We start from the raw sequence: 210,023 nt of genomic DNA on the forward strand, positions 1-210,023 counted from the left end.
CAGTCCTAATGGTGTGATTTTGTGGCAGATTTATTAATCTGACTCTCAATTTCTCCTGTTAGCAGGGAAGATTTTTGATATGTATGATCCGCAGCCTCTCCTGTCCTCGTGTCAAAATGTCCTTGGGCAAGACATTGAACCCCAAACTGCTCCCAGTGGTTAGACTAGCACCTGGTCACTCCCTGCCATCGCAGGAGTGACCCAGAGTGAGTGTGTGTGTATGAATGGGTGAATAAATTATAAAGTTTTGAATAACAGTGCTGTATAAATTCAGCCATTTGAATTGTTGTATTCAAATTGTATGATAGATAACAGTATGTATGTATGCTTTAGGTTTGCCTATAAAAAAATATGTACTGAAAGTAACTTTTAAACAGGTTTTACTAACTAAAACTACTCCATTAACCTGTCTATGACTACATAGGTGTCAAGAGTCATTGTCTAGGAAGTGAATAATTTACAAAAGAATCAACCAGGGAACTTTCTACTGAATCCTTTAGAGCTTCTTCCTCCACTAAAGCAATAGTTCAGCATTTGGGGGAAATGTGCTTATTCATCTTGTTGCCAAGACTTAGAGTAATAGGTTGACATCACTCTCATGACTGTGACTCATATGACACCAGAGACAGAAGACACTTTGCTTAGCTCAGCTTAAAGACTGAACTAGCCTGGCTCTGTCTCAACACAGTCTGGGACCACAGCAACTCTGAAGTTCAGTAATCAACACAATGTCTTGTCAGTTTAATCTGTACAAATTCTCAAGTGTAAAAAAAACAAGAGGTTATGGTTTTACAGGGGGATATGTCTTGAAGTACTTCTTGGCAACAGAGAAAGTGACTGCACTCTAGAAATAGTCTTGAATAACCTCCCATGAAACCACAACTTACAGTAAAACAGTACCTTACAGACAGCAAGCTTCTCATCTGAGTCTCAACAAGAAAGCAAGTAAGCGTATTTCCCAAAATGTCAAACCATTCCTGCAAGTGGGGGGGTCACAACCAAGTGCCAATGTCCACAGCTGAAAATGTGGCCAACTCACAAGTGCTAAACGCTGCAGTTCCTTGAATGACCACTTGAGCGTGGCTCCAAAAGTGAGTCAATGCACATAGACTCCCATGTTAAAATGTCCATCTTTACATCAGAAATAAACATGTTTACAGCCTGTAAACTGTTTTGGTATTAAGGCTTAAAGTTATGCATTACTGAGGGCATGGCCGCTTTGAGTGACAGTTGGCTAGCTCCTCTGTGTCTAGCTGCTAGGTGTCTGCTAGGCGTCACTTGAGCTGATTTGAGTTGAACATGACGTCTAGGCCGTGTTTGTGATGTTGGCCTTTTTGGAGGATTTTTCATGCAAATATCAGTATAAATATCAAATAATATGGCTTTTACATGAGTGCAGGTATAGATGTCGGCGCTCACCATACCTGGCTTATTAGCTTAGCTCGTTAACTAACTACAGATGCTAACAGGAGCATAAGTTAGCCACTGTCATTAAACCAGCATGCACCAAAGTCTTGGCTCCACACACAACCCACCTCTGCCCATTTTTGGATTATCCAGAAGTTAGGCACTGCCAAGATGGCGACAGCGAAGCAGCGCACTGAGCTTCAAAACTACAAAAAGACAAAGTTCAAAGTTACATCCATCTTTATACAATCTGTGGTCACAAACAAAGCATTTACTCACATCTGCATTCTAGGAGAGTAGCTGTTCAGATGCACAAACTTGGAAACTCCCAGTGGAATGAATAAGTGTGACCTTTCTTTTGAAAGTGGCTCTACAAAGTTGCCTTGCCATGTAACGTCCTACATGGCAGATGGATTTTAGTGAAGGGAAAAACAAGCAATGAATTTACAATGAGTAACTATCAGAAATATACTCAACTGGAATCCCATTAGAAAAAGGCATTTGGTCGAAACAACAGCCCTCCAGAGACATGAAAAACACTTGATGGATTACTTCTAAAGCAACTTAATGAAAGCATATTCATGTCCAGGTGGGAAAAATGTCTCAGTCAAAACAAAGTGTGAAAATTTGGGTCGAGTTAAATAGCTTGCTTTTGAACTATGTCAACACTGTGGGCAATAATTCATTGGTATTCATGCTGAAATTGTGTTTTTGAGAATCAGAGCCTTTCACACACAATAAGGGAAAAAGAATAATAAATGTTATGGCATTGTAATTTTAAAGTGTTTTTCCAGTGTAGTGGGGATTTTTATCTTAAAAATAAATGGTTCTTGACAGGCACATAACATTCATAGTGTTATTCTGCTTATTTGATCTTTTCTATATGTTTCAGTCTTGTGACAGAGGATTTTCTACCCTGGCTAAAGTGGGTGGAAGTGGGTGAGGTGCTTAAAACAAGAGAGCAATGTTCCAGTCTGCTTTGAAGACTGAAACAATCCCTTTAATGGTCTGTCACCAGCCTGACAGGAGAACTTCAGGGGCAGATGAGATCATTTAGTCAGAGCCAGGCGGATTCCTCTCTGCTGGGGATTGAGCTGAACAGAGGTGCTTCAGGAGTAATGGGTTCAACAGCATGGGTCAGGGGTTCACACAGAGTTGAGGGACAGTTAGTGGGACTGATTGACAATTCTTTGCGAAGCATATAAGGGAGCTTTTGAGTTAGGAAAGGAGCATCAGCTTTATTTTAAACAGAATAAACCGAACTCAAAGTATTAAAGAAACCACCAAAAAGGTAAGGAAAAGAACAAAAGGCACTCCCCCCAAAACTGCCTCAAGAAAATTAAACTAGACTTAACCGAAACAAAAACTGGACTACTGGTGATCTCCAACCTACAACTAAAATAGTAACCCTAAACAACAAAAACTCAACACACCATGCTGGAAATCTGGGTAGAAGAGTCCACCCCAAGTAGTGTGCAGGCTGTGGCGTGTGCACCTCTCTGCTCCTCAGGTCCCACCTTCTGTCAGGTCATTAGTTGAGTTCAGGTGCTCCATTCCTAAACAGGTAGAGGAGAGAGAGAGAACAAAACAACCCCACGAGCAATGTGCAATAGTGCACATAACATTGTTTCCCTTCAGAGATTATATCAAAACACTACCAACACTGTTCTTTCTGGCTGGACTGCAACAACAAATGTGATAGAGTTGAGTAATCATGGTTCCGTCATTGGTCAGCTGAATGCCACATCACTGAGTTTCCCCATTGGCTGTTGCCAAATCTAACGGCAACTTTGGCAACTTTTTGGCAACTTTTTGGACCAACCTTGGATACTTAGAAGAGAGTCACCGGTAATGTCTCTCTGTGTGTGTGTCTACTGTTCAGTGTCAGAGAGGTGGGGCAGCAGTTTCTTACCCAGATGGAAGTTGTGCTCCGTGTAAGAGACAAAATAAGAAAAATATTCTGTCACTTGTAAATATAGCCAAAATTAGCGGAAACTAGTTGATACTAGGCAGAATGTAAATCTGTGATGTCAGCTGTTAACAGTGGTTCCACAACACTTTTGAACTACATCCTCAATTTCGCACATTGCCCATACGTGGTCCAGCCATATACCAGGTTTTGACCTGGTTTTGTTGGTAAACTGTCTATTATGATATTGCATCTATAACCTACAGCTGTGGTACTTCAAACATGTCTACACAGATGTACGCAGATGTTTCTGAGTGTTTTCTGTGATTTTTCGCTGGACTGGATTTTACAGATGACTGTGCTCATAGAATAAAATATGTCTACATTATTTTTGAAAAGCCAAATTCAGCAAAACTGGGGGAGGCGCAGACAGATATAGAATGTGGTGGACAGATGATATAGTAGTTAAAAGTCTTTTTACACTCCCACTGACTTTATTTACAGCTTGTAGTTATCAATGTCTGCTATAAATAAAAAACATGTCTGACTAAGGCTGATAGTATATAATAATTCAAAAGTGCAAAACTGCATTTTGCAGCCTTTAAAAATGGATGTATAGCAGTGTGACAGATGGTGTGAGCGTTCCAGCTGTGTCAGCATGAAAAAAAACCATCTCCCCTGCAGTGAGGGTGGCTGAATTGGTCACAGTGTAAGGAGTCCTTCCCGCCTGTGACCATTGCTGCAGTCAGAATTCTTCTGAGCCACAGGGTGGTTGGTAAATTCACTGAGCTTTTGCAGCACATTTGGATATGCAGCCACAGCCATCCTATAATAAAATCCAGTGCATACAAAGTTTATGTATCTGCAGGTCCCCTCCTCCATCCCGACTCTCTCCGGGGTTAGTCAGAACGAAAGTGTGGAAGAAACATGGTCACAGGATCTTTTTTTGATTAATGTTTTGCTCGCCTGTTAACCGTATCAGTGTACTGACATTGGGTTGATGGGTTTTGTGGACAAAGTGATGGAGGAGTGCAACCTATTATACTTGTATTGCCTATCTTTAAAGCTGCGCTAATCATGTTTTTATATGAACGATGGAACAAATGACCATGTGTAACATAACAGGTGTCACTCTTAGTGACATATTATTACCCAACTCTGCTGTTTCCGTCCACTCTAGGGAGCGTTTTAGCATTTTTTTAGCTCATTGCTTTGGTTTCCTGACACGTCACTTTACTGTTTATAGGTTCACCGTCACTGCTCTCGTCAACCTCGTTTGCAGCTGCTGCAGGATCCTGTTTCCAGAAAAAAAACTTTATAATACCACTGTGCACTACCTGCCCAGCACCAAATAGAAGATATACAGCTCTTTAAGGTAATTACATGCACTATACATGTACGTGAGTGCTGTGTTTACAGCTCCTTCCTGCCGCCCCAAGGGGCCAGAAAATCCCTTGCTGCAGGTTTAAATATTAAATGAAATTTAAATTTAGATTGAAATGTGAAAAACACAACGTGAATTCTTTATGGTTTAACCTCAGAGTGGTGTGTGTGTGTGTGTGTGTGTGTGTGTGTGTCTGTCTAATTATACAGTACATTAGTAATTTTGGTTTAAATTAAAAACAACTTATGCAACACATTCCCAAGCTCAACCTGTGGACTTTTTCACATTCATGAAGTGAACAAACACTGTGTATCAACATAAATGCACACAGGTGGCCAGACAGCAGGGGTCAACAGTGTAAGTAATTATTATGTTTCATCCTGCGGGTGAACAGAACTGGGGCTCATCTGCTTAACACTTCTCAAACAGGCTGCTGCTGAAGAAACTATCTGTATTGATCTGCAGGCATCAGCTGCCAGTGCCCCGCAGTGCAAACACTGTCTGGCACCCTCAGCAACACCTCACTCTCTTTAATGCTCATTTCCTCTTGGTCACTTTCTCCCAAAAAGACGATCTTGCACATATTTTACCATCGAGTCTTCATCCGAATTAGATTTTATTGACGACACAGAGGTTTCAGTTTTTTTTTTTTTTAATGATATACATCTAAACAGACCAAACCACAGTATCTCAGTCATCATCAGAGCAAGTATCACATGCCCTGATGTTTTCGGTGCAGTCCAAAGACAAATAAAGCTGTGGTACAGAGCTCTGGTTCGAAAGCTAAAAATAACTTTCATAACTTGTCTGTGCAGAGAGGCTGGGGTACAATGAGCAAAGGCACTATAAACAATTCCCTTTAGACAGGTACTGTGTGTGTGTGTGTGTGTGTGTGTGTGTGTGTGTGTGTGTGTGTGTGTGTGTGTGTGTGTGTGTGTGTGTGTGCGTGTGTGTGACTGTGCTTATTAGAAGTGCGAAGCAGGCGGCTGCAACAATCTCCCTCTCATTTATCTCAGCAGTACCTCCCTCTGAGTACCACCTCCACCGGAGTGTGATGAAGGACGCCGATCATGGGAGGAGAAAGGAGGTAGAGGGATGAAAGCCAAGGCAGTAAATAAAGTTAGACTTCAACTCAAAGGCTGAAAAAAGGGCAGTAATGAATGCAGATGAAAAAATCTCTCCCACTTTCACTGACCACAGTTACCAACCTACACCGTCAACAACAGCGCTAACAAATGGCGTATGAGGCTGAGCCTGCTCTCGCTTTGACATTGCACCTACCAGCATTTCTGTCTGTGTCTTGGAGCTCTTTTAAGTCAGTGCGTTATAGTTGCACACGGTTTAGGTGTTATCTCTGCAACACAAATAGAAAATGCATGGTTTAGTCTCACCCCATCAGTTAGTTGTTGTTGTTGTTTTTGTTGTGACATATCCTGGGGTGAAATGTAGCATTATGATATAAACATTGTGATAAAAAAGTTGATATTCAAGTGTTTTATTCAACACTTACATTACTTTTTTTCACATAATTGATGTGTGTGTGTGTGTCATGTGCTTATAACCCAAAATTACAGAAATATCAAGAGTAACAAAAATGTAGCCTAATGCTGATTTACAATTAGAGAGGACAGGCAGGGAGAGAGGTTGACATGCAAGGGCCACGGGTGGGACTCGAACCCGAGCCACTGCGGTTAGGATTTAGCCTTAATGACATGCGCTCTACCAGATGAACCACCGGAGCGCCGTGCTGCTGTCTGCTGTATTTTTTCACTGCACAGAGAGATCGTCCATCCACTGCTCATTGATAAACTTCTCCAGTCCACTTGTAGCCTATAACTGGTTTGGTTTGACTTGACATTACATTATTCACAGCACTTTGTGGACGTGACGTGAATGGAAATATACGTATTGATTCAATACAGGACGCAGCATTTCATTTTTAAATACGAGACAATCCTGTATTTTACAGGACGGGTGACAACCCTACATATAGCCATGAACTAGCTTACCTTACAGCTAACAGCTAAATCAGTAGCACTGACAACTTGTATGAAAGATATCTACATAGACTCACAGTAAACGGGATTTAGGTTTGAAGAGTTTAACTCACACAAATAAGTGCATAACTAACAATTACGTTAACAGTGTTGCAGGCCACTTCATCCCACTTGCTCAGCCTGTACCTCATGCTGTGCTCCCTCCCTCTCTTCCTGCTGTGTCTTCCGCACTGACCTTGTCCTTGAGATACTGTACTCTCCTCACAAACCAAATCCCATCTTATCCACCACTTTCACACATACGCACACACATGCACACACAATACCACAGATGTGCGTGTCTCCTTCCAACCAAGACAAACTGCTGAGGGAGCAGTCTCTTACGTTTCCCTCAGTTTAACACTCATTTATTAACACTGAACATGTCCAAGTCTGAGTTTGGACTGTCCATACTGTAAATGCATATGTTCAAGGGTATATACATACGTCCGTGTATATGCATGTGTGCCCAGAATGTTATACATATTTAGTATCCCTCGAGATTTATGATCATCCATTCTCATGACTATACTCCACACTGCAGTGTAGCTGCTCATACTAATGGATGCCATACACACCGTGGGGCTTTAATGTAGCAGACATAGTAGCAGCTCCATGGCTCTCCTCAGATTACAATAGACAGTAAACGTTTTGCAGCCAGCCATCAGTATAATAAATGGGCTCCAATCAATAGACTGTCTGAACAAACCCTCAAAGAGGAGACAGAAACGACACACTCTCATTGATCATAAGTGAAACAAAGGTAAGCCATTACCACAAGAATTATCATCATGCAACAAACATCCTTCTTTCAAATGTCAAATCATTGATTATCCTGCATAAATGAAATGATTGTGCAGATGTTAATGCTTTTGCAGTTATGAAGTCTCATCAACTCAGTTACATATTGACAACGAATTTCAGACTGTAAGTAAGTATTATCTTTATAGACCTGATGTCCATGCTTTGTGCTTTGCTTCCCCAGCTTTGCCATCCAGGTGCAGGTTCAGAAACATACTAATTCAAAAAGAAACACAAACAGGAAATGGTCCATTCAAGTAGCTAGCAATATTATGGCAATATGTCACAATGCTGTTTAGCTCTGTGGTTGAACTACATTATGTGTAATTTATCATAATGAATGAAAGCTTTTTTAACTGTTTTGACTCAAGCTGTGTCCCAATTTAGGGGCCACATCCTTCTGAGGCTGTATCACAGCGACGCGACTAGACTGTCCCCCTTACAAAGGCTCCTTCAAATGCAGCCGAGTAATGCGACCTTCTTTTCCTGGGTAACAAAGGATCCAATGGGTGGATCCTTCATGGCCCAACCTATCCCAAGATTGATTGCTCATCTGTAATGAAACCAAACACCACCGACAGAGAGCCGGAGGATTACACTTTTAAATGCAAGTATTGGGTTTCGGCTCAGTTGAACAGCTAACAGTACAATTGTGAAAACCCTCAAGTGCTGTTGGTTGCTAGACAACAGGAGTCACTCTCCAACGCAACTGTAAGGATTGGCACAGCTGGTGATGTCTCATTTCGGTTCGGCCTTCGCGGTCTACAGCGGCTAAGATGGCCACACCTTCATAGACCATATCCTCTGAAGGATGTGGCCCCCCGAATTTGAACACAGCTATAAACGACCTTATTTTGTCACACGACTGGCAACCAAAAGTTTAAAGGAATCGTTTGTCAGGGAAGTTGAGTTTTGGAGGTGTGAGGGTGAGGTTGTTATCGCCCCTTTATTCCCCTTATTTCCATGCTGTTTCCCCTTATGTGGTTTGTGTGTTCCCATATTTGTGTTTGTGTGTGTGTGTGTGTGTGTGTGTGTGTGTGTGTGTGTGTGTGTGTGTGTGTGTGTGTGTGTGTGTGTGTGCGCGCGTCCTTCCTGCTGGGCATGGCTCTCCGGTACCTGCTCCCACCAATTCACCTGCTCACCTGCTGTCCATCATCTCATCAACCACTCGAGCTGCTCCAGTATTGAAGCCCCAGCTCTTCCCTCCAGCTTTCTCCAGATCAGTCAGTTTACACTAGTGGCCTATTTTTGCTCCAGGTAATGCTCAGTGTGCCTGTGCCTGTGTGAACTCTGGCTCACCATCCAGTCTTCTCCTATTGCCGTTCACATCCAGTCACATCCTCATCGGTTTGGATTTGCTGTTTTCCAACTTCATGCCTCAGTCCACCTGTCTGAACTCTGCCTTCGGTGCCTCACCGCCACCAAGCCAGGATCTGACAACTTTGCAAGATTTTCCAAGGACAACCTTAAAATTGTTGCTGAGTTGCTGAAACATAGTACTGCCTTTAACAGGAAGGGTTGGTAAGCAGAAGCTAACAGTCTCCAGGCTCTTGCTCCACTACACACTGCATACAGTATTTAGCCTAAAGACAAGAGAGAGGTATTGATTGTTTCATCTAACTCTCAGCAAGAAAGAGAACCCAAATATTTACCAAAATGTTGAACTTTTCATTTAATTGAACGTATGTAATGTTGCAACAAAAGTTTGAATTAAAATTAGGTCTTTGTCTGGTTTTGAAATAAATAAATACAGGTCCTTTTACCAAAAAGACACATCATCCACATTAATGGCGAGTATTTGAAGAGCCACTGTCAAGCTATAATGTTGGTGTAAACAAAACAGGGAAATGTATATTGTAATCAATCTCGACAACTTCCCTCTCTAGTCTGTTGCTACCAAATGTTGACTGGCTTTAAGTTTGTCTCTGAAGTCAGCAGATACCATCACACATCATGTCAGTGTCACTCAGTGTCAGTCTCAGCAAAGGGAGAGGGGGCTCCATGTTTGGTATGCAAAGTGTGCACTGTGGATTAAAAAAGCAAGCAGTGCAACTGTGCAGATCTGAGGGCAAATACTTTTTTAATTATACTGTTGGAGAAGATTTTCTTGAGTGAAGGTAAGTCAAGACTTGATCTGAAGAGTTGCTAAACATAGTGACTTTAGGTTGGTATTCTGGTAGGTCAATGTAAACAGAAATAACAGTTTTTGTGAATATACAAGCTGCTACTAACATTATATTCATGAAGAATGTGTTTCCATTGCTAAATATCATATAATTTCTCACTAAATGAAAACTTTGAACTAGATTCATCATAATTAGATAAGATAATAGTAGCAATATTAGTCCCACAGCAGATAGCAGATAATAATATAATATGTACAATTAGATATTTAAATATATAGCAGCAAAAAATGGATACTGCACAGTTAGTGTGTGTTATTGTTTACCTAGTGTTTACTTAGGTCCAGCTTTGCGCCTAGTTGGTCACCAGTTTTTTCCCTCATACAACAGTCTGTCTGATGTAGAGAGAACACAGTTTAGCAGCTCAGTGTCAGAGCAGCTTTAATCCCAGCTTCCACCCGTACCGTGTTCTTTGTGCATTAGACATGCACGCAGATTTTTAAAGCAGAGAAATTAAATGTTTCAGATTCTCACCAAATCTTCTTATTTTCACCCACTTCCTGTTTAAATATCCCTCCTGATTCTAGACATCTGTAATCTCCCGACCTTGTGGCTCCTCTTATCTGCACAGCAGCTGCACTCAACGCGTCACTGGTTCCAGTTCACCGTTGATGGCATTTCCCTGTAAACCTTCCTGTGGAAGAGACTGTGCTGCCTCACTTGGCCCATGGTGGCTGATACTGACTGTTTACTGTGTAGCAGTGGTGCCCTTGGCAAATTGGGGTTTTTTAGCATCACATCACTAGAAAATTCCTTTCAGTTTTCCCTTGAGTGAAATGCATTTCTTAATGTTAGAAGATTGTTTTTAGGAGAATAAACCCAAGCTCTTGTTCTTGAGAAAATGAGCTGGCCCATAAATATATAAAATGTCAGACCTCATGACATCCATAGACTTAATATAAAGATGAAGCCTCTGTGACGTGACCCATAGATTTATGAAGAGGAATCTTGAAGCTCAGAGTGAGCTGCTCCTCCCTCACCATCTTGGCAGTGCCTCACTGGAGCTAATCAAAAAGCTAAGCTAACAAGCCAGGTGATTAGCGCAGACACCGATACCTGTTAATTAGTACTAACATATAAATGAAATAATACTAGAAGCACAGACTTCCTCACATTCAGTTAGTTGATAAACTTCACAAAGACCCATTTTATTTGTACGATATTTGCATGAAAAATCCTCCAAAAAGCACCAACATGACAAACACAGTCTAGTAGTCACATTCATAGAAGTTAGCTAAGGTGACGCCTAGCAGACAGCTAGCAGCTAGACACCGAGCAGTTAGTGGACTGGCACTCACCTGTCACTCAAATCCGTCACACCCTCAATTATGAATAACTTTAAGTCTTAATAAAATGTATATGTATATGTATATATACACTGTTGCTATGAGAGTGGGATTGCCACAACATATTACAAGACCACCCACCACAATACACCATCATGAAAGGCAGCAGAGCACAACATTGATATTGCCACATTTTTTGTGTCAGTAGCTGTTTGCTTATAATGATTTGCTTATGTAGGAGGGCTGTCCACCTCCACTGTGTTTGAAACCAATGTGGGAGTCAACCATAACTGCTGGTGGCTTTAAATCAAGCTAAAATCATTTTGTGCACAAGTCAACAGGGAATGATGCTCCGGATTTCCAATCACAGGAAATCAGTTTTTCCAGTTGTGACAAACTGCATGAGATTGTAATGACAAGTTAAATTATGGTACTGATGTGGATACAGATGTTAGGAGGGCGTCACATCATAGATATGCATCATTTCACATTATAAATATATACCATTATGACATATCCTACATACACAGGCACTAACCCGCTCATTATTACATAGGGATTTATTTGTTCTCCCACACACACACTCATCAGACACGATCAGACTGAATGATGCGATCACATCTGGGAGGTCAAACACAGCTTTTGCTATAGTAATTCAGAATAATTAGTTTCACAACAAATGGCCCTTTGGTGCTGCAGCGGGGAATACAAATGATATGTGGTACTTCATAATTGTATCTCAAGATAATGGTTCACAGATTTGACATGTACAACAGAGACACGTACACTGAAACACCATGTCATCTATAATGGATGAAAGCATCAACACGGCACTGTTGTGTCACCTTAAATAAGACTTTTCCAGTATGCAGTTTTCAGGCAGGGAAGCAGGTAGGCAGAAGTCTGATCTGTATCATCTGTAATAATAAGAGTGTCAAGAAGATCATAAATAAAAAGAGTTTGTGGAAAAAGATTGACATGACAGAACCAGAGCAGCTTTAATCAGAATAACGTCATAGAAATCTGAAGGGAGTCAGTTTGACAGTTAACTAACATTTAAAGGAACACACAACATTTATGAGTGTAACAATAAAACACAAAAATAAATGGTAAACACGCCTATGAACGAACAGTGTGACATTTCAGGAAGTAGGCCTATGCTTGTTTGCCATCTTACCCAGAGGCAAAGAAGGAGATCAATAGAAATGTCATCTTAAGCCTCCGTTTCAGTGACTGTTCCAGGATGTATTTAGCTTAGCTTAAAGACTGGAATCAGAAGGAGGCTGTTGTACCATATAAGTCAAAAACATGACACAGATTTTGCAGTCATGCTAGGCTCTGCACTGCTGCGCTTGAGCTAAAGGCTACGTTAGCATGCAAACATGTTTAGAGTGACAATGCTAATACACTGATGTTCAGCACATATGATATAATAAAATACGATGTCCACCATCCTCGTTTTGGATGTTTGTGTGAAAACATTAGGTACTAGTTGTTTTGGAAGTATTTGGTCACAAATCAAAGTATTGGACAACTTAACAATTTGACCTGATAATGATGCTATATGAAACACCAGGAGCACACCAACATTACTACAATTCATCCTTCATGGCAATCCAATCAGCAGTTAATGAGACATTTCAGTGAAAAGCAAAAACGTCAACCTCATTTAGGGCAGGAGGACAGGATCAGGGGCTCACCAGAGTCAGTGGAGTTCATCCTCTTGGGAACAAAAATGTCTGTACAAAATTCAAAGCAATCCTGCAAGTAATTGTTGAGATATAAAATAGCGGACAGAAACACAGACAGAGCTAATAACATTGCTATCCATTGAGCTAAGTTGCTAGCATGGCAAAAAAAAAGAAGTCTTCCACCAACGTAAAACCCACCAAGTGTCATTTCCAATATGTGAGCCTTAAAGAAAGGGTGAACACCTCTCACACAGTAATCCTCAGTATTTAATCCCAGACTAAGTGTCCAGTGTTATATTTGTCACTGCACCTGAAAGTCCATGATTGTGAAGAGCATCAGTGTGACATCCAAAGAGCAAGGCAGCAAGGAACACCATGTAATGAGAGGCTTTCAAAGGTTATAGGCACTAATGGAGATGAAGATCAAAAGGGCAAAGCCACTTTGAGAGAAAGTTGTGATTCTGTAACGAGCTCATTGGAGGTGGCTGCACGTGTCTCTGTTTCTACAGGTGACCACCAACACTCAGTGAACTTATGACTTATGTGTATTATTCAAAAGCGATCCGACAAAAACTTAACTGAACATGGTTTGCTGCTGACAATCAACAAGTTTGTTTTAGCGCAGCTAACATTTGTAATAGTGTTGCTTCACACAGAATACATCATTTATAGTGAATAGCATGTAATTACCTTTAGAGTTATCTTAAGAAAATAAGATATTTGCTACGTGGACAGTGTTTACAGTAACTGTTTTTTCCACTGAAGGGAAACAGATAGCACTGAATGTTAACTCTTGTTTTTGTATGGATGAAACAAACAAGACCTTAAATGTTAAAGTGATAGCTCAGGTTATTTGACATGGGGTGGAGCGAGTGTATTACCTGCAGTATTCAGATCAGTCCGCTACCAGTTTAGAGAAGCAGCCGGGAGCACCGGCACAAAAGCTGGGTGATGTGCTGCTGTCAGCCACAAAAATGTGTTTTAACCACCTTTGCACATACAATAATAAAAAACACTTTCCCCTATTATATTGATCAATAATATAGTTCAGGTGGCATTGAATTTCTTTCAATACATATTTGCTGTAATTAAGTTGTATGTTAACAGAATTTCTAGCAGTCACGTTGCCTGGAGTAAAGTGTAACTGGTTCTCTTCAAATAGAAATATATAATTACTTTATATGTATAATATATTATAGATTACAATATTAGCCTACCTGCTTAGCCTATACCTGCCTGCCTGATGTGAAAACTATTTTTATTAGTGTTGCTGATGTTTACATACAAGTCACTTTTTTTTATTAGTTCATTATATCCACTCCTTTTACAGACTCTTCCTTTCATTGGCTTCTACCACAACTCCATAAATAAGACATGAAGGACTTTGAACTAGATGAAAGATATTAATAAAGAATGACCAGCCTACAGGCAATACAGTCACATTAAAGCTGGTATCCATTTATTTTTTTAATCAGTATGTATGTATCCATATGTATTTATCCATCTGAGGGGTTTATTTAAACAATAGCAAATGTATCGTTTGCCATGTCAGGCTGCACCCGTCCTTGCTGATGGTGCCAATAAAGTGTCCAACAACAGGTATCGCACTAGGTTTGTGTTTTCACACGTCAAAATCAGCAAGCCCACTAATATTCACTGATTTTAAATGAGGTTTTCATACAACCCTCCATTGTTGATCCTTTCACAGCTGCAGAAGGACATCACCTGAGGAAAGTTATATATTTGAGCTTATAGGAAAAGGGCACTTCCGTCACGCAGCAGTGTGATGGGTAAATTCATGTGGATGGGTTGATGCAGCGGAGAGGATCATTAAGTCGCAGCTTGCATCCCTTCAGTTAGCTTGAAGCCTGCTGGCAGAACATGTCAGATTGATGTGGTGCCTAGATTATCTTCTTTAATGCTTAAATTGATTCTGAATGGCAATCAAGCTCTGTAACATTTTTCTTATGGTAATTACGGTGAAAGAAGTGACTGAATTTGAAATGATGTACAGTCAGGCTAATGTGAGGAGAATATCTAAGTAGGTTAAAAGATGAAAAGGAGGGAGGGATTATTGTCAATGTAATTTTATTAATACACAGGAACAAAGAAGAGAGGAAATAAACTGAGCAGGAAGAAATAAAAGGCAACATCACTGTCTTGTCTTGAAGAATTAATATATTTCCAAGGTCAAAGGAAACACTGGCCTCCATTCTGTTTCATCGCTCCATGATCAACGCAAACTGTAACTCTCAGCACTTATCTTTAAAATACAACTGCACTGCATGGACAAGCAATTTCCTGCACAAACAGTCTGAACATAAAGAAAATCCATTATCCCTTTAAAGATTTTCTCTCCGACTGCTGTGCAGGTGACAGTAAGCAGGGTATAAATTCTACCCTGCACACACTCACAGCGAGATGCACGCACCTGCTGTTAGAGAGTGCCACTACCACAGCAAATCACACTGATGCACTAATGTGTGCCAACTAATTAAGGGGGGGGGGGGGTAGTCATCCATCACATGCACATCTGACAGAACAGATACACACTATCCACACAGGCCACAGAACAGCTTGCATTTCACTCATGTTAATTGTGCATAAATGCGCGTAATTAGTGCCACGGGTGCTCAGCTCCGAGGCACTCCTCTACAGCTAGAATAGCTGAGAGGAGTGCCTCGGGGCGGAGTGCCCCTCATCTATTAATAGCATCTATTAATATTCCTTCGGGCTTATTATTATTCTTCCGCCAAATTTTGGCGCGAAACTCGTCCCGCAGCTTTGAGAAAACCCCGGTAATATATACATCAAAACGTACGTCTTGATCCCGAAAGAGGTGCTATGACTTTTGGTGTTAAAATTTCAATTTTTCCCAAAGTTATTCCCAAAATACTGGGAATAAATAATGCATTAGGAATGCATTGGAATTTTCTTTAAAAACCCACAAAATTTCACCTTTTTTCTACAAAATTTAACCTTTTTTCTGAGTCACCCAGCTCTCTCATACCTGCACGTAGAAATGTGATTCAAACTATAAAACGGAGGAAAACTTCTGCTCTCTCCAAAACAACTGTTTTTACATAACATGTAAACTTTTCAAACTATGAGCACTCAAAGGAGGAGTGGAAATCACTTTTTGTGACAGCGTCAGTTGGCTAGAGTGCGCGAAGCAGTAAAAAACAACCTTTATTTTTATTTTTAACTCGAGCTCACGGCCAAACCGTAAAAAGAAGACAAATAATTCTTTCTCAAAATGTAGACATAATTGTTGGGATTCATAAAATGTAACTTTGACAGGTAGGGTCTGCACAAAATTTAAACAGGGTGTCACGCGGTGAGGTCAAGTTAGGGTTTTGTCCTGTCTCCACGTCTTGTCATTTCCTGTTTTATTTTGAAAAGTAACTCTCCTCTCGTTTCAGGTCACTTGCCCTTCCTCATGTGTCACTTGTCGGAGTGTCTTCCCTGATTCCTGATTGTGTCCACCTGTTTCCCATTGCCCTCATGTGTCTTATAGTCTGCGTCTCCCTTTGTCTTGTGCCAGAGTGTCTCGTTCCAGTCGTGCACCCCAGCCAGTTATCACAGTTCTTGCCTTGCCTTTGCCGTTTGTATTTATTCTTTACCTCCATGCGAGTGATTTTTTGTTAATTAGATTTTTTCCTGATTGGTTTCGTCTTGTCTAGATAGCTTAAGTTTCATAGCTGGTTTTATTTGTCACTCTCTGCCAAGGTTGGAATCTAAGCTGAATAAAGTCTGCTTAATTGGTCACTCTGCATCTGAGTCCTCTTTAAAGTCCAGGCCTGACACGGGGGTGCCGAGTCCGGCAGCAATACCTGTCTCACTCTCATTGACACCTAATGTAATCGTCTTTTTTTTTTTCAAAAGAATCTCACTCTGTCTTCGCACTGAGCTTACTCACTCATTTTAAGGAATATCTGAATAAAATAGAGACTGTAAGAAACTTCTGGCTTCAGTGTCTGTCATGGTGTTTTCAGTTTTTGAAAAGAGGTAACGGTTTTCTCATAATTTGCAGTTGTTTGAAGCCATGTAGAAGCCAAATTCTGGGCAGATTTTCACATTGCCATGGCAACGGCAGCTCCTGACCTGTGTGCGTGTGTGCGTGCGCCTAGCAACCAGATAACCAACTCTCCAAGCTCTGCTAGCTTTACATTAGCCGCATGTTAGGTCTTAAATTACATTTTGTTAGGTCTTAAATATGTAAGTCCATTTACTGCTTCCTTCGTTGCTTTTTTTTTTTTGTTTTGTTAAATGAGTGAATGAAGTTGTGACGGTCTCCGCTGAGACAGAGGAGAGGAGAAGCTACTAGCCCTCTCTCGCTGTCACTTCTAGTCGCGTTGCTCTCCTCCCCAGTAATGTTAAATTTAGATTTATTTTGGATTTATTAACCCTCAGGGGTCCCTCTGTCCTCTTTTGGACATTTTCTTCACTTTTCTTTTTTGATTTGCTGATCATTTTGGCTGTGTTACAGCTTTAGTTATGGATTTGTGCAAGAAAGTGTCTTTTTTGACATATTTTTAAAATCTAATGTCAGTTACTGTTACAGGTCTATTATACACTGGTAACACATTTTGTACCCTCTGGGGTTCCTCGCGTCCAAAAAAGGACACACAAAGAAAATGCTATAAAATCATCATATATCAATATCTGTTTCTGCTTTTTTTGCATACATCTCTTAAACCACTTCAGTTCTGCTCAAACCTACCAAATGTTTATTAGTTTTCAGGATTTTAACCCTTTAAATGTCAGTTTGAAGACATGTTGCCTCTTGTTTTATTAAAAAAAACAATACAGAATATGAGATGTTTCCCACATAATACATGATGGAAGGATGTGACATTGTTTTATATCAGTATTTTATATCAAGACATTTCTCAAAACCAGAATATGATCAGGGTGACTTTTGAACACTGGAAATAAATCATGTACTCATCCCGGCAGTAGCCCCCGTGGCACTCAAAATTTCCCTGGAATTTTCTGGTGTTTATTTCTATGCATCAAATCTATATTCATCTGTTTTACACACACAGCTACAGTGATGTTTGTGTTATGTGTTGGGCTCTAAGCGCTGACAACACTCAGGTGACATACAATCAAAATTGTGACGGACCATGTTCTTACCATCCAATTTTGATGGAGGAAATATGACTTGATCTTTATTTTACTTTGCAATAAATCTCACTAGTGATGAATGAATTGAAATATAAATCTAAGAGGAGAAAGTTAAAATGTAACCTCCTTCCAGCAATGATAAAGTAGAATTACAGCCTTGCGGTTGTGTGCCTCTGCCACTCAGACGAGTTTCAGATTATGTCCCTGTTTATCCATAATCATATTGTGTGAAATATTGACATAACTGCTGTGTGAAGTCTTGAGTTATGGCTTAAAAGTGTTTTGTTAGGTCACACTGACCTTGACCTTTGACCTTTGACCGCCGAAACCTCATCGGTTCATTCTTGAGTCCAAGTGGAAATCTGAACCAAATTCTCACAAATTCCCTCAAGGCGCCACAGACATATCACATTCACAAACAGGTATAAAAAAAATGACAATACCCTCCCGTTCAAAAACTGGAAATGAAGTAAAGGTGCAAACTTGAATTAATGTCTTGTGAGAAAATTATGTTTATTAGATTTGATTAGATTAAATTATTAGTATGTGTTTTTTTTCAGATTTTCTTGTCCTTGATTTTGTGTCCGCAAACTTTTGTTGCAGTAACTTCATCTCCTCAACGTGATCAATGATTGAAATGCTGCGGCTGAGGCGAGGTGTGTTTTGACGACGTGTTGATGTTTTTGAAGGGGTATAAAACTCCCCTGGCTCCTGTGCAATTATTAAAAATCACCCTCTTCCATGTGGCTATTGCAGGCCTCTTATGTGTGATTGCAGGTTGCAAGAAATTGGCTGTCACCTGGCTGAAATGTCAGACAGCCGGCAGCGGGCTTTCAACAGCTGTAATCACATGGATGAAAGAAAAAAGCAGACAGAGATTTGGGGGCAGGAGAGTCACCGACGATAAAACTGTCTGATTTGAAAAAGAGATTTTTATCCGTTAAGTTTCATGTAAAATGCCTCGCTTGGAGATATCAAACGTAACGTACGTGTGTTTGTGTGAATGAGTTAGGAAGAGATAGATTCCAGTCACAATGGACCATTCTCCTGGCAAGAAACACACAGTCCCTTGATACAAACATCAAAGACGCATCAAAATCCTCCTCCTTTAGGGTCTAACTCCTCACAGATGTGCAGAAGACGAGACCCGATTCCCCATCAGCAAACCGATTGCTAATGAGGTTAGAAGACTTCAAACAAGGCCCTGACGCAGCGCTGCTCCCTCAAAGACGACGGGGAATGCATTAAAGATGAGACGAGCTGATCGTCTTGTACCTGCCTCTGTCTTCCACTTGGTATTTCCAGACACACTCGAGGCTCCGCAGTCAACCCTTTAGCACAGCTCTTTGTTTCATTGAGAAGATTTTTGAGAGCAGATGATTCGAGTGCTCTCAGCCATCCGTGTTTTCCAGCGTTACGTAAATAGGAACCCAAGACAAACATGACCAATATAAAAATCAGAAAGACGCAGACGCTGCTGCTGAATTGATTTCTGGTTACCTCACTGCTGCTGAACATTACCCATAAACCAACTGTGCGTATTTCCCTCCTGGCTGACTGAAATTCACTGACTGAAATCTGTGTTCGTGTAGATTAGGAAAGATTTCCAGATAGGTGACTTCAGCTGGTTCAATTAAAGACAGTCAAGTGTAACAGCAGGATTAGAAAAGATGCTCTGAGACTCCCAGGTTCATTTTTTGGGAAGTGTGAAGTGTCTCTTGAAGGTGGGGGCTTCTTGAACCATTATTTAAGGTATTAATCTATCACTTTTTTATATTAATAAATTTGCCACTGACTGTTGATTGGTAAATACGATAATTTGTCACCCTACGGTCTACTAAAGTTTTTCTAACCACTTGGTGCAGTTTGCTTGATTGAGAAGCTGCAGCTTCAGTTCCTAAAATGTGACAATCAGTTGGAGCATCAGAGGAAATTAACTGGAGAGAAACTTGATTTCCATACACAGCATGACTCAAATTAACTGTGTTCTGATGCACCTGGCACTTGGTGTTTCATTTACTCTGTTAGAGTATTTTTTTTATGGTTGTTTTATTGATTCTAACAGAGCACTTTTAATGTTTATTCTGTTGTGTATTTGTGTTATATTGCTGCTGTGTATTCATTACTTATTTTATGTATTCATTTAAAAAAAAAAATCTATTTATTATCTATTTATTTTATTTATAATGCTCCAGTTATCTTTATTAAATTCCAAGGATGGTTGCACATTTTAAGATCACAAGCAATGGCAGATATATTTATTAGATTTACTTTTATTGCTGAATTGTAGGCTGTTTATATGACCGATACAACAGCTAGTTTCAGTAAGTTACAGTTTAGCATAAGATGACAATTAATACAAAGTTATTGAATATCAGAAAGTGTTAGTGACCAGTGGATTAAATCGTACCTGATAAAGGTCTGAGGGGCCGAAATGTCATAGATAAAGGGAGAACTGAGAAGGTTCAGGATTTCTTTTTTTTTTTTTGGCTCTTTCACAGTATAACATGAGGACAAGTAGCTTGATGGGTTGAAAAAAACAGACTAAGGTCCCATTCCTCCACCACCAATTTCAGACACAATTAAAATGCAATTTTGCTGTGAATCATCCCCCATATCCAACAATATAAAACTGAGCTGCATGTTATTTCATGTGAATTTTATTTTTACAGTGATTTTTCCTTAAATAGAAATGAGGCTCTACTGCTTTCACCTCTAAAATCCCTTTTCTCTACATGTCAGGCTTCAGCTGGTGTTCCACAAGGACACTGTATCAGATTCACTATGGGACTTGCTGCACACTGATCTACTTCCACTGTGCATCATCAGAACTCAGCCAGCTGAGCTGTAGAGTCACGCTGCTGACATGTCAGGAGCAGGATTCCTTGGAAGAGCTCAGCGAAACACTTTGAAAACTTTGCTTCATACATGTCCCTCACGTCTTCTCACCATATAATAAAGCGCAGCGCTGAATAATTTACCAGCAGCTGGAGTTATGGAGTTGGAGAGGGAATATAGTTCTCTTAGGCCGGACAGAGATAAAGAGATCAGTTCAAGTAAACACAAGATACCTACCTACAATATAAATATTCATAAAGACTGGGCCATATTGGTATGTCAGTAATCTGACCACTATTTGTCCTGTGAAACAATCTAAGTGCTGGCTCACACTGTGCACAAGTGCAACACACACACAAACACACACACACACACACACATGGATCAAGGTTACTGGAACAAGAGTAGGTATTCATGTTTTCCAATGAGAAATGATAAGTAGAGTGGTACATTTCACTCAGCTTTGAGGCCTTTAATAACACAGATGGCTCAGTCTTCCTGCAGGGTATGATAACACACCAATTCACTCATGTAGCAGTGTTGGTGTGACTGGCATCAAACCCCAGCAAAATGTAGCCTCTCCTCCTTCATCAGCGCAGCAGCATCTAATTAATTTGTCTCTTTGAAGTTTGATAATGAGGCGAGCCGTGCAGGAAATATGTCAACCATTTCCTAATAAGGGAAAGTGATGTAAGGTAAATTGATAGTTTTCAGAAGTATGACTGACCTCGGTCCACCCTTAAAGCCGGCCATAGCTGGCGGTCTGTTCTCACTCTGAGGAGATTAGCCGGACAGTGATGGTGACTGAGGGAGGATCGGGTGGCCTCCAAACCGCCACCATCCTCTGACTGTGTTATCTGGTTTCACCCCCACCCCCACCTGCTGGGCTCCGCTGGACCGGGCTGGAAGTGTGAAGCCTGAGTTCTTTTCATCACCAATCATCAGCTTCACCACAGGGGCAAGACCGTCGTATCAAATGGCAGACTGGTGCCCATTGGAGCTGCCAGAGGAGACTTTAATGTACTGGGCCGACGACCTCCCCCATCCCGTTGTTCGTTTCAGCCGTAGCATTCGATTTAGCTCTAGTTGTGTCATTTTTAGCAAAGTTAACAAGGAAAATTAATGAGCATTCAAAGTTGATTGTTTTTCATACAGTCATTTTATCACTATAATCACCAATCAGTCCACAGTGTCGGCGCAATCAACCTCAGGTACCACACATCAAATCTTCTACATGCTGATATTGAATATAGAGTGTACATTTGCACCGCAACGTCAATACATGTAATGAGACATTCCATGAGCAGCGTCTGTGTCAATACCCGTCCTGTTCCAGCCGCAACGTGACATTTACCTGACTTTTAAAACTGCAGAGAATCACTTCCACTGTCACTATGATTTCCAGAATGATTTTTTTTCATTCTCCCCTTGGGTTACCAGTGAAAGAGGAAATACAGAGTTTTTATATTGTTATTATATCGTATATTGTTGACCCTGACGTACACTAATCCTGGATTGTGCGGTCCCAGCACTCTGCTGTTTCTCATCTCCTCTGCTGTGACCTTTTGTCTTGTGAGTCCTCAGTGCTTCATCAACAATATGGTTTTCTCCTTGTGAGGCAACAACTATAAATTACTATCTGCTGATGCCTGCGAGCAAAAAGTGAAATTTCTGATTACACCTTCCACAACAGCAGCTGAGACAAACCAGATTCTGCTATTTGAGCATAGCTGAATACTTAATAGTGCTTTTTATTGAATAAAAGATAACAGATACGTGTTTACCGGGCTTTACAGTTTTAGATCAGGGCAAATCTTCAAAATGTAAGACATGTACATGCACTGTAGCAGGAAACTACCACACAGGTGCTTTTGAGGACTTTGGCAGGTGTTTTTATGCCTGTCTGTTTGTGGACAGATTTTGTCACCATGAGCGTGTCTCAATCTGCAAGATACAGTCACAAAACTTTTGTGTAGCTGAGATCAAAATGAAGGCTGAGTTCAAAGTTTGGTGTGGTCCGACACATGAGCTCGTTTACTGTCTTAGCAGGACTTTACCAGGAGTTTGATGGAGAGCTGATGTCACTTTGGTCTCTCTGTGTTCAGTGTGTACTGCATTGGAGGATGTGGGAACACGGCAGACTCACTGTGAGGAGGGGGATGCTAGCGTGCTGTAAGCTGTCACCAGTGATAACAGTAGCTGTTGATCTTGAATACTGAGCATAGGCTGGCTGTTTGTTAAAATGTCATATTTTCTTCTTCTACAGAAGATTTGCTGGATGTTTGAATTTGGAGGACCTCTGATAGAGCTGGATAACAAGTAATTATCACTGTGATAAGCCATTTTTTATGTTGTCGTGGCTGGACCTACTTGTTTTTCTATCTCTGTCTGACTGTGTGCTAAAAGATCACATCCATGGCAAAAACTGAAGTATCAAAATAGCTGGTTAGCAACAGGGGGAATTAAATAACAGAGAGTCAAGAGCCAGATGGTGAATCGACAAGTGATCTCTCCCCCCGTCAAACAAAAAAGAAAAATTAAGCTTCCCCTCTCTTCAGTTCAGTCCAGATTGTTTGACATCAACGCCAACAAAATGGGCAACCAGCCACTCAAGACATGATGTGGTTACTTTCATCTCCGTGGCACCACTTTCTCAGATGACATCATTTTAGACTATATTGTCTTGGGTTTGAAAAAAAAAAAAAAAAAAAAACGGTCCGGTAAGAGCCCTGTGAATTGCCAGCTACAGTAGTGGGTAATTAAGAGTAAACACTAATCAGCAAACACCCACTCACTGTCTGTATCGCGGAGTGAGCATGAAGCTGCTAGGTATTTACTGCAGCGTGTGAATACAGGGTTCTCACTGCTCATCATGTGTCAATATAATTGCACAAAAATATATAGACTTAATCAAATGTACTTCAACTATAGCAAAATGCCTATCACTGGAAGTTGTTTCTTCCCCATCACAGGACATTGTTTCCACTGACGCTCACGCTCAGTGCTTATCACATGATGTATTATTTGAGCTACTATTTATCTTGAGTAATGTAAAAGCACCTTTTAGTCAGAAACAAAAGGAAATAACAGACCAGAACTGCAAGACAATGATCTTTGATGATTTCGCACTCAAATGAGAAAATTAATTTTCTCTGTAACAAAAGAACATTTGTGTGAACCATGTCCTTCATCTTTATCTGTGACAGCAATGAGTAACCATTTGAGTTGAGAAAAATGGAACAAAGTACCCGACCCCTGAGGAAGATAAAAACTAACGTGCCATTTGAGAAAATGTGTCAATCAAGGAGTGTGAGTGTGTGTCCTTGGAAAGACGTGGTATCTCCCTGGCCTAATGTGGCTTGTCACACAGCCAGCGGCAGAGGCCAGAGCTGGAGCTGGAGGTGAAATGAATTTGTAAGTGATAGAATCAAGGTTTTTCTTCAGATAGGAGAACAAAAAGTGCAGACATCAGTGTTATTTTTATGTGTCATTCAGTCACAAGCTGAGCTGCCAACATTCATGCAACACAGTGATTCATTTATAAAGCTAACCTGGTTAAACATTCAGCTACTGGATTTCAGAACAGCAGTGAAGGACTTCCACAGTTTATCACAGTTATCTTGGAAAATATTTATTCGCTTCCTGCTGTCTGTATGCTAGTATGAAGCTAAAACCAAGCTCATCCTAAATTATCTTAGCTTTGCATAAAGCAGGGGAATAGACTGAGCTACTCACACTCCAGCACATCCAAATACCAATTAGCAATTTATATCTCATTTATTCAATTGGAATATTGGAACTACACCTAACTAATTTATCATACAGTGACAACAATATGTTTTTACATTGTGTTAATTCGTAAAATTTAGAGGTGTTGGTAGATTTTTTTTTATTTATTTTTTTATCACAGAACCAACAATTTTCCCTCAGAAAGCAATTGTCTTTTCCAAAATGTCAAACTATTCCTTTAACCTTTTGATTTTGTCATTATCTATTTTATTATCTGATTATCATTATCTGATTAGCCACATAGCCGTACTGTATATCTGCATCATCTTTTGCAAGACAACATAGGTTCCACTTGGTGTATATACACAGTAACTGCCAAATGCTGATATTGTAACTATCATAGGCTAAAAATCCCTGTCATTGTGCAATATCATTAAACCGGCAGTACAAGCTGGCAGCTTGTACCAAATTAGAAGATAATGTTACAATAACGGCAATCACTCCCACAGATTATAATAACTTACTTTTTGTAATGTTTCCTCTAAATTGCTGTGTCTGCAAATGGAGTCATCTTTAGTAAGTTCCCTTGGGCACTGTGAATCACAGTGCTGCTGTAAGTGCTTTAGAGGCAAATTACCACATCTGCAGGACAGAAAGTAACTCAGATGGACATTAATTATGCAAATTAATTGTGAAATTGCAATAAATTGGTTTTAAATGGCCTCAATTTCTCAGGGGAGCCTCCTCCAGAATCCCTGTGAGTTTAGATTTTTAGCACCTGCTCACACCACCCACCCACCTTCCTTCCTGCGTTTTGAATTTGCAAAAGACTTTTGCTAAATTAAGTCTTGAAGAGATGCTTATTATAATAATGTGCACATGCTTGTGTGTGTTGGGGGACATCAGTGCAATAAATGTGATGAAGAGGACTACCAATTCAATCAGCTTTTCTCACTGTGATAGCAAAGGACATTGAAGATGACGGGGGTTGCTTGCAGTGGCATGTTTCAGAGTGAGTTGGGGAGACATCATCAACAGAGCTGTTGGTTATATAATGATGACCACTGCAGAGAAGTTAGGCAGAGATAAATACAAACACTCTAATTGTTATGACAGATTTAGAAAGCAGCGCTTGACTGGCAGGAGATTACCCAGTGGTGAGCTGAGGAGACAGGCTGATAGAGTTAGACAGAGAATAGTCAGCTGACACTGACAGATTCCACCTGGTGTCTGTCTGGTGGATGCTTTTAATATCCCTAAAACCCTTGTGCCAAGAGAGCATCCGCAAAAACGACTAACAGCAAACATAAAACTAAATCTATGACACTTTTGCATTTTGGCACGCACTGGTACATGAGTCGGTCAACGTCTGCATTTGTGCAGAAGGAGGAAGAGGTGGCATTGTTGTTTCTGTCTGGACTTCAAACTTTCAGCAAGATTGTACAAAAAAAAAAACCTCAGATGTCAGAGAGAGAGGAGAAAAAAACATCTGTCAGTCTTTTGAGCGCTGACTTGTGTGAAAGGAGAGTTCAACAAAAGAGAGAAACATGCACAAAAGCGAGAGCGGCTGCACCGACATTACAGCTTCAAACTATGCCTTTCAAGAGAGATGTAGGTCAGGAGTCTGACAAATGTGTGTGTGGGGAAAAAAACAGAGTAAAATCTATGCCACCACTTTGATATACAAACACTAATGCATCTCAAAGGCCTCTGAAAACACAACGTGATCCGAGGGAACTAAAGCTGGGTATTGTTTACACGGACACTGTATCAGTTACATAAACGTTTGTGAAGAAACCAACAGCATGCAGTACTGTAGTGACTTGTCTATGGAATATTCAACTTTCATATTCTTGATTGATCATTATTATTTTCATTTCATTTTAAAATTGAAAAAAAAATAGTTTATGGAACAAATATACATTAAAATATGCAACATATTTAGCATTTTATAGTTTCTCAAATTAAAGCTGCATTCATTGATTTCTCTTTTTGTCTTTCTGGCCACCTGAGGGCAGCAGAACAATCTGAAGACTGTTGTTATAGATAATTTACAAGTAAACGATTGCCTATATATGCGCACAATAGACACAGAGTAATACTACATTAATTCAGAGTCATGATTTTGGCCAACAGAGAAATATCCAATATTCACTCTTAATTTAGTTCTGTTTTGGTCTCCTGGGAAATATCTGGGTCATTAGCTGCCAAATGCTCCATTATTACAGGCTTTTTTATTCTATTTAACAGGAAGCAGACAGATGAACATCATTACATACAGATAAGTAGTGGAACAGATGGGATGTATATACGGCATCTAATGGAAGCTAATTTACAGCCGGAAATCCAGGCTTTCAACTCATGGTTAAACCATCTAAATAAATAACAGGACAGATTAAATGTGTCTATTTGTGTATTGTTTATGACTGTGTTAACACTGACATCTAGGTTTGATACTGGGTGTGTATGACTTGTATGAAAAGGTTGGTATAAATTTTGTGAATCTAACAATCCAGTCAAAGTTGTTCAAATCCACTGGTCTAGTTGAAAAAAATGATAGTATACATGTACATTTGAGCTGAGACATACATGGTCTAATCAAACAAAAAAAGTGTTTCCCTAGTCTTGGACAGTTTTCTGACGAAGGCGTCCAATTTGAGTTTAGAATCCAAAATGATTAAATTCACTCACCGTTAGCTAGTGGCACTGTCTGCATGCGTTTTGGTGCTGGCTAGGTGGTGCACAAAAATAGCTAATAGAGTAGAACTAAAAGAAGCTAAAACATAGTAATAATTCTCTGTGGGTTCATCATTAGGAGTGACATTTGTCACATTACACATTGTCATTTTGTCTATTGTTTAGATAAAGATTTTGATTAACGGGGCTTTAAATGACCTCTGCATCTCTCTGCCAGCTCCTGACAACACTAGACAGCCTCGGAAACACAGGCTGAAACACCAGACACAAGCCTGAAAATAAAACCTTTTCGGATACTTGCCTCCACTGAGGAGAGAAACCTCCAGGGGTGGAAAATAGATCCGAGGCATCCAAGAATACTTCCACTGTTCCTCTGTGGCTCTGACAACAGCAGTGCCTCACTGTCAGTGATATCCTTTTTATGTCTCTCACTATGGAATGTTAATACATGTTGTAGTTTACATTTTTTTTGACACTTTGGCTCTGATGTAATATTTATTCACACATACACACACATCCATGTTATCTCATTACTGTGAGAGCAAGATATGGTTTACTGGTAATGAATTATTCATAGCTCAATAAAGATGCATCACAAAGGTTAGCGTGTTAATCTGGTGTCTGCTCCTTTGAATCCCTTTAAAAGATTATTTCTTGAATTCAGCTGGCATTATTAACCACCATAATTAAGTTGCTTTTTGCAGGGGCAGAATTGGGCCACCAGTCTGTAGCTCACTGTGAATAGAATTTAATTCTGGCTGCTCTTATGGACATGGAATTTGACTTAGGTCTCGTAAAACATTAAAACAAAGTGATTAAAGTAGGTAAAAGAGAATTCCTGCTACTCCCTCACCACAGTCTAACCATGGATATGTCTTTTACATGTCAAAGGCAAAGATGCTGCGGGACTGACAAATTCACACATTTATGTTCCTCAGACAGAAGAGCTGCTTTGGCAAATTCCTGAAGACACTTTGCAGTGACAGTGAAGAGGAATGATGAAAAATGTCTCCACCACTGAACGCCAAGTGTGATAATGGCAATGACAGTCGCTGTCATGAAAGAGAAATGTTCTCTTAACATTTCAACAGCTTAAATTCGGCTGCAAGCCTGAAAACACACAAGTATTTTAGCCGCCACAAAAGGGTGAAAACAAATGTAAATAGCTAAAAGCAAACTCTCTTTTAACTCATGCACACACAGCAGTGCATTACAACAACACCATCCCTGTCCTCAACTCCCCAGTTCACTTTCTCTTCTCTGTTAATCCCTCTAAAAGAGCAGGGATATGACACACAGCCATTTGAGAAAAACTGGTTTTGGGCACATGCATTATTTCTACTTAACATTTAAAAAAAAAAAAAAAAAAAAGAGCAGGCGCCAGCTGCTATAGGAATAAATGGTCTAATGTAAGTCAGGAGGCTCTCACAGTACGACCTCAGATAATGACAGTGCTCTGTGTAGTGAGAGGGAAATTGGTCAGAATCTAGTATAGAGATTTTAAACACGCAGTTGAAAAATTAAAGGCAGTTTTTATGTATAAAAACTCTAAAAGAATAATTCCTAGATTGCTGTCCAGATAGCAAAATACATCTAGCCTATACTTGGGCCACATGCTCATGCTTCTTCTGGCCTAGTATACACCCTGGTTCCTCGGCTCAAGTGTGGCCCATATGAAGCATGATTGTCAAATGCTACTCCCATATCTGGACCAATTCTGGCACACACGCGTAAAATCTTCCGGCTGTCAGCAACCACCGAAAGATAACTACCTAGATGCGGAAATATATGGGCCAGACTCCGCCCGTGGAACCAGGGTATATGCTGGGCCAGAAGTTTCATTTTGCTCCCTAGATGAGAGTTAGTTTGGAAGCTATGAAGCTAGAGCTGGAGGGCAATTAGTTTAGCTTAGTTTAGTAGCTGGATACAGGAGGAAAGAACTAGCTTAATATTTAGTTATGTATCCGTAACATGTTATTTAGTGAGCTTTAAAAAGAGCAACACTAACTTCAAGTGAATACTGAAAAACAGCAAGGTCTGACCAAGCTAGCACTGTCTCTACCAAGGTAATCTGTTAGCTACTACCCGCTGACTGCTACTGGCTGCGCACACTATAAACTGGGTTTGACGATTGTTGTATTTTAGTTAATTTGAAAAAGTGGTCCAATGGATACATTTTAGAAGGACTTCATTAATTTGAAATTTCCTTCCACTTCCTTTCTTCCATTAATTACAATGGCATGGCATTGAGTTGTGCCCTTTTCAGTGTCATTATGTTGTAATTTCAGTCACCCCCTTCCTTCCAGTCTGAGACTGTCCTCCTGTGAAAAACAAGCACACAGGTCATTTGTTCAGCAGCTTATCATGACACATAGTTACATTTTGTTGTTAAACGACATCTAGTGGTCGTAGTAATTATGGGAAAAGTGCGGTGACGTAGTGTAAAGAGCAACAAAGTCCGAGTCTGGAGGAGGTTGTGGTGGATGGATGGTTTAACAAAAAGTCAGGAATATGACAAAGGACATCGGTGTTCCACTCCCATGTGAAACCAGTAGTTTATATTGTGTATATTATCCATGGCTGTTCATTGTTATTATTGTAATGGCCAATTCATGACCTTTTTCTAAACCTAACTATGTAGTTTTTGTGTTTAAACCTAACCAATACATTACCGTTATTAAATTAACAACGGCAACGTTTGGTAAGCCGCTCTTGGTATAGTCGTGTGTTTATTATGGTCACCATGACAATCGAGGTCCGATACGCATGCTGCCAGTAGGGGGCGCTATATTAGGAAACACTCCTCTGGGTCGTAAATGAGGGTAGGAACAATTGACCGACATGCATGTATGGATTGAGGGACTTGTTGTCCAGTCTTTATGCTAAGCTAAAGTTAAGCGCCTTCTGGCGGTAGCTTCAGATTTAGCATACGGATATAATATTGATTTACTCTTTTAACTTCTCTTAAATAGAAGAAGTGTATTTCTCATATGTTGAAGTATTTCTTTAAACCCAATTCTGCTAATCTGTCTTTCAAAAGCTGCACTGATCCCTGAATCCATGGAAATGCTTCACTCCCTTGTTCTGGTTTTTTCTGGTGCAGGACTTTGCTTTTTTCCATTTGAGATAAGGGCTGCGCTTTTAATTTCCAATAAAGGATCAACCTTTACAACCATAAATGCTTCTCCAGCAAGAATGTAAAAATGAAAAAGTCATCAAATTAATACCTGTTTTTTTTTGCCTGCAGCTGTGTGGTCATGCATAAAAGTGGTTCTAATGATTAAGTAAACTGACCGAGCCTGAATAACACCTCTTCTCTGGAGCTCCACGTGACGACACTGTGCACAAGAGACAGAGGTGCTATTTACTCAGTGAACTGCTGCAGCATGAGGGGAGAGTATCAGTAAAAGCATAATGATATTGAATTATGCATGGATATGCGAGTGGTGGTGCTAGGACTTGTACAGAGCTTTGTCAAGTCTGGATCGCTGATGTTTATGACAGTGAAAAGCCAATTGAAGCCCATTCACAGTAGAGTGAGTTTAATGCTATCGTAATTGCATCTCAGGGGGACACAGTGGTGGATGCTTGTGGGTATGTGAGCAGCTTTGCTAAAGAGTGAAGGCTCATATCCTTGGAGATTACCTTCAGTAACGCCACTCAGTAGAACCTATTATGTTCATTGCCTCTTATTAAAATAAGAGACCAACAAACAAATGGGAGGAGAGGGAGAGATAGACAGATAGAAAGACGCCTGACCTTGCTGCAGAAACGCAAAAAGCATCTATCCTTATATACTTTTGGAGATTATGCAAAAGCTCTAGAAACTATTTAAATAAACATGAAACAGTGACGCCTCCACAGAACATACTAATCCTAGATTTGAAGAATCTCTTGTCAATAAAGCCTGTTCAATTTCTGACATTTACCGCACATATTGGAATTGTTTTTCTGAGGATATTTCAATGCCTTGACCTATTTATTAATTGGATTTCATTATTTATGTAGCTGGTCTGAACAATACTTCCATGGATCACTGGTGATGCAACTGTGTTCCAGTATAACAGCATTACTACACTGCTGTTCTTCATAGAGGTCAATTTTATCATAAGAAAGCTAAGTGATGTGTGACAACATATTTTGGGAAAATTAACCATTGACCTCAGAGCTTACTATTCCCTTTTATAACATCCTTGGGGTAATTTTATTACAGTGCCAGACTAGGCCATATGCAAATGAAATATATGTACATAAATTTTTATATATATATATATGAAATATATACATAAATGTAAAAATGATATGAAACTTATTTGAAATTGACACTATTTCATAGATTGACTTACATCTGTAGCCCATACAAATGTGTATGTTCATGTATGCTTATGTTGTAGACATATGTTACATTAATATACTGTATATCCGTACCAAAGCCTGTCATATATATTGCTATTATATACAGTGGGCTCCAAAAGTCTGAGACCACTTTCCCGGACTGGGATACATACATATAGAATTTTTATATGCATGTTAAATTTATAAATACATTTTATAATATAGTGTATACACACACACACACACACACACACACACACACATATGTATATATATATAGGTATATATATATATACCTATATATATATGGCAACTATATCAAGACGAGTATAAAGCTTGATAACTTGAATGAAATAACTTCAAATTATGAATGAGCAGCACAGCACGGGTGAGTCAGTAGGTGAGCTGCAGCATATAATTAAAGCATTCCTAGAGTCTGTGTGTAATGCGCAACCCCATGCTCACTCCCATCTCTTGTGTTATTTGAGGGATATTTGTTATTTAGAATCAACCTGTAGGCACAGAGAAATGAGGTCAGACCCAAACAGCGTCGCTGCAGGAATACAACATTTCAACAGGGTGACATTTCTCTGTGGACAAAACGAGAACGACTTGTGAAAGGAGAATACCTCAAAATGTCACAGAATAGACATACATCAAAGTCTACAGAGTTGCTGTTTTGTCATCATTTGGTGGTGCATGTTAAACTCTAGACTATGTCTGACAAGTTGGGAAGTCACTGCTAGGCCTTCCCACAAAGGCTCCAAATGCTAAAAATGCATGTACCTTGGATACATGGATTTTTTGATTCTGGTATCTCCCGTTCTGTCAATCACACACTCTCATATCATTTCCCTAATAAAAAAAATAGTTTATAACTGTAATAAAAACAGTTACAGTTCACAAGTGTTGGCTATTCTTCCACATAAGCAGGAGCATAATTAGATTTACCTGTAAAGTTCCACTGAGTAGCTGGGGTGTGACAAACAAGCTGTATGTCACCTCTTTTCAGGTGGAAAAACATATGAGAGACAGATGTTTTTTCTCTTGTCAGCAGCCTGAACAATTTACCAGTGCTCCTGAAATTTGTAATGTTCGTGATGATGATTGAAATTTTGTGTCCATACTAAACTTGAAATCAAACATGAAACATTAAATGAATGTGTCTGCATAAATAAAAAAAATGCATTCAAACATTCAAAAACGGTGTGTAAACATATTTGTAAAACAAGTTAAATATGTATGCAGTCTTGGTGCAGGCTACAGGTATAAATAAAAAATCATAACAACACATGACGGTCTTGATTATTGAATGGAAGGCTAAATCCATCGAACAAGTCTGAGTCAGAAAAAAACGGGAGATTATTGGAGACTTTGGTTTCAAAATAAAAGCATGAAATATTAAAGTGCAGACATGAACTACATGTGAAATACCGCATCATTTGCTAATGTACTGATTTTTCACAACAGAGGGCTCGTTAGAAATTTTATTCCTAAATGCTTCTTCTATGAACTCTTCGAACGTGGTTTAGATACCCCACAATAGTTAGCCTGAGTTCGTTGTCAAAGATGTAGGTCAAAAGCGGTTTTACTCTGAATTTGCAGCCGGAAGTGTGACGTTTATAATCTGTTTGAATTGACAGTGGTACATTGACCCAGTTTCAGCAAACACTAGTCTCTGGGTGGTTTAAATTAGCGGCGCGGGGAGCGCGTGGAGGTGCGGCATGGAGCCCACAGTGTCTCGTGTCTGGGACACACTCTGACACACCGCGCGCTGCACAATGCTGGAAACCAAGTTTTTATCCGCGCAATGAATCCTGCCAACGAAACCAGAGTCGAGAGAAGTACTGAACATTATCTTTTCACAGTTGGCACCTACAAACTTCTCGCTTTCACCATCGGGACCATTGGAGTATTCGGCTTTTGCAATAACGTTGTTGTCATTATACTCTACTGTAAATTCAAGAGACTCCGGACACCCACAAATTTGTTACTGGTTAATATAAGTTTGAGTGATTTGCTGGTTTCTCTCATCGGAATAAACTTTACCTTTGCTTCGTGCGTCAAAGGCGGATGGATCTGGAGCCAGGCAACATGCATCTGGGACGGCTTCAGCAACAGCTTATTTGGTGAGAGACATAAAATGAGGAAACTATTTATTTATACCCGTGTATAGCTCACATTTATCAACATTGTTCATAAAGTTTTTTACCAGAATAGTCCAAGACAAATTAATTAAAGTGATTGCTTATTATTGATTATTCGCGTCTCACATAGGCAATATATGTTACTATATCTTATGTATAGACATATCTTATCAATATATCTTATTCTGACATAATTAAGAATATAAATAAATGCATAAATACAATGCTAATGTAAAAAGCAGGGAGGAGCTCATTCACAATATATGGTATATAATGCAGGAAAGAAGGGTATTCCAGAAACACGAAAAAATTATTTGTATGAAAAGCATGTAAATTGTAAAAAACAAAACAAAAAAAAACAAACTTGCACTTGTACACTAAAATGTGTCACTACATTGTTTTCTCTTGTGTGCACTTCCTGTCAGAATGTGATGATGGTTAAATTTAGACCGGGTCAAAAACAGTTTATTGACCCTCTAGTCTCGCCTCATGATGAGCTGCAGTGAAATCTAACGACCTTGAGAGGATGCTAATTCTGTTTTTTCTGTTCTTAACAGACATCATAGTATATTGTTTTTATTTACATGTAAAGTGAGCATATTCTGCAGGTCATTGCTTCATGCAGAGGAATGTTTTTTGTCACCTTCATCAAATTTCACTCCAACAGGAATGTCCATTTATTCCCAGCATGACTGTGTTCAGCAGTGAAGTGTGAATGAACACTTTTCTCCGGGTCCCACCCCTGTAGGAATTACAGTTCAGGAGGATAGATGTGTGATAATTAGCTCATTAGTGAAAACCTGAAAGCCTTGTGTTGCTTGGTCAGCAAACTAAAGGCTGCCTATATATCTATTTTTTTCTATCATCTTCCTGTCCTTTAATTGACATTGGCTTCTTTGCACATGATCTAAAGAACACGTTTACCTGCCTCTGTCATGGGGAATCACCGTTGGCAACGCTGCAACAGTGACTTTGTTGATGTGGTTTGCATTGAAAATATGTCACACAAATGAGAATTTCAAATCAAGAGCATGCAAAGTTGGTTTTTACATCCAGATTTATGGTTAATATTTTTATCCAATGTGTGCAAGAATAACCCAAGGTCATACAATTAGTCATGGCTTGATTTGATATGAAAGTCACAATTCTGGAGAGCCTGCATGGCTCCCAGCTCCCACTGGTAAAATGACTATAATATAAGGCTCCCTGCTGACACAGGTTGTCTTATAGAAATTCAAGTGTACAAATCTCACAGCTCTGTCTGCGTCCTCCACTCCTCTTTACATGCCATCATCCTTGTGCTTTGTATTACCCAGCGGAGGTTGGTGTCAGTGTCACCGACACACACATATGCACACACACACACATGGGCCACAGGGCTGCAGAAATAAGCCCCTATAGTGCTGTTAATGCACATCCTTCCTACTCAAACCCTAGCCCCACAGATTCGACCTCAGCGCGTAATGTGAAACAACTCCCTGTAAAGTGTGTTTGTAAGTTGTGTGTCCATTTATTGACTGAATATAGAGAATAATAAGTGACAGAGTTGAAAAGGGTACTGGAGTATGCAATTGGATAGATATGTAGGTTATGTGAGTGTGTGATGTGCATTGACAGAAAATCAACGACTATGTCTTGCAGATGCAAGACATAGTCATGATTCTAAAATTGCTCCCTAGCTCCCTGGCTTACAAGCATTATAAAACTGAGAGCAAAGTGATGTGCAAGGTGAACATGAGAGCTTCAGGTATTTGAATATAAGACTTTTGCAGCATTAAAGCCAAACCATGTTAATTTGTGTAGAAAAAAGCCAGGCTGCAGATGCAGGTCTTAGAGGTGTGTGTGTGTGTAAGTCAAGAGTCTTTCTGTGAGTTTTCAGTGATTCACCACAAAATGTTTGAGTTTTATGTTCAGTTCCTGTTTATACATACTGTGATGAAACGCGTTCAATCTAAAGAGACGCTGAGTAGCCACTGACCCAAATCCCACAGTAAGCGCTCTGCATTACTCAGCGTGGCTGTCTCTCTCCCTCCGCTGCCAGGCATTGTTTCCATCATGACTTTGGCAGCCCTGGCCTATGAACGCTACATCCGGGTGGTCCATGCCCAGGTCGTGGACTTCCCCTGGGCCTGGCGGGCCATTGCCCACATCTGGCTGTACTCCCTGGCCTGGACAGGGGCTCCTCTGCTGGGGTGGAACCGCTACACTCTGGAGATCCACCAGCTGGGCTGCTCTCTGGACTGGGCTTCAAAGGACCCGAATGATGCCTCCTTCATCCTCTTCTTCCTCCTGGCCTGTTTCTTTGTGCCTGTTGGTGTCATGATCTACTGCTACGGGAACATCCTCTATACAGTGCAGATGGTAAGGCATGCAGATCTAATTTTTCTGTTTATTTGTTAGTATATTTAATAAATTATGAATGAGTTAGGTCACTAAACAGAACGAATTACATCGATTTGTGAATGAACTTGGGTTCTGATCAAGGATACTTGGAGGGAAACGTTAAACATGACTGTATGTCTATGCATGTTTAACAATTAATCTTTAGATTATTTTACAATAAGTCAATTCATTCTTTGGGCTATAAAACATCAACAAAGAGAGAAAAATATCCATAGTTTCCTAAAGCCCCAGGTGACGTCATCAGATGCCTTGTTTTTTCCAACCAACAGTTCAAAATCCAGAGATCTTCATTTTCCTACAATATAAAACAAGGAAAATCTGCAAATTCTCAAATTTGAAAACCTAAAGTCAAGGTTATTGGTCCCATACTTAAATTAATTACAGGTCCATATTTTCCTCTTCTCCAGTGTTTTATTTGAAGTGTTGATCCATAAGAAGATATGTTTGTGGTTTTAAGAACCAAAAACCATCTCCTTGTAGTTTTACATCTCCTCTCTCAGGCTTCTCTCTGGAGCTCTAGTAACAACAGGTCAGTGAGCAAATCAGAGGAGAGGAGGCTCCGAGCCTCTCTTCTGATTGGCTGACTGTTTTCTGAGTGATGTAATAAAAATAAATCGGATTTCAGGTAAACACTCAGCGAAGCCAAATCCTGCAAGGCTTGATGGTGGGTGCAGGTGGGCTGGGCTTGGGAAATGGTTGAATGTGGTGAGTTTGTCATTGTGACATCACAAAGTTACAGAAGTCTTAACGGCACATTTTAAGGCTCAGTTTCTGAATAGAAGTTGTATTAGAACCTAGACCTGCTTTACAATCAAAAAAGACATGGACATTTACCTTGATACAATATTGGACCTTTAATTCTTTTATTTATTTATCCACTAGTATATCTCAACGTAACACTTTCAGATCTTATACATCAACTGATATTTCAGCAGCAAACAACAACTCATCAGCTGCTTTCAACACATTAAATTTGGCACGTCAAACCCTTTCAGATCTGGGGTCGTCAGCTTTGAACAACAACAACAAAATTCAGTCCCTACCCCCCACAACTTCTGCTGTTCACACACACTCCAACTGCTTACAGTGCATACACTTCAGCTGACACTTTAACTGCCACAGTTTTTCACTTTAACTACACAAACTGGCAATCATTTACTTCAGGACTTCCACTTCAGCACACTTCCACATCAATCTATCACATACACTGATTGACATTTCAGCTCCTTTCAGCACTTTCACTTCAAATTCGCTCAGGTTACACTTGAACTGGCACTCTCATGTAAATCACTCATACTGTTTTAACTGCCACTTCAACTAAATTGGCCTTCAGTATTTCAACTATTTCAAATGTTACAAGCTGTGAATATGTAGCAATGAACACACATACATTTTCTTCATTTTTGTGTTTTCTAATAACAGATGTGAAATGAAGTATTAAATGTATGCAAGATATGAAGATCTTTGGGATGTTATTACTTTTGATATAGACTTTAATTGGTTTTAATAAAAAGTAACATATTGACCTTTACTGGCTAAGTGATGCCTTTCACTTCTCTTTTATTACAGACTTTATTATTATAGTATGTGTCTGTGGCTTCAGAGCTTGTTCTGTACAGTGGAAATGGTTGAAAAGCTCATTGTTTGTTGTGCCTGTGCTGAGCCTTAGGATTGCAGCCTTAAAATGTCAATGATGTTATCAGTCCCAGGAGACAGCATGGTAATAAAGGACAGTCGAGCTGGCTGCGGGAGGAGAGTTAAGCATTCATGTTTAATGATTCCTGCAAAAACACTGGAGTAGCGTCTTTGTCTCTGAGAGAAATTAGGGAATCTGTATCTGTCTCATCTTCTTCTGTTTGTACTGTCAAGCAGATGGTCACCCAAGTGTTTGAACAGGAAAATATGAAAGTAAACATGTAAATGAGAGAAACACTGAAATTCTAATCAAATGACCCAGATGTCTGTCTGCATCACAATTGGCTGCAGCTACTATCTCTACTTCCTAGTAGGAAGTGTGAGCTGCTATTTCCTCACAGCCTCAAGCTTGAGCACCACAAAAACTCTCAACCCCTCTGCAACTCCCTGAGCTCTTCAGAGGCCTGGGAGGACTCATCACACGTCACAGCATTTTGGGAGATGCTATGAAAATCTTCAAAGAGAAGGTCTCTGAACCCTTCAGAGTATTGGCTTGATAGAAAATGAAAACGAAAAGTACTTGGCCTGCTTTCCAGAGCAAGAAGAGCTCATCATTGACATCTGAAAAACTAGAGAACAGTAGAACATGAACATGGAAGTAGATTATGCCTTCATAAGAAATGTGGAACATAAATAAAAGCAGGCCTTGTGAATTCATGAATAAAAATAGGAGCTTGCAGTGATTCAATCAGCTGCTGTAGACTGTCCCGAGGGAGTCTGGAAAATAACCATATGCTTTATCATCTCATCCCTTTCGCTTAAGGGTATAATGTAATATACAGTGTCAGTCACCCACACTATTTTTGAGTTATTGCAACGTTGCTTATAGCTTATAGCTGTTGCCAAACTCATGGAAATAATTCTGCACAGTACAAACAGTTGTTAGGCCTTAAATAGACATATTGTCAATGATAAAGCTGCTTTTATTAATGATTTAAATGAATACTTTGTAACTTCAGAAAGAAAAACTTGCACTTTCTTCTTCTTACAAGTAAAAACTTAAATTTATTAGCAAACGACAAAATTTCTCTATTCAGGGCACTCAGGTTTCACTGCTACAGCCTTACTTGGTCTGGTATGACCACTAGCTAGATGGCTAATGTTAGCAAAGTGTGGATAAGTGTTGCACTTCTCTGACATTATGGCTCTTATCTACTTGTGCTACTGCTTGTACACATTATGTGTTAGCATGAGCATTTTGCCATCATTGCTACTTTTATCCTCAGTAGCTGCTTTTCAGCAAATGTTACAATCTTAGTTTAAAGGTGTCTCCATAGTAAATGGCACATGCAGAGAGAGAAGATGTTCAAATTACAAATATGTCACTTGTCTTAGTCTGTGAACTCACCAGTTGTCGACTGAAGCTGCACTGAAAATCTGCTGCCTTCACACTTGCATAGAATGTGTTTACAAGTGATTGAAGGTCATTTAAATTTGTAGTTTCCAACCTTGAAGTCAGGATCCTTCAAAGGGGTCGCAAGATAAATCAGAACGGTCACAGATGATTAATATGTTAGGTAAGAAGACATAAACATTTCTACAAAATAAAATAATGTTAGTTTTGTTTGGATTCTTTTAGAATCTTTGCCCCTGTGAAATGTTGGAGAGTTTTACCTTTTCAGGGCACAAAAAACTAATGACAAATTTACATGACTCGGCTTTAATCTTCACAAATGCTGTTGAATTATTACAACACAAACAGTCGGACTAGCAGAGTCTTGGCATCAGATTAAGGTATTTATTCCTACTTTTCTCCCACATGCATATACTGTACATTTTCAAATAGTCAAACCTGCTCAGGGACTGCCCAGTTAAACCACAGACTTTGATCCGGACCAGCAACAATGTGGTCACAGGCACAAGTCTGTCCAATTGTTAGGCTAATGTCCCCTCACAATAGCATCATACTCTCTCCTGTTTCTTGTAGCTGCGCTCCATCCAGGACCTCCAGACGGTTCAGATCATCAAGATCTTGCGGTACGAGAAGAAAGTCGCCGTCATGTTTCTCCTGATGATCTCCTGCTTCCTGGTGTGTTGGACGCCCTACGCTGTTGTGTCCATGATGGAGGCCTTTGGCAGAAAGAGCATGGTCTCTCCCACGCTGGCCATCATCCCCTCGTTTTTTGCCAAGTCCAGCACAGCCTACAATCCCCTCATCTACGTGTTCATGAGCAGAAAGGTTTGTCGCCGTACGTTTTTGTAATTTCTTATGTTTTCAAGAAAGAACCTTCAATTCTAGATCAACTTTGGTAACTACCTATACTGTACCTCTGAAGCTTCCTCTCCAGCACTAATTTCTTTCTCTGTGTGGCTGATGAGGGTGAAGTCAGTGGTCCATGTTTCACTGGAGAGTTCTGATTGGCTGCTTCCTGTGAATTCAGTCAATTGTTTCCCCCCCTCCAGTGACCACAGCTGAACTTAGAATTTAATATGGGCAAATGGAGCGAATCAATGGCATCTCGAATAGGGCCGATGGTTTGCTCTCCTGTAGTACTGTTTCAGTTTGTGATTTGAGTAGAAAAACCATAAGATTAGTGAGCATTTCTGGAAGCATTTTTACACAAAATAGTGCAGACTTTGATTTTCTACAAGTGCTTGTTTAAAGGTAAAAGTCAGCAAAATGTGGGAAAAGAACTATTTCAAAAAATGTGAATGAAATCAGCATCATAGCATTCTTCTATTTAAACGTACAAAATGCATTTATTATGTGTGTAGGAGTGAAATTGTCACTTACACCATCTGTGGAGGCTGACATCTTGTGTGTATCTTGTTTGACAGACAAATGAGTGAGGACAGGGTGCTATTTCATCCCCTTGTTAAATACCATCCTTTTATCTCTTCGCTCTGCTTCTCCTCCTCCTCATCTTCTCACAGTTCCGGCGCTGTTTGCTGCAGCTGCTCTGTTCGCGGCTCTCTTGGCTGCAGCGCAGCCTCAAAGAGCGCCCCCTGGCTCCGGTCCAGCGGCCCATCCGGCCCATCGTCATGTCCGGCGCGTGTGGCAGCAGGGACCGACCCAAAAAGAGGGTGACCTTCAGCTCCTCCTCCATCGTTTTCATCATCACCAGCGATGACTTCCGCCACCTTGACGTGACCTCCAAGGCTGGAAGTTCCTCGGAGGTCAATGTCATTCAAGTGAGGCCACTGTGATCCTCAAGGACTGGACTTCTCACCCCACCACTCAGTATGCCTTAGGACATAACATGCAATTCCAAACCAAATAATCCTGTCTGACCTCCTGAGACGTTCCTGCGTCTACACACAGTTACAGATTTGTTACTAATCAACTGTAAATATCCCACTGTCAACCCAAGATCTCATCATAACCTGTTTCCTGATGAATTTGTGACATCCTCATCTGACATCAGCTGTTGGTGACATTCGTACATAATGATGTAGTTAACAATTATGTTTCTCTTAGAAAAAGAATCACACTTGTTTGTCAAATATGCCATTTAGTATATGTGACAACTGTAGGACTGTGTCGAGCATTTAGAGGCTGGTGGTGTTAAGGACCTGAGTTTGGATTAGCATGTAATAGTAAATTGTTTTGGTTGGTACCCAACTGCAATTGTGTAAAATGGAAAATAAGCCTTAGCTCCTTAGCCATAAACCATAGTACACAAACTGACATTACTGTGTATGGATTCAATAAAGAGGATCATATTTTAAGCTACCAAGCTTGTATACCTTATCTTATTTCAGTCTAAGCACCCAGAGTGATGAGAGCAGTCACTGCGAAATGACATTTGGTGGAATTATATGTATGGAGACTACAGGAGTGTAATTAGGTAAGAGGAGATGAGACTGGGACCTCGGTGTGCCCCGGTAAAATGCTCCTTTCATAACCTTCTGGGCTGTCAGCTATGAATAGACTTGATGAATGGATTTCCATAGCTGGTAATTCAGTGAGGATGTGTGACTGAGTGAGTCAATGGTCTTTGTTTTTATACTATTTGGTTAAAAGAATAGTATCACAGTATGGGAAATATGCTTATTCACTTTCTTGCCAAAAGTTAGATGACAAGATTGAGTCCATTCTTATATCTGTATGTTTAATATGAAGCTAAGGCCAAAAGTAAAATATATATATATATATACACTAAGCTAACCAGCTATCCTGGCCTTAGAAAAACAAATACCATATATATATATATTAGTGCTCACTAATTTACATGTTGTATCTCAATTGTTAATCTGTAGCAAAAACCGTAGTATAAAAATGATAAATTAGGGTGACCAGATAGCTGAGTGGTTAGGGTGCATACCATATGGGCATAAATGCCCTGAGCAGCAAGTCCCCACTTTGCCTCCCAGCCAGCTGGACTCTGTGCTGCATGTCATTCCCCTGCTCTCTAGCCCTGCGTTTCCTGTCTCTCTTCACGATCATATCTAATAAAGGCATAAAAATTCCCTAAAAATAACTTAAAATGTTTTAAAGAGGAAGTACGGCATGAAAACTGATGTTAATTAATGAGATTCACATGTGTTTCTAAACGGATTTTGTTAACTTCAGGCAGCTGTTTTTCCCTGCTTCTAGTCTTAATGCTAAACTAAGTTAATCTGCAAGATGCTACATTTATATCTAATGGACAGACATCAAAGTGGTATTGACCTTCTCATCTAACCCTTGGAAAGAAAGCGAATAAAGTTACTTACCAAAATATCAAAAATATAGTTTAAGCTAATTGTTTAACTGGCCAAAAAAAGGGGGAAAAAAAGTGGCCAAAAAAAACTGTTATTGTAAGTTCAAGAATTTGTTTAATATTGAGATGATATGAGCCCAAAAAGCCCCTAATTTTGTGTAAAGTAGATGTCATTGAGAGGAAAATCGAAAATATGATAATCTCTATGAACTGGGGGAACATTTATTATTATTATTTATTTGCAATTCTTATAAGCATCAGAATAAATTCATACAAATATACCCCAGACCAGTGCTACTTAAACTTTTTACCATTCTTATAGAAAGTGTTTGAAACCCATGAGTAAAATAGTCATACATTCTGTCATTGTGTTATTCATGGATTGAATTATAGTGAAAATAAATTATTCCCCTTTTTGCTGAGGACCCCCAGGAACCCCTCCAAGGACCCCTGGTAGTCCCCAGACCTCACTTTGGAACCACTGTCCTTGGCCCTGCCCCCGATCCTGAGTTTAATACTGACATTTTGTTTGAAAATTAAAAATTGTGCAAATAATGATGATGATGGAATGAAAATCAAATCTAAAGACTAAAAAAATCTGCTGTTGGAGACCTCCAGCCAAATCAGTTACAGTTCAAATTATATTATCAATCATTATGATGGATAATGGTATGATATATATAATGATGGAAGTTTCAACAATCATTACTACAGTACATTAATTTGCCTAGCAGGGCCTTCATTGTGAATTAGAGGACTCAATCAAACTCTAATTAAAATCCAGACCCCCTAAATTGCTTCTAGTGTTTAACACACCAGTCTTAACACTTGTCTGTCAGATCAGAGGGCCTGCCAGTGCTCAAGATGTCCGTAGGGCCAGAAGCCTGTTCCACATTTTCTCAGCAGGGATGATGAGCTTGTTTATATCTGGAGGATTTTTAATGAGCAGGTATGAGCCTCCCAAAACAGCTCCTGTAGCACTGAACAGCAGGCCACGGTTTATCACCTGTGAAATAAATTTAAAAAAAAAATCTTAATCCTTTTGCCAGTTTTATGCACGCAAACTGATTTGTTCCTCACACCTTCACATTAGGCTTTGTAAATGAATTCCCGACTGCAAAGTAAACAACCTTTTCTATCTTTATTCAATGTCTCTGGTGCACTCTATTATTCAAATCCTATAGTTTTAAGATCATTTTGTGGAAAGGAAGGCTCTGTAAGTAAACAATGGCAGTGTTATATTTGTACATTTCTAGCTAATTAATTCCAAATAACAGCTGGTATAACCTATAGAACCTTTTATTCAGTGAATAACATATAACCTCAATATGTAAAAATGAATCTACAATGAAAACTCATACAAACCTACAATAAAAGTCACTAAAACAGGTTTTTTTCTGATGGCCCCGTGCTCTGCCACTCTGCCGGTAACCCTTGGTCGGATCTCCTAACTGGGAGCGCTGGTTAGAATCTACTGCAGGTAATATACCGACTATATATGACTACCTCACACAACCCCACATCAAAAAACCCAAACTATCCCTTTAAATCAAAAACATCCAACCTATTTAACATAATTTATGTAAAATAATGTGACTGGGATATCGTAACATATTTGATGAAATCTGTTTTCTCTATAACTTTGAGCAAAAGTTTAATGCCTCATACTTTTTCCTACATCCAGCTATATAATCTTCAAAGTTTAGTGTGATCTTCACCTTTTAATTCCATCCTCCCTGCACTTGGCTAAAACGCAGACAATGCCCTCCCTGCGGCTGACCTCTATCTTTTAATACTGCATTATTTTATTATTTTGTTAACACTTATGCTCTGCTACTGCATATGCTGCTTCATGCAGTAGTTTTTCTTCCCCCCCATAGAGGTCATTTCACCCTTTGCCCAAACATCCCTACGGGTTTAAACACTTTACAAGGGAGGCTGTGACAATCCCCACTGTCCATCTGACAGTGGTCCATTAGTGCATACGCCACCGGGACAGGTCACATTTGACAATTCAACACAGTGCCAAGGACTAACTGGCTGCTACAGCCAAGTGGGACGAATCAGGAACATTTCTTGGTGCAGCAAAGCTGTGTTTGTGGTACAATAAATCAAATGTTTCTAAAAGGCAAAGTGTTTACCCACTGAGAGTTACAGCCGCTTTTTATGCTTGCTGTTGATAATACTGTGACTTCAAAAGAGCCCTGAATTACAATACTAAAATGTTCAAAGGTATGAAATACCCCCAAAGAATTAAGTGTATGAAGGTGTCTAAGGTGTCTTACTTTGTCTTGCCAATGCCAGCGCTTCACGGCTTCATGGTATCTTGTCCTAGTGAAAGTGACCTGGAGACAGTGAAGGACAGAGAATGATTTGGATTTTGTAATAGACAAAGCAAAGTGACAGCAATCATTTTTTTTATTAGGATGCTTACCATTGTGTAAAGTGGAATTATTGTCTTTGGCATGATGCAGTGAAGGACGTTATCGACATGTTTTCTGAAAAGGAACCATTTGGAGTTGACATGTGCTCGCATCTGCGAAACAAAACAGTGCATGTGTTAGTGACGGGAACCATCTGGCCTTTATATTCTGATTTTGTTAAATAGTTCTTACAGCTATATCAGAAATGCCACACAATCTCCTCTACTCTTCAGGGCATAGCTGCAGTAGAAGGGGATTAAGTTAACACAAAGTGCTGTGGTTACTTTTGAGATCTGTAAGATTAGCGACAATTTCTGGCTTTCTGAGTGCATGGATTTTAAAGGGCAGATAGTCAGGTAGCTGTCCAGCTGTCAGATGTGATGGAAAGTTTAAATATCAACTGATTTTTGAAGTTGGCAAACCCAGAACCGGACATGACTATTTATGTTTTATTTTATGACTATAAATGGCCATTCTATACATCTACAGATTTATGATTAACCGCGTCAATGCAACAACTGAAAAGAGCCAAATGAGCAACTGCAGCCGAGAAGAAGCTGCTGATGTGATGCACAACTCCGCATCCGAGGCTCGTGTCCCAAATCAAACACACCAGCCATGTTGCATCACCAACCAGGTGTGTGCCGGGTCCGGCTAAACGCTAAATGCTAAAATACTGACAGTGGATCTTTCTGCTGTCATTTCTACATTCCCTTCTACATTCAGAGAGGTTTGCAGCACCTTTCTGCTTTTTGAGTGAACTGGTTATATTTTACAGTGAGAATGAACGAGCAGAGAAGTTGGATTTAGAGCAGATTGTGGAGGAGTTCACAATGCACTAGACTCACAGAGTGATGATCCGACCAGTGACTGATTCAGACAAGTATGTCTGAATCCGAGTCAGGTGATTGTTTGATTGACACTAACTGATAGAGAGAATCAGTCTCGGTTGCACATCATTACTTAAGCCAGCCCCAGTGGTAGATTATGAGTAAGTACCTTTACTGTAATACTGTATTTATATGCAGTTTTAAAGTATTACTTGTACTTTCTTTATGCTTTGACATTCTATACTACTTCAAATGTCTACTTGCCAACATTTAATTTGTACTTTTTACTCCACTTTGTACTGCATTTATTTCACAGCTATTGTGAGTATTTACTTTTCAGATTAGGATTTCATGTAAAAGATGATTTATAGTTATCACTACACAGTAAAAAAAAATGTGGCAAAAGTAGGATCTGGCTGTTTAGCTGCTAAATGCTAAACTACTTTCACCAGCTAGTAGCTAACTTTGTCTGTCTGCTGTCTGGTGCTGAACAGGTGCTGTCCAGTGGGTGTGTATTTGCTAAAAAACGCCTTTTGAAAACAATGACACTGAAGCAGAGAGGAGAGAAGTCACAGGACGAAAAACCAAAACAATGAGCTGAAAGAAGCTAAAACAATGCACGGAGAAACTGCAGAGTTTGGTGATGATTCTCTGTGGGTTTGTAACTATGAGCAACACCATCCACTTTTAACAGCTAACTGATCCACTGTTATTATATGTTATTATATGAATATAATTGCTTCAAGTGAACTTGTTTCACTTGTAATAGAGCAATATATTGGAATATTGTTACTTTCTAACTATGATATTGCAACTGTCTTAAGTAAAATATCTCACTAGTTGGAGTCACTACCTCTAAAGTAGGAGGGGTAATCAATTTCTAATAGACACATTAATCCCATTTAAATAGCTGCAGCATTGCATAGAGATATGCATCATAAAACATGAGGTTAAATTAATCATATCAAATTAATATGCATTACTTCAATGTAGTTGTACATGGCCAGGTCTGCAATTGCATGGTCGTCGGGAACTCTCACTCTGGTATACTCGGGCAGTACAGCACCTGCACAGATACACAATGGAAAACAGCCTCAACAATTATCAGTTTATCCTCTGTATCTCCTTTAATCTTCGTTCATTTAAAAAAGCACTTACTGAAATCCTCATTTAACTGTTCCAATATTTCGTCGAAGACAATGCAGTCCTCAAAGCCCTGTAAAGCATGAACGGATGAATGAGTTTCCATTTTAATTATTTGCTGCCTTTTCTTGCCCTCAGTTTAGTGATACTCACAGCGTTCATCCCCTGCCCATAGAAAGGCACCACTGCGTGGGCTGCGTCGCCCATCAGGACACATTTATCGTTAATGTGATACGGGGAGCACTTGACAGACACCATGGCCTGCGCAGGCAATCGGAAATAATCCCTCTTGAGTGCATCACTGCGAGGCACAAATGGAAATGAAACAATTACAAACTCACCGAGTGGTTCATTTTGATTGTTGCATTTTTCAGAACAGCAGATCTTGTGTATTTGCTTCCTACAAAAACATCTGTCACGACTGAATAAGCTAAAACAACCATGCTCTGTCTGCACTGCACAAGTTAAACCGTCGAAAAGGAAAGCATGCGTTCAGCTGTTTATGCCTGAGCACTCCAAATACAATCAACCCAGAGAGGAAGTGTATTGAATGAAAGCCTGGAGCGTTTCTACAGCTCATGCCTCCCCTTATCCGTCCGTCACCCACAACATACGGTTCATCTCTAATTAAAACCGCACTGCACAAAGCCATGTAACTGTGCGTCTGCAATTTCACACTTCATGGGTGATTGCTCTGGATGTGGCTGGATTCATCAGGATGATGGGAAATGAAAATGTTTTTGAGATGGCCTGGCAGGTTGGATGAGGAGATAAAGGCAGAGGGTAAGAAAGAGATAACAGACAGTGGAGAAGGGAAAGAGAGAGAGAGAGAGGGGCTTACACTCCTATTAGTGGTATTGTGTCAGAGAAGTATTTCTGGAAAAACTCAATGACTTCATCTCCTGTGGTGATCTTCTCAAACTCATCAAAGGGCATGAAGAGGGTACAGGTGAATGTCTTGTCCTAAATTGAGAAAAAAGTGTACAGTGATGTTAGCTCTCCAATCCATTGTGACAGCTTTCTTGCCAAGTTAAATGGAACCATCTTTACATACATAACATTTATTAAACACTAACACTACGAGATGCTTTACAAGATTAACTATTTACAGCCCACTGTTCCAGCAATAGGATGTCGGCACAGCCCTGTAATAACAAGAGTCTACAGCCATACAAGCAGCTCTGTGAGGCTGCACTGGGCACTGTGGTGACTTGAGCTAAATGCTCACATCAGCATGCTAACATGGTCGCCAGTGGTGGTAGAAGTCTTCAAAACTCTTACACTTTACCACAGTGTAGAAACACTAACAAGTAAAAGTCCTGCATTCAAAAGTATTAGTATCAAATTTTAAGTACCAATGTATATATGTATAAGTGTTTCAGGAACAGAGAGGTAAGTAAGCTTTCCCTTTGGAGTAATTTATTACAGATAAGTTTTCCCAATGTCAAGAATGAACCACTGAAGTTCACTGAACTCATCGTCATGTCCATGAAACCAGTTTGAGACGACTTTTGCTTTGTGACATGGAGCATTACCCTGCTAACACGGAGGCACGTGGTCAGCAACAACACTCAGGGCAGGTTGGGTCCATGGTTTGACCCTATCATCTGCTGCCTCAGCAGAAACCCAGATTCATGAGACCAGGCTTGGTGTCCACTCCTTGGCTGACAGGAGTGAAACCCAATGTGGTATTCTTCTGTTGTAGCCCATCCACCTCAAGGTTGGAAATGTTGTTTATTCTGAGATGCTTTTCTGCTCACAACGGTTGTAAAGAGTGGTTATCTGAGTTACTGTAGCCTGCTCTGTCAGCACCAACACTGGCACTATTCTGAGTCGTCCAGGAGAGCAGTTTCAGAAATGCTCCAACCAGCCTGTCTTTGCACCAACAATCAAGCCACGCTCAAATTGTTTCCTCAATCTGATGTTTGATGGAACATTAACTGAAGGATTTTATGCACTGCACTGCTGCCACATGATTGGCTGATTGGATAATTACATGAATAAGTGGGCGCACAGCTGTTTGTAATTAAGTTCTCGGTGAACGCATATTCTATTATTTGTTCAGTTTTTATACAGAGTCACGTCTGCAAAATCCTCTCTGCAAAATCCTCATTACAGAATCTTCCATCATCAGTGCTGACGTAATAGCCAAAGTCCACCCAGTGCAAGTGATGGATGAAAGTACACTGAGGTTATGGGCGTGTCATTATCTGCCCATCTGAGCAGGTGCTATCCATCAACATCACAAAGTCCTCCCCGAAGACCTTTTAGCACCATCTCTGTTACCATGGTATCCACAGCAGCAAGGATGTTTTTTTGTTTTGTTCTCAGCTCTAATGTGTTCCTGGGAACTAGGGCAGTGAGTGACAGTGCGAATGTACTTCAAAGTCAGCTGCCTTAACCGGGCCTCAGTGAGGAGAGCAAAAACTGCTGTGCTGAGTCAGCCATGCAGAAAAATCATTGTGGAATTAGGAAGGACAGGAGGGACAAAGAGAAGTCAGCAACAGATGAGGAGGACACAACTGCTGTGTTTAATCCAGGGTGATCCTCAGGAGCCAAGACGTTTTTCAGATGATTTCTGATGGTTAAGCCTCTACTGTAAAGTAGGCTAATTAACTCTATGAGGGCAAGCCAGAGGTCAATCATGCCCTGAAATTACACTTTTGTCTGTCTGCTACAGCTAATGGTTGCCAATGATGTGACGTAATAACCTCACAAAAGAACATCTTGTATAGGCTAATGTTCATTTACAGGTGCAGTTTGAAAAACACAAGAGAGAACAAAAAGAAAATTCACACTCACCAAGTTGGGCAAGGCGATCATCATAAATGTGTTTCGCGGCCAGATGTGCAGATAATTCGGCTTCATGGCAAACTGAAGATGATGAAAGTGGGACAAACAAAAAAAGAAATAAAGAAGACAATTGTGCCAACAAATTGTGAGTCTGATACTGGCAGCATCTTACCGCCCACATTAAACAGAGGGGACTGTACAGAGGACTGACCTCTCCATCGATGGGCGGCATGGTGAGCTCCATGTAGCCATGGGGGATGTAGGTCTGGCTGTAGTTGAAGCGGCTGCGACGGAGGAATTGCTTGCGGATGGCAGAGAAAGCTCCGTCACAGCCTACGATTAGGTCGGCCTTGATCTGGTCATTGGATCCGTCTGCCCTGAGACACAAACCAGCAAAATGACAAATTCACTTCAATATACTGTATATATATATATTTGGATATAAGCTAAATAACTTAGCTGTACAAGACCTTAACTTGATTTAACAAGCAAATTAATGCATAGCCTGAGGAACCCTAATATTAAACAAATACCCATAAGAAGTCTACGCATTAATTATTTAATGAGCAAAGGCAACATTTTGGTCACAGACATTCATTAGACTTCTTAGAAGCAATTTCCTGCCCACCTTTCACCCAGGCTGGCACTCAGGTATGTAAAAAGTCTTCCTCAATAATTATACATACATTATTAAACATTAAAATATATTCAGCGGCTATGTGCTTTGGGTTTGATTCAGACTGAGAGCTGTGTGTTTGAGTTCGACCCTCTCAAACTTCTCTCTCTCATCATGAACGTAGAGGATTTTTCTTCTGCAGGAGTTCAATTAAAGTTGCTGATTTTTTTGGCTATCCCATAAGTACAGTGTGAAATTAGGCCACTGACATTTTGTATTCTCATATCTTATTGGATTTACCACATTTCAAGGTTGTTTTTTTAATCTCATAATATTTTTTTCAAATGGAGATTACAAAATTGAATAACATAGTCATTGAACAGTAATGGCTAATTTGGCTCTGAGCCATGGTGATCATGACGATGGCATCTCTGACAACTACAAACACATTATACTGTTTGGTGCATCTGCTGATGGTATTGAAGAGCTGCTTCAGGCAGCAAGCATGAATATTCCCAACATCCCCAGACACAGTCTGATGTGCCATATGGAAATGGTTCCTGTCATGGTGCCTGAAGCTACATGGGAGTTAAATGTTGGCTCTGAGATCTGACGCTGTTCACAGGCCAGTACACATTTATGACCCAAGTGGAAATGCTGATGCATCTGTTACTTCAATATTAAGTACATCAGAATTTTTTCTAAGCATCCTATGATCTTATTCAAAGATCCTTGCAGTCCACATAATGTTTTTATAATGGATTCATTGCTTTAGACCTCATTTTAATTATTTACACATTAACAAAAAACATTGCAGAGTGTTATTCATTTTAATTGTTCTACACCCCAAACATGACTATATGTAGACTATTTATCCATTTAAGGTCACATCTTGTATGAATCTGTGGGGGCTGTGTAGGTCACAGGTGGAGCAAGTCAAAACATAAAGCATTCACAATGCTTAAGTCTGAACTGGGTCTTCACACATTTCACTTTTTTAATTTGAAATAAGACTAGCCATGCTAGCAGCGCTAGCTGTACTCAGACAGTAGTGTTTGAGCTAAATGTTAATGTTAGCGTACTAATCCCACTGACAATAGTGTCTGGCTGATTGTTGCAGATACAGAATGTTTATGTACCTTTGTGTTTACCACTTTACTAATTTAGCATGCTAATATTTGCTAATTAGCACTAAACACTAGCACTAAAAAAATCAAAATTGTGGCCTGATGAAGGTGCTAGAGTAAAATTCAGGGGCTGACCAAAGATGTTCAAATTCATCCTGAGGGCAACATATTGGGTGTTCCTCACAGCTGTGTACTAAACTTTATGACAATCCACCAAGATATTTCACTCGATACCAAAAATGTCTCATTCATGGTGGCACTACAGGAGGATTCAGGGGATGGCCAAAGTCTTTAGGGTTCATCCTCTGGGGACAGTCTGGACAATGTTTTGAGGCAATCCATGCAATAAGTGTTGACGTATTTCAGTCTGGACAACCAACCGAAACACCCACATTGCATCCATACAGTTACACTACTAATGTGGCTAAATGTTAATGCTATACATGTACATATGTAAGAATAAATACTACAGAAGACTGATATACAGCTTCCTATTATCTTTTTTAGTTCAATGACCAGCTTTATTTTGACATAAAAATTACAGTTGTATGAAAATACTGAATGTGCATAGCGACCAATACGTTTGTAAATTGATCTAGTGAGTCTGACAATATCTGGTTTCCTAATTACAGAGACAATGAACTCACCCTGGGATGCTGATTTCACATTGTGTCTGTGCTACAGCTTTCCACCTAAAGATGTCATATCTCAAAAACTGAATCAGATAACAAACAATGTTTACTGATATTCTAAGACCTCATCAACATGTTATTATATGTACAGCAATAAGGTAGCTGGTGTATGATTATAGCTCAGGTCATGTACATCTATCTGATGGCTATTTCGGAACATTTCCTGGCTACTATGGGAGGAAAGTGGCTATCACAGTGGCATCAGTCTCTCCGTGTACATTTAATTTCACAAGCCGGAAAGAGCAAATATGTGTGCTGTCACAGTTCAACTACAGGGGAAGGGGTGGGGCTGTGTCCTGGATGTGGAAAGTGCTCACCAGGGTGACTCTTGGATTCGAGGCACACTCACAGCAAAAACTGATTAAGTTAAAGTGCCTTAAAATGTGTGTTCGCTGCAGCGAAAGCAGCACGGTGACTCATTCTGATCCACATTCTCAACTGGGTGCAAGTTGGACCACCAAGCATACAGAAAATAAATAAAAAAACAGAAGCAACAATAAACACATAAAATGGATTTTTACACAATTACGATAAGGCTGAATTCAATTAAACTGAGTTTGTGCTCCTGCGTGCTGTGTTAATAATTCACCACATAGGTACGCTAATTCCGATGACTAAAAAGAGCTGGAGGTTTTTCAGTGTTAATTGGGTTGTAAATTGTGTGTCACATTTACCTCAAGGACGGCCAAACAAGCCTTCAAAGGCAACATGTTTATCACCATCACAAGCCTCAGGCACTTAACATGTACAAGGCCACATGTGGTTACATGCAGGGACAAAGGGGGACATGATCAATAAAGTTAAGAATCCAAATGAGCGGATCCTCCTCTTGGATTAACCTTCTATACATTATGTATGTGTGTGTGTGTGTGTGTGTGTGTGTGTGTGTGTGTGTGTGTGTGTGTGTGGTGTGTGTGTGTGTGGGTGTGTGTGTGTGTGTGTGTGTGTGTGTGCGTCTGTGAGTGTGCGTGCTGTGAACATGTGTAAGATCAGTGACTATTTACCTGACAAAGGTCATTAGCCCTGTTTCGGCACTCCAGTCCTGCAGTTTGTGGTCGAAGTTCAGCTTTGTGTTTGGATATGTCTCTGCCTCTGTGGTCACAAAAACAGCTTATATCACACGGCAGGCATGACATAACAGCAGCAGTGTAGTGACAGGTAATATCTTGTTAAAATATACAGGAAACTTTTGCAATTCTAATAAAATGGAGAAAGGACACAGCCTGTCCGCAAGCAGTTAAATCAATCCCCCACTGTAGGGGAGTGACCTCATGCTGATTAGGACAAATCTCCTGAACTACATAACAAGCAGTCAGTGTATCTGCGCTTTGTGGAAACTGATGTTTAAGCTGTCACACTTTCCAAAATCTTTATTTCTGTATTAATTCCAGGAGTCTGGATCGGCCCTGATAAGATCTTTCAGCACACAGAGGCAATCTAATTAAAGACAGCCCCATGCTGTCACACATTATCTCCAAGCATATACATAGGCACTTCATTAAATATTAGGCAAAATCCTTTTTAGCCTGAAAAGACTAACACAACCCCTGACCTTGCCAGACGTACGCATGCAGTTTAAAGACTAACAACGTACAGGGAGTAACTGCAGTGGATAAGGCTCAGCGCAAGCAAACAGCCTAATGTGGTGGGATGAAAGAGTATGTCTTTCAACTTGGAGCCTTGTGCAGAGTTCATGAATTAAGAATGTATTGAAGATATACATATATATATAATGCAAGAATATGTGTTAATTCACTGTAAAATGGAAGGGTAATCCTTTAAAATGATACCATAACTTTTGTAGGAAGACACATTCTTCCTCAATGAAATAAAAAGTTGGATTTATTAGCAGTAAAAGACATGGTTCCTCCAGTCAATACACACACATTGAACAGACACTAAGTAGTTAACTCTATAGTGAGATTTGGAACATTTAGAAGTCATCACCGAGAGCTGAACAATTGCACAATGGTAGTTAAAATGCCACAAAAAGCGTTTTGCTAAATATTCATTGATTCATCCATGCAGTTGGTATCAAATATAGGGAAGGATAATTAATGTGGTTGTATTAGGCGTAAAAATGTTTTTTATTGCCTGATTGAAAATGAGAAGAATCTTAAAATTGGCTCTGTCATTATTTTTCAAAGTTTATTCAACTGATTTTATTTTCTCTGTGCATGTGGGAGGAAGATTTTGATAATGTTTATTACAGTCCTTTAGAAGGTGGTAACATTACAAGATGTGCATTTAATCTATCTCTGCGTTTGTACATATTTCACCTTGTGCTGCCGCAGCCTCTATGTTCATCTGATGGCATTCAGTTCATATTTGCACAGTGTTGAGAGTGTTCTTGAAATGTTACTAGATCCAAATAAGTAAGATTGCTACTAATAACTTTTAAAAACCTTTTTTATGTGGCTTGGTTGCTTGTTCAGACACAAGACAAAAACATGTCATCAGATTAAAGAAGATCTGAAAGGGGCTAAAACGCTTTATGAGTCAAATTTTGTACACTGTAGGACAATACATCATTTGAATGTTAAATTTCTCTATTTCCCTTTGGCTATAGTTTGGTTATTTTAGCACAGTCTATGACTTCGTGTTCAGTGTTAGTGCTCCAAAACGGTTTTGTCTGAATTACATAACACTATTGATGTTCTTACCTGTTAGCAGCTCTTTGTTCAGATTGGCTCGGTCCACTGACAGGATGTACTGGAAGGAGAACAGTCTGTATCACAGTGCAATTCTGCACGTACTACAGCTTCACACTTCATTTAAAATGGGAACAGGAAGCTTTTGGTTTATACTCTCCTTCCCTAATATTCTCCCTACACCCATGCCTCTACAAGCTTTCACTCTTTTTCTTGAATATTTCTGTTTTATTTCATCATGTAAGTCAGATTAAGAATCCCTGCCAAACTGGAGCAGTGTAATTAAAAAAAACTATTTTCAGTCAAACTAATCATACAGACAAATAACTGGGACACGTTTATTAAGGACGCACAAACCTCATTTTAGTCGGACTTGTGTTGTTATGCGACTGTGACTAAATTGTCACTTCTGCTGATCATCATTTAGTGCATCCTTGAGTCACTTCACATAACATATCTCTGATTGTGCATGTTTAATTGTAGTTTGTTTGTGCCTCTGTACAAGTGAAGCGAGCTGAGAAATGAATGTTTAATCTGCAGACTGAATAAGTTTACATGAGGCAATTCTTACACTATGTTTACTAATAGCCAAACATTTATAACACTGTGCTAGCAGAATATTCTCGTTAGCATTTAACAGTGGTATTCAAAAGTGGTAGTAGTAAATAATATTGGAAACAAAGTATAGGAAATAGTATTGATGTGGTTAATATACTATTCTTACCATTAGACTGTATACTATATTCTTACTGCTGACTAATCAGTTATTATAGTGTTACATAGTTAACTGAGACTTTTTTCAGTTTCTCTGGTCACATTACATCACTGGCAGCCTTACCTGGCCTTTCTTGCCATAAGGGATTGGAGACTGTTTCCCACTTGGTGAATGGATCATTCTTGCATGCATGGGAATTCCTTGGGAGACAATCTGAGGGGAAAACAGATTACTGTACTATTACAATTTAAGATAAATTCTGTAGAATTTCATAATTTGCATTGGTTCTTTAAAAACAAATAGGATTTTGAGTCGCAATCCATAAGTGGATACAAAAGTGGTTACTATGGCATTGACAGTCCAGCTGGTCCATTTGGCCACTCTGTATCTGCCGTGGTAAGTATATGTGGAAAACCTTGTAAAGCAGGTCTTGTTTTGTCAGGCTGAAAAGTCATGCAAGTGTAAGAAAAGGGTCTGATGCAGAGTTCTCAGGCATGCATTATATACTCAGTGCAGCAAATGTGGACCAACAAAAAAGAATGCGGACCTGAAATGCCCCAATAAAACATCTTGAGTGGACTGCAAGTAAAGAAACGAGAGTGGACAGATTCCCCCGGGGCTTGATCACATATTTAATATTTCATTATTAGAATATCAAGCTTAACATAAAATGAAGGGTTTCCACCTGCCTGCCCTGACTTTGGCCTATGATGTGTGCTGTAGAAGGACTTATATAGTAACATTAAATGGGCAGGAATAATGGATGACCTACACAAGTATAAGCTACCCATTTATTTGTTTGCTGCATTTTAGACCAATAAACAAGCAAGATAGGGTCACCATGCCACTGCAGTCCTGGGATAAACCTTACCTCATTTCCACTTTACTAGTTTAAAAGTGACTATACCTAATCAACATACCTTATCCTCCATCCCGACACGTTTCAGTGCTTGCCGGCCTCTGTGAGACAAAGCCAGGTTGATGCTCCTCCCCTTCACAATTTTGGCTTTCCGGATATCTGACCAAAAACACAGAAAATGTTTCTGAATGTCTCAAAAAGTAATGCCTCCATTCACCTGTGTGTATGTGTGTGTATTACTCAGGAATATTGTAATTTTAATGTGTGGATGTGTTCTTCAAAGAGGGAAGTGATGTGAAAATTTGACTCGTGGAAAAGTAGACTTTAAAATGAGCTTTGAATACTACCTTCTCTACTTTCAAAGACTTCAACATCAAAGCCTCTTTTGGCAAAGAAGCAGGCATTCAGTGCCCCGACCTAAAGGGTGAAGGGGAATATGGACATTCCATTGAACATGTTGCCACAGTCATGCATAAACATAATAAATAATTATCTTTTAAATATATATCATTAAAACTATCTAGGCTGCAGAACCACTCCTAAACACTCTTTACTCCACACTTTTAAAAGCAAATGCACTTCTTTTTCCACATTGTACAAAAAATTCTTCCTTGTCCTTCCCAAAAATTTTTGTCAAGAGATCAGAAGACAAGATCTACAGTGATTTAACAATTCACTTTCATTTTCCTCTTACCAAACCACCGCCCACCACTGCCACAACTTTTTTCTTGATTGGTCTGCCTGCTAATTCCTCCATTGTCCTGAAGTCTCTGCAGTGTCTGAGCCTCTCACTGCTGAGTGTAAAGTGATTTACAGAAGTAGTTGTTAATGGTTTAAAAGAGGAGGAGCAGAGAGAATCCTATGAATGTCATTCCCTGTTCCCCTTTCAGAGCAAACACAAGAGGCAGATAACAGGAGTTATCAAACAGCGTCAAACTGTGTTTCAAACAGCGTCTGACAACTGGCTCTGGTGTTTTGTTTTAAGCCTGCAGGTGCAAAAACAGGTCTAACAGTCCAAAAGTCACAACGATCTGCTAAAGGCTTGTCAAAAGATCACCTAAAATGACATCCAGTGTGTAGTCTTTATTAGTAAAAAGATGTTACATATGTTATAATAGCAGTTATTTTCAGCAGTCATGTGTAGCTGTAAAGTAATGAGATAACTAGAGTAATCGATTACTGCTCTGAGGGTCTCCAGTCACGGATGATCAATGTCATGTAATATATAAGTAATGACATCTGTCGCCATCTAGTGGCTGTGTGATGTCAACTGATACAACAAGCTTTAAAACGGTAGTGGAGGTTAATCCACTAGAATTAACTCAATACCGGTGCAAAGAAAGCAAATCTGTGTCCATCTCATTACCTACAAAAATCTTATCTAATCTGAAAATGTAATTGTATTATTGGCTCAGTTTGTTTCTCTTTGTTTTGATAAAATGTCCAATGGTTGTACATGCAAAAAGAAAACAAATAGTTCTTCTATGTAAACCAGAGAAACCAAAACATCACCCAATATCCAGCCTCTCCAATTCCATATCTTTAATATATCTGGTATAGAAGTCTAAAAGAAACATTTATTTATTAATTCATTATGTGTACATTATTTTCACTAGTAATATCCTTATTGAACAATGAATTTACAAACAGCAGGGCAGTACAATCTTGACATTAGGGGAGACATGGGGATGGTTGCAACACCTTTTTGCATTTCTCTCAGTTACTCAGAGACTATTTGGACTAGTCCGGGCAAACTTTTACATATTAAACTTACATGTGTCTGCTAAATACCCATAACATTTAAAGATGATTACATGTGACATATCATATCATCAATATTTATTTGAATTGAAGAATTCAGCAACTGACCTCAACCCTGGGGACAGTTGCAACATATCAAAAATACATTCAATTTCACAATTTAATTTAGTTTTCTCTCTCATTAAGATTAGTATTATGAAAACATGTTTTTATGCATTTTTTTACAATAATATTATGGTATCATTTTTTTTCTTTAATGATATGTATCAAAGAACAGCTATTCTTTTGCATAGAACATAGGCCTATCTTGAGTCAAGATAGGCACAAATTATTTATTTTATTGCCTGTAATAAACATAACAACCAATAAAAATTTGAATGCATTTTTACATATTGTTTTGATATGGCTACTTAGCTTGCAGATAGTTAGGATGACTTGTTGCAACAGTCCCTACTCATTCAGTCATGACAGATAATCATGTTCTAGGTAGACACGCCTTAACACATGTTCCATCACTATTCTTACTTCAGATACAGTTAGGATTGACGGTAGTTTTGGTTCAAAAAATTATTATTTAATCAATACATGAGGCTGTTAACAAGATGTGTAGGGTGTCTCCTCACTAGGCCAACCTACAACCTGCAGTGTCAGAGAAACAGCCACAAGGAGTAAAAAGGCTGATACAAGAGCAAATGATGAGGCTCCACTGCTGCTGAGACACTGAGTCAAGACTGTGTTTTAGTGCAACTGAGTCTGGTGACAACATTGTATGAGCCCTAGCTCTTTGTGTGGTCACACAAACGCAAACATAAACACTTATCTGTGTGCGCTTCTGTCCAAAACCAAGCAGATGTGGGATTGGAGAGGAACACATTATTGCTACAAATGAGTTTGAGTTTTCCTCACCTGATAATGTTGGTATTTGACTGTTTCCATGAGACCTGAACACAACAACTGGCTCCTCCATCCCCTCAGAGAAGTAGGTGTACACAATGAAAACTTCAATAGAGAAGATAAGTTGTGTCACTTAAGTCACTCAGTGGTGATTTCTAGTCTTCTAGGGGCCTAGGCAAAAAAAAAAAAAAACAGCTGACACTAGACTGATTTACTAGACTTACTAGACTTTAATACCAATACAATATTTACATCACCAGTCTACCTTATGTCAGTTTAATTTTTCACATAGGAAATAGTTTACATGTTTGTATTAGTTTTTATTTTTTAAGTTTAATTGATACTTCGTCAGTCCTACTTGTCTCTACAGCTGAATACGCAGGACAAAAGGTTTGCAACACGATCTGATACGCTGAACGTAAACTGTAATCCACAGACAGGCTACCTAATCAATATCAGAATCAATGACACAACGCAATTTTTTGAAATAAGCTTGGTAATTTCCCATGTGCTAATCGGTTCAACTTCTGGTATATGTCTAATTGATAGACATCGTCGTGATTACACGAGTCAGTCGTGGAATTCATTGCAGAATTGATAACCTGCCATGGTAAATTACGCCCTGTTCCACGTTTGATTACTTGTGTCTATTCTAAGATGGCGCTGTAAAAGCCAAGGTTTGTTTTCCATGGGTGCAAAGTATGTTTAAGTGCATTAACCGAACTGCCCAGTATACCAGATATCTCCAGTCAGCAGGTACCGGTTTCCATCTTAACCAAGATTTTAGGTAAGTGTTGTCAGGCAAATGCCGTAACCTTTAGTTAAAAGTAACTAAACTATTTTCACGCCAAACGGCAAGTTAGCTAGCTGCCGAACTAACGTTAGCAGCTGGGGCCGTTGAAGCCGGTTTGTTGACCGGCTATATTGGAACTGTTAGCTTTGTTGCTACATAAGGTGTTAGCTAAAACGGTTTATGTGGGGAGCATCTGTACAATTGCTGAATAATAGTATACTTCATAACGGTGGTGAATTAAACGTTGACACGGAACTAAACAAGCCAATCCGACTGACACTTGGATGGTTGTTAACTTTTCCGGAGCTTAAGCTGCTAATTTAGCAAGCTAACGCTAGTTTCCCATCCGTGAGTGGGGTTAATTTACGTACTGTAGCTAGCGAGTTACGATAGCTAATCCCTGCGATACTCGCGGAGAAGCACCTGTATGCATGTTTTTAATCAACTTACTAATAACTAAATTGTGAATTTCCTTTTTGGAGGTACGTCTCACCAACTTCCTTATTTAAGTGCATTTTTCTACATAAAAGTACTTAGTCAAAAATGGCTATACCAACTCGTGATTTTTACGGGTTAATTGGTAATATTTCAGAACTGTTGCTTACAATGACGTTGCGTTTGCACATCTAAATAAGCAGTTTAATGTCAGATGGACGACATCGACCATTAAATCGCCAACATAAGTGATGTTATCAGCTGCATTTCATTTCTGTCGAGTCTTGAGTGAATGTCTCGTTGACCTAATTGTGCCATATGTTAAATCCTTGGAAGTCACAGTTGACCTCAGTCCTGGCCCGAACGTAGCATGAATATATATATATATATATATATATAATTATTACGTACACCTAGCTGGAGCTAATGGAGTCTAATATACTATCCCTGTAATAAATTATACCGCCATGAAGGTTTCAATGTTCAGTTTTTGTTGAAATTATTTCAGAGATGTGCTTATTCAACTGTGTTATCATTTTGAAGGTTTTAGTTTGTGGTGCTTTTGAACACAAAAGTGTTTCATATTTAGATTACATTCACTGATATAAAGTGGGGGGACTAAATAAGAGAAACACCTGTCCTTCAATTGCAATACAAATCCTAATTGACCATAAGCTTGAATCAGCACCTCTGTAGAACAACACGAACCCTAACCTTCATGAAGTTAGGATTTGTAGCAGGAAGGCTGTATTAGTTTTATCTGGTGGATCTTAATAAATTGCCAAATGAGTGTGTGTATTAACTCAGTATTTGTTAGTCATGTACGCTTCAGTAATATATACAAATGTCACTTATGATTTTTGTCACTAAAGCATGTTGTGCCTTATCTAAAAGAGATGCTCAGTGCTGAACTCTCCCTTAGCCACCATGTCGGGTTACATCAGAATATGAACATGAACACGACTAGCTGCACAAAAAATTTGACTGTACATTTGATTCCCATCACTGCAGGCTGGTGTCATCCTTGCCACTCAGAATGACCGACCCGGCTGTGAAGAGGGTGGTTAGTGACATAATTCGCTCTCCCGAGGACAAACGGGTTTACAGGGGCCTAGCGTTTACCAATGGCCTTAAGGCCATGCTCATCAGTGACCCAACAACAGACAAATCCTCAGCTGCTTTGGATGTCCACATAGGTAAGGGGCTTTCATCTGTATTGTCTTGCCAGGTTGTCGTGTATTGTTTTCATGTGGCTTTCCTCCATACAGGGAAATATGTGAGTATTTTTGTCCTTTGCAGATTTCGCAGAGTAACGTCAGTGCTGCCCAAACTCTTATCATGTGCTTAGGATAAGCAACTTCGATATCTACTATTCCTGTTGCCATGAATAAACCTGTAAATATAGTATTGCTGTCTACTTACCTGGTCTCTCATTTACAACACTATGAAAATGTTGTAACTCCTCTCAGACTATTGTTGCTTTACTGTAGGAGCAGTAAATGATGATTAAACAAATACTAAATAACACTACCAAGTTTTTTAGACCCTTGAACTCTGACTCAGGTGAGTTGTTCAGCATTTGAATATTCTGACCATGCCTTGCATAGTAGAAACTTACATTGCATACTTTTCATTATTTAACATGATACGATTAAGGTACAGTTTTACTGTGATGAATAAAACGATTGCTTAAATAACAACTAACAGTGTAATTCTCTGTGCATATGAATGAAGCCACTTTTGTGCCATTACACATCTGTGATTTCTGGCCAACCAACTTGGAAAATATTGTGTCTGAGAACTGTAATGAGGAAAGAGTTACAGCTTGATCGATCTATTTTCTGTGGCCATGTTTTCTTAAATTCACAGGTTCATTATCGGACCCAGGGAATATCTCGGGCCTGGCGCACTTTTGTGAGCACATGCTGTTCCTGGGAACAAAGAAGTATCCAAAGGAGAATGAGTACAGCCAGTTCCTCAGCGAGCATGCCGGCAGCTCCAATGCCTTCACCAGTGGAGAGCATACCAACTACTACTTTGATGTATCCCATGAGCACTTGCAAGGAGCGCTAGATAGGTAATTTCCTGTTCTTTTAATGGGATTTTGACCTGTACTTAAAGTAATCTGGCCTCATAGGTACATCACATGTACAGTATATCTTAGGTGTGTCCTGTATTGTTTTTTTATTAATTAATTTTTGTACTTAATTCAGCCATAGTCACTTGTGTTTGGGACCCCTGTACGGCATCTGTTTACCTAAGTGGTTGTTTAGTTATCAGTATACTGCCAAGGTCATTGTTTGTTAGTCTTTGGTTACAAGACCCAGTTTCATTATGCTCTATTTTGTAACCATCAGCACAGTTCCTACCCCCCTTTAAACCAGAAACCCCAGCACAGGGTGAGACTGATGTCCACAGCAGGGGGCTCTGCTCACGTGTCAACTGTGGTGGTTTGGAGAGGACAGTCGGGCCGTGTCAGAATTTAACCTATAGGGATAAGCTTACCTACTTATAAATGAATGATAGTCTACCAAGCACCTGTTTCTGTGGCAAGGGCTAATTGTTCCCCAGTGCCAGTGAATTGTGAAGGCCATCTGGACTTTAGTGGTGGGAAAGGACAGCGCACAGTACGCTGAAATATTGATGATGTTGCCTCTTAGAAAATAGAAGACCTTCGTGTCCGAAAGGATCATATGTGTCATTAGCTGGCCCCATTATTTTAACCATATCCATTCTATACTATATGTGTTTATTTCACACCAATAAGACAATAAACATATTTGCGTATTTGTAATCAAAGAGCAACATTTTTTCTAGACTCACCATTTTATTGTAGGCTTAGAGACTGAGTTTTTGAGGGTGTATTGTACTAAGAATGACAAGAGCAAATGCCTCCATAATATGATCACATTTCAAAACACAGGTCATGGTGTGATTGTTTTGCAAGAGCTGTTTATTGTTTTGAACAACCAGCTGTTACAGAAGTAGATTTTTAGTGAGCTGCAACAAGGATTTTAGATGTGGGTTGTTGCTGTCTGTTGCATAAATCTTCACATCTACAGAAAAACTGACCTGGGGTGTAAATGTAAAAACATTCAAATGTGTGTGTTGCTATCATTTCCTTATTTGCACGGCAGTTGCTCATATTTGACCCTCATGCAAATGGATTTTCCTCACTGCTTCATGTCGTTTTGTGTCTTGAAATGATTCTACTGTACACACCAACGACCTTAATTTAACCTTGAACAGCATTAGGCTGTCTCTCAAAGTCTAAATCTTAATGTGATTAAAATTACAAAGCTCTGAATTCTATTATTGTACATCTAAATGGTGATTCTACGTACATACATAACTGTTCTGTTTAATGTTTTCATTTTACAATCTCTGTAGATTTGCCCAGTTCTTTTTGTGCCCACTGTTTGATGAGAGCTGTAAGGACCGCGAGGTGAATGCTGTGGACTCGGAGCATGAGAAGAACCTTATGAATGATGCCTGGAGGCTGTTTCAGTTGGAGAAGGCCACTGGCAACCCCAACCACCCCTTCAGTAAATTTGGAACAGGTAGAAACTCTTCAGTGTTTACACCAGCATTAACATGACCGTGTTATTCACTGTGACTTTCTGCTCATCCAGTATTTAAACACTAATAAAACACTATAGTTGTATAATATTTGAAAATAAGGAGTACATATTGATACCACTGTTGTGTGTTTTTTTTTTTTTTAAGACAGGTGTTTTGGTGGAGAGAGAGATTTATTATTAACTTTGGTTATTCAGGTTATTAATGAACTCATTACGATGAATGTTGAACATATTAGGCATCATATGAATTTGCAAAGCACATGGACATGATTTTCTAAAGCAGCTGGGGCAAAAATATTTTGCTCTGTGAAATTTTGATGCGCTTTTTATGCCTCTTAACAATAACTATTCAGATTCACTCAGCTGACATTTAACTGTTGCAGGAAAAACTCTTAGCATGAGGGGAGCTTACTCTGTGTTTCACTGAATTGTCAGATTAGAGTGACATGGACCTGGAGTAGCTCCAAGCTCAGAATAACCACCTGATGGCAGTCTTGAATTATATAACAGTAATTCCAGTTAAGAATAGAAGAGGATCAGACAGGCCTGAAAATCATGTGCTCTCAGCAGACTAACATAGTCTTCTCCAGGTTGATGCTTTGTTCTGTGTCTCAAAAAGTCTCAACCACTGGCGCTTGATTTGCTTCAGAGATGCTTCATGTTGGCTGCAGCTGTTTTTGAAATAAGGTTGGCAGGCGTGCAGCTTGTTCATGTACCTGACAGGCTTTCTTAAGACATTGTGAAGCCTGATCACAACTCAGTGTTTTTTTTTTTACTCTGAGTTAATGCAATTCTCAAGAAGACCATGCTGATGTTTCTCTGGCTGATTCCTTCATGTTCTAAAAACGGGAATATTCATTTTTTTGACCCTGTTCATCATTGTCTGTCTAGTCCCATAGTGCACTGTTATGATCTGTCAACACACTGCTCATATTTTTGAATCTTATTTATTGAAACTATTGATTATTGCAGTTGGAAAATTAAGATGAACCTAAAGAATTTGATCTTTTATCAATAGACTGGCAAAGATTGACCATTACAATTGTACAAATCTTCACACACTGATATATCCATTGGTCTGATTTATTTCTCTTACAGGTAACAAATTGACTCTTGAAACCAGACCATCCAAAGATGGGGTTGACATCCGTCAAGAGCTCCTGACATTTCACTCTACATATTACTCTTCTAACCTCATGGGACTGTGTGTGTTAGGAAGAGGTAAGAGTTCATGTCTCACAAATGTAACCTTTAAATGTAGCAAAACCCTCACTCTTCCTTAACAGCACTGAAGACGACAAAGCGGAACAAAAACTGCAAGTCAGTTTGACTTGGTGTGTCTTGGTGCACCTTTTTGTAAACCTGTGTCATTGTGAGAGTCTTAAAACCTTTGCTTCCTTTTTAGCGCAAGTACAGCACCCTCTTCCTGTTTTGCCATTGGCAACATATTTTGTGTTTTAGTACAATGACAACTAATTTTTTCAATAAGCTCAAGCTGATATTACAAAGCCTAAAATAAATCCAACATCTGACATGTTTCTCAAAGATGGTCTCAATTGTTAATGATCATCACATTAATTACGCCAACATCTCAGAATGACTGGTTGTTATATACTCTGGTGTTAGTATGCCACTCATAGGTCATATACCATAAAATCAACCCCCTTGTGGGCAGTGTTTTTCATTCTTCCAATGCAGAGCAAGTTATGAAATGTCACCAGTTTGTGTCATCCTAGAAGAAATGTCACATTTTGTACCACACAACTCATTATCTGAATTGTAAGTGACACCGTTAGACAGAAGTGATTACAAGAGCATTGTACCATTATTAATCACTCCAAGTGGTTCTGAGTTACTCAGCTGCTGAATGTCTTGTCAGCTTTGTGCCTTATTGGTAAAAAACAGTCATGGGCATGAAACAGCTGTGAGCATACTGGAATTTGTTTTTAATGGTGAACATGTTTAGTTGATTTGTTTTAGGTTATTTGGCTTACGATTTAGTGGAAGACTACAGTCAAACATGTCAAGTCAAAATGGTTTACCTACATGTTTTTTTCTCCTTTTATTACCTACAGAATCATTGGATGAGTTGACTTCCATGGTGGTTAACCTTTTTGGAGAAGTGGAGAACAAGAATGTGCCTATCCCAGAATTCCCTGAGCACCCCTTCCAGGAAGAACACCTCAGAGTGAGCCGCTTACCTATTTCCCCATAGTTTTTATTCTTTAGAGTGGTAATGTAAGGCCAGATATGATTAATTAGACATTTTCAGTGCTGTGGAAATTGTTTGCATTTTGTAGTGCCACAATAAATTCCTTTATTATCAGTTACCAAATTCTGTTTTGTTGTTTACTTATTATTTTTTTAATAACATGTTGGTAGCTTTTTCTAAGCAGCTGGATTTTAATGTTCTTTGTGTTCTGTCACAGCAATTCTACAAAGTGGTGCCTATCAAAGACATCAGGAACCTGTATGTGACCTTCCCCATCCCGGACCTACAGAAGTACTACAAGTCTAACCCAGGGCATTATCTGGGACATCTGATTGGCCATGAAGGACCTGGAAGTTTGTTGTCTGAGCTAAAATCTAAAGGTAGAACATAAAGTAGAGCTGCAAGATAATGACAAATGTGTTTGGAGCATTTAGGAATTGTGATAGGTCGTAATTATATATTCTTCATTAAAAAAGACAAAGTGCAACAACAAAAATGGGAATATGTACTTTGGAGTTTTAAAATAATTTCAAAACACCCAAACCAGCGTTAAGTCATTACCCGCCACTTGAAACTTTTTAATTCAGAATAATTTTCAGTTTTCCAAGTGGATTATCCAATTTTCCATCATAAAATGAAAAAGAAAAATCTAGTCATGACTAAAATGATGTTTTTAGGCTGGGTGAACACACTTGTTGGAGGGCAGAAAGAAGGAGCCAGAGGATTCATGTTCTTTATCATCAATGTGGATCTGACTGAGGAGGGCCTCTGTAAGTAGTACAAGCGACTCCACATGTTCATTCAGCTTTTTCAAATGTTTTTGACATGTAGTTATAATCATTTGCAAGTGTGGTTATTGCATGTGTGTGGGTGACAGATTAATTGAGGCGTGATTTTTGTGTCAATGCAGTGCACGTTGAGGACATCATTTTCCACATGTTCCAATATATCCAGAAACTGCGAACTGAGGGGCCGCAGGAGTGGGTGTTTGAGGAGTGCAAGGTAATTACTGTTGTCTATTCAGCGACAGCATTTCAGACTGAGTGGCAGGACGATCTTGACCCACTTATTTTTGCTTAGTGGAAAAACTAATAGCGCAGCAGTGGCTGAAGAATTCAAACCTCTCAGCTATATTCCTCCTCTTATCTGCTAAATGAAGCCATGTCAAACCAAGCTGGGAAGTGTTAATTTTTATACTACAGTGTTAAAAAAAAAAATATATATATATATATCTTTCTGTGCAGTTTCCCTGTCTAGAATCTTGTTTCTAAATTTCAATTGTAAGTCACTATTGTTGTGTTGAGACTTCACCTGTTACAGCCTCCATCTCTGTCTCTCCTGTAGGATTTAAACAAAGTGGCCTTCAGGTTCAAGGACAAGGAGAGACCCCGTGGCTACACTTCCAAAGTGGCCGGTTTACTACATGTAGGTTTCCTCTCCATCTGCAAAGGTTGTTTCCATGGAGACGCAATGCAGCTCATTGCATCTGTACCTGCTGTCGTCATCGGGCTGTCTGGTGCTGCTGTTCCTGTGGCACAGTCAGAATTAGGCTTTTATTTATTTATTAACAATTCTTCCATGATTGTCGCAGCAAGGCTCATTGATTAAGTATCTAATAGTCACTACTGCACAAATTTTCTTTCACCTGGTTTGGCAGTGCAAATTATGTTTTTTCTTCCTCATCTGCAACAAGTGGCAAGGAAGCCCCTACATGCATACACAAACACAGTGAAGTGTGGTGTGCATTTCTTATAAACCTCATTCTCCTAATAGTATGAAGGCTCCTTTCAGGTGTTAAATTATGAATTTGAGATCTATGCAGCAAAAAGATAAGAGCTTTAACAATCATACTGTTTCATTGTCAGTCCCCTCTAGGGGCAGTTGAAGCCTTAGAAAAATTCAGGATTTGTGAGTCTTTTCCACAAATGTTTTACAGTTAATCTTTACACCTTTAGCAGCACAATGCTATCAGCTTTCTGCTCTGTGTTTCAGTACTACCCTCTTGAAGAGGTTCTGGCAGCAGAGTACCTTTTGGAGGACTTCAGACCAGATCTGATCGAGATGGTGCTGGATAAGCTGAGACCAGAACATGTCAGGTCAGTGTGAGAACATCAGTGTCTAGTCGTGTACAGAAAAACTGAGGCTGATGTTGTTTATTCATATTCCCAAGTATTACAAGGGTATTATGTGTATAGAAATGTGTACAGGGCTAATATCACAGCAGACTCCGCCTGCATAGTAACACATGGTCAGTCTTAGTGTACATTAACACTTAAAGTGTTGTGAAAACACCACTACAGTAAGTGAGGCTTCAGACAGTAACTGAAGTGATCAATGTGAATTATTGTAAATAATGTTCTATATGTAAAATCAATCAATAGATGCACTACAAGCCTTTACATGCAATAATGTTTGTGCCTAACACAAAAAAGTCCCTCAGGAGGTCGGCTGTACCTTTTTATAACTGTTAACTGTGCTTACAGATGCTAATGATTTTTGTTGCTTGCCAGCTCTGACAAAGTGCTGTTGGTCTACTTTGGTATTTAGATGAAACGGCTTTTCAATTTTCTGCCTGGAGACAACTTCCTAGATTTAATTATTCCTGCAGCCTCAAAAAAGGTCTAGTTTTTCATATTAGGAGCTGGAGAGTGCGTCGGAATAGATTTTCAAGTTTTAATGAATTGGAAATATTGCTATTGTCATTTTTACTTAAGATGTTACATAAATAGTTTGGCCATTATGAAATACCTTTTACTGACTTATTATACATGTCTTATGTTATTTAAGACCAAATTGATATATTGGCAGAAGTAACTGTTTTGGACATAAAAAGTAAGTAGTTGTCCAGCATGATGCCAATAAACTACTACCACTAGAGCTGAAACAATCAGTAAAGCAATTGACAAACCATTTCATCATAATCATAATAATAATAATAATAATCTCAGCAAAAATTTTGATAATTGATATTTTTAGCAAAAATGCCTAAAATGTTCTGGTTACAGGTTCTCGGATATGACGATAGGTGTGTTTGTTTGTTTTCTGTGATTTTTTTTTTTTTTTAAACAGAATTTCTTTATGTTTATAACCTGCTGATCGGATAAAACAAGCAATTTAAATATATCAACTTGGTTTATAAGAGACTCAAGATAGTTTTCTTTTTTTTATATAACTGGCAAATTAATTGTTTATAAAAAATGATCATTATTTGCAACTGTAAATTGACTTTTTGGACCTTGTCCTTTGTGGAGATGCTGAATAGTTGAGCCATTTTTTAGGGACTGACCCTTTTTAAAAGACTAATTTCTTTGCTTTTTTGACTTCATTTTCAATTTATAACCTCCATTGTCACAAGATGTCAGAAAATAAGAGGATGTGCATATTTTGTGGCTGTAGCCGAGCCTTTTTAGCCCAGCTTTGAGTCTTGTGTAAAAGTCTCACCAAGTGTACCTTTAACACTAAATCATTTTAAGAGATGCCACTGTTGTGTCAAGCAAAGTGCAGATGTGTGACTAGTATTTTCCTTAATGCTTAACAGGGAGGAGATTGCATGCACTCATTGGCTGACCCTGCAGGTTTTCATGCCAGTCTCTTCCTTTTACTGAAGTGGATATTTAACCTTGGAGTTTTGCCAGCACTACTTAGAATTCAAAACAGTCTTCACTCATATTTATGCTTTTTTTTCTTATCGATAGCCAAGTGCTTTAAGGTGTTTTTTGTTTTTTACCTTGAAAGTCTTCAATCATGTTTCAATCTCATTCCTGCAGCAAGTTAGCTTGTATTATTAGAGTGCTAGAAACTATAATCACACTTGTTGATAATACACATTAATTCCTTGTAGCAACTAGGGGTCTACTGTTGCTATTTTTGATTGAATAAATATTTTTAGGTACCAGTGAAACATGCACTTGAAATTAGGGATGTGTGGAATGGACTAAACAATTAAATATTGCTACCTTCACTAGTTGGACCCAGAAATACTAGTCAGTTAAACTAATAATTGTTTTAATATGTGCAATGCCGTTAAACTGTGGCATCTAAAATGTTATGCAGCTGCCTGCCACTAGCTGGGGCTACAGCCCAAGCAGACGGCAGCTCTCTTTCCCCTGCGCTAAAGCCTGGATGTTGTAAACAAGCAAGGTACAAAGTGGGACAGATGACATCTCAGAAAAACCATAGATTGTAAATAAAGATGGATGTAGCGACTGTGACATCACCCAAAGGTTTATGAAGAGAGATTTTGAAGCTCAGAGTGAGCTGCTCCACTGTCGCCATCTTGGCAGTTCCTGATGGCAACGTCATGTAACTTCCGCCTAGTTGGAATGAATCATTTATAAAAGTTAATATTACATTTTCAATTTTATATATGTAAAAAAAAAAAAAAAAAACCTTTCACACCCTCAATTATGCATAACATACATGAACATGTAATTTATGCCTTAATAACATTTAAATTGGTGCTATCATGAATGGAGAAATTAGCTACAGAAACCTGTTTTTTTGTACCAGGCTGTAAACATGTTTATTTCTGCTGTTAAGTGGGGCATTTAAACATGGGAGTGTCTTGGCATTGACTCACGTTTGGAGCCAGACTCAAGTGGCCATTCGAGGAACTGCGAGTGTCATTTTGATCTAGAAAAGGAACATATGATTGAATGTAGCCTGTGGCAGAATAAACTGGCATATAACCGGGACGATGCTTAACCATATTCAGCACAGGAATGTGGACGGTAACCTGCAAGGTAAGATGGCTGCTGGTGCTAGTACAGCTAACTAGGCTTGGGCGGATATTCCATAATATGGAATGTTGCGATATTTCCATCCAGCAAGACTGGCAATGGATCTCTACTACCTCGAACATGATCCAAAGAGAGTACTAATAGAAAAGTATTTGGATCTTATATGGTGGAGTGGTCACAGATGGACAATATCTAATCAGCTCTGACAGAGAGGTATTTCTATCCATATAATGTGAACTGGTTTTCTCGTTCTTCTTTTTCCAGAGTTGCAGTGGTGTCAAAGTCATTTGAAGGGCAAACAGACAAGACAGAAGAATGGTATGGCACGCAGTACAAACAGGAAGCCATCTCTGAAGAGTCCATGGAGGTAATTAACTGCAGTCATAGCACTCTAATCAAATCAGACACAGCACTCGGCGACTGTTTTTCTGCTTAGCTGTGAGACACTGCTGGCTGATTGTATGCCTGTCTTTCAGAAATGGGCAAATGCAGACCTCAATGGCAAGTTCAAATTACCAATGAAAAATGAGTTCATCCCCACCAACTTCGAGATCTACCCTCTGGAGAAAGACCCTCCATCAGTCCCCACTTTAATCAAGGTGAGTGTTTTAGCTGTGCTGCACTATCATCAAAGTATTGTACCTCTTCATTACCTAAAGGCACAGTCCTTGCTCAACTGCATGCTGTTAAAAATCTGTTATGCTTTCATATGGTAATAAAGTATTGTTTTGTGATTGAGACATAAAATGTGCAGTACAGTTGTTGGCATTGTGTCAAGATCAGAGGATCTAAGCTGAGCTAACAGTGTTCATATTCCATCCTGTGAAGGGAAGACTGATATAAGACCCACTGTGCCTTTTTTCTTTTATCGCTTTATTGCTAATACCATGTTCTAATCTGTTTATACCAAAGTACCTTTGTTAAATTTTTGTGAATAAGCAAAGGCACACTTTCACTTTGTGGTGTGTAGCTAAAGTTTGCTTGCATTTTCAGGGACACATGAAACAAATTATCTTTTCACATGAACTTTTAATGAATATGAAAATGACAACTGTGTGTGTGTGGTTATTTCTTCTAGGACACTGCCATGAGCAAGGTGTGGTTCAAGCAGGATGACAAGTTCTTTCTGCCCAAAGCATGCCTGAACTTCGAGTTCTTCAGGTGTGTAAATAATTATGGACCTGTGTACTTCATGTGAAATTTTGGGCATCCAGGTTGTACCAAGTAAAAAATCTTTCAGCCTTTTAGCTGTGGAGCTCTCATTAGTTATTATTTCTGCATAACAAACAATAGCTAAAAGTACTATTACTAATACAGCACCAAAACCAACCATTTTACACAATATTTTGAAAGTAATCGGCAGTGAAGTGAAAGTGAAGCGTCCAGAAAAATATAAACATGCAGATGAGTTTTTATCATTTATAAGTGATCGTGCCAATTACTCCGGTAGCTGCTCTACAATAAAAATAGATTTGAATGCTTTAAAGGTGTTGAAGGAAGTGTTGATTTTTCATTAACCATAGCTTAAAGTGATAGTTCTGGTTTTGACAAGATACAAGGGGCTGCATGAGTCAGTGTGTTGCCTGCAGTTAGACTAAGGTTAATGTTCTGCCAGTTTGGAGAAGCGGGCAGGAGCACCAGCACAGAAGCGGAGCAGTGTACTGCTGTGGAAGGAGACAGCAGAAAACCATTGAACTCCTGCATTCCTACACATAAGCACACCTACGCAGTGCAATGTATTACGCCGCAGATCAGCTGTTCGAGTCATAAAGGGCTGTTTAACAGCAAGATAAAGCAGTAAACCATTACGCTACATTTAATTAATAACCTTAAAATAATGCGTCTCTCTCATTGACTGAGAAACCGAACAAAATGAAGTGTTCTGTCTGTCAATCTCCGCTCTTAACTCACGGCTCAGCTCCTACACACAACAAGCAGCATTTCATTACGTTCAGCTGATCGGAGTGTGTGTATTTGTTCGCCTGTTGCAAGCTTGGTTATATACGTGAAACTGTGGAAAGTCAAATTAAATTTTATATTAATTTAAGACTACAAATAAGTTACTACATTAATGGGAAAACAAATACAATATTGTCTTGGCATAGGCATGAGCAATCGGCGATTGTTCTAATGATCGTCGATATCATCGTCCATTGGCACAAGCACTTAAGTTGACATTGCTTTTTTAGGTGTGCTTGTTTTCAGGTGGCTAAAACATTTTTTCTGCTGTTTGTTCTGCTGCTCAGCTTCTGTGCTGGTACTCCAAACTGGCAGCGCACTAACCTGAATCTACGGCAGGTTAGTGCAGTAGATTCACTAACCTGAATCTACTGCAGGTAATACACTATGGATAAGTACCTCAACAACCCCACATCAAATAACTTGATCTATCCCTTTCACTTTACAACTCCACTCGCATATCAAATGAGACCAGATCAGATAAGATTGTGGCTGTCATCTCTTAGATTAAGACACCAAAGTAGGAGTAAAGCAAATCTCCAAACTGCGACCACTTGGTTATGCTTAATTAAGGCAGGCTAAGACTAATTGCAGGACTTCGGGAAATTCTCAGCTCTAGTAGAGGAATATTTCCATTTTCAAAATAATTCAAAAGGAAAACTTGGACCGGCTTCCTTGTCCAGTTTTGCTATAATTCACTAGGAGGCCATAATGCCTCCAAACGCACAATATGCAATAGTCTGTATTATCTTGGTTTAGCCAATATTCAGCAACTGAAACAATAAACCCTTCTGGGTGTGACTATAATTAGACAGTATTAGTCTATTAGACTGTAATTATTGGGTTTGCGACATCATGTAACAAACTGGATACCGAACCGAACATTCTGTGCGTATTGAATAACTGTAATATCTGTAATTAATCTAATTTGTCAATTTGTAGAGTCATGTACTGTACTCGTAGTATCTTCCGCTCATACTGTGAGAAAGTGTAGAGAACAATATCACTACACTTCATTTATGTGCTTTGTTTGACCACTGCCATTTCCTCTACAGCCCGTTTGCGTATGTGGACCCATTGCATTGTAACATGGCATATTTATATCTGGAGCTCCTCAAGGACTCCCTCAACGAGTATGCATATGCAGCCGAGCTAGCTGGCTTGAACTATGACCTCCAAAATACCGTCTATGGGATGTATGTAAGTATTCAAAAAGCCTCCCCATCGCCCACACGCCACATCCCAGACCTTACGTCCCCGCACCCTTTATCATCCTCAGACTGGGCCACTGTGGCTCAGTCAGGCCTGGGTTGACAGGTTTTTAGCCATCTCTTTGGTCAGATTGGAGGGTGTTACCACACATGATGATACAATTAATGGAAAAAAAACATTTATGTATTTTTAGCAAACTACTATCATTCTGTGTATTACCAATGTAATTGACAATTTGAGACTTATCCCATGCTGTTAATCCCACCTGTGCATCTTTAAAAAAAAAAAAAGGAAAAAAAGTGTAAACTACTTCCTAAAACCTTCTGACCTAGACCTGGCTGGTCCCAGTCCAGCCTCTGTTCTGTCTGCATCTTGCTCTTCATTCTTCATTGATCCTGATTCCCTCTTTGTTCACCCATTTTCCGCCAAACCCTTATAACTACAGAGGAAGTGTTTATTTCCTCAAGTTCTCAGGCTAACAGATCGTTGTCATGTCTCTTTTAGATGTAAGAGGTTTAACGGCACACCTGTAGTTCAACATAAGGTGAAGCGGTGGTCGCAGCAACAGTGAATTTGTAATTTACAGGTTGATGTGAAAATAGTGGTAGCATGAGTCTTCCGTAGAATAGTTTTAGCCAGTCTTGCTGGACAGAAAGTTGGTCACAAGGCTGCATATACATACTCTTATTATCATTCTTCTCGTACTTGCATTGTCTTGTTTTTGTTTTTTGGTTTTTTTTTTGTTTTTTTTTTTTGTTTTTGTTTTTGACAACTCCTCATTCCCAACAAACGTCATTTGTTTTTGTTTTTGTTTGTTCTTTTTTTTCCCTTTCCCCATTAGTCGCTACCTATATGCAGATCCCCTGCACTGCAACATGACCTACTTGTTACTCAGGTTACTGAAGGATGATTTAAAAGAGTATACATATGCAGCCCGCCTGGCCGGGCTGGTGTATGGCGTAGCCTCAGGGATGAATGCCATCCTCGTAAGTAAGCCGTTTGAATTCTGGAGGGAAGTGGGGGTGCCAGGGAAGGGTCCACTCTGAGGCTTTGACAGAGTGGAAGTGGCTTGGCTTCTACACTGATTATGTGAAGTGCTGTGTGTTGTTTGTCTAACCTGAGGGATTTACTAGAATCTCTGCTTGCTACTGTGTTCCCCAGCAACTTAATATGTTACTTAACTGTAGGATGGCTTAATACAGCTCTGGAAATGTCATCGGCTACTATATTGGCATTTACCTACAAGAATTATACCTTTTTTTTCTTTTTTCTTTTTTTTTTAATTGCCTTGACAACTTAAATTAAGAGTTGTCACAAGACTTTTCCATTTCTAAGATTAGTGTTTTTGAAACCAATTTGTTTAATTAATTTGAATTAATTTTGAGAATCATTAATATGATGGTGTTTCATTTTAGCCCCCATGGCATTTTAAACTTTGTGCAGACTTGCAGTGTACACTGAGCCTTGTCTGGTTCAGTCAAGGACGTATAAGTGGCTGATATTACAGATTCACTTCCAACATTCATTCTGGGTGATATATTCAGCCAGTGAAAATGCAGCAGAGAAGAGACGGAGAAATACTAGATGGCACAATTTTACCTACTCCGTATAATTATTTTTTGGTCCTTTGGCTGCCATTCTCTCACTTCTATTGTGTTAGTGTCATACAGGTAGCGTATGAATAATCATCTCTGTTGCAAGACACAAGGAATAAAGCCAAACGATGCAGATTCTCTGACACATTTATAGTCACATTTCTGCTGATGCAAGTGCAGAAAGGACGATGGAAGTAAATCTGTATCCAGGAGGTTTGATGCACATAGTGAGGAGCGACTTGCTCAATCAGGCATCTCTTTGTTTCCCCCAATTCATGAATACAGCAGTTTGTTCAGCTGTTTGTGTGTCAGGGATTTAATGCTGCATAGCAAAGTAACAACCTACCCATGACTGAAAAAGATTTGCAGTGGTGGTTTTGTGTTCTGTTCCTTCAAGCTTTCTAACTTCCGCACTAACACACTACACCTTTTGTCATATGACCCATTAACCTGCTTTCATTAGCTGCCTCTCACCAGTAAAGTCATGGTTTGTGGCGTGTCCTTATAAACTGTTATTCTACACACTGTCTGTGTGGCTGTGCGATGGTAGCCATGTGTAATTGATTTGAGTCAGCAGTACTGGTGTGGCTGGCTGGCCTTTTGTCAAGGTTAATGATGTTAGGAGAGATTACTTTTAACAGGTGTCACCACAGGGACTTAGCGACAGGGAGAGGCAAGGAATGAGATGAGTCTGAGAGCACAGCCATGTAGCTGCAGGTTTTGCTGAATCATGAAGGACCATAAGGTGCGGATGACATTGCAAAGTGGAGGCTTTAAATAACTTTTCTTTTCCGTTTTTAAAAAACACATTTGAATGAGAAACCTCATCATCAACCACTAAGGTCTGTTCTGTCTTCCTGAAAGATTCAGTTAAATCGGTTTGAACTGCCAGAAATGAGGAAGTAATGCTTCCTAATATAGTTGATCAGTTGTTTTTTTTTTATCGTCATGTTTATGACCAACCAAATAATATAATGTAAAATAAAAAGACAAACATAAAGGATATTTATGATATGTACACACTATTGAATTGGAGCATGAGTATACACTGACAGCACTAGTGATTGATAGGAATCTCTTATTATTTATATTCCTCCAAATTTATGGTCTAAATTTACTGGGACATTTTAGGCTAGCATTGACCTGCCGTTACATATTTTGTTATATGTACTGTAGCGGTGGTGATCATAAGATGGAGAGTGATGGGATTTTCTTGACAAGCATTTGGTCAGCCAGCAATTACAGTACTTAGCCACACATTATTAATAAGTAAGTCTAAACTTTCAAATCAATAATCAAAACCACAGTATAATCTGTCTGATGATTCAGTTTATCTTTCTGTTTGTTGATAATGCACCACCTGTCCTCTATCACCGTCTGCTGCAGCTGTCTGTTAAAGGTTACAGTGACAAACAGCACATCCTGCTGAAGAAGATCATTGAAAAAATGGCCACCTTTGAGATAGATGAGAAGCGCTTCGACATTATCAAGGAAGCGGTAAGCCCCGACTGCAGTTCCACCATCAATACAAGGTTATGATGAGTCATGATGGATCGTAAATATGACTTTCAATTCATTAACTTTAACACTGTTCAAAATCTTTACTTTTCCTTACAACACATGAACAGTAACGTAGCAACAGTAGTTATTGCTCCACTGTAATAGTTTTGACTCTCTACAATAGTTTTGACTTTCTGTTTCGGTTCATGAAGTGCTAATGTTGAACTGACTTTTCCTCCTCTCCCTCCCTGCAGTACATGAGGTCTTTGAATAACTTCAGAGCTGAGCAGCCTCACCAGCACGCCATGTACTACCTCCGTCTACTAATGACTGAGGTTGCTTGGACCAAAGATGAGCTCAGAGAGGCCCTGGATGGTGAGACACCGCTCTTAATCTCTTCTTTCTCTCTTTACTTCTGTCTCAAAGTCCCAGCCCTTGTGCTTATTAGCCCTTTTTCTGCTATTGGCCAAACTGAGTTCACTGAAATGCAGAATAAATGCATAGTCAATCCTTTCCTCAGGCTGGAAGTGAACAGACAAAGCTTGGCATACATGGCTAGTTAGCAGAATGAGTTTATTAGTTTAAAGGTAGTAAGGAATAGGCTTTGAATCCCGGGATAAAGTTTAAGGTGTTTGGCTTAAAGTTGGGCCGCTCTTTCCCTCCTCTCATCTAAACTCCTGTCTTCTCTTCTGTCGTCCTCCTTAAATCCTCATTTGAATGCTGAGGCTGTTCTCCAGCAGATGCCTCCCTAGCTGCAGTCTTTCCTCTCTGCAGTGCCCGTCTGGAACCTGAAGGGCAGATTGTTATATTTTTACCACAGAGCTTACACAAACTATCCTTGGATTCACATGAGACTCAATTAACCTGCAGGGTCAAGGCCTGTAGCCCAGTCACTAGGGCCTCCAATTACCACAGCTTGTTCCCTTATCAGTGTCCTTACCCTCTCCTCTTCCCTCGTCTGGGGTCTATGAGACATTTTTCTCTGTGTGTGTGTGTGTGTGTGTGTGTGTGTGTGTGTGTGTGTGTGTGTGGCTGTGGACAAACAATCATTTATATAAATTGTGTGTGTCTGGGTGTGCATCCCTGTTGTAGCTCATCCTTGAATCTGGGTCAGACGTTGCTTGAATTCAGATTGGCCAGCCCACACTGAGACACACTTGATTTTTGTGCATGTGTAACTGAATGTTGAAGTGCGTGATTGACCATGTTTGCATCATAATCTAACATGTGACCACCTTTTGTCTTGTCTGTGATGGGATTGCAGGACAGTGAAACTGCTGCACACAGCACTTATTCTGTGGTTTTTACTGATTCAGTCTTGGGAAATTGCTCTTTGATTGATGGCTGTTGTCTGTGATCTGTATTCCAGATGTAACTCTCCCACGCCTCAAGGCCTTCATACCTCAGCTATTGTCACGGTTACATATTGAAGCTCTTCTCCATGGCAACATCACCAAGGAGGTTTGTTTGGTGTCTGTCTTTTTCTTTTTTTTTTTCTTCTTCTTTTTTTTTTTTTTTTTTTTAAACTGCCAGCTGAGGCAATTTGAATTTTGTTACCCCTTTGCCTTGGTGGATATCATATCAAAGCTTTGAGGTTTGTAACATACAGTGCAAGTAAAAGTACGGGAACGCTTTGGAATTACCTGCATTTTGTATAAATTTGTCCTAAAATATGGTCACATCTTCGTCTAAGTTACAATTAGGAATTGGGCTGAATGATGTGCTCATGGAATCATATTGTGATGATTTTGACAGATATTGCATTTGAGATATGAGTCACATTTCATTTTCACTGAAAAAAATATAAAAAGTATGATTTTTTTTGCTGGGGTCTATACCAAACAAACATGATCCTTTACATCTGAAGAATATGATTTTATGGGCATCTCTGCAGCACCACAATGCTTCATTTATACTGGGATGTTGTGACACATTTTCCTTTAAACATGAAAGATTATAATTGTTTGTGTGATATAAGCTTAAGAACATTGTGTTAGTTTATACTAATGACTTAAGGTCAGATCATATTTTATGGCCAGTTAATGCAGAAAATCAGGTATTTCCAATTTTTTTTTCGCGTCACTTTATGTGTATGTCTTTTTTTTCAGTGAATATAAAACGCACATTCTTATTCTAAAGAAACATTCCAGTCACCCTCAGCCTTTTTAACTGGCCTTCCAATAGTATCACAGAGGATTATTGTCAATAAATTATTACAAGATCTAGCAAACAAGTCACACATTAAACAAGGTCCCAGCTGCCACAGCAACCGCCTTACATCTTGTAATGATGACAGCGTCACAGTCTGGTGGAGAGAGACTTAGATTCAACAGTGGGAGCAATGATCCATTTTGTTGTCATTGAGCTGCTCCTGTAACACCAGAGAAGAACCGACTAAGGAGTCAGGCAGTCCTGTTATGAGGCTGTGTGATACATGAGGAATTTTTCATTTTCATAAAGCAGGCCAATTAGAGGGTAGGGAAAGGTCACCTCAAACATTGATTGAAAAAGTTACTAGGGATGTAGCTTTAATTACTTTCTTGTTGTTTGGTGGCAAAACGGGGACAAAAACTTCTCATCTAACTTTGTTCTACAACCCCAACTTTTTCATACAATATATTGACCTTGGTGGAATCCTGGATTTTAAAGGCTCAGACAAAACCAAAACCACTTGGCGTTAAAAAGGGAAATTATTATTTTGGTTATTTAGGTTACTAAGAGGTTGTGTGATTATATCTGATGCTGAGATGTCTGCTCAGGAAAACCCACTTAACTCACTATTTTCAGTTTTCTCCAAGAGTATCCACGGCTGGGGACCTGCTCAAACAGAATTTTGTGATGCTGCAAATGAAATAACATTCACCTCCTTTGTGTTAGAAGCTTGGGTAGACAATGCATTGCAATTCCTGCAAATAAAATTTAACTATCTGAATGAAGGGGGAAAATACCCACTGAATATCAAACAAACCTCAGAGTTTCTAGGTGTAGGTTGAGAGAAATACAATACCTACGTGTACCATTCATTTACTGTACAAGTGGGAAAGGTCCAATGTCAAGCAAAGTTCTTTCTGGTCATGTGGAACCCACAGCTTAATGCAGCCTGTTGGGGAACGTCAGAAGCAATTCTGGGGAATGTACATAGAAAACTTACTACTAACTAAACCGGGAGCCAGATTAAAGGAAACTGTGCAGAGCAGAAAAGTAAATTACAAGTTAAACATTAGAGCTCAGTAGTACATGATGTTTGTTTAAGAGAATTTTCCTTAAAAACACTGTTACTTAGGTTTTTGTGGACTAAAATGTTTTTTTTTCCCACCCTCCCTGTAATCTCTCCAGTCTGCTCTTGGCATGATGCAAATGGTGGAGGACACGCTCATTGAGCACGCTCACACGAAGCCCCTCCTCCCGAGCCAACTGATTCGCTACAGAGAGGTGCAGGTTCCAGATGGTAGGTCCTGTGCTCTCCCACACACACACACACACACACACACACACACACACACACACACACACCAGTTAAGCACTCTTAACCATCATCCACCAGTCATGCCTGTCTCCACAGTGATCACGCAGAAAGGTTCTTATCCAGCGCTCCTGCTCTCGTCATCAGTGAGGCTGCCGTGTGTTTTGTAAAGACTTGATTAAATTCATTTCCCTTGGAGGAACATAACAGTCACTGGGTGGAAATGGACGTCACTGGGCGAAATACATACACACCCTCCCCTTAGCAGTTCAAGGATGAACACAGACACGCAAAGCACCTGTGCTGCCTTTCATTACATTAGGAAAATTGAGTGACGTGGAGAGGAAAAGCAGTGCAGCACAGGGCCACCTGGAGACATCCTGTGTTTCACCGAGGGATTTTCCAGGCTTGGCTCCAGGCTGCCAGTCGGACACAGAGCAGGAGCACAAGAGAAGGACGTAAAGGATGTAGATGCAAAATTAGCTTATGAAATGACCGACTGGCTGACAGTTCGCCCAGGAAACGCGTTATGACTCTGAGCTGAGAGCTTTAGAGAGTCAGAGAGTTCACATAAATCTGTGGCCATTTATTCATTAATCTTTGGTAAAGCACCATGAACTGATCGACAGGCTTTTTAATAACATGACAAACACTAGAAAACAACTACACTTCTTAGTGTTGTCTGTTGCTGTAGCAAAGAAACAACATATTGACATCTGTAATTTAAATTTAAAATAGATTGATGGGGCAATTAGTTATATGACAGTTTTAATAATATGGTAAAACGCCGTATCATTTAGTTGCCTGTCAACAACATCATATCCCCTATGTACATGGGTTGGAGTTGTCGTTGCCTGCCTGCCAGAAGCTCAAAATGGACCTTTATCCAGTTTTAAGCCACATACACCTTTTACACCTTGGTCGTTTCAACTATATATTTTAACCAGATAAAGGATTTTAGTAATCAGATGTCTGGATCTTAAATTATCAGAGAAAAAATGTTAGGCAGTGAAGCACCTAGCCACGCAGATGTCCTGTGTCTGCCAAACAATGTTGGCGAATCACTGATTTTTTTCCTTTTTAAGTGGAACTGCTTTATTTGATGTTTTATACTGGTTTTAATCCCCTGGTCCATTTGTTAAGGAGAGGAGGACACCTCTGTAGATAATTTGGCTGCCGGAAAAACCTCCTGAATGTCTGTATCTCTGATAACTTATGAACCAATCAAAACAAAGGTTAGCTGCAGTCTCAGCTCCCAACCTTTCCTGGATGTATCATGTCCGCTGTACAGCGTCGGTGAAACATTGACTTTAAATGTTAAACTGCTTTATTCAGTGTTTTTAACGGTTATAATCACCTGGTCTGTTTGATTTGGAGAGGAGGAGACCTCTGGATAATTTGGCTCCTGGTAAAAACCTTCTGAACGACAATGAAGGAATCCAAACCAGGAGAAGCTTAGGGCAATGGTAGTGAAGACAACAACTCCCATGATCCCACGCTATTTTATAGTGTCACCCGACGCCATCTTTTGTTCTTGTTTTAATTGAGAGACCCCTAGCAACAGAAGTTGCATACTGTGTGTTTAAAGCAGTAAGTTGCAGTTTCAGCTCTTACTATGCAGCATGTAGTGTTTGATGGTTGTTATGCTTATGCCACACTGACAGCCTGATAACGTGCTGTAAAAAAACAAAGTTCACTCTGACATATGAGCTTAAATTTTCTAAGCTTCACATTAGTGCTTTGATTAATCAAGGCTTTTATCTGTTCTGCTTTTATGTTTCTGAAGTAAAGTTAAGTCAAAGTTACGACACATGGAGCGGGGTGGGGGGGGCTGTGAGGACTGTGGACGTGACGCTCCCTGAGTGCAGAGCCTGAGTGCTCACTCAGCATGTGCATAAAGGTACCTGCATTACGCACCCTTAACTTGTCCTCCATTCAAAGTGAGTTTGATCACACTGGACTCAAATAAGCTAAAGCTGAGCATAAAGGCAGTCTGGTTCTCCCCATGCCAGAAGGGATGGCTCCTCTGAAAGCAAATATCAAGCACAATAAAAAGCTAGAGGAGACCAATTTGAAGCCACTCAGCAAAAAAGCACGATGTTGGCCTTCAGCAGAATGTCTCCGCCTTTCTGGAGAGTGTCACTACTGTCCTCTGTGTGAACTCTCCTGTTTCAGTGTATTACACTCAATCTACGCCTCAAGCAAAGTGCTCAGGCTTCACTGCAGTTACTTTACACAGAATTGATTACATTTTTGACAGACCTGATTATGCACAGAGGAATGGATTATATAGAGGTGTACAGCTAAGCTGGTGAAATTCATTTCAGTTCAGGGATCACTGTGGATTTTGGGTTCATGAGAAGGATTCAGACTGAAACTAGTTGAGCTTGTTTTTGCTCAGTCACGGCATCACATGCTAAGTGCAGCTCTCATCTGAGCAAGACCGAGTCACGTTTGACAGAATCCTGTGAACTTGCACATGCTTTATAATCTTAATTAAATCTGCACACACATAAGAGAAAAGAATTATTGCTCATGTTATTTGATGCTGTCTTCCACTACCTGTTTTATGTTTAAAAACTGGAGCAAGAGATTTGAGGGAAAAGGATGTTTCAGTATTTTTAAACATGTAAAAATTACTAAATATTTTGAATTTAATGTCTTAAATATTTTTCTGACTACTTCAGTGTCTTTATCAAGATAAAAAATGCATTTGTGCTCCTTCAGTTGTGTTGTTTCCTTTAGTCTTCAATTGAAATAAAATGGGAGGTGTTTTTTGTTTCAGAAGCTGAGCCTTTTTCTCTGTTTTCTGTCTGTCTGTTTTTTCAATGTGTTTACATTGTATGATTATAATACAGAGTGAAATGAACAAATATTCCTCTATTCCTCTCAGGAGGCTGGTATGTTTACCAGCAGAGAAATGAGGTGCACAACAACTGTGGCATTGAGATCTACTACCAGACAGATATGCAGACCACCCATGACAACATGCTGCTGGAGCTGTTTTGTCAGATCATCTCTGAGCCCTGCTTCAACACACTGAGAACCAAAGAGCAGCTGGGTGAGTCCTAAATATCACGTTGAACATTACGTTTACACTGTTTTCCAATCTGGATTTCAAGTAATAATGATGCCGGAAAAAAATGAATTTTTCAGTGAGAATGATGTTGCATTTAGTAATTAGATGCTGCTCTTTAAAGAACAGACTGTGTAAGTGAAGTTTCTAAAGTACCGTCAACCATGATGATGTTTAATCATTTGAATAATTTGAATGGATTGAGCCTTGGTTCCGTAAGAATAATGGCAAACCTAATATTAATATCAAGCTAAAGGCAAAGACGGTGGTAAAATGAAGTGACGAACACACTTCACAAAACCCTTCTTGTAAAATGCTTTTTTAAACATTTATAAGGCTCAGTTCATGAACATGAGTGTGTGATTGTGAAATTAATAGTTTAGAGCAAGATGGCCTTAGAGCAGATTTTCCCTTACAAGCTAATGTGTCTTCCTACTGAGCTATCTTCTCTCTGTCCCCCAGGCTACATTGTGTTCAGCGGGCCCCGGCGGGCTAATGGAGTCCAAGGGCTGCGCTTTATCATGCAGTCGGAGAAAGCGCCCCACTACCTGGAGAGCCGCGTGGAGGCTTTCCTCTGCACCATGGAGAAGGCTGTGGAGGAGATGGGCGAGGAAGCCTTCCAGAAACACATCCAGGCCCTGGCCATCCGCCGCCTGGACAAGCCTAAGAAGCTGTCCGCTGAGTGCGCCAAGTACTGGGGGGAGATCATCTCTCAGCAGTATAATTTTGACAGAGGTGAGGCATCCCAGCTGCCCACTTCACTGCTAACCCTTGATTATGTTTTCTTTCCAAGTGTATTTAAATATATTTTAAAACCTGTCCTGATCTACCAACCAGACACCATGAAGAGCTTGTGTTACATACAAAGTCAAATATAAGTTCTTGGGAGTTATCAATATTTTGGTGGGTCCCAGAGGTGAGTGGGATGCTGCTTAGAGCTGCACAAATTAGGATCGATTAAAGCCTGAAATAATCTGCAGCCGTAGCACACCTCTCTGTTGCAGCACTCTCCTGAGTGCCATAATGGATTGTAATGGGCCTGATTCACTGGTAATCTGCCTAAAGCCCTGAGTGATGGCAACACTGACAGTCTGCCAAGGGCGTGGTGGTGATTACTGATACTAGCAGTGATGGAGGGAGGGAGGAGAGTCAGGAGGGTGAGGGCAGCTAACACTCAATGCCAAGGGCACAGAAAAAAACATACAGCACACATCATCAGTCAGAGCTTACAGTCTGCTTCATGGGCTGACTGTGAGATAGAGTTGCTGTTTGTTAAATGCTTCGCTTGATTCAGTATCCTTTTTTTACATTTTGTACAAAAAGACTTTTGTTTGATATGATTGGTTTTTAAAAAGCTGAGGTTTACCAATGATCTGTTTGCAGCAGTAGAGGCTGTTGACTGAGAATTGTTCAGAGTGGTGAATTTATTTTCTTCTGCTGTGCTCAACAATTCGAGTTTGTGAATAGTGTTTCTTTCACAAGCTACATTATCACAAAATCAAATCCAGGAGACAAACACAATTGAATATCAAGAAAATGATTCCTGAAATGAGTTCAAGCTAGAGAAATCAGAGGTTTCCACAAGCAATCGATCTGATAAATCACACTGCAAGTTTATTTTTTAAACTCACCGACATGAATCAAACTGTTTGCTGGCTGCAAAGGTGAGCAATAGAGCCTAATTTAAAGTTTACACAGACTATAATATGTTGGCTTAGAATGTATATCATGTGTAGCCCAGATCCTCTTTGACATGCTCACACCATAGTCATAATGAGCATGCTACAACTGATGATGTTAACTCTTGTGTTTTCCCTGTTGTGTTGCAGATAACATTGAAGTGGCATATTTGAAGACTTTGACAAAAGAAAATATAATGCAATTCTACAGAGTGAGTACAACTTTGTCATATGATGGCTCTTCCCTTTAACACATGTGACAGTGAACAGTGGGAGACGCATCCCTGTCCTCCAGTTCAGCTCAAACTGACATTTGTGGTTTAAATTCCGCTTCTTTATATTATTTTTATTTAAAAAAAGAAAACAATATATTACAACACCATTCAGCTTCTACAGAGACAAAGGATGATGAAGCTGAGAAATAGTCCTAGAGGGTTAGAGAAGAGGGCTTGCCAGTCCAGAAATCCCTGGACTGGCAGGAAGACACACGTGTGTGTACGCAAAGATTTAACACAAATCTGAACTTTATCTTATTTAATATGGAAATGGCAACATGACTTTACAATGAACAAAGATGAAATGACTCCTTCGGTGTAGTTACTCCACAAACTGCTACAGATTTATTTGAATGGCCTTAAATTATGACACTCATTGACTTTAATTGTGGTACTTTGTGGCTGTGGTTAATGCTGTATTGACGGCAGAGGTGTCATTAGGAGGCAGCTACACACATTACAGCAATAACCCAATATTTAATGACATGGAAGGGTCATTAAATATTTCAAAGGTCCATCAATCATTATTAAAGGCACATTTGGACTGTCTAATGAGAAGTGGTTTAGTCACAATTCTGTGAAGGTAAAATTAGCACTGATACAGTCTGTTATTAATATCTGTGTCTGACCCCAAACTAAACCTAAAAATTATTGACTGACTTAAACATTTAATTTGATAATAACATGAACTGACAAGAAATTATTTGTTTAGACAGACTGGACATTATTTGGCTGCTGTTATTTATGAAACATCTGGGCGAACTACTGTAGCTCTGTCAGACAATTTGTTGTTTGACTTCCTTCTCGACCTTGGAAATGGCAACAACTGGAGAAAACAGTTGAACCACAAGGTCCATTTTGTTGCTGCTGTGTTGTCCATTTTCCAGGCACTTTATGAGCTTTTAAAGTTAAAGTCCAAACAAATGAGAAACTGTGAATGTGAATCCAAGCAATATCTATAATTCATTACAGCTGGGCAAATCCATCTGCTGATGAAGGCTTAATGATATGATTGAAAGCTCCAGAATGGAATTTAAAAATGTACATAAGCGTCATGAGATCTTCTGAGGCTGTCTTCATCTCAGGTCACCAGTTGCTGCACGGACATTAAGATTTTTTTTTTTAACTAGCTGTTGAAGCATTGTTGTACTTCTCTTGAAAGGAATTGGGTTAATGATTCCAGTTACTTTAAAGCTCCATATTTTCCTCTTCTCTGATTTATGTGATTTAAGTGTTGATCCATAATAAGATATCTGTGGTTTTAAAACCAAAAAACCACCTCAATGTAGTTTTACTTCTCCTCTCTCAGGCTTCTCTCTGGAGCTCTAGTAACAACAGGTCGGTGAGCCAATCAGAAGAGAGGAGGCTCTGATCCTCTCCTCTGGTTGGCTCACTGTTCTCTGAGTGATTGAATAAAAATAAAGCAGCTTTCAGGTAAAACACTCAGAGAAACCAAATCCTGCACGGTTGGATGGTGGGTCCAGGTGGGCGGGGCTTGGGGCATGGCTGAGAGCAGTGACTGCTTTGTGTTGACACAAAGTTCCAGAAGTCTCGACTGATGGTTCAGTGTCTGAATACAGGCTATGTGCATTTCTCTGTGGACTGAGGCTTTGATACTTTCCCAGTATTAATATAGAACCTAGACATGCTCTATAATCAAACACATGGACAAATACCTTTATACTGTATGGGACCTTTTAAAAGTTTTTACAAAATGTTCCTGCGACTTCTGGTGCAGGTTTTGTTTATGTGAATAATCGCTGAGAGGAAAGTATGAGAGTTGCATTCTGTAGAATGATGTTTTACCTTCCTAGTGTAGATAATTGGATATATTGATCACTAGTACAGTAAAAATAGTATCAGACTCTATCGAATCAGTGTTGCACTACAGTGACTGTATGACGGTTACATTTCTGATGAAATGACAGCATTGGTTCAATATACAGAGTGAGAAAACCACCTGCACTGTGTGTGTGTGTGTGTGTGTGCTCGCGCGCATGGTTTTAGAGGATTCAGTCTGCCCTCCCAGCTTTCATCTCCTGCCTCCTGCTTCTATTCATAGCCGTGGAGGTGACACTGACACAGGGCGCTCACAGCATATCAGCTGCCATAATGACAGCCAGCCAGCCTGTTTCAAGGGGGATAACGGGCCAGAGACACACGGCCGCTGAAAGAATTGGCATTATCTGAGCCCAGCAGAAACCATTATAGGCCCCATGCAGAATAAACCTAATGCATTTCTAATGTCATATCAGCTGCAATCACTTTTTTCCCCTCCACTCTCGGTCACCAGAGTCGACGCTGTCTGACTGCAGATGAGCCAAATCTTCAGTCTCATATAATCCTCCATCCAGAGACAGTGATGAGGCCTGACTGTGTAGCTAAATCTCCACAGGGCTGTCACAACTGATCCCTGACTCAGTGAGAAAAACATGGCCACCCCAGCCACACTGCTCCAAAGAGTCTGAACACACTGATGAGTCATCGCACTAACTGCTGCTGATGGATTCATCTGTTTGTTTTCCCCAAAACTATATGTGGGGATTTAATTAATGAATAAAACTCAAAATCACAAACAAACAACAACGTTCCCTGCCACCCGCCTTTCATCATTCCACCTGTCTGTCTGTGTCTGTGCAGGAACGACTGACGGTCGACGCCCCGAAGAGACACAAGGTGTCCGTACACGTCCTGTCCAGAGAGATGGACTCCTGTGAGTATCCGTAGACACGTGTTGGTTGCAGTGGCTTCACTCAATGACATACAGGTAAACTTGACAGTGTGTGTGTCTGTTCACCAGGTCCAATAGTGGGAGAGTTCCCTGCTCAGAATGATGTCAACCTGGCTCCTGCTCCCTCCCTGCCACAGGTAACAATCATGTTCTGTATTTATACTTCATTTTTTGTCAAGCTCTCTGCTTTCCTGACAGCTGTCACATGTTTACTTCAGATTTCAGGCAATGAGAAAAATACAACATGACATCAATCATTTATTAACCTGTAACTGCTTTGTACAAAAGGAAGACACAAAAGATCAATCAGAACTTTAGTGCAGCTTTTTCTGGACAGAATTTTGTGCAAAGAATAATGAGGCTTTGTGCCAGTCTAGTGATATTCTATATTTTTAATAATCAACAAATCAACAAATCACGTGAAAGGACCAAATTCATCCCATTATCTGTGTCTAAAGCCTGATATGTTATTCCTCTGTCCAAAAAGAAGTGAAAACACATCAGTGAAGCCACACTGTTGCACTGGGGGGGACAAGTTTTTTCATGACCATGAACACACTGTAGTTTATTTTGACTCAGGCCCCCACGCACCGTCCTGCTGCCCCAAATAATCACTAGAGCACCAAATGTGTATTAATCTGCAGAATAAAACAGTCCTGAACAAACGTACTATTACCTCTTGTTTGAGTGGTGTTTGTTAAAAACTACAGTCATCTGTTTTGGGGGCTGTGCTACAGTCTTGGTAGGAACGTTGAGTGAAATAATGCTGGTGTTGTCCTTTTAGACCAGTTCTGTTTTACTGGTCAGAACTGGGAAAGAGCTGTTTGTTTTTCTCAACTAATTTCCCCTGTTTAGAGGAAGTGATTCATGCTGAGTGAAAACAGAACAAATCCATGAGGAAGAAAATTTTGCAGCAGCTGTTGCGGATTAGAGAAAACTGAAGTTATAAAGCCCCTATAGTGTTAAGTGGTTACCATGGAAACGGCTTGCGTGTAGCTCTTTTTGCTATCAAATGCAGTTTAGGGAGGGTGCAGACAAAGCAGAGTAAGTGTAGATGTGTCTCAGTAGGAGTTTAACCTGCAGACTTTTTTTTTTTTTTTTTTTCAGCCCACGTTGGTTCAGGACATGACGGAGTTCAAGAGGAGCCTGCCTCTGTTCCCTCTGGTCAAACCTCACATCAACTTCATGGCTGCCAAACTGTGAGTGAGTCCGGCAGGTCGACACGCAGCAGCAGCACGGGGGCGCCGGGGGAGGGCGGCTGCGAGGGACCCCGCTCAGTTTCCCACCTACATATCCCCCACCATCCTCCTCCTCCTCCCATCAGGAAGACTCTTATCTGACTGAGCCTGCGTGAGTGTGTGTGTGTGTTTGTGTGGGTGCGTGTATGCGCGTGTGTGTGTGTGCACGTGCATGTGCACGTGTGGCAGGCTGGGGCCACTAGAAGAGATGCTTGGAAACAAATGCGTGTATTTGAATCACAAAGTTAGCCGTGGTTGTCAACATAGCTGTGATAACAATAGAGGTCACACCAGACTCACCTCATGTTCAAATCTCTAAAAGGAGATGAAACACTCACACGCATCACAATACTGTGTAGGTTGTTGTAGAAGATATAGAAACAACCTGAAAAAAAAAAAAAGATGAGGGCCAGATCCCTTTAAACAAGTTTGAGTATACTGCAGAAGCTTCACACTAGGAGGCGTTTTATTTGAATTATTCAGACATGCTGCTTGGAGAATGGATAGCTGGTTTATTGTGATGAGCTGTGGGCTGCAGAGGTTGACCACACTAGGTCCATGAAGGTCTCCTCTTTTTATTTGTCGGACTGCTTTGTTTGCCATGTAACTCTGGGAGGCACCGCGACTCTCCTGAAAACGTTATCACAAAAGACGCACTCGGTTCAAACGGAACATTTTATTCAAATTTATGCATTTCTGAAGAATATCTGCCTTTATAATTACGGTTTTAATCCTCGCTGCTTTTGAATTTTTTTATAATTTTATTTTTTTGCTTGTAAACTGGTAAAATGTTGGGACCCTTTGAGGAGCTGTTTTTAAATTGCTAATCACAGAGAACCATGCCCGTGGAAATGAGTTTTTATTTTTTATTGCATTTTACAGTAGTGTGTGATTCAGACATCTCAGGGGTACCTCCATGCTGTTTTATTTTTACATTAAATTTTATTAGTGAGTGATTAAAATACAAAACACTTTTATCAGTCTGTCATCTGCATCAGAAGTTTGTTCACTAAATGTGATCAAACACTTTTTAGTCTCCAAGTTTTTTTGTAGAACTCAAAGGACTTATTGGCTGTAGAGATGAACAGTTTTATTTTTGCTCTCTGTGTCTGCATGTGAGACATTCTGCAGCTTGTGCCTTTCCAGGGGGGCATCAATTACTTTGTATCTGGCTGCTCTTGGTCTGATCCGGGGCAGAATCCTGGAAGATCTGACACCCCCAACCCACCCACCGCCACCAACCCCACCCCCAAAAAAAAAAAAAAAAAAAAAATGCTGGACTGTGCACCGGCTCTTACAGCGTAGATCAAAAAACAAAAAGCAGCTAGACTTTTTCTGACAGGAAATATTACACTTATGAAGGGGAGGGTTAGAGAAAAGCTCCGGTCTGGATTTCTTTCTGAATATATGCACTTCTCTCTCAAAGCAATAACTTCAGTGATGTAGACGGTGAACAGTGTGAGGCAGAATGAGATGTAGCCCAGAGGAGCTGGATCCACACTGGTCCCAGGCTCCGGCCTAAACCGCGGAGAGGACTGTGTCTGTTCTGCGTGAATAGTGATGTCAGTGCCGTGCAAGCGTGACCTGCTCTCAGGTGCTAACTTAAAAAAAAAAAAAACTAAAAAAAAAAAAAAACACTGCTGGTAGAGCTGCCAACCACTCTCTTCAAACAGCCAAAAAAAGAGTTAGGATTTATTTTTTCCCCGTCTCTCCTCCACCACACCTGCGCTCAGGTCTAGTTCATCGCTCACTCACTCGATGCTGCGAAGATTTAAAGCGTGACTTCAGGTTGGAAAGTTGTAAGGCAGGACCTGTAGGACTGTGCTGTATCTAAAGCTTCTTCAATGTTTTCCAGCATTTTACTACGTCACATCAAAACAACTTCAATCTTTTTAAATTTTCAAATGAGACCCTGTGTCATCGTAAACTGCTACTGCGTTAAAAGGCACTATTACCTTGTGGTTAAAACCCAAAGACAACCAGCAGCAGGAGCAGCAGCTTGCCTTAGGTCGTCTCTCACTCCCACAGGCAGTAGCTCGACGGCGTCTGCGGCAGTGACGAAGCCGTTTCCATGCAGTGTTCGGAAGAAACTGGCAGCATCACATATCAGGCTTGGATGGGCCATGCACTGTTTACCTTGTGAAGTACCTAGTGATCGGTTTACATTTAGAAAATCAGAAGCTTTTTTAATTTCTGGATGTCTCTGGCAACACGGGACTGCGATTGGCTGGTTGGGTTCATGGGCTGATGATAAGAGTGCTGATGTTTTTGAGTTTTTTCATTGTCTCCTGTGTGTTTCTAATTAATAAACAATTGAATGGAACCAGGTGTTTGTTTTCCTTCACTACAGTCTCGACACATGCACGTCAACGTTGTGGAAAAATACCTTTATTCACAGAACTGGTACCATTTTAACTCTTTAAGTCAGAAGCAACTTCTGTACAACACAGTTCACGCTTGAGACGTCTCTTCTGGCAGAGCGGAGACTGAACGGTGAATGTGCTGGGGAAGCTGTGGTTTGCAGATGGTGGGAGGACATCTGTAAAGCAGGCACAGTTTTACATGTGCAGGTTCAATATTCCAAGTGTTCGGCGTTGCGTCACATACCACAGGTTCTCATGTTTCTCACCTGAGGGGCAGAAAACAGCAAAACACACCAAGATTTGCCACAGGAAATGAATGACACTGATAGTCACATTATGCTCCCAATGATTTACAACCTCTTTCGTATCATGTAAAGCAACATTAAAGAGTCAGTTCAGAGATAATAAGCCCCCTCTCTCCTGCCTTTAATGCAGATCCAGAGCTTTATTTATCAAGCTTTTTCTCCCCCAGTTAATCTCTTCTGATTTAGTAATGGCATTTAAATATTATAGTAAGAGAAAAGTTTTCATTGTCTACTGAAGAAATGATCCCAAATTAGATTTTAAAAAATGAAAGGGCACATTTTCAATGACATTTATCTGTAGTGTCAGGGTGGAAGCAGAAATCAAAAACAAACTATCTGCACCACTTGTATTAAGTGAGAAAATATGGCTTGTCATTTGGGTGAACTGACCCTTTAATTTCCAAAGGAGTCCTGCCAAAGTGTCAGCTGCTCCAATGACTCATTTCAAATTTCCACTGTCCAAGTTTCACTTGTGTCTGCAACCAACCACAGTCTGACCTGAGCTGCACTTCACACTCAGGCAACACAGCAGTCCCATCACATGTTTGGGAGAGGAAAAAAAAAAAAAAAAGGAATTGTATTTTAAATAAAAGCCACATAGAACGAGTCCAAGCGGAGGAGTTCGAGTACTTTCACTCCAGTGAAAAGTGCTCCATCCAACGTCGTGTGCGAGTCACCCGAAGCTTTAAAAACTGTTTCTCAGTCCCAAATCCAGTCAGTGCAACAAGCTCTGAAAGGACTAGAACATCCGCACGGCCGGTGGAGACGGTCTCATGGCAACAGGCTTCAGGAGCTCAGACTAACCTGAAGTGCTCAGATGGGCGATGAGCGTTAAAACACACCACATAAGAGCTTCTTGTAAAATGGAGATAAAGCTACAGACATGAACACCGCCAAGGCATGTGAAAAAAAAAAACAAAATCAAAATGCAGGGTCTAAATCACACACCTCTACTTTAACTTCTGATCTGTGGTCAGTGTGTTAGGGTTTCATAGTGTAGTATTTAGATTCAACCTCAACACGTCATGTTTTCCTCCTGGCCGTAGTTAATTTACTGCATCATGACTCACAACTCTTAAACGCATTTTATTATTTTATCATTAATACATTCCATACACTAAACATTGTTCCTCATTCAATATAAAGCCCCTAACATTGGCAGAGGGGACTTCTCAAATCTGCAAAATAAACATTATAAAACAATCATTTATTAATATTTATAAAACTTTATAATTACACATGCCCCGCATTTTTTTTCCTTTAAAATACAGTTAAGTTTACAGCAAGTATTAGTTATGTGATCGGTGAGACACATCCACCCTGCGCAAGTTCTTGGGAAAGAGGTGTGTGTGTGTGTGTGTGTGTGTGTGTGTGTATGTGTGTGTGTAACTGCAAACGTGCTCCAGTCTGTGTCCACAAGTCTTTTCCAGTCTTCACCGAATGAAAGCGTCAGAAGATTAAAAACGATGCGAGGTGGCGGTGATGGGGATCCTTGCATTGAATGTCAGCTCCAGAAGGGAGGAGGGGTGAGAGGGGTGAGGAGTAGGTAAATGAGGGTGACACTGATCCTAGTCTGTTTCACCAGCACTTCCTGCTCAGGGGTCTGACTTGACATGTTCATCTCCTCCTCCCCACCCTCACCCCTTCAGCGGATGGGTGTGTGTGTATGCGTGTGTGGTTCGTGCAGCGGTCCTCCCTCTGGACTGTGCCTCCTCCTCAGGCTTCCTCCTGCTCGGGGAAGTTGAGGATCTTACGGTGGGCTTGCCTCAGGTACTGCTGCTGTTTGAAATACACCTTAAACGCTCCCTTGATGGCCACGAATGCGATACCTCCCTGTGGGGGAGAGAAAAAAAAAAGAAAAAGTTGAGTTTAAAGACACATCAAAGCCTTTTCCTCTACTCCGCTTCAGAAAGATCCTTTCATTTCCACGCCGACTGTCATACGAATGACAGCACCTCACATCCCATCAACAGACAGAGGAGATCTTCCTGGTTGTTTCCTGTCCAGCTGTGAAAGGGGACTATTTGAAAACTTTTATAATACTTCATTGTACTTGTTAGCAGATGTGCCTAAACTTTTGCACATGCCCCAATTTAATTAAGTTTTGATTTCATTTTAGTTATGAAATAAAAGGTGACAGTATTAAGATGTGACAAAAAGTTCATTTGCTGCAGGGGGTGTTTTTACTTCCTTTCACTTCAAAAACCAACTAAATATATAGTTGTAATGTTGCATATTGTTTTTGAACAGAACTTGAGTAAATTTGAAATGTTATCTAGAGGTAACAAGATCATTAAAAACTGTTGATGTGCTGTAAATGTAAAACTAGAATCACCGCCTCACAGTTGTATGTCTGCACCAACCAGCCAAGTAGCAGGAAATATAGTCAAAGTCTCTTCCTCCTGAGTTACAGCATTGAATAATTGCCAGAAGTGTGACATTGTATCACAGTGAAGTTGACCTTTGACCTTTTGAATATAAAATGTCATGACTTTTTATCCCATTAGACATTAAATTGCACGTTGTAAAAACGTGTTTTGTGAGGTCACAATGTGCCAGAAAATGATGAAATTCCCTTGGGGCATTCCTGCGATACCGCGTTCACAGGTGCGTGAGGTTACTGTGACCTTGAACTTTGACCACCAAAATCGGATCAGTTCATTGCTGAGTCTAAGTGAATGTTTGTGCCAAATCTAAACAGATTTCCCCGGGGTGGTCTTCAGACGCCACATTCAAGATGCCAAAACCATGTTTCGTGAGGTAATCGCGACCTCGACCTTTGAGCACCAAAATCTAATCAGTTCATCCTTGAGTCCTTGTGAATGTGTGTGCCAAATGGGAAGAAGTAACGTCAAGGCGTTACTGAACTATTGTGTTCACGAGAATGGGACGCACAGTCGACAGACAACCTGAAAACAGAACGCCTCTGGCTGTCGGCGGCGCAGAGGCATAAAAAGCAACTGTATTAATATTTGAAGAAAGGTTCATTTTAATGTCAGATAGCTGCAGGGGTTGTCTTTACTTCTTTTCACTTCAAAAACCAACTAATGTGTAGTTTACCCAGGAGTACCTGAAACCTGTTCTTGAACAGAGGTATCATCCAGAAGTAACAAGATCATTAAAAACTGTTGATGTGCTGTAAATTTTTTTTAAAAATGCAAAAACTCACAAATCAGCCTACATCTGTGTTGATGTCAAAACTTGACTCATGTCTTAATTTTGAATGAAGCTCTGGTCGAGAACTTTAGAACATAATCTAAGCAGAGTCATCAGTGCGTCCTCCTTCCTGCACACGTGAAACTTCATCATGCCAGAGCTTTCAGTCAGCAGCAGCCTGTCCGTCACTCACAGAGCTCAGTGCTTGAGGACAGAGTGTTCAGTGGTGTCAGTGCAGCCTGGATCACATGAGCCACTCCGGTTACCTCTCTGTCCTCAGCACTAGGTGGGTGAGGAGGTGGGGCCGCATGAATGGTTCATACGTTGCAGTTATCACAGAGGAATCATTTATTCACTGACACTGTGGCTGTGTTCCCTTCAAACAGCAGAACTTAACACACTTGATTCTGTTACAAGGAAAATCATTCTGACTTTGTTTTGGGCTGCCAACAGTCAGAAGCTCGAATTTACAGTAACAACAATCATATCACGGTCCAGCACTGTGTGACAGGTGAGTGATTCATCATTCAGTCATTTTACAGTTGTGTGTTGCTGAACCCACCAGGATGGTCCTCTGCAGGTTGGAGTTGACACTGCTGAACATGAGCTTCCCCACGATGGTGGCGATGGTGGGGAAGACTAGGGCACCACACAGGATCCGTGTAGCCGACACGTGGTCCGCCAGGGGGCTGGCCTCTGCGGGGATCCGAGGAACTGGACAGCCAATCCCTTTAGAGACAGAAAACAGCAGCAGAGCTGCTGAAACAACCACTGCTTCTCAAGTGGCTCGCTCCATGATATTATGATAAAGTCGCTCCTCTAAAAATGTTAGGAGACTTGTGGTTGAGTGGTGGTTGTGTTTCGGTTGCAGTTACACACCCCTGCTGAGTACAGTTACAGCTTCTGCTCATATTGATTTCACATTGGGAGCAAGTTCTGAATTAAGTCCAAATTCTAAATGGCCGACATTCAAATCAAAAACATAATCACAACAGAAAACAGACTGACGCAGTTTTCAAATAAAGGTTAAAAAGAAGAAAAACATTTTTGTGGTTTCTGGTTGTAAACACGATACGAGTGTGTGTGTGTGTGTGTGTGTGTGTGTGTGTGTGTGTGTGTGTGTGTGTGTGTGTGTGTGTGTGTGTGTGCTGACCTGGGAAGATGCTGTTGAGGATCTGCAGTTTGTTAGAATACTTCCTCCACAGACGCAGGACGTAGTCCTCCCAGCGGATCATCTTGCCGAGGATCAGCATGACCGGGATGGTGGGCAGGCCGATGAGCAGGAACAGAGGGTCGGCCCGCTCCATGACATCCAGGCCCTCCTTATGGCCCACCACCTGACAGCAGAGAGCACAATCTGAATGGAAAACTACAGCCGAGAAGGAGTGAGTAAAACTTTATTTATACGGTATCAGTACAGAATTAAAAACATAAATATTAAGTGCATACAAACACAACACACATACGAAGACAGAAGCACACAGCAACCAGTCCCCACGCAGGACAAGCCTTGAACTTAAAGAAGTGTGTATTTAGATGTTTTCTGAAACAGTCAACAGACTCAGCTGATCTAATGTGAGGGTGGAGATTGTTCTGAAGTGTGGATGCTAGCCAGGACAGCAAAAGAGCAGTCTCCTTTGGTTTTCTGTTTGGCACGCGGTGCAGCCAACAGGTTTTGGTTGGATGACCTCAGTGGCCGCTCAGTGGTGTTAAGGGTTTAGTAACTAGGAAATGTAGGCAGGAGGCAGCAGCTAATCCATGTAGTTCCTTTTAAGTGATTAAAAGAATCTTAGAGTCGATCCTGAACTTCGCTGGCAGCCAAAGCAGCGAGGCTAAAATAAGAGTGATGCGACATCTTCAGTTCTCAAGATCTGAGCTGCTGCATTTTGAAAGAGCTGAAGACGAGCTAGGGCAGTTCGAGTACGGCAAGAGAAAAGGGGCTTAGAGAAGTCACCAAAGGGAAAAAATCAAATCAAAAGTAGATAATAATGGTCTGATTTTTGCATTGTTTCTCAGTTGAAAAAAAAACCAAACGGATTGAACCAAGTTATTGACATGGTGTTCAAATTCAATGTCAAACATGACATCAACATTCCTAGAATATGATTTGATGTAGGGGGCAAGTACACCCACACACTGGAGACTGATATTTGTAGTATTTTTGGGACCAAGAATGAGAAGCTCAGTTTTGTCAGAATTTACTTGAAGAAAGCTAAGTGCCATCCAGTCTTTTATAGCAGCTAAACAGGTGTGAACAGTGTCTAGGATTTTCTTTTACATAAAGCTGAGTGTTGTCTTAGTAACAAGGACAAAATATAAAACCAAATATAAACTGATTATCTGGTCCAAAGGAAGCATAGACATAGAGAAAAGAATGGGACTGAGGATTGAGCCCTGAGGCACACCATGTAACAGCAGAGTGGATGAGGAGACGCATCTATTTGACAAAAATGATTCAAACCAGTTTAAGACTTTCCAAACGCAACGCAACTATTTAGTCGATTAATGAGGATGTTCTGACCAACTGCATCAAAGGCAGCACTTGCATCAATTAAGATTCAGCCAGCGTGAGGATGTCACTTGTGACTCTTCACAACTCAGTTTCAGTACTGTGGCTTTGGCAAAGCCAGATTGAGATTTATCTGAAATATTGTTCTCTTCAACAACTTGAAGCAGCTGCTCCACAACAATTTTTTCCCAATACTTACAATACAATATAATACAAGAACTGAATTTTGAATCTAAAATTGCTCGGAATGGATGGACAGAGGCTGGGTTGTTTGAAAAACATCTGGACACATGCCTTCTTAAAATGATGGGGGTCACAGCCGGAGGTGAGGGACAGGTTTACAACAGTGAGGATGGCCGGCCTGTGATAGAATATGGAGGGTAAATATCAAGGTGGTGGGAGGACAGGTGCAGATGAGAAATTGTGTTAATGAGGTTGCGCATGATAATGGCAGCAAATTGGATTAGTACATTTGGAGCAACACTAGAAAGACCAAAAGAGATGAACTGGGACACAATGTTGGATCTGATGCTGTTGAGCTTGTTGACAAAAAAAATGATAAATACTTTTGACAATCCTCAGCTGAAGTGGCAGAGACAGCGGCGGGAGCAGCCTGTACAGGCTGTACAGGCTGACTGATTGTGCTACACACAGCTCAGGGACTGTGTTTATTAGTAGTAATTAATTCTGAGAAGTAAGCTGTTCTTGCATCCTTTATTTTCTGCACATGAAAGAGCTTTTGACTTCAATCAGAAATTAAACATTTAAGTCTTTTTCCATCTGCGCTCAGCTCTCCTGCAGTCCTGCATCATTTATCTGGGGTGGTGATTTGGCGGCTGATACAGACCTGGTTGTGACAGGTGCAATGGTATCTTTCACCAAGGAAGCACATTATGAAAATCAATGACCAGATCATTTTTGTTAGAATGTATAGCTTCAGGATTTACACAGTATTTGGCATTAACAGTGACAGGAACATCGCACTTAAGAGCACAGTTATCAGTATAATTGGACCAGAACAGGGACTGAGGTACAGGGAATGTGATTGGAAGATTTTACTTTGACCCCCTTGCTCAATCTTCGTCACTTTACCGTGTGTTTACTGTGGACCATGACAGAGTCGAGGAGTTTGGTGAAGTCACATTTTAGTATTACAGAGTTCTGTCTGAGGATCTCATCACATACAACATGAAGGACAGCATCCTGGGCGAGTAGGTGATCGGCACAAAGAACAACTCTAATGCTACGCCCAACTAAATTTGCTAGGTGGCGCTGTTGCGAAAAACTAGTGTGCCAGAAATGCAATCCTTGGACAGAAAGGAGAAACAGAGGAGCACAAAAAGGCATCTGTGACTTGAAATACAGACATGAGTTGCAAAACAACTTTCGAGTAGATTTTGAGTTTGATTTCATTTGCCAGCTCACAGGTACAGTCAAAGTCACAACACTGACCAGACTGAACAGGCCTATTATAAACCAAAACCCCTCAGGAGGGATCACTGGTCCAACCTGCATGACGGTGACAGCTCCGTAGGTGACAGCAGTCCAGTAGATGGAGCCCACCATGATGCCAGCAGCTGCAAAGGGTCCGGCCTTAGAGATGAGCCGGTCGGCCAGGTCCAGCACGTAGACCACGGGACCTGATGGAGGAAAACATCAGGTATTAAAGTCAGACATGTGCAACTTTTATTTCAGAGTTATTCTTATCACTGTTTGGTAGACAGTTACATTCTCAACCTGTGGGCCCTTTCCTGAAAATGACTTGGGGTATAAAATACAGGGCTGCAAATGTTATTTTCATTTTTGATTAATCTGCTGATTATTTTTCCGATGAATCATTATTCATCATTATTCATCATTAATTGAAGATACCTTGTTTTGTTCAACAGTCAAATCCCAAAGAAATTCAATTTACTATCATAGATAAAGACTTGTTCACAATTGAGAAACCATGACTAGTGAATTTTTGGCATTTGTGCTTTAAAAATGATAATTATGTAAAAAGATAATGATAAACAACATAACATCATCAAATAATTACCCAAATAGTTGCTGGTTATTTGGTCGACAAATCGCTTCTGCTCTGATAAGGCTGTCATTTAATCAGCATTGATGCCAGAATAAGTATTTTACAGTAGCACCCGTTTCATGGCTATAAAATCAGAAATGACACACTGGATATAAAGTATATACTACTTATACTTCTGAAAATATAACAGTTTATAAAAATATAATCCTGGTGAACAACAGTGCGCAAAAGGTAAAAAATTAAAGTGACACGGGAACATTGTGTCACTGGCAAATAGTCAAATACATTTGTGTCAGTGAATGTTTCACCACGCCTAAGATGCTATTCAAATGCATAAACACAACGTTTTGTGCATCAGAGCAAATACTTTCTAGAAGACTGCAGACACTGAAGTCAAGTGTAAGGTACTGTGGGAAATACAGACTAGACAATCAGCTAATGAACAGTGAGTGTTTGTACAGCAGGGGTCATGAGACTCCTGCTGCTAAAACAACCACCTGAACAAGAAACATGAACACATCTAAACTCAACACATATCATCCATCTACAAAAAGAAAGGCACCAGTCATCATTCTTTAGGTGACCTATTCCTTATGCAAAAGTCAGGCTGACAGGTCACGTGACGCAAGAACAACCACAGCCTGTCTTCAGGGTGAATGACCTGCATTATAACAACAGTAAGAGAACTGATGACACAAGGAAACTCACACTAAATAGACAACATGTGATCAGGCATTCTTCCAGTCCAACAAGAAAAATTACAACAATGCAGTCAAGTGAAAGTAGAGTTTCTTCTTCAAGGCTTTAACCAAAGACTGAAGCATGTGAGGTATGGTGCACACCTTGTGTTGTGTTGACAGAGAGGGAGGAGGCTCTCAGGCGGGTTCCACCTCGATTAAAAATAACCGGGCTGATTCTTGACAAGCATGTTATAAGGATTAATCTGAAGTCTTTACTTCCCTGTCTGAGATCAGGGGCAGGACCCCAAAAAAGGACCCCGCTCCAGCATTCCTGGCTGACTCGGGGGAAATCATGCAATATTTACAGGAAGGCAACCTGATTTCCTCACTCAGACAGACCCATCCACATCCTATTAATAACTATCCTGTGAGTGGGAGGAGAGCGGGGTGGGGATGCTACCAAGGGGACCAAGCACAGAACACAACACTGGGCCTGGATGTGTTGCAGTGGAACTCTGTAGCTGCAAGATGAGATCCACAGCACACAGCAGTCTGGGTTTACAGGCCCTGAAAACCTATTTTCTCAAACACCTTCTTGCTATAATCAGTGTTGTCCTACATATACACAATACTTTCTGCCAAAGTACGAACAGTTTTGGGTATTTCACGAGAGATTTCTGTATCTGACCAATCACGAAGCGCTGCGCCCCTTAGTTACAGTTTATATTCTTGTCGATTTTCCATTCTCACACGGGCACATGTGCAGTAAATAGTAATAACAGTGGCAAGTCTACATCTCTAAATTCCTAGTAATCTTTTCAACAATTCGTCCTTGATTTCAGACAAGAGTAAACCTCTTATTTCTAGCGAAAATGGTTGATTTTGTCTGCTGGAATGGTGACTGTCAGATCTGTCAGATTTTATTTGTTGCAGCGAGCTAGCTAATTATGCTAACGAGATCAGTAGGTCGGTTGAAAACTCTGTCTCTGGTTGACATTTTAATATTTCCAGACAAATAGTTTTATCAACAGCTAGTTAAGTCTCCCCATTATAGGTATAAAAAGGAAAAATGCAAGATCAGATACTTATTTCATTGTGTTGTAACCCTGTTTGGCTAATTTATTGTTCATATTTTGCAGCATGTTTGACTTTTTAGTTACTAGAGTAAAAGCGTTAAAGAATGAGGACTAAACAATGTGGAAATGTAACGGCAACTTGGATAACTAGTTTGGAGGTGGTCAAATATAAACTTGCATCAATCTGAGCCTGAGGGCAGAGCTGCTAATGTCAACCAAAGACCATAGTGCATGAGAGAGGGATTATTTAATTAACGTGTAACCCCATACAAAATTTAGTTAATGAAGCCTTATATTCTGTAAATACAGGTTATTGTTTGGTTTTATTTACATGAAGAAGTATGTATGTTTCAGAGTAAGAAGTATCCACAGTTTAGAATGAGAGGTAAATGTATAATTATGCTGACCTAACTGCTGTCATTTACTCATTATCTTTGTAATTAGAGGTATGTTTTTTTTCTGACATGTCATTTAAAATCTTCAACATAATTGTTAAACAACATTAATCAAGTTGCAGGTCAGATGCATGTCAGTCACAATATTTCATATCATCTCTTACTCTTCACTCTAAATGCGTCCCATGTTGGTGAGCTGACGTTAGTTTTGTCAGTTGGTTCAGTTAGCTACACGACAGTTACACCAGGCAGTCAGTGGGTGTAAATATTTAGTAACAACTAATTTCTATGTAAGAGCCGTTTGTCTTGTGAAACCTGTTTTAATTTAGTGATGCATAAACCTCAGTCTCTTACATCAGAACTCGGCTAAGTTTGAATTCTGGAGTCGGTAGCATCAGCTGTTCATAAGTTCAAATATTGTTGATATTCATATATGAATTTGATGATATATTATTATCCAGAGAAACACTCTCACGTATTTATAAAACTGGTCCAAAGGTCAGCAGGCTTTCTAACAAACACACTCCTCTCTCGAGAGGGGTGACATTTCCAATCACATTTTTTAAATAGTGATTTTGACACATCTTGTCACATTGAGTAATAAAGCTGTGAAGTGGCATTAAAGCAGTGCTGAGTCATTGGTCATTGTGAAAGCAGGACTTGGTTCAAGAACACTTTCCCCTCTGGCCATGTCAGCAGTGGATTGATAAATATATTATGCTGTTCATTTATGCTACAAGGCAAGAAAAAAAAAAAAACAGATCGACCATGTAGCGCAGAAAGCTCTTATCACTTTAAGTTAAGGGCGACTGTGCTGCAGTTTGTTTGAGGCAACTGGCAGAGGTGCCGAGCCATCTTCAAGTCATCGAGGACAGAAAGCCTTGGACAGAGTTAATGCAAACACCTCAGCAGATACATTTTCATAAGCCTGCAGAGGAAACCAAAGCAGTGAGACCAAACTGTAACATCTCTGACTACAACATTTACCTACACATGGAGTGTAAAAAGAGCAGCAGCTTTCTAAAATAATTCTGAGGATCCGTGGTTATTTTTGGGTTTGGGGTTTTTACAGTTTGAACATAAGACAGACTTTATCAAGATGTTTGTACAGCCGGGCCACCAGGAGGCTGTTACCCATAAGTACTTGCCACAAGTTGTATACAATTCAGCCACTGTTAGCTCTCCTTCTACAGCTGAGTACATTCACTGCTCATGCTAAAGGTCTGTCTTCAGACAGCAGTGCTCCAGTCCACTTGTTGGGGAAGGAACCCAAAGCAAGCAAGAAGCATTTGGCCCTTTTAAAGCTACTTAACTCACAATGGAAATATCCCACTTTTATCTCTAAAGTAGTTATAAACACAGTGGCTCTCTCTTGTCTACTGCCAGTCCTTTGATGCTGTCCAGAGCTCCCCTTTACTGCACCTGTGTTTCCCGACCACATTGATCTTGCGATGCTTGAGTGCATTAATATGGCATATTTTGATGACAGCGTTGGAATCTCTTCCGCTCTCTCCCTGCCTTAGCATTACGACATCACGGCTGGAGAGAACTGGGTCGCCCTTAATGGCCACTGGCAGGACGGAGAGCTGAGCAATTCATTTCAGCCACTGGCAGCAGATTCCATAATTAAGATAATTAAAAGGGAGGGGGGAGTGAAGGAGTGAGGGGAAAAGTGCAACTGCAGTTCTTCGGTAGTGGGCACGCATGCTGGCACACTGTTCCAGCTGGCTTGTTTACTCTCTCTAGGCAGAGAGTCCATAAAGAAGAAGGAGCAGCAAGGACACACCGTCCTCGGAGTTGTATTGCCAGCCAAATTAGCATGATAGGCTGGCTTTGGCTCTGCAGCAGGTGCTGGTGGGAATATAGCCAGAATGGCATATACCTACCCTGCTCTTTGTGGGCTGCAGTGTTGCAAGCTTCTTTCTCTCCTGCGCCATAAGTCAGGGAAAACAATCAAAACCTAGGTTAATAGAAAAGGTGATCTGTGGCTCCAGAACAACCCCCTATCTGATCTGGTGGCAGACAGGGGGTCCCACAGTGAGCAAATCATGAGTCATGCCTATCAAGCCTGTAGAAATGAGCTGGCCTCAGCAGCAACCGCTGTGGCAGCTTCCCCTCAGTGCGCCCTGTCTACCTGTCCACAGCTTTGCCACCGTCACCTAAATTGAAAGCTGTCATCACAGTGTTGTCACCAAGCTGTGAAATTGCTATTATTCTGAGGGCTAATTAAAGCTGCTGCAAATACCACAGCTAGTGAAGTCAGGCCAGTAAAATTATATCCAAATATAAATACTTGTCTATGCTTTAAAAGTAAAGATGGTACAGGACCTGGCTGTCTGAACAACATGCAAATCATAAATACAAGGTATCGCCGTGTCCGTATAACCATAATATAGAAAGGCACGGTTGGAATAAAAAATGGGAAAGGAATACTGCAGCAATGATGCAGCAAAACAGACAATGCTGTACTCCTCCTTGTCTCGTACAATGCTGTACTAGACAAGCGTGCTAATGCCCAGCATATCCTGCAGCTACAGACTGGAACTCCTCAGATGTACAAATACTATCTCAGCTAAGAAATGAAGAAATTTACTCTCCTGTATTTATGAGAAATAGGCATTATTCATCAGCTATAAATAGACAAATTAAACTCTTGTTCTCATTTGCCTACTGTCTAAAAACTGAATGCAGATGTGATATAATGTTTCTAGATGGTTGGTTCAAATGCTTTCATGCTGGTTTAGTTTTCAGAACCCTGTGGCTTACTGGAGGATGAATGTCAAATGTCAAATTACAGCAAGTAATGGAAATTTAAATCAGTCCTGCACAAAACAATCATGATGTGGTAAAATCCATCGACGTGGAGGTCCAACTAACAAACCCAAATACTTTGCAAACGCATTTTGACATCATGCGGCGCCAAAGATGCAAAAGTAGCAAATCAGACTGCAGTGTTTGCATGGAGCGCTCGGCAGGAAAGGTTCCCGTCTGAGGCACATCCTGTTTAGAGTCTAGAGATGTCACCGTCACCGGGCAGAGTTCTAATGATGTGTGAAATGTGATGTTGAAGTCACAGGGAAACACTGGAGGACAGCTGTGATTTCATGGACTCATCAGCAGAGCGGCAGCGTCACTCCACTCATCTCCTCTCAGCCTTTGATGAGCTGCTCCGTCGGCTCCTCCCGTGACCCACTTTCACTCCCTGTCCGCTCTCCCAGACACATCCAGCATCCCTGCGCAGCTCCCTCACCACCTCTGTCTGACACTTGCTAATGGGATTAAGAAAAAGGCACTTTTCCCTGTGGTGGGAGAGCCTTTCAGGTACACTCAACAGGCTCTGTGCATTAAACAAACCGCTGGTCCTCTTCCTGCCCCAGATACATTCAGTGATTTTCAGCTGCTAGGGGGAAAATTAAGCCCTTTCTCAGAAGGACACCGCTTGTTTGGTTTGGTTTTATTTCTTCAATAAAAGTAGAATGATTTTCCAAGCATTGGTAGGTTACCTGCCACAGGACTTAACCAGACCCAGCTAAGGTAGTGGGTTAGACATTTAAATCGACACACTAAAGCTCATTACTTCATTTCCAGACAGTGCACTCTTCTATCCATTAACAAAGTGGGAACAGCTGGAAACTAGATTTACTGCCTCTGCAAACCAGTCAAGTTACAGTTTACATCGTGACTGTGGAGACTCATATAATGTATAAGTGAAGGAATTTAATAAAAAAAGGTATTTGCAGAACAATATTATGGCACAGTGAAGTTGACCTTTTGGATATAAAAAGGTGTGTAAAATATTGTCTAATATGCATATGATTTCTTGAGTTATGGCCAAATAAGTACCAAAGTACTTGATGTACATATGGACAGACAAAAAACATAATGCCTCCGTCCTCGTCTTAGAAAAAAAAAAGCATAAAAATGTAGCACTCTCTCAACTCTCTCTGGAATAGATCTCTCCTTCCAGATTTAGGCCATATTAATAAAATCCTTATTTACAAAAGTATAGATATCCCAGACTGTTGTAAGTCTTAGCGGACAATTCTCTCACTTAAAAATGCAAACTGACTTTTCTCTTGATTGGCTTCTAGTTAGATGTAGAGCGTCCTCCACCACATCCTCACACTCTGTCATCTACACTGAAGGGAAACCAAAGAACGTTACACACGACTAAATCAAAAGGTAACACAAGCCTCTGGTTGCTTATATAACCAGAGGCCATCAATCAGTAGATTGGACCACAGTAGAGAGGAAGTTCCCTTTCAAAATAAACCACTGGCCCATCCATCACAATGCTCTATTGCTGTTGGCCAAACCGCATGAGGATTCACACACGCGACAAGCGGACACAGACTTCGGAGTGGGCATCAGGAGCTGATGAGCTCGAGGTTAAACATGTTCAATTCTGGCCTACAACTCTTTTTTATACCCGGCTGTTATAAAAATAAGAGCTGGCCAAAATAACTAACCACATACACATAATGATGTGCCACACTGTGAGAAAACACTGATGCAATGTGTCTAAATCACGACTTCAAAAGCTACTGTGTGAAACAGAGACTTGATTCATAATGTGTCTCGAAGCCAGAGCATGTGAGTGAGACTAACATTAGATAAGACAAACATGTTTGTATATCCCCTTTGAACATTCTCTTGAACTGAAATAGAATCGATTTACATCCAGTTTAACCTGAGTTTGAATATTATTCTAAATAATATTTGATTCGTTTCTGAACAGGCATTAAGCGAGTAATACATTAAATCGGCAAAAATCAAATTTCAGTGAGCTTCAAAATCAAAAACAAAATGCATTTGTTATGTCTTCCAGTAAGATCTCTTTGATTTCAGCACCAAAACTTTTTTAAGTCGTCATCTGTTAGGAGTATTAAAACCATACATACAGTAAAAGGAATATCCTGTGTATCCGTAACAATGTGCACCAGTGTAGCTAACAGTACCTACTTCTTTTTGCCATGTTGCTTGGCAACCAGTCAGGCATAGCCTCACTGCAATTTCACTGAATCACTACACATCATCTTTGTGCTTTCATCTTTGGTATGAATCGATGCATTCAGAGTTATTCTTTACCTGCAACACCAAACACTCCAAGCTGTTTATGTCGCCAACACATTCACACTAAGTAGTGTAAATCTGATTTCTGTGACTTCAATTAGTTCAAAGTTCAAAACCGTCTCTTCAACTGATAAAACTCATGTGAATGTGGTCAAAAATACTACAAAGCTATGGATTAATGGCAGCAGACATTTGGACTCATACAGTTACATTAACAATGGCTCCATTTTATTCAAGTGTCCCAGTAAGCCACAACAGTGCGACAGTGAGCCTGAAACTGAAGCAGTTAAATGGAATTCAGCCATCATTCATTTTATTATTTACACCTGTGCTTTTACTACTGTAACAAGTCAAAATGTCTTCTGTGAACATTATGGTTATTATGGTCGAGGTAGACGGCCGCCCACCCTGAGTCCAGTTCTGCTTGAGGTTTTTGCCTTTAAAAAAATGAAGTTTCTCATTCTGACTGTCACCAAGTGCTGCTCACGGTGGGAATTGTTGTGTCTCTGTAATTATAATCAATATTACAAAGAGTATGGTTTAGCCCTGCTCTATATGAAAAGGGCCTTGACATGCTTTCTGTTGTGATGTTATATAAATAAAAATTGACTTGACTATGTTATTGAAGTAACCTAGAAATGTCATAGATCTTAATCTCTCCAGAGAGGCGTCATGTCAGAAATCATGCTGTACATTTGTGGTCATAACTGATTCAACAATAGCACTTGGTGCAACTGCAGAGCTACAGTCGGACCCATACTGAAGACTCCTTATTGAACAAGACCTACTTTTAATTTCTTCCTCCTGTTAGGCTCCAACTCAGCTGTTTAAAAGATCTAACCATTTTCATGAAAACTACTAACTTAGTTTTGGAACATCTCTTTCAGACATGCATTGATTTGGATTTTTCTTTTCGATGTAATGCAATGATATATTTTATTTATTTATTTATGAGTCAATAAATGTGATATTTTAATGATATTTAATGACTCAACACATTTAAGTGATTTAATTACTTAAATGTGTTGAGTCATTAAATATATTAATATATGTAATCCGGGCCTGTTGGGCTGTTCTATTAGATGTTATTTTTTCTGATATAAGACTAATTGACAGGCCTATTGGGACCTGGGAGCCAATTAACACGAAAACATCAATACAAACAGAAAAAAGCCAGGCAGACACATTCACAAATACCCAGCAAACAGCCAAGTGTTCAGTAATCAGCTCTCAGAGGGCGACAAACATACACAGGTTATTTACTGAGGAGGAGGAAGTGTTTAAAGAAGCTGAGCTGAAACATTCTGCTTATAGCACTAAAGTGACTGACAGTGCAGCCTTGGTCACTATAAATAAACATGAACCTGTTTACCAGCCGGGCCAGGCCTCCTGCAGACATTGTCTTAAGGCCAGCTCCTGTCTCAAATTGCAACTTCTCTCTCTTTGAGTTTGACATGCAAGTGGCCGAGTGGCTGATGGGTAAACAAGTCACAAGTGTGAACTATTAACCTGAAATTTATCCAAGTCTTCATATTTGGCAGGAAAATTTAACAATGGGATTAAACCAACATTATTCTTCCTGCTGTATCTGGAATATTTTTCTGTTACAAAGGAAGAGGACAAGTCAACCGTCGTCTTATAGAGGTATGAAGGGACAGAGACACTGAGACGTGAGCACTATCTGACCAAATAAGCATGGCAGTGTATGGTGTATTTTCATCAGATGAGTCATGGCTGGTGTTTGGGAACAATTGAAGCCCTCGTCACTCTGACGTGTTAGGATAATTGAGGTAGTCACTTCTCTAAAATGCTGCTGGTCAATCAGCCAGGAGCCCGGCCGTATAACAAGCGAGTGCCCTTCTGTTCCTTGTCAAGCTGAAAGGAAATGTTTACCCAGATCACCACAGAACCTATGCTGGTTCCGGAGTAAATAAACATGCACTCAGGCAAGACAAACTGAATAGCTCTCAGAGTTTTGGGTACAGTTACAGGCAGCAGCTATTAAGAGTGGCCTCAAAGAAGTGCTTCAGCAGACTATTCACATGGAAATTTGCTCTATAATGCTGCTTCAATGTTGACAGCTTGGGGAAAATGAGAGCAGTAATTACATTTTGAAAGCACAGTAAATTAAATTCAAACTTATGAGTTAGAAAGGTTATGGCACTTTCTCAGTATAGTATTGGCAACCAGCTGACAGGCAAAGTTTTAAACTGTCTTGTTATTACCATACCATGTGGTTCACACACAGGATTGGAATTACAATTATTTGTACAACCTTATCAAATCATTTTAAATTACCTGATCCTAATTATTAATTATAATGAATTCAAGTCCTTATAACCCCTCTTACTGATCAGTAATGATCCATTAGCCCTACAAGGCAACATAAGCTGTAGGCTCTTCAAGGTCATCTTGTCATTTCTAAGTCTTCTACTTATCCCCCCATCCCCAGTTTTATCCCTTGCGAGTTGTAACCCACCCAGTTTGGGAAAGACGATGAGGTATTCTGCATTGCATTGTGGGCAGGCCACGCGCGCCGTGCTGTTGCCCCGCTGCTTTTCATCCACCCAGCGCTGCAGACAGGCCTGGTGAACCCACTTGGTGGAGCCACGGCAGTGACACGGACGCACCCACTCTGCCGTGCGGTCGTCCTCGTCTGTGGCGAAGCACACCCAACAGCTCCTAAAAACAAACACACACACAGGTGAGATTAAGATAGTGAAATACACACACACACACACACACACACACAACTGGAGATGAGGTTGTCGATTTCCAAATGACAGTCACAGTACATCAGTTTCACACTTATTTCCCTCAAGTGTGAACAAAAAAAAAGCTGACAACAAATAATGTGATTTCTAAAGACAGATAAACAGATTAGACAAAGCTTCTGCACTTCTAAATCAAAGTGGTGTGATAAATACCTTTGGCTCTAGCTAAATAAAATCTAAGCAGAGTGCCCGCCCACTAGCACTGACAGAATAGGCAGAGGCCAGCTTGAGAGCCACATAGCAAAATAAACTGCCTACCACCTATGACTCTACATTCTATTTCAATTAAAGGCTTTCAATTTATTAATAAATAAATACCACTGTAGTGAACTAATTTCACTATGTTCACATTCATGAGTCCATGAGTATCAGGACACATCTGAGGATAAAGAAAAGTCTACACCTACCTAAAGTCACTGAGGCATGTTTTGGAGCATCTGTTTGTTTGTGCATGTAGAGGAGAGAGTGACAGAGGGCAAGCAAGACTAATGTAATCTTTTCATGTCTCCTTTGAGTGAAAAGCAGCGAGTCAGCAGCGCAGAGTAACTTCAAACATGATTCAAAGGTTTGGGCTTAGATCTGGTTTATTTGGACTTCTTACTGAAAAGTGTTGCTGAGGCCATTTTTCACCTGTTTGAGAATAATGGTGGAGGCAGTGATCAAAGTCTCCGAAATGACTCCAGACTAAATGGCTTAGATGGAACACACAAACGAACACACGCATACGCACACACAATCACTTTGGGCCAGTGACTCTGCATGAAATCAGCCAAGATCAATACATAAACCCTATAGGCAAACAAGCTGTGATGCTGACTGCTTGTCAAGCATATCTGACAGCACTGCAGGAAGTGTTCAATGCACATGCACACACTGGGTCAAACAAACAGGCCCTTCATCCTACCATCTGGACTCAAGGGAAGAGATTTCCAAGGGATTAGTTTTTAGATCACATCACAATGTCAGATTGCACTTGCTATTAAAAAAAAAAAAAAAAAAAAAAAAAAAAAAGTCAATACTTTCTTTGACTACAGGGGGACGACCTACACTTCACTTGTGTACCGTTTCTTGTGGCTGAGTTCTTGCGTTGCCTGTAGTTAGAGCTACATCCTCCTGACATTGCCTTTAGAATTAATTAGACTGCTACTAAAACCTAAATTCACCAGGGCATCCCTGTGAGTGTGAACACAATATTCTGATAAGGCACTGCTTGGATGTGCAGGGAAAGCAGAGGGGGACGGGACAGGACAGGATGCAGTCAAACTGAGGACTGAGTCTCCCTTTTGGGTGACATCCAGACAAATGCCTCGTTCTGGCCTCAAGCCAAACCATATTAACAACCCCCACTCCTGCCCACAAGTCTCCCAACACATCCTCCTGCCTCTCCTCCCTTTGGCGTAAACTGTTCCTAAATTAGACAGAGGTATGAGGCAAGAGGAGTTGACTTCCTCCAACTTGTGCCTCCTCACTTACAAGAAAGGAGCCATTTGAATGGTTGGCCTGTCTGCTGTGCTATTGTCCAATTAATTGGACTCCCTTTGTGAACAATACACACCCCTCAACCCCCTCTGACAGATATCCAAGTTCCTTGACCTTACTCCAGTACATCTCCAACTGTGACATTATATTGCTTTTCCATAATTAATAAGCAGAGTGTGACTGGTTGGAAGGTTCACCACCCCTGTGTCTCACTGCATGCGGCCAACTTCAAGAATCTAGTTACATTCTTATTTTAGCTGCTATATACCAATCATATTAGTCATAGGTTAGATGTGAATAACTGGTCTGAGAAAATCAGCAACACAAGACCATGCGTACCAAACTATGACAAGGGAGCTGGTTCTATTGGTTCTAATAAAAACCTAGGAACAAATGCAATTTTTGTTTGATTTTTCAAATTAAGAAAAAAAAACAACTAAAATCCAAATCGTTAAGATTTTCACGTTCAGTTGTGCCTGGGACAAGCCTGTTGCTAGGAGGATCTGCTGGGTCAGAAGCCGACAGCTGCCTTCGACCCAGTTACAGCCCGACTATCCGTGTGTGACATTTACGTTCTCATTTTCATAATTACACTGAACCTTGAACAGCTGGCATTTCACTGGATGAATGAAACAATGATTAGTCTACACACACACGCCTCCCATAAACCCCTGGCAAAGATTCGGTGCAGAGGGAGACTGTAATAGAGCCGTTTGTTTTTTCTCTCAGGCTATGATTATGTACATTTTGGGCCATTATTCAGATTAGGACATTTGTGCTACTAAATCTGTGAGAAAAAAAACCTGGCAGATTATTACTCATAGAGTCCAGGTTACAGTGAGCACCTCCTCCACCATCAATACACATTACCATGAAATCTACATTTACACTCAGGTCTAAGTTTATCCATTTCATAACAGTCATGTAAAAGGTTGGTTGGGTCCTGGATCTCCTCTCTGACAGGGTTTGGACCTCTAGCTGACTATGTCTGACTGGATAATGCGTACCTACAGTTTAGTGTTTCAGTTCCTGTCTTTAACAGGTAACAGTTATGCCTGGAATGGAGGAAACCTGCAGCCTTTTTACTCTCACTAGGAAGTAGGAAATGTTTATTATCAGATTATCAGAAATATCCAACAGTGGTATGAACTACAGGTGTAATTTCTAAATGTATTCCCAGAATCAAGAAAGTCCAATAACCCTTAAATGGGATTTATGGGACCTATGGAAACATTCTGGTGGTTTTACTGGTAATCATTACACCAGGAAAAAATGTCCACCATACATTCCCAAAATGATCCACTGCCTGTGATTGCAACTATTCTGCCATCAATAACCTGTTTCATTTACATTTTGATTTACCCTGATATCTGATGGGAAGACATTTTGTCTGCATGTCTGTGATATAACACAGAAAACTCTGAAAAGATGGTTTAAATCCAGTTTTACTGCTCTATGCCTTGTTGGCAGTTCATCTGAGTCATGGCAACCACCATGACTCACTGTGATAGAGACATCTGTCAGTGAAGGCAAACAAGCCCCTGAACTGTCTCTTATGGAGAATAACAACAACAACAACAACAAAAAAATCATCAAAAATGCTTTTTAGAGAGAGGTTGGTGGCTTTTCTAATCACAAAGTTTTCTGGGTGCCCACCTCTAGCAGCACTCCCACATTGGCTTCAGTCGCTGACTCAGCTAATCCCCATAGTACACTGTGTGTGGACATTTCAACCCTCCCACAGTTGAATAATGGATGTCAAATCTGCGGCTTTCTGTCATCGTCATGCTGAGGTCTAGGTGTGCTCTGTTACTAGGGCCACAGGGGAGTAGAGGGGGGTCCTCTGTGAAAGACTGCGGATGACCAACTGGGATTATTTGTTCGGGTTGCTGCCCGCTTGCAATGGATGATTTTCCAATACTCCCCTGATGCTGAATAAAACATGACGATGCAGGAGAGGCGCCCTCGGTTCGAGGCGCTCAAGTAACATGAGCGGCTAAAGGACAGAAACGTTGAGCCTCTATTCACACTTCTGTCTGCTGTCCTCATAAAAATCAGTCTGTAGCAGGTCACCTCCCCTTTGCCTCCGACAGGTACGGCAGCCTTCACCATACTCATAGCTGTCTGACACTATAACACAATTTTTGCACTGCAAAGCTGGCAAGGCTAATAAGAAAAAATATGCATTCAATGTCCTACACTGAGGGGCTTAATATCCCACAAGACAGCACAGAGAGTGAAAGCGAGGCAGCTATACAAAGTGAGGATGAGCAGTTGAGTAGAATATTGGACAGATGTCTCCAGAGGAGCACGACAGCGGAGAACAAAGCCCAGAGCTCCCTTAGATTCACTGGCTCCTATTCCTGTAACCCAGCCCCACTGCATGACAGGACCTAATACAACAGCACCGAAATGCTATCCTCTGTGCGAAACTTTAATCTCTGGCTCGATGTCACCTCAACCCTGTTTAACAGAACAGTCGGGCAGATAAGCCTACGCTGCACATGTACAAAATGGTCTCCTTCATACAGAGAAAATGCCTGTGCAATATGACATGAAAACTGGCTTGTAAATCTATACATTTAAAACAATAGACAGCAACAAAAGTCTGACAAACCAATGTTTACAACAATCTAAATCAGACTGAATTAATGACAAGCTTATCAGGTGCAGCAAATACATGTTTGCTGGCGATTGTACAATGTGTTCACAACACATATTCAAATATTTACGCTCCAAAAAATGAATCCCAAACCTATGGATACATTACATTGAGAGATGCTATCACTGGCACAATCCCGTTGTTACTATCTAACAAGGTCTGGAAGGTTTCCATCAAAACGTCCTTCAAGAACATGAGCTCTGATGATGGCGACTTGCCTGCACTTCACTGAAGCAAGGTGACCTGCCATCTCCTCCGCTTATTTACTTGTTCAACAGGCAAAATCAAGAGGGGCTTTGCTGTTTCCACAATGAGCTTTAATCCACCTAATGCTAACCAACTGCTTTTGAAACTTCAAGGGCAGGCGAACAGCAGTGTGTATTATCCTTTTTATTTTGCCAGTTATTCTGAAAAACCTTCAAGCTGCCAGGATCAAAAGAATGTGCAGCAGTGGAGGACTGTAGATCCTTTCTGTAAAGCTAGGCCAACATCATGTGTTCTACTTCAGCCCTGAATGGGATTTTGACAATCTGAGAAAGTGCAGAACTGTATCATAAAGTCACACAAACACGGGGTGGGGGGGGTCTGATGGTGGGGTCTGAAGGAATACAGGCTGTCAGGGTGATTGACACTATGTACAAAGATGAGTGTGACCGCATAGCTACTTTCTCATAGTCTCACAAGTCAAGCTCACGTTCATTAACAAGTGCATAAGCCACCCTACAAAAGGTGCCTTTCACTCAGCAGAGGTCACATGACTGTGGGAAAACTGGGGGGTTCTCAGCACAAAGGCAGGGTACAGGAGCACTGGATTCTGGCCTACAAACATAAAAGTTAAGGCCTAGGGGGCTTCTCCATGTCTGACTGCTTCTACTCATTCACAAACTAATCTTGTCCACGTCAGTTAAACAACAACACAGGGTGCTTGTTTGCCACCTTGGAATGATATAGTATCCAACTACTCAGAGTCTAAGATTATTAACTTTCATTTATCAGCTTCTGGTGAAAAGAGTCTTTGGCAGATAAATTGATGAGCTTTAGTTGCCACACAGACTTTGAAAAGATCTCATAGTCATAGTGTTGGGTATTTTCCTCATGAGTTGGACAAAATAACTGTCCTTACAAAATTGAGCAATTGAATACAGCAACATGAACTCCAGCTTCTAAAATTACTGGATTTTAATCAACACCTTAGTGCCAGTTTCAACAAAAAAATCGTCTTGTAGTTTTTGCATCTATATAGTGACATTTCAAAAATAACAGCACTTTAGATTTAAGAAACTGACCAGAAAACATGACTCACTGTGTTTATATTGCTCACTGACAGGTAAATGTTTGTCCACTGAGTGGACTAACACAGGAGCCTCCCACCTCTCTTACAGCATCCAGCCACTTCATAATAAATCTGTGTACTTCTGCTACCTGTAGTACTAGGCACCGTGACCTTTGTATCATATTAACACATACACAGGAGTCCAGGCAAAGGCGTTTGTTTACGCTTTGCCATGCCCATGAGTGGATGGCATCCAAAGTTAAGAAGGTGGATTACAATCCATTAATCCAAAACTTCCTGTTTATGCAAATCTCTAGATTTATGTAGTATTTGTCTTAAATATCACTACAATTTTATTTTGCTCTCTGTAAATGTTCACACTTTAAAAAACTATGAAGGGTCAAATAGTCTTGAGAAAAGGTTTGAGATACAACCCTGAGTTTGGGGCCAACAATGTAACAGGATGGCCTTTAGTTAATGGCCTGTGGTTTAAATAACTCTAGCCTGCTAGCTAAACCAGCTAGCTTAAGACATGTCATTTGGGGTGAGCTTTCACTGATGTTAATGCCATGCAGCGCAGGTTTCTAAAAGCTACAGGTTACCAGCTGCTGACAGCTATTAATTTCTGTTTAGAATATGACCATAACCTAGTTTATGAGAAAATGTTGTCACGTTTATGCAGTTGTTTTGCATTAGAGAGCCAAAAGACACAACTATTTAAAAATACAAGGTAATAATTCCAATAACTTGATGATATTCTGGCCATGGAAACTGCTGCTTTCATATTTATCTGTTTAAATAGGGATGATATCTGAAAAAAAAAGTAGTTATGTTAGATAATAACATAAGAATAGATACATGCATGTCTTGTATCACCAACAATAACGCAGATCTTTAAGACCCAGAAAGGCAACATGTCAAAAGTAGCTTTACATTACTACAACATATTATGATAAGAAAAACCCACCAATATAGTTTGTTAAACATATGTATGTATATCAATGTAACCATGAGCTCCTATTTTAAAGTTTTGTATTTAACAAGAAAATGAACATCACTTTCTTCACACCACCCCATACCAGAATTGCACCAAATCATGACTACTGAGTTTAACCATGCCTTCAATCATTATTATCCCTTTCATACACACAGAGCACATATTTACATACACATTCATACTAACAGCAACAGGGTCAGTGATCTGGACAACAAAAGCAGACAAGAAAATAATAAAACAAGGAGGTTGTGTGAGAGCCAATAAAAAGGTCAGGCTGGATTGAAATGTGTCTTCTACATCTATTTGTGAAACACTGCATTGCAGGGGCAGCTGGCTGCTTGTGGCAGGCCAGATAAGAGCCTGTGGAGCCTTATGTTTGTCAGTGATAGAGGCTGGGTACACAACCATGGGCAAGGGGACATGACATACATCTTACTGCTATCAGCTCCTCAAACACTGTCAGGGTTATTGCCTCTGCCACACAGCCACAGCACGCAGCTAAAGCACATTTCACAAAGCTCACATGCCCTTCCTTTCTTTCTGCTACTCTACCATGTGCTTAGGAAACGGTTTCAAAGTCCAGCATTCAATATTGACAGAAAGTGCTGTGTCAAATTCCTACAAATGCCTCTTAGTATGCACTGCACAAGCTATCAAATGCTGGTAACTATCTTGAGGGGGAACGGCACACCGATGTGCTTGGACCTGAGGTTGCAGCATCCACTCACCATCACCTACCCAGAAGATGGAAAATTCTGGTCACACAAGTAGCAAGACAACACGTAACAAGCAGCCAGCGTGGCTTTGTGCCACTTAAAAACTGAATCCTGTTATATTATTACATACAGAATGACGATGGCTAGAAATGACCTTGGTCAATTGTGAAAAATGCTTGATTTATCTAAGTCTGAGTTAAAAACAAGACTCCTTTGCTTACATGGAAGATGATTAGATTTCATCACATCTTATCTTGTTCTGCAAGTTTATACTTCAATTTTGTGTATTCCCAGAAAACAGGGAGATTAGTAGGTCAAAGCACTAAACTTATTATGCATGCCCATAATGATTACTTTACTGAATTCATTACATGGACCTCAATTGCACATCCCCACAATTTGTAAGAGGTATTGAATTACCTGCAATTTATTTTCTTAGCAAACATTCCAATAAAAATAGAACCAAGCTGGTTACAATTACCAGATTCACTTGTCTTGTTCTACAACTGCATTATGATAAATCAGAACTGCACTACTAGAACAGTTGTACAAGACTGGTGCAAAAACTTGCAATTGAATTGAAGTGCAAATTCTTTTTTGGCTTAATTAATAAATTTAGTTCAAATCTGCGGGGGAAAAAAATTATATTAAATTATTATATTATTATATTAAAATATTTTTCAAACATTTCAGAGCTTCAGAAAACTAACTTGTTAAAGATAACAGGTTCTAATTTAGTGTTTGAATTTGGGTGGTGCAGTAACCCTTTTGTTTACATTTGATCAGCAACTGAGCCTTTAAATACGTTCAAAAACACTAACATCACACACACGTAATGCAGTCTGTAAACTGTTTCATTTTTTTCCCAGTTTCACCATCACATAAAACTGATCACCTTATTTGACTACACTGATGAAAGCTGTAAGACAAAAACACATTGTCCATGCTAACTTTAGTCAAAACATGCTGAGCAATGTGTTGATGTGATCTGACCACAAAACACACTACAGCTGCAATCCTGCAAGTCTGATCTCTGTGATGCGATATCATATGAAATCACATAGTTATGACCCTGAGCTCAACTATCTTTTGTCTTACTGTGTGCAACAATATTACTTTGCAGAGCAGCATGAGCAAAAAGCTGCATTAATGTGAAAACAACATTGAAAATTAACACAGCATGAACTGATGCTCCTGCCAAAACAACAAAAGGAAGCCAAACAAAAATCTGAATAATAATGTGCTGAATGTGAATTTAACTTGTTGCCTAAAGGTTGGCTGCTAGCTATCACAAATAAAAAGAAGCAGCCTTTCAGAATTTGAGGCTGCATTGTCTGGGTTTTATGTCTAGTGTGGCTGCCAAAGTGACAAGCTACAGCTATGAGCAAGGCTCAGGACCTTGTACTGCTCAAAGGGAACTGCAGAGTTGCCGATTGTCTACCCCAACATCCCTGAAGAAATGTACTGAGGGTATGATTGTATGTGATTTTAGCTTAAAATAATTCCCCACCCTCCATAATGGATACCGCCTCCATGAGACCATGAAACTGTTAAACCTGCGGTTCCACATTGTGCTAAGCGATGCCCCAGTCTACCCAGAGAGTTGTCAGACATTTCAATGTCAGAAGACAAGTCTGAGCTTCTTATGTCAGCGGTAAAACTTATCACTGCAATATTTTCCCATGGCTTCAAAGGGAATTCGCTTTTTTGTGTGTACAGGCATTGGACAGCTATGCCAGATTGGCAGTATGAAGCAAACCTAAACATGTTTGAATGTCATTAAGCATACCCCCTCCCTCTTTATTGCTTCCATCTATGTTTAGTGACCTTGCATACTCTTCCTTCTTGATGCTTTTTACTTGTACAGCTTCATCAAATTTATTCCCATGATGCTTTGGGGAGGTTTCCAACAATGATTTTCCCCACAACACTCAGAACAATTAGCATTCCGTTGCTTTGTTTTTTCCCCTCATTTACTGTAAAGAATCTCCACATTCCTAGCTAGTGACGGATGATGATACCTGCTAATACTTCCTCTTTCATAGAATTGTTCCTAAAGGTGTCATCAGGCCCACTCAGGCTTTGCTCTAAGTGTATAGTGGCAAGAAAAAGTATGTGAACCCTTTAGAATGACCTCAAAAAAGCACTTCTGGTAGCTGCTGAAATAGACCTGCACAATGTTTGGGGGTGGTCTTCCTACAGAACTGCTTCAGCACAGATATATTCTTAGGATGTCTGGTGTGAGCAGCTCTCTTCAGGTCATTCCACAGCATCTCTACTGGATTAAGGTCTGAACTCTGACTGGGCCAATGCAACAGGTGGATTTTCGTAGTTTGAAGTCATTCTGTAGAGGTGGATTTAGTTTATTTTTAGCACCATTGTCCTGCTGCATCACTCAACTTCTACTGAGCTTCAGCAGGTGGACAGCCACCCTGACATTATCCTTTAAGATACCTCGATAAACTTAGGAATTAATTTTCACCTCAAGGATGGCGAGCTGTCCAGGCCGAGAGGCAGCAAAGCCCCAAATCATAATTGGAATGATATTTTCATGTTAGTAAGCAGAGGCCTTTTCACACCATACATAGTGTTGCATGTTCTTCCTAAACAAGTGGACCTTAATTTCATAAGTCCATAAAACCTTTTCCCAGTAGTGTTATGGAGTTTCAAGTTGCTCTTCGGCAAATTTCAATTTGTTATTGTGGAAAGCAGCAGCTTCCTCTGTGGTGTCCATGGCAGAACATCATGCTCCATGCAATCATGATTTGTGTTTTGCAGACTTGTGAACAGATATGTTAACCAGTTCCAGTTAATTCCTTAAGCCTTTAGTTGTTCCTCCGATGTTCTTTGTTACATTACTGGTCATTCTGCATTGCGTTTTTGGAGTTATCCTAGATGGACGCACACTTCTAGGGAGGTTAGTTGCAGTACTAAAGCATCTCCGTTTATAGATTGACTGTGGAGTGATGAATATCTATTCTCTTCAAGATAACTTTGTAAGCCTTTCCGGCTTAATACGAATCAACAATACCTCATCATAAGTCTGTGCTTGTTCATAACTGTAACTTGGATGAAGATCTTTCTATATTTTAGAACAAATCTTTACATAGATGGAGGTCATTCCAAGGGGTTCACTTAATCTTTCTTGCCACTGAATGCCCAATATGATTTTCTCTTCTTTATAACAAACTGTTCATGCACACAATTCAGACATCTTATCAAGTAACTGCAGGGTTACATAAGTTCTGACTATTCTATGAATGAGTGTGAGTTTAAATAGCACATATCCAGGTGAATGAAAGCAAACGTGCCATAGAAATTGTATCCAGTGTTTCTTTTTAAAAGAAGATAAGCAGTTTGCTCTTTCAGTGCCATAATGATCATTAGCTATGAACGTGACCATTTCAGAAATCTTACCAAGCACAGCCTTCACCTCGTCTAAGGGTCAAGAGTTGACAGGACAAATGTTTTGGGATAAGTGCAGCTAACATTATGACCTTAGGTTAATTACGAGTAACAGGGTAAAAGAAGTACCTGTATAACGTTAAGGTGAATTTATTCAAAGTTATAGGGAGGTATTAAGTTCACTTAATGCAGTGTTAAATTCAGTACAATAGTTGTGGTGGACATCCTGTATCAACAATACAATACAATGACTAGCCAACGTTTATGATATTCAAAATTGAGTTTAAAGTCAATAGATATAAAACGACAACCACATGTTAAAGTAGACGCTTTTCTGAATAGTTTTAAAAGGTAATAATCTCACTTCACCCATTTCTGTCCATCGTAATGATTTTACGTAAAGCTACGTAACTGCCCATTAGCACATTAGCCTTAAACTTGAACTCACCTGTCCAAATTCTGCTGCATGACAACTGCACCCTGTTCCGCCATTATCGTTGAGAAGCAAAACAATACTCAAATGCTTTCTTCTTAGTATATGGGTTTAACTGCGTTACAGATAAAACATTAAAATGGCACGCCTGTTAATTTGCTGCAGCTGAGGTTGGAGTAAAACCACTTGCTAGCTAGCTGAGGAACTAACGCTAACTAGCTGCATAGGCCTTTGTGTTGACACGGCGTCAGCTGCAAACGAGCCAATTATTTAGCATAAAACTATTCCTGCACGGTCATGACAGTCTAAACAGCATGTATTGGCGACCGATGCACTAACTCACGTAAAAATCCTCTTTACATCGGCTACGGCCTTGTTTGTCACTAATATCATCGCATTGGCGTGACCGTTTGACTCCATTGACTGGCCGTCTCTGAGGTAACGTAAAATAGCACGGCTGTGCGTGTTGCGTCATCAAAACAAGGACAGCGCCGCAAAGGGAAACCGTTCCTCTGACATGGGAAATGTAGTCTCGTAACGCTTCCCTCCCTCTTATGGCTAAAAACATCAACTTAATGTTCTGAATCCACTGCGAACAGATGTGCCAAAGGGAGGCCACGGCTTTCTGGAGACACGGCCGTCATGAAGATGCACATATGGCTACAGAACATATCTAATAGTGGTAAGACGTTTTAATTAGGATAGATTGTTCATGTCAAACTATATACTCCACACCATATCTGCTTGTCTTTACTTGAGTGTTAAAGTATTTTTATTACATCATTCCAAGCTTTTCTGCAAAATGAGTGTAAGTAATTTATTATTTATTTTAATTTATTATTGGTGTCTTGCATATAAAACATGCGTGTGAGTGAAAGCACCTGTGTAAGAGAGAGAGAGAGAGAGAGAGAGAGAGAGAGAGAGAGAGAGAAAGAAAGAGAAAGAGAGAGAGAGAGAGGGAGAGTAAGAGGGGTGTTACTGTCAGTCATTGCTATTTTTATTACTTGTAACTTCACCTATGGGTCATCTTTGAAACTGATATAAAGACAGATATACATACATACATACATACATACATACATATATATGTGTGTGTGTGTGTGTGTGTGTGTGTGTTGTGTGTGTGTGTGTGTGTGTGTGTGTGTGTGTGTGTGTGTATAACAACATAGATAGGCTACATATTTGTGTTGACCAGCCACTGCAGAGTGAGAAACTACAACTCCCTACAGCCTCCTCGGCATCATCCATGCGCCGCAGTCAATCAGCTGTTGAGGCAACTGCTGACTATATCGGCACAAGGGTAGCTCGTTTGTCATATCTAAACCCAGACGAGGCAAACAGAAATATCTTTACTTACAGAGTCACAAAAAGGTGAACGATAAAGGTAATTCAAGCTTCACGTCAGGCAGAGAGGAGACAGCGCTGTGTGTGCATGCTGTTTTGTCGTTTGTGTGGAGGGGGACACATATGGATTAAAGGGGGATTTCAAGGCAGAGACAGCTTCATGAAATGTATCGGATGCCTCGATCAACGCGATTAATAGGCACTTGAGGGGTCAGGGTTTTGCAGTGTCTGTGGTAAAGGGGCCGGTGAGGTGAGCCACTGTTGGCTGCTGATTATGCTGCTTTGATGACCTTGGAAGCGCAGCTCTTGGAGGAGAAAACACGGATTAACTGGTGGGGTGTGTGCAATGCAGGCTATTGCGATTACCTTGAAAGTCCAACTTGTATCACTGCCATCGCGCTGCTGAAATTATCCCGCATGTCATCTGGCAGTGTTATTTTCAAAGTCTGTAGACTATTGCATCCATGATATTGAAAGGCCTCAGCGAAGGCTGCGTGTTAGCTCTCCTGCAGCCAGATTCCAACAAACAGCCTTACCAGTGTTATCATGGACTTTTAATTAAGCATATTTTTAACCTTGAATGATGTGACACTGTGCCACAGCCTATCTTTGTGTCTTGCATGCGCTCCAGATGACAATACGCTCAAATGCTCCGTATAGCCTTGCAGAAATCAAGCATATTGTGCTCTATTTACATTGTACATTAGTCCAGCTCACTTCTATGTCGTATTAATAATGTGGCAACTTTATGAATGCAAAATTGTCGTAATAATAGGCTTATTTGAATGTGTGCTTGTTAGCCTTGCTCATGCAGGGCGCTGTCTCTGATATTCAAAGTAAAGGATCATTTTGCATGAAGGGTTCAACATAATCTCTCAATTTGAATATAGGACACCGAGTAGAGCTTTGAGTTACATTCCACCTTGGGCTTTTATTATAGGATTATTGCCTTAAAATTCAAGTTACGTGAACAGGCTACATCTTGTTTAATGTGAATGCCAAACCCGTGGATGTGTCAATGCGGACCTCAGCCAGAGCCCCTCTTTGCGCTATAATAAAATCTCTTACTATAAATCATATGATTCCTGCAGGGACTTGTGTACTGCATAGTCATTTTTGCCAGTCACCTCTATCTTCTCCATTCAAGTATCGTCGTCTTGTACACTGTGCTGAAATATGATAAGACTAGTATATGTTTTATTATATGGGAAATGTCTAGCCGGTAGGACGAGAGGTCTTTGCGGTGTAATAAAGTGGTTCAGGTGCGTCACTTTCTACTGCGTAAAAACGGCGAAGTGCGCCTTTCTTGGAAGTCATATTAGTCAAAAAAAGACTGTGTAGTCGTGAGTGTCGAAGTGCCTGAGTCAAAGCACAACTGTATTTTAACCTTGTTGAAGGACAGCTGTATTTACTGACGTATGTAAATGAATATAGGGGAGGTCCTTGGGCAAAAAACACACACTGAATCAGTTTCACATTGCAGCCCCGGAGTTCCTGCGTGGAAGGAAAAACGAGACGTGGCGAAATCTGGTGAATATCTGACTGCAGCCGTATGCTCCGTGTATAATTTGTGGGATTTGTGAATCACTCTGGTGTAGTCTTGGGAAGTGTGTTTTTTCCTCTTCTTTACGGCTAAATGGGTGATCACGCATTCGCTTTGCAGTTGCCTGGTCCCTCTAACATCATATCCTTGTCGGAGTTGTCCCAGTTCATCAGATACTACAGCAGCCCAGCAAGCCCGGTGTATGATCTACTGAATTACAACAATAATAATAACTCCTCGTCTCTGTTTCCCCCCGTTTCAGCTCAGCAAACCATGCAGGATGATTTACTGATGGACAAAAACAAAGCCCAGCCTCACCATCAGCAAGATCCGACGCAAGTAGACCCTCCTCCCTCCACCCCGACCCCGTCATCGGAGCCCACTTCTTCTTCATCGGAGTCGGAGAGCCCGTCGACCGGGAGCAACCAAGCGGCTTCAGCGCTGAACATCAGCAGCAAGGACAAAGTGCCGATGGAATCGCCGATCCTGCCCGGGTTGAGCTTCCACCACCAGCCACAGGAGACCGGCGGCCCCCTTTCCTCCCCTTCCTCCTCGTTTGGGAGCACTTGGTCCACGGGAACCTCAAACGCCGTGGACGATAGCTTTTTCCAGGGAATACCCTCGGTGAACGGGACGATGCTTTTCCAGAACTTTCCCCACCACATCAACCCGGTCTTCGGGGGTAATTTCTCCCCGCAGATCGGCCTGGCTCCCCAGTCCCAACAGCATCAACAGCAAGCCCAGCAGCAGCAGCAGCAGCCGCCGCCGCAGCAGCAGCAGCAGCAGCAACAGCAGCAGCAACAGCAGCCCCAGCAGAGGAGATCCCCTGTCAGCCCCAGTCAAGGCCCCTTCCCCCAGAGAAACGCTTATCAGACCATCATGAATAACAGCAAGGGGTCTTCTTCATCTGCCTCATCGTCCGCTTGGAATAATCACCAAAACGCCGGTTGGAGCACAGCCTCCAACCCCTGGAGCGGGCTGCAGGCAGGCAGGGACCCGCGCAGAGCTGTGGGCGTCGGGGTTGGGGTAGGGGTCGGAGTCGGAGTCGGGGTGCCGTCACCCCTGAACCCCATCTCCCCCATGAAAAAGCCCTATACCAGCAATGTTATAGCACCCCCCAAATTCCCAAGACCCGGTCCCCTCACCCCCAAGCCCTGGATGGAGGACAGCGCCTTCAGGACTGACAACAGCAACAACATACTGCCTTTCCAGGTAAATACATTCCCAGTAAGAGCAGGCCTAGGCCTATCTGTATTGCTTCAGCCCGTGTTTAAAAATGCTGACCTCTTTGACATGCTGTCAGTTTTGCCCCGTTGGTCGACCTTTTAAAATATAGGACGATTTTTCCCGATGTATTCTGCATGAATATTAAAGGAAAACTATGAGTTCCTGAGATAAAAATACTCCAAAGTAGGCTAGCCTAGGATAAGGTCACCCTGAACTCATCAGTACCACGGATTAAGTATGTGTCCATATATTATAGTGCTTAATAGGCCATTTATGTCATATTCAATTTGCAGTTAATCGTTGTATGGCACGAATAATATACTATGTTAATACATTTTCCATAGCCTATATTCTGCAGCGTTTTTCACACAGTCACTACAGGTTGCTATTAGGTTGCATTCACAGGCATGCGTTTTGAATTGATTTAAGTAGCCTAATTCAACACAAAGAGAACTCTGTTTTAAATGTACGATATACCGAGGCTGTGTCAAATGGCTTAGTTGGATTGACAAATGACCATCGGGTTGTACCGATGGCTGTCAACATTGTTATATGGTTTGAATGCTGGCAGATTGTGTTGTGGAGGTCGAATAAATCGAATGACACAGTGAGTCCTTGAAGTGTTAACCATCAATCATACATATCCTTCCGCAATCAAAGACAAACACCCTTAGTCAGTCCTAGAAAGAGTCGCTGTGCACGGTATACTGCAGTAAATAGTTAAATTTCCTCTGCCAGCTCACTTCGTGGGATTTAAATGACACATGACGCATTCAGGTGCTCCTCGTAACCTAATTCACCGACAATACCTGTGTATGCACACTTCATTACAAGTTTGCCCAAATGGTCACGAATGATTTGAATGATTTCAGTGGGAAAATTTAAAATACCTATCACTAAGTTATAAGACAGAGTGAACTGCAGAAAGAATGTGCTGCAGTGGAAATAGGAGAAACCACGAATGAGTCATTAAGTTTATATGTCTGTGTAGGGTTGCATTTAGACTTATTATCAAATTACACCAACATGTAGTCATAGTAACACCAACGGTAATAATAATAATAATAATAATAATGATGATGATGATAATGATACATACGATAATAATAACAATATTAGTGATAATAATGATACTAACATGAATTATTATTATGTGTCAGTTTACCCGTGCCTTATAACACGATGCCCTTGCTCTCCCCTCCTTATCTCCTAGAAAATTCTTTATTTTCCTTTCGCTACTTTCAACATTGCTGGCAGTTCATATGCGCTCTCTTCGTAATTGCGAAGTTTCCGGGAGTCCCTGAAGGCAACATTTGTTCTCGCATTTGATTGGCTTGTGATGGGATAGTGGGCGGTGTTTGACCCCGGGGATGGGAACTGAGCGCAGGTCCAACCCGGTAGGTAGGGGTACACATATCACAGAAATAAGAAAGCGATATAAAGCTCTTATTTTGAGTTTTGACAACAACGAAAAAAAGATCATAACACAAGTGTTAACATTGATATATGTTTCTGTTTCTGCTGCTAGGACGCTGCATGACCGTAGAAGCTAAATTTATTCAGGGTCAAACATGCTAATCGACCACGAATGAACTTCATACGTTAAAAAGGAAAACGGACAGTTAAGCTAACAAACAATGTAGCATTGTTGCACGGTGTGCCTCTTAACAACAGTAGTTTTCTCGATAGGTGAATATGTGAAAAAAATGTTGCCAGAGGAAGGAGCCTGTCTGGTCATTGACTGAATACAGGTTTATGGCAGTTTCAGTTGGACAAAAATGTTGGAAAAAACTTTCGGATGTTATATGAAGCGTATGAATATACATAAATTCCACAAGAATGATCTGTCTTCACCAGCACTGCAGTGGACAGCAGGTCTGTTTCCTATGTATTTCAGCAGGCAGTCTTTCCCTGAATGACATGTCTCTTTGCAGAGTAGACTAACATGAGCAGTCTCAATACTGTATGGCTTTTTCACATGGCTTGTCATGTGTTTTCCCCACGTTTAGCTATACTGCCCGACAAACAGGCCAACATAAACAATAAGCCAGCCGAATACTCCCCTCTTACTTAAAAAGGAGCACTTGTTCACCCGGTCAAAACAAGGACCCAGGAGAACGCAGTGCAAGCCCAAATGTTAACCTGTTACTGCAGAGAGGACTACATGTGCAGACGAAACACAGCCTGGTGCAGGATGAAATTCCAGCCGGGTTGAAACGTATAGCCTTTTGAGGAGATAATGATTGAATGTGTGTCAGTCAGGCCTCCCTCGGCTTTATTACTCGGTTTCCTCTGCCGAGAACCTCTATCTGTGTTTTCTTGACATGGCCATCTTACAGCTCTAGTTATCACCGGGAGACAAGGTCACAGGGCCACATATCATGCTGCATAGAGTGGTCTGTTTACCGAAGTGAAAATCAGGCGAATAGCAGAGATGAAGTACGACAGTCATCAGTGCTTGCATGTGGACAAGTGTTGCCAGATGAAACAGAGGGGTTAAAGTGACACACTGGTGCCAATAAGGTGCTTTGCTCACAAATTATATGTTCTCATTTGCAGTATAAGCGTGTCATGTTATCTCTGATAGGGTGGAGGTTTCTCTCTACAAAACAAATCAGACAAGACTGACAACTTGTTGTTTCCATTTCAATGACTTTCATTTCAGGTGTGATGTTTCAAGCATGCACCTCTTCCTCAGACTTGCCAAAGCTACACAGAGTGACGCTGTTAAAATTATAACCCACATTTAAGGAAAATGTAATTAGATGCATTTGTTGCACATTAACATTGATCAGTCCAGGAACAAAAACGCCTTAAAGAGCCATTCCAGTGATATGAGTGATGCTTCTCCATAATGCTGGGGCCCTTATGAAAGACAGATTTAAAAAAAGAATTGTCCAAAGCAGTGCAATATACAACATATCCTGACTTTTTGCCCCATGTGTATGTCAAATTTTAAAAAAATCCAGGATCCTACATTTCCCATAATCCAACTCAATGACATCTTTAATTAGACCTTCCTTCTCAAACCCCTTTTCCCTGTTTTGTTTAAAGCAGAAACAGGGACAACTGGGGGTAAAACTAGGGCTGAAACGAACAATTCTTTTCATAATCATATTAATCTGCCGATTTTTTTTGGGATTAATTGTTGGTTTATAAAACACAAAAAAAAAGTAAAAAAATTCAGTGAAAGTGATGTCCTGTTTTCGACCAATAGTCCAACCTTGTTATAGTTTTTGAAAGAGCTCACGTGCCTTGGTGATGCAACACGGTCTGTAGTTCACACTTAGCTGCTTAACAATTACACCCATGATTGGAGAAGACTTGTCACCAGGATGCAAGGTCATGGTGCCACATGTCAACTGGCCTGTTTACTGAAGTGAAACTCAAAAGGCAAATCGCTGAGCCGAGCAGCAGGCGGGGTACATACACCGGCCCTGCAGTGTCATGTGGACAGCTGGTGACAGGTGTAGTTGTTGTCATTCTGTAGATCTCCCTCAGTATTCTTCAGATGCCGCAGAAGAAACGCAGGGTGAAATGTTGAGTCCCGTGTGCCCTGATATGTGCTCGTACTCGCCTGCCGCTGGCTGCCTCTTAAAGGCCGAGGAATGTGCGGAATGCAACTTAACATGTCAGTGTGAGGCTTAAGACGCAAAGTCACATGAGCTTCTCAGGAGATACCTTAATTTGAAATAGTGGTAGTGGTGACTCTTGTGTGGTCGCCTCGTATCAGATCAAGAGGTTTGAAGTCAGCATTGCAGACTGACAGGTTGAGTCTCACACTCAAATGCTGTTTGAGGGTCATACAAAACAGAGGGGCCTCAACAGGTTTGAGGGTGTAACCGGTGCCGTTTACATTAAGAACTTTTGGTGGTTCAGCTTGTTTCTTGTGCTGTGCTGTATATATAATATAGTTTAGGATTGAACGACACAGCCAACTGCTGGAGGCACCAAGGAACAGAGGGCATGTTAGTTCATGCTCTTTGGGAATGCTCAAACATGAATTAATTAATCACCAGTCATTTAACAGAAAATTATCAAAATAGCCAATCATTTTGGTAATTGATTAATTGTTTAAGTCATTCATCACACAAAAATACCAAATGTTTACTTTTTCCAGCTTTTTAAACCTGACGGTTTGCTGTTGTTTATTTGTGCGCGTTGTACTGTCGGCCAGAGAAATCAAGCAATTTGAAGACATCTCCTTGGACATATTTTTCACTATTTTTTGACATTTTCTAAACTTAACAATTAATCAATTAATAATAATAAAAATAATAGTGATAATTGTCAGATCAACTAATAATGAAAATAATCATCTCTAGTTGAAACAGGTTCTTGAAATCTTAAAGGGCATAACTAATGCTAATCATACATTTATCCAAAGATTTTATATGTTGGGTTGGATTCAAACAGACTTTGTGGGAACACATTTTTTAAGTGTAATGTGCAATCTAAATATCGACTGGGATACATGTGTATTTGTCGTAACTTTTAAGGCTTGTATTTCTTGCCCCATTTTGTTCGTCAAAAAAAAATCCATAAAAATTCATAAAGTGCATGTCTGTCAATCATCCACTGAGAGCGTGATGTCTGCGTGTTCCAGGACTGGGCTCACATATGTAATCAACCCTCACCGACGCAACCTGAGCCGTTGCCACCATTATCACTTTGGGGGGAGGATAAATTTTGTCTGCACCGGGTATAAAAATAATTCAGCAGAGGCAGGGATATATATACAGGGTGGGGGTGGGGGGGTGGCTACATTTATTTCATGTACCATTATCGCTAAAGGAGGCAGAACTAACTAAAGAGAAGACAAACGTAGAAACACAGAGCAGGAGAGAGAGAAGCCATCTGTAACTGTTAAGCTAAAGAAACTAGAAGATCTGAAGTAGTGTAAACAACAAATGCCAGCAACTGGAAATGAGACATTACTCATCATACTTACTGCAGCACGTCAGCACAGCAATAAAAGCCCTGTTAAGAACTAAAATGTTTCTGTCCAATAAAACGCTAGAGGGCTTTTAATTTGAAACGGTTTCAGGAAGTGTGTTGGTAATGATGAATAATGCAGTCATTTTAATTGGACAAACTGGAGCGGATCAAAACGAGCCGTCCTACTAAAATACTATTTGAGGACATACAGTTGTTGAAAACTGTTGTGAATTCTCTGTAAACGCCCCCTGATGACATAATAGAAACTGTTTGTGCCAAATTATTTTTAAAGAGAAACCGCCAATGGGAAAAGTCCAACACTTTACCAGCCGACCAATGGTGTAACTTCATCACTCACTCACTCACTCACTCAGTCACGGACATTCGCGGCTATAGCACTGGGCTGTGGCTAGTCCAGCCAAAAAGAATTCACTGTTGCTCACACATTTTATAAAGTATAAAGAAAAAAAAACAATAAATTATAAATTCAACTGTTTCTGAACCTGACATTCCTTAATCTTACTGAACAGACTTTCTTCTTTAAAAACAGGTACTCAGCCATATCTTAAATGCTTAGTCTGTTTCTTATCATGATCTCCTCATAAACGCACTCTTATATCTTGTTTATGGGTCCTGAGGAAAGATGAGCTGCAGTGTAGTCAGGATAGGTCAACTTGAACCTGCATTCCACACTCTGGAAACTTATGTGATGTGTTAAACAATGAAGTCTGTTTGGGACTTTTGTATATGCTACCTCTTTAGGTCATTTGACTACAGTGAGCTCTCCGACCCCCACCCGTCATCCACATGTGTCAGAGGGGAGAGGAGAGGGAGGAAACTAAAAGCTCAGCATTTTAAGTGTTTACCGTTTGTACCAAGTGGGCAGATTTTTATCTACGTGGCGCTGTCGGGTCCAGAGTGGGGGGAATAACACTTTTGAATGCTCAGCCGAATGGGCAACAATAGCTGTGGTGTGCAAACAATGTGGCCCCGGCCCGGGCTGCGGACACAGGACACAGCTGCCAAGGCTGCAGCCTCCAGCTCCGGCTTCGCGATCTCGGCCTTTACCTTTGGCACACATGTCATTCTAATAAATTCATTCGCCCACTGTGGGCGCCTTAACATTTCATCAGTGGGCGCTTTAACCTTGAGGTGTTTGATGTGGTACTGGCTGTCCAGTCCAGGACTCGATAGGACCGATCTGCTTCACAGCATCAGGAAATGAGTTTGGAGAGGTTTCGTAAATCACCGGGGTAAAATACCCACCTAATGACAGTGTTACTGCTGCAGCACAAACAGAAGTTTAGTGCCCCATCACAACCACAGCACCCGACTCTAACTCTGAGGGCAGTTTCAAAACCAGCTGCATCAGGTGGAACTGAGTTCCTGTAAGACAAGACTTGGCAAACAGGAAAGCACTAAGGTGCTTTCATAACATTTTTACATAATCTCCAGCTATTGATTGATATATTTGTAATTTCATAATACCTTGGCTGCCACTATAACTCAGATATTAACCTGTGAAATGACTGATTTGAAAATGATTTAATCTGTACTTGAAAGGTTCTCTAAGTTGGAACTAGTGCTGCAACTAATTATTCAGAGTTTCTCCTATGCATCGCCTGCTGAAATTTCACATGGTTCGTTAATATTCACGACGAACCTCTGAGCTTGGACTTTCTACACTGTGCACAGCACTGACACAAAGAAAACTGTACCATGCACCTGCAAACAAATACACGCACGCACAGTGATGTCACCATTCAACAGTCCAAAATAGGCTGTCTGCGAGTGTGTACGCTCCCCCAGAGCCCTTCAAGTGTCAAAAGCCCCCATTAAATTAACTCATGTATAACCCTATCTGTAAAGATTCTAGGGTTGTTTTAAGGTGTTCCTCCACGTATATTAATACAGGTCCGGTGTAGCGCACTTGTGAACATGAACGATTTTGATTCCAGCAGGACACACTATGACTAATCTTACAAATATTTTATTCATTAATCAATAAATGGCTTTTTTCTATAAAATGTCAGAAGATAGTTAAAAATGTCCACCTCAAATTGCCTCTTTAAAACTAGAAAACCAGCAAATAATCATATTTGAGAAACTGACCCACAGAGTTTTAGCCATCTCAGTCTTAAAAAATACTTAAATGTTTAAATGATTATCAAATCACAGGTTTCTTTTGTTGATTGACTAATCTGATAATTGAGTGACTGTTCCAGCTCTAGTCAGGTCTTCTTCAGTTGTATGGTAGTGACATCTGTCAAAATAAATAATACTCAGAGGGTCACAAACAAAGTGAGGAGTACTTCATTGATTACAAGAAAGGCCAAGGAAAAGCTGTTTTGATCATGGCTTTAAGTTGCCCCACTGTTATCCCCTCACATAGAGTTGACGGCTTAGAAGTCCTCCACTAAATGACACAAATCAAGACCAATGAGGCTCCTGAGGGCACAATCCTGTCTCTCTTTCACTGTCACTTTTTGACATGAAAAGCTTTAAGGATCTCCTGACCAAGATTCATATCTCCTTTTCAATATCTACTTTATTCTCCATCATCCCCAGGGCTGACACAGACTGTATATCTCCTTTTTTTTTTTTAAACTGTAACATCCAATCTAACGTCCTGAAGTTATATTAGTCTAGATTAGCTAAGAATGCATCCCACCCTGTCTCCCTGTTGGTATGTGCAAGTTGTTGCCTTGAGCAAGGTAACCAGGCAACCAAGGCAAAATGTGCAAGTTCAAGTCTGAAAGTTTTTAAACATGGTAAAGCTTCATGGTGTCCTTCATGCAGGGCTTTCATAACTGTTCCTACTGTCGTTGATTCAGAAATAATACATAACATAGGCCTTTATTTACTTCAGTTCATTTTTATTTTGTCATATTTAACATTTATTGTACAATTTGATTTTATGTTATGCACAATATTTACACAACTTTGAAAGCTGTAATATTAGTGAGTGTGTTTTTTTAATGTACAGCATATACTGTATATTTATGAATATATACTGGTAACGCTGAATGTGCCTTGTGTGTTTTTCATACCTGATGGTTACAGTACAATAGAATCTCAATTCAACTGGAAAAATAATGGAGGAAACCAAGAAAAACCTCAGGAAGAGCAACTGAGGGCTCCCTTTTCCAAGAAAGTCATGTAATAGATGTCGTGTGCACTGAGCCCTGGTTGTCCGTACTATTTCCTTCCCTGACTCTGATCCTAACCCTCTTCCTGTTTTGCTGTGTTGCAGGACCGGAATCGGCCCTTTGATGCTTTTAGCTTGCACTCTTTGGAGAATTCCTTAATGGATATGATAAGGACTGACCATGACAAAGGTAAACCACACCCTGCCGGTGGCCCACCAATGACTATCGCTGATATTATATGGAGGAATCATTTTGCAGGTTAGGAATATTCATACGTCCATGCTTACAGTACTTTTTTTTTTTTGTGCTTCATGGGCATATATCATCTCTGGGTACATTTGTTTTTCTTTTGCTCTATTTGCCAATCTGTCAACCAATCCAGTACGGATCACCCTGTTCTGTTTGAAATTGAAATGAATAATTAATATAATGAGCCTTACCTGCAAAATCTCACACAATTTCTGTTTCTGTTTATGTGTGTGTGTGTGTGTGTGTGTGTGTGTGTGTGTGTGTGTGTGTGTGTGTGTGTGTGTGTGTGTGTGTGTGTGTGGTGGAGCAGAAGTGCAGCAATCTGCACTTGTGGTCTTAATGCATATTCTTTTGCCCCTCTTCTGCTGATTGGAACCAAAGGATCAAGTGATCGATATCACGTGACCAGTGTTTTTAACTGTGGAGTGATTGAGTGTATTTGTGGTTTATGTTGTTGCTGTTATTAACTGACATGATAACCACAAAGCAGAATTCAGATATCATACTTGGGAGGTTTGTTTGTGTGTGATTGTGGGCTTAGACATGCCATGACAGAGTCACAGCCTGAAGATCAAATCAGTGTTTTTAAGCAACCTCAATACACAGAAACAGTTTTCTTAACAGTGAAATGCAGATTCAGACCGAAATAAATTAGCGTCATGCTGTTTTATCTCCTGGGAAGTATAGAGAATCTATTAAAACATGAAAACAATGTTAAGAAATCTCTCTCACTGTCCTTTTAAGGCCATCAAATGTATGTCAGGCCTTCTGAGCAAATATTTTTGTAGCAGAGGTCACGTGTCTATTGTAAAAACTCCTGTGTCTCAGATGGGGCCCTGTCAGGTTGAGTGTAGGTTTTTCGTGCTCTCCCATCCTCCCATTTTAACAATGGAAAGATCGGTGGGAGGGGTATATAATAAGCAGAGCATGTCTCTTTCTCATGCTTAGGGTCTGTTTTCCCAACCTTGTGCTGAGAGAGCATTGTTACAGCAGAATGGTTATCCTGGCCTGGCCCAACTTTACTGGAAAGGTGTTGTAATGTCCTGCTGGGCTTCCCCTTGTGATTGTTTATCAAAACACAACAGAGACAGTGGAGATACAAGGAAAGACCAGGAGGGTGCTACACGGATACACAGTCCTACATCTCTCTTTGCTTGTTTACCCCTCTCGTCGTCATGTTTACTTCGTGAGGCTGCAGTAAGCAACCATGACGACCACAGAGCAGCTCCACGCTGCAAGTATCCCCACTCACTGTCAGAGAAAGAAATGACCAGGTACACCGTCTTCTGAATAATCAACAGCAAAAAGGCTGAGGAGGTTATTTGGATCACAAGGTTTTGCTCAAACTGAATTGTTTAACAAACATTGCACCTGGGATTTGCTACCTGACCAAATCCTGACTGGTGTGAGCCATTTTGATGGGTAAAGCTTCGGGTTGAGGTGGGTTCATTTGTGGAAATTTAATGCCGAGTGGGGGAAAAAAGGCAAGAGACAGTGCAGCAAATGTGTTGACAAGCTAAATGACAGTAACAAAAAAAAAATGTGGCAAAGATGTCCCTTTGGTTTTCAGTAGCAGTTGGGTTAGGTCAGGTTATAAAGGCCAAGCCGGGTCCAGGTTAGCCTGATCAGCTGACTGAATTATCATTTCTTTTGGCTCGATTCTATCATCCTGACATTGTGTTCATGTCAGGTGATTTCCTGTCTGAAGGGAAAATGTTTCCGCCCCATTACCAAAGTAATTTTCCGTTGACACTGAAACTATCGTAGCAGTGGCCATCAGTTTTATCTGGCCGTCTTGCTATTTTTCTGATGCTATTTTTGCTATTTTTGAAGCTAGGTAACGAGCTAGCTATGCAAGAAGATGACATCCACATTCTTAATTCCCTCTACTAAGCGCTGATTCATCGATTGTTTTTGTAACTGGTTGAAACATCTGCCAACACCAGACCTGTCTGAATCAGAGATGTGGGTGGAGATTCACTGGCCTGGAACCAGGCTATGTTCAGGTGTTGGTTTTAGCCCCATGCACCCTCATGCTGCAACAAAGACGACAGAGCATGTAGTGCTGCAGTTGAGAGTTATTAGTTGTTACGCAGAGAAAATGTCATGGACTCATCAGGGTTTAGTTTCCCGAGGCCAAGATGAACTTGACCCCATTGTCAGACTATGGGCGAGGATCATCTTAACTTAAAGATGTATTTGGGAAACAGGGCGCATGTAATAAACAGGAATATGTTTTTTAGGTGCTTTCCGAACCTCATCAATTATTCTCACAATCAAAGAAAATATGCACCATACAGACAGTATGATGTTGTTACTTGAATTTGAAAACATAAGTGATTTACTGTCTCTTTTGATGTTGGGTTATTTTGTAAGAATTCACAAATCTAGTTGGTAATTCTCAACTGAAACTACTCCTCTTTTGACCAGATACCGACCTAGACAAGTTAATAAATGATCTTTTTTTTTCATCCAAGTTGTTTCTGAAGCCAACCACTGTTGCTGTAAGTCTGGCATCCCACTTTGGCGATACTACCCACAAGCTGAAAACCACCAGTAAAAACCAATTGTCCCAGTAGACGCAGTTTTGCATCCCCAACTGGAATGGGTCCCACCCACATCCATCCCATCACAGACATTTCTCACATACTTCTCATTGTGATGGGAATAGTTGTTTTTCCTTGAGTGTTTCATGAGTCCCTGTATGTGTGTGTGTGTGTGTGTGTGTGTGTGTGTGTGTGTGTGTGTGTGTGTGTGTGTGTGTGTGTGTGTGTGTATTTAAAGGAGGAGTGCTTGTACTGTAATGAGAATCAGCGGGTTTTCTAAAGGGAGTGTGAGGTGACCCCACCCACACCCTCCTCTCTCTCTGTCAAGACAGGGAGGAGGGCAACCACTTTTTTTCTGAGCACTTGTTTGGAGAAGAGTCGGCTTCAAAGCGCACGCGTGCGTGTGTGTGTGCGAGAAAGAGAGAGAGACGCTCTATTCTTGCGATACTCTCAAACTTTTTAAAAGCTCTCTACCTCTGGGTGAGGGGAACGGGGCCACAGGGACGTCTGAACAATCTTCATTTCTGCACTGCTTCACACACACTGGTCTGCGTGTAGTTGTTGAACTGGGTCAGCTGAGCTCACGTGTGGAGAGCCAGGCACCCCCGTACTAACACACACATAAGAGATTCTCCTTTTGGCCTGGAAAAACACCACTGATTTGACAACAGCCACCACCACTGCTGCCGGCAGTACTGTCACACACATACACACACATACACACACACACACACACACACACACACACACACACACACAGGATACACTCAATTTAAATTGTTTCTGACACACAAATCAACTGTGACATTTTATGCAAACCACTCTCACCTCACACACTGTTTCAGGCTTACACTCATTGTTAGCTATGACCCAGACAACTCAGCAGACATGATACTGTTTCTTTCTCACACACACACACACACACCACACACAGACCCCTGCTATCACTAACCACTTGAGATACTCATAAGTGTTAATAAGTCCCCTAAGTCCTCATAGAAGCTGCATGTGGACCCCCCCCCACCCCCCCACCCCCACCCCTCCACCCACAGTGTCTCTCTGAACACACATACTCACATCGCCTCAGCTGGTCTGACTCACATGATCTTTCTCATGCATCAGTTACAATTTGCATCGTCTCATTGTGTGTGAGAGAGCAGCTTTTAGACGACTGAACGTCATTAATTTTAATGTCACTCTACACCCACTTTAAGTAGAGCTGCAACTTGTGATTATTTTCATAAAGACTGGAAACTTAGCCTAGCACAGAAGCTAGCCTGGTGTGGAAGCTTAGCCTTGCAGGGAAGCAGGGAGAAACAGCTAGTTTTGCTAGAAAGAAAATATGCCTACCATCATTTCTAAAGCTCACGAATTAAAACATTACATCTTGTTTGTTTAATCCATCCAAGAGATCCCAGAAAGTAAATAAGCATGTTTCCCAAAATATCAAATTATTCTTCATTGTCAAGTCTATGAATGATCACAAAATGAAATTTCATACAACTGTTAAAAAAAACCCAAAGTGAATCAATTTAGATTCACTTGCAGAGCGTGCATCCTAAAGATGTTTGGAAATTAATTTGAGAAATTGCTTAAAGTATTTAATCAATTCATTAAAACCATTGACCAACTATTATAATAAGAATAATCAACTAACCATCTCAGCACAATGCCTCCACCTGGCTTTACACAACTTGACACAAGCCGTTTTCCATTGATTTTTACAGTCCGTGTTGTGTTTGGTTGTCACCCGTCATGTGTTGGTTAACAGTCTGTATGAAGTATAATGTTGTTGTAAAAGATAGTAGGGTCCCGCTGTAACTGCAGTAGGTAGTTGAGGGAGTGCAAACACTGGTGCTGTTTGACTTTGTGCGTTTGTTGACAAGAGCATTGGTCAGTGGATAAGAGTTGACACATCAGGAGGAAAACAAGGATTGCACGCGCAATACAGGTCAAAAGAGTAACAGTGTGATTAGGCAAGTGCTTCAATGATAGGAAAGGTTGGGTATATAACTTTTCTTGAAACTTTTGCATAGATACTGCCCAGACTTTGCACTTTATGTCTCTACTTAAGGTAAAGTTGTGGTTAAAAGGTCTTCAGGAAGTTTTGGTTTAGTAGAAAGGTTAAAAGATAAAGTTTTGAGTTAAAGGTTCTGACCAAGAAAAAAAACTTTCTCCGTCATAACTTGGTCCTTTTAAAGATCACATTTGTTGAGGAAGCCTGTGTGAACGTTTGTCTTTGTTTAGGTACGGAGAGGGGTCACGCCAGCTTAACATGAGGTTAAAGGTCAATATTTGGCTGGGCTGAAGTTTGGCTGACAAGCTGGACTTGACCCTTTTAACTTTTCAACCCATGTAGTTAACAGCACTTGAGATGATCTCAACCGTGGAGGGAAGCCCCCTGTACTTTAACCAGCCAGTAATGACTGTATAGAGATAAGATGATGTGTTCGTTGGCCGTGTTAAAGGTTAAATTGCACCTTACCTCCAATAAACTACACTGTCAGAGTGTTATGTTTTGTTATGGTGGAAAATTCATGACTCCTGCAAGCATGACTGAGCTAATCCAGTCCAGGCAACAAAACAAGTCTGGGCTTGTTTTGTCTGTTAAAATCACGGTTTGTTCAGATCTCACAAACCATGAAAGCGTTACTATCTCTGCCAAGTTGTGCATCAGGCTTAACTAGATTCTGGAAATCCTCTTATTGTTCTATGAATGCCATTTAATAGTTTTATGATTATCACTTTAATGAAACATTGAATGACAGTTGGAGGTTGTCATATTTCTGGATATACTTCTGGAAATGTGCTATAAACCTTTGTGTTTTGTACTGTACACAGTTTTGTATAGTTTCACGTGTTATGGCTTGATAGCTAAAGGAACCTTGGCCCTGTTGTAATCGTCTGGTCAAGGGTTGTTGGGTTCAGCTCGGGTTGGTATGAGGTGGAGGAAGTTGGACACTCTTGACAAACAGAGACACACAAAACACCTCTCTCACCGGGTCTTCTCACACAAGCATCCATCCCTCTCAATCTTTCCAGTCCTCTGTTGAATGTGTGCGGAACACAAGTCCCTCTGTGGGTATTGTCATGAGTCTTACCCCTTTCTGCTTATGTTGTGTAGGTAATTGAAGATTTCTTTGGCAAGAGCGCAGCTTTGGGGCACCCTGCTGCTGTAGTTTTTTTTTCATCACGGCTAACATTTCCACACTTTGTTGTTGGTACACCCAATCTACTCTCATAACTTTGGCTCGAGCTTTCTCCCATGGATGTTATTGGGGGCTTAGATATGTGCTATAATGTGGACCAGAGGGAGAGAAATGAGACCAAAGCAGTTGAGACAAGCGCCAGGTGGGATGCAGTCGGAGGTATTCAGCCATGTGGAGAGTCTAGTGAAAATTGAACCACTTTGGCACTTCTGCAGCCTCCAGTAGTTTTTGATACACATAGACCAAAGGCCCAAAACCTATTTTCTTTCCCTTCAAAACCTGTGCACCCTAGAGGGGACCACATAGTGCGTCCAACACAAAGACCATGCTATATCTGTGATGATAGATGGGGTTGTTGATCAGTGACTCAGCTGTAACTTCACCAGATGATCAGATTTTTGGCTGCTGATAATAAACTGTGGTCTCACATTTTCAAAAAGTTGAGATGGTTCTATGAGGCAGTTTGCCCTTGAGCCAAAAATAATAAGAGAGTAGTATTGTTATTAATACTTTTAAGCCTCACTCTTTCCTGTTGTTGATAGCAGCTGATAAAAGATATAAATGTCTGTAGACCCCTTAAAAATATACAGCTGATATTGATTTCAACCTCATTTCTCCCGGTATACTGCAGACTTTTAATCAGACTGCTTTGCTTAAACCCCAGAGGCCCAATGCTCCCCCACAATGATTACTTTGGAGCACCCCATTTGGGCACCAGATCCCACCAGCTACCTCCAGCTAACCTATCCCCTACTCTTTATCCCAGTTCTACCAAAGCGGTCACAGCGAGGTCACTGTCCAGTCTGCAGATTGTCAGGCAAGTGAAGGGGAGGTGCTGTTGGATCCGTGCCTAAGGAAACGGATGGTGTGTCTCTCCCGAGTGGCTGCTGCTGCTGCTGTGCAGCCATCATGGGGAGGTTGAGAATAGCTCAGGCTCTCGGTGAGGAAATGTCACCAGAACAGCAGCGGCAGCGGCAGCAACTCGGGGCCCCTCAGGCCCTGCCACTCAACTCCTGGGGGAAGCAGATGGCACATGCCCAGAGCTATTTAAAGGCTTCAGGAGGGCAACTGTCCCCCTCTATCACCCAAAATGACTAATGTAGATGAAAAGGGAAGCACAGATCAGATTAGTGTTTGTCCAAACTTTTGCCCTCCTATCAGCAAAGTCACAGCTTTGTGATTGTGAATGTGTTCAGTGGGTTCTACTAGGTATGACTCCTCTTCTTTCACTTAACCAAATGCAGTGGGACTAAGTCAGAGTGCACGTTCTGCTATAGAGCTGTCAGGGATTTTCTCTCAAGGACACTTCAGCCAGTGAGACATTTGGGCTTAAACCCCCTAATTTGGTTGGCGGACTAACAAATAGACCACCCACATGTTTACCAATAAATTATTCTGTGCATCTTTCCCTTGGATGTGTTGAACTTGGAAGAAAGCCTCTCCGGACTGTCGGATGTAAGGCTGGTGGGACAGAGAAAGCTGTGGACAGGTGGAGAACTTTCTGGAGAGTTAAAAACCGTCAGTGTCAGAATGTAACACTGGATTTCCCTCCTTTTGAGTGCCTCCAGTCTTTTTCTCCTGATAATAAGTTGTGAAGAGTATGTGACACTAGGCCACATATCCAAATGTCACACAATCTACGTGTTCATACAAATGTGTTCATGAATGTCTGGGCTTGTCACATTCTATTTGCCTCTAAGCCCTATTGTTGCCTAGATTGTGATTGGCCAAGAGGAGTGTGGAAATCCACATCTGTGGAGCTGCAGCGTGGCCGCCCCTTGTACTCCTCCTACACTGCCTCTGCGGTTTTCAGCCAGGTCTAACTGCTGCTTCCACTCTTGTTTACGAGCCAGGAAGAGGCCCCCTTGGTGTCCCCACTATCTGTCTTCTGTGGGTGGAGGAGTTTTGAAACTTGTCATGTCATCGTTGTTTGCGCCACAGCAGCTTTCAACATGCGGCCGACTGGTCTCTCAAAGTCCATGTCGCATATGGGGAAACCTATACTACCACAGAAGCAAAATATCCATTGCAGCTGTGTCCCTATTCACCTTTACCCCCACCAACACCCCACTGTTAACACTGACGTGATGCTCTGCACAAACGGAGGGGCAGGAAAGGCGGCGTCTGCTTGAATCTGAAGGGTATTGATGTGTAAAATCTATCCAAGTGAAAATGTTGCTTCACCTGACTCTAAGTCGGACGCTCGCCTGCTGTGTGTTGAGTGAAAAGCTTGTGTAGGTGGATTTTGACAGAGGGCTCATTTTAAGTGGTTAGGGATAAAGGGCGTGCCTCTGCGGCTGCCACGGCAATAATGATGACAGTGAGATGGCAATAGTTTGTCCTAAAACCAGGTAGGGTATTTCAGCCTCGGTTTGAGTGTCTTTTTTTTTTTTGTTGTGGATGATGTAGACGGAGCTATCCAGGATGTCTTCCATTTAGATGTCCGACACCACCCCTCTACCCAGGAAAGCACTGACAGATGGGCCCTTGTTACATGCGCACAATGTCACCATAGCAGAATGCACGCTCTGTTGAATTCCTAGCCTTATAGCTGCTTTTGTTTGTGTGTGTGTGTGTGTGTGTGTGTGTGTGTGTGTGTGTGTGTGTGTGCGTGCGTGTGTGCATATGAGATATGTGACAACAGAGGAATGTGTGTGTCTCCCCCTCACTTTTCACATTTGTAATCTGTGGTCATGTTTTCTGCCATTGTGTCACGTTGGGTAAATTTGTTGTTTATTGGAGTTATGTTAAACATTTCATCACGGCTGGCGTTCGCTCATTGCCGACAGTAGAATGGAAGATTAAATGAATGTCTGTCAACAGGCTGGCTTTTATCAGTGATTTCCATGTTTCCCTCTTTTGTAAAATGTTTTTTTTTTTCTTTCTTTCTTTCACAGGACGTATGGGCCTCAATTTTCATCATCCTGGAGCAGACCACATAATGCCATTGAATAGTAAGTCACATTTCACTGGAGTACCCATCATCTCCTTGGAATTGTTCCACTTTTACTTTTACTTTGTCCTCTGCGTTTTTAAAAGAATGGGAAGTGATCTGTGGCGGGTTCCCATGAAAAACATATGACCGCACCGGTTCACGTCAATACGCACGGGGCACACCTGCCTACCCTTTGCTAAGGCCTGGATTCCCTGACACCGTAAACCTTGGACAGTCCTCTTAGCACAGGCAGTTGACCTGTGAATAGCACTTCCAAAAATACTCCAACATGTAAGACTAGACACCCCCCCCCCCCCAGTGTCCCACCAGCCAGCAGATGATCAACAGTGACAGGAGACGAGCCAGAGAGAGAAATCAGGTCTTTATCCCACATGCTGCTACATGGATGCCTCAGAGTTTTCCAGGCCAGGCTCTGCCCTTCTGAGAGATCTTTATTTGTCTTTGGACGGGGTCAGGGATTTGATTTCTGCGGGGCTTGATTTCCTCTAGGTCTGTTAGGGCCAGTCATGTCTCCCATCTTTTTGTCCAAGACCTCATCAAAATATCAAGGTCGCCTGGACAGATCTGCAAAGCCCTAGTTTCCTCTGTGGACATGTTCAGTTGGTCCACAGGGTAGGGACACCGGTAAAGGCAAGAGGATGTCTAATATAGGAAAAAAAAAAAAAAACTTTTTAGGTGAGGCAGTTTCCTACTGTCACATCTTGACAACACTGGCGCTCCTTCCTCATTTTGTTCTTTTTATCGTTCATATCCTCGGAGAACGTGTCTCAGATTGATGTTAAACTGTTGTGTCGTGGGACCACGCTCAGGCAAGCACAGATCTGCCCAGATCTTCCGAGTCTGTCAGAACTGGCTCACTCTGTTGTAGCCTGTGATGTGTGTAGACAGGGAAGCTTTGGTTTCGACTTTAAAGTGTTTTACTCTGCGTTTCTTCTTCATTTGGTCCCATTAGCTCTGAGGCTTCATGCTGAGAGAGCCTGTAAAGGCTCTACTTTCTGTGGATGGTGATGGTAACTTGAAGCACTTGAAGTAGAGAAAAAAGGGTGAAGTAAGCATAGGTCCTCAATCCAGATTTATTGCTGTTGTTCACTTGATAGCTTAGTGGTGGTGTCTGAGGCTTTGAAGGCAAGCAGAGTAGGAGACATCAAACTCATCACGCCCAGAGGAATCACCCAGTTTCCCTTAAAGCATTTTCTCCCTCTCTCTCTGTCTCTCTCTCCCAGACATCACTCAGTTTGAAGTTGGTACTTATTCTTAACCCTCACTTTTCTCCTTCCTCCTCTCCCTCACAGTATTGTATTGTATTCCCTCTCACTGGGGCATTTGACGGTTTCCCAGCGAAACGTTTTCTTAATTTCGCCCTGGTTGCTAGGTGACTTTGTTTCTGCCAAGGCCAGACGGTGAGAGTGCAAAGCTGCAGAGAGACTGCCCTGGTTTCTTTTTTTTTTTTTTTTTTTTGGATTGGAGAGCTTTTTTTAATGAAAACATAGCAAGAGAGAAGAGGCTCAGAGACAATGTATTCCCTGAGAGAAGCCAGAGGGCCAAGTCGCACAATGGGGGCTCTCACAATGCAAAGGCCCATATTGGTTTTAGAGGCAATGAGTCCGCTTTATGACTGATGAGTTTAGAGGAGCAGGCGGATCTGTTTAGTGCTGTGTTAACCCTCCTGCTGTTTGTTGGAATTTGCGCCGTCTTAAGACACATGTTGCCTCCTCGGTGGTTTGCATTCACTGCACAGCGAGTTGTCGTTTGTGACAACGTGTCACGGATTAGGGAAACACTCAAACACAATCCTGACACAAGATGTGTTTCTGCACCTAAAACTTGAGCTACACTGAGTGTGAAAGTTCCTTCTCAATCTTAGAACGGACAGGAAGAAGTTGACATGGAAAAAGCTCAGTTATCATCAAATGACCAGAGGATGGGGGGGAAGACAGTAAGATGTGATTGAAAGCTAATGAAAGATCTACTAAATGGACCTTGATGAATTGGAAATAATGTGGCTCTTTTTAACAAAAAAAAAGAAAATCTAATCTCAATATCCACTTACTAGCTTCCTCCTGAGATTTCAAGTGAAATTCCTGGTCTTCCTCAGCAGATTGTGTTTGCGTAGTCATGGAGATAGGTCGGTCATTACATGGTGACAAATGAGTGATTTTGACACGTGATTACAAGTAGTTGTGTTGGTGGAACAAGATACAGTTTCAACCTTGACTTACTTAAAAGACTGTCACTCATTTGGACAAAAACTCTTTTTAGTAGCTTTTTTCCAGAGCTTTTTAATTCATCTCATGAATGATCTCATCTTTGTCAGCGGTTGCAATTTGCTTAGTTGTCATGGAGATAGCTAAATTGTCACCACGGGACTTAAGTGTGGAGTTATATCATGTATTAACAGGTGGTTTTATTTGCGGAGAAGACTGTGGAATCTGTTGAAAGCTCTGGAAAAAAGTTACTGAGTCGACCTTGACTAATTGAAAATAATTCAAACATCAGAACTCAAGGGCTTTTCTGGAGCTTTTGATCGCATCTCATGCAGATGGAAACTACTCAATTGTCATGGACCTTTTGTCACGTGATAACAGTTGGTTGTATATGTTATATAGAGTAGACCATGAAATATGGTTGAAAGCTCTGGAAAACACTACATTTTTTTGTCCAAATGAACAACATTTTTTCTGGACAGTCTAAAGCTACATTTAATAAAAGTCCACAGATGACATGAGTAAAATCTACAGCTGTTATCTTTCATTTTTGAGTCACTGCAGTTAAACGAGCATTAAAAACCTGAATAAGATAAGATGGAGATAATTTTGAGGACGGGAACATGTGACCTGCTGATTAGATAGAAGTGATCACAGCGCTGTACTTTCGCCTCACCATAGATTTCGATCTGCGCAGCCCTGACATCATTGCCTGCTCTCCCCCCCACCCCCCCCTCTCTGCATGTTATCCTCCCATTCCCAGAGCCCTGAGGCTGCCAGCCACCTCCACACTCTTTCCTTATCCTGTGGGAAGTTTCCACTCGCACCTGGCCTGCCATACCTGACCTGAGAGCAGCTTTTAATATTTCACCAAGGCCATGATAATGACTAACCTGCTCTACCTTCAGCCCTGCATGCACTCTGCATACACGCTTTATGGCTTCATCTGTGAACAGTCACTGAAGATTAGCACGGACGCGAGCCATCGCAGGCTCATTAAGCTGAGATGACAATCTCCGGCTATGGGGCGTTGCATTATGCTGCTAAATATCTCAGCCATTTCCGTGGCTAAACCTCACCTATCACTCCCAGCACACACACACACACACACACACACACACACACATCCCGTGCAGCATCTGCATGCGTCTGCTGCCAGGGCAGGTGCAGCGGGTTTACTGTGGGGTGGTGCCAGGCTGTAATAATCACCCTCCTCCCGTTGCCGAAGCTTAGGTGTGGCCATCTGTGGTTTCACTGTTGCCTTAGAGATGTTCCTGGTTTTAGTTTATTTCCACAAAACCCATGTCTCTGTATCTCTTTTCCTACCCTTGTTCCTGCCCCAACCCTCTGTCTGTCCCTGTGTCTCTCTCCTCCCCCTCCCCCCTCCCCCCCCACCCCCACTATGCTGACAAGCAGCCCGGAGCTATGGCCGCAGAAGAGGTAACGTGTGGCATTTTCTCTGGGGTTCTGCTTGCCATGCCGGCCGTGTCTCTCTCCGAGGCTGAGGGGGGTCTTATAGTGTGGTGTCACTATCTGCTTTTCATCTGTGCTGTGATTGAATGAAATTATATTAATTTCGACACACCGTTTTCCGTGTTGTGCATTTAATCAAAGATGGGACGAGGGTCCACCAAATCTGTCCATATGAATTTTGTTTTGCTTGATGGTGAGAGGGAGAAAAACAGTCTGCCAATTTCCTTTTTTCTCCATTCTGAGTCAGTGTTCTACCTCTTATATTTATATGAACAACAGTGCAAAGTAGGGATGTTGTATTGCAAATGCATCCTGGTACAACATGGATGCACCCCCCTTTTTTTCCAGAGTCAACTGCAATGTAATTCTTCCACCAAATTAAACACTAAATCTTCTGAAATGTTAAAGCATTTTTGGTTGCAGTGCTTCCAAATTGAACTTTCACGAAGGAGTACGCTGACTCAGAAGTGATTCATCATCTGGATGGCAAAGATGGGTGCTTCCAACATGGCTCATCTCTGATTTGTTGTGCTTCTTAACTAATTGTGTCTTTCTTTAGCAAGGGGGAAGGCTGCTGTGTGACATTTGTAAGATCAATGAAATATCGGGCCCGGGGTTATATGTTTTAATTGTAGTACGGCGCAGTGAACAATGTCTGAATCAAATTGAGGAGTATTTCTTACAATGTGACAATTTAATTTTTTACCACATTTCTCAAAAGGTCAAATCTCGACCCTGCTAAACAAAGAGAGACAAATGTGGTTGTACTTTGTAGAACATACTTGGACATTCAACATCACAATCAGAAAATACACTGGAATATTAAGACCAGAGGAAACCTCCCAGTGTTTTGTCTAGACTTCCACAGGCTCAATGTGTCCGACTGGGAGGCTTTTACTATAACCACTGTCATTACCGGCTGATCCACTTTATGTCCAAATTATGTGGGTACCTGGACATTACACACACATGTGATTGTTGAACATCTTATTTTAAACACATGGGTATTAATATGCTGCTTTAACATCACCATCCACTCCTGTGGGAACGCTTTCAACATGAATTTGGAACCTGGGAAACATTTTATGTTCATGGGTGTCTCATACTTTTGGCTACATTATGGGTTTTTTTGTGTTTGTAGTTTTTTCATATTGGTTCCCTTTTTTTCAAATATAACATGATAGAATCATATTATCTGTGGGAAAAGATAAGAGACTTTTCAGTTTGCAGTTGCAGCTGTGGCCTTTACACCTCTGCACCAAATGAAGATGTGATCACCTGGGAATTTTTATAGTGTTAATAATCTATTGCATGGTATTGAGAGATTTCCTGATTTAATCTGATCACGTTTTATTACGCCTCAGTGCCGGCAACATCTGTGGCCGGAGGCATTATGTTTTCAGGTACGGACCGAGTATCTGAAAACATAATGTATGTACATACAGTACTTCCTCTTCTCCTGAACGTAATGTCTCAGTTATGCCCTGAGAGAATTTCTTCCAATTGCAGAAACATTCACTTGGACTCAAAGATGAAGTGATTAGAATTCTAAGGTCAAGGTCACTGTGACCTCATAAAATACGTTTTTGGCCATAACAACAATTAATCCACTAATTATGATGCAATTTAACACAGATGTCTAACAGGATAAAATGACAAGTGATAACATTTTATATCCAAAAGGACAAAGGTCAACTTCACTGTGACATCATAGTGTTCTGCAAAAAACACATCCGGCCATTACTCAACGCTGTAACTCAGGAAGGGAAGATTGTGACCATGTTTCCTGTAACTTGACAGGTTGGCGGAGGCGAGGAGATAATTCTAGCTTAGCATATTTATAAAATGAGAGTCAGACTAGATGTGTTTAGAGGTTAAAGAAAGGCAGATAATCATTCACATTGTTGAAAAACTGAGTTTAGTCAGAATTGTGATTGTAACCTCAATATCCAAACTGATTTTGCTACGTTAATGTTTTCCAGATGTGTTTAATTCACTCCATCTCTCACACCCTCCCTCCCTTCTTACTTCACACTCTTGTACCTCTCTGTCCCCCCCCCCCCCCCCGTTGTCCCTGTCTGTCCTCCTGGTGTCCGTCTTTCTCTTTTCCTGTCCTCCCAGGTCGTTCCTGTCTTTTTCCCTTTGAAGATGGTTTCCTCGACGACGGCCATGGTGACCCCTCCTTGACCCCGGGCCTGAACTCGCCAACCCGCTGTCAGAACGGGGAGAGGATGGAGCGCTACTCCAGGAAGGTCTTCGTCGGAGGCCTTCCCCCTGACATTGATGAAGGTAAACAAAAGGACACACAGCTGGAAGCTTCTCGGCACAATCTCTGCCCACTAACAGTTACACAGAATTATTTGAGGCCGGTTTAAGAGCACTTTGACACTCCTTGTTAAGGATAATACATTTACACTCTATTTAGCCATGGTAAAACTCTGTGGAAAAGCCGGGGTTTGCTGTATAGTTTGAAAGTTTTACAGCAATGACTCAGACTTTTGACAGTTAAAGGAGTAGTTTGACATTATGCTTGTTTGCTTTCTTGCCAGGAGTTAGCTGAGCATAGCAGAAAAACTGGAAATGAATGGAAACTGCCCCCAGCCAAAATATAGTCTGGCACATCACCTTGCTGTTTTTATGATACTATGGTTTTTGTATGGATTAAAACAAGATATAATGTTGTTACCGTCATACACAGCCAGGTTAGCTGCTCCCCCTGTTTCCAGTCTTTGTGCTAAACTAACCAGTTGCCTGTGGTAGACTCATATTATCACAAAGTTATGAGATCTTGTCATCAAACTCTCAAAAAAGTAAGATAATAAGTCGGTTTTCCAAAATGTTGAAGAATTATTTTAAGGTCACCTTGACAATTCTTGTTGGGGGAAGAATTTTATTCAGAATTTAGCCACTGTGAACTTATATTAGACAGTTTTAGTTTTGTTGTGGAGTTTAAAACCTTTACACTAATGAGTCTTAACCAATAACCACATTTTTGGCAATTTATCAGAGTAAAAATATTATTTAGTGACCAGACCAGAGCCATAATCATTTCTGATTTTACATGTACAGTATAGGCCTCAGAGAAATGCCAATAAAAACAAAAATATATTTAAAAAGTCACCTGCAATGTTTTAGTCTAATGTCTGCGGCCAGTTATGTTATAGACCTGTAATTGTTTCCACCAGCTCTGGAGCATGTCACAGAGTCTAAGGTTAATATGGAATGTTTACTTTCATATGCGTCTACACCGGTGAACAAGCACATGAATGGATGCACAATACGTGCCCTTAGCCGGCTGAAAAATTCATGAGTTTCCACAGCACGAGTCGGCCCAGTTCAGACTGGATGTGCTCGGCCCGTGTTCCTGTTTAATGCAGTGGCTACTACTGCAGCAGGAACATGGCAAAAAATAGAAACCGTGCCTGTCTCAGCACCAGCTGCGGCTCCGCATAGAGTCCTTCATATGCATATTGCATGAACAGACATGAATGTTATCTTATCATGTCGTGAACGAATCATTCATGTCAGGGTTTTTTTTTTTTTTTTTTTTTTTTTTCTGTTCTCTTCATTTTTACAGATGAAATCACCAACAGTTTCCGTCGCTACGGGCACCTGGTGGTCGACTGGCCCCACAAAGCTGAGAGCAAATCCTACTTCCCACCTAAAGGTAACAACCGTTTCTCACAGCATTATCTGTGTTTTCCCATTAGATCAAAGTCTACACTAATAAATATCGCATCGGGTGCGTCGCCATGGTAGAGTTTTATAAAGAATCATATTACCCAGAATTCGTGGCTCATGCTGGGCAAGCACGGCGGTGTCTGTTTATCTGAGAAACCCCCTGTGGTCACCTCACAGAAGGACTCACACCGTGTATAATGACTCCATAACTTGCCACCAGGAGTTTTGACCCAAGAAGTGTTTGCGTGAGTGAGTACCTGAGGAGTGGTGAAAGTTTTTTCCACTTTTTTGTGCAGCCTCTCGGGTGTCGTTTTTTGGGCAGGTGATCGGAGCAGCACCACCCTCTTCCAAAGCCCCTGCATCACTCCCTCCGGCCCAGGAGCTGCCGTGTGTCATATTAGGGAAGCTATTATAGACGCTCTGGAAATAACTGACATTCCATAGGCAGATGGTAATATGCTACATCTGGAGGACCTGCGAAAATCTCTGCCAGTTTCTCCCCCACTCTCAATTTTCAACATCCCCTTTTTTTTCTTTTTTTTTAGCTTGGGAGGATTATTTTGAATAGGCTTGGCTCTACTAATATCCAAAGCCAAGAGGAAAAATGCAGCATCCTTTTAGGGGAATGAATGAGCTTACGGTGGCTGGAGGACGCCGCCATGTAAGGGGAGGAGACGTGGGACTAGTGATTTGTGTAGAATTCATCTCTCACTCTCATTTAAACCCCCCCCCCCCACTCCAAAACTCCAAGGGAAACTGCTAAAATATCCTGTTTATATCACTCTCTCCATATTAACTGGCAACGGAGCTTGGACAGACGCCCGGTGACAGAGTTCTTAGCGCTAATAGCTTCAGGGTTGAGAGCAAGTGCATATCTGCATGTGTATGGGAGTGCGTCCTCCTGTTGTGTGGACCTTGTAACGGCTGATTTACAAATGTGGGATTCACATCAAGAGGTCAGCGGCCTCTCCTCGCGTTAAACGTCCTTCCAAGCTTGACCGAATGGAAGATAGTTGTCACTTTCCGTCCTGCTTCACATTTAACTGCTGGCAGTGTGCGTCTGGACAGTTATGAAAGTGTTTTGGTTTATAGATGACTCATATTGTGGCTCAGTCCGACTTCAGGGACAGGGTAAGACTCATTTGGTGCTCGGAGAGGACTGGAGGAAGTAGGAGCTAGCTGCGCTCTTTGCTCGTATTTTTCAATACATTTTTTTCCATCCAATTCTATTATTTACGTGTGACTTATTATCAGGCATCATCTGTCCGCAACTTTTCTATGTCTTTGAGCAAGAGGTTAGCAATGTTTCCTTAAAGTTAAAATTTCATGATATTGATTTCATGATATATACTACATTTGAGAAAGAGCAAGGGAGGGTCTTTTAACCTTTTCGCATTACAGTTTTATATTTTCTTTCACTCATCCTTTGAAAGATTCAGTGTTACATTAAATCAAATGGTTACATCAAATAGTCACATTAATAACGCTAATGTTGCTCATTTAGCGACTGGTTATTTGTGGCTGGAACATGACGCTCCATTTTGTTATGGTTGCCATAAATTTGGCAATTGGTAATTACACTTCTAATGTGCAATTTGGTGTCTAGAGAACATATCAAGGTTTACATAGGAGTATACTGTCTTAAATTCTTACTGCACATTTAGTTATGAATTAGACACATGAAATGTGTAAAATATGGGACCTTTAATGTCATCATATTAAAGCTCAACAGCACTAAAAGGAGAGAGAATATTACACTTGTATTTACTAGCTGGCCTGCTGGATGTGTAAATAGGTAATCGCTTTCTAACACATTCGTCGTCATATCACCTTCATGAGGAGACAATATGTCAATGTTGTGTGACCAAAACTGAGCGAATACAGCTTTAAATTATACCAGTGTTATCTTAAACAGCACTGTATGACGACTGTGCTCACACCCTCTCCTGTTGCCCACTGTCATTAGCTGTTGTTAGCAATAAGCTTGAAATGATAGGGAGCTATTTCTGTCTGTAATTGGGGAGAGAAGGAGGAGGAGGCGATGCTGTCTGTGCGCAGGAGCCCGAGCGCTGGGAGCTATAAACTGCTACAAATGCTAACGCTCACGTCAGACTGCAGTAACACTGTGTCACACTCGTCTTACGGCTTCAAAAGGTTACAACTGAAGTTTGCTTTTTGACTGCAGCCAGTCATCATTTTTTTTTAATTTTTTTTTTATAATGTCATGAGGTCTGTACATTCAAAACAAGAAGCCTGTGTTTTCTCTCTTTGCCATGTAACGTGGATGGAGCAGGGTTTGAAGAGTGGCAGCAGGGAAGTGCTGAGGGGGCAACAGTTGCAGTGTGACATCCTGCTGCGTTTCTCAGGCCTCAGTTTATCTTTTCACCCTCTTGTTGGATTATATCCAGTGAGTGACTTCTTCAAATTGAGATGATTAGCGATGCTTGGTTTCACCCCCTTCCTCTACACTATGACTGACTACTCTTCAATTGCTCCTAAGCCTCTGGGTCCGCATTTGTTTTGAGGAGAGCAGATGCTTGTGTCTCCCTCCATCCATCCTGCCAAGTCCTCCAAGTCTTCTTCCTCCTCTCCTCCTCTCCCCTCATCGTGTGAGCTGCTGTCAGCAGTCGGTGTGTTTACGTTTTGTGGCAGAGTTACAGCCCTCTGCAGATTTCTTCCTCCCTCCCTACTCTCTCGGGATGTATAGTATACATGGAGGTTTGGCTTTCACGGAAAACTGCCTGCAGACTTTTGGAGCTGACCTAAGTTTTCTGCAGGTTTGCTGTCTTGTTTGTTCCCATGTTTTTCTGATATGTTTCTCACTGGGGCTGACCTGTGTGGAATAAATCTGGAGTCGTTTGCTGAGCATGAAAAGATAAGCCTGGATTTAAATGTCACTATTAAAGCCAGAGAGATGCGACCGTGCTCGCTCAGTTTATCTAGTCATCATGGATTGGATTTCTGCAAAGTCAGCATAACTTTCAGTCGATGAGGTAATGGAGAGAAGAGGATATCAAAGTGGAGCTTTGATACAGCAGTGGAGAGATGTTTATTTCTTGGAACAGATGTTGTCACCATCAGCTAGCTCCAATTACCAACTGAATACTACATTTCTTTTTTTCACATTATGAGAACAACAGGCAAAGAACATACAAGTAACAAACAAACTAAAGACGAAAGGAGAGAAGAGAGGTCTTGAGATGATCAGCAAGTCTGGGCAAATTTGCCAAATTTAAAACCAAATATTGCATGTTACATACAATAATTATGAAAGATCTGTGTCATTGGCTAAATAAACTCACTGTTCTTCCCATTGTTTTTCTCCCAGTTCCTTTGGAGTTACATGGAGTAAGTCATCTGTTCTAGAAGAATATTGATAAGATATTAGCATTTTCTGCAGGTTTCGTCTTGAGCTCTGATTTATTGTATTTGATTTTCATGGTAGGAATAGTTAAACATTTTCATAAATGCACTCATCTGCCGTCTTGCAGAGAGTTAGACGAGACGATTGATTTCACTCTGGTGTCCGAGCAACCGCCAGCAGCTGTTAGCTTAGCTTAGCCTAGCATAGGGTCTGGAAACGGGGGGAGACAGCTACAGCTCTGTCCAAAGGAAACTAAATCTGACCACCAGCACCTATTCAACTCACTAGTTAACAAGTTATATCTCATTGAATCCGTACAGGAACTGAAGTGTGAAGATGACATGTTGTGGTTAGTTGAAAAGATTGATACCACTCATGCCCATATGCTAAAGAGAGGACATGGTTAGGTTATCTTAGCACTAGCCCTCAGCCAAGAAATAGTCCAGCACATAACCCAGATTTAATTTATAAGGGCGCTCACAAGTGATTATTAGTGATCTTTAGAGGTGTTGGTTGCCAGATTTTGTAACTTCTGGCAGTTTCCCCCACTTCCATTCTCTGTGAACATACAGATATGAGAGTGGTCTCAAAACTATTCCATTACTACCTGTCTACCATTTACACCAGTAAAGCACAGCCTCATACTAATTTTAGGTAGCAGTTTGTGGTTAAGTGGTAACAATTAGTGAGTTAATGTGTCTGTCTTTACAGTAATTGTCATCAGGTTGTTGTTGAGGTAAACGTTTCTCTCCCCATGAGTCAAACTGTTGGCCTCGGCTACAGGAAAAGACTCGGGCCTGCATGAGGTCATCGGTTTTTTGCCTGCAGGACCCACGAGGTGCTCTGCCTATCGTTTGCCCGTAAACACTCGCTCTTTTAGGATGGAAAATGCTGCGGATGTACGTATTCTCACCCTCCCCGGACAGTGCTGGGAGCTCAGCAGCAAAGCCCCTATAAATCTCAGGCACGAGCCACTGCAGATCTGCGCTCTCCTCCCGTGGTGTAAGCCTCTGCACTGCGCAAGGCTGATGGAAAAAGAGACAGATCCAAGCACCGTTCAGACTAAATATCAGAGCGCTAAAGTGGCATAGTGCCCTATGGAATCTGGTCCAGTCTGCTTTAATGGGAGGTTTTATGCTTTTTTTTTTTTTTTTTAATTTTTTATATAACACACGCCTGTAACCTGGGATCTTGGCAAGCACCCTGTTACAAAGTGATGTATAAAATTTTAAGCATCTTATTCCACTTAAACTGAACTGTAATACAGTCCATTTGCATGAATAATGACACCACCGGAGCTTTTTATGATTGTAAAATTCTTGAAGTTTTCTTTTTTTTTTATCACTGATCTCTATTTAGAAAATTAAATTTGCCTCAACTGTAAATTTGATATTGCCGTGACAGGTTTGAATGACGTAATAGAAGCTAACACAGCACCATTACAGTACGGTCAGTGTGATATTGAGTGTAGGACATGGAGATGATCGTGTGGTCTGGTCAGGTCTGTCGCATCAGTTTTTTAACTTTCTAACAGTAGCAGCTCTGCGTCTGTCTCTGCCTTTATATCCCCCTGACTCCCCCTGCCCTCCCCATCCCCTCCCATGTATTTATGTATTTTCGACCTCTCTGTTTGTAAAGCAGTCATTCATGCTCCCCTTCCCTTCCCACCTTTTTCTCACTTTTTTCCCCCCTCTCTCTTTCCACGTGTCTCACTCCTCTCCCCCTCCTTCTTCTCTCTCTCTCCCCCTCTCTCTCTCTCTCTCTGCCCCTCTCCTGCCCTGGGTCATGGAACACGCTGTTCCCTCCTTCAGACTGTATGAGCTGCTGGCTAGCTCTGCCTTTTCATGCCGTTTGTGTGTGTGACTGTGTGACTGTGTGACTGTGACTGTGTTTGTGTGTGTGTGTGTGCGTGTGTGTGCAAGACTGCAGTTGTTCTCTGTTGTTTCTCTGAGGCGGGATGTCAGTGTTAAACCACATGATTTCTCCCAATGACAAACCCTCTTTATGTAACCCAGCAACATAGAGACAGGGGTCCTATGTCGGGTGATGACGAGGCGCGTGGAGGAAGATGACGATGCACAAAATCCTCTTTATGTCCAGTCTAATTGTGCATTTCTTGGGGCCGGTCCAGAGAGGAGTCAGCTCTCTGGTCGCCCAGAGAGACAGAGATTAGTTGGTCACTTAAAGCAGCTGACTGTGATTAGCTTTGCATTGAGAATATTTAGTTTTGCCCGCAGTGGAACAGCTTGTTAGTTGTTGTGAGAAAAAACATTAAAGCCCCACTGAGGTTGTTAGTCTGTTACTTGACTCTACAGGGCTCATCACAAGAACCACTAAAAACGTTTAATTAGTAAAAGCCTCTGTGGATACTTTGCATAAGACTAGATGCTACAATCCCCTTACACTGAGTATGTTAATGTCTTAGCATGGAGCAAAGTATTATATTGATCCAAAAGGGACACGTGGAGGATTATGGTGCCTATGTTACTTTGTGTTTCAGTCCTTGTGAGGACACGCACGCCTCCTTATGCACCTGCTTCTCCGTACTCACCGCCTTCTCTGCTCTTACTATCATTGTTACAACACCATTTTTTTCTCTTGATGGCATATTTCTGTTCATATTCCTCTTCCTATTCCCCATTCCTATTCCTATTTATGTTCCTGTTGCTGTTCCTATTTAACACCTTTTGAGTAAGTTAATTATGACAAGGATTTTTCATTTGAGGCTGTATATGTTTTTTTTAATTCTCAATTTCAATGATTTAGCTAAAGTCATGTTATTGGAGTGGTAACGCTGGTCAGCAACAAGGTGATTTATCTTGACAGAATTATGACTTTGTAGAATCAATATCTGTTTCAGACGGCTGAATGTGGGGCACACAGAGAGACTGTGGGCTGTCTAATGTTCTCTCTCTTATCTCTCTTCATTTTATGGTTGCAACGACCCAAGGTTTTTAGTATCCATTTATCTTAAATTTATTTTCTTGTTTCACAGATTAATCGTTTTTCGTTTTTTCAGAAAATGTAAGAATATAGTGAAAAAACCCAAATGACATGATATGATTACATGGTCATATTGCCTTATTTCTTCAACCAACAGTTTACTGTCATGTATGAAGTAGACGAGCAGTGAATCCTCACATTTACAAAGCTTTAACCAGCAAATGTTTGGAGCTCTCTGCTTGAAAAATAACTGAAACAGTTTTACGTTCGGTGGATGCCATGAAGATGCTGCCGTTAGATCGTATTTCTAATCTGTGCACATACATGGTTTTCTTACACGTCGGTCTCTTCATATAATAATGCTGAAGCTTTGTGCATCATATGGTGATCTACAGAAATGTCTGCACATATAGATGCAAATGTCAGAAATTGTCATCGCTGCTCTAGTCAGGTCGCCAAGTCATTGTGACAGGGTACGTCACAGGCATCAGAACACACATCACACACACACACACGCAGTCTAGACCAGACAAAAGCCATCTCTCAGGGCAGCAGCTGTCTGAGTCCTCATGAGGACACACACACACACTCTTGCGTACGCACCTGCTTTTATCCGCTCCACCTTTGATGCTCTCGCTCTTCTTTCTTGTACTGCTTTTATTCACCCCCGCTCTCCCTCCCCTCTACAGCAGCACACCCTTCCTCCCTCATTGCCCTGACACACACACACACACACACTCAGACGTATCCACATACCACAGTTGACTGGGTCTGTCGAGTCAGGCTTTTTCCTTTTTTTCTCCTCCTTTCTCCTCATCTCATCTGCAGCAGCTCCACTCAGGAATGTTAAAAACATGACAGTTGCACATTCTTCTTTGCCGATTTTCACTCACGCATCTGTTGACATAAGCGTGTGTGTCTGCATTTGTGTGTGTGTGTGTTAATGCGACAGTTTCTGAAAACCGGAACACACATGGCTTCTGTAGTCGTCTCGAGAGACACTACAAACGGAGTAATTGGAAGTTGGAGACGGAGTGTACTCCAGTAGAAACAATTCATTTTGTGTGTGTGTGTGTGTGTGTGTGTGTGTGTGTGTGTGTGTGTGTGTGTGTGTATGTGATCGTGTGCACTTGTGCATACCTACCAATCCCGCTTGCACCGCTCAGACAGCAGCTCATATTCCCCTGACTCATGGGTGCCACAGGTGGTGCTGGGCTTCTGCTAACGTAATCAGAGCAATGCAGTAATAATTTAGGAGCCATTCAGAGGTGGCTGCGTGCACCCGGTGTCTGCGGCTTTTCTGACAGCATCGCAGATACATTCACATTGATCTTTTGGCTGTCAGAGAGTGGATTTGAGCTCTCGACTCTTGTATTTTCATCCTCTCTCAGTGTGCTGTGTTCATTTTGTTCAGCCCATAAATCAGAGCGCCGTTGCTCACCGACCCCTGTAGCAGCGTGTGATAGATGTTCCCCTATTGAGCCGGTTCTCTGTCCCTCCCAAAACGGCTTAATAGCTCTGACCTTGGATAAGGTCTTTGCTCTCGATGCTAAATAATTCAATAGTACAGAGTGACTGTCTGAATTACTCTTTCTTTCTGCCTTGAGACACCACCAAACTCTCTCCACCTGACCCACCTTTCAGGGCAGATCTGCAGTGTGTTAGGCTGATCAATTTTGCATGGTTCCTTTAGGAGCGGGGCACTCTCAGCCATTTAATCTGAGGCAGCGCGAGCAGCAAGCTGCCGGCTGCAGAGCGTCTTATGGAAACAGAGCGAGGCGAGCGAGGACAGACGAACAGGTCACAAGGTCGTTTGCCTGTGTGGAGACCAAGTTGTCTGAAACTACAAATAACAAGGGGGAAAAAATTGTGAGGCTCAGTCATGGGATTGTGACTCGTATAATGTAGACACTGTAAAAAAAGAAGAAAAAAATACTCATGTCTATGTATTCTTGTCCAGAAGGCAGAGTTTAAAGTGTCATAGTCACAAGGTTATGACTGTTAAATGCAGCAGATGTAGTTTCTGTTGGTGAGCATCTGCTTTTTTTTTTTCTTTTCTTAAGATCCATGTTTGTTCTTCTTTCCAGGCTACGCCTTCCTGCTCTTCCAGGAAGAGACCTCTGTTCAAGCTTTGATTGACGCCTGCATCGAGGAGGACGGCAAGCTCTACCTGTGTGTGTCCAGTCCCACCATCAAAGACAAACCGGTGAGTCGCAGACATTCATTATTTTTTATTATTGATCTATTTTTGTTTCAGCTGCAATTGCAATGACAATTTCATTATGTTTTATATGATAAAACCGGTAGATTTATGTTGTGACATGTCCACCTTTCCCCCCCATCTGTCCTAAACTTTTATTCGGACCCAGAATTTTGTGCGGTCATGAATGATTGGCTGTTCGGTCATAAACTGAAGTATGGGACAAAGTGAATTGTATAAGGATTGCTAAAACATTTACAGGAAGTTTAATTACTGCATTTCTTCCTTCTTTCATACCCAGGTCCAGATCCGTCCCTGGAACCTGAGCGACAGTGACTTTGTCATGGACGGCTCCCAGCCTCTTGACCCCCGCAAGACCATCTTTGTAGGGGGAGTGCCACGGCCTCTGCGTGCAGGTAACTGACTACTTTGAATGGACTATGTTTTTTTGTTTTTTGTTTTTTGTTTTTTTTTGAGGTCCCCCAAAAGCCTCTAAATTGGATTCCTAACATCGACTGGCATGGAGCGCAGAGCCTGGAGGCCGTAATGAAAAGTTCTCCCTGTGAGAAAGCAATCCTCTACTTGGGTTTCCAGGACGCCGGCCAAGTGGTCGTCATGTTAAGAATTCATGGTGTAATGGAAGGCTCAGTCTTTCTGTTCTTGGGATAAACATTGCTGGCTTGTCTGCAATGTGACCCCTACTAATTATACCAGCAGATTGAGACTGCCGCTCTGATGAATAGTGCAGGAGGGTAGATTTTTACGTCAGTTAATAACAGCGTCAATCAAAAAAGTTAAACCTCTTCTTTTCGTTTTTTTTAAGAGACGCTGAAGGCTTTCAATTTGAGGACAAAAGCAAACAGTCTTTCACTCACAAAAACTCCTGAGGACGAGGCAGCAGCACTAATCACCCCCCCCCCCCCCCCCCCCCCCACCCCCCATCTTTTCCTCCCTTCCTCTCCACAGTGGAGCTGGCTATGATCATGGACCGGCTGTATGGAGGTGTTTGCTACGCTGGCATCGACACCGACCCGGAGCTCAAATACCCAAAGGGAGCCGGCCGCGTGGCCTTCTCCAATCAGCAGAGCTACATTGCTGCCATCAGCGCTCGCTTCGTTCAGCTGCAGCACAATGACATAGACAAAAGGGTGAGCGGGTTCATGCACTTCATTCACAATATCCTTCCTCTGAAAGAAAGCAGCATCCCCACCACAGCTGAGGTTTTCACAGTCACTCCTATGGCATGCAGCAGAGCTGAACTCAGCCTGAGCCCTCTCCCATGTATCAGAGCTTTCATTATAGCCGGGGTTTTCAGCCAACGTCTCCGCACAGCCTACAATAACGGAAGGCCGGGCCTGGCTGTGTAATCACTAAGGCCTATGGGTGCGGGAGTCCCGACAGATGTTTCAAGTTGCAGACACATAGGGTTGGTTTAATTATAGTAGTTCCCTATACATGTATATCCACCGGGGCTGTGCTGCAGCCTGCTTATTTTAGGCACGCCGGCCAATTGCAGCGGGACAGATCGTGACCGAGAGAGACTGGTTGTCGGCCAGGGAGCCGAGCCTCTTTAGGGCGGGGCGGTCCACCCTTCCTCAGCTATCACCATCTATCTTCAAGGGGGGGGTTCTTTGTGGGAGTGTCTTTATTTTGACTGGAACCGGGGTGGAAAACAAATGACGTTCAAAACAAGTCAAAGAGAATAACACTAAAGACCTTCTTTTAAAAAAAAAAACAAAAAAAAAAACAGCTTTTTGAACCACAATTGATTTTCTTTTATTTTCAAGAATCAAGTCAACTTAAAGCTAGTGACAAAATTGCTGAATGTTGACAGAAATGACACTGTTAAAGAATCTGTATTCATTGCAGAATCCCCGTTAGCTTGACATCAGAGTCGTGCTTTGGAACAAGGATTCCTGTTGTTGTCACATTTCTTTTTAATTTTCTCTTTCTCACCTTCAACAATAACAAATCCATCACTGCACACGGCTCCTGATGATATCACATAGGAGCTTATCACCTCTGGATTCATGTCCACAGAGTTGATATCGGTGTGTAATAACACTGCAGCACTGCCCGTCCTTCCTCTCAGTTTACTTGTGTACGGTTGTGGCTCACAGCAGTGGATGTTGCAGTGTAGTTGTTGCAGAGTTTAGCTGAGAATGATGGCGTCCCACTGTTGAAGGATTTGATAACCTTTCATTTTGTGGCCACACTATAACAAGGTTAGCATCCGCCCCCTGCTCTCTCATGCACTGAGGCGTCTCCATGGAGACTGAGCTCTCATTTCTAGTCCCCTGGCTTAGTGGTCAAACTCATTTCACTGGTGGACGGGAGGATACCTGCCTCGACTTTATTTTAGAAAATTGCATGTCAGGCTGGTGGCTTAAAGGAGCTAACACACCTGGATCCACCCAGCTGTTATTTTAGCACATTGATATATTATTTGTGCTTGGGTTTACAGTGTATTGATCTGACATAGAAAACTAGCACAAAATTGAATGGGTCAGAAGAAGATGATTTTGTTTTAATCCATGTTTGTGGAAGATCATAAACTAAACTCTACCTGTCGCTCTCCTTCCCAGGTGGAGGTGAAGCCATACGTCCTGGATGACCAGATGTGTGATGAGTGCCAGGGGGCGCGCTGCGGGGGGAAGTTCGCCCCCTTCTTCTGTGCCAACGTCACCTGCCTGCAGTACTACTGTGAGTACTGCTGGGCGAGCATCCACTCGCGAGCCGGCCGAGAGTTTCACAAGCCACTGGTGAAGGAAGGGGGCGACCGCCCTCGACACGTGTCCTTCCGCTGGAGCTGAGGGGGGTCACGAGTCAGCCCTGCCCCGGCGAACCCACACCTGACCCCTGAAAAAAAAAAAAAAATCCTCTTGCAACCCCCCCCTGCAACCCTACAGCCCGGGACAGCGCTGCAACCAACCCACCCCCCCCACCCCCAACCCCCTCCTCCTCCCCGCTCTCCTCCACAGCCCCACCTACTCCACCCTGCTCCCCACAAACACCTCATGAAAAAAGCAAAAAGGATACCATCAAATACACGGGACTATGTTCATATACATGGCTCTGAACTCATTGTCTAGTGTTCCCCTCTGATGAAGCATTGTGGGGAAATGAAATGCGAAATCTATCAGCTTAGAATTTGCACTTTGGCACAAAATCGCACACACACACTGACACACACACTCACACTCACACACACACACACAGGATGGTATGTTAGACGCCTGGCTACTTTCAGTTCCCCGTTCTGTTGACTGGGTGGTGTGGTACGTCCTGTTGGACCCCCCCCTTACTGAGACAGAGGTGGGACCATACAAATATTTAAAAAAAAAAAGTATATATTTTTTGTTTTGTACCTATCTATACATATATAGATAAATTAATTTTTATGTAAAAGGAGCATGCACTTATTTTCAAAAGCTGTAGTTATATTGCCCCTAGTAAAAAATAATAATTACCAAAGGCAAATGAAATTAATGCATAGAGAAAAGCAAAATAGGTGGCATAAGATGTAGCAAGAGTTAACAACTATCCAGTAGTGTGGGCCCGTATCGCCCAGAGTAAAAATAACACGGCTATATTCGCTCTCAATTTTGACTCTGAAAATATTAATACCTCATATGCTCAATCAGATTAGTTTGCTTTCAATTTCTAGGTCTTTATTTTTATAATAACATTATTTTTTAGTGTTATGTAAATGTAATGCTGCAATAGCTTTGCTGCTAAATCCATGGTATAAACAGATACCATAAGTACTTTATTCAGGCTAGGGTGTAAAATAATATATAACTGGTCTAGAAAAGCAACTGGTGTTTTAGAACGACGAGCTATCATAGGGGGAGGGGGCGCCCCTAGACGACGATGGCTACCTTTTTGTGGGGGTCGGGGTGGGTCGCCCCTAACTGCATGTTTATTTCAATCAGGTTGCTGCATGCAATACACTTTTCAGTATCATGTCTACTATTCGATTCTGCCCATGTTTGCACAATAACACTATAGACGTACGTACGACTCGCACGGAAACTGGACAGAAACAGGGAAGACTGGTCGAAGGAATCACGGCGGCTCTGCGTCGCGGCTAGTTGGGCCTCGCCACGCAGGCGGCCAGAGCAGACGGTTCCTGCACAAACAGGCGGTGAACACATCCAGACAACAGGGGAGAAAAAAAAAAAAAACAATCTTAATAATCACAAATCAAATGTAGGATTACCATTTAAAACTGTCTATGATAGGTGAAGTACTTTTTTGCAGTGATTGTTGATATAATTGTGCAATTTTTTATACCGTATGTAGTTAGGTCTGAGTATGCCTAGAACTGTGATTCGCTTTAACTGTCGTTTATGTCCGACATAGAAGTCCTGTGAAACTTCATAACTAGTGTATGCACACGTATATATGTTCTCTTGTACACACACTTGCACCAGTACTACACACGGAAGCCTCTCGACACACATGAACACACACATACACACACACACACACACACACACACACACACACACACACACACACACACACGGACACACACACGGACACGGACGGCTGTCTTTCTTACGCACACAAACAGGCCTACAAACGCCGAGTCTGATCTGAAGAGAAGACGCAACAATGTGAGCTTAAACTGAGAACTGAGGTCTTTTTTTTTTCTTTTTTTTTTGTTTTGTTTGTTTGTTTGTTTGTTTGTTTGTTCCACCGTTATCAAAAAAAAAAAAGCGCACGTTTACGTCCCAGAATGCAACCAAAGAGCTCACATGTTCGACTTTTAACAGACCACCTAACAACACAGAGCAAGCAGCCGCCCGCAGAGGAGGCTGCGCTGCTCGTGCGGCCTCCTGCAGAGGAGCCGGAGGTGCAGCAGATTAGATGAGGAGAGAGGGCAGTCGCCAAGAAGAATTCGGGGAGGGGGGCGGGATAGGGGAGGGGAGGGGGGGTTGGGGGGGTTGCATAAAATGAAACATTAAAGCTACTGGAGACTTGAGGTTGATAAACTGAGCTCTGCACATGCTCTCACTACATGGCTCAGGGTGGGTGGGGGTAACATCGCCAGAGTGTGCAGATGTGCAAGCTGGGGGGAGGGGGGGGGGTGGGGGTTACCATATTTATCCAGATGTTTTTGTTTCCTGCAAAGCTTGAAGTAATGGACCTGCTTAAAAAATGGTGGACATATATATATTTTTTGTTTTTATGGAGAGCAGTTCAAACAGGATTGGGTGGGTGGGGAAGAGGGTGGGGGGGGGGGTGTTAATGAATGCAATGCATAGAAACTTAAGTATTGGCTGCTGAAGACAGGGCGGCTCTGGTTTGGGTATGGGGTGGGGAGGGCAAGTTACACTGGTTTGAGCAGTTTTGTGGACAAATGGGATCCTACATCATTGCAAGTTAATCTGTGTCGTCGACCCCCCCGCCCCTCCTCCTCTTTTTTTTTTTTTTTTTTTTTGTCCGTGAGTTGTGATTGTCCCGTGCTGGCGCCCCGCAGAAACCCCCCCCCCCCCCCTCCCCTCCCTCCTTTCTCGTTTTAGTCGCAAACTGTTTTTTGCTTTAGGATAGATGTTTCTGTTTGTTTCTTGTCCAAGAAAAAAACTAATTGAAACTAAGCAGAAGATACTTTTTTTACTGATAGAAAAAAATAAAAACAAGAGGCTAACCATGAGTAATAATACGTATCCCTACGAAAGTGAATTCTGGGTGTTTTTGTGACATTTCTTTCCCCACCCAGACAGGTTTTCTATGTTTGTTCCTTCTCTATGATAGATATTTGTTATGCACTACTCTTTGTATCTGAACAGTTTTCGACAGTCAGCAGTTCATTTTGTTAAAAGACGAAAAAAAGACGACAAAGCGTGCTTTCTGACTGACAAGATCTTTTGCAATACCTCAATTTTGAAATATATTAGGAGAGAAACTGATATTTTCTAAGTAAGTTTATTCAGATGAAAAAATATATATTAATTTAATTCTTCAAGAGAAATGATTTAACAGATGGTTGATTTTTTTTTTTTTAATTTTTATCATGCTTATGTCTTTTATTTTAAGAATTTATTTTTTTGAAAAAAGACAACAACTGAAGGAGCTAGAGCTTTATAACTAATATAATGATGTAGTTAGTGAGAGTACGGTCTACTTTATTACAGTGGAAGTGAGGGTGAGTGTCCCATTGGTCAAATTGGACGAAAACATTAAGAGAAGAAGAGCTCTTTAGAAAACAAAATATCAGGTGCTCAGAAAAGAAAACTGAACATATTTCCCACGTTTTTTGTATATTTATAATCAATCATTTACTATGCTGACCAGAGTTGTGAAAGAGATCTTCTGTTCATTATTTTTTTAAGAGAAGTTTTTTATGTTTCCTAAAAGTATGTGCTCCCTTTTGTTTTGTAAAAAAAAAAAAGCAACGTGACCCTGATTTGTTAGCCTGACATTGCTGGGAGAAAAAAAAACAAAAAACAACGAGACTTGTGAGAGTCGCCGAACAGCTGGAGGTAGAGAGACAAGAATGTTATTTTTAACACAAAACAGACACAAGTGTTTTCACCTGTAACTTGATCGAGAGCCCCCAAGGTGCATCAATTGACTGGTGGCCTTCTATTCACGCAAGACTTGAATTATAGTCCCATTTTTTAAGGCTAAAAACCTTGACTCTTTGTTGTAATGTGCAATACTGTTTGTACTGTTTGTAGAAAAGAAGAAAACAAGAAAAAGAGGCATAAATCTTTATTGCAGAATTATTTTCATTGCGAGCATTGTGATTCACTAAAATCATTTTCTACTGTGTATTTACCTACTCTACCTGCTAGTACCTTCCAGTAGTAATGTAGCCTTTGTACTGAGAAATTTTCATTATTTTTAGAAAGTTTTGCTAAAAAAGAAAAGAATTTAAACATATTTACATATTTTCATTTTATTTCATATTTTTTCTTTACAGACTTATTTCTCAACCATTAATAGTTATTTCTGGGGGAGACTTTCATATCTGGTCAATGTCATTAATATTATTTTGTATTTTTACTTGGAATAAATTAATTTTATGATGCTAATTCTTTAAAAGTTTATTTTTTTTCGTTTGTTCACTTTTTCATTTTTTTGAAGCTGAGAAAAAAAACAACTTTGTAATATTGTTACTAAAGTGTCTCAATTCTTGAACTGCTAAGCTTTATGTGTTAACTCGCTGATGTTGCTTACATTAGTGTGAAAAAAAAAAAACTACTCACAAACAACAGGTTGGTGGTTGGTGATGTTTAAGTGATTCGCGATGTAAACAAATGAATGGGCAATAAAATAAAAATGGCAGAATGGAGCATACATGCAGTATGTTGTGATGTAATTATGGAAGATGGACAACACCACTGGCCATTTACATTGCTTCTGCTACTCCAATACTACTAATACTACTACTACTACTACTACTACTACTACTATTATTATTACCACTCGCTCTACAACAATAACTCATCCTCACTTTGTGCAGTGGAGAACAACACTTCTCACATGTGAAATACTCAACAGCACCTCCTAAACAAACAGCCATTTTTCACACACGTCCTCCTCTTTCTAGTTGATTCAGTCCCTTCGGAGTGCACCAGTGTGATTGTATTAAGGTATGAATGTAAATATAGAGATGCACAGTATGATATACAGTTTGGGGAGAGCATGTATGATTCTTAATTATGCACAGTAGGCAATGGTATAAAATATTTTTTTATTCAACTTTTTGTTGTTGGTTTCTGTTTCTGTTAAATTTCCCCTCCTGATCTTCAGCCTTAAGACAACAGTTTTGGGAAACATGCTTATTCACTACAGCTCGTAGTTTTTGCATTGAGGTGCTGGTAGGCTCAGAAATCACATCCTCTATAACTCTCTTGCTGAGTTAGATGAGATGATCAATACCGCTGTCATTACCTGTTTGATCTATATGAAGCTGCAACTAGCAGCTGGTTAGCTTAGCATAAAAGAGGGCGTAACAGCTAACCTGGCTCTGTCCAAAGGAACAAGTGTAATGTGTGGTTTCATATTTTAGATTTTGTGGGGTCAAGCAAGATTTAAATTGTGATCAGTGAGCTTCAGGCTACCTGCTTCCATTCTTTATGCTACGCTACGCTTACCTGTTTGATATATGAAGCTACAGCTCTGAGCTTCTTAGCTTAGCATAAAAGAGGGGGTACAGCTAACCTTGCTCTGTCCAAAGGAACATCTAATGTAATGTATAATGTGTGGTTTAACATTTTAGTTTTAAATGTTGATCAGTGAGCTTTAGGCTAGCTGCTTCCAGTCTTATGCTATGCTACGCTTACCTGTTTGATCTATATGAAGCTACAGCTAGCAGCTGGTTAGTTTAGCATAAAAGAGTGCGTAACAGCTAACCTGGCTCTGTCCAAAGGAACGTATAATGTAATCTATGGTTGAGTTTTTGTGTGGTCAAGCAAGATTTAAATGTTGTTTAGTGGGCTTCAGGCTAACTGTTTCCAGTCTTTATGCTACGCTACACTAACTGGCTAAGCTAACTTCAGACATGAGTGTGGTGTTGATATGTTCATTTAACTCTCAGCAAATAAACATATTTCCCAAAATAAGACAACAGTTTCTTTAATTCAGGCTGAAGCTCCCATCTTGAAATTATTTTTGACGTCCTTCCTCTGATAGTCTTCATCGGAAAGACTCCAGTGCTCATGTGAGAATGTTGTTTCTGGCCTTTTCTACCACTTTATAAACTGATGCTGATACCAAGTCCCACACTTCTCTAACTCCCAGGGCTCAGTATTATTCACCACCATATCACGAGTATTTCTCTATCTCCTGGCATTTCCTTTAAAACTTTCTTTTTTCTTTCACTTAACAAAAGAATTTATACCTGAACTATAAAACAAAGTGTATGTGCAAATGAAAAAGATCATGATTTGGAAGATGGCAACCATTTTATATATTCCTCTCTATAGATATACGTATGTATTTCATGTAACTAGACTTGGATAGTAAACTGTATATTCACTTCTGCTTCATGGGCGTTCTCTGGGTAGGTAAACACTGTAGGTCTTGTCATGTTGTGATCTCAAAATAGATGAAAAAAGGTTGGTAATGTGCTTTCTTTTTTTTTTTTTCTTTTTACAAACATCCCACTACTTTTGAAATGTAACTTTCTTCTTTTTTTTAAATGAAGGCGTCTGTGCTTTTATTTTCTAGGTTTTTATTTCCTGACTTGAACACTGGTTCTATCTTGGCGAGGCTTTTGAGACTGTTGACTTGGACCTATGGTTGTCTGAACTTTTTTTGCAGTATAACTGTGATTTGAAAACATGGAGCTCGATGCTGCTAATGCTTACTACTGCTTCAAAGTTTGTAGTTCCCACCTTAATTTTTCCTTTTTCTGTACTAATAAGCAAATCTTATTAAACGTAGTTGTATGACGCTGTGAAACCTTGTGGTCTTTTGCATGGCATCCTTTCCCATCTCTGTCCCCTTATGTACCAGAGAGCTGCCCAGTACTAACTTTGCATTACGCCCCTGGCAACTTATCACATATTCATTCATCTGTTCTCTCTGTACAGTGGATTCATTCTTGAGATTCAGATGGTGAGGCAGTGATGAACCATCCATCATGAACTGTTTCTTTATCTGACAAAACATTTTCACCACAAGGTTTGTCAAGTAGCTGTTCTGGAGCTTTCAACTGAATTACACAAGCTTCCTCGGCAGTGAAACTGAGGTATTTTACTTTGAAAATCCATCTGTCTGAAGAGCATCATTTCAAAAACTGGATTTTTTTCTTCCCTTGAGTTCTAAAATTCAGATTCAGCAAATTGAAGTGTCTCGCATTAAAAATAAATATTAAAGTTGCTTGAATATATTCAATTTTAATTGAATTGACTCACCTTCTGATTTAAGATTAAAAGAAAAAAAAGTTGCTCAAAGCAGATCGATAAAATTCAGACACTAAAATTCAAGGTGAAAAAGTCATCACAAGCAGCTGGAAACCCCACACTCTTAGATTCTCTATCCAACCCTGTGAACCTGAAAAGTTTCTGATACTGTAGAACTTGATCTTGTCTTGAAAGAATTCAAATACTTTCAAATTGATAGTTTTTAGAGATATAAGTTTAGCAGTATTTGAATTGTAATATATATTCAGCAGTGATTATACAATAAAGGTATTTGGTTGCTTATAAAATTCCAGTTATCATGGCGTGTCTCTGCTTCCATACGATTTTCCACTTTCCTGAGCATTTGAAAGACTTCTCATTCATGCCGTTTTAAAAGCTAAGATTTGAAGTTCAGTCTTGACCTTGGAAACTGAAGCAGTCTAAGTCACCACAGGATCAATGTAGAAACTTCAATTGGTCAAGAATCAACTCTGAGTCTCAACTTTAAGGCCAATGTGGTCGAAAACTTGCTCAGAGTGAAAACTATCTGCTGCAGTGTCTGCATCCTTTCCTAACATTTTCCTTTGTAGAGTACGAGTGTGTAGTGTAATATCTCTGTGTCAAGAGGTTCATTGACATCTAAATCAGTATTATTATTCTTGGATGTACAACCACGCCATCTACTGGCCATCACCAACAACATACAAAGAAAAAACAGATGTAGTTCAAAGGTCTGTAGAATTTATTACAATTCCACGATCATAAACAAAAAGCAGCAATTACAGAAATATGTACAAGTCTATTATTCTTTTAAAATACTTGTGACAGGTTTCAGGTACCAGTTTCAGCTTGGCCCCATGTTCAGTCTCTGTAATGCTGCTTCAAGTGCAGTGCTTTCCCAGGCCTTTTTTTCCTTTTTTTTTTTTTTACAACTGGACACCACACAGATCCAATCCTCCACCAAAGCCTCTCGATGGCCACAGCTCATGTGAGTAGATTCTCCTGAAGAGGGTAAAAACTAGCGCCACCTGGAGGCTGGGAGTCATTTTGTTGAGCACTAACGGCTCCTGAGCTCAGCAGTCACCAGTGTGCTATAAAAAGCCAGAACACTGATGACATCCTGTGGTTTCTCCAGTGAGCCTGGCACTCTTGCCCTGGTTCCCTTTGTCATACAAAAACAACATGTTTGTATCTATCAGTCAAGAGGTGTTGACAGGCGTGTCTGGGTACAGCAGTGCTTTTAAGACTCTGTGATGAGGGGTGGGGTGGGGTGGGGTAGAGGGGTAGATAAGGAGGTCCAACTGGGTAATGGCGTCTGAAGCGGTGTATACTTTGGCAATGCAACGTCAGAGGAGGGCAGTGTGCTGTAAGGATAACTAGAATTATGATACACTGTTTGCTTGAGAGCAGAGTAACATCACTGTGCAGTGGTGAGGCTGCTGTTCACCAACACTGGAGACGTGTGTCGTTAATGGTATATCATCATCATCATCATTATACCTTATATTCTGTTAGCGGTTTTGTAAAACGTTTGTTGGCAACCTGGTCGGTTGCTCTAAGCAAGGAATTATGAGACAACATTCAGAAACATCTGAAGAAAATGTTTCAACACTGTTACAGCAGACCAGTGGATTGTGGAGCACTAAAATATAGATTTAGTTCTTATTTTAGTTATTGCTTTGGGACATGTACTGTAACTAAGAGCTATGAGTGACTCCTTATGGTTAGCCTGTTTAATGGTGTGGGGGTGGGCTTGGGAGTGGGACAGATAATTGCAGCAGTGGGCGGGTCTCCTCAGGCTCTGACCAGGACCTGCTTGGCCAGCACATGGAGGCAGCGAGGGGTGTTACTGCAGGGAGTGCATGAAGCTGTCCAGGTTGTACTCCGTGTCATACTGCTGCTGGTCCCACAACTCTCCCAGGCCATCCAGCACCGACTTCATCGAGGCCTTCCCTGAGGTCGACGCCGTCTGCTCACCCTTCTCACCCTTATTGTCCTGAAACACATTTATACACCAGGAAGTTAAGCCCAACGTGATGATCAAGAGATGCACGAGGAAGTGTGTATATCAGTGATACATAGCAATGTCAGCTACCAGGCTTCTGTCAGATGTTTTTTTCTTATCAGGCTAAGTTGCACAAATGGACAAACATTCTGTTACACAAAAACAGATCAAGGGTTTTCACTCCTGATAATTCTCATCTCCCAAATCTTTTAGTTACTAGATGATGGTCATAGCCAGTGGTTCTCAAACTTTTTCACATCAAGGAGCCTAAACTGACAAATTAGACCACCATCTGATAAGATTTTTGCTTTTAGATGTTTTATTACAGAATGTTTGTAACCCATGACCAAAATATTGTACATGCATGCTTTTTGTTTTTAATTGATAAAAAAACAAAAAAAAAAAAAAAAAAAAAAACACATCAAAGTTACTGTGTAATTTATTTTATTTTTGTGGGATACTTTATTGTGGGTAATTTATTTACTTTATTATCCTCCATTATTATAAGAATGATCAGACCACAGTGCCCATCATGAATTTAAGACACTTGTAAGTTACTCTCAACTTCCTAGAGTTGCAACCTGTCTCTGTCCAGAGCCTTTAGCAATGCAAAGAAATTAACACTTTACACTGTGCTGACAGCAAAGACAAACTACAGTGTAAAAACCTATATAACTGATTTTGTGACAAAGACATAGTGAATTTAGCTCCCTGACATGTGTCAAGTCTGTGTCTCACCTTGTCGAGGGTGAAGAGGTTGAGGAGCTGGTCTGTGCCCATGCTTTGCAGACTTGTGTTCTCTTGGCTGATGATCGTGTTGGCGATGCTCATCTTGAATTTCTGCAGCCCCATTATCTTCTCCTCTAGTGTGCCTCGTGTGATCAGCCTGTACACGTTCACGACCCGTTTCTGCACAAACACAAAAAATGCTGAATGTTAACAGCATGTATGAGACGTGTGGGACGGTCTGCCTCCCTGTCTGTTTCATTTTGGTGCATTTGGCTTCACTGGTTTCAGACAAGAGCAGCAATGTCACACAATCCAAGGCTGTTTAAAGGCCATATTTAATAATGCATGAAGGAAACACTGACGAACAAGTTACTTCCTATTGTGGCAGCTGCAGAAGCATCTCGAGTTCAGCATCATCTTTATGCAATTTAAATCTATCAAAGCAAATGAGGATCAAGATGCAAACAGTAGTAGTCAATGACATTGCTAATATGTAGCTGTGTGTGTCCTTTATTCTGCTGTATGCCAAGTGTATCCAACAACAGTACCTGTCCTATCCTATGGGCTCTGTCCATGGCCTGCAGATCCCTCATGGGGTTCCAGTCATGTTCCACAAACACCACAGTGTCTGCTCCTGTCAGGTTCAGACCCAGACCACCAACATGGGTGGTCAGCAGTAGCACGTCAATGGATGGGTCATTGTTAAACCTGAGAGAAAAAAGCCAAGGGTTCAGGATCAGACTTTAGTGGAAGCTCAGTCACAATTAAGTTAATAAATAAATCCATTTGTTGATGGTAAAGCGATTGTATGACCTGGAGACGATAGAATGGCGCAGGCCGGCCTGCACGCTGCCATCTAGCCTCAGGTAAGTGACAGTCGGCAGTTTGGGTTTCAGCAGGTCATGCTCCACAATGTCCAGCATACTCTTCAGCTGACAGAAAATCAGCACACGATGCTGGGCCACCACTGCCTCAGTGCCCCCCTCCGATCCTCCACCTCCACCAAGACCACAGTCCAACAATAACTGGGGAACAGAGGGTGAAACAAGTTGATCATCAGGCAATGTCTTCATTAAACATAATTTCTTTAACACGCATTCATTTTCATTTAGTCTCAGTTCATTTCATGAAGGTAATGTGTGATAAAAAAGAAAACAACTAAGTCCATATTATCCTGGATAATGTGTGTAGATCAGAAGCTGCCAACTAGGGGAGGATAATCCCACATCTTTGTTTGCTGTAGTATAGGATGCTGGATTGATCTCTGTATAAGTGCTGAGCCCATTTGCAAATGTTATATTTGAATGAAACCCACAAAGACAGACCTAAATCTTGATACTTACTTCAGGTTTTCCACAACAATGTGAAGCATATTCTAAACTCCGGCCCATATGAGCAGCAGTGATGTGGTGTAGCTGATGTGAAAGCAGACATTCGGCATTACCTGTTTGAGAGCAGAGAGTTTGGGCGCGTGCTGAATGTCCCGTAGGCTGGAGTTTTGACTTGCCAGCTGCTCAGAGATGCGTTTGTACTCTGGATGCTGCACAGTCAACACCAAGCTCGGGTGGTTACACAGCTTTCGCAGGTACTGCAGCGCCTGAAGAAATGTAGATATGAAGGACAATGTGACTGCATGGTGAGAATGAGGAACATTTATGAAAAGATAAAGGCATACACAGTATTAACAAGGAATGCTTTGATTCCAAACCACTATACATCTGCTCTGTAAGACAAACGTTTTCATCTGAGATCAAAATGCAGTCTATGAAATGAGCATTTCTAAGAAAAACCACACTTGCATAATCACTTAAAAAGGTAACTTGGAGTTTTTGAACTCTAGTAACACTATGAAGCAGTTGAGCATGAGTTACTCCCTGTTTTGGTTGTCTTGAGCACAAAGAAGGAGGAGGGAAATGCACTCAACACATTTGTTAGAGCTCAAGGACACACTCTAATGCATTTTGGTAAGTACCCTCCACAGGGCACATTAAGCTCTTGTTGTCGAGCAGATTTACATGTGACGTCCACAAGAAATAAACATTTAAAAAAAAATGTGCACCTGGAAGACATGGCCTGTGGCCTTCAGTTTGGGCTTTTCCTCCTCTTCTGTAGAGGCAATGGAGATGCTGTCCTCCACACTGGCCTTGGCTCGAGACTTTGCAAAGTCTTCATACAACTGAACCTGCGGGTGGTGAGACAGCAGAACATGTTGTTATACTCATTATCCAGTTGTAGTACCTGTGGAAAATAGTCACAATGCTAGAATCATCTAGTAGAATCATCTAAGCATTCAGCCCATTTACAATGCATTATACTTCCATGGAGGCCTTTAGCTGGACTAATATAATTTGCTAGGTCAATAGAATAAAACATTCTATATAATTATATCCAACAGCAGGAAAAATGCAAAGCTGAGGTACTTGGACAAGAGGTAAAATATGCAGGTCCCCAATGTTAATAGTGACAGATCAGCTGTTTGCCGTGTGCACTGGAATTGACCATTAGATTAGAGTCATTAGGGACCAACAGTACCTGTAGAGGACTCAGGTTGCAGTAATAGTCCTGAATGATTTTAGGAGGAAGGTCCTGGAGGACATCCTCCTTCATCCTCCTCAGCAGGAAGGGTAGCACCTGCCGATGTAGGGCCTCCATTGCCAGGACACCTACAGGGACAAACCAGTATTAAACATAGTTAATGTCCTCATCTTAATTAGCCTCATAGTAGAAATAGGATGTTGTAAAAGTAATAAAGAGAGAAAATGCCAGTTTTTATATACAGACAGATAGCTGACATACCTGCCTCCTGTTCCCTTGAGGAACTTTTGGCGTCACGACTAGCCAGGATCGGTTTACCGTAGCGAGCAGCAAACTGCCGCTCTGTTCCCAGGAAGCCCGGCATGAGGAAGTCAAACAATGACCAGAGCTCCAGGACATTGTTCTGAGGATAGACAGAGATTAAATAGCCATGATTTGAATAACAGACACACAAGGAAAGAACTACAGTTTCAAAGACCAATTTCAAGTGAGAGCTAAGATGGCGTCCAACCTGAATGGGTGTTCCTGACAAGATGACTCGGAAGTTGGCAGCCAACTGCTTAATGGCTTTGGAAAGTTTGGTTTTCCCGTTCTTGATGACATGACCCTCGTCAAGAATACAGTAATTGAATTTGATATTTCTGAAAAATTAGAAGAGACACTTTTACAACAGGATGCCTTCCTCCCAAACACAAAACAGACTCATTATAACTGGAACAGTACTCACCTAAAAAAGTCAATGTCATTCCGTACAACATCATAAGAGGCTACTATGAGATTGTGTTTTTTCACTTGGTGTTGCAACCTGAAAAAGTAAATGTTCATTCAGCTTCATCGATTCTCTCAAGAGGATATCAAATTGTTATGTTAGCTGTACCAAAATGTAATATACAATAATGGACCCAATCTGTATCAGAAAACAAATTATTCAGATTTAAGAAAACGTAAAAATGAAGTAAACTGACTAATCCTCACCGCATTCGTTCTGTAGGCGGCCCCGTGTAGTGCAGCGGGTTGAGGTATTCTTTACTGCAGAACTTGCTCACTTCGTCCACCCAGTGTCCAGTAAGTGTGGGGGGACATACGACCAGGGAGGGCATGGGGCTGCAGTCTGCAGCCTTGGTCTTGGCATATTCCTGAGCCCTGAACAGACATACCACAAACAGGAGGCTGAGTCAGGTTTACTTACATAGCAATTAAAACATAAAAAAGAACCAGGATGAAGATGGGATCATACAAGTACATCAAAACTGGGACACATCACTGTTGATGTTCAAACTGTCAAACCCTGTTTTGTCTGTTGTTTGACAATACTGCACGTAGCATTTTAGTCATCAATGAACAACATCTTATACAATGCTTTTTCATCATTTTCCTTCTCTAGCCAAACTTTGTTTTTAACTGTGGTTCAACTTCAATGAGAAATTTCATCTGTTGACTTGCAATAGCATTTGATGTCAATACATGTAGATGACTGACAAAAAGTCAGCCTCCTGTAGAGATAAGGTTTTTCTCTAGATTGCCAATTGTTTATATTAACTTGAAAAAATAAGGAAAGAAAGCATCAAGTCTTAACCTTATACTATGTTGAAGTTGTTAGGAATCCTCTGATTTTGAAACAGCAGTAGTATTAGTAATATATCAGTATGCGACACTGATGACATACAGAAGCATGTAAAAGTTTAAAGCTTAAATTAATGACAAACAGATCTTACTGTTCAATTATAAATGTTTTTATCAAGATAGACACATGTTCTATAGAGTGAACAGCCAAGCGTGTGATGTTGCTACTAAATGGTTCAATATATGTTGTCAAAAGACAGGAGCTGAGTCTGTGTGCCGATTCAAAGTAGTTGAACCGTATCAAACAGTAATACCAGTAATAGTGTTGTTTGGACTGGGTACCTGAGGTAGTGATCTCCTGCCAGAATGCAGATGGATTGCAGCGTCTTGCCGAGTCCCATGTCGTCACACAGGATCCCATGCAGCTTGTATTTGTTCAGGAAGGACAGCCAGTTCACTCCATCCTGCAAGATGAAACAGAGACTTTTCTCCTGAGTCTGTTAAAGTTGAGTTGTTGAGGACCTGGCAGCGGTGTGTTGCCCCACAGTAGCAACAATGGGAGAAGCTTTTAAACTGGATTTCTGCACTGCTCCATTAAAGAGATTGATGGCTGGTCTCAGCAGAGCTGCAAGCAACGAACACCTCCAGCCAGAACCCACACACATACCCGATCTCCATTTGACAGATTTATATTTGCTCTGTGAGGAAAACAATGTTGTCAGTATCTCTGTTGTCTACATCGCCAGCCTGCAGCATTTAAAACAAAACCTCATTCCTGAATCTGACAGAAAAATGTTCGGTCTCGAGGTAAAGGGGCAGGTCAGACACAAAACACTAAACTGTTCCAACATTTGATTAAATGTGTAAAAACACAGGCTGTTAATCCTTCTTTTACTGCTCGAGGGGGCATCGCAGAGATACAATGAGCCCAGAAAACTGGCACACACCTGCTGGTACTTCCTGAGCTCAGCCTTAATGGGCACAGGGATCTTATAGTTCTCCAACTTTCTTCCATCTAGCAGTTGCTCCAGGAAGTGGCGTTCTCTGGCTTTCTGACGGATGAGGTCAGCAGACATGGCTGGAGGGTCTGGTATACCCGCCTAGTAGATAAGAGGAAAAACTGTTACCTTCAGAAGCAGAACACTTAATAATGACATGATATCAGTTCATTAAATAATGACTGGTCTGTTTTGTTTGATTAAAAACGCATGGTAGCCTTCTGTTCAGGGTTGGTCTGAAAAAAGTTAATTTTCTAATTCAAATCAATCTTCATTTGAATAATATAAACTCATAAAATCCAGAGATCATCTTTTAATATACGTCTTTTATAGTCTATGGTCCTTCAGTCTCATCACCACCCTTCCAGCACAATGAGATCTGGCCATGTGAGAGACAAAAACATGGCAGACATGGCTCCACTGAGGGCACCAGTCTAAAGCCTTAAGGCAGATGTATGGTTGCTATTCAGATTAAAAAACTCTGAAGACAGCGAAGAGTTGGACAAAATCATATGCAAGATGAGCAAGAAGCCGGTATTGGAAGAAGCTGCGTGAACCAGCAATGCACGTTACATGCCTAGCTGTTATTTTTTGAGATGTGTGTCTAAACTGTTGGTCACGTTAAATTAAACAGTGAATTAATGTAACTGCATTGCGGTCCATTCATTATGTAAACATTAATATCTTTAAAAATGCACCAGGTTAGAGGAACAATTTACAGCATTGGTTCTGAAAATCTCATTCAAGTAAATGTGTATTTTAACTGAAATATCTCTAACTGAATCGATATTGAATCGAATTCAGGAAATCAGTGGCCATACAGCCCTTTCTGTTTCAGTGCTCCTACCTCTAGTGGCAGCAGCCGGATGAGTGTAGCAAAACACTGGGTGGCCATGAAACGAATACTATCACTGGGGTCGCTCATACGGCCCAGAACTGGAACAACCAGCAGCACAATGTAGGGTATGATGTCCACATCCAGCTGCTCCATCACACCTGGTGAAATGTTGGTCAAGGAAAGTATTGTACAGAAATTACACAGCAACAACTGCAGGTGCCCACACCTTCTTCACCCTAAGAGCATTACTGCACATTTGTTATGAAATAAATTGCTCTAGGTACAAGAGCATGACAACGGAATCTGAAGAAGTCAGTCTGTGAAGGATACAGGCTAAAGCCTCGATGGCACCTTCCTGTTTGGTGCAGTCATCAATAGCAGCTAACCAGGGGAGTACACACTCAAGGAAACTGTTCATGGTCTCCAGCGTGGCTATCTTACTGAGCACACCCACACAACGTGCTGCCATGTGACGCACCGCTGTGTACGGGTGCTGCAGGCAGGTGAACAGATGTGATAGGTGCTCCAACAGCTACAGTACACCACAAAGAGAGCAGATACATTTGATCAAGGCTCATTCAAGACTTAAAGGCTTAAATTCCAGTAGTTGTAAGAGAGAATAATCTTGGTGAGTCAGTCTTACCAAAGGTTTGAGTTCAGAAGCCATGGCCCCAGCCATGACCTCCAGAACTTGCAGAGAGTTGACTAGTTCTTGGGCTGCAGTGTCTCCCCTCTCCAGCTGGACCTGCCTATCTAGAACACACAAGAGACACACACTTATCATTACTGACTATATGCAGACCATTTGGACAGTCTCACCTTTAATTTGACCAGGTTCATGTCAATACAGAAAGAACAGTGTTGGAGATATAGCAGTTTTAAGACCTGGGCCTAAATTGCAAGGGTTCAAAAGTAATTGCACATTTGCCTACTAAATGTTTCTTGGGCAGCTGTGTGTCACTTCAACATTAGTTAATGCATGAAACAGCTCACAAAATAGGTTAAAATCTATCAAAGACAGTTGATTTGCCAAAATCAACTGTTGGATCTCGAAAAGCAGGTGTGCAAAGGAAAACAAGAAAATATCAAACAAGCTGGTCGACAGAGGAGCACAAGTCTTGTGTACAAGCAGAAAATTATTGCATGGTGAGGAAAAAAACCTTCCTGGCAGCATGAGGTGGACATGTTTCCTTTTCAACGATCAAGATACTTCATGACCAGAAACACACAGAAAGAAATTGGTCGAGTCATAGAACAAAGTTCTATGGACTGATGAAACAAAAATCAACCTCTGGGTACATTACCCAAAGTCATCACCTCGTTCTGTAATGGCCTGGGCTGTTGTGTGGGCTGTTATGATAAGAAGGCTCCATCTCCCACACAGATCTTTCTATATTAATGTAAAACTAAACAAATAAAAGCTGAGACATGGCAATCTAGTGTAGTATCCATTATTTCATTTCAAATTGAATGTGCTGAAGGTCAGAGCCTAAAGAACAAAAATTGTGTAACTTTTCAAATACCTTAAGTTCTGGACTGTACATGAGTATCCACATCAGTACACAAATGAGTGGATTATCTTGAGGAAGTAAAGTGAACTGAATAGACAAAGACAAAGCTGATATTGATCATAGATATTTCTACTACTATAAAACTACAAGTTTAAACTGAATTTTGGAACTAATTGTTACAGTTAGCAGCATTCAAGCTGCATTAAAGGCCAGAAGACTACAAGCCAATTATGATGCATTTTAATACTTGCTAGAAGAGTATTTGACCTTTTTACAAAACACACTAGAAACAGTAGAGAGGAAGTTGCTATTTGGCAAAAAATACGTTTTTAAGTGTAAGATTCAAAGATTCAAATCTGATTAAACCAATCAGCATACCAATGCACTGATTTGCAGTCACTGCTGTCCTGAGTGGTCCCACTGTGTTCTCCCAGAGGTACGGCAGAGACTTGGTGAGGTCTACACCAAAGTGCCTGGCAACAGTTGTTAAGGAAAACTCTGCCCCTCTTCTTTGAATAAGAAATGGCTTTTTGCTCTGAAAGGAAGAAAAACATAAAAAGGGGTAAACACAACATGTAAACAAAGCTAAATGTGAGGTAAATGTTTTCAGTAACCCTCTGTACCTCGTCATTATCAGTGCTGATAGTGCTGCCAGGAGGAAGCTCTGTGGAAGGGGTCTTTGGGGCTTTAGGTGCTGGCCCCCTCTTACTAGTGATTGCAAATGCTGCCCTTTGGTGGCGGTATAGTGTAATGATGCCACGGGTTTTGTTGACCATGTGATGCATGCCGTCTTTCTCTAACCCTCCACCTAACAGCATGAAAAATAGAGAGTGAACAGCATGCAAGCAAGCACTTCTTCATTGTTGACACATGATCAGAGGGCTGTTCTTTTCTTTTTACAAATGCAGAAAGCCAAACTCACCATGTCAATTTTGAAATCCTGCTGTAAACTGACAGATTATTTAAAATGAATCAAAATAAGCCAAAGCTTCAAGGGCTCTTACCTTTTGCATTTTCCTGTGTGGGGGGTACGGGGCAAGCAGACGAGGGTGTGACCGAAGAGTCCACGCAGGCCGAGGCACAGAGGTTTTTGATAATCTTGGGGTTGGGGCATGGTGAGCGTCCAGCACACTGCTGCAACAGCTTGGCTATAAAAGAAGCAGCATAACCCTGAATCAAGGTGTTCTCCTCTCGCTTGATGGCCTCCATCAAAGGCCTGACCAGTGGGTTGAGCTTGTCAGGAAGCACTTGCAGGTTAATCACTGCACAGGCCGTGAACATGTGGACGCGCAAATGCAGCTGCTGCCATTCTGTGCTGGTCTCCAGCACTGTTGCCTGAGCCTGTTGTCGTTTACTGTCCAGCGCCTGCCACTGTTTAGACTTCACATTCAGACCTGCTGTTGACTCTGTAAAGATGGTGGTTACCTAGGGAACAAGCGAGAGGAGAAACTGAGTGACTGGAATGGAAACGATCGGTTACAGAGTGCAATATCCATTAACCTCTGGAGCTGAGAATCAGCTGTACCAAACCGTTAATACCAAAGCTGTCAGTTCAGGAAATAAAAACCTTGACAGAAAACAAATTACAGTTGGACAAGATTGAAAACTCATGATAATAGCAGCCAAATACAGCCACCTACTAAATGTGATGACAATAAAACAACAATGAGTTGTTTCATATAGTTACAATGGACAGATTGTTCCAGTTGGTGGTGTAATGATATCCAAATTTTCTGTCTTCTTTCAATTTATTTTTTTTATAAAACTTTAACATTAAACATTAAGACTCAATTGATGATTTTTCAGAAATTACAGTGCATCTGAAGAGCTAAATTACACTGCTAACATCCAACACTGGACGTTAGTTATTGACACGGGGTGAAGTTAGTAGGTTCACATGCCTGTTCAAAAACATCACATATAGTTCTGCTTTAGGTTTGATCTATCTCTTTCTCCATTTACCTCATTTCTACTGAGTTCAGGATGAGAGTGGGTGGTCAAAAACTTCATCTTCATATGTGTTCATATGTATGTACATGTGTGGACTGACTTACCAGTTCATTGGCTTGGTCAATGGTGAAAACGCTACAATTGAGGCGGTCTTGAAGGTCTATTTGGGCATCAGCTAGCAAAGCAATGAGCTGCTTGCACTCATTCTGCATGCGTGTGAAGGGGATGGCAATCTCATCATAGTACAACTGCTCAGACAGAATTGCCAGAAGACGAGGCTGTACCATGGATGACACCACCTGACAATCCTAAAAGAGAAATTGGAAAAGGTAAATATGCCCGATTCTGTTATGCTCATACCACATCCAAAAAGTGGTAAAACAATTTATAGTGATTCCACAATAAACAAACTCAATGCTCAAGCTTTTCACCTTCTGCAGTGCAGCCCACTCGCAAAGCACCAGAGCCACAGCTATGCGCTGCAGGGCAGACTTGGAGTTGAGGTGGAAGAGCAACAGATGGCCTAAAGACTCAGCTGGTCGGATCTCCTGAGATGCAGCGTTGAGCTGAGGGTCACAGATACACCTACACAGAGCCCCGAGCAATCTGGATTACAAAGATACAAAGAGAGCAGGGAAACACCATTAGCATCTTTAAAAACAATTTTTCAAGAAATTCAAGATTTTCTTTGAGAGAAAGTCACAAGTTCACCTAAAGATAACTTTTTCCTTTTAAAGCAACAACCCAAACTTACTTGGCAGCCATGAGGCGAGCTCGCACCACTACATAGTCCCTCGTCACTGGGTCATCTGTCACCGTCTCTGCACCTGCTATGTACTCCTGGACTGTTTCCTTCACCTGATTGGTCCCCTGGCGTGCCTTTGTACCAGCCTTGTCCTGATGCATCAGCAAAACATTATTTATTACACCTTAATTAAATGGAGCTCATCATAAATGTTGCTTTGGGCAGGCAAAGTAACAAGCAGCTTATAGCCATCACTGAATTAACATGTGTTTCTCCTTCTCTGTTTAAATACAAGCATGTTGAATCAGTTAGGTCCATGCAGGGTAAAGCTGTTCTCATCTCTAACTTGCATTCATTCTCCCTCAGCAATCAGCCCCACCCCATTAAACAAACTGACCGTGACTTCCCTGCTGTATTTTTATGCCTCTTACTAGAGCTCCTCTGGCTTAAAAACCAAACATAGAAGCCCTGGCTGTGAGATTCTTCTGTTACCTTCACACCGTCTGCTAGTCTGCCACCTATCAACCTCAGTGAGGTGCGTTAATTTTGTCTGATGTGAAATCACTTGCATCATTTTGGTAAACTCTGCAACAGAATCCCCTACCATCCTGACAGACATATCACACTGACATTACCACTGCACACCCACACAAATAGTGAAGATCAGCTGAGACAAGAATAAGAATAAAAGTACAAGTCTGATTTGCTATGAACCTTGGAGCGGGCTTTCACTTCCAGCAGCATGTTCAGGTCAATAGGAATGTGTGAGGCCTGCATCATGAGACAGAGCCAGGCACCCATCCATGGACAGCTGGCTGCTACCACGTACTGATGTGGCGCCTGAGACAGCAGCTCCATCCACACCTGCACACAAGGACATGCATTAACAAAACAAAGCAAAATCCAAAAGGTCATTCATATAAAATAAATGAAAAATGAGATTTGTGAGTGTGAAAAAAAAAAAAAAAATTAACTTAAAATGGAATTTTAATATTTCTTTTTTTTTTTTTTTTTTTTTTTTAACAATAGTCATAATGTAGGTCAACTTAGTTTTACCCCTCAGAGGAAATTATAATGTGGGTAATGCAACAAACCTTTTGAATCAGTTCAAGGATTTCCTCATTGCTCTCCAGTATGCAGGACTGGAAGATGTGCCGGAGCATATCTTGTAGGATGGGGTTGATCCACAATGCACAGCTCTTAACAAAATACATAAACCAAATGCATGCTGTAAACAACTGTTATCATCACATCGTTTTTGCATTCAGCCTAGTGTCAGCTGCTTTCAGCTCTTTATCTGTTTGCTTCTCTCCTACTCTCTGTGCTCACATATACAATATTTTAATTCAGCTGAATTCAGAATAAAGCTGTTATCTCTTTCTGTTTGACAGACAACGGAACAAGTTTGAAATAGTGATTGAAACATGGCCCATTAAATCCTGATTTTATAACCACGATGTCGACTTACACAAAAAAAAAAAAAAAAAAAAAAAAAAAAAAAAAAAAAAATCCAAAAAGAAGGAAAAACAGACTGTGCTGTGATTTCACCTATATTTACTTGTAAATTGATCACTCAGAGATAAAGCTAGAAGTGACAGAATATCTTTCTTATTTTGTCTCTTGAACAATGCATAGCCTCTGTCTGGATACCAGGCTGCTGCTCCAACTCTCTGCCACTCACTGAACAAACTGGACGCAGAGAGAGGTGTGCCTCTCGCTCATGGAGCAGTACTGGCGACTCTCCTCCAAGGAAAGTAGCTTACGTTTGTCCAAAATGGTGCTAGGTTTGTCATGGTGTGCTTTTCTGAAAAAGAAAAAGTTGCTGCAGGGGTCTGAAAAATTGAAAAATCTAGCAACAAATGTGCCAAGTTGGCAACACTGCTTATGCACCCCCATTCATTTTGACAGCAATGACCAATGTGGAAAGTTCAATACTCGGCCAGCCAATCACCAGTGTAACATCATGACTCAGTGACGCGGCATTCAGCTGACCAATGGTGAAATCTGATCACTCACTTAGTCATTGACTTTCTCAGCCCTGCTGTTACAGTCCAGCAAAAAAATGTGAATATAACATTGGTTGTTGTGAAGATAAATAAGCCAATTGTATAACACTTTGTTAAAACAGTATGTAGAAAAATTAACAAGTATTTTGCCATATATAACATGAATTTCCAATACCTCTAGGTCAAATTTACCTGGTCAGCCTTAGACAGCAGAGTGAAAAGGGTTTCCAGTGCTGCACGTCGTACTGATGATATAGTGTGTCTCAAGAATGGCCAAACCCGAGGAACCAGAACTGTTAGTGACTGCTGCATGCTAGAGTAGACAAAAAAGTGCATCAATATAAATATATAGTCAAGAAAGGTCATGAAACACTGTCATTTAAAAAAAAACAGAAAAAAAACAAAAAAAAAAACAAACAAATTGAATAAAAGATTGCATTTTTACAAGGTTACACACTGCACCTCTGCTTAGAATCAAAATTCAGTGCTCATCTAATTGTGTGTTGTTTGTAGCAAGTCTGTTCAGAGGTGGCCATGCATTGTCTGACTGTGTGCTTTTATGTAAATAAAAGATCAAATGAAGTTCTGCCAAACTCCTGGCACAATGGTGAGACTCGACTCCATAACCACACAATACAGAGGAGATCATTTGCCTCCCTTCCGCTTAATGACAAAACAGATGGGCAACAGTCAGCTTCTAATGAAAGTGACTATATGCCAAAGCCGCAATATGCATAACTGCATTTGACATGTCACACAATCGCATGTCTTCTAATCCACCGAAACTTTGTCGCAAACTTATCTCACGAAAACACCGGACTTCACCATAGTTTCAACCTGCATTGCACAATACAACCCGCCTCATGGCACTCTTCAATGTCCCCCCCCCCCCCCCCCCTTCTCACACTTCACTGTTGCTTGGAGTCGGCCAAATTTATCCAACAGGTCATTCATTTGACTTTTATGCTATGAATCCTTCTGTTTCAGGAAATTTGTATTTTGAAAAATCAACATCTTTTAATTTCTCATGGTAAAACATTACTACTTTCTAGTTTACACAGCTACAACCTATGAAATCTAGCATCTATCTAACGTCAAATTACTTCTTTTTTACTAAAGGTCACACCAATATTACAGCATGTTGTACTGTCAGTGAACTGACTTCCTCACTCAGTTACAATACAAATCTCTTGGAGTCTCCCATTATTGAAGAAATCAATAAGCATGATTTCCAGACTGCAGTATTTATTAAATTACCCTCAGAAACTAACCTGCACTGTCGGACCTGTGGATAGGTGAGCAGTGATGACAGCAATGTCATGATGCTGTTGGTGGAAGCAGTGAGGTCATCCAGGTCTAAAAGAGCATCCCATAGTGTGTTCACTATAAAGGGTACCTGAGAGAGACAGAATTACTAAAGTAAGACCTCTGAAAATAAAACCTGGATGTGACACACTACAACAGAGACTAAAACTCAGTTGTTAATGGTACTCTCTTTGCCTCTCTGACCTTATTTGGCAGTAGCTGTACCAGGCCTTCAACCACAGGGATGAGGGATGCAGCTGCCACGGCTCTGACATCATCATCTAGGTCCTGCAGGCCTACAGTGATGGCCGGGAGCACCCGGGGCAGTAAGACAGAGATCAAGTCCTGAAAAACAGAATGGAAGAGACAGATGAAGATCACCACAAATGTATGGCTGTGAGATCAGAAAGAATGGCCTCTACAGTGACATCTCTCTATAAAGAGCACATATGTCCTACCCCCACAGTTTGTATTCATGACCATATGGTGCTCAAATCAAATACATTGTAGAACCGTGCTATGCTTATTTCACAGCTCATCGTGTACACACAAAACAGGTGGTACCTGTCGGACGGCCAGGGCATATTTGATCCCTAGCAGTCCTCCATGACGGACTTCCCACTGGTCCTCTTTAAGCAGATTCAGCAGGACATCTACTGTCATGGAAACACCAGTTTCATTCATGTGGCGAAGGGCCACGCCGAGTGTCTGGGCACACGTCTCCCTGACAGGAGCCACCACCTGAAAAGGGGAGAGATGTATAAATTGGATTATATAAATTTAGGAGGACATCTAGTTCAGACTAGCTGGATAACTGGTTAGAATATATTTGGCAGATACTTGTCAAGTAGGTCAGTCAGCCACCATTTATATGACACATGATGCTGTTTGTTTACTTATTCCTTACAGTGCGATATATTCATAACAGTGTCATTATTTTAACTCTCAGTGGAGGGCTTTGTATTACCTCTTATCAAGATGTACTAGTATGCCCAAAGGAGATTGTTAACACACCTTGAAACCAAAACTACACAAGGTCAATACACCGATTCATTTCAAGTCTGTTGTTGAACTAAATAATGTTTCAGAGAGTTTTTCACCCTGCCAGGGATAAAATTAATGAAGAGACATGGGACGCAAGGGGAAAACACAAAATGACTACTTAAATATATATAAAATGCAGTCAACTACAATGCCCCTTAATCTGCTCAACTCCCATTGACCCTTGATTACGGTCATTTCTTTGTAATAATTATACATCAGTCAGTAACTTTTCCTCAGACATCCTGTTCAGTTATCTGGCAAAAAAACAAACAAACAAAACAAACAAACCTACCTCATCAGATACAAAATCCCCAAAGCGGTCTAGAGCGAAGACACAGAGGAGCCGGATGACCAGGTCCTCTATCCACTCCTGATGCTGCCGCAACATCTAAACCGAAAGACTTCATGTCATGTTCAATTCTCACCGATATGTTGAAAACCCTGAGGAGAAGGATAAAACATACCTGTTCTCCAGTGCTTCCCACCAGCTTTCCACCACCAGCACCATGGGACTTAAGGATTTCTCTAAGACCTGTACCAGCACCATGACGAACCTGTAAACAACCACATACAATACAATTTAATTTGTTTACATTACACAGGATCATATAAAAAGGTGGTTCTTTATAAGCAGGTTTTTACCATTTTGAGGGCAACTTAAAAAGGATCAAAGTTTCTTTGGCTGTGTGTGTGTGTGTGTGTGTGTGTGTGTGTGTGTGTGTGTGTGTGTGTGTGTGTGTGTGTGTGTGTATTATATAAACAATCAATGTATTACATAGATTATTCACACAAATTATGAGACTTAAATTTGGTAACTGTGTATTAAAAGATCCATCAATCAATTTGGAAGTGACCGGTCCCAATCCTGAATTTTTATGTTTTGGTGTTTACAACAGATTGTGTCAACAACACATCAACTGTGTACTATCAGTTAAAATGAAGTATCACATCATTTAAAAAATGCTTTGTTTTTACCTCCCATGAAGGATTGAAGAGGTCATTGCATAGCTCCTCACAGAAACTCTCCAGAGGCCACTCATGTATCTGAAGACAATACAGCTGAACATCAATTTCACCTTTATAGAATTTGCACTGTTTATATATTGTCATTTATACCAGTCATAGAAATGAAATTGTTGAGAACTTGACTTTAATGAGTTATTGGCTTCTTTTACCTCTTCTAAAAGATTGGAGTTATCTGGAACGTTGTCGATTAAGACTTTATGCTCTGTTGCCGGTTGGTCAATAACTACATTGGTGGTTTTTCTTCTTTTCTCTTCAGGTTCACCCTCAAAACTATCGTTACTAAAAGACAGAGAGATCACAAAGTAAATAATCTTATCTTCAGAACTAATCAAATTTACATATAAAAGTTCCAGATCTGTCAAGACGAAATGGGTCCAAACCTTGACAACAAAATACACATTTTGCTGTATATGAAGAAACAAAGATTCTTCAATATGTATAACTTTCTCTCAGACCCAATATAATTATATCTACCTGGGTGAGTATTTCAAGAGATCTAGATGAAATATAATGGTAACACTCTGCAACCATAGTCAAACATGTTGTAGATACACAGTATGCATAATCATACCTCTTTTCATTTGGATCCATGTCTCTGGATCGTTGTTTTGCCACTAGTTTAGCCATCCTCTTAGCCTTATTCTTCTGACGACTGCTCATGCCTGGCCGGAACTCTGAGTCTATCAACTCAGCAGCATGAATAGGCTGAAAACAAAAACAGTGGAGCTTTAATATAGAACAGTACAGAATGAATCATTTAACAAATTAATTCTCTAGTATAAAAGAAAAACATGAATCTATAAGTGGTCAATACTGCTTCAAGTGAATCTAACCCCCCCCATCCAAATCAACAGCGGCTCTTATAGACTAACTACATTCCCCCTGCTTATTCATGCACAAGTCATCTTATTGTTTTATACTGTACAGGACTTTATGCAGGCACAGACTGTCTGTTCATGAAGCCCCATACTGTCAGTTCCATTGCAGCTACCTGTGCCACACAAAAAGTTTAGAGGATTATTATTTGTGGCACATTTGACGAACGACATACCAATGAAGCAGAAATATAAAAGGTGTTCACTGTACTGTATTATTACACTGACAACACTGACAGAACAATTTACAATGTGACCCAGCCCTTCCCAGTAAAGGCACACAGACAAAAAACTGGAAACACAAAAAACAATCAGGTTTGATGCATAACAGCTTGAGGAAAAAAAAACAAAAAAAAAAAACAAAAAAAAACTGATTCACCAAAACCACTGTCAGGCCAAAGAAAAGATGACACAATCAGCATGACCATTATACAGCTCTTTGAGCAGACATCCTGTTCAGACAAGCCTTAGCGCTACAATGAAAAAGGTGTAAATTAACATAACATGTCACGAGTCACACTTGTGCCTCTGCACTTCACAGCCTCTATGTTTGCAACACAAGTCAGCCTGCCTCTCTGGTCTTTACTTCATTCAAGTTGGCCAGATAAGTTAGTTAAGGCCATGACCTTAAACCATCACATCACTCACTACTCACTACACAGCAACATTCAACTGTCCAACAACAGGAGCCGACTTCCTGCAACAAACTTCTGATTATCTTCACCTATTTTTAAACTTGAGTCCATCCAAGGCTACAGCGTGCAGTAAGAACCACCAAAGGACACAAAGTGCATACTCAAAGAATTTGCTGAGTCAAAGCTAAGAGTTTAAATTTGAGACCCACTACATGGTTGCGGGAGCTGGATCCAGCTGTAGCTTTGCTTCCATGGGCTCTAAGACCAGTGGGTTGACAGTTATAGTCAAGGTCCTCGTCATTGAACAGCTCCTCTGTGTCCATTCCAATAGCAGCACCCATGTCCAGACCCAACTTCTTCTGAAGAAGCTTCCTCTGGCGAGCCAAGCGTTCCTTAGGGTCCATCTCACCTGAGAACATATGACAGGAAGTCAGGGGAAAAGTTTAGATAGGGTGGAAAAATGGAGGAAGAGTACATTGTATCTGTGTGAGGAACATTGTGTGTGTGTGTGTGTGTGTGTGTGTGTGTGTGTGTACACAACAGTGTCACTCTGGAGCTATATGCAGCTAGGAGGCAAACTGATTAAAGGTAGGGCCACAAATAAATACAGGAACAGTAGCAGAAATAACCCTGAAAGTCACCTATAAGTTGCTAAATTTAGTAAACTTCAACAGCACAGGGCACCTTGAATTAGAAGTGAAAGCAAGTCACAGAGAAACAACTACTGGTAAAACAACAAGACAAAAAAAAAAAAAAAGAAACTGACAAAATGTTCAAATTCAAATGACCAACAAAAGATAAGGATGAGTAGCTTTCCTTATTCAAATTATATTCAAAGTCATGACTACATACCCCAGCTGGATGTAGAGATGGGTACTGAAACCCAATTTTAAAAAAACAGGCCCTGCGGCTTAATTACTAAAGACCGCAGTATTGATAAGATCAGACGTTATCGGTTCTACTCTCGATATAGGGGAAATTAAGAAAATTAATTTCCTCTTCATTATTGCCACATAAAAATCATCTCGCACAATTTATCTCAGCAACTCTGTTTCTGATTTAGACAATAGTTTATGATGCATTTTCATCGATCCCACACACACACCTCTTGGTGACAAGGGCGGAGCGAACAAAACATTCAAAAGTGTGGTTACATTTCCCTGGAGTCGATGCTGACAGTGCTCGCTGCCACAAGTGCAACAAGTCTTTTGCATGTCAGGGCAGAAACACGAACAATCTATCAAACCATCTAGAGAAGGGCGGAGAAATGCAGTTTTCGACTGCCTAACTCATAGTTCATCTGTCGTTTCTCCAGATATGTTATATATGTTAGCAGCCTGGAGGCCACACACTGAGTTAATTTATATGAGCATGGGTTAATGATTAAAAGCAACCATTAATCAGAATGTTCAGAACATCAACTGAACTGTCGTTCAGAAATTACGTTTCAGCTTCGGATCACTCAGGGGTGGATTTAGTGATTCGGGGGTTAAAAGACTGTCGAAGAAAAAGTCCTGTAGTAGATCATTACATTTGTTTTACATTTCATCACTAAATCAGAGACTATAATAGTGATTTGTTCAAAATATGGCTGTTTCTTTTGCTGTAAAAAAAAAAAACTATTCAAAAAATAATAATGTTGGAGTTCGCTACCCAAGAATCTTAATTTATATACAGTACATACAAAAAAAAACAATGTTAATTCTGTTTCTTTCTTTCCTATTAAAAAAAAAAACAAACAAAAAAAAAAAATAACTAAAGTACCAAATCAATAAGCAGTATCAGTAAGAGTATTGGTATCATTAAAATCTATACCATCAAATTCATTCAAAAATGAAACCTAGCCCTTGATGGTTGTGTGGTATTTCTGTTTGCATCAGAATCAGCTCCAGATATTAGTGGTGATGTTGCTGTAATCCCCTCTTCAGTTAATTACCATATTTCAGTACATACAAGTGTGTGTGGTGATGGAGGTGGGGAGTAAACCTGGTGCACAATGTCATGACAGATTCCACAGGTTGGAAAGTGCAGACTTAAAACCTGCCAATTTGCAAACCTACACAAAAACTGACACAATGGAACATTCTCTTATTTTTTTTCAACGTTTGTGTAAAAGTGTGATAATTTTGATGTTACTACAAACCAGTTTTGTCATCCTGTAGCTCAAACTCTGCCCCAGCAGATCCCAGCAGAGAGGCCCCATGTTTGAGAAGGCGGGAGATGTCAAAGTGGTAGAAACTCAACCGGTCACAGGAGGAGTCCTCTGGTGACAAGTCTTCACAAGACTCTACAGGAAACAAACAAACGAGTCTCATCACTGCACATTTGTCCCTCTGCCTACTTAATGAATATGAGGCCACTTCTACACTAATGCGGGTAAAAATTTGACAAGGTATCTTTTCCCTCCAGTACCAATCAACTGAACTAAAACAGCACAAACAACTGACATCACATGCATTGTTAACTAAACCCAAGGTATACAACAAAGCCTGATATCATTTCACAAAAACATCTACTGTAACTAAAAAGCCAGTGTCTGATGCGGCACATATGCACCACCCAGAGTCCACAAGATTTAAGAAATTATGAGTATTTCAGTGAACAAGTCTAAGAGCTCACCCTCTTTAGGCTTGGGTGCCGGGTCCCACTCAGGAATATTCTTCACAATGGCCTCTACAGCTTGGCCTGCTGCTATACGAGTGTCCCAGTTGGGACTCCTTAGGTAGGTCAAGACCTTGTAATTGAAAGAAAATAGATTTAATTTACTACATGTACAACTTAGACTGAAACTGCCTGACCTATAAAGAGAAAGTAAAATGGCCAACACAAAACTTTTGTCTTTTTGTTGAGATATTAGGGACCCTCCCACCCCCCATTATTAATATTTTCAAATATGCAGAGGATGACATTATCTTGGAGGCTGATGATAGACTGTTAGGACGATACATCAAACACACACTTTTGATAGGAGGTTGTTGAGTTCATGTGGGTGGAGTTTGACCACTTCTCCAAGCTGCTGGGCTGCTGCTTTCCTGGTTACTGGTGTTGTTCCGGTGTCAAGCAGGATAAACAAACGATCAAGTCTAAAGACAGGTTACAAAAACAAAACAAGTTCAATGGAAACCTCAAAGACAATGCACAAGGCACAGCACAAAACAGACAACACCCTGGTTCCTCTTCTTCAATTTTTGATGCTCTACTGTGCGAGGACCACTTCCAAGCTTTGAGCAAAATCAGAAAACCACAATAGATTACCTTAATCAATATGATCTTTGTTTTGTTTTTTTCATTTAATTCTGAATAAATAAAAAGATAAAATAAACCAGGTTTATCGCAAATGTTCTCAATGCAACACATGCACCCATGGATGGAACCGTTCTCTATTATTAATTGTTTGGCTTTGCACCAAGGTAACCTGTTTAATGATCCTGGTCTTTCACTGAGGTCATTAGCGGTCTATTAATACAGTGGAGTGGATTAGGGATGTACGGGGCGTGACCCCAGGTACCAGTAATACTTAAGATGAACTACAGATTACTCTATTTGCTATGCAAAAGACCACTGACACCACGTGGAATTATCACAACAATCAAAACGGAAAGCACTAGCTGAGACCACATCAAAACTAAGTAAGCCAAAGATAACACTGGTGCATTTAGCAATGACGTTAAATATTACCACGATGTGAGCATCAAGGGCAGGATGCGAATTTACCACTTGACAAGCTGCTGTGTTAAAACCGGGTTCCTGTTCCGCTTATCAATATTTCTTGTACACAGGTAACAAATGAAGGTATCTCATGGTTGCAGACTGGCTTTCCTGACACAACTTCACTGTAACGTTAGTTAACCGGTATTTAACGGAAGAGCATCAGCACAGGACTGGGAAAAACTTAAGTGTGAAATTAATTTTAACTGACACTTCGCACCTGCAGTGAACATGAGTCCAAACTGACTTATGAGCCCAGTCCGTCCTCGGCCTGCAAACTCAAACCACGAGTAGTGACTAAGTTACACCATAACGTTGGTCTGTTAGCTTCCTGGCTACTGTTAGTCAGCCGTCGCCATGCCATTCTTTGCCAAATCAAAAGCTAGCAGGTATTAGCAGGTTAGCTAGCTAATTGTTAATGAAAGTCGGAGAGACAGAACCGAGTCAGTATGAGCGTAAGTCAAACTTACCTTGATACAGCCATGGCCAAAAAATGTATGGCCTTTCACGTCCCGCATTCAACAGGCAGCCAGTAATTTGAGGCGGTCTCCTCTTTTCTGTTTAACGTTTCCAATGTTACAGACTACAGTAGATGAAGTCATTAGCTAGTTAGCAGCTACCGCTAGCTAGCCGAGGCCCAGGCTTCTGCTTGTGGCCACCCCAACTCTGTCTACCGAAGAGAGTGACTTCACCACCAATTCATGGCTTCAAAGTTACCCCTCTTGTCTCTTCGGTATCTTCTCCCACAAAATATCGCCGCGTACCGTACGCATATCAATCTATAGCTCAAGCTACCCTTCAGAACTCTTCGCGGATAAATATTTTAACCTAATAAGATGTAAAGAGTTATTTTGTTGCACGTTGAGGGCGACCCAGAAGACTGTTTTTATATGAGGAGCCATCTTGCATTTATTCCTTCCTCCATAGCAGGCGGAGGCTGATTGGCTGGAAGCATCGGGGAGAGCCAATCAAAAAGCACGTTAAAAGAGGAAACGAATGGAAAGGAGAAAAAAAAGAAAAGGGATAGTTTACATTTTTTCCCTCATTGATGTTAGATACATTGTTGCGCTTAACGTGGCTCTAGTGCATTTAAAAACAAAAAATAATACTTACTTAATTAGGTATGCGTGATAATGTATACGTTTATATATGTGCAAGCCAGATATAATTAATTTATGTTGTCTGAATTAGAATACTGGGGCTCTATATACCAAATTGCTTTAATAGTTTTTACATTTATTTCGCTATACTTTGGCTGTATTAACGTTGCTTATAGTTTTATTTTTGCAAGTGAAGCCTGAGCTGTCCATGGTTGTGAGGAGCCAATGGCTTTCCAATCCGTTGTATAGCTTTGAGTTAACAATGGCAGAGAATGGTGTTTTAGAAACCATTGGTGTTCAGCAAAGGTTAATCATGCTTAGTGTTTCTGATAGCTGCTGTTTTGGTGGTCTTAAGCAGGATTATCCAGCTGGGCAAATATGCAGACAATTAAGTGGGCAAAAGTTGTGCTGCTGGCATCTTACAGATGTAGTATTTTCAGTATGCAAATAATATATTATATTGTCCTTGCAGTATGACAACACAACTGTCAGTACACCTGTCAGACACAGTCACACAAACCTAACACACACACCCACACCTTACAACAGTTTAAAAAAAAAAAATAATTTATCTGATCATATTACAGCTGACCTTTTTCCTTATGACTTTTTCCTTTTTCCTGCTTGTACATTTTCTAGTTTTCTTCCTGAGGCTATGCATGTCCTTCATATGACTGCAGAGGGTCCTCAGATAAATGGAGCTTGAAGGCATTTAAAACAGATCTAAACCAACACATTCAAAAAACTATGAATATTTACATTTAGCTGATTGCTGTCGTGACAGTTTTTACTGACTCTTGTCTGTAATTTCGTGACAAACTCATCAGTTTGAGTTTACTAAATCTCTTTCATCATTACAGCAGTATAATACAACACAATGTTTTTTCACAAACTACTGGAGCAATAAGAAACTTTATGGGGGGTTGGTGCACACACCCTTTTATTTCCGTAGCTGTGTATGTGAGTAGTTTACTCAAAGTTGAAATGCTAGTGTAGAGAGACCAGGAAAGGAAGGCATGGCTTTATGGGTGACCTTTTCTCAGTTTGTCCTCATAATATTTCATGGTCTTTTAAATTGGGAGACTTTCATGTTATAGATTTTATTTCTTTCTCAGAAGTTTAAGCATCCCAAAGGAGGAGTCCTATTTTTCTGCCATAAATGTGATGATGGAATATCACAGTACTACAGTATGACCTCTGTTGTTTGAAGGTTTATTCCTTTTTTCTTCTTGCAGCTGTTTGTTTAATTCACAGGCCAAGGTTTAAAAACCTTGAAAACCGCATTTTTCAGATCTGCAAAAATCCCAAATAATTTTACAGATAATTATGTAAAATCTGAAACTGTCATATGGAGGAGGGAACACTGCATGCATGTGATCACTCTAATATCACACAGTGGATGAACACCAAACGAAAAACAAAGGGCAGGTTTTGAGCTGACAGGGTTGCATCTAATATCTAAATGTTCATCACTGTATGAAAGCATCACTGCACAGAGTAGTTGCATAGAGTTTGAATTGGAAATGATTTTATCACATAATGAGCATCCTGTCTGTTTGCAGAATGTTGGTTATGAAACATTGTTATGCAATATCTAAAATAAGCACAGAGCTTTGCAGTTTGGAGTACTATGTGTGCTCACATTTAGATTCCACTAAATCCTGTTTTATCTCTTTGGGGCAATGCAAAAGTATTAAGTATTATTAAATGATCAACATGCTTTTCTAAATAGGAAACCAGTATGTTTAGCCCATCGTGTTGGTTGTATTTATCAATTCATTGTTTTGCTTGTATTTAAGTGTAATTTAAACGTGTCCATAACCCATGACCCATTTACCATAGCAGCACTTTTGACGGTAAATGATAAGAGAACCATGACAAAAATTAAAATGCAAATATCTTTTTATATCATTTATGTTGTTTATTGAAAAATTTGTGGGAGGAAACTGGAGCACCCAAAGAAAACCCACGCAAGCACGGAGAGAACATGCAGTCTCCATACAGAGAGAAGGCAGCTGGTCAGTAGACTGAAAAACACAACTTTCCTGCTGTGAGACAACAGTGCTAACCATTGAGCCAAAGTGCTGCCCTCTATTAATTAACTTTAGTTGCGTAGTTCTTCTTCTTCAGGGCCTTGCAAGTGCTGCATCATCAAGCTCCTGAGGCCTGTTGGTTGCTCCCATTGCAAGCACCCTATCATGTCCTCCTGTCTTCCACCCCATCAAAGCCAACAAGGCATTGTGTCCTCTTTCCTTCCTTTGACAAAGCAAGCTCCACTTCATCAGTAAAGATGACAGAGGTCCGTAATTCTCTGGCAACTGTAAAAAGTGCTTCTCACCTTCTCCCACTTGAGGGCAAACTGGCAGCTTTGATGTTGAAGAATTTGACTCAACTGCTTTGGCCAGCATGGTCCAAATAAAAGCAAACCACTTGCTTGAGCTCTCAGGCCAGTAAAGAGCTCTGGCATTAAAGCAGGTAGGATGACAATCTCTTGGAGTGCTTGCTTGGCCATATCCTGTCCCGCAATGTCTTCAAAGGATACAGACACTCCAGTGCCAACAATTTCATTCTGAATCGAGTTTGCCAGTGTGCTGTCCTCATATCCCTCTGTAGCAGCTGTTTCAACCTTGCTGGTTTTCCATTTTGAGCTTTTCCCACCTGCAGGGTCACCTCTGGATCAGTGGCTCTAGTTGTGGGGGTTTGATAGCAATGGATGGTCTGATGTTAGTGGCCACACCATGCACTGTAGGCTGGCTTTTAGGACCAGGCTTTGGTTGTTGACGAACATGAGTTGAGTTCTTGGGACCACTACTCTATTAAGATGCCACTGATGGCTCAACAAGGGCAAGCCTGTTTTTTTTGCCATGGCAAGATTTTTGATGATTTTATCTTGAAGTCTTGGTCACACTGAAAACCTTATTCTGTGATCTCTCCTGCAAAACCCTTTTCAAGCACAGTAATACATTTTTTGCACCACAGCACAGCCTCCCCCTTTTCACCTGTATCATCTTCAGTAATTCTTAATGTCCCCCTATACTCACCTGCTTATGCTAGTTTTTCATAACTTCACCACTGTCTTTGTTTTTACATGTGTTACTGTTTACTTGTTCTAAGCAATGCATCCGTCAAGTTTGAAGTTGATCAGATGAGAGGTTGTCAAGAAAATCAAAAGACAGACAGACATTAGTAGGATTATTTTGCTTATATTTAAGTAAAATTAGAACATTTCCATGTCCCAGACATGACTTAAACACAATTGGTCATGTATTTAAAGTAGTGGTTCTCAAAGTGGGGTCTGTGGACCCCCAGGGCTCCTTGAGGGGGTTCCCAGCAAAAGGGGGAATCATTTATTTTCACTATGATTCCATCCATAAGTAACATGATGACAAAATGTATGACTTTTACTGTATGCCTTTTTTTTTGACGTATGATTTTTGGTTTCTGAAGTAAAACATCCCAAAACAAAAATCTTATCAGACGGGGGTCCGTGGTCCTTGACTGTCCTGTTTGCGAAGCACTGATTCAAAGGGTGGTTTGTTAGGAGGTGGTTGTGTCACAACTGCTTAATATGTGTAAAAATCTTTTTTTAACCAGCTTTTGTGTTGACAGTTATGTAAACAACAGTATTCTATAATGCGCATACGTTCAATATAGACTGCAATATTCAGATGTAGCAGCTCGACTTGAACATAGCTGGTCTTAATGTCACCCACCACCCTCCTTTCAACACCTAGCAATAACACATGAATATTGAGCACATTTATTTTAGAACTGACAATGATGCTCACTGTGTTTCAATCTGAACTGACACTGTTTCACCTCCTGATGTCAGTTAATTCCGCAACAGAATCCAGAAACAGCTAAAAAAAAATATCTAAAAACAGACAAAGCTTCACAATCACATTGTGCGTAAATGGCATGATGAGTTTTATTTGGAGAAAATTATACTTGAGTATTTGCTCAGATGCCTGAGGCAGATTTTCCTCAGGAATACCTGCAGAGAAGTGGAAAAAGAGAGAAAGAGAGGGATCTGTCTTATGAAAAATATGATGGATCTGGTCTTAAAACATCTAAATTACAGCTGCAAAAGTTTCTATCACTATAGAAACAGTATGTTGCTGTGTATTGTATGACCTATCAGGCCTCTTCATCTCACCTGAATACACTGTTGAAACCTCAGTCACATATTCATACTGGCTCTTACTGTATTTGTGCCACCTGCCTTTAGAAGGCAAATAGATCATCAAAACTGAGTGAAAAAGAAAAATCTTGACATAATGTAATGACGGAAAATATATTTTCAAAGCTTTTAACTCAGTAAATCACCTCAATCTATGTAATAGATTTATTAATCCTCCTTCATACAGTGGACAATATGATTTTCATGAGGCTCTTTGTATGTAAAGAGCTGATGAATGTGGAGGAGGAGGATGCATCAGTCTCTGCAGCATGAAAATGTGATGGAAGTCCTGATGTGATCCCTGTTTAATCCGTGACTAAGCTGTCCCATGTAACACTATTACATCAAAATCACACCAGTGAACTCTCTATAATACTTAGATAGCCTATGGTATTACAAGACAAGGCTTCTTTGATGGTATAGTATAGCAGTCAGCCATTTCTGACAGTGACCTCAAAGTTAGATCTTCAATATGCAGACCCCCAAAAGTCCAGGGATGTGGTCTGTGTGTGTTTCTCTTTTAGACAGCGATAGTCCAACAATCTGTCTGAAGTGGAGACAGTGCAGTTCATCTGTTTTAGTCAAATGTCCCACTCTGGCTTGTTGACAACACATCATTAATTAACTTCACCTCTTGTGAGATTAAAAGGTCTTTATAAACCTAAACATTGAAAAACCTGCTGTCACCTGCTAACTAACTAATTCACTAACTAACTAACTAACTGACTGACTGACTGACTGACCCAGTGACTGACTAACTAAAGGTTTAATCGGATATTTTATTACAAAATGCCATTTTTCATGTCTGTTTTTATTTTATTGGCATTTTTAGTCCGTCTGTGACGTACAGGACCGGAAACATTGTGGTGTCTGTTTGTCTCACTCGCATGAGAACAATCTAGACCGCCTTGAGGGACTTTCTTTGGTACAAATATTCACTTGGACTCAAAGATGAACTGATTAGATTTTGGTGGTCAAAGGTCAAGGTCACTGTGACCTTGACCATAACTCAAGAATTCATACACCAATGACACAATTTAATAATAGGATAACAATAATGTAATGATGACGTTTTATATCCAAATGGTCAATGATCAACTTCACAGTAACATCATAACATTCTGCAAAAGCACTGATCATTATTCAATGCTGTTACTCAGGAACAGAAAATGAGATTGTGACTTTATTTCCTATAACTTGACAGATTGGTGGAGGCGTACAACCACAAGGTCGTAATTCTAGTTGCACTTTTATTTCATGTCACGTTTTATTTCTGGTCTATTACAACCCCAAACTGGCTGAGGGGAGTGATATGAAACTAGATGAAGGATCTGAGGAGTCATTATGTATGTTTTCAATCTTTCATTGTCAGGATTATCCAAAAAATAATCCAAGATAGAACCAAACATAAAGTTACTATTTTAAATACTTCAGCATAAGTGGCACTGGGAGAAGTAATCACTCTTGTGTGAACACAGGCATTATTTGTCATAGCTAAAATGACGTAAATGGTTTTATTATTGTCATCTCTATAATTATCTCTCCACGAGAGAAAGGGTGTTTTTAGCGATAGCAAAGCAAAACACCAAGTGTGTTGGCACCTGTAATGTACCAAAGTGAGCCTTGGATCAGTCCTCACACCCATCTCCCCTTGTTGTTGTCTTGTGAACAGAGACAGAGAAACGTGAGCTTTCACCTGGAGGCCCTGAGGGAGCAGTTTCACAGTAGAATAGCTTGATAAGTCAGACTGCCTCCAGTGTGTCTGTGTCTGAGCATCAGCCATTATTCCATTTGAGGAAGAAATATGTCCAGTTTTTTGTTATTTCTTATTCTGTTGTTCATCCTCTTTGCTTCTTCAATTTGAATCAATTAAAAAACATGGTTTCCCCACAACTGATGTCACACCCCCAGTCTGGTTAAAGAGACACAGCTGTAATACAGGTCAGTAATTCACCACTAATGTTTAACTATAAACCTCTTGGGCTTAAATGCAGCATTTATAAGATAAATCGAGGCCTCAGAAATTAGTAAAGCAGTTAGCAGTTAGTAAAATGGAGTATCTTTCACATCTTCCAGTTACTGTCTTTTTAGTGCAGAATTCACTCTTTGTGTTATTATCCCTGCACTGGAGTTCAAATGAAAGCATCCACTTACATATGAACATGCAGGTATTAAGAAAAACCTGAATCACAAACCATCTGAATCGTGTTGCATTTGCATCTTTCAGATAAAACTCTGTGCTTCCGCTTCTTTGCATATAGTCTATACATCCTCACATATCTCCTATTTCAGTCTATAAAGTTCAATCAGTTAGACTATCTTTATGCCTCAATCATTCACAACTCTCTCTTGCTCTTTCCCGCTCTCACTCCACTTCTTGTAATCAGCTAACTTCCGGTGTTTTCAGTAACCAATCAGATTTCGTTACGATCTCAACCAGCCAATTAAATTGTCGCTGTTAAACTTTAAAATCTGTTCTCCTCTCTCCTGCTGTCATCTGTCATTCAGTGCATAGTGCTACAACCCTCCTCCACACCATCCACCTCCAGTCTTCATATCTAGTGCCAGGTCAACATCTTAGACTCCATCAGACTGGCTGTATCTCCAGGGCCTGTCAATCAAGATTTGACAAAGTGTTTTATGAATAGAGAGATTTAAACTGCGCAGTTGCAGTATTTCCATTGCTCATGATACTTGGACTTACAGTAAGGGAGGTGTGTGTGTTGTGTACCTAAGTTTAGACAAGCTTCTAGCTCCTGTCAGTATGACCAATCATTTTATCACTGTTTCAGTTTTCTCTTTTCATCTGTGACTGGACGGTTCATTGGTTTGCTGAACACTGGCACCAAGACAAACCACACAAGCTCTTTCAGAGGTCACACTGACTCACCAGAGGATGACATCACACTGAATATTACATTCATATATGTACATTTTGAATGTGGGAAATACAACTTGCTAAACTATGCTAGTGCTTGTTTTTTAGTGCAACAGATGGGTGGGTGGGTGGTTGGGTATTTCACATAAAACATTTGAGCAACCACAGAAAAGCATGTGAAAGTCATTGAACTCCTTCCTTTTACAGCTTGTCTCTTGAACTTTGTCTGTATGTCAATAAAAAAAAAAAATAAAAAAAAAAAACCTCATGGTTTTGAGATTTCAAGTTTCCCATGCTGCCTGGTGGTCATCCTCTTTACTACACACTGGACTCTTTTGACTGACAAAAGCATGAACACAGGGCCAACAGGTATTTTGAAAGGTGTGTGGATAAGTGGCTTCTCTACCCAGACACAGGAGGACTTGGTGAACAAATAAGGCGGTGAAAAAAAGCAGAGAAGAGTGGTGTAGCTGCCTGGTTGACATCATAAATCTTGGTCCACCTACTGGTTTGGCTTCTGAGCTGATATCCAATGTGTCTGGGCGGGGGGCGGCAGCGAATCATAAGCAGCGTGGCGACTTCAGTCCTCGTCACTATATTCATCACTCTGCTTCCTCCTCCACAGGAAACTCTGCAGCTTATATTCCCAGAACGGAAATGCTATTTTAGTGAGTCTGCCACATCATGACATGTAAGAATCAGGACTGCATCAAAGGTTTACTTGGCGCTAGACCACATTGTTTTATAACAGGAACTGACTTTAATTAGGATCTCTCAAGACCCTGACCCTAAGTATAGCCACGAGTCCAGAGTCAGAGGCGAATAACAAAACACTGAAGTGGAAGGAAAATAAAGTCATTTGGAGTTTATGTAACAAAGCAGAGAATGACTTTGTGTCTAAAGTTGTCCTCTGATGTCCAGGAGTGAGGCATGTGGTTCACCCCAGAGGTACAATTCTGATACACTAGAATAAATATTTAGCTTCTCCTTTCCCAAGCTTTGACTGACCAATCCTATTCATTGAAATAAGATAAATTAACTGTGCAACTTTGACTTATCTCTTGAGAACAAAAGCTTATTTTGCTGATTTTTAAGAGGCAATATTGTATGTGCAGGAGCAGCGTATCAGAAATATTGAAACACATAGACTGCTGACATGTTACTGAGTTTAATGTCAGAGCTTATCTTTCAGCACACATGAGCTGCAAAGCCACAGAGAAGAAAAGCCTCATCTGAAATGTGACACATACTGCCCTCTGCAGACTGTGGGTTGACTTGTCACAGGACATAAGCTGTTAACGATGGTATATACTGTATATTTACTGTGTGAATCACATACTGCACAGAGTGTATAGATCACAAACAGTATAAAGAGTTATTGACTGGTGGCTGTGTTATGGGTTTGGCTCAGTATCGAGTACAAACAGAGCAAAAAGGTTCCTCAGAATAGAATATAATATAATATAATATAATAGAATAGAATAGAATAGAATAGAATAGAAAGCCTTTATTGTCATTGTATTCAAAGTACAATGAAATTGAAAATGCTACACCTGATTGGTGCATGCAAGTTAAGAACACATTGCACAAAATATATCACACAGTTAAAACCAACAAAAAAAACCAAAAAACAAATAAAAACAATAAATATAAAGTGATAGTCTTCAGATTGCACAGTCCACAGTAATTATTGCACTTGTACTGTACGTTGATTGAGAGTGTGAATGGCTTTAGGAAAGACACTGCTCAGGAGTCTGGGGGTTTTTAAAGTTACCACACATTACCATACTTATACTCAGAGACATTTAGAGGAACGAGTACAGAAACATAATTAATGCAGATGTATTCATACACGTTCAAACGATCAGTGAATGGTTTGAGTTTTCAACACCAAATCATTATTTGTCAGTTGTCAGTCAATTGAGTTACGCTGTCGAGTTTGTTTACATCAGATCTGCCCTAGGCGACATGCAGTAGCAACTCTTCTGAGAACAGAACAGATATAATCTAAACTTTTCCAACAAACAGGAAGTGTGTTGCCATGGATGAAGTGAGTCAAGCTGTGGCTTCAACTTGAGCTCTTTTTTTTTTTTGCCCATGTTTGTTTACATTTTGGAAAATTAAGTGTAGCGAATGAGCTATTTCAACTTTCCTGTTTGTTATATACAATTGGATTCAGTGACAACTCTCACTGGATCACTGAGAGTTGAGGGGCTTCTTTTTCCACTGATTTCTAAGCAGATTTATGGATGTTTATTTGCAGTGGTGTCATCATGTCTTTGTGTTCAGGTCATATTTGATGACTTGTTAAATTATCTTTTTCATCTGGTTTGGTTTGGAGATCAGTTTGAGTGTTCAATATGTGAATAAATGTAACCAGTAAAATAAGACATGAGGAGCTCTCAGCAAGGTTGGAGACCCCTGATCTATTCCAAGGAGCACTGAAGCTGTACTGGAGCCTCCGTTCTACATTTATATTGTTTTTTCCCCTTTCATCTTTTACCCATGATGCATTACTTTTTGGACAGTTTATACTTTTATTTGATAGAGAAAATGACAGAAAATGAAGGAAGAGAGAAATGGGGAATGACATGCAATAAAAATGTGCACTGAGAATGTTTCAGTTGCAGTTCATGGTCAGCACCTTACCCTCTTGGGCACCCTTACTTTCTCTGGATTGGCTTATTGCTTGTCTGGACATCTCATTTTTTATTAACTGGCTGCTCTCACTGCTGAGTTGACCAGCCAATATGTCAAATCCAAAATTGCTTCTGGGTTCGCTGCCACTGCAGTGGGGACGTTTTGTGACTTTCATGTCAAAAACAGAAACAGGTCTGTTCTTGATATTGCTATTTCAGTCAAATATAGTTGATTCATTTCGTTTCATGTTTCCCCATCCTTGTAAATACTGATGATTATGAAATCAGTTGATATGAGAGGTCAGGATATTTTTTGTGACTCACTCGTCTACACATACACATCGTGTCACTGTGGGTCAAAAATATGCTCGAAGCCTCTGACCTTCAGCCAGTGGTGGAAAAAGTACACTGATTCTTAACTAAAGTAGAAGTAACAATAACACAATGTGAAAATGCTCTTTACTAGATGTTAAAGTCCTACATTTAAGGTTTTACTTTAGTCAAATTACATGGATGTTATCAGTGTAATATCAACAAAAAAATTCAGCTAGTTGACTTCTGTCAAAACAAGATGAAATTATCACTCTTCTGTGACAGATTTTTTCACCTGTTTTAAAAAATTAAGACTTTAGGATCCAGTAATAGACTGCACTGTGCACAATGTTAATCTAATTCCAACAATCAGATGAATGTAGTTGAATGAAAAAGAATATTTCCCTCTGAATTGTTGGAGTACAGGTAGAACGTGGCAGAAAATGGAAATGCCTAAAAATTGTACAAATACTTGACTAAAAAGACGTTTGTTTTCTCCCACAGACACTATAAAAGTTGATGCATGATGTTGTCCTCAATCACCCATGTCTAAGGATTTTGATATAGCAATTATAAGATCCAATTTTAAACCAGAACCTATTTTATATCATGACATATCAAAGAAAGAAAATAGAGAGATTTCTCAGTTCAACTAACACAGATTTGTATTTAATTTAAAACTATCATCATAGGAGTGCACAGCACTGACTGAAATCCTCTGTGTACAGAAGAGCAACAATTACGCAAATAAATTGTGACATCTAGAGGAGTATTTTCTTTCCTAGTTTTACAAATGACACTCATCAAAAAAAAAAAAAAAGAAAAAAAAAAGAAATCAAGGTACAGAACACCCAAACAAACTGTGCTTTCTTATCTCAACCACAAACCCACGTAAATCCCTTTCGTTACTGCCCTTTTAACTTAGCATAGTAATAGTCATAAAGACTCTAGGCACAAGGTAAATATGTTCAATACTTCTGAGGTACTTTGGCTTAATTAAATACAAGACTTTTGGTCTGTAGCTAAATTATACAGTAACACTAGTCGGTACAGTGGTGCAAACTCTGCCTCTAATCAGCTCACAGCAACATTCACTCCTGATATCTCAAACATCTTGAAAAAAAAAAAAATCCTCACGAAGGCTCTCCACAGAAAATTACAGCAGAGTATGCATATTGCACGTTGCGTACACCTTATGGTTCAAAGTGCTGCACCAATCTCATCAAGTCTCTTCAAATTAAAAACACGCTTTTCCCTTCAGTGTATTCTGTTGTGTTCAAGAGAAACACATCGCCACCTCTTTTCTCTTCCTCCCCACAAACGAAGAAATCCATCATCTGTCAAAGCACGGCGCGGCACAGGTGTAGTGCATGCTGACTTGGTAAGCCCTGTTGGTGATGTTGGACTTTGGATCCAGTGAGGCGGTGATGGCCTGGGTGCTGCCGTGCTGGGGGCCGTTCGGAGCCTGCAGGCCGGTGGTGGAGTGGCTGAGGTAGGAGGCAGGCCTTTGGTTAGCCTGCTGAGGATACTGCACGCCAGGCCGGTGCAGGTACTGAGCCACAGTGGCTGTCTGGCCTGAACTGTGGTACACCATCTGCTGCTGCTGCTGCTGGCCGGGCTGCTGGCACTTCTGCTTGCTGGCCTCTTTGACATCACTGTCATGTGCACTGAGTAAGAAAAACGGACAAAGAGTGGCACTGTTGATTAATGAAAACATCCAGTGCTACAGGAAGAGCACTGACTTGTGTCTCTAGTTGAATGTGTAGCGTGAAATGTTTAGGCTACTGTCTGCTCCTACTGTGTGTGAGATCCTACTGTCACTGTGCTGCGTGTGTCAGCATGTACTGGGAGTTGTCGGCATCTATCTGTATCACGCTCACCAAGATAAACTCCATGTCTCTAATTGTCCCTGTTGACTATAGTCATTTTTATCAACAGTGTGGAATTCAGCGTTATCTGAGCCACACACACGGATACGCACATGAGTAGCTTCTCAGCACACGGGACGAGGTTCTCCCATGTGTAGCCTGTGAGGTGCTGCAGGCGGGGTGGCCATGTGGGGGACAGGTGGAGGATGAGGCGGGAGGCGGCCACACACGCCGCAGCCACCAGTGAGGGGGCAAAACACAAAAACACATGATCTGAGGGGAGAAAGAAAAAAACAGCGATCCATCACCACATGCAGCGAGAAACTGTACTCCTCTGTAAAGGAAAAAAATGCAGTTACTTCATATTTTATCAGAATGGAGAAGAAGCCAGAATCTGACTTTCTGATATTCGTTTTACCATATAAAATATTATTAAGCCATAAAACGTTTCATGAAAAGAACATATAACATTTTCTCTAACTACAAAACAGAGCTAAAAACCGAAAATCGGCAGTAACTGCTCTCTGGATTTTTGCTTTGTATTGCTGTCCAGACTCTAGTAACTTTAGTCTGGTTTAGTAATTTGTGGGTTGTTGAAGCAGCTGTTACACTCATCGTCTCCCTGCCACAGAAAGACAGCCAACCAAAGAGCTACAACAAGAGTGCTATATCAAATGAGAGCTTTGAGAGGGTGAGAATTAAACCAATGTCAAATCTGAATAGTGTCTTTTGATTTAAACTCAAACTTTTCTCCAATTTTGGGACCAATGTGAACTGCTTCAGTGAATACTATAGGTCTTTTGATCACATATGAGACCTGAAAGTCCAAATACCATTAAAAAAATCAACTTACCTTGCAGGGAAACCTCCAGGAAATAATCAGCATACTTGGCCATGTATAGTTTAGTCTTCTCCAGGCAGGTCATAGGCCAGCCATCGTGGAGGTCTCCCTCATGGACAGCTATGGACAGGCAGTATTCTATGAAGTGAGCAGCTGTGGGCAGGTACAGGTTCCACTGGAAGGTTTCCAGCAGGAGCAGCTCCATGTGTAATAAACCCTGCTTGGTCAGGACCAGGTTCATGGAACTCATGCAGCCCAGGTTGTTCAGGATCTCCAGCTTTGGAACCCGATCCTCCCTTTCCTCAAATTTACCTGCAGAGAGGAATATTTGAAGGGTCACAAAACATAACCTCAATGCACACTGATTAGTCGGAGTCAGTGACACTTACTGGCCAACAGAAGACATGAGAGTGAAACCATGTGAAGCTGCTGCACTGTGACATCATAGCGGTCCATGAAGAGGTCCAGCAGGTAGACGGCCAGGTGTCTGGCAGCAGGACACAGCCTGAAGCGGTTGCTGACGATGGCGATGAGGTCTGCAAAGTATCGTCTCAAGTTCAGCTGAGGGGACTGGCCTTTGAAGGATGGCAACTTGAGCTCCTGTTAGAGAACATATTGTGTTTGAGATCTCAGAGCACACAAACTCGATGGCCATTAAATTCTAGTTCAGTTATAATCTGTTATAATAATATGTATACACAAAACACTTGCAAAAATATACTTAATACAAATGCACACATTAGAGCTAGACTGACAAATTGGTCCGGGCCGTTATTAGATCATCACAGATATACTGATATCAGCATGTGTCGCCTGGTAAGTAACAAAATACAAAAATGTGCTTTACATAATTCAGAGACAATATCTCCATTACACAGTGCTGTCTGGAGAGCAAAGACAAGTGCAAAATCACCTTCTGATTATAGATTGCATGGACAGTTCTTATATATAAATTAAAAAACTGAAAGGATCCTTTATTAAAAATGTTTGAGTATGTTATGTTATTTGAAAAATGGACATATCAATATATCATCAGATTTTTCATTGGTATCAACCTTTAAAATCTCCTATCTAACACAAACAAACACAGATATGCAAAAACACAGAAATCCATCACATAGAACTCAGATTTAACAGAGGATGACAAGACGATAAATGAATAAAAAATACATGGAACAAAGACAAACTTTTATGCATAAATTTGATTTAAAAAAAAACACAAGATAAAAAAAAACAACTCATGGCTAACATTTTTTTTCTGTTTGGGCAGCCATCACCAAGTTATTGTGTCCCACTCACTTTGTACCGTAGCGCTTGGTAAATATCTGCTGCCAGTTGTCCTCTCCACCATTGGTCCTCCAGCTCCATTTAATAAAGCGCTTTGGAAACCTGTGAGAGGCAATAACAATCAGCTAATTCCTGGTGCTGAGGATGTTCTGCTCATGGGAAAGAAAACAGTATCCGATGCACAATGACACTTTTAAACTCTGTGTGGGTGTCATGCAACACCCACATAGCTGTTCACGGTGGCGGATCAGGACGGGGCATCGTGATCGATCGCCTGTCGTTCATTGTGTTTTCTCTAATCTAGGAAATTAAAAATGTTAATGTTGACGGTTCAAAAGTGGAGACTCACCCAACGAGCACATATGGTGAATGTTACGGGCAGTTTCACTGAAGTAAACTTCAATTCAAACTAGCCGAACATGCTTGGCTACACTCATTGTTGTAGTGTTGTAGTCAGCTCAGCACGAGTTCAGCAAACGGTACTGTTACCTTCAAGTGCTACCGGAAACACCAACTTCATGTTTCCGAGCGCATGAACAAACAGCTGAAAAGCCAATAAAGGTGAAAAGCACAAAAAATGGTGGTAAAACAGGTTGGATTTTTAACCACCCTTTTGATACAAGGCTACATTATATATCATATCTTATTATGTTTTCATCTAGCCTATTCCCTTAAAACAGACTAAAAACAGGTTCATACAGCCTTGATCCACTTTTGAAATTGGAAACCTACACGAATGAACGCCTTGGTAGAATGTCATTTTTAGCAACTAGCCTAATATCTAAGTCCGAATTTCTGTTGTCTCTCAGAGGCAACTTCTGTGAGTGAGATTTTTTCCTATAAGCACTTGAAAGCATCATTCCATCGCTGGGACTGATAGCGCACACAGGACGCAGCCAATTACAAGTGAGTATAACAACTGTCAATATCCAATCGCTGCATAGATTGCCGGCAGCCAGATGCAGCCAATACCCAATAAAAGGGAATGGAAAAATTCTGATTTATGAACTCCAGTAGAGCAAGATGACTGTTTTTTTTTTTTTTTACAGAACACAGAGTTAATTGAGGACAATTGCAGATATCCCTACAATTAATGTCTCTAAAATGATGCCACACAAAATGTTTCTATAAACCAGGGGTCTCCAATCTTTTTTACTTTGAAATCTACTTTGACAAATTAAAAGGGGCTGAGAGCTCCTCATGTCTTATATTACTGGTTACATTTATTCACATATCGTATCAAAAAGTTTAGTATATATCGGTTCTGTTATCAGAAGAGTTGCTGCTGCATGTCGCCTACGTCAGATCTGATTTAAAACAAACATGACAGTAACTCATTTGATTGACAACTGATGATTAATTGCTATTGGGGGTATGTCTGTGTATTTGATTTAGTTGCATTTTGGGTAAATTTAGTGATTGAAGTTGTGTTGCTTAAAGTTTGTACTATGCATCCCTGGTTTGCTCATACTATATTCTCAGAAACTTTGGATATGCTCTAACAGGGGGTGAGCTACTGGTAGAGTGCAAGCCACCTGCTATTAACTCCATAGACATTCATTGGTTAAAATGCATCTGGTTTACTTACCTTCAGCTGCTATAAAATATAGACTGAAATTCCAGATACATTAAAAATACATTTTTGGACAAAAGAGCAGGCCACGGGGGCGTCGTGTAGCGTAGTGGTTTAAGCAGGCGCCCCATGTATAGAGGCTACAGTCCTCGCTGCAGTCGGCCCCGGTTCGAATCCCGCATCGGACGGCCTTTCACTGCATGTCATTCCCCCTCTCTCTGCCTCCACGTTTCCTGTCACTCTCCACTGTGCTGTCCATTAAAGGCATAAAAGTCCAAAAAAATATACTTTAAAAGAGCAGGCCACAGTAAAAAGCTATTCTGTAGCATGTGAGATATCTAAACACTATGTTGCACATATGCAGGTTACAAACATATGAACTGTGTTTTACCTTCTGTTTATCTGGCAATGCTGACATAAGCCAGGTCAAATTCACCTGGAACATTTTAAGCCATTTGAAGCAAATTTAAGATAAAATCTATGGAAAAGTGCTTGAAATATATTCTCTTTTACTCATAGTTAATGATGTATGCCATTTACCCAAGCTAGATCACACTTAGCTTTAAAAGTAAGAAGAGAAAACAACAACACTTGTTCTGAACGGATATTGTCAGTTTTAACTTCTACAATTCAAATTGTCTTCTTACATTCAGACAAACTCCGCTATCACTGAACCTGTTTACCTTGCTCTCTTACAGTGGTACCGAGCCACCCAGAGCCCAAATGCACAGTAAGTGAATCCTTTAGTTTTGTGTCATAAATGTATAAAATATGGTGCATATCTGATCAAAGAGCAAAGAAAATACATCTGTGCATGAGTGTATGCGTGCTTATGTGTTTGGACACACTGCTGTGACAGGAACATTGAGATTTAGCTAGTTTTACAATAAATGTAATCACCTATTTTGGTACATGTACTATACTCAATCTAGTTTCACCAGGGCAGTCTGACCCTGTCCAAATAGATTAACAATAACAATATTTTGTGTGTAGTTGGTGAAATGTTTTCCCATACATACTCCTCCCAGAAAAGAAGCCATGCATGTTTAATATTGACAAAATGCTCAGAGTCATTTCAAATTCAAAATGGGTCAGTTTGCCCCAGCAGTACAGCACAATTCAATTTGACCCAGATAGGTTAAAGCAACATCAATGTTACACAATGGCTTCCCTGTCCTTTGAGAGAAAAAGGACTTTCATCTAAAGCCATGTTGTCCCATGTTACCAGAACAACTCAATTTGGTGATCACACATAAAAACACTGTTTGTATATGTCATTAAAACGCTCAGAAGATTATATATATCAATTTTAAAGACATGCAATATTCAGTAGCTTTGTGTGTGAGAAAATTAGATTTATTAAAAACCAACTCAATCTCACTGTGTAGTATAGACATTTATTGCCAGGAAAATTAACTATAAAGCATGTTCCTTTTGATATGTTTTTATGGAAACATTGAAAATCTTCTGAAAAGAGACATCTTAGTTGTTCCGTGTTGTGCTTAAACAATAAAAAAAAGAGCAGTCCAGAGGTTGTGGCTGCTGCTTGCAGGGGGTGAGTCTTAAGAGGATTGGTAATACTATCTGCTCTGTGGTAGAAGCTGTTGAGGTGGTGGGTAGTCTTGTTCTTAATGGATTGGAACTGTGTCCCAGAGGAAACAAAGGGTGTCCTGGGTGGAAGGAGCTGGGGTCTGTCCTTTCTCTGCCTTTCTTCCCCCTGGTGTCGTGCAGTTCCTTGTTGGAGGGCAGCTGACAGCCATTGACTTGCTCAGGAGCGTGAACAACTGTTGTTCTCTCTGTGAATAGTCTGACAGAAATACCAAGAGGTTGAGGATGTCAACGGGCTGTCAGTTATTGATATTACATTGGACCGGCAAGTGTAACGATTCCTGAGTGTTTGCAGAGGGAACTTTATCTTTTCAGGAGGGTGTTTGTGATGCCAATGACTCATCTGGTTTCTAAGTTTAAAGAATTGATTTGCTGCTGTACATCAGAGGTTCCTTGGCAACTCAAATGCTCATCTTTACCTTATCTTGGTTTTGGTAAGGTTCTTTTTCAGGTTGTTGGCAGCACAAAGGTTATTCTTCCCATGTAGGGTTATGCCTATGATTTAGTAGCAAACCTACTTACAATATGTCACACAGGAATGTGACACATAGTCTGGACTGGAGTTTGTATATTGGCAACATGTGTCTTATAAGTCAAAAGATTACATGTACAAGATACATGTAAGCAGTATAGTAGAAATGGTAAGTTATAATACATATAAAATGTCAGTAAATACAAGATAACGATGTTAAGTATGAAAATGAATTGCTACATGTATCTAAAATAGTTTAGTAAATATGTTTT

The 210,023-nt window shown here is 40.7% G+C and overlaps 7 protein-coding genes across 17 annotated transcripts; 3 read left to right on the forward strand and 4 right to left on the reverse strand.

The window, feature by feature from the left end:
• The first annotated feature begins 33,076 nt into the window (after positions 1-33,076).
• opn3 (opsin 3) lies at positions 33,077-41,344 on the forward strand. The gene is made up of 4 exons (XM_056395525.1): positions 33,077-33,555; positions 35,615-35,934; positions 39,599-39,850; positions 40,546-41,344. The coding sequence occupies exons 1-4, from the start codon at positions 33,237-33,239 to the stop codon at positions 40,816-40,818; spliced, it is 1,164 nt and encodes a 387-aa protein (XP_056251500.1). The 5' UTR covers positions 33,077-33,236; the 3' UTR covers positions 40,819-41,344.
• A 1,187-nt stretch (positions 41,345-42,531) lies between these two features.
• On the reverse strand, positions 42,532-59,169 carry LOC130181360 (kynurenine 3-monooxygenase). The gene is made up of 16 exons (XM_056395520.1): positions 58,831-59,169; positions 56,858-56,957; positions 56,511-56,580; positions 56,225-56,322; positions 55,428-55,517; positions 54,602-54,650; positions 52,943-53,030; positions 49,715-49,880; positions 49,513-49,584; positions 47,552-47,673; positions 46,864-47,011; positions 46,726-46,783; positions 46,551-46,633; positions 44,749-44,850; positions 44,600-44,659; positions 42,532-43,320 (listed from the first exon to the last, which is right to left on the reverse strand). Exons 2-16 carry the CDS (start codon positions 56,918-56,920, stop codon positions 43,174-43,176), a joined length of 1,416 nt encoding a protein of 471 aa, XP_056251495.1. The 5' UTR covers positions 56,921-56,957; positions 58,831-59,169; the 3' UTR covers positions 42,532-43,173.
• Positions 59,170-59,458: 289 nt separating this feature from the next.
• On the forward strand, positions 59,459-91,629 carry ide (insulin-degrading enzyme). Of its 2 annotated transcripts, none has more exons than XM_056395506.1 (25): positions 59,459-59,605; positions 61,058-61,242; positions 61,916-62,123; positions 63,437-63,606; positions 64,726-64,848; positions 65,703-65,815; positions 66,057-66,219; positions 66,517-66,609; positions 66,750-66,841; positions 67,184-67,264; positions 67,832-67,935; positions 70,843-70,945; positions 71,055-71,177; positions 71,657-71,739; positions 74,591-74,735; positions 76,731-76,841; positions 77,099-77,219; positions 78,214-78,305; positions 80,181-80,292; positions 83,201-83,368; positions 83,846-84,118; positions 85,213-85,274; positions 87,978-88,050; positions 88,138-88,205; positions 89,176-91,629. In XM_056395506.1, exons 1-25 carry the CDS (start codon positions 59,520-59,522, stop codon positions 89,269-89,271), a joined length of 3,048 nt encoding a protein of 1,015 aa, XP_056251481.1. In that variant the 5' UTR covers positions 59,459-59,519; the 3' UTR covers positions 89,272-91,629. The 2 variants fall into 2 exon arrangements, with proteins under 2 accessions (XP_056251481.1, XP_056251480.1); XM_056395505.1 differs by lacking the exon at positions 74,591-74,735 and adding an exon at positions 73,593-73,737 and having other exon boundaries at positions 59,460-59,605.
• A 49-nt stretch (positions 91,630-91,678) lies between these two features.
• On the reverse strand, positions 91,679-121,061 carry marchf5 (membrane-associated ring finger (C3HC4) 5). 3 transcript variants are annotated; one of them, XM_056395529.1, is made up of 6 exons: positions 120,647-121,061; positions 109,372-109,574; positions 99,149-99,279; positions 96,284-96,467; positions 95,693-95,886; positions 91,679-93,807 (listed from the first exon to the last, which is right to left on the reverse strand). In XM_056395529.1, exons 1-6 carry the CDS (start codon positions 120,688-120,690, stop codon positions 93,691-93,693), a joined length of 873 nt encoding a protein of 290 aa, XP_056251504.1. In that variant the 5' UTR covers positions 120,691-121,061; the 3' UTR covers positions 91,679-93,690. The 3 variants fall into 3 exon arrangements, with proteins under 3 accessions (XP_056251504.1, XP_056251503.1, XP_056251502.1); XM_056395528.1 differs by having other exon boundaries at positions 95,693-95,859; positions 120,975-121,054; XM_056395527.1 differs by having other exon boundaries at positions 120,975-121,054.
• A 156-nt stretch (positions 121,062-121,217) lies between these two features.
• On the forward strand, positions 121,218-164,968 carry cpeb3 (cytoplasmic polyadenylation element binding protein 3). 8 transcript variants are annotated; one of them, XM_056395515.1, is made up of 12 exons: positions 121,387-122,015; positions 123,459-123,505; positions 123,781-124,730; positions 132,937-133,090; positions 141,734-141,790; positions 145,413-145,436; positions 147,591-147,758; positions 149,047-149,136; positions 157,545-157,663; positions 157,959-158,073; positions 158,624-158,805; positions 160,243-164,968. In XM_056395515.1, the coding sequence occupies exons 3-12, from the start codon at positions 123,792-123,794 to the stop codon at positions 160,468-160,470; spliced, it is 2,076 nt and encodes a 691-aa protein (XP_056251490.1). In that variant the 5' UTR covers positions 121,387-122,015; positions 123,459-123,505; positions 123,781-123,791; the 3' UTR covers positions 160,471-164,968. The 8 variants fall into 8 exon arrangements, with proteins under 8 accessions (XP_056251487.1, XP_056251490.1, XP_056251488.1 ...); XM_056395512.1 differs by lacking the exons at positions 121,387-122,015; positions 123,459-123,505 and adding an exon at positions 121,218-121,313; XM_056395513.1 differs by lacking the exon at positions 123,459-123,505.
• Positions 164,969-168,241: 3,273 nt separating this feature from the next.
• On the reverse strand, positions 168,242-191,882 carry btaf1 (BTAF1 RNA polymerase II, B-TFIID transcription factor-associated). The gene is made up of 38 exons (XM_056395503.1): positions 191,464-191,882; positions 190,245-190,368; positions 189,905-190,019; positions 189,429-189,572; positions 187,495-187,694; positions 186,347-186,480; positions 185,925-186,054; positions 185,725-185,793; positions 185,214-185,303; positions 185,042-185,137; positions 184,270-184,446; positions 183,910-184,050; positions 183,672-183,796; positions 182,593-182,713; positions 181,489-181,593; positions 181,109-181,258; positions 180,404-180,546; positions 180,081-180,255; positions 179,754-179,957; positions 178,704-179,124; positions 178,323-178,507; positions 178,078-178,234; positions 176,832-176,941; positions 176,519-176,720; positions 176,198-176,346; positions 175,300-175,452; positions 174,695-174,816; positions 173,765-173,932; positions 173,517-173,594; positions 173,301-173,430; positions 173,051-173,192; positions 172,787-172,917; positions 172,314-172,436; positions 171,699-171,851; positions 171,068-171,279; positions 170,803-170,962; positions 170,264-170,434; positions 168,242-169,516 (listed from the first exon to the last, which is right to left on the reverse strand). Exons 1-38 carry the CDS (start codon positions 191,475-191,477, stop codon positions 169,367-169,369), a joined length of 5,574 nt encoding a protein of 1,857 aa, XP_056251478.1. The 5' UTR covers positions 191,478-191,882; the 3' UTR covers positions 168,242-169,366.
• A 10,350-nt stretch (positions 191,883-202,232) lies between these two features.
• On the reverse strand, positions 202,233-206,588 carry ccnj (cyclin J). The gene is made up of 6 exons (XM_056394760.1): positions 206,448-206,588; positions 206,111-206,200; positions 205,201-205,411; positions 204,824-205,123; positions 204,084-204,243; positions 202,233-203,769 (listed from the first exon to the last, which is right to left on the reverse strand). The coding sequence occupies exons 2-6, from the start codon at positions 206,177-206,179 to the stop codon at positions 203,436-203,438; spliced, it is 1,074 nt and encodes a 357-aa protein (XP_056250735.1). The 5' UTR covers positions 206,180-206,200; positions 206,448-206,588; the 3' UTR covers positions 202,233-203,435.
• Positions 206,589-210,023: the final 3,435 nt, after the last annotated feature.

The sequence above is a fragment of the Seriola aureovittata genome, chromosome 14 (assembly GCF_021018895.1).
Source record: "Seriola aureovittata isolate HTS-2021-v1 ecotype China chromosome 14, ASM2101889v1, whole genome shotgun sequence".
Lineage (NCBI taxonomy): Eukaryota > Metazoa > Chordata > Actinopteri > Carangiformes > Carangidae > Seriola > Seriola aureovittata.

Coding starts and splice junctions, on each gene's coding strand:
- opn3 (XM_056395525.1), top strand. CDS start 33,237: ATGAATCCTGCCAACGAAACCAGAGTCGAGAGAAGTACTGAACATTAT. Junction 35,935..39,598: donor TCCTCTATACAGTGCAGATG/GTAAGGCATGCA, acceptor TGTTTCTTGTAG/CTGCGCTCCATCCAGGACCT. Junction 39,851..40,545: donor ACGTGTTCATGAGCAGAAAG/GTTTGTCGCCGT, acceptor ATCTTCTCACAG/TTCCGGCGCTGTTTGCTGCA.
- LOC130181360 (XM_056395520.1), bottom strand. CDS start 56,920: ATGGAGGAATTAGCAGGCAGACCAATCAAGAAAAAAGTTGTGGCAGTG. Junction 55,518..56,224: donor GTGTCGGGATGGAGGATAAG/GTATGTTGATTA, acceptor TTTTCCCCTCAG/ATTGTCTCCCAAGGAATTCC. Junction 47,674..49,512: donor TGATCGCCTTGCCCAACTTG/GTGAGTGTGAAT, acceptor TTCTCAATTTAG/GACAAGACATTCACCTGTAC.
- ide (XM_056395506.1), top strand. CDS start 59,520: ATGTTTAAGTGCATTAACCGAACTGCCCAGTATACCAGATATCTCCAG. Junction 77,220..78,213: donor GCTCAGAGAGGCCCTGGATG/GTGAGACACCGC, acceptor TCTGTATTCCAG/ATGTAACTCTCCCACGCCTC. Junction 78,306..80,180: donor ATGGCAACATCACCAAGGAG/GTTTGTTTGGTG, acceptor TAATCTCTCCAG/TCTGCTCTTGGCATGATGCA.
- marchf5 (XM_056395527.1), bottom strand. CDS start 121,051: ATGGAGTCAAACGGTCACGCCAATGCGATGATATTAGTGACAAACAAG. Junction 109,575..120,974: donor GATGTAAAGAGGATTTTTAC/GTGAGTTAGTGC, acceptor GTTTGTTTTTAG/GAGCTGTTGGGTGTGCTTCG. Junction 96,468..99,148: donor GAGCTGTCACCGTCATGCAG/GTTGGACCAGTG, acceptor CTCTGCTGTCAG/GTGGTGGGCCATAAGGAGGG.
- cpeb3 (XM_056395507.1), top strand. CDS start 123,612: ATGGGTGATCACGCATTCGCTTTGCAGTTGCCTGGTCCCTCTAACATC. Junction 133,091..141,733: donor ATGGAGGAATCATTTTGCAG/GTTAGGAATATT, acceptor TTTCTTTCACAG/GACGTATGGGCCTCAATTTT. Junction 158,806..160,242: donor ACAATGACATAGACAAAAGG/GTGAGCGGGTTC, acceptor TCTCCTTCCCAG/GTGGAGGTGAAGCCATACGT.
- btaf1 (XM_056395503.1), bottom strand. Junction 174,817..175,299: donor AGCTCAGGAAGTACCAGCAG/GTGTGTGCCAGT, acceptor TTCATCTTGCAG/GATGGAGTGAACTGGCTGTC. Junction 171,852..172,313: donor CCACAGGCCATGTCTTCCAG/GTGCACATTTTT, acceptor ACATTTCTTCAG/GCGCTGCAGTACCTGCGAAA.
- ccnj (XM_056394760.1), bottom strand. CDS start 206,179: ATGGAGCTGGAGGACCAATGGTGGAGAGGACAACTGGCAGCAGATATT. Junction 205,412..206,110: donor ACCAAGCGCTACGGTACAAA/GTGAGTGGGACA, acceptor GTTCTCTAACAG/GAGCTCAAGTTGCCATCCTT. Junction 204,244..204,823: donor CCTGGAGGTTTCCCTGCAAG/GTAAGTTGATTT, acceptor TTCTCCCCTCAG/ATCATGTGTTTTTGTGTTTT.